This window comes from Caloenas nicobarica, chromosome 2, assembly GCF_036013445.1.
Source record: "Caloenas nicobarica isolate bCalNic1 chromosome 2, bCalNic1.hap1, whole genome shotgun sequence".
Lineage (NCBI taxonomy): Eukaryota > Metazoa > Chordata > Aves > Columbiformes > Columbidae > Caloenas > Caloenas nicobarica.
Genome location: NC_088246.1, coordinates 47,294,280 through 47,579,576, shown reverse-complemented (window position 1 = coordinate 47,579,576; position 285,297 = coordinate 47,294,280). Strand labels below are relative to the sequence as shown.

Sequence of the window (285,297 nt, the reverse complement as noted above, 5' to 3'; positions counted from 1 at the left end):
TTGCAGCAAGGCAATAGGGCTTTTCATATCACATCAAGGAATGATGCTACAGCTTAGGTCTGTCCCACCTGTGCTTAAAAAAAAAAAAAATCTTACGCAAGGGTATTGCTGAACAAACCTGAATTTTTCCATGCCCTTCACCAGAATCCAAACATGGAGGTTTGGTGCAAAATAAAATCTGTGCGCTCTCTCAGTGACTTACTGGATTAAAGTAATGCCTCAGAACTGACATCTGGCTAATGATGGCTTTTTCTGCTCTGACTTTGTAAAAGCCTGCTTGTTTCTTCTGAAGGGAGAAATTCCACAGATAATGCAGGTCATATAGTGCCTCTTCTTTGTCTCTCCTTCTTCAGTGTAGAGCCTCACAGAAAGCTATTCCTCTTCTCTAAACTTTTTACCGTCAACATGAACTAGAAAGAATGTTAATTAGCACTGTGCTGGCTGTTCCTTCCTAGGGAGGTTTGCAGTATATAAGAGTTTTCTAAAAGCTTGGCTATAAATGAGGACAGGGGGAGAAATCACTGGGTTGTTTTGTTTTGTTTTTTTGGTTTTTTTCTAGTTTTGCAGTCCTTATTACAGTTTACAGAGGGAGGATTGGCTTTATTTATGTGTATTTACCGACTTGGAAAAGTACATACACTGGTTTTACTGAATGCTTTTTCTTGCTTCCTTATTTCTGCAGTCCCCTCCTGTTATGATCTGACCTGATTTTTGTGTCAAAGGACTGTGCTGTAAGAGGAGTGTTGAACGTGGAGCCAGGTCTATCACCAGGTCCCAAGTGGTGAATCTGCTTATTAGCCCACTGATTTCTATCAGTCCAGGGAATGTCTGCTTTTGACTTTAAAAAAATGTTGCTGGAACTACAGCCATGTTGGGTTTTTTAATGTAAATGGGGTTTATGTCTCGAAGAAGCAGCATGAGGCTGACCACAGAAGATCAGAGGCAGTTTTCAGCATGTCCCAGCCATAGCAGGAGGAGAGCAGAACTGGAGCATTATCTCTGCACAGGAGGGGACAGCATCAGAGCTCTCATCTGCAGCCCGGATGATAAAAGAAACCTTGCTTGACATGCGGAGGAAAGGTGGGATTTTTTTTTTTTTTCCCTTTCCTGAATGAAGTGACTTCCCGGTACCACAAAGCATTTTGCAATTCACTAACCCCACCTGTCCCAGGAGGCCCCGAGTCACACACGACCTTCGTGTCTTGTGGAACTTACCTCACTCAAGTAAGCCTTGCGTTGGATAAGTTCAGGTCTGGTTTGAGCCCTGACAAGTTGCAAACCAGCATTGCCTCCCATATAAAATGAGCTCTAGTTTTACGTGTAGTCAGAGAGTTTAAACAGGTTTTCCTGAGTTTATAAGTTGTTGGGGTCTCTGAGTGGGAGGTTTCTTGCCTGGGTGCAGCGATGTTGTAGAGAGGAGTCCTGTTGGCCCTTGTTCGATCTGCAAGCCTTTATGTTGGCCATGGGAGACTGGAAACTTCAAGCAGATGATTGTACTTGTTACAGGGTGAACAAGAGCCAAACTTGTGAGAGATTTTGATCACAGGAATCTCGTAAAAATTACCCTGTGACATTTAACATCCAGGACTTTTCCTTGGATGCTCATCTGCCTGTGCCACGCCAATTCGCTCTCTTTTAGGCTGCCAAATTGCTCACTGAGCAAAGGAATATGTAAATGAAAAAGGCTTAAGGATAATGAGCTAAATATCTGTATCCTTTCTGCTTGCACTTGTGACACTCAGCTTGGGACATCTAGGGCATAAGAAGTTATTTTATTTGAAGAGCCTGATCCTCTTCAGTATAACTCGAAGCAGAACGTGCATTTACATGGACAGAAATGCATGCATTTGTGCTTGCTCTCTTAGCTACGAGCGCATTCTCTGGGCTGGTTGCAAGGGAAAGGCCCACAGTCACATCTAATGCTCTGAACTTCCTTATCTACTAGTAGTTTTCTACACGTGCCAAAACTGAGCGTAAAAGGTCCAAGATTCTCTCAGTGCACCCACCTCCCTCTGCCAGAAGAGATGTACAAGCTGCCGAGCAAGCAGGGTTGGTCTCCGATAACTGTGCTTAGCGCCAACAGTGTGTGAAGCAAAATACATATAGTCATAACAGCTGTAGGTGATCCAGTGCTCTGGTCAGGAAAAATAAACACAGGACACATAACTGGGGCAGAAAAGAGCGTGATTTAATAAAGGAATGTGACGTGCTTCTGGCATTGGCAGCCAGGGTTTGTTTCTGCTGAAGATTGAGAGAATCAGTATAACAGGAAATTGTTTTCTGCCACAAAGGGAAATCAATTGTCTTTAAATACACAGCAGTGTATTTAGCAAATCTTACTAATTGCTGCAAAACAGAAATGTGAGCGTGCGTTGTCGGGCTGGCTAAGCCAATAAAGTATTGTGAAAAAAATCGTAGGAGCTTTTAGAAATGAATATTTTCCTTAAGTACGTCTCCATCCCTGGAGATCCACATGGCTGGATGAAATAGCAAGGGTGCAATAAAAATATATACTTCCCAAATTTCCCATGTGAAAGAGCATGTAAAAACATCTGTTAGTCAGGGAGCTTCTCCTAGGACACGCACAGAAGAACGGGGTGGGCGCACCGACTGCATCTGGCACGTCCACTCGAAGTCCACCAAGCCACGTGAGGCCAATGATTGATGGCAGGATGTCGTCTGACCTGCGGAGCCCTTCCAGCTGAGGATTACTGAGGGCCACATATGTTGGTTAAACAGGTCACGGTGCTGTTTGTGTTAATGCGCTGATAAAGAGGCAGGGAAACGGAGCTGGAAAATTCTCCAGGCAAGTTCATGTCCTGATAAAAGGCTCCTTTTAGTAGAAAATGGAGAAAACAAAGTATTCCATATTCTTTCAAGCAGGGGTAGGAAAACCACCCAAACCACCTGCATTATTTTGGGGCAAGCCTGACACCGATGAAAGCAAGTGTTTGGCCTGGTGGACTGGCAGCAAAGAGAAACCAGGGTCTCCACCACCACTGATGGCATCTGGAGATACTGAAGAGAGGAAGATGAAGGGCGTTCTCTGCCCCAGAGCAGCAGCTGAGCACTTGGCTCCCGGCTTTGGCCTTCCTCGGGGAGACCAAACCACCACAGCTCAGGGACCTGCAGCCTTTTCTCTCTGCTGTCTGCGCTCCCGTTTGGCACCTCGGTGACTCCCTGCGGCTTCTCTCCCCTCCCTACAGGGTGCCCTGCCAGGGAACCCTGCCCTGCCTCAGTTTACCCACCTGTGAGCACAGCCCCCAGCATCCCCACCGAAATGACGCCGCAGGGTGCAGTCATTTAAGGAATGTGACCCTGGAAGCCTTTCTGTGAAGTGACCATACTGCTCCAGAAAGGCAGTTGGGAAAGCTGTCCCAGCGCTGCCCTTGCCCTTCTGTGCTGTTGGTGTTAATGAAATGACTTTTAGCGTAATTTATGGCAGAGATCATGCCCCGTAGCAGGCAGTTGTACTGCAACAGAAGCAAAAGATCCAAGTCTGGACCCATTTCTGCCCTGACCCCGGGGGGCAGGGGACGCTGGCACCCAGGCTGCACGGTGGGCAGCTGGCCTGCCCCTGCAGCTTGGGGGTTAAACACGCGGGCAGGCGGCACGGGCAGCAGGCAGGGAAGGCCTCCCGGAGGAATGCAGAGGCGCCCGGGGCAGCTGTGGGGAGGATCAACATCTCCCAACCCTGCCCTTGCCGCCTTCCTGCAAACTTTTCCGAAGGCAGAAGCTGGGGTCTGGGCTCTTCACCGCCACAGCGTCCCTTTCAGCAGCCTGGCTGCCAGCTTGAGCCCGGCTTTCCTGCCCGCAGCCACCCGCTCCTGCTGCCAGCTCCCCCATCCTTCCCCCCCACCCCCTTATTTACCCTACAGCCCTGTGCCTCGTCCTCCTGGTACAAAGCACCCGGCTGGTGCAGATAAATGTCACGTTTATTGAAAAATATTAGAAAGCCAGAGGGAACATTCACCAATCGCTTCCCAGCGCGATTCACTGTCGAGAGTTTGGAGATGCTGCAGCGCTGCCTTGCGAGAACTGAGAGATGCGTTTGCTCCTGCAAGAACCAAACCAGGCTCCATCCTGGAAACACTTCTGCCTTATAAATTGTTCACTCTGTTTATATTATAGCACTGAAGCCTTTATTGCTTTCCCGCTAGAAGACACCAGAGCACGTATCTCGGGCATTTCAGTGGTGTGTATAGTCCAGGCTCCTGCGGGAAATGACCTGCCTGGGACAGCTACAGCCCCAGGGAGGCACAGGCACCAGGGATCAGACCTGGAAATGTCCATGGAGAAGCTGGTGTGCTGCCAGCCTCTGGTTCCCTGTGCTGGTTTGCTTGTGAATAGCGAGTATAGGATAGTTGCTTCTGGAGAAAGATCTAGCTATAAATTTTCACCCAGATGCCTCCTAATTGTCTTTTTTCCATAAACTACACAGCCCCAGGCAGTTGTCATGCCTCAAAATCTACGGGTGTTTTCTTCCAGACACAAAAATGATCCGGGAGGTGTGTGTGGGGGGACTTTCTCCAGGTCTCTGCAATGTGAGCCCAGAGTCAAACGTGGCAGCAAGAAATGAAGACAGACGATCCCCTCCCTGCTCTCCTTCACAACTTCCCTGTTCACCCGGGGAAGGCAGCGCTTTGCCCCAGCCTGCCGATGCCCATGGCTCCTCGCTGGCCCTGGAGGGCTCTGCCACCCTGGCACAAGGCCACGGTGCTCCCACCGACTCAGGGCCGAAATTGGGGAACGCTGCTCAGGGCTACTTCTCCCCACATCGCTGCCTCCCTCCGCCCCACGGGCAGCTGCGATTGCCACGTGGAGCAGGGCTGGGTTACGAGCTGTCAGCAATATTTTGCATGAGTAAATGCAGCGTGTAAGCCTTGCCCACAGGAACAAAAACAGACTAAATGAGCAATGTTTGGGTTTTGGTTTTTTTTTTTTTCTTCAAGGGACAGGGTTTAGAATAAGTTAATTCAAATAGGCACGTAGAATTTGGTCCAGTGCTATGACAGCAATCGTGGACCCTTCCACTCCTTAATAGGCATGCGCTGTAAAGCTCAGAGGAACTATAAACCTGTGAGACCATATCTAATTGCAGCATGAGGGTTCGCAAGTCAGTGTAGTATTACATCTTCAGTCTGGTAGAAAGTTCAAGTTAATCATCTACTTGCTTGGGAATACCCCTAGCCCAAGTCTCACAAAAAGAATAAATCCTAGCATGAAACTTCAAAAGGTATTTTGCTGCCTGACGCTGGCTGAAAGCGTTGCGAATTAAACACCAAAATGCCTTTGAATCGCTTGGCTGCGATTCCCCTTCGAAGGCGCTTGCCATCAAAGTGTCTGCTCATGTGTGTGGAGCCTGGAAGGAGGCCAAGCCCAGCGCCACCGTCCCCCATCCAAAGGGCTTTGGCAGCCTTTTCCATGTCGTCTGCGCGAGTATTGTTCTGCAGACAGCTGATGTGATCCTTTGGTATAGGAAGGAAATGTGCTTTACATCGCTGGTGAAGCAGCATCCAGAGCGGCCATTCGACAAGAAGGCTGCTTCCCCTCCGCCCCGAGGCAGTGAGCTCCTGGGTCCCACTGTAAAAACAACTTACAGATGTTAGATAAAAAGTAATGGCAGAAAATGTACGCATGACCCTTAAAAAAGAAAGTCAGAAAAAAAAGCCACGATCTGAGGGAAGTTACAGATTCGTCCTTGGTTTGTTTGTTGAGAGCTGAAAATAGATACGTCTATTCCCAAATACTTCTGTTCTGCCAAGCGTTTGTTTCCTAGAGGTCTGAAGAGCCTCATCTTGGTGTCTTTGCAGAAAGAAACCCATACAAACAATATACACCAGCTGTGTCGCTGGATAGGAGCATGCCTTCGCTTGATTAACTTTACATGCTTTGGCGAGGAGGAGGGAAGAAGGTGCAAGAGTGATGTTTAATTTCCTTTTCAATTGCTCTTTGTCCACTAATGTTGGAGAGTTCTCCCACGAGTGCAGTGGTGGTGGGGTTCAGGCTTCCATCCTTACCCACCTGCTGCTCTGTTTCCTTTTGGTCACTCCCTCGGGCCATACAAACATGGATTTGAGCAATCCATTGCTCATCAGTCTTGGATATTATCAAAACCTGCCTTGCCCTAGCCCTTTCCGAGGATGCTTTTTTGACAATGAAACTCAGTTTTGGCTTTTGCTGCCTCAGCTGAGCTAAACCTCGGGCTCAACAGTTTCAGCCAGCTCCCTCGAAAAATGGAGTCACTTCTTGCTCTCGGTCACCGGTGGCCTGAGCCTACATCCCCCTGGCATGAAGCAGCTGCTGGAGGCCACCGTGGCCTCTCCCGGCCACGAAACGGGAGGCAAGACCTTTCCGCTCCAGCCAAAAGGGCCCCGGCACAGGCAGCGGCTTGCTGTGGTTTGCACACCTGACTTCCAGACGGAAGTTAAACCTTCCCGACCTGCCGGGGCTTGTGCAAAGCGGGGTTTAACCCCCAGGCACTCAGCTTCTCCCAGAGCGAAGCAGGGCTCAGCCTCAGGAGGCCGTGACCCCCTCCTTCCCTCACCCCCGCAGCAGAGGAAGGCTTGATAGTTGATATTGATTAACTCTTTTCCTGATACTGTGTGAAAGCTCCAGCACTATCGATCCCTTAAAAACTTGCCAGGCCATGGTTAGTGGCAGCATGTGCTGTGGTCGCCCCTCCCCGACTCTTGGGGCTTAGGGGAGCTCCGCTGCTGTGCTTTGCCCTGCCCTGGGATTCCCACCCTCTTGCCTTCCCTAGAAACCATAAAACCCCTTATCTAGCCCTGTGCTATGCTGGGCTAGCTTTAGTGAGTCTAAAGTTTGTCAGTTTATCAGCTCAAGCTCGAGCCCAAGGGTGTTGCTACAGGGATGAGGCTCTCGGTCCTGCCTGGAGCCTCTTTGGAGGCTCCAAACCAGTTTGGAGGTTGCTCTGTGAGAATACTGGCACCTCTTCCAGGGACTCAGTGCCACAATTTTTAAGCACACGGGGCTAAAACTTTCTGAAAGAGCCAGGCTATTTCAGATCTGGCCTCAGTTGCTAAAGCAGTGCTTCTGTAAGGGAACTGGTCAAAAACGCAAGAGGATATTTTTGGTCTCTGACACGTTTCGGTCACAGCCCAATTATTAAAGGCAGTGCATTTCTACATTCCTTAACATCTGGCCCTACCTGCTGGAGCCTGGGGGAGAATAAAACAAGTCCTGGGAATGCAGGACACGTGCCTGGGCCCGTAGCAATCAACTGCATCAGTCAGTCACTCAGAGGCACCATAGCTCCCCCAAACCAGCCTCTCCCCCAAGCCTGGCAGAGACCCTGCTGCAGCCCCCCGGCCTCTGGGCAACCCCAGCTGGGTTTGCCACAACAATTTCGCAAGAGGCCCGTGCGGATGGAGGAGAGACAAGGGTAAGTCTTTATTCACCGGCATGAGGGGTCCTGTTCACATTGGGACACCCCGAACGTGGTTTACACACAGTTCTCACACCTTTCAAGGGCTCAGGTAAGATGTGACTTGACCAATCACTACCTCATGCACACATGTCACTGTCTTGCAAAGCAACTATGGTTTTATGATGTCATCATCCATCTGCTTCTTTCTTGATCTAGGCGTCCCTGGAGTCGGTCTTGCTACACTTACTTATCTATGATGCCAGACAAGGGGAGGGTTTCACAGACGTTTTGGAGGGGTTGGGATGCAGGTGTTGTCTCAGGAGTCCAGGGCTATCCTTTATTCTTCAGGGTGGGGGGCTGTCCTTCTTACAATGCGCTGGGGTCCTATGCAGCATGTAAAATGTAAAAAAAAAAAATTTAAAAAATAGATATACGAAGAAAGTGTGTATCTATTATACATATATATAAAGTTCATGTAATTTCTGTAAGGAACGTTTAATGAAGAACTGTTGTTTTTACATAACTGAGGACCTGTCGCCTGACCCCAGCAGGGGGGAAGGACCAAGAGACATCGGACTATGAATCCTCAATGTAAAACACAGTCTCTTCCCGGAATATATACTGATACCTGTATGCATACTGATAGCTATATTTACAAGTTAATTTAGGGGGAAGGGTAGCCGAAGTAACAGGAATCCATAGCTTAAATAGATTGATAAGGGGAATGGTATTGTATGTAAACTGAGGCAGGCATCGGGTACTCTGTAAACCCTGCAGTACCCAACCAGTGGGGAACAGGGGAGGGAAATTGTGGCTGGGATTTGGGGGGATATAAGCAGGGGCTTTTTGCCCTATTATGTGTGCCTACCTTTAGGTAGAACACCCGGTGTTGCAATATTGTTATTAAAAAAATTGCTTTGCTGGGAGATCCTGCCTGAGCCTATTATATTTGCAAAATAATTGTTTCCTACAATTTCCTATTATAAACTTTAATTGGTACAATATTAGGGAATATGATTTTACAAAGAGTTTTGCATGGGGGGGGGGGGTGCTGTTTTTTAATGGCGGGTGGCCATGACTTCAGAGGGGTTTTTGGTAGTTATAGTTGGGGACAGACTCTTAAGAAGGGCATGTTGTGACAGGACAAGGGGTAATGGTTTGATACTAAAGGAGGGGAGATTCAGGCTAGACATGAAATTTTTTACAGTGAGGGTGGTGAAACACTGGCACAGGTTGTCCAGAGAGGTGGTCGATGCCCCATCCCTGGAGACATTGAAGACCAGGCTGGACGGGGCTCTGAGCAACCTGATCTAGTTGAAGATGTCCCTGCTCATGGCAGGGGCGGGGGGGGGGCGGACTAGGTGACTTTTAAAATTCCTTCCAACCCAAACTGTTCTATGATTCTACGACTCACAAGGGCTTCAGGGCCTGCACGGCCATTCCCCAGGGGAACGCGGTGACAAAAGCAGCGTTCCCTGGAGGAGAAGAGGGACAAAGAGCAAACGACGCCTTTCGGTCCACTCCCCCCCGCAACCACCGTGGCGGCTGCGACGCGGGGGCGTGGCTGGGGGCGTGGCCAGGAGGCGGGGGGCGGGGGCGTACGCCCCCGCCCCCCGCCTCCTGGCCACGCCCCCAGCCACGCCCCCGCCTCCTGGCCACGCCCCCAGCCACGCCCCCGCCGGAGACGGGCGCGGCGGCGCGGCGGGACGGAGTGGCCGGTGCGGCCGGGAGTAGCTTGAGCCCGGCGGGAAGGAGGAGGAGGAGGAGGAGGAGGAAGGCGGGGGTCATCCCGCTTAGCCGGGCGGGATGGATAAGTACGACGACCTGGGTTTGGAAGCCAGCAAGTTCATCGAAGACCTCAACATGTACGAGGCCTCCAAGGACGGTCTCTTTCGGGTGGACAAAGCTGCCGGCAACAACCCCGAGTTCGAGGAGACCAGGCGGGTCTTCGCCACCAAAATGGCCAAGATCCACCTCCAGCAGCAGCAGCAGCAGCAGGAGGAGATGCTGATGGCCGCCTTGAATGGAGGAGCCACCTTCAGTGCCCCCCGGCCCATCCCATCGATGGCCCGGGGTGCCAAACCACCCCCGGGCTCCGCCGCCGAGGGGCCACGTGCGAGGCCGTATGATGGAGGGGAGCGCGGCGTCGGCGAGAGCGGGGCACGTGCCGAGGCCCCAGGGAACCAGACTGGGCGCTGGGGCTGGGAAGCGGAGCCCGACAGGATCCCCAAAGTGGGGGGCTCGCAGCCCAGTGCGGGGCGAGGGGAGCAGCATGCCGGGAGCCCCGGTGACCCCCAGCCCTGCCGCAGCAGGCAGGAGAACGGCAGCGAGGGCAGGCGGGGTGGTGGGGACCAGAGATCCTCCTCCTTCTCGCACGCCTGGAGCCCCCCAACACCTTCAGTGGGGATGGAGAAGGGGGCACCGGGGGCCCTGCTGCAGCAGAGGTCATCTTCCTTCTCGGCCTCCTCTGTGCAGCCCACCCGGGGGTATTCGGGCCCTGCTGACCCCTGCGGTCCCAGGGCCGGAGGGGACAGCAGCCAGCTGTGGTACCAGGGCGTCCCGCTGTCCTTCCCCTCCAGCTCCGCACCTGCCACCCCGAGTGTGGACTACCAGCATGCCACCACCCACCCAGGCCCAGCTGGCCACTTCGTGGCCCACGGTCAAAACCACCAGCCCAATGGCAGCGGCACAGATCCCGAGCCGAGCTCCTCGCGCCTGGCCTTGCGTGGGCCGATAGCTCCAGATGCTCCACAGCCACCTTTCCCAGAGGGCACCAGCAGCCCGCGGCCGGACACCAGGCACCCGGAGGGCTCCAGCACGGCGAAGGTGAAGCTGCCCTGCCAGACCCTCCTTCCACAGCCAGAGCAAGGGCCGTCGGCAGCCGAGCTGAAGCTGGAGGCACTGACCCAGCGCCTGGAGCAGGAGATGGATGCTCGGCCGAAGGCCGATTACTTCGGTAAGGAGGTAGTCTGCCACTCGGCGTGGAAAGGGTTTGTTGCAAAGTGTCACTGCAGGGTTCACACCTGCAGGGTTCACACCTGCAGGGTCGTGTGTCCCTGTGCTTGGTTATGCTTTTTCAGTTTCTCAGGATTTTTTTTTTCGTTACTTAGCTTTTAAAGGAAGCTCTTCCTGCTGTGATGCTCTTTTTTTTTTTTTAACCCTACCTCTTAAATTTTAAAGCAGAGATAGCATAGCAGCTTTGGGGAGGACTGCACTGAGAAGCAGCTCAAGCAGCATCTTTTGAAGTGCCCTTCGTTGCTGGCAGGGAGGCGCTTAACTTTCCTTGACAGTTCTGGTTCTGTGTCTTAAAACCATGTTGCCTGGCCACATGTGAGGGGGAAGGCTTCGGCCTGCGGAGGAGTCACGTCTGTGGGTGCTGCAGGCACGGAGAAGGGCGCTGAGCCCCGGGGAGGCAGTGGCAGGCGTCCCTCGGGGGTAACCCCTGTGCGGGTGGCCGCGGCCAGCTGTGCTTGCAGGATGTCTTGAAGAGCAGTCGCTTGAGGATGGGAAAGGTGGTGGTTTCCCAGACTTGCCAGAATTTCCGCCCTGCCCCCAGGTGCTGATCGGCTCTCAAAGGATCAGTGCATCCTGAAGATGGCAGAAAAACAGGTGGTAGGCACATTTCTCCCTAAATCCAGTCCAGACTGCCACCAGAGGTTATTGCTGGTGCTTGGCAGTGGAAAGGGACCACTTACATGTGAGAGTCTCCCAATGGGAATATTAATTATCCTGCTTGATTGAACTGATTTACTGCCCCAGGCTGGCAGAAGCTCAGGGGCAGGTTGAGCCTTTCCTCTCCCTGCTGTGCCACTTTGCAGTTTAACAGCAGATGAGATGGTTCAGCTTTTGGGAGAAGGAGACCTGGATTTGCTGGGAAGGCTGGGAACTTTGTGGTTAATTTAATGAACGAAGGGAGCAGGTCTAGTGTATGGATTTTCCTCGTGCTTTTAGACCCACGGTCACAGAATTAGAAGCAGGGAGAGATTTAAACTCCTCAGCCTGATGCAGAGGAAGGGTTTGCATCTCGGGTAGCACAGGTGCCATTGCACAGGATCCTGCCCGGTGGGGTCAGTGGGTGGCTCTGTGGTGGTCTGTGCACACAGGAACATCCCTGGGCTTCACGCCAAGCTTCGGGGATGTAGCTGGAGGGACCACCGAGTGCTCGGTTGCAAACTTATGCAGTTTGCAAAATGTGTTTCGTGGCATCAGGCGGTGGTACTCACCCACAGAGAGCTGCACTAGGATTGTTGAACTCAATTTCCGAGTCTGTCGCAGAAAGGTGATGTATCGACTTGCTGGACTTGGAGCGTTTTGGCCTGGGAACGCGTTTGGGCACTTTCTGCCCCGTGCAGGCAGCACACAGTTTGAATGAGCTCTGGGAGCCTTGTGCGGGGCGGGCTGAATGCTGTGGCAAGGAGCCGATAGGAAAGATGGGGTTGAGACAGCAGTCTCGTGGCAGGTGGTGCTCAAAAATGGGAATATTTTGCTGGAGGTGGCATTTAGCTCCACTGGAGAGGTGCCAGGTGCGCTGTGTGCGTCTTCTTCTCACGGTGCAAATAAACCAGCTGGATCGTACTTCGTCCTACATGCGCATGGGGAAGCGGGAAGAGAGCAGAGGGACGTGGTCGCTGGTTAGATTATTTTTACGTTTTTGTCATAAAACAGTCGGTGGCACCAGGGGGAGGCTTCTGTCCTGCGGGAAATTTGTATTAGCAGGAGCTGCTCTGGCAGCACGGAGAGTGCTGATGGTTCTCCCAGGGAGGGAGGAGAGGTGGAGGCCGCCTGGTTCCCAGCGAGGTCTTTGCACATGCTGCTGGCAGGAGGTGTTACACCAGTGTCTGAGAAATTTGGGAAGGAAGAGAGTGAAAAATGAAAGACTGCAGTCATGGCAGGGGAAGAAGTGACATTTTGTGGAGGCTCACCTCTGTATGGGAGGCTTGGCAGATCTGCCACCGTGGAGGACTGAGAAGCAGGAAGAGGCAAATGCTGAAGTATTTTAATTCTGGGCCTCCTCCCCCTTTCTTTCTCACTTTTATTTTCATTTTTTCACAGTTACCTTACTTCCTTTGGAGGAGTAAAGAACCCATACAGTCTTCTGAATCTATCTTTGCTATGCTATACCCTCAAGCTAGCAGACTTTAGGATGGAAAATAAGTACTTTTATGCAAAATTGATAAAAAGGTCCAGAATTTGTTTTGCTGAAGACTTTTCCCCAGTGAAGGGAAATTTAATGCAGCAGCTTTATGGCACATGAGAGGCAGGAAATGAAACCAGGACTGAAGTGCAAATGACTGAAGTATTTTGTCTGAAATGCTCTCTGCTCTCCTAATATTTGGTGCCGCTTTTGTAACATGGGGATTTTTTTAAGATGGAGCTATCTGTCTTGGTAACATACAGTCCTTCAGTCTGTCTTGGTCTGGACCAGATATTTATCATGAACAATTAATTCTGATCGCAGTAAAGGAGCTGCTTTTTTCTTCACTATGTGAAAACGAGTGTTTGTGAATGAAAGCCCTTTTCAGGTAAGCTAGGGAGTAACCATAATGTAGGTAGAATGCTCTGCTGAGGAGTAACAGACAGTCTGGTGATCTGTCAGCGCCAGTTTGCTGTACAGAATCCATTTGTCTGCTCAGAGTATGTGTACCAAGTGAAAGGAAAGAAGCAAACAAAGCCAAGAATTTTGGTTTTTAAATAGTGGCATATGTGTGAGCCGCATGGGCTGCACGCGTCTCTGGAGGAATTTGAGTTCTCCGAGACTGCCTTTGAAGTGCTGACTTGATTTATGTGGGCTGTTGAGGAGAGCGTAGGTAGTCTCAGGTATCACCCAGGTCTCACGCTAAGGGAGGGAAATCCTGAAATTCCTCCCTGGAGAGGCTGGTTCCCACTGCAGCAGAGAAGGGGCCCCAGGTGCCAGGAGGTGCTGCTGGAAGCCACCCTAGGTTATAATCAGGTTTTTGGTGTAGTCTTTCCAGGGAAGATCTCATAGCAAAGTCTGCAGGTTTCTTTTCCCCTTGTCAGAAGCAGAGCGGTAACCCCTGAAACCCCATGGAGACCTGGAACCTCAGCACCTTCGAATGGGTGTGATCAGCTTGATGGCCAGCAGTGTTCTCTCAAAGTCTTGTGCATAGTAAATTTAGCGCTTCACCACTGCCAAAACCACAATTTGTTTAACTTGAAGGCTGTACATACCTGTGGACCTCACCAGACTCTGCTGATGATGGTGTACCAGGATGCTTCAGTGGCAACGAGGGCAATTTCAGGGCTGCTGAGTGGAGGATTTCTGGTCAAAATGAAAGTTCTTCTGAGGTTTGTTTTGTATCTGGATGATGATAACGGCATCGTTTCCACTGGTGATGAGTGGAGGCATCCCTCGCTGCCCGCTCCTGGGAGAACACCACGGCTGGCAGGAGATGCCTGCCTGCAGGACGAGGTGGGTCCTGGTGGAACAAGGAAAGCTGGAAGGATGATGGCACATGGACTAGTGGGTGTGTGCAGATTGCAAAGTCTATCTCACTGCAGGGAATCAAGCAAATAAGTGTTTGCCTGGAATATGGCTCTTCAGGATTACAGCAGTTATGTGCTTCTCCTCCCTTCCTCTTGGGAGCAAAGCTGGGTTTGCAAGCTAAGGAAAATTCTACCAGAAGGAAAGAAAAAGGAAGGAGCTGAGGCAGAGGAGTAATAGGTCTTTCAGCTAGGATACTGTGCCAAGGGGGACTGAGAGGAATCAGAAGCCTCGTTCATTTGGCACTGAAGTTAACACAATCTCTGACATTGCTGTCAGGTGTTTAAAATGTCACTGACATGAGTTTGATGGCATTCGTGTACTTTACTGGCAGTGTGTACACAACTGTCTACAGCAAAGTTAAGGGTCGAGAACGTGGCATGCAAAAATGCTGCAGAAAAATTGCATTTACCAATTCTGTGCTTCTTTGGGCAGGGAGTACCTGTACATCTTTGCTACCATTGAGTGACAACCCAGTCACCCAGTGGTGAACGGGACCAAACTGCCAGGTTTTTCCAGGTGCTTGATCTCACACAGGCCTCCAGATCTCCTTGAAATCAACTCTCCAGCAAGAGCGATTGCACAGTAGTGGAAAACAGCACAGCAAGGCACACAATGTGTCTAATTTAGAGTTTGATGTAGAAATTACTTGGGTAAAGTGAGCTATGGGGAGGTGGCATCAGATTCTGGAGAAAGCCTGATGTAAAACCTGAAGAACCCAACCCTGAGCATCACATTGGGTAGGACAGGGTGAAGTATTTTTTTATTTTTCCAGCATACTGTGTTTGAAAGAAGTGTGTGTAAGTGGAGGACTTGGCTCTCCTGGAATAAATAGGTGGGTTGGAAATGCAGAAGCTGTACCTTCGCAAGGGTCCTGGCGTATGCCAGCTTTCCTCTTATCTCATTCCCCTTTCCTGCTCTGAGGAGGTGGATGCTCGTGAAGGTCCAACTTCTGCCAAGAGACAGCAGGCTCTACGTGCAAAGGCTCTGTTTTTGTTTTTGTTTTTTTTTCTCCAAATGCAACTGGCGGTTCTTCGTCATCAATCCAGCTTTCTGTAAGAAGGGGGAAAAAGCCAGTTGCGTGTGGTGGAGAAGAGTCAAGCTGATTGTGGAAACGTGGCTTGCATGGAGTTAAGTGGAAGGGGTAGGGTAGACTTATTCCTCCGAGTGCTGTTTCTGGATTAGCTGTGTATGCAGACCCCCACCACCAAACTCCCCCCTCATCCTGCCACTGCATTCCCCTTATCCAGGACCAGACTGACAAGGCAAAGAAATCCCACTGCTGAAGCAGCACAGCAACTCATTTTGCCCTCTAAAATTAAGCAATAGTCTCAGCAAACCCAGCCAGGAGCACAGGTAGGAAAGGTTGGCTCTCCTGGATGCTGCTGAGAGCAGGGATGCTGCTGGAAAAACCCACAACTGCATTCTTGGTTTGTAGACAGGTGATGTCCGTTATGTGGAAATAAATCATACTGAGCAGTCCCAGTATGGTTTGCATCGAATTTTTAGTAAGTGGGATATAGTAAGCAACTGAGCTCCTTCTGGTGAACGTGAAATAGCAACACTTAGAGGAAAAAACACCTCTAAAGGCTTTGAGTCTGGTGGCAAATGGAAATGCACTTGTTGAACTTTGAGGGTGGGACTGACATTTCAGACTGGACGCTGGGTTCACTTTCATTTCTGACAGCCCCTGAGATCTGCATCGGACCTGTTTGATCTCGAGAGCCGAGACTGTTCCCAGCGGTCACTCTACTTCTGGTTTGCAGTTCCGAGATGGGGTACGGCGAGGGCCAGGACAGGGCTCACAGGGCATGTTTTCGCTCTCAGCTCTGCCCCAAAGGTCCCTTTGTTCTGGCGCTCAGCTGCAGCGCGGGTGGTTGTTGCCGCATGATGCGAAAGGGAACAGAGATTTCTTTGTTGTTCGGGGCCAAGCTGCCCTGCCGGCAGAAATTGAGCCAAAATCAGCAATTTCCATCCCTTTACCTTTCCAAATCTGGATAACATTCTGCCGGCACGCTTGAGCTTGAATTTACCAGTGCTGCACATGTGTGGTGCAAAGGGCTTGTCATCCCTGTAGCAAAAGAGAAACCTTTCGTTGCTCCTTAATAATGCCTTAATAGCATCATCTGAGCTTAAAAGCCGTAATTTTGGAAGGCATATCTGCTCAGATCGGCACTTGCATAAGTGCTCATTAAGCATGGCAAAGTAACCAAGCGCAGGAATCGGGCATCTCGCTGAGCTGTGGATACTTGGGATCCCTCTGCTTCGAGCTCAGGACAGAAGTTTTTGCTAAACGCTGCGTTCTGCTGAGAAAATTACCCTGAGCTGCTGACGCTGGGGCCGGACTGATGCTGCTGACGTTTTAAATCTAGCCCCTGGCTAGCAGAAAGCGGGCTCAGTGCTCTTTCGGGAAGAAGTCATCGGAGCTGGCGTGGAGCGGGGCGCAGAGCCCGTTCTGTGGCGGGATGGGGATGGACGTGGCCGGTGCCATGCTGCCTTCCATCAGCCTGGCTTTGCACCTCTGTTGCCGAGCCCGGCGGCCAGCCACGGCAAGCAACAGGTATTGCTTTTTCCTTGCATAGCCTAAGCTGGAAGAACAGGATCGTTGTGGCAGCAGGGAGCGAGTGGCAAAGAAAAAGCAGAACGGAAGAGTCAATGAAAATCACCTTTTTCTTCCCCTTTCAGGCCAGGTGTACTGAGAGTCAGAGATGAAGGCTCAAGTATGTTGCTTAAAATACTTCAGAATGTTATATTTGGAAGAAGCAAAAGTTTATTTCTAGAGTAATTCCAATCGCTAATGGAATTAATTGACTTTCAAGTAAGATTTAGCAGATACAAGTAAAAATGTAAACTATACACAGATTTGCCATTTTTCAATTGTCGGCCTTGCCATGGGACATCCATAAATATTTAAAGCACAGCTGGTTATTACATAGTTGGGTAATTTAGCACATTATGGTTTTTACAGACAACATTTTCAATTTATTTGGAAAGCCTTTTCATTGTATGACTTTATTTTCCATGTTTTAAGGGCCTAAATATTTAAAGAAGTGGATAAAAGGGTTAAGCAGGGCATGAAATGTAGCATGTATGGAAAGAAAGGGGGAAGGATGGTGCGGGTGGTTGAGGGATGGGAGGTGGAGGATTTCTTTTCTGGAGCTCATTGGCGTGGAAAAGGGGAAAATGGAGCACTTGCGGTGCAATAAATACGTTGGTTCTGTGGAAAGCCTGGTGAACGTCGTGGAAATAAGGCTTTGAGCAGAAAAATCAGCAGGTTTTCTGCTCTCAAAGCTTTCCACTTGGCATCGCTGTAGTTGAGAGGGAATGTTCTGAGGTAGCTGTTAGCTCTTGTGTCACACATCCATTTGAAAAGCCAGATTTTCTTATCTTTATCTTTTCTTTTTCCTTCTTTTTTTTTTTTCTTTGTAATGCCTTCGTAATTTATTTCTTGCTTTCTTAAAATGTTTCTTTCAATAAACAGCAAGATAAATCTGCTTAGCTTTGAGAACCAGCCAGTTTGGCTAACTTGGTGCCAGTCTGTGTGCTGGGGCGGGCCCTCAGCCAGGCTAGCATTTCAGTTCGGGTCGGATTTGGACAAAACAGAGCAACTAATTATTCTGTGCAGCCTCCTCTCCAGGTTTGTGTCGGTTTGGCTCTGGGCGCAGCGGGGCTTGGAGCAGCGCTGGGGCAGCTTGCAGCAGCGCTGGGGCAGCTTGCAGCGTGCGGTCCAATGCACACAGGCAGGTCTGCGCTGGGAAAATGAAGTGTCTGCTTTTCAGCAGCCCTGTGCGTGCTACTGCAAAGGGCTCCCGAGCGCTTTTAACCCTGTAGTGTGAAAACTGGACGGCCACAGCTATCGGCTGCGGGCAGGAATTGTTAACCACGCTGGGACTACCGGTGCTGCCGGAGTTGGGAGTTACTTTTCAGCGCTGTTGCGGGTATGTTGGGTTTCTCCCAAACTTTCACCAGGTCTTTCCAGTTACTATGGAGCTTGTGGGACCCTGAGAAAAGTGAAGTTTTGTTAACCACAGCATGACTAGGCATCTCCAGCAAGATGATGCTGTCCCTCTTCTTGGGCTGGTAGGAGCAAGATGTGACCAACAGTCCCTGCTCCAAGCAGTTTAAGAGTTGGAGCAGCGGTGGAAGGAGAGACCTGGAGGCAAAGTCACATCCGCAGGGTCGCTGAGGAGCAGAGACACATCTCCTGTTTGTCCTTCACATTGCCCTTTTCGGGTAGATTCATGTTCATTGCTTAAACCTGGATTAAAGTTGCTCATTTAGAGGCAGTTAAAGGGTGATGCTGCTTTAAAACAGTCTGTTGCAATCACAGGGCAATGCCTGAAGTAAGAAAACTGGCTTGATGCATCATTTTCCTTGGACAAGGACTGTCTCTCCATGGTCAGTAATAGTGGTTTTGGGCAGCCTTGCTGCATTTCTCCCTGCAAGGTGAAGGGAGCAGGTCCTGCTAGCAGATGCTGTCAAGGGTATGAAACTCGGTTGTCACTTCTTACTCTGTTATGAAGGCAGTTTTATGTGGAAATGCTGTGAGATTTGAGAGGCCGTAAGTGCACACCCAACACCTTTTGTGAACATGCACTGCTAAAGTCTTCTCCCTGTGGTCCCTTCCCATCACCACCACTGCACATATCTGCCCCATTGTCACTCTCTCCAGGTGGACCTGGCTTTATTTCATCCCATGGGCCACCTGAGAGTCAGCCCTCCTCGGCTGGTGGTGCCACCACCACCAGGTATCATCTCCTTAAAACTGGCTTCTTTCTTGCCTTGTCCTGCAAGAGGCAAGAAGAACATCTGGGCAGGATACATGGTCTGTAGGTAGCGTCTACACGTTGGGTCTCTCTGTTCAGGTGTGGCTTACAGAGGGAAAAGAGATATGTGTCAGGTAGTCAGTCCAGCTCTGTTTCAGTGGGAAATCCTTAGGACCTTCAGCAAACATGAGCAGGATCTGAAGTTGATGAGATTTAAAGGGGCTGAGGGAAGAGATGTGTTTTCCTCACATCGGTTGCAACCAACAAACTTATTTTATGCAATAAGTAGCAGAAACCATTGGTCTTTGAACAGCCCTGAGCACTACTTGCTGCCACCCAGGCTTTTTGGAGGTTTAAAACGTATGTAAAGTTTGTGGGAATGGCTGGGTGGAGGAAGATGTCACTGCGGACAAACAGGGCTGTTGTTGTCCACTGTACTTGTTTGCAAAGTGCTTTTGCCATGGAGGTCTGATGACTGTTTTGGCCACCGTTAACAGTGTCTCTCAGGGTGGGTGACACCGAAGTCACCTACATCTTGTGGCTACCACGAACTGCCTGGTCTGAAACTGCTGGGCCACTGTGCTGAATTACAGGTGTGGTCACCCAGCTAGTGACCCCAGCTGCCTCGCTGGGTCCCACTGCTGACCTCTGTCTCCTTCTCTCTCTTCCAGGCACCTGCGTGAAGTGCAGCAAGGGGGTGTATGGAGCAAACCAGGCTTGCCAGGCCATGGGCAACCTCTACCACGATGGCTGCTTCACCTGCGGAGCCTGCAGTGAGTAACCCCTGCCCGGCCCAACGCCGCTGGGGCAAGCTCTCTGGGCTTTTTTCTGGGGTAAAGGAGGGAAAAGGAAGGAAGGAAAAAAAAAAAGGAAGTGGTTATTGAATTATCTGCCAGCTGTGTGTCTTGGTAGTGGTGGTGGTTGCTGTTTGTCTTCGAATGGTTTTTTGCAAAGCATGTAAAAAAGATGCTTTGAATGAACCAGCCGTCTGCATTCTGATATGGGGGACAGTTGTTTTCATTGCTCTGTCTCTCTGTTACAGCTATGTTTTCTTACTCATAAGAGTATTTTTTTCAAAGTGGCAGTGAATATGCCTTAGCTGGCATTTAGGGGTTTTTTTATTTGTCAGGTCAGACTTCACAGCTGTTCTGGCCTTTCGGTCTGCGGACCCCAGGAAGAGCTGCTGTGCCGAGGGGCGCGAGTGTCGCAGCGGGGTCTGCGAGTGCCCGAGACACCTTTTCAGATGGAGCTGCTGCACAGTCGGTCCGGTCACGGCGTTTTCACTGCCTACATTCCCTTTACTCGCTGTCAGCATTTTGGCCTTCTGAGGGACAGCTGGTCAAAGCATCTATGTGCGTGAATGACCCAGGTTACACATCTTGCTTGTTCTTTCTCTGGAGAAATGGAGCCGTGCCCCCAGATGAGGGGCACGTCTCTGCCGCCTTGTTTTCTGGTTGTTGCAGGGAGGGAGCTGGTTATTGTGCCAGGGGTGTCGGGCTGGGAGCAGCGATGGTGAGCCCTGTGAAATCTGCCCAGGAAACAGGGTAAATAGTTCAGCTGGCCCCGCCAAGCTCCCTGCCACATGTAAGACCCACATATGAAGCTTGCTGTAGCGTATACCATGCTGCAATGTATGGATCCTCCTGAGCAGCTTTTCGAGGAGGTCCGTGATGGAGCTGGGGTGAGGAACTGGGCTCCTTGATTTCAAATGGTGGCTGTGTTTGTAAGACAGTGGTGTTTCTATTTTGTTCTCTTTAGGTCTAGTAGCTTATTTTTGGAAATGTAGCTATATATGTGGTGACAGGAAAAAAAAATCCTTCTGGTGCTTTTGTATATATCAGTTTGGTTTTCCCAGATGAGTCTTAGGGTTTTTCTCCTGCATTGTATTTAGAGTTGTAAACTCATCAGGACTGTATGTGTTTCATTTGGAGCTGCAAAGTAGGAATAAATATAGAAAGATGTGTGTGCTTTTTAATAATAGCTGAACCTTGAACTCATTTCCCAGCTGTCCCGACACCAGCTGCCTTGCCTCACCTATGTTTTCAGCAGGGCGCTTCATCGTCATCTGGCTGAGAACAAGAAAACTGAAAAGAAAAAGTGATGTTTGCACATGGTGGCAGTTTCCTAAAGGCTCAAGAAGTCAGCAGCTCACTCTTTTGCCCTCTCTGATAAATTAATTAGACATCTCCTCCTGTGGAGAGGATTCCTGGCTGCAGCTGGGGCTTTGCTTCAGGGACCTCTTGCCCTCCATGGCCTGGCGGCTTCCAAACTGCCCTTGCACACAAAGCTACGGTTAAAAATAATCCAGCAGCAGGTTCAAGCTGTTTTAAATTTCTAAAATTACTACTGTGCAACAGGCGCTTTGGAAAGAAACACTTTCAGTCCTCCTTTTAGAACGGATTTTACCATCTTTATTTGGAGATCAGGGCTAGGGCGATATATGTGGCTGCAGAGGTATCAGTGGTTACTTCCATTTATGTTTGTTTGTGTTCAGTTAAGAAATAGCTTAATCCCATTTCTAATGAGGTGGGTTGGCGAGGACTGATAGAGCAGCTATTTGCTGCTTATTCTAAAAGGCAACCCTTTCCAAAGGTTTCCAGTGCAAGATGACAGAGTTTGCGTGTTGGGCCTCTGCAGCCGCCGTGTTTCCCTCACGTGCAGGTACCTTTGTGTGTGTCGAGGCTCACAAGAAACCCTCCAGCGCAGGGGGTGGTTTCCTGTGCTGCCGCTGTGGTCTGCAGGGCCCTTCGCCAAGGAGTTGTTTGCTCCGGTGATTTTTGGGGCAGGGGGATCAAATGTACCTGAGGGGAATCCTTCCTTTCGCAGACATGAGGAAGAAATTTTTTACAATGAGGGTGGTGAAACACTGGAACAGGGTGCCCACAGAGGAGGTAGATGCCCCATCCCTGGAGACATTCAAGGCCAGGCCGGACAGGGCTCTGAGCAGCTATAGAATCATAGAATGTCCCACAAGGATCATCGAGTCCAACTCCTGTCCCTGCACAGGACAACCCCACAGTTCACACCATGTGTCTGAGGGCCTTGTCCAGTCTCTTCTTGAACACTGTCAGGCTTGGGGCCCTGACACCTCCCTGGGGAGCCCGTTCCAGTGCTCCACCACCCTCTGGGGGAACAACCTTTTCCTCATGTCCAACCTAAACCTCCCCTGGCACATCTTCCTGCCATTCCCTTGGGTTCTGTCACTGGTCACCAGAGAGAAGAGATCAGAGCCTGCCCCTCCTCCTCCCCTTGTGAGGAAGCTGTAGACCGTGATGAGGTCTCCCCTCAGTCTCCTCTCCGGGCTGAACAAACCAAGTGACTTCAGCCACTTCTCATACGACTTCTTCTCCAAACCCCTCACCAACTTTGTAGCCCTCTTCTGGACACTCTTCAGCATCTTTACATGTTTCTCGTACTGGGGTGTCCAGATATAGTTGAATATCTCCCTGCTTTTGGCCAGAGGACTGGACTCCTCTAGAAGTCCCTTCCAACCCAAACTATTCTATGATTTCCCAGTCCCCTGGACCATCAGTGAATGAAGGGCACACATCCCTGTCGTTACCCAGAAAGAGCGCCTGCCTCTCTGCGGGCTTGCTGTCATCTGCAGTAAATATGACGACACGGTTTTATCTACCAGAAAAATAAATATTTGTCTGGATGGTTGCTGTCTGGCTAGCTGCAAAGCACGTCCTGAGCAGCCTATGTGGAAACTCTGGTTTCCAGCTGAAAAGCAAGTAGTGCTTTTAAGGTCAAGTGGAGTTCGTCTTGGGCACCATCCAGTACAGTCTTGTCTTTGAGAAGTCAAGGTTGCTCGTGCTTTCAATCCTAGAATTTCTGCTCTGGTGGAACCCTGAATATCTCTGCTCCAATAAATAAAATATACAAAATTACCTATTAAGGTAAAGCATATTGTCCTCCAGATATTTATATCTGCTTTCCTGCTGTTTTCATTTTAGTGAGGATTTCTAATTTTGCTCGTGGTTGGATTTGTGTCCAAATGTGCATTAGTTTCCCAGATACAAATACTGAGAGGGTCTAAGGAGGGAAGGGGAGTTGGTACCTCATGGTGCCAAATTTCCTACGCCCTCTGTTTCCTAATACACATATATTCAGAGATAAATGATAGAGCAATTTGTTGAGCAGAGCTACGCATATGTTACAGGGTTCAGTTGTCAAGAAAAAAAAAAGTGCTGTTTTATCTGAGCCATTGGCATGCAATGCAGAAAATTTGGCTTAGAGGTCAAAACAGCAGATTTAGAATGATTACTTTGGCATAAATGTCTCATTTATCTTCTTGTTTGTTACAGGGCAGAGACACAAACAAGGCAACGTTTTGCAGAGAGGGAGAGGAAGAAGCTTTGGGCTTTCTGCAGAATTAATAATAGATGATATTTGATTTACAGGAGGACCATTAAAGTAGGTTGAAAAAAAAAAAAAAAGTCTTCGAAACTCATAGGGGTATTTCCTGCAAGCTCAAGGTGTCAGTTTCCGTCTTGTGTTTTGTTTTGGTTTTTTTCCCCTCAGTTTTTTAGACAAACAGTTGCAGTTATCAAATGGTTTGTTACACATTAACCATTTAAGTTAAATCATGTTTATACTGCCTCAGAACACAAAAAATGCAGACGTTTCCACATGTTGATATTTATTATTTAGGTATTAAGGAGACGTTATAAATGATACTGATTTAACTAGACAGTATCGCTCTAACCTATTGTGGTGGTTTAGTGTTTTCTCTAGGATTCAGCCAGGCTTACATTCAACTATCACAGATGCCTGGAAAACAGATCTTTTTAGCTCTGCTGGCAGTGTAATTTAGAGCATAAGGGTCTTGTACGTGAGCCACTTGGTCCTCAGAGGAAATGTGAAAGCTAAAAAAGTGCAAGGGAAGTGTCAGAGATGACTGTGAAGGAAATCAGTAGGCGAGGAAGGAAGTCGGAAAGAAAGAACTGATTGCAAGGTGGTTTGAAGGTGGGTTTGATGTTGAACTGTAGCAGAAGGTCCAAAATAGGGACCAGATTTTGACCCCTTATAGCAAAAAGATGGCGAACTTGCATGTTTGCCAGATTACAGAATTTGACCTTTGACGTGTCAACATTACTACATTATTTTTCTTTTTTTTTATTGTAAGCTCAGATTAATGTTGATGTCTGTGTAAAAGGGTAACAGGCTGCTGTTCCAGTGGCTGAGTTTGAAGTAACGCGAGCTGGCTGTCTCTTGCTACCCTCCAGGGATATATATGTTGTGGGTTTTTTTAATATTTCACAATGTAGTCGTGTTTAGAGATATCAAGGGTCATTTACTAAACGAGGTATTGAAGCAGTTTATCTGTGAGCATCACCCTCTGCTTGGGCTAGCTTGTCTTGCTGTGGTGATTATAAAGCATGGCTACTCAGAGTGATGTCTTTGGCATAATTATGTTGAATAAGCATGCCCCATATTGGTGTATAACCCCTGGAAAAACAAGGCCATGGTTTCTATTGGTATCGCTAGATAACTCTACAAGCAGAAAGTCACCTTTTTCTTGCAAGTGCAACTTAATCCCAGGTTGCAGGACAGACAGCCTCACCAAGTGAATTTCCCCATGGTGCATGTATGTGTGTGGTTATCTTCAGATGCAGAAACTACCAGCTCTTCCAGTGGAGGCAGAATTTACTCCTTGTAATTGGACATAAAACAACTACACTGATTGACATGCGTGAGAAATGCACAGATCTTCAAAGCGGAGAGTGCAAAGTACTGCTGGTAATCCTTCCTCGGCATCCCTTTAATAAAATTATCATGCAAGAGTCCACATAGTAAACAATATATTTTTGTAGCAAAAGTAATCTCAGAATAGATTCAGCCGTGCCTGGAGACAGGGAAGGCATCAGTGCGTGTTTCCGCTCCAGTCTGAATTGCTGCTTTGTTCATGCTGACTTTTTATCTTCAGTCTCTCAGCTCGCTGGTGAGGAATCCCCGCTGTTTGGCACGAGAAGTGCTTGCTGTAGATGAGAAACTCCAGGGCAGCCTTCACGGTAGGATGACGGGGTTATACGTGTTCCTCTCCTGGCAAGGTTTCAGGGCGGTGGTGCTCTAGGGTCTGAGCTGAAGGAGCTCAGGTGTCCTCAGTAGATTTCCCCGCTGGAAAGGTGTGAGTGTTCAACTCACACACTGGAGATGCAGTCAGGGCTTTATCAATATGCTGGTGGTTTGAGTCGATTGCATGTGTTTTAGTGCTGGCTTGAAGTCTGAAATCATTAGGACAATGTGAGAAAAAAGGTTTGAATGTTTAATGGAATATATTTCCAGTCTTTCTGGTGTTTGTATTTTAAAATGTCATCTCCAAAGTACTGGTTTTTGTTAAGAACAGGCATAGGATTAATTGTACTGTAAAGATTTTAGGGGATTTCTTATAATGCTTTAATGGGACCTGTGAATAATTTCCTGAGTAGTTGCTCAGTAAGCACCAAGACCTCTTCCATGCCTAGAGAAATTAAAAAACTGCTCTCTCATATAGTTTCAATGCAGTTACGTTCGCCAAGAACACGGAGATTGCCTCCCTCTCCTTCCTCCTCTGAGTCTCCGTGTGTTAGGATGATGGTCAGTGGGTGATGGGGTGGGAGGCCAGTTCACACGGCTGGCTGGTTTTGGTGCATTTTGGGGAACAGGGCAGCTGTCCCCGCTGTGATACAGAGAGCGGCTGGGCCCTGGGTTGAAAACCGGTACCTCAGTGGGGACTCCCCAGGTCGTAGCGCTGCTTTGTCCCAGGGTGACTTTATCAGACCTCTGAATTTTGAAGCTTCTAGGGGTGGCTTACTGTGGTTTCGCAATGGTTCCCTCTGAGGAGCCGTTTCTGCCTTCACCTGTGGTTGCTTTGCCGTTACAGGTGGCTTTCAGGCATCAGATCATTTTCTCACAGCTTTGGGGTTTTGTTTTTTGTTTTTGTTTTTTACCCCCTCAAATGTGCGGTGAGAGCGCAAAGGGCGTTTTTTGCAATTTTACAATACAGCTGGAGTGGCTGAGAGAGAGACTGAACATCTTAATGGTAATGGAGCCACTGCATCTGAGCGCAGTTTTTTCCTAGGAGACAGCCTAACGTCCTGCCCACGGTTTCACCAAGGCTTTGGTCTGAGCTGAGGTGCCTGCTGGATGATCGCAGTCCGAGTTTACCTGATTTGGAGGGTGTGCAGGCATCCGACTGGCCCTTTTGTGCAGCCCCAGTTCAAGAGCAGGGTGGAAATATTGATGCTTCCGTGTCAGACTCGGTGCTGTGTCCAGCTTTAGTGTCAGCCAACAGAAGTAGCATGGCTGGCAGAAATTAAGTAGAGCTCTGATGCTCGACCTAGTCTGCGGCACACAGGAGGACACCACACTGCGTGTCAGCAACGCCAGTATCCATGGAGGGCTCCAAAAGTACATCTGCTGGCCAGGTACCAGCAGGTCTCGTGTGCTGCTGATCTGTGGGCAGCGGGGACTTCTATGTGGCATGGGGGAGCTGAGGGCTCTGGGCTCTGCCTGCGCCCATTGTGCTGCCTGCAGAGCGTGCGTGGACCAGAGTAAGTTCTTTGATCTGAACCTCCTCATACTTCTTTGTGGAGGAAGGGCTGCAGCTTGGGCCAGAGCCACCCAGGACTGAGGAGGAGCTTGCTGCAATCCTTAGCAGCTAGATGGATGGTGTTTCCAGGCTGCTGCCCCACTAGTGTGTCAGGAGGTTGCATCCAGTGAGTCCAGAAACTGAAATCCTTTTGGATTTTACCTGCCATTAGTAATCACATGTCCAAATTTATCTTACAGCCATGGTGCTCTAAGAAGGGCGAATTTTTGTAATGACAGAAGCCCACGGTTGTCAATGTGAAAGGGACCCAGGAGCAGCTGCCAGTGAGCAGTGATTCTCACCCATCTGCTGTGCAGATACCTCAGGGAGCTTCATGGTTCTTAGATGTGGTAAGTGAGGTCCACACTGCCTCACCAGCAATGCAGGGTCCTGGTTGTGCATCCCCATAGAGCCCTGGGGTCTGGACATGGCCCTGTACCATTGCATGCCTTGAGAGCAATCTCTTGTCTTTGAATATGGTTTTGTGACCCTGTTGTCATTTTAATAAATAATTATTTTAATAAATAATTTCTCAAAAGAGAAAGTTCAGTCCAGCTCCCCAGCAAGCAAATGATGCATCTCTGAGCATCCTCCTTGGGCTGTTGCCAGTCCCTGGTAAACCACTCTTTGTATGAACTTCAAAAGGAGAGAGCTATCACTTGAGAATATGATGGACAAAAGCACCAGCAGCCTGGGAGTGCAGCCTGGTGTTATGCCTATTACCAGCCGCTAAGCAAAGCATGTTTATTTTACCTCAAAGGCACTAGTGACTAAGCTTGAAATATTCTGAAATTGGTGCATAAATGACCTTGAGGTCGTCCTGAAGGTCCTGCAGCTAAACAAATCAGACAGACATGTTCAGGGTGAGCAGTACGTGAAAGCACAAGGCTCAAACCTCCTGCCAGGAAGAGGAGCAAGAAATCTTGTAAAAATGAATGAAGATGGTAGGGTTGAAATGCTGAAGAATTTTAATGGTCTGACTTTTTTTCAGGTGAGAGATTAGCTAAATTCAGGGTGAACTGAAACTGAAATACAGTCAGGAAGCCAGCAGCTTAAGGCATATAGTAGAGCAATTGATCCTGAAAGCGGAAGCTACGCATTAATATTCCTGGGTTTATCAAAGGATATTGTCTCTGTAGTCACAGAATCACAGAATGTTAGGGATTGGAAGGGACCTCGAAAGATCATCTAGTCCAATCCCCCCGCCAGAGCAGGAACAGCTCGATGAGGTTACATCATCATGATGCAGATTTAAAGTGATGCATATTTAAAGTACACCGTGATCAGTATGTGATTGCTTATATGCCATTTAAGGTCTCCATCCTTCGTTTGGGTGAAATTACGATAGCATCTCCGTGTTCACGCACAACCTGTGCCAGCCTCTGGAGGCACACAGTCAGAGGTACCGCTTTTGAGAGGGACGTGTTTGATGCATGGTGCTGTGCCGTGGCAGGAAGCTCGGTGGGGGGACAGGAGCAGCTGCTCCCCAGCTCTGTGCCCTGAGGCAGTCCCAGCACAGTTTGTTTTACTGGTGTGGCCACAGCCAGAATGTGCATTTCCCAGCCCCATGGGGACAGTCCCCAGTGCAGCCTGGGGAAGTGAGCTCTTCCTGCATCTTGCTTTCCACGTGTAGGGTGAGATGCTTCCTCACCTCAAAGGGGCAGTGGGAGGAGAGGTCCATCCCGATGTGGGCAGGGAGAAGCTGGGAGCAGCTGGGGGAGAAATCAGGTCTATTTGCATGCACCTTTCCACCATTTCCGCAGGGACACCTGATTACTCCTGTTTTTGGCAAATTTCCTTTTATGCTTCTGCCAGGGGCTTAAAGACAGTCACAGAGAGGAGCTAAAAACAGTCAAAATGACTACCTCTTCCCTAAAGAAAGTAATTAAATCATCCCTCCCTTCCCTGAAAGTGCTCTTGGTGTCAGCGCCTCTTCATGGGCTCACGTAATACCAACAGCCAAATTATATATCCTTTATAAAGCAGTTTATCCCTCTGCTGAATGAGCTTGCAGCAGAAGCCCAGACACAGTGCGCTGGCTGCGGCACCTCCTCTGAAGGTCTGTTGCTATCAATCTTGACCTGCTAATGTCGCAGGGTTAAAAATACACTGAGTGCAGAATGACCGGTAAATGCTTTTTTGGTCGCCGTGGAAGAATGACATGGTGGCAGCAATCCAAACCTCATCCCTTCTGCTGGAACGGCTGCTCCTCATGCACTGGCCAGGGCTTTTGTCCAGAGAAGTGTTTCTTCATTGTGTGGATCCACACGTATGTTTTTCCTCACCACTTCCAGCTTGTCTTTAAGGGGAGACATTGCATACAGGTGGAAAGTCACTTGGGCATCTGCCCACGGCACTAAGCTGGAGCCCATGCTACGGTGTAATTTAAAATTAAAGTTAAATACTTTTTGTTTGTTTTTCATTTTTAGGTGCGCCAAATCCCAATGCTATGTTTAAATCAGCGGGGGATTTTCAGGAGTACTTCTTGGTGTATTAGGCTTGTTGTTAACTCACTTAGGACCACCGGTGACAAGGGTGCTGCAAATCCCAGGTATCCCCACACCCATCCTTCCCCTGCATAGCAATTGGGACTCTGTGACTCCCATTGAGCATGCTGGGCTCACCTGTGGACAGGTAGGCACACAGGAGGGGTTATCATACAAATATGCACCCTGATTTATGGGCCACAAAGCTAACATATCCAAGATTAGATACTTTTTATTTTGGGCTGTAAGTCCTGTTTTGGTGTCGGCAACTTTGGCAACACATTGGGGTGGATGAGAGAAATCAGAGCGGGATGCTTTTGAGTTTGTCAGCTTTTCTTCTATGTCTTGTCTGACATACGCGTTGGTGCAAGGATGGGCTGGTACCCTGGGTCATCTCTGACCTCTGGGTAATGTGGTTGTCCCCAGCAGGGATAAGAGGAAAACGGAGGATGACGAGTGTGTTGGAGCAGCATGTTCTTGCTCCTACACCAGCCCAGTAAACATGCAGCTGAGCAATGCCTGCAGCTTAACCACAAAGCTGCTGCACCAGCAAACGGAGGCTCCTTCCTCGGGAAACACGCTGCCACCTCCTCTGCCCACCTTGCTGGCCGAAACCTGGGCCAGGCACGAAGGGCTGCTGGTGAGATGATGTTCTGGCTGAATTCACTGACAAAAATTCAGCGCTTCGCTGTAGCATCTCCATTTCCCGAAGCGCAGCAGGAGTTGTCTCTCAGCCTGAGAGTGCCCTCTGGCGAAGGCAGGAAACAGGAAAGATTGTAGTTTATTGAAGTGATGTTATTTGGCTTCCTCCTTTTCTTAAAGCTTTGCAGCTGGCATGGTTATTTGCTGAAGGCTGCCAGGTAGGTGTGTGCCATAAAGCACCGAGACGTGACCTCCAGACCAGTCCCTTGTGTCATCTGCATTTATACACCCAGCATCTGATAATATTTTTTTAATGATATTTGCCATGTGCAGCATATCAAGTGAAAGGCTTCTGGGCCTCAATGTCTCAGTTCTCATTTCCCTCCAGAGGAGCCTGGCAGGTCCCCAAAACCAGCTTGCAGCAGGTCCTGCTCCAGCAGCACCCAGGTCGTGCTGCTCCCTCACCCTGGGTGCTCCCTCCAGGAACGTGCTTGGGACTCCGTGACTGAGCAGAGCGAACAGAGCTGCTCCAGTGCCTGGCTGTGTTTCAGACCCCTGGCTGAACAGGGAAAATGGGCTGCAAAGAGGTAGGAGCAGCGTTTTATAAACAAACAAAACCTAGCCCTGTTCACCAAGGGGAAGGCAGGGCACTTAGACGTGGCAGCAGTGTGAGCATGTGTTGCCATAGTCATGTGGAACTGAAAACAGATGGTGAATGTGAGGCATAAACACAGAAACTGCAGTAAGTATAAATCTTCCACATGTGTAGAGTCCTTTCTTGGAAAAACTTTGCCATCTTATCTCTTTTAGGACATTCCGTTTTGAAAAAAAAATATGTTTTTAAAACGATTTCAAATTTTTGTTGGCAGCTGAAATAATGAATATGCTGGTAAGGAGCAGAGAGAAGCATGCTGGGTGCTCTGGTTTTGCGCTGTGCTGGAGGCAAACTGGTTTGGTTGGGTGTTGCAGAGGCTTATCTGGCAGCTGCTGGTTGGAGACACCTTCTAGTGGAACAGCATGAGGGGTGACATTTTGAGGAACGATGCCAAGTATGAGCCATCCTCTGCGTGCCCTTTTCTTCTCCTTGCTCCTCTCTTGGGGTGTTTTCCAATGCGAGTCAGAGTACCCTCGCTCGCTCTTGCCAGGTTGTTTCATGTTGTCATGTGCCAGGAGGCTGTCCAGGCTGGCACAGCTGCCTCCTCCTGCCCAGAGGTGGGACTGGTGTCTGGATCCAGTGATGGGCGTTCATCAGCGACCACCAGTGGAAGAGGAGTTGGGGTTAGTTGGTCTGGAGGCTGGGAAGACCCATGCTAGGGTTGGGTGCTCTTCTCCAGCTGTGAGGTGGCCATGCTCAGATGTCCTTGTCGTTGTTCACTTCTCAGCAGCTGGATTTTGCTCATGTTTTCTCCTTGCTCTCTGCTGACCTTTCTCTTCTCTCTGTGTTTTTCCCTCAGGTCGAAAGCTGAGAGGAAAAGCCTTTTATTTTGTCAATGGCAAGGTGTTCTGCGAAGAAGATTTCCTGGTAAGCGCACAGCTGAAGCTGACCCTTGTGCCGGCACATGTCAGCCTCTCCGGCACAATGTGCAGCCTCCCTGCCCCGCAGCTTTGCCCACGTTTCACACGGCTCCTGTCCAGCACCCTGCGTGACCCTTCTGCTCCCCCTTCACCCAGGGCCAGCCCCAGCCCTGGTGGCCACCCACATGTGGTGCTGGAAATAGCCAAGTGAAAGACCAGAGTTTTGCAGTGCAGAGCCTGTAGCTGGAGCCGTAGCCTCTTGCGAGGGCTCCTTCAAAGCGTGTATCTGTGGCCGTGCCGTGGAAACAGGAGCAAGATGAATGGCTATGGAAGAATGAATGAGTGAATTTCCCTTCGGAGTTAACTGGTTTTCCTTGGGCATCTTAATGGATATCTTTCCCTTGCCCTTAATGGATTTTGAGTGAACGTACCTGGGCATGAAGCAACACCCCAGTCCTCTCCGTGGCTGGTGGAGATAAAAAGTCATATATCCTCATACCCTCGCCCTGAACCATCGTAGATTAAGCCTTCACTGAGACTTTAAAAAGGTGTATTTATCTGTTTATTGGGGAAGTTTACTGATTTCTGTCAGAGAGAAGCAAGTTAATCTTTGCTCTTCTCACTATATTCTACACAGGTTGAAAATGGAAAGACTGGTTAAATGCATCTAAAATACTTCATTTTTCCAGTTTGCATTTTCACCATTCAGACAGGACTGAAACCTTAGACAGGTGATGCGTTGTGCCTGAGGTGCATGTTGTGGACATGACAGGCAGTTCCTGACCATTAGATCTCAGCAATACTGGCAAAAGAAGTTGCTCTGGGCCAAACTTGATTGTTAAACTGCAAGAGAGCTGACCTACTGACCTCGAAGAAGCTCTAGCAGACCTATTAACAGTGTAAGCGAAGGAATAATTTGGCTTTCCAGACCTATATATACAGATGTTGTGATATGAATATGTGATAAACACAAGAAAGTTCTTGGCTTGCAAATTCAGTGGTCAAATAAGCTTGTAAGTTCTATTAATACATGCCTTACTTGCGTGTGCATTTATGGTATTTACTTATATATTTAATTACACTTAGATGTAGGACTTGAAAGTTACAGGAACTCAGACTCCTTCTGCACACTGGAAGTCTGGTGTCTTTATAGAATATCTCCAGGTACCCATCCACAGCTTCATACACTGAAAAAAGCACTGGGAAGTTTAGCTTGTGTAAGGAGTACAGAAAAAGGCCAAGCAAATAACACCCCACAATATGCTGTTGTTTATGCTTGACTAACCTTGTGAAATTTTAAGCCAACTGTTTTTTGTCCTTGCAGTATTCTGGTTTCCAGCAGTCAGCTGACAGGTGTTTCATTTGTGGTCATTTGATAATGGACATGGTAAGTGATAATTGCTTTAGGAAAAGAAATCCCACAGCTTTTTAGAAGAATGCATCAAAAGCAAAGTATATTCATATCCAGTACTGTCTGCTATCATCTGGTAGCCTGCCTAGCGTAAGATTGGTAGCAGAGAGAAAATCCACTAAGCTTTTTGTTGATTTTTGCAGGGAAGCGAAGCTGGCACCCTGCCGTGTGTGGTGCAGAGACTTTGCCCGTTTTCAGTGTGAGCTGAAAAGCAGAGCCTCTGGCTCTTTCATCCCCTCTCATCCTTCTCTGCACAGTGTATTTTGAGTCCTGTCGATGCTTCCTGCTCAGAAGTGCTGATGCTCTGCAGCGCTCCCTTGCTGTGGGGCATCAGTGCGGCTCCGCTGAGCCTGTCGTTCCTGTAGTCGAACTGTGGCTTCCCACATACCTTCAGGATGAAGCTACTGTCCTGTTGCTGATTTTTGGGAGTGCTGGTACTCTGGGGAAAAGGTTTGACCCAGAGTATGTGGTCCAGACCTCAGTTCAGATCTGCCCAAGTCCTTGCAAACTCTTCAGCAGATGCATGGACATCCTGCTGATGCAGGCAGTTCTCATTAGCCTACGAGAGGTATCACCTGTTCGAGATGTGCATGGAGCGGGTCACAGCTCAGGGGTCAGCCGGCCTTTAGCCAGCACCGGGCAGCGTTCAGTTGCGGGTGATTCAGAGGGAGACAAATTCATAGTCACGTATCTGGTGGTGTTAAAACTACAGCCGAGGCAAAATAAATCGGGAATTTCTGGGTGGTCAGTTCACAGCATGCCTGCTAAGATTTTCTAACGCTTATCATTCATTATCTTTGCTTGCTTACACTGGAAAGCATTAAAATTGGAAAAGCTCTTTTATACTCAGAAGTCTGATCACCTGGCTGATGGACCATGGTGTTCCAGGTAGCAATTGCTGCCCCAAAGCCAGCAGGTGAATTGCAGCTGTTGAGTTCAATACAGTTTCCATAGTCTGTGTTAATTAGAAAGCCAGGCTAGCAAGTACAAAGCTCTTGGATATCTAAGGCATTATGAAAACGTAGCAGTAGTATTTGTTTCAGCCTCTCATGCAGAATATAAAGATGTATTTCCTTTTGTTGGTCTGGTACATCATGCCTTGTGATCCTGCTAAGTATTCTCCAGCTGTTGACTTCAGAAATTATTTTCTTCCCTTTAAATTCTGTCACTTCTATCCTTTGTAATGCTAAATACCTTGACTGAGACTTTAAATTGTTTTCTTATACATGCTAATAATTCATTTCTCTGGAGCAGGTGATGTATATTAATTCCAGCTGCCCTTTCCATCCCTGTTAACTCATTCAGATGAGGTGCCTGAAAAAAGACAGAGCCCCACTGATGAATATGCAGCATTGTCTGATGTAAAGCTGTGTGTTTATTGTTTTCACCTTTATTGGCTGTTCACATGGGTTTTTTTTTTCCTGTGTCTTGGTTTGTTGCAGATCCTGCAGGCTCTAGGGAAATCATATCATCCAGGCTGCTTCCGATGCGTGGTCTGCAACGAGTGTCTGGATGGTGTGCCGTTCACTGTAGACTCTGAAAACAAAATCTACTGTGTCAGAGATTACCACAAGTAAGGACAAAATAAACAGCAGGCATATTCCAATCAACCAGCCTACTATTCAGCTTTTCAGCTAATTAGGAACTGTTGATTAGTAAAATAGGGACAGAGTTAGAAGCGAGAAGTTTGAGGATGGGGCTAGACTCTAGAAATTCCCAATGTCTCTCCTTTTGGCCTGGCATCTACTCCGGTGTAACTCTGAGGAAGTCACTTAATCCCTGGGCTTCAGCTGCCCTTTCTGCAAAGCAGAGGCAGTGAGAAATGGTGCTCATGAAGTGTTCAGTGGTGTGAGAAGTTAGTCCTCTCTGAAGACTCTGAATTCCTGTGGAAATCAATGTAAATTGCTTTTTGAGTATTTGCAGGGCTGAGTTTGACTTCTGAAGAATGCTTTTAGAAATCACCATGGAACGCGCAAAGTGAAACTTTTATCCAGCTCTAAATTAAACAACTGATAAATCCACTTAAAAAATCACTTGTCATTTAGACAGTAAAATACAATTGTGCTCTTAGCTGGTAGTTATATTAGAGCTGCATACATTTTGAGTGTCTGTCTGGCTCACTTTGCTCCTTGCTCCATTTTCTGAGCAGGCAGAGTAGAAAGTGTTGCTCAGGCAGCCCTGGGAGCTGTTGTGCCAAGATTACAGTTGTCTCTGTGCGCCACCGTTGTTGTGAAATGATGCACGTTTCCTTGTCATTTCATTTAATTACTTATCTATCATGTTACATTGTGTTATAAGGCTTTAAGGGACCTTACAATCCCCTGGTGTTTTCTCTGAGGTTTCCTGCCCCGGTGCAAGGCTGCCACTTCTTTTAATGTTTGGTGGGGTTTTTTGTTTGGTTTGTTTTGTTGGTGTGGGGTTTTTTGGGTTTTTTTTTTGTTTTTGTTTTATTTTCTGGGGATGCTTCTGCTCAGTTTCTCCTCATTCTTCCAAATTTATCAGTGGCAGCCAAAAATTCTACAGTGTGTTGGTTTTTCCCCCCTCGGTTTTTCCTTTTCCTTTTCCTTTTTTCTTCTCTTTTCCTTTTTCTCTGGCACTCAGTGTAAAATTTAAGTTCTCTTTTTGCCTGAGCAATGTGTGCCAAACATTACTTACAATCCTAAAATGAATTGATGATCTCGGGCTGTAAAGCTTTCCAGTGGATAAGTTATTTACAGCTGCAGCTTTTCGTCTTATCACCAAGAACATAAAGGCCTCTCTTTTTATGTTGATCTATAACTTGCCTTCACTTTCTCATTGCTCTTCCAGAGTTTTAGCTCCAAAGTGTGCAGCATGTGGACTTCCCATTCTGCCCTCCGAGGTGAGAGCCTTTTATTTCGCATCCCCTCTGGGGAGGGAGCGTCATGTCTCAGGTCTTGCTCTTTTTCACACTTGACCCTGTGTCAGGGTGAATATATTTGGGGATGGGGAGAGACGATCGCTTCCTCCAGCGTGCAGCCTTTTGACCTAAGCTCAGATGCTGCCCTTGGGATGTGACCCTTCTTTTGCTCGATAATGAAGATTATTTCTGCTGAGCTGCGCAGCCTTTTCATCTCCTGCAGGATTATACTGCTGGTTTATGTTCAGGATACCTTTCCTTCATGTCAATAAATGCTGGTGGTGCTCGTGAATGACCGCTGTGTGACCCCTCTGGGACGAACTCATTTTCATACTTGGAGGAGATAAATCTTGGGCAAAACCAATTTAAAATGCTGAGAAATGTGATATATTGAGATTACCAAATATTTAATGTGTGATTTGAGATAGATGTGTCTGTTAAACAGAGAGTTTTACATTTCTGATGTTACATTTTAGAGAATGCCTGCAGTCAGTCGATGATAAAGCTTTATTGTAAAAATAACTGCAGGTGGCAGGATTTATTTGTGGTGTCCAACCAGCAGCTCAAATGCATTTGTTCAGTGTTCACATTGTTGCAGGAAGCAATCTACAGAGTGCATGTGTCTTATCCTGCTGTAATCCTTTGTAATTTCTCTTCTGCTTGAATGCTTACAGGGGTCTGATGAGACCATTCGGGTTGTGTCCATGGACAAGGATTACCACGTGGAATGTTATCACTGCGAGGTAGGTCAGCAGCTTTCTCAGGGAGTGGGCACTTAATAGTGATAACTACTATTATTTTTAAGATGGAAATAAATCTCCTCCTTCCAATGGCAGTAGATGAGCAATTCAAACCTTGCGTTGTACGACCCTTTCTGTCAGTAGCTGAGAAATTTCCAGTCTGAGGACAGAAGTTTTCGCAGCAGCATCTCAGCTGCAATTTCATTTGCTATCCATAAAGTTATGGGCACAGAGTTCATTATCACTTCTAAGCTTGGCAGTTTATTTGTTAATGAAGGAAATGTGGTGACTTAGTAAGGTTATATTGCTGCCTTTCAGAAGCCTTGAGCTCCAGATCACATTAGTGTATCTGATTTCCCAGTCAGATTGCTCAAAAATGCTAAGGTGATGACTGATCCCCTGTGGTGTAAGTTACCTTCACTCTCATGGGAAATGAATGTGTGGTCAGGGCTGGGGAGAGGATATGGCTTCACAAAAAAATCCCAGGACATGCCAGTTCTTAAACATTTGTTTGGTCTTCATGCAGGGCTTCCCAGAGAGGCTTCATGCTTCTGTTCTGTGAATTAAAATAAAGAGATGTCTTCTCTCACTGTGCTCATAATGCAGTGGAAAGAGGCTCTGACTCAGCGGGCCAGTTTCACATCAGTACAACTGCAGTTAATGTAATGTGAAGAGGTGAATCCTACCTGTGAGTGTAAGGAGACACGAGCACATTTAAAATATATAAGAGTAGCACCTCATCACAAGATAAAGCTTATTTGATGAAACTGCTTAAGACAAATTTGTTCAAGGCTGCCCTCAAAATGCCTGTGTCAGATGTTTTCCCTCTCGTGGCACATGGTGGACTTACTAGGAAGGAGCTGTTGGTTCGGTGTCTTCTGTCCTTGTTGCAGAATCTCCCCCCTGGAAGCCAGACTCTGCTTGATGCCAGAAGATTAACATGTGCTTTGATAACTTGCGTGGCCTCTTTTTGCAGGACTGCGGGATGGAGCTGAACGACGAAGACGGGCATCGCTGTTACCCGCTAGATGAACATTTGCTTTGTCACTCCTGTCATCTGAAACACATAGAGAACGGCACAACCCCAGCAGCTGTCTACCAGCACCACTACTAGCCAGTGTGGCCAACATGGGAAAGCCCAGACAGAAGATCTGTTACATGATCTCCCTCCCCCTACCCTCAGTTGATTTCCTGTGTATGTTTTTCGCCAGTCAGCAATGTTTCTGTAAAAGGATATGAGAGATTTTTGATGGATTCCCAGGGTCTGGATGCTTGTGAGTTCCAGCTGTATCAAACCACGTCTACTTGACCAAGAATGTGGCATGTTATCTAAACTGATCGGTTTACGTTTACGTGCCTTTTTCTGCTCTCTGGAGATTCCTCTTGGCTCATTTTGGAAGATTCTTCAGTGAAAGCACAACTTGCTATCATGCCTATGAACTCAGATCGTGCCATGCACAATAAAAAAGCCAGAGGCTGGCTTTCCTGCCTGCCGGGGACATCCCGTCAGTCTACTAAGTCTTTCCTGACAAGCACATTTCATCAGATTCCCTGAAGGACATCAGTCTATTAATACCAGTTTTTAGACACTCTTTCTCTTTTTATTAATTCTTTAGGAAAAGAAAAGAAGAGGGTCTGTGCAAAATGGTGCACGCAGACCTTCCAGTTAATTCCCTGAACTCCGGTATCAAGTCTGGCTGTAAAAGCACCAGCTCTCCAAGCACAAACCAGGCGTGCTGGCTGGCAGGTGGGGGCAAACATCCCATTTCAGACAGAACAGAAAATCGGAAGAAGTTCTAGGCTAAGCTGCTGTAGTGACTTGGGGCCCAGGGTTGCGTGTCAGCATGATACGCAGGGGCCAGTCCGCTGTGTCAGATTCCAAATAGCAGATTATATTTGGAAAGGAAAGGTCGGGATGCTGAAAGTGTGGACGCTGGGGAAATCCAGCCTGATTCTTGCTTGCAGAGCTCGCTTTGGAAAAAAGCTCACCGTACACAGACACTTGCCTGAGTTTTTCAGCTTGCCCCCACAGCTCAGCTCTCCAGTCTGGCCACTCCTGTCCATGGTGTTTACCCAGCACAAAGCCATTTTGTAATGGTGCTTATTTAGAGCTCTGGGAACAAACTCGAGACCGTTATGAAGGCTTTGTTACACAGAGATTTAGAGCCCAGCTCCACAAGCTGTACTCAAAGGAGTATATTGGTATAAACAGATTTGCTCCCATGAATAATAACAGCTTATCTGAGCAAGGGCTTAGAGGGTTTGGCCCTTACTTTCTGTTCTGCTGAGAAAACAGAAAAGCAGATTGTTTCTCTTTTTGAACCCCACTGTTTTGCAGTCAAAAAAATCTGCCTCCCTAGTATATGTTACATATATGATAGGTGTGCCCACAGTGCGTGTTCTGTAGGTACCAAAGCTGTGCAGTCCCTCATGTACAGGTACAAACCTTTTGTTTAAGAAAAAGCTCTTAAAGTCTTGGTCGCAATCAGGGCTCTTAGCTACCCTTTCCAACTTACTGTGTGGAAAACTAGTTAAAACATCTTTAGCACGGATACATGAGCAAAATTCAGTTCTGATTGATAGGGGACTGGATGACATTCTAGAAGATCTTTCTAGGGAGGAAACTACAATAAATTAGCTGAGCAGTGGCCCAGGGACTCCCAACATGAGCCTGTGCTGAGAACCTGCTATGGTTCAGCCAAACCTCTTTTCCTGTAGCACAAATGCAGCTAGACAGGTGCTTGGACTTCACGCCAGATAGTCAGACTGCCGTGTGTGCCCATGTGGATCAGCACAGGTGATGGCTGCAGCAAGCTGCCTGTCTCTGCCTGTGCTAATAAATACCACGGGCCTCACCTGAGCGTGTTGCAAGTTGCTGTGCTAAGTATTACACAGAGGCACGAGCATCTGCTGTGAAGCGGATAAAGACCAGTGGCCTGTTAGCACCCTCCTACACATCTGTATCAGCTTGCCTTGGCTGAAAGGTCAATGTCTGAAACTGCCCAAGCCTCGGGAGCTTGGTGGTTTTGGCGTGGAGTTTTGTCGGGCCGGCAGACCATCCAGCCTTCCGCCCCATCCAGCTGTGAGTGCCTCTGCCTGTTGCTGCTGCGCTTCGGGATGGGGACGGCTGGTTGGTCCCATGCTGGAAACCAGCCAGAGCCCCAGCTTTCGTGTAGCTTGGCTCTGCGGTGCCATTGCTCCTGGGGACACGCAACCCGTCAGTGACTGACGGAAAGCTCAAGGGGGTGGACTTTCCTACTGCGGTATACATGGCTCTGGAGCATATATAATTCTGAGAGTTTTATCAGTGATTTTAGAGGAGGTAAAATTGACCCCAAATATGTGATCTTCCTGGGGCCTTAAATTTGGCCTCCAAGTGCCGGATAGTGAGGGGATGGGAGCCGCCACAGGATATAACCGGTGCTGTATCCAGGCTTTATGGACTGGGGACAACAAAACACCCAGGGTGGACGCTGCAGTGCTCTCTCCCTGGTGCTCCATGTCAGCTTGTGTCCTGCAGTGCAGCTGGGCACAGGAAGGTGTCTCAAGGTGCGACTGTGATCTTAGGACTGTCTGAAGGGACTGAGGTGGGAAATAACACCAGCTGAGTGTCCCTGGTAAATAATTCAGATAGTCCTGGGCAGGTGGTTCCCCTCTCTGAGCTTCCTTTGTCAGTGAAGACAGTGAGAAGCCAAAGTGGCTTCTGGAAGTGAGCTGGAAACACCAGCCCTGATCTGTTGCTTGGTCTCTGAGAGACCAGCTACTACGTGGCTCGTGCTTTTGCTAGTGCTTGATTTTTAGAGCAGCCCCTTACGCACATTTTCTGGCCTCTGTTTTGCAAAGACCTGAAAACTCTAGCGGGGCTGATATTTTCTTTTTAAGCTTCAGTTTAGAATCATGGAATCATTTTGGTTGGAAGAGACCCTTAAGATCAAATCCAACCATAACCTAACTCTAGCACTAAACCATGTCCCTAAGAATCTCACCTGCACATCTTTTAAACACCTCCAGGGATGGTGACTCCACCACTTCCCTGGGCAGCCTGTTCCAGTGCATGACAACCCTTTCTGTGAGTGAATTATTCCTAATATCCAATCTAAACCTCCCCTGGCGCAACTTGAGGCCATTTCCTCTTGTCCTATCACTTGCTACTTGGGAGAAGAGACCAACACCCTCCATGCTACAACCTCCTTTCTGGTAGTTGTAAACAGCGATAAGGTCTCCCCTCAGCCTCCTTTTCTCCAGGCTGAACAAGTAGTTTTAACTACTCTCTCACTCTTGCAGCCTTCCCCACAACCCTAAAATAAGCAGGCAAGAAGGGAGGGGGAGCAGGACAATTTTTCCTCCTGGAAAGCCTCGAGCAGCCCGTTTATGGAGCCTCCTTTGCATCCATAGAAAGTTTGGCCTCTGCTCCCCCACAGTGTCTTGTTACTCCTGTCAGCTATCCTATATCCCTCAGCGCTGGGGAAATAAGGCTGCCCTACTTTCGGTTTTGAGGTCCAGTATAAATTATTAAGTGCCAATGCTCTCCTTTCCTGTATTTACGAAGAGCCAGAAATGACAATGCAAAGCTATTGAAAATGGAGCGTGTGAGCTGGTGGTTTTGAAGCTAAAGCAGCCGCCGCGTTGCCCTGCTCTCCCATGTGTGCCGACTCGCACCGCTTTTATCTTTGGGAGTTTGAATTCATTTAAGATCCTTTATTATCCCTGCCTTTTCTCCTAGGCTATGGGTATCTGAGTCTGTGTTGATTGTCTATGGCTTGTCCCCCGCTCGTCCCTTGCTCTGTGGCTGCTGGGTGGTGGGTCCGGGAGGGAGGCAGGGGCATCATCCTGCACAGAGGAGGCTTCTCCTCCTCCTGACCGCTCACCAGGGGTCTGTGGAGCCGCGAGCCCTCGCTGCCAGCCTTTGGGCAGCCAACCCAAAGGGAAAAACAGGCAGGCAGGTAGCTCTGGAGACAGAGGGGCGAGGCTTTTCCTGCTTTGCAGAAGAATTTCAGAAAACACGTTGAATTCTGCCTGTCACCTGCCTGATACGCCTTGGGTTTTGCTGTTCATGTGAACCTTGCTGTCTTTTTATTTATTAAGATGCTGAAATGTGCTATGAAGAGTTAGTCTCTTCTGACCAGTTTTAGGGTAAGGGACCCTTGGAAATCCCATTGTGCTGGTAATGAGTAACTCACATGCAAATAGCTGTTCAAGTTAATTCCCTGAAACTTAGTTTCAGGAGACAGACCTTAATATCTTTTTTTCATTCAGATCATGCTGTTCACTTTCTGTTGTTTAGAATACAGAAACTCATTTAAATAGAGGTTTTTGCATAAAAGCCAGGGGGAAAGCCCGAGCTAGAGAAGAAGCAGAAATTTTTGTGTATTTTTAAGTATAAGAAGCACCTGGGATCAAAGTGATTTCACAAAACTTCCCTGATGTTAAACACAGGGAACAGCATTTTCAAACACCCTGGCGAGGAGCGTTTGATGAGGTTTGTGGCTCTTCAGTTTCTGAGTTTCATTTGGGGGCTTCTAAAATGTCTCCTTGGTCTTTCAGTGTTTAAATGAGTTTTTTGTAGGTCTTTTTGCTACAAAGTGAAGAGCTCCTTGGTCCGGAAATGGTGGAGTCTCATCAGGATCGGGTGTGCTATCGCATATGTGAAAGGGGAAACTGGGCTTGTAAGAGCTGGTACTGGTCTGCCTCGCTGTTTGAAAGAAAGGGGTATCTGTGGCTGCTGAGAGAAGAAAGTAAATACCTTCCTGTGCTTTCTCCTCGTGCTGATTTATAGCACTGGGCAAATATTTGGCATCCCTGAACTTCAGTATTTGGGTCTGTTCGTAAGCACTGCCGTGACCTCCTCCTCTCCCTCCCGTGAGTCCATAGCCCTGGGCAGGATCGCAGGCGCACTCTTCCTCATGAATTTAGTCCCTGTTTTGCAATTCTGTATTTCCCTGGAAATTTTACCACTTCATCATTTAAGCAACAGCAAAAATGGGTCCTTGCTTAAAGGAAAATAGACACACGCTCCCCATCTTTACTTGAACACTTTGACCTGATCCTCCAAATTACCTGAATTTCAGCCAGCTGCTGGTTGATGCAGCGGCAGCTTTGTACTCCGCTGCTGTTGAGAATTAAATCGCCTGAAGGACTCTGCATTGAACTTGAAGTGCACAGGCATGCAGTCCCGCTGAAACCAGTAAGGCTGCGCATGTACCTGAAGATCAATGTGTGCACGTAGGTCAGTGCTGGATTGAGGACAGAGTGATTTTATTACGGACAAGACATACCTGGGGATGAATCTGCAGTGGAGTAAAAGTTGCCTCGAAAAGGTCGTGGAAATGAATTGCGAAGTTTTTTGTTCAATAAACAAAAATATGTACTGAAGCAGTGGGGTTGCACAGAGAAAGAAGGATGTGACTTACAAAATATAGTAGCTGTAGGGAAAAGAGGGCAAGTGATTACAGAGGGCAGGGAAGAAGGCAGCACAGAAGGGATTTACTTTTGTTTGTCGTATTCCTAGACATTCGTTAGAGGGGGTTTTGAGGAGAAAAGCACCTGCGTACGCTGGTCTGGATGCTGCTTCTCCCACGTCGGCCCCATCTGCGTGCTCTGTCTGCTTTCAGGGTCGTGTGTGCTGTCATGTCTGTGCACATGGACGTGCAGCATGTGCTGCCTGCGAGAGAGCTGCCTTTCACACCTCTGCGCCCCTGCCGAGCGGCTGTCGATGCATTTTGAGCAACCCTCTGTGCGTGAATGGAAGGACATGTTGATCGAGGCTCGTTGCTGGAGAAACATCTCTGGAGTCAGAACCTGTGGGCAGGGCAGGGCCACGGCCAGATACAGAATCACGGAATGGTTGGGGTTGGAAGGGACCTCTGGAGATCATCTAGTCCAACCCTCCTGCTAAAGCAGGTTCACCCAGAGCAGATTGCACAGGAAGGTGTCCAGGCGGGTTTTGAATGTCTCCAGAGAAAAAGACTCCACAACTTCTTGTCCCGTTTACCCCAGTGTCACTGTGGGAAGCTGGGAGGGGTTTTGCCTCTCTCATCGCACAGCATTCGTGTGTTCTTTTTGTTTTCAGTTTCTGCCTCCTGCCCTGAGCCCAGAGCTGCTCACCCATCCTAAGGATAAGCACAATTAATCTTTTATGAGCAATAAAAATCCTCACCCTGCTTACTTCCAGGGCACCCAGAAGCTCGCGTGGCAATAAGCATCAGTAGCCCACTAAGACGAAACAAGAGACAGAAAGAAACTGTCCCCACTTGAAAACACATGGCACGCAGCCCCCGAAGGCGGATGACAGGGATGCCCCGCAGCCCCCATGCGGGGATGACGGGGCTGTAGTTCCCAGCCCGCTGGCACTGACCCTGGTCCCCACGCAGCAGGTCTGCGATGCACGGCCAGACGGGGACCTGGGAACAGACACGCAGTCTGTGGCCTGGCTAATGATACTGAACGGTACTAATTATTTTGTTTATGTTTCCTTCAAAGCTCAACTCCAGGAGAGAGCATTTTAGGATTTGTGCTGGTGTAACTTAACCTTAGCCACCTGTGAACACAGCCCTCTTTTCTTCTGTGCTGTTAAATATTTATAAAGAACGAAGGTTGGCAGTGAGGGCGAAGCTGCTGGCCTGTTGTGATTTTGGTGATTAAAGACAATACCATAAAGCAGTGCTCAGCGTCGAGTCTTTCCTAAAATTACAATGATTGTCATCGCCGAGAGTCCACAGGGAGGGAGTTAAACTGTGACATGATGGTTTCCCAACTTCTGCCATCCTCAGAATCACAGAATGGTTGGGCTTGGAAGGGACCTCTGGAGATTGTCTAGTCCAACCCACCTGCTAAAGCAGGTTCACCCAGAGCAGATTGCACAGGAATGTGTCCAGGTGGGTCTTGAATGTTTCCAGAGAAGGAGACTCCACAGCCTCTCTGGGCAGCCTGTTCCAGGGCTCTGGCACCTTCGAAGTAGTTTTTCCTTGTGTTTAGATGGAACCTCCTATGTTTCATTTTGTGCCTGTTGCCCCTCATCCTATTGTTGGGCACCACTGAAAGGAGTCTGGTCCCATCCTCTTGACACCCACCCTTGAGATATTTATAAACATCTCTCCCAGCTTGAGTAGCTGAAGCCAGGACTGGCAGGGGGAAACCTTCTTAGTGGGCTGCACTGGTGATTTCCAGTCCCGTTGCAGGCGGCTGGGATTTGCTGCAGCCCCATCTGAGGCCACCCTGCTCCGGTGTCCCTCCGGGGAGACCCTGGTCCTGGGGTAAGGAGGTGGGGAGGGATGTGCCGTGGGTGGGAGCAGGCTCCGGTCACAGCACGGGGATCTCCTTTGCAGCGTTGGTGAGGAGGGTTTTGGGGAGAATTCCCGTGGTTCTGGGAGGCAGGCGGCCACATGGTGCCCGGTAGAATTCGCTGCAATCGGTGACCATGGTGCCTTGTGTCTGAAGATGGGATGTTTAAGTGCTGCTGGCCGAGCAGCACCACAGCAGCACGGGGCTACCAGCTGAAATTAAGCAAATAAATAGGATTACCGGTAAATTGTACTTTGGATTTCCCTTTCCTGGAGACAAGAATCTGCCCAAAACCTGGGGATGATACCCAGAGGGCTGGATCCAGGGGGAAATTGGCCAGGAGATACCCCAGGCTTCCTCCATGCTGAAACATCAGTCCTGCACTCCCTCCCACAGCCCAGGTAGGCACCGTCCTCCCCGGCAGCAGGCGTCCCGAGGTGGTGGAGCCCAGAGCCACGGGCTCCTGCAACGCCGCCCAGCCCCGGCTGCTTTTGGAAGCCCCTGCACTTGGCAGCCCCCCACGCTGGGAGCATGAGTGGCCGGGGTGGGACTGTGCAGGAGTACGGGGGCGGCCCAGGAGCGGAGGGATGCAGGCAGCACCCTCGGGCTGGACAACAAGAGAGCAAAAAATACAAGAGCGCAAGGAGGAAAAAAACGAGCACCGAGCCAGCCAGGAGTCGAACCTAGAATCTTCTGATCCGTAGTCAGACGCGTTATCCATTGCGCCACTGGCCCCGCTCACAACTACGCCTTTGCCCGCATGCACTTCACCACAGTATCGCGCGGGGGCGGGGCCGTCGGGCGGAGAGCAGCCAATCCAACGCAACGGCCCCGTCGACACGCCTCCAACGTCTCCGCGGGGGTGTGGCTTACCTCCCGACCCGCCCGCTGGCCAATCCTCATCGGCCTCGTTTCCACGCCCCCGCCCCCGCTTTTACGTCACCGTGTCGCGGTGCCCGGGTGGTCCCCTGGCGCGACGGGGGCGGAGTTAGAGTGCGGCGGCTCAGCCAATCGCGGGCCCGGTGAGTCAGCCCAGGCCCTACCCGCTTCCTCCATAGGTGGTGCCCCGCCCTGTGGCACTCGCTAACGTGCCCGAGGAGGTTTGTCCTGTGCGGCGTCCCGTCCCTTCAGGCCGGGGGACGCGTCAGGCTGGGAAGGGAGGGAGGGCGGCCGGGTCGGAGGGGGTGAGAGCGACGCGGAGCCGGCGGCGGCCGGAGGCAGCTGGAGGGGGACGAATGGCGGCGGTGGCAGCGGCAGGAACGACGGCGGCGGCGGCCTACGCCAGCCTGAAGCTGTGAGTGACCCGGCGGGAGGGGGTGAGGCGGCTCCGTCACCTGCCGGAGGGGAGCGCCGGCCGTTGGAGCGAGGGCCGCCTGTCGCGTCCCTTTCCCTCGCCCGTGACCCGCTCTCGGTGCCGCCGCCGCGCTGTGCCGCCTCTCCCTGGCCTCCTGGGGCGGGCGAAGGGCTCGGCCCGAGGCGTTGGCTGCGTGCGGCCCCGGGGCGAGGCGGGGAGGACTTTGGCCGCGGGTGCGGATCCCGTCCCCTTTGGGCGCCCGTCTGGCAGCGCGGCTCCGGCTGGACACACCGCCGGCGGTTCGCGTGTGCGTCTTGCGCGTACGGGAGCGCTCAGGGGTGCGGGTCGGCTCCGGTGCCCGCCTGGGGCAGCAGCTCTGCTGGGGAAGCGCTGGGGTAACCCGGGTCAGCCCCGGCTGTCCGCTGCTCTCTCCATAGGTGGCTTTTGTACAAACTCGGGTAGCGATGCCAGCGTAAACCTCCGTGTGTTCCGTGTTCTGCTTGCCAGCAGGAGGTTCGTTAAGCGTGCTTACCCGTCAGTTTGTTGTTGTTTTTTTTTTTTTTTTTCTGGTGTGGTTTTGATGCCAATTGATCGTTTTGAAGTCTTGGGATTCTCCTCTATAGTCCCTACCGTGACTTTTCAAATAAATTCTTCTGAACTCCTGGTGTAATTTTTTTCATGAAAACAAAGGTTCTAGGGGAGAATGTAACCCTTTGGACTTGTGTGTACCAGATGTTTGCTTGCTACCTTTATATAGCAAAAGAAGTTGCATAATTGAAGCAGCATCAAAGTTAAAACTGAAGAGGTGTTTCCATTATAAGCCCTCACACTGACCGGTTGAAACTCCTGAAAAAAAATTACTCTGAGCACAAGACTCTTCATGGCCATCTGAAGCCAACAGTGAAATGTCCTTGTGTGTCCTAAGGGCGTTCCCAGGCTTTTGACCTCTATTAGCTTGAAACTCTGTGATTGAGTTAGAGATGCCTTTTTCAGGCATCAGTATGTGAAAGTGATTTTTAAGCCTAATTTAGCTTACTTATGGCTCTGTTAAGTTTCATTTGACAGTCATCTTTTGAATTCAGCACGAACATACTTAGTTCTTTCATAGAGACCTCTATAAGCAGTTTGTCATAATGCTGCTATGTGTTTAAAAATCACTGGGCTTCTTTCCTTATTTTGATTGGGTAGCTATGTGAGGGTACACAGATACTGGAGATAATTGAGTATTACTGAAGAGTAAGATCATCAGTCATGGCTGAAAGACTTGCTTATTTAGCAGAAAGCTTTTTTTTTTCCTTTCCCCTCTTGTCACCTAAATGATGTTTGTCTTTCTTTAAGCTGAACTTGTGATCTTTTTGCCTGCAGAGGAGAAAAGGTGAGTTTTATGAGTAGCAGTTTTGTGGCTTGTAGTACACAGTTCTTCTCACTGAGAGTCTTTTTTTTAAGTACTTTTCTGGATACAGGCTAGTTAAGAATTCTCTCATTTAAAGTTTAATCTTAACTAAAAGTATGTTTTGATCTTTTTGGGACAAGGCTGTGTCAAATGTAGTTTAACATGATTTTTTTTTTTGTAAACTTGAAAACAGCATTGTTTTCTGTTCTGAAAAACAAGCTTTTTCCCCCCTGTTATTACAGCAAGTTGTGGCAATGCCTGCGGACTTTTTACCAAGCATTTTAAGATACAGGGCTGTAACTTGAGTGATGAGTCAAACTTACTAGATTAGCAAGGTCAAACAAGAATGATTTTCTGAGAAATTCAGGCCAGGCTTTAGTTTGGGGGTTTAGTGGTAATGGTATCTGTGTGGTGTGTTGTTTTGTGGTGGTTTTTGTTTGCGTTTTGTTTGTTTGTTTTTGTTTTAACTGACTTCTCATTCTCACTGTGAAAAGGTCAGATTTTACAATTTCAACTCTTCTGGGTAGTCTGGTAGACCTGTAAAGAGCTTCACTGATTGCAGTGCTCTGTGGGGTCCTGTTCTGTGTGTCCACAGGCAGGTTCTAGCTCTGAATGCAAACCTCTTGTGTTTCTCACGTTATCGAAAGTAGTGACTCAAACCCTTTGTGCCTTGACCAGTGTCATCAGTCAAGTTCAGGTGATACCAGTAAAAATGCTGATGTCTAGGGTCTGTGCTACCATTGGAACTAGTTGAGTTACACCAACACTTAAAGGGGAAAATTTTTAACCTGGAAGCTGCTATCCATAGTTGTCATCTGAGTCACTCTCGCTTATTTAATTTCCTCTCTTAGCCTCAGGAATAAATTGTAAAATTCAAACAGCTATTGCAGGTAGCAGGCTAGTGGTTGGTAGTGAGGCTGCCAGTCCAATTAATCAGTAAAAACCAACTGGTAGAGCTGTCTGCAGAATAGAGAGAATCCTGGCTGTTGTTTTGGCTCACTTTAAATTCCTTATTTTCCTTTGTGCTTGGATGAAGACTTATCTTGCAATAGCCTTTTCTGTATCCTATGGGTCTCTGGCAGTAGCTGTGTTTCAAATTTAACTCCTCCTGCCCACAGTTAGGCCTTCATGCTTTGTGAACGTACTGGTCAGTCATTAGTAGCTACTGCACTTGAATGCAATGCCTTCACCTATCTGTATTTGGGGAGAGATCCAAAAGTGCATCTTGTCTTTGGTTTGTGTGGTTTTGGTTTTTTGTTTGTTTTTTAAGCTGAGTTTTCAGGGTTTGGACAATACTTCTAGAAAGAGCAGCAACACATCTTTTTTTCTGCTTAATCTAAGTGGCTGTCATGGTGAAGGTCAGGGGTGTTGGTTGAGGAGGACATTAACTTATGCAGTAAATAATTTGTCATCTTAAGTGAAACTTAACTGGAAATAGTTATTATGAAGCTATGCCTTTAATAAGTCCCTTTTTTTTAAATGCTATTTTCATTAATGCTTTTTTTTTAAAAAAATCCTGGGATTATGTGCCCTTTTTCCTCCTTGCAACAATTACTGCTCCATGGGAGATGTTCCAATTCCTTGAGCTGTTTCTGCTTGAGGAATAATATTTATTGTAGACATATAATTAGCACACCTGCTCACCTAGAAAATCTGGAGTCTCTGGAGTGTTGAAACCATCAGTGTGTTAGCACTCTTACTTAACATGCTGTTGGGACTCAGTATGTGTATACTAATGTCTTTTCTATATCTCAGTGCATGCCACTTTGGTATCTTGAGTACAGCAAATACATTGCTATGCAGTATGGGATGTGCTTTTGGCTTGTTTCGTTACAGTATTTAGAGGCTGACATCAAATAGTTTCCTGCATTAAAGCAATGTTAAGTATTTATGGTGAAATAATCAATTACTGAAGTAAGGATTTGGCTGTTGAGGCTTAGAAGGCTTAAGTGATATTGAGTGAAGTACTATCTTTAGCTGCCATTAGAGCATGATGGGTCCTCTTTTTTGTGCTGTATCCAAACACAGGAATACTTTTGTCTGTAGGATCTGCCTAATTAAAATGTGGGATGCAACTCTGCATTAATTTTCATGATGTACAACACTGCTTTATAATATAACTAATGAAGTGAAACTTCACAACAAATATACAGACTAAAAAAAAAAACTATCTCGCTTAACTGTAAATTAAGCTGATTTATACATGGTATAAGCAAGCAATGTGTTTTGTTTTTTCTTGTGTTTCTATGTTGGTAAGCAACATTTCCTTTTGTAAGGCAGCCTTTTGCCTTGGATTATTAAATGGAACAGCTCTTGCTGTTTTGATTAATGGCTTAAAAAGGGAAGGCAATGTCTTTTAAGAGATCCATGAAAGCACTCAGATAAGACAACAGAAGATGGTTTTACTCAGAAGATCCTAAGATGCAGCTCCAGGGTTTTGAGGTAGGATTACTTCCTCCGTTAATTTCTTTTGAAACATAGGAGCATGGTAAACCTGAATTCAATGAAGAATGGAGAATCTTTCATAATATTAGTAGCTAACAAGAAAAAACACATACTGTGGAACTTCCTGTTTTAAGGTAATATTGAAATATCTTTGCTTTTGTAGGAATGTTCAGAAAGTTTTGGAGGAAACTAGTCTTGCTGTAACACCAACCTTGTTCAGACACTCGCTGTAAATGTGGAAAACCTGTTTTATTCAAAGCATGATTTGGATGCTATTGAAATAACTACAGAAATGAGATATACAGAGTTAACTCTCATTCAGATCCTAACTGGTCATAGATGCTCTTGTCCTTTTTTCCTCTTCTCAGGCCCATATTGAAGAATCTCTTGTCTGGGCACTAAAAATGCCTCTTGCATATGAAAACTTTTATGCTGCAACACAGTACTTAGGTCAGTTTTGGAGGGTATGGCGACTAACTTCAGTAGAGCCATTTCGTTTTCTCTTGTTCTACTATGCTACTAGATGTACTCACTTATGTCAATGCCCGGACTGATTTCACAGAAGAGGTAGTGCCTGAATTAAAACTAGAAAATTAAAAGGTTTAATTTTTAGTGAAAGTTTTACTGAATTTTCTTTTTGCCTCTTAAAGGCAAGGTAGTTGAAAGAATTTTCTAATAGTGGCCTCTGTACACCCTTTTTACATAGGTTCTCCATTTGACTGCTTCTTCAGCAACATGAGCTGAAATAATGAAAAAGGGCCCTTAATTTAAAAAAAAAAAAACCCAAACCTCCCACTAAACCCCACCCTCAAGCAAAAGCCACAACCACACTCAAACTAAGGCCTGATGTGTGACTGTGCTGTGGTTTTCTTGTAGGTGATCTTTTAAATCACTTGCAGATACTTTTTTCTCAATTTTTAATTGTAATCTATTGGATGAGTTGCTTTATCTCTTGGCAGCAATCCATACAGTTTCAGTTGGAGAAGACGTTCTGCATGAGATCCAAGCACCTTCAGTAATACTTGAATTTGATGGTTGCAGTGCTTCAATACCTTTCCTTTTCTTGAGTACGATGAGTTATACTCTCAGGATGAACTATTTTTGTTTTGTCACTCCCTTTGTTCTTTAGGAACACTGAGAAACAGTCCATGATAATGGCGGTCAGGTTTTAAAAAAAAAAAAAGTGAATGAGAGGAACTCAGATTTTGTGAAGGTTTTATGTGCTGTAGTAGAAGCAAGATATTGCTGTTAAGAGTTCATGATGTTTTGGATGTTTATGGACAGCAGTGACAACATAGCCAAGGAGAAGGCAGGTTCCTGTGTCAAATATGAAGGTTATATGAAAGCAGAATATGGTCTGATATATGAAAATTAGTTTCAAAAGTAACTACAGAGATTATGGGCTTCTAGAAAATACAGACTTCTTTATTATTTTTCTTATAATATTAGCAGTCGGACTTTCACCTTTTCCTTATTTCATTAAAAGAACAGAATTAATCTGTCTGCAGATTGCTCATCATTGTGAACAATCCTTGTTTCAGTATTGTCCTGGCTTTGATAGGGATAGAGTTAATTTTCTTCCTAGTAGCTGGTATAGTGCTGTGTTTTGGGTTTACAGTTACAATGATGTTAATACAGTTTTAGTTGTTGCTAAGTAGTCAATGACTTTTCAGCTTCTCAGGCCATGCCAGGTGCACAAGAAGCTGGGAGGGGACACAGCCAGGACCGCTGACCCAAACTGGCCAGAGGGATATTCCATACCATATGATGTCATGCTCAGTGTATATTTTGGGGGAAGCTGGCCAGGGGAACCGCTGCTTGGGAGCTGGCTGAGTATCAGCTGATGGGTGGTGAGCAATTGCATTGTGCATCACTTGTGTTATATATTATTTTTCAATAATTGTTATTATAATAATATAATTTTTCCCTTCCTGTCCTATTAAACTGTCTTTATCTTAACCCAGAAACTTTACTTTTTTTCTGGATTCTCTCCTCCATCCCATTGGGTGGGCAGGAGGAGCGAGCAAAAGGCTGTGTGGTGTTTAACTGCCTGCTCGGTTAAACCACATCAAGCGTTTTAATATCTTCTCAGATCAGTAAAATAAGCATGTGTGTTATCTTTCTAAGCTTGTGATAGACATACAGACTTGATGATGACTAGAGTCTGTGGAAAAACACCATTCTCGCATGCAATGTTCATCAGCTTCCTTCCTGAAAGAGAAGTGGGAGGCAGTCATCTTAGTTGTACAATGGAAAAGGTCATCTAAACGAGAATGAGCCTTCTAGCCTAGTTTTGGTAACTGGTAAGTCTGTGAATCAGCATTTGGGCTGAAACCTCTAAGTCTTGGCCTCTTCCTCAACTACATTTATTTTAGAAAACTGTCAACTATTTATACAAATGAAGCAAGGACTAAGTGAATCATCTTTCCATTAAAAATTTTGAAGAGGATTAATTCTCCCACTACTTCTGAAACAAGGCTTTAACATGTTGCAGGGCATTGGCCTTTTCAGTTTGTGTTGTACGAGTTGTATTTTAGGCAGTTTTTAATGGTGATCCTAACAGAAGTATTTAAGTTCTCTCAGTTCTGTAGACTGGCAACCTGATTTCCTTCTGCCGCTGTAAAAGACCTCCAAACCAAAAACATCCAAAGCTCCAAAACCATCACCAATGAGGCTGTTTCAGTGCGTGGTAAGGTGCTGAAGCCTAGAGCTAGTCTGGTCCACTGAACTGAGAGCAGGGATCACTTGTGTTGTCTGTGACACTTCTGTCACCAAATCCAGTCTTAGAGAGGATTGTGGGAAGGAGAATTTTGATTGCAGTGGTTTTTTTTTTGGTTGAGTGCAAAACTTAGTTTAAGATAAAAATGGGCAGGCATTGTGTAAGAGGAGATAAGGGTGATGGGAGGGGGGAAAAAAAAAAACCCAAAAACCCAACAAAACATTAAAAGGCCAATGGTAGTGGCAGGAGACAGAATATGGGCAAGTATTTGAGAGAGAAAGAAATGCTGGAGGATGGTCTAGCAAAGCAGGGCATGTAACTTGTATTGAAAGGCCAGGCATAATTTGCACTGATAGCCTTAATTCTCTCATTTTTCTTGACTCACGGATGTCAAGGGTAAAAGACTTCATGTTCTTCAGGGAGAAATTATTATTCTTGAGTGTGGCAAATAGAAAACTTGCTTATATGACAAATATTCTACACCTCTAAGCTTTGTCTCAGTTGTTTGAGAACAGGCTTTAACTACTATGCAGCCGAATCTCGGTGCTGAGAGTATAATGCAGTCATGCCCATATTGCACTTCATGGTGAAAAGAGCAGCTTTTAAAAATACTGATTGAGGATGGAAATGCTCAGTTGTGCTCTGTATGGTTGGTGTAGGTGTCTTTTATTTGTTGTATTCTTTATACAGAGTATTCAGAAACTAGACCTATCATTTTCACTACTTTGGACACTATTTTACAACCTGCTGTGTGAAAAGATTTTTTTTCAACTTATTTTGCTTAAGGTAGTCAATTAAGTAAGAGTGCGTAAGCATCTGTGTTAAAGGCATAACAGGTCCAATATTAAACTTCAGTGTCTTTTCCTGAGTGTTTTTATAGCTGGAGTCTTGTGTGTCAACTGACCTCCCAGAAAAAGCTGGCTGCTCAGCTAAACCTACAGAAGTTAAGTAGCTGCAGCTTTCTCTTGTGGAAAAAAATGTCTACTACTGTCTCCTGCCAACTAGCAACAGGCTTCTGACTGCACCTTAAATAGTATATCCTGATTTCCTTTTAAATTCTGTAACAAATTGAGGGCTTATAAATGTCCTTAAGCTTGTCTTGCCCATTCTATCTCTGTAAGCTTGTTTACTCTTCACTGTAAAAACAGCTCCCATTATTGCTGTGAGACACCCTTAAAAAGCCGGGGTGCACATATGCACTTCATCAAAACCAGAAGCAATGAAAGCAAAGTACGGGTTTCAAGGCTTCAATGTTAAATGAAACTGCAAGTTTGCATTTCTTACTGTATTTCATTTCCAAGATAAAGAATTTCGTATGTGTACATGAAAGATTAATATGTCTGATTTACAAGAGGAATGCTGTTGATGTGTTTCCCATTTTAGGACACATAGACTAATTTTCCTTTAAAGAACTTAAATTACTTTCTGAACAGTTAACTATCGATCAATTTAAGTTTTAGTTCAATTAAGCATTTAGTCTCCTGTGGCTTTCCTCTAATTGCCAAGAGAAGTTGTAGACTCACCATCTTTGGGGACAGTCAAAACACACCCTAAGAAATAGTGTTTAACTTTGAAGTTGGATAAACTTTGAAGTTGGCTCTGCTTTTAGTGAGTGGAAGGTGGAGCGTGAGACATACTGAAAGGTCTTCTAGACCTCTTCCAAAGGTCTCTTCTGATCCAAATTAGGATTCTAATTCAACTTCCTGGAAGATTAAAAAAACAACAAAAAAAAAGATGTGAAGAAATACAAGATCTATTTAGGGAGAAGGAGCCTAAAAATATTTATCCTATAGAATAAGTTTCCAGAATGTTTAAAACTATACCCATAGTCTTGTCAAGCCTTGAACTAAGAAAAATCGTTATGAAAGTTAAGAACGCTAGTTCAAGTGTGTTCACGGTTTTTTGTTTAGTGCTTCCTATGTACAGCTACAAGTAATTGCTGCACAATTCTTATATTAGTGCACAGTATAACATGTCTGGCTTCTTGAAAGTATCTTAACAGGTATATTTTTAAGGAATATTTCTGAAAACTGTGTTTAATTTTTAGGCTAGTGTTATACTGCATACAGATTTCTGAAGGGAAGGATGGCTGTGAAACCTGAACAGGATGTCAGTGTGTGATGCGTCTGAGGATACAAGTTACCCACATGTGTCATGTAGACCTGGCTAAAAAAATCTGGGGAGTGGTCATGTTGAGACACCTGCTTTAATAAAGTAGTGTGCCACTTTTAACTTTTTTCTGTGCTGTTTCAAGTGATTTCTTAAGATACGTACAACACTCGATGTGAAACAAGTGTCTTTATCGCTTTGGGCATTATTTTTGTGTTTACTAGACTTGCATCAGGGATGTGGTGCTTTAGTTTCTGATCTATGAGAAAGTGTTTGGTTAAAAAACTTTTGATTTTGAAGTTTGGTTTTGGCTTATCAGACTTCTATGTGACATAGTTCAAGCTTACATGAATTAAAGTCAACCACTATGTACACAAATTCACCTTCCTGTCTTTAAGTTCCAGTGTTAAGAAAGAATTAAGATTATTAAACAAGCCATGGATTTTGCAATAACTGATTAGTTTGATTTGCTTTTTTAATGCACTGTCAACATGAGTGGCTGTTGGGAAATAATCCAGTGAGAATTTTGGTTTTGCAGCTGAAATCAGGCTTAAAATTGATTGCTCTATCTTCATACGATAAAGAGCTTAAATATAAATAAACAAACCCAAAGTAAGTGTCGCTAAATGAATTCCTCTTTTCTATCTGTTCTGTTAAAGGCATATAACACCAGAGAAGTTCTATGTGGAAGCTTGTGATGATGGAGCAGATGATGTGCTTGCTATTGATAGAGTCTCCACGGAAGTCACTCTTACAGGTACTCTCCTCACCAGTAGTTCTCAATATAGGCTTCTTTGTCCTTTTTGTCTGTCTTATTCTAGGCACTCCCAGAAGATCTTCAGAACCTTAAATGGATACTGGGAGAATTGTTTTTAGTTACTGTTTTAAAATAGAGCTTTGTATTCTGTCCTGCAAAGAGCTCTGAAATGCCTTCTTGCTGTGGGATAGATGCTGTAGGTAACCAGGGTGATTGTGCTTGCCTGTTTTTGCTAAGACTGCCCATCACAACAGTAAAAACTGACTTATCCAAGCTGGTTGGGATTGGTGCTACAAGTCCAAGATCAAACATGGAAGGCGTTGAACACTGGGCTTCTGCAGCTCTTCCTGAATTGTCTTGGTGCTATTATTTAATACTGAAACCTGTTTCTAGACACTTCATGAAAATTCAACAACAGTAAAAAACCCTCACTGTAAATTTAGTTCCGTGTTGCAAATCTGGATTCAAATGTCAGTGCAAGTAGTCTTAAGCATGCTCATGCTGAGGTCTCCAAAAGTTTAGTTTATTCTTTTAAGAATGTGAAACTAATGCATTAAAAAAAAATCAAAGAACTTGCATTAAATGACAACATTAAATGAAAGCAATGGGTGACTTCTGATAATTCAAGAGTTTGTACCTCAGTATTACTAATCTCTCAAGGGACGGAAATGCTACAGTAATATAAAAGCAGTCATTTTCTTCCTTTTATTAGGCCTCTTGTATACTTCATGTAAGAGCAGTGTGCCCACCCCACCAATACTTTTGGTGTTGTAGTATAATATTGCAGTTTCTCCTTTTAAAGTTGTCCCTTCAAAGCTGTGAAGATAGCCATCCCAAGTATTTTATTAGTCAACATCTATTCTCATTACTGGTGTTTTATCAGATGAACCTGCAAGGCATTTAAAGCAAAGGAAAATTCAAGCAGTGTCTTTCTCTGTTCTCCAAGTTCTGGAAAAGTGCCTAACTCTGGTGTGGGTGTTTTTTGGCTATTTTTTTTTAAGCTTCTTTAATATCCCTTCTGCTATTCTAGAAATGTAGATAGCTGAAAATGTAATATGCTAAGACTTCTAATTCATATTTTAATACCTTTTGGATTTCTTGGTACGCTGGAATACTGAATCCCTTGCCAGATCTACACTGTTGTTGGTAGTTTTGTAGAGATAGACCAAAAAAGTAAAGTAGGTCTTCTGAAATGGAAATAACCTGAGGCTCAGAAGCAGCAGTCAAAAGTGGAAGGCACAACCATTTACGGGTTATTTGCCCTCGATGGCTTCAAAACAAAAAGCTTCTGGCAGGACAATACCTTATTGAGGAGCCTGTTTGCTATACTGTCATGTGAATGAGCTTGAATTTATTCAATTGAATGACTATTTTGATTAAACAACATGTGAAATTGGGTTAGAATGCTTCCACATCCTTCCCCTCCTGTTCCCCAATAGGCTTTGAAATTCTGGTGCATTGCTTCTTTTACTTAAGACTCCAGCAAAACTTCAGATTTGTTCAAGACAAATCTAGTTTAATAGTTTTCTGATATAGTAATGAAAAAAGCAGTCTGAACTTCTGATTTTTTTTTTTTTTTTCTTCTACTTTTCAGTTAAAAAAGATATTCCCCCTTCGGCTGTTACAAGGCCTATATATGGTATTTTGGGAACAATCCGATTGGTAGCAGGTAAGGAAAACAGATCTTTGCCCTTTAAACATATTTAGGCAAAATATATTGCTAAAAACTCTTTGAAGACAAAAATATTTGCAAGTGCCTGAGGTTACACTTGCATCAGTATGATGGGCTTTCCTTGTGGCTGCTAGAGGATGGAGATATCCAAATATAGTTTATCATGAATGTTCATGTACCTCTTAAACCTGTAGCTGCTCTATAGGTAGGTTAACTGACAGTTTGAGTTTTAAGGGATGCATTTCAAATGCATGCAAAGAACTTCATCTGTTTATTCTTCACAACTGTTTTAATTTTAGCTGCAGGATTTGATGCAACAGTCAAATATTGTCATGAAGTCTGACCTTAAATCAATAATCTTGGTACACAAATAACTGAGAGTCACAGGACAATAGGCTAGTAGATGCAGCTGTTCAAGTAATGATTGTGTTCCAGTTAGCCTACAAATACAAAGGAAATTCAGCATTAAAAGAAAAAGGACAGACTGGAACAATTCTAAATTTTGGGGAGTTGTAGGATAAGGTAAGAATAAGTTGTCTGCTTTTTCTAAGTATCTCAGTGGTGTTCAGATTTGAACAGTCACTGCCACAAATAAACCTGATGCATAAAGTCTAAGCTTTCAGGAAAGTAAGTGTTGCTGTTCAAAAGATCTTTTGCAAGTAGACTTTATTAGAGTTTGAGACTAGCATAGTCTGAAAAATTATGTAATAAGGAGCATATATACTGAATAAAAAGCTCCATCTGTAGAAAAGATTTAAGTTCTCTTATTGTGGTAGTCTCAACTGAAGCAAAGTATTGTTGTGTTAAATGCCGTAACTTCTGACAGGATCTTAAATTACTGAACTTTATATGTTGATATTCTAAAGAATTGTGGATCTTGCAGAGTAAGACACGCCTGTGTCTTGAGTTTGAATGCTGTTTTAGAACTGGACTGCCCCAAAGGGAAATTCTCACAGCTTGCAGGCCTGGGTAATGACTTTAATTCATCTGACATTCCTTCGTATAAAATATAGAAGTATGTAACTTCTTTTAATAGCCTGCTTTTTTTTTTCTTCCCACTCCCCAAAAGCTTTGCACCGATGGCTAGTATACAGCTGTCAGCTAAAGATGGTATCGTTTAAATTATGCTTAGCTAAGTGTTGGTAGCCAGTTTTCTGTTACCTGTTAAATGTAAAACAAATTCCATATCTAGCAGCGCAATGTTGTTAACAAGCATGAATATTCTTCACATTACAGTATTAGGGGGAAAAAAAAATGCTGAAGTAATATCTGACACTCTTGAAATCTCAAACAGAAGGTCACATACCAAAATAAGAAAAGACAATATTGAAAATTCATGTTAGATTAAATGTATCTATTTGTGCAGCATCTTTGTGGCACAACTCCGGATGTAATGTGCTGTTTTTATAAGGTATCTAGATGCTTCTGACATACTGACCAAAAGCAGTACTTGTAACTTGAGATGCAAACATGCAAGAGCATTCTTAAGTGCTTGAATATTCCACCCAAATAAAAGTTATAATACTAGAGCTGCAGAGATTAAAAAAAAAAAAGGTGGTACCTGTTATTTGACTAACTATATAGAATAGATACCTGATATAATAATTCACTTGTATGTAGAACTTGGTGTATTATACCTAAGTACAGTAGTAAATACAAAAAATGGGTAAACTTACTGCACACAACCTGAACAGTTTCTGCTTTGGCATTTATATTTATTTGAATTTTTTAGTATAAAAATGTACTAGAATTGTGGTTTTGTACTTCTGCATGGCCTGCTTGTTGTTTTGCTCTATTGAAGTTGTAAGTAAGCATTTAATGCTTATAAGATGTAGATGATGAGTCATTTTTACCCATCAACACCCAATTTAATGAAGTAGCCTTATTCAAAAACAAGATAGCACTGAAATAGAATAGGCTTAGAAATGAGGCTATGTTGTGTTTACCAGCAAGTGTAAATTAATTGTTTTGAGTGAACTGTCATGATTATGATTTTTTTGCTTTGTTACTGTTACGAGGAAAACAGCAAACTTCCCATCTAAAATTATTAAAACAAACCCCCTTCTATTTGCTGCATTTTGAACCTATTAGGACTTTTTTTTTCAGGAGATGAGTAGGCTCTTTGGATTCTGAAGCATGCTTCCTTTCATGTATTTCTGACTTGCTCTGTGCTTTCCAAACCACATTTAAGAGCACTGGCTTTTTTCTGCAGTTGCAAGCCTAAAGACTTTCAGACTGCCTCTGATCTGAAGTAACAGTAGCTGGCACTTTTTTTAAACCTGTCCACTTTTTAAAAATTCCTTAGACTTAATGAGTAGGTCAAGATCTGTGAGCACAGAGAAGTGAGTAGCTTAGCAAGTGTGTTTTGTTTCTATGCCAGACACTTACTGTTAAGAACATCAAGTTCTAGGTGTAACCTGAAGCCTCCCTCCTTCCTATTGCTTTCAGTTTTCTGGTATGGTTATAGGCTGCTTTTCTTAATATGTCTGTCTTTTTTTTTAAACTTTGCTCTTTCTGATTTACAGGCACATATCTTATTGTAATAACAAAAAAGAAAAAAGTAGGTGAGATTTTCAGTCATGCAATCTGGAAAGCAACAGACTTTGACATCCTCTCCTACAAAAAGACCATGCTGCACTTAACTGATATTCAGGTAGGTGGGTTATTAGAGGGGTGTGGGGCAGTGTCATCTTAGGTTAATCTCCATTACTGTGGGACCTAATTTGATGAAACTATGAAAATTTAAGAAGCTCTTTGAACTATAGTTTTTTCTGTTTTGTTCAGGCTACTATAATTGATGTAATTTTTAGGTATAGATGTATAGAGTTCTGTCATTCAAGATAACAAACTCACATTGTGCAACTTAGAATGTCATCCCCAGAGTCTGATCTGCGCATTGCATGTTTCCCCCTTTTAAGGTGATACGGTATGGGAGGATGAGGTGGGCTGTCTTGCTGCATCTGTTATTGTTCCCAAGTCCTGTGTCATCTTTTTTCCTCTGAGGACGTTAATGAAGGCTGTGCTTGCCTGGCATATGCAGAGGTGTTTGAGTGCTGCTTTGTAATAGATGGCACAAACACTGGCTGTTACAAGGCAGGCTTCCTAAGCCAGTCCACAAAATCACAATGCGCTTCTTCCTATGTCTTTCTCATAGCTTTACTATTCTGATAGCCCCTACAATAAGCTGCCTTGCTGTCACTTAATTATCTGCCTTGCTTAATCTATGGATTTGTTCAATTGCATAATTACCCAGCAGGGAAGAATTGTTTTTGTTTTGTTTTGTTTTTCTTTTGAGAGGGAGGGAAAGGATGAAGATTGTTTTAAACAGATATGTTGTGGATTGATAAATAGTAGATAAAGATGTCTAACCAGCAGAGCTGAAAGGGAATCTGCTCTTTCAGGAAAGGAATGAGTTTTGATTAAACTTGAATCAGAACAAAGATTAGTTATTGCAGTAATCTTGACAGCAAATTATATACTTTCTTTTGTGTTGCCATCTTGGTTTTTTTACTTAATAGTTTTCAGGGCAACTAATGGCTTCCTTTTTGCTTGGAAGTCACTAGTATTAGTTAAATATCAGTAGCTATTTATATCTCAGGAATACTGTTCTTTGCTCTCCACTGTCCTTGCAGAATTTGGTTGCAGTGTGCTAGCTGTAAGTTACCAGTGAACTCATATCAAAATTGCAGTCTCATGATTTTCTTCTTGTATGGTATCCTCTGGATGATGTCCTGTGTTGTTAGAGCACTAGCAAAGTTCATCTCATTACATCAAAAAGTATCAGTAGCTTATAAGACTATTTCAATGGTAATAAATGAGAGCTCTTCTGTCTTTTTTTTTTTTTTGTCATCTCAACAGTTGCAGGACAATAAAGTATTTTTATCAATGCTTAGTCATGTCTTGAGTGTGGATGGATTTTACTTCTCAACAACGTATGACCTGACACATACTCTGCAACGGTTAGCCAACACAAGCCCAGAGTTCCAGGAAATGAGTCTTCTAGAGAGGGTAAGGATTTGATGTTTGTGTAGTATCTGTATCTCAAACATTGCAAATCAGTTCTGCATGGCTTAAGTTGAGTTTATGCAGCTGATGTTTAAATGATGTCGAAACAAATTCACAAACTAAAGGAAGCTTTATGTAAAACTTAGGATGTTGCTGAAATCCATGGTTCCGTTATATATGAGCTTAAACTTTTTTTTCATGAATTAGTATGCTAAATGGTAGCAGATGCTGTTGAAGTATTTATGGTCCTCTGTTCAACTAAAAATGGTTTTACTATTTTAGTTGTTAATTCAAACTACTGAAACAGATTTAGATGTTGCTTAGATGCGAATCCTTATAATTGAACTAGCAAAAAATAGCCCCGTGTTGCTAAACTGCGTAATTATACTATGTCTGTAACCTTATTAGTTGAGTGGTACTGGAGCAGTTCTCTGGAATGAGAAGCTGACAGCAAGGGGAAAAAGAAGCAACCAAGCAAGTGTGCAAAGTACACAGTCTAGTTACAGTTTGAATTTGCTTTGTAGGGTGCTGAGAAAAGGGTGGAAATTGCTGGTTTGTAATGCTTCAGTATGCAAATTAGCTCAGCACTGTGGTGTTTCATCAAAACTGTTAGAGGTTGTGGCTGAGCACCCTTCCTTAAGCTTGTGAGCGATGTGAAGTTCTAGAAATCTGTTCTAGCGTGATATCAGGCTTCTAGATCTGGCAGTTAGAAGTACTTTCTGCAGTCTGCTTGAAATGGATTAAAAAAAAAATTCAAAATATATAAGCTTCTGTCTGACTTTAATATCAAACACTTCTAATTGCAACAGGAAGGAAGTAAGCAGAAGAACTGAGAGAAAGCAAGTCGTTCCTCTTACCTAGAATAAGAGGAAAAAAACCTCAAAGTGGAATAAATGGCACTTGACTTTGTATTCTCTTCCAGGATAATGTGGAACAGAACTGTGGGATTTATGGCTGTTGGCATCAGGATATTGTATTCTGTCTAAACTGTGCCTATTCCTTAAGTTTGGAGCATGAATTTAATATGCTGCTTTTGTCTTAAAGACAAGAGAATCATACAGCCAAATGCAATTTGAGTTTAAAATTCTCTTGTGCTTCCAGAGTTCCAGAATCCTTAGTCTAGTAATTTGCTATACTGCAGCATAAACAAGGTCTAAGCTGCCTAGGTACTGAAAATACTGAAACTTTGGAAGTCAAGAGCACTTCTTCTTCCTTCGTCAAAGAGATGGCGGTGGAGTCATGAGATGTCTCTTAGTTACTGCGACTGTCTAAGCTGGGGAAGCAGTGCACTTTTTCAAGATTTAAAAAGAAGAAAAAAGAAAATCACTTTATACTTGAGGACTGTTTTGCATTATCAAAATGCTGCTTTGGCAGTACTCTTGCTGGGGAGAGCAGCTGCTGACACGAAAGGATTGGTTTGCCTTAAAATTGTGCCACTTCAGAAGGTTGTTTGAAAGGCGAAGTACAGTAACAAGACACTGGTATCACATAAATTCAGATGTTTAAAACAATGTTCATGTTATTTCACGCTCATGGTTGCAGTACAGGGTGTTTCAATTTGAAATCACTCTCTTTGAAATTGGGTCCATCTTTTTGAAACACCATGTATAATGGCTTAACAAAAGGATGGTGGCAATTTTGGGCCTCTCTAGTTCACTGCTACAAGAGAAGACTGACCTGTGGGTGGTGCGGGAGTGTTTCGGTTTGATATTTGTGGGTTTTTGTTGTTGTTTTGTTTTGGTTTTTTTAAACAGTACTGGTAGAAGCAGACAGCCCCAGTATAGGGGCACCAAATCTTCATGTTGTGTTCTTTCACTAGTTCAAGATACTGCAAGTTGGATTCAACTGGATTTTGGCAGATAGTTGTATTTATTGCTTTCTATTAGACAAAAGACTGTTCTAACAGTGAGCTGTAATTAACCCTCATCCCCAGTGAGGTATTGTCTGCCTGCCTCATCTTAAAGTTGAGATTTGTCACTTCCCTGGAGCCTGCACTACATTCTGCAGCAAATGTCACTTTTGTGACTAATCTGGTAGCTTTCTGGAATGTGTTTTGCAAAGTGCTCAAGACACTTTTGAGGTGAATTAGGAATAGGAAATACATGAAGTTGGAGAGGATCACTTATGCAGAAGAATATAAATACTTTAGTCTTTTAAACTACAAGTACTGTTGAAGTTTCCATTCTCAGGATTGTTGATTTTTGTTTACAGAACTCCTTGCATTTTTACCTTCTGCCTGTTTTGGGAGTGTTACCTTGCTACTGTTCCTAAAATTTTGGATGACCTCTTCAAGCCTTGTTTATGTAGGGGAAAGACTGTAATGTTCTTCTGATGCTGCAGCTCAGTTGTTGGTGGTTTAGCATGTCTGAAGTGTCAGGCAACACCCTTAAAGACTGGAAAGAGCTGTTCTTCTTTTAACTATTTTATTTTATTTAGATTTCTAGTTGGGGATGTCAATGGTACTGATGAAAGAAGGGCATTCCAGCTCTATGTACATCTGTTGACCTAAACTCGTGTAATGTGTGGATACTGTGATATTGCCTTTATGTTGAATTAAACAGAACTGACAGTTTATAAAAGTATGGTGCCTTTTTTCTTGCTGCAGGCAGATCCACGGTTTGTATGGAACGGACATCTTCTCAGAGAATTTGCTGCTCAACCAGAGGTAAACATTTTGTAATAATTATATTAATAGAGGACAAATATACTTTAAGTATAGAACAGATTCCTTTGATTCTGCCTCATATTTCAGACAGCCAGGCTGTGCATCTTCTAGTTCAGCAGGGTGACAGCCTTCTGCTTTTAATTCCAACTGCGTGTCAACGTCCTCAGTAGTACCTATAGTAAAGCTGACTCTGGAAATGTCTGCATTTGAAGATACTGTGCTGAGACCATGCTCATATAAACCAAAGGGGAAGTTACACTGCACAGCATATGCTTCTCAAGCTTTTTGAAATTTAGCTACTTATTTAGGTATAGGCAAGGTTCAGCTCATCACTTTTTTCCTAAGACTGGCTAGTATCTTTCTCCATGAGTGCAACTTAAGCTCCATTTGCCTAGTGAATAGGTCATAAAGATGATAATTAAGAGTAAGACTGACAGTTTAGATTGAATTTATTTCAAATGAAGACTAGCACAGTGTAACCTTTGAATTTATTTAGTCCAGCAAATACAAATGCATGACCATGGGCCACAACTGTAGTGTCTCAATGGCCAGACTGATCTAAGCTACTTCCTACTAGAGATTTGAGATGTATGTTAAACTTCTCGAATTGTCTTCACTACAGTAACATTTTCTCTATCAGTACTTCTCATTTATTGAAGTGAATGACGCACAGCTTCTATTTCTGTCTCGGTAACCTGTGGAGATGTGCTCTTACATTAGACAGCGCTGTTCCAAAAGGCTGGATTGTGCAGTGCTTCTGGAATGTGAGATATGAATTAGCAAAGGGCTGTTGTGCATATTCCGGAGGCATATGACTGGGTACATGATTTGGATGGTGTTAAGCAAACAAAGCTTGGGAAATGAGAGAGAAGCTGTGGTGGGAAAAGCAAAGAACGCCAAGTGTGACTGGTTGGTTGAAAACAGATGTAGGAGGCAAAACACAGAAGCTGAAAAGGGAGAACTGATATGTGAGGGGAAGTGTGACCTAATGTTGACTACAGGTGGTTTGCTATAGTAACAGGTTTAGGTAATAAGATGTGATAATTCTGACTTCTAGTACTGGAAATTGTTTGGTGGTTTTGGGTGTTTTATTTTTTTTTGAGAGAGGCCAGGTTATTCAAGAGTGATAGGATGGGGAAAACTCTGGAACAAGCATTTCAAGTATTAATCACATAAAGGTATTCCTTACTGAAACCCTGTGGTGTTTACTACTGTCTCTGCTTACATGCTGCTGTGGAGGTACAGCAAATACAATATTGAAGGGTTTTCAGTGTGTACTGCTTTGTCTGGTTTGTTTGCAGAAGAGTAAATACCATGTGTAGGAGGGCAAAGCAGCTTTTTATTTTGTCAAGGTCACATAATTAGGATTACACTGTCACTTCTTCCCTGCTGCTAATAAGGATTGTGTGTTGCTGTTTTCTCTGAACTTATTTATTGGAAAGAATTACTGTACTCTAAACAAAAAGTAAAGGACATAAGTATATAAAACTTTCAAAAAAACCCCAAAAAACCTCCTAGGCAAAGCATAGTCACTTATCTCTTTTGACTGCTAATGTTTCATATTTCTAACATGTATTGTGTGTTTCAGATCCATAGGTTTGCTATGCCTGTGATGCACGGATGTATCCTTTTATTTTGTAAAGCTCGGTGCTGAACATGGTATTTTACCAGCAAGTGGTTGCTGATGAGGCTGCTCTATGTCTACATTGGCAACTGTAGCATAGAACACAATGTCAGAATCATGTTGTGGTTTGTTCAGATGTGAGCATGACATGTTGATAGCCCACTCGTATGTTAACTCAAATATTCTGCTTTTAAGGCTTACTGTATTTACTTTTACAGCATGATTTGTGTAAATGTCTTTCAATGGGATTGAAAGTTAAGATTAATATGGCAAATGCTCTCACATCAACCTGGGCACTTTTTATCTTGCTATAAAGATACTTTCACTGAGCATTTACTCTGGATTTAAAATAAGGTGGAACAGTTTTGACTTCAGAGTGCTTATAGATGTTCCTGAATAAAAGGATAATGAGTTCTGCTGAAGGCTTGTGGAACGTTCCTCCTAGCCAGCTGCTTTTCCTGTTCCATGCTTTGGGTAACATCCTTTTAAGCAAAGCAGTCATGAGTTTAATTTTGAGAAGGGGTATATGCTGTGAGTAAGCCTAATGCTTGCTGGGAGCACCGTTCCTCATGCAGTGAGTGATCAACAGTGAGTCCCAGGTGCCCCGGGACTGGCAGTGTGAAAAGGACTGGTGAGACTGGACAGAGCAGCTCATGCCACATTCTCTTGAGTTCCTCCATCACAAAGGTCCCCCAGGTGTGTGCAAGGAAAAGCTTCCAGACTGGATCGGTTGTTCTGGTATGGTTGTTAGCAGCTGGCAGATCTCCAGTGCTTCTTTCCTGTGACTTCATTTAATGGAAAATGCTGTGGGAGTAGTTGGAGAGGCAAGGAAAGACAGCAAAAGGGAACTGCCAGAACAAGCCAATCCTTATCCTGCAGGTCCTGGGTGTGGAAGAGTCTAGGTGGATTGCAATTAGCAATTGGCAGACTGAAATTAAGACCTTCTTTTGTCCTATTTTCACTGTATAAATAATTAGTGTAAGTGATGTATGTTTTGCTATAATTCTAATGCTAACCAAACACCTTAGAGAACCCAGGAATTTTTTTAGAAATGGGTATTTAGTGATGAAATTGCTAGGAAGAGACCTAAGCAGAACTGTTTACAGCACTGCTGGCAGTTATTTCAGTAAAATATTTTTTTTTTCCCCTCAGTATAAACCTAAATATTCAACTATCTGGACTGGGGTTCTGGTCTTGCAGTGATGAGAAATAATGGACTGACTTGGGTCATAGAGATTTTGATCATCTAAAGCCTAAATTATCTTTAATGTTTCCCTTGCTGCTCCAAAAAAAGCCCTTCTAAAGAACAACAAATTGCCTCTTCAATTTTTTTTTTGGTGTGGAAAGCAGCCAATAGCCAGTTGCTGTTTAAGTTATGACAGAGATTGCAGACAAAAAATGAGCTGACTATAGCTAGGCAGCTGATTTTAGAGGTAACCTTTTTTTGCAGGGAACTCTTGGCTGTGTAAGTGTTGGATTAAGGGTGTGGGACCTGGCAGTAATTTTCCAGGAAGGCAGACAAATAGGTGTTTTTCACGGTCTAATTTACGAATTGTGAGAGCATTCTGGATTATGTAGGGCAAATTTGTATTATACTTTTTTAATTTTTAAGAAACAGTATTGACACAAATGCACACATAAATCAAGGTGTTCCGTGTATGTAGTCGGTGTGCTCTTTAACATAGCTTAGGTATTTATGTGTGACACAGCTGCTTTATGTCATATTTGAGTAATAAATGCAGAATCACTGTAAAATGTGCTATTTTAAAAAAGAAAATACATCTTGTTTACCAACCTTAAGACAAAGCATCTAGATTTAACCTGGCGAGAGGGGTCAAGGACAACAGGAAGAGGTTCTTCAAATACATGGCAGATAAAACTAACACCAGAGGCAATGTAGGCCCACTGATGAGCGGGGTGGGTGCCCTGGTGACGGAAGATACAGAGAAGGCAGAGTTACTGAATGCCTTCTTTGTCTCTGTCTACTCTGCTGGAGGCTGTCCTGAGGAGCCCCGTACCCCTGAGGCCCCAGAGGAAGGCAGGGCAATGGAGGAGTCTGCCTCAGTTGATGAGGACTGGGTTAGGGAGCAATTAAGCAATCTGGACATCCATAAATCCATGGGTCCAGATGGGATGCACCCGCGGGTGCTGAGGGAGCTGGCTGAAGTCATTGCTGGACCGCTCTCCATCATCTTTGCCAAGTCTTGGGAAACGGGAGAGGTGCCTGAGGACTGGAGGAAAGCAAATGTCACTCCGGTCTTCAAAAAGGGCAAGAAGGAGGACCCGGGCAACTATAGACCGGTCAGCCTCACCTCCATCCCTGGGAAAGTGATGGAACACCTTATCCTTGGTGCCATCTTAAGACATATCAAGGATAAGAGGGTCATCAGGGACAGTCAACATGGCTTCACCAAGGGGAAGTCGTGTTTGACCAACCTCATAGCCTTTTATGAAGACGTAACAAGGTGGATTGACGATGGCAGAGCAGTGGATGTGGTCTACCTTGACTTCAGCAAAGCATTTGACACCGTCTCCCATAGCATCCTCACGGCAAAACTGAGGAAGTGTGGACTGGATGATCGGGTAGTGAGGTGGACTGCAAACTGGCTGAAGGAGAGAAGCCAGAGAGTTGTGATCAATGGGGCGGAGTCTGGTTGGAGGCCTGTATCTAGTGGAGTGCCTCAAGGGTCAGTTCTGGGACCAATACTGTTCAATATATTCATCAATGACTTGGATGAGGGAATTGAGTGTACTATCAGCAAGTTTGCTGATGACACCAAGCTGGGAGGAGTGGCTGACACGCCAGAAGGCTGTGCTGCCATCCAGCGAGATCTGGACAGGCTAGAGAGTTGGGCGGGGAAAAATTTAATGAAATATAACAAGGGGAAATGTAGAGTCTTGCATCTGAGCAGGAACAACCCCAGGTTCCAGTACAGGTTGGGGAATGACCTATTAGAGAGCAGTGTAGGGGAAAGAGACCTGGGGGTCCTGGTGGACAGCAGGATGACCATGAGCCAGCACTGTGCCCTTGTGGCCAAGAAGGCCAATGGCATCCTGGGGTGTATTAGAAGGGGTGTGGTTAGTAGGTCCAGAGAGGTTCTCCTTCCCCTCTACTCTGCCCTGGTGAGACCTCATCTGGAATATTGTGTCCAGTTCTGGGCCTCTCAGTTCAAGAAGGACAGGGAACTGCTGGAAGGAGTCCAGCGCAGGGCCACAAAGATGATTAAGGGAGTGGAGCATCTCCCTTATGAGGAAAGGCTGAGGGAGCTGGGTCTCTTTAGCTTGGAGAAGAGGAGACTGAGGGGTGACCTCATTAATGTTTATAAATATATAAAGGGTGGGTGTCACGAGGATGGAGCTAGGCTCTTCTCGGTGACAACCAACAGTAAGACAAGGGGTAATGGGTTCAAGCTGGAACACAAGAGGTTCCACTTAAATGTGAGAAGAAACTTCTTCTCAGTGAGGGTGACAGAACACTGGAACAGGCTGCCCAGGGGGGTTGTGGATTCTCCTTCTCTGGAGACATTCAAAACCCGCCTGGATGCCTTCCTGTGTAACCTCACCTAAGTTTTCCTGCTCTGGCAGGGGGATTGGACTAGATGATCTTTTGAGGTCCCTTCCAATCCCTAACATTCTGTGATTCTGTGATTCTGTGATTTCTCTGCACTATGCTAATACTGCGTGTTAAAAAATTGACAGTTTTGATCTTTTTTGCTTCCTTTAAAGGTGTAGGTTTCCGTTTTTAGAGGCAAAGGATGAAAGCGTGTGAATCTATCTGGAGAAATTATTCACAACTAATGCTGGTCTCTACTAGACTTGGTAGTCTACTGTAGTCCAAACAAAGGCAATTATAAGCAGCACAGAACAAGACTCTCAAACTGAAACTAGTTGTCAATGTCCCCTGTTTGTTGATTAGTCCCATATCATGGTTTATCTGTGACTTTGGGTATCCAGCCTGAGCAGGAAAGCCCTCTTACATTAGAAGATCCCACTGGAGACTTGGTGTGTGTTCATTTTTTTTTTTCTCGACATGAATTTGAAGGGCAGTCTAACTTACTGCACGTTTTGGCATCTGTGGACGTGATGCATGTTGTGCTTACAAGTGCAAGGTATAACAGCCCAAGATATTCACTCTTGAAAGCCTAGAAAAAAAGTTTTGGAGTGGTATTTTGTTAAAAGCAATAGGAGCAAGAAACTGTTGAGATAGTTTAATACAATTATGGATTAGATGGTTGTAGCACTGCATAGAACTTCAGAAGTCAGCCAATTTAATAATATACATAGGACCATAAGGCCAGATTAATCTTTGGAATCTTGTTTTCTCAAAATTGTAGCAGTTTTAATGTGCTTGGTGACAAGATCTATAGCCTGTCCTTTTGTGATGCACATGCTGATCTTAACATCAAGTTATTCTCTCAAGTTTAATGTTCAACTGTATTGGTATGAGAAGTGTTTGCAAGCTGCTTTGAATGTGGTTGCTTGGTTCCTTGATGTTTCCTACCTCTTGAGATATATAAAAATACTCTAATGAAACTTTGGAGGTTTTTCCTTAGTGTTACTCATTAGTTATCACAATGCATTCATGTTCTATTAATGGCAAGTGTTTTGACTGGCTGCTTGTTTCCAGAAGAAGCTGTTTCAGGGCTGGTGTACGCTACTATGTAAGAGGTAAAAGAGCAAGTTGATGTATTTTAAAATAATGCAAATTGCACCTATACATGTGACTTACCTTTAAGAGTAATTGCTGCATAGTGAGTTGAACAAAAAAAGGTGTATAATAGTTTGTCTGGAGGTCCTTGCTCCTAAGAAAATACTAGGAACCAGTATGATGAAGCATGTTCTGGTATTTATTAAAACTGACTCTTCTTTATTACTACTAGATATGACTGCAAGTGTTTTGTAGGAGTTTTTAACACTTTGCTATTTTTATTGCAGTTATATGCAAGTGTGTAATAGCCCTTTTGGCTTAGCAGTAAATTCAACTAAGAGCGTCATTACTTACTGCTGGTGAGGAAGCCCTGAATAGTTTTCTCTAATTGTTTCAAGTTAAAAAGTGAACAAGGAAATGGATTTAGATTACTTTCTCTGTTCTAAGTCCCAACAGACATGCTTTTGAAGAAATTGGCTGGTTTCTGTAGCATCATTGCTATCGAATTGTGAATATTTCGGTGTTGAAGCACTCATAATTTATTTTGTATTAAACTACTCAGTTTCTAGGATTATAAATATCAAAATGGGCTAAGCACAACTCTTCTTCTTCAGGTTAAATTTAGTACACATTATGTTAAACTTTTGCCAAAGGTGTGCTTAATTTACCATCTTCAGGCTGCTCTGTTATTTTCATGCTTTCTGTAGCACTTAAAAGGGGAGGGTTAGGAAGCCTTTTGCTGATACACTGTCACTGTTCTGCAGCCAGTCTGAGCTGGTTAACAAGGTCTGTCTTCTACATAGGTATTGATTCAGAAGGACATGCTGCTAACTTTGTTGAAACAGAACAAATTGTGCATTACAAGGGGAGCAAAGCATCATTTGTTCAGGTAAAGTCAGTATAAGGAACCGATCCCTGGCTTAAGATACATAGCTCTATTTCTGAATATAGATTATATGTAAGATGTACATATGCACAAATAAACAAACTAAACCGGTCTGCTTTATATTTAAATGGCAAGTGAGTTTGTAAGTTTTGGTTTTAAAACTATTTCATTCTTTTGCAGACTCGTGGATCAATTCCTTTTTTCTGGTCTCAAAGACCAAACCTCAAGTATAAACCAAAGCCACAGATCAGCAAGTCAGTAAATCATGTGAGTGTTTTTTTTGTCTTGGGGGTTTTAATATATTTCTGGGTTCATGTTTGTGTGATAGGGTACCAAACTGTAATCAGGAAAATAAAAATCAGCAATACTGGGTTGAGCTTTATGTTTAAAAAGTGGTAGCAGGAAGCTTTGTACTCAAGATAAGTTCAGAGCCTGAAAAAAAAAATCAAATACTGCAATGGGGGTAGCTTCTCTTTGGTTTGTGTTTGCAGCAGTTTTAGTAGCTGCAGAATACTTGTGTGTGGCTTGTTTAGTAAGGAAAGCTGAATGGACTAGGGGGATGAAAGTAGAAATGTATTAACGCACTAGAGAACATCAAACGCTTTTCTTAGTTATAAAACTACCTATGTGGTATCATCAAAAAAAGACGATCATAGAGATTTCTTGTAAATCACAGGTCTTAATAGCAGCATGCATCTATCAACACATCTCCTTTCTCTTCTAGATGGATGGCTTCCAAAGACATTTTGACTCGCAAATAATTAGCTATGGAAAACAAATGATTGTCAACTTGGTATGCTTTCACTTTTTCTTCCTGAAAAAGCTGTTCTTTTAAGCAGGCTTTTGAGTAATACTGTCTTTTTTTTGTTGTTGTCGTTCTTCCAGGTTAACCAAAAAGGTTCAGAGAAGCCTCTTGAGCAAACTTTTGCAAAAATGGTAAACAGCATGGCAAACGGAATGGTCAGGTACATGTGAAGTGAAATGATACGTTCTGTGTTAAAAGTTGAGCATTGCCTTTGAGCCCCACAGAGTGATTTGGTTCTTTGGGGACCTTTACTAACAGTCTGATTTGTTTGAGTTTTATTTTTATGAAATAGCTTGCCTATGACCAGTACCCTTACCTCACATTCTAAGCAGAAGTGAGGCTGTGAAGCAGAGGACAAAGAGAGGAGACAGAATAACAAAAGCAGCTCAGAGGCAATGGTAGTGCCAGTATTGGAGTAATAGTATGCTGTGAGAACGGTGGAAGTCATTTGCATTTTAGGAAAACAAAATCATGTGCTTTAGAACTAGCTTCTGGCAAAAGGGCTTGGTTACAGTGCTAACTCAGTAAGGGAGTGCTGAGTATGAGCAAACCAGTAGTACTGAGCTAAAGGAGGAAACAGTAAGGGGAACATGTAATTTAAATGGCTGGACTTCAGTGTAACAGTGGACCAAGAGAATAGAAAATGCACTTTAATCACAAGAGAAATTTAATCTCTGTGAGAGTCTTGAGTGCAGTACACAATTTTACAACCTGCCTGTGCTTGCTTTCACTGACTTCTAGAGGGTGGGCTAGTGTCCAGCTCTCACAGATATTTACCTCTATCTTTTCTTTGAAGTTGCTGTATAGTATTGTCACTCATATGTCACAGGATGAAATCCTACCTGTAAGCAAAAAGACATCTGGTTTTAATAAGGATTTACTTCTGTCTAACCGTGACTAAGGAATTGCAGAGTATAATCAAGACACCCTTATAAATCCTGACATACTTTGATTTTTTTTTTCCTTTTTCGCAAGCTTTTTTCTGCTTGGCTGATGCCCTGTTACTGCCTTCACCAGGGTAGCTGCAGATAGCACACCCTTCTGTGTGCTACTTTACTACCCTCAGGGGTGCATTTGTGTGTGTTATTGTTGTGTGGGTGTGGATTTTTCTTTTTATTTAAAAAGACTGCTTTCAAGGTGAGCTCTTTCCTCACACTCACACCTAGGCTGGTATTGATACCCTAGCTGTACAAAGCTTGTGGAAATCTATGCATCTTTGCTATAAAGTCCTGGAGAGGAAACAAAGATGAAAAACTCTTGTCAGGATGTGTTTTAGAGATGCTGCTTTTTCTGTATATGTTAAAGTGGTGTTTGTCAGCCTCATTTTCTTAATGCTGCCAAAATCCTTTTTCTTTGTTAATCAGTTTTGATGGTGTTTACCTGCCAGGCTATGACTTGAGTCTTTGGTTTATATTCACCATCGTTCTTCATGCGAATAGTCTCAAACTTTACAAATAATAACTTTTGGATTATGAATACTTGAGGGGAGGAATGTAATGCCCTGTAATTAACAGCAAATGTGTGTGTGTATATATATATGTGTGTATATATATAAAAAAATAAATGTTGACTTAGACACCACTCATCTAGAGCACTTCATACCAGAAATACATTGGCTGTTAAAATCTTGCTGCAAGTCAGTAGCTGTTTAATTTTCTTATGACAATAGGTTAGTTAGTTAACCAGAACCTGTCTCAGGTTTCTAGAGAGCTGTCAAGGGAATTACGCTGCATGCCAGCAAAGAATGTTGCGTTTCAGCACCTGTGTCTCTTTCAAAGTGAACTGGAGTTCCCAATGCAGTTGCTTGGAAGAGAGGAGGGCAAAAGCATCCTGCTGGAAAAAGAGAGATGAAATCAGATGCATATCCCCTCAGTAGTTTCTGGAGGAAAAATACTAGCCAAAATGTAGAATGAGTAACTTGGAACTGAATGTGTGCTCTCCCAGACTAGTGGCATCTTGTAAAGAAATGTAAATGCTGTCACCGTGCACACCAAGGGTGCAGCCTTTGGAAGATTACAGAGCACTGAAAAAATCCACAGATACTTGCTGGAAGCAATCTCTAAAGAAAAACAAATCCTCTGTCACTACCTGTTTTATAGGTCAGCCTTTCCCTGGGGGATTTTCTGAGACCTTCACTGCAGAACATATGTCATCTAAAAAGATGCTTCTCTCTCTGAACAGATATGTAGCATTTGACTTCCATAAAGAGTGCAGTCGGATGAGGTGGGATCGACTTCAGATTTTGATGGATCAACTAGCAGAACAGCAAGATGAGTTTAGGTAAGGCTCTGCAGTTCTCTTTACTTACGTACTGTTAAAATGAGACCACTTTCATATAGTTTCGATTGTCTTGAGGCACAGTAAAACCAGACCTGTAATCTTCTATGAAGAAGATGCATTCAAATGTATTGTTTCCATATCTCTGATCTCTTGCTGATACCGTGTGCAAGATTAGAGACCTGGTAGTGGGTAAGATGTAGAGCCCTTTTTATGTGCCAATAAAATGCTTCTGAGAATTGTAGCAACCCTGCTTTGTGACTCAAGAGCTGCCCTTGTACCTTTAGGCAAAAGGTTAGGCAAAGAAATGAGCATGCATACAACTGAAGCTGTGAAAAAAAGTCGTCTTATGTGATACTGTTCTTTCATCCAAGAGTAATTCCATGTGGTGTTGACAGTGAACTGTTCTGCTACATAGTGTCAGACACTTAGTGCTCCTTCCACAGGCACCTGCTCTGTTTTAAACTAACACGCATTGTTTGTGGCACCAAGCCTTGGCCCTGGCACTGTTTGTTAGCTCTTGCTAACGTATGTAACCCACAAGGAAACAAATTCTCATCTTTAGTCATACAAAAGTAAACTGAATGTCCAAATCAACTTAAATCTTTGTTTAGTCCCACAATTGTGTTGTTTTAAGCACTCTTTGATCTTTGCCACTTGTAGACATGTAGATTGTTAGGGAAACTTTACTTTGTTCTGCTTTTCTGATGGCTTCTTTCCTGTTCCTGAAGTCTTGTGCCTAAAGCACAGAAAGTAGATCAGCTAAAACATTACAAAACTGTCAGTAATATATTCAATCCTAGAAAAAAAACTGAGCTGCAGGCTAGAACAAGAGTCACATGAATTAAATCTCTTGCCTGGAATGAAGGCTGTGGGAATAGTATAAATTAGTTAGATGATTGTGAATATACTCTGCCCACTACCAAAAAAAAGCCTAAAAACCACCTGAAGAGTAGAAGAATAAATTGGCTTTGAGCACTTCAAATAAGGAGACATAAGCATGTAGATTGCCTATGCAGCAAGGATCATTTATTCTTAGAGTGAATACTGAATCACATAACTTGTTTACTGACACCTGCCATTGGAAGCTTTCAAAAGAACCAGGTTTCCTTGAAATGAAGAAAAAGTTAAAAAACAAAAGGCCATCTGTCTCTAAAACAAGATACAAAAATGAAGGCTTTTCCTTAGCATTAGGTTGGCTCTACCTTGTTTTCTTTCAAGTGTCTGTTACTTAAATAGGAACAGAAAAGTATGAGTTCTGATATTCTTGGAAAATAGTTGTGCAGCCTTGAGGGAGGTAAAGAACTCTATTTTCTGCATGTTAAATCCAGTTGTGAAAGGTCTGTGAGAAAGGAGAGCTGGCTTGCTAGGTTTGAGGGAGGAGGTGTTGGATTTGGTAGGGGTGTGTTTTTTGGTGTGGGTTTTCTTTTTTAGAGCAATTATAGAAGATGTGGCATTTAAAGTATCTTACCAGAAATGTCTACTCTTCAACTACACTAATTATCCTAATATCAGTTCTATGCAAAGCTTGGAGGGAGAAAGGAGGGAGTGAAGATTTCACAGGTGTTATTGTCTCTTTTCATCATACGATGTAAAACTCGGTTTAACAAAACTAGTTCTCAAAGAAGGACAAAACACAAGGCTGATCAAAGTAAACACATATGCGTCTAAGGCTCTAAATTTTAGTACCGCGTGACTCTTAAGACCATAATCTTAAAATGCTGTACAATAACACTGGCTCATGTGCCATTCAGAGTTCCTAATTACATAATGGGGTAACTTAATCTACAGAATATGATCTGTAAATCTTTAGGGAACTGGAAGTTTAATGCTGTGGCAGAAGGACAAGCGTAGTTCTGCCCCATTCACACATCCAACTGGTAACTTGGTCAGCATATTTGTTTTAGTGGTCCAGTTATCAGAATACTTGCATGCAAGTCAGTATTTAAAATCATCTGTTATCAGTTACTAGAAACACCCTGCTTAGCTGACTAAAAAGACTGAGGTAACAATTAGCATATGCACTTGCAAGAGAACATCTGCTTTCCCCAGATGTTCACATAATGGAGAAAAAGGTAAGTGACAGTAGCCAGTTTTCAGTAGTGGCCTTAAAGATTTTAATACCTTCCTGGAAGAAGTGTGCCTGACAGCTCACATGGCTTTTTATGCAGCGGTGAGTGGATTGAACCAGGTGACCAAGTATACACAGATCTGGTTATGTCTGCTGTTATGCTCTGCTATGGATACTGATATCTGGAACTGGAACCCTGTAATAACTGAAAAAAAATAAAATGTAAGTCACTGATTTTGCACCAGAAGCTGCTTTTCCCAGTGGCATAGAACTCAATGTTGTTGGTTAGCTGTCTAAATGCTGTGAGTAAATACTGCTCTGAGATGATTATTGTTCGTATATTGGTGCCATTTTTCAGCATGAGAGGGGAAGAATTTAGGGAGGCATCAATGTTCAAAGTTGTGGCCAAGTACTCCTTGTACCCTCAAGACAACTGTGTTTTGCTTGCTAGAATATTTACTTCTGAAAACATGTGGTTTATATGAACTATTATCTATAAATACTTAGGTAGATTGTATGTATTAGTTATTTTCTAGTTGATTCCGATGGTAAAATTGTGACGCAGCAGGAAGGGACATTCCGCAGTAACTGCATGGACTGCCTTGATCGGACGAATGTGATTCAGAGTTTGTTAGCACGCCGATCTCTTCAAGCTCAGCTTCAGGTAAATATTTTATTCTTGTTTAACTGGAAGCTGGAAGAGAAGAGCAGCTTTCTGTGTGGAACTGAAATGTAATTTTAACACTTCAATAAAAGCTAGTATACTTGAGTTACTGTACTACTTGAAATACAGTGGCTGGACTCTAGTTTAAGAAATAAAGCTTTTTCTGAAAGCAAATCCTGACTTTTCTAGCTGACTACTAGTGAGCCTCAATATGCTTTTTGTTGTAGAGGCTAGGCGTTCTGCATGTTGGACAGAGAATTGAAGAGCAAGCAGACTTTGAGAAAATCTACAAAAATGGTAGGTTGTTTATGGAGTTCAAACGATCACTCTTTTCCAAACGGTGTACATAACTTCCTTAATCGTTCTTATTGTTTTCCTGTTCACAGCATGGGCTGATAATGCTAATGCTTGTGCCAAACAATACGCTGGAACTGGTGCCTTAAAGACAGATTACACAAGGCAAGTCAGCATTTCTTGTAAAGACGTGAGTTTTTGGACATGTTTGGGGTTTTCTTTAAGTCTTCATATCTGAGTGGGTTATTAATTTGGGGCTTAGGCCATTAATGAGTTTTGCAATGGTTCAACTGGTAAAATATCAGACTAAACTTTACAGAAGAACACCATTATTCACCATGTTTATATGGAAGGAGAAAAGGTAATCTGGAAATAAAACCAAGAAAATGTGCCTTTTCAAGGAACATTTATATTGTGGGATGCAGGGAAGTGTAATTCACTTTCAAACTTTGTTACAAGTATGTGTGGTGATAATGCAGAGGCAGCACTAGATAAATGTATTTACATGCAGGTATTGATTAAACATAGTATGCATTTGAAGAATGAATGAACTGTAGATCTGAAATTATCTTCCTGAATTTATAAATACTTTAAATATTTTTTCAAAACTTCTTTTTGCAGAACTGGGAAGAGAACTCAGTGGGGCTTAATAATGGATGGCTGGAACTCACTAATACGTTATTACAAAAATAACTTTTCTGATGGATTTAGACAAGTAAGTTAGTCTTTTAACTGTGGGGGAATTGATTTGATAAACACTGCTGTCTATTTTAACTCTTGCTCTCCATTTCTCTTCCAGGATGCGATTGATCTTTTTCTTGGAAACTATTCAGTGGATGAAGTGGAACATGCAAGTCCTCTACATGTCAAGAAAGACTGGAAGTTCTTAGCTGTGAGTATGGAGACTTTATAAGGGAGAAACACACATAACCTTTTAGTCACTTGCTTCATACAACTAAGTAGACCTTGTCTATTTAGTAATGAAGCGCCCCATAATCTGGTTATGTTTCTATGATGCCTACTTATAGGACTAAACCCAGACTGTTCCCTTGACAGAAAATGGAGTGTCCTTGAGGTATTGAAAAAACTGCTGCTTGCTTTTTAAAAAAAATCTGCTACATCAAGTGGGAAGGGAGCAATTCTACTAGTTTCCTTTTGCAGAAGAGGCTTGCAAGACTGTAACACAACTTTTTTCTTCTTCCCCACTGTTTTGTGAAATGGGATTTGGGGTTTAACCTCTACTGGCTGGTGGGGTGTGTTTTCTCTTTTTTTAAAAACAAAACACAAACCTCAACCCCTCTTTCAGTAGATAGCTGTATTTTAGTTCTTAACCTAGTTATTGAACACACTCTCCAAAGTTTGGAACTATCCAAAATATTATTTATACCTGGCAGCAGGTGAATCAGGAATTAAAGCAACTTAATTTCAAACCAAGTAAATAGCTTTGTAGTACAGCCCGTCTTAAAGGAAATTAAGGAATATATGTGCTACTATATCAAGTGATTATTCTCTTTCTTTCCCCAGTTGCCTATTATTATGGTGGTTGCTTTCTCCATGTGCATTATTTGTTTGCTAATGGCTGGTAAGTCACTATTGAGTTTAATTTCACAAAATTAGCTTGGTTGTTTGTGGACTTTCTATAAAAGGTTACCTGAAACTATTCAGTATGAAATTGCTTCTCAGTCATACTTAAAGGTGTTTGAGCATAGCTCTGGAAATCAAGGGTTAGCACTGAGCCATTAATGTGGAAAAACCTGAGGTACTGTAGAAAACAATGTTAAGAACTTCTGTAGAACTCAAAGGGTGGTTAATTGCCCCCAATTTAGTTGCACCTGAGTAGACGTCTAGCTTTATTATAGGCTGGATGATTCCCCAGAAGGATACGTACTGAATTCTGGACAGAAACGCAGTTCAGAAAAGTCAGATATAGGCATAAGCCTATTTTGATGTATGTCCCCCTAACCTAAATCTGCCCTGGGAGTTGTGAAGGGTTTTGCTTTCTGGTTTTGCCTTGAATTTTCTAACATTAGTGCCAGTAGAGTTCTGTCTTCTGTAGGTGTCTGTTCAAATTGTTTGAACTGTGTTGCAAACACAGTGTTCCTAGGTAAGGAAATAGAAAAAGACCCCAATACCCATGAAGGACTTCTAATTTAATTTGGCAGTAGATCTGAGGGAGGGCTTGCAATATTTTGCTTTTGTACTAAAAAAAACCAAACCAAACAAAACAAACAACACTCAAAACACTCTGACTGGAGAAAATGAACTAAAATGTTTGTCTGACTTTTCAACAGGTGAGACATGGACTGAGACACTGGCCTATGTGCTTTTCTGGGGAAGTGCAAGCTTTGGAACTTTTGCTATCATCCTTTACAATGGCAAGGATTTTGTAGATGCACCCAAGCTGGTCCAGAAAGAGAAGATGGACTGAATTTGTGTGTGTGGAAAGCGGCTTGGTATTGAGGATTCCTCAAGCCACACTTGGAGTCTTTACTGACCTGCTTTCCACACCAAAAAGTGGTCTTTTTATCATTATTCCTTTGTGGGGTGGGGGGACAAGGGAGGGAAATAAAATAGTGTCCTTTGGTGGTAGTAGCTTTCAGCTGAGACCTGACTTGACAGTCTTAGTTGCAATGGTCTTTGGAATATTGCATTAGTGGGAGGGTTCCACTCTGAGGTAATGCAAAGAGGAAATCCAGCTTTTTGGTGTCTGGAATGTTTTAGGGCAGAAGTGGACTGCTTAAGCTCATAGTCCACCTGGGCTGTTTCAGCTGAATTTTTGGTCTCTGGCTTGACAGGAGAGAGCTCTGATGCTGTTCATGTGTCAAGAAACCCAGATGTTGAAGCATTAATAATGGAGCTTCTAATTGTGGTGTCTAAACAAATACAGCCTCATACCAATAAAAACTCTAGTTCCAGGACTTACAGCTGGATTATATTTGTTGTGATAAAGTCCACGTTGAATCCTTTGTGCATATTTGTGTGTGGATTCTTTTCACTAAATAGAAAAGATTTTTGAATCCTAATGCTCTTCTAAAATGAGCTTTTTTGTCCTGTTTTGTTTATCTAGGACTGATGCAATATTCTACTAATCATTGTTTGGGTGAAAGGACAGAGTAATTGGGTGTTCCTGAAGTTGCAAATGTCTTGCACTGTTTCAGTAGTATAGTCTCTAGATGATGATTCATCAGTTAGCAATTTAAAGTATAGAATTTTCTTAAGATGTAAATGAAATCAAAGAATGTAAAAATCCTTTGCAGTGTTTATTCAACCTTCCTTATGCTAAAGGTCCAAAGTATTCCATTACTTAAAGAATGAGTTACAACATAAAAGGTGAACTTCATATTGTTTTGCTAGTCAGCTGCTTCTGTTCTTATGTTTAAATAATTTATGAAAGAAGGAATAACAACCTGAGGAGAAAGCATTTAGTCTAAATTCCATGTTTGCACTTGGAAGCAGCAGCTTGCTTTTCATGCATGATACTGTAAAACACTCTTAAGGATGAAAAAGCTACATAATAATTTGTGCTGGTTAACAATAAATGTGTCTTTAAATTTAGTGCTTCCAAGCTGTATAAAAATAAGTACTCCTAACCAAGGACCAATTTTAAACTATTTTGTCACTTATTTTATATGGTTTGTTCAAAACCAGACATGGAACTTGCTTAAGGTGATGTGCATTGTTTAATATTTCCTGTAAGTACAGCTGTATATTCAGATTGCAATTATAAAAATTTAAATGGGGGGGAGAAACATGTAGAATACTAGGAGTAGCACAGTTTTCACTATTGAAGCTAGAACACAAAACACTGATACTCCAGTGTTTCCTTGTGTTATGACTGAAAATATGTACAGATTTTTGCAACTGTTAACTGTTTGTTTTAACCTTGAATGTTTCTGGAGGCCTCTCTGGGTTTTGTGTAAACATAACCTGTTTGTAAGCACCAGTACTTGCAAGTTATCTGTTTGCTTCTAGATGCTGTAATGGAAACACCAGTTGACAGTTAACTGGGAAATCCTATAACGTAAAGTTTTCAAAGGTGAACTCCATTATGGGCACAAAGTACAAGATCATAGACTCAGTATTTGAAAGTTATGGTTTTGATGGCTCCCTGGCAGATGGTTTGGTTGTCTTGCCATCTAGAACTAAATCTTTGCATCTTTGGTGAAGAATTTGCTGCAGCAAAGACCAAACTTGAATTGCTAATTTAAAAGGTTTGTAAGACAGAATAATGTTGGTTTTAGAAGTCAGAAGGCACCTGTATTTTCAGTGCTTTGCAAAGAGTCTGTATTTCTAAAATCACAAATGATGTACTCATAAATGACAATAAAATGTTCAACTTTTCTACATATAGAGTTTGTGGTGCATTTTGTGCTTTGGGGCAGACTCTTCCCAAATTGTTCCTTAGGAGCTATTTCTCACCAGAAGGATGCTTTGGTTTTGTCTCTGGTCACTGCATGTGAGGATCTTCGTGTGCTGTGCTTAAATACCAATGGTCTTGCACCGTGTCCTATGTAGGAGATGGCATTAGCATCACCTTCCAGTCTTCACTGCCACATCTGGATCTCACACTGGATTTCTCTGATGCTTAATCCTGAGTGTCGCCCCTGCTCTGTACTGACGGCTCTGGGGTTTCTGATGACTGCAGCAGCAGGTGCTCGGTGTGGAAACTCAAGTGTTCTCCTGTTCCCTCCATCACTGCAGGTACCCGTGTTTGTTTTATTCGATCGTTGTGTTGTGGCTGATTGCAAATTTAGACTCTGGAAAGGTACTTGTGCAGGTTCTGTTGTTTCGCTAATGAAATAACCCTTGTGTGTGTTCATGCATCTCACAGTGGTGGGGCATCACTGGCTTCTTAGATAAAATTATTACTAATAACACTTTGAATCCTCAAGCTGTAAATTCTCAAAATAAAGTCTTTAGATGTTGTATTCCTGTTTTGCTTGGATGTGTGGTGTGTTTTTTTTTTCTTCAAGCTGAGAGTGGATTTTAAATGACGCATTTTAAGCTGTGAAATCTTATGAGAAGCTTGGCCGCTCCGAATGATGCGCTGTCACGTTTGTGCATTAAGCTGCTGATCACGCACGTCCTTCCATCTACGGTTCTTCCCTCCTAAACTCGGCTTTTCCCCCTTAAACCGAGTTTGCCCCTCGGGCGGGGCGGGCGCTGCACCGCGCATGCGCTGCCCCTGGGCCGGCGGGACGTGCTGGCACCGCCCCTTCCGCCCCGCGCGCGGCGGCGCTTCCGCCCATTCATCGCTGTCGAAGGCGGCCGCTTCCTGGCGCCAGAGGCGGCGCGGCCTGCTCGGTGGAGGCCTCCGCACCGCCCGCGCCTCGGGGCCTGCCCGCCTCGGGCCTCTCCTCTCCCTGCGGGGCGGCCGCCGCTCCCTGCCGAAGGCCGCCCGGCCGCAGCGCCAGCCTCCCGCCGCCATGAAGCTCGTCAGGTGAGCGGATGGCGGCGGATTGCCCGGCGCGGGGCCGCCGCGGCGGCGCGGGGATCCGCGCGCTCAACGGCGGCCCCCCGCGCTAACGGCCGCCTCGCGGGCCCCCTCCCCCAGCCCGGGCCCGTGGGGCGGGCGGCGGCTCGCGCACCTCCGGGCGCTGCGGGCGGCGGGCCCGCCGGGCCGAGCCGACACCGCTGTCCGGCGGCGGGGCCTGCGCTCCCGGCCCGCTGCCTCGGCCTGCGGCCCGGCAGGGCCGTGCGACAGGCGGGCTCCTGCAGCGGGGCCTGCGCGCGTTCCGCAGTAAAAACACCCTTTTGGAGGGAGAAGAAGCCCAGATCTGGTTAGAATTACCTCCCTGAAGTATCAGCAAGCTTTAAAACGTTTCCTTTCCCGTGCGATAATGACCGTTTCGCCTGGAAGTTAAGATGCCGGGTTCAGCAGTGTCGGTCAAGCGTCCCAGCTCCCGGTGGTTCGGTGGGATGTGGGGTTTGCTCGGGGTTTGTGTGCCTTGCCCTCGTGTAGTGCTTTATTAAACGTCTTCAGCAGGATCCGTGACCTCTGGGGACGCTGTGTTTGGAGGCTCAGGATGCGTGGATACTGCGTGCATATTGGTTTTTTGTAACAGAATGTTAAGCGTTTAAGGCTTTATGTGGAAGTGAACACACTTTTTTTTTTTTTTAAACTTCTAGGTTTCTAATGAAGCTGAGCCATGAGACTGTGACCATTGAACTGAAGAATGGGACACAGGTGCATGGAACTATCACAGGTATGGCGGGATGGAAGGCAATGGCAAAGTATCACCCCTTTTCTGCGAACAGTTGGCAGCCGTGGTTTGGGCTGAGCTCTTTTGTCTTGTACTCCCTCTTGTGGGGACCTTCATTGTAAGACGCAGGAGATGTTATTTTTAATTCACGTCTTTACGTGCAAGCTTAAGGTGTCTTTGTTGCGGAGGTTGCTGCGAGGCAGTAAATTTGCTGTAGTCCTGGGAGCCTCTGCGCCTGACTGCAGGCTTTGCTTACAAACAGGCTGGGGGTGAAGGAGGTAAACTTTTCCAAACTGTTGGCAAAGCTGGTGTGAGCATGGTATTCTCTTCGAAGTTTAGCAGCATGGTAGTGCTGGGGAGTTAGTTTTAGTATCGTATCAAACTTGTAGTGGATATAGAGCTAAATTTTTGTAAGATGTTTCAGTAGATCTGACTTCTATTTGTGAAATTGTAATAAGCTGTAGCCACGTGAAAATGTTACAGCTGAATCACCAGAAGAGGGGTAGTTTTTAAATGATAGTACAGATAAATGGCAAATGTTAGGTGTTGATATGGTCTTAAATCAGTTAAACTTTGTGTATAGGCAGTTTAATTTAAAAATTAATTATTTCTTCTGAGCTTGTTTTAGTTCTGGTTAAGGTGAACCTCTGTGGTGATGCATCACTGCATATGCTTGCATTGATTTCATGAAACTGATTTGGAAACAGATGGCTTGATGGGGATACAGGGCAAAAAGGAATCCTGGTGTCAAGAATCTGGTCCCCTGCTGTTGCCAAAGATCTGTCATGTAATATAAGTTTGTGGGTGTGATTGTCTGGCAGGTGCTGTGTTGTATCACCGAACCGATAGTTGCAGGAAAAGCCTCGATGGTTGCTTATATCATTCTCATATGTATTGAAAAATGTGCAGAATATTTTGTTTGCATTAACAGTATTAGTGGGGGATATTATTCTGAGAACATTTGTGTTGGCATTACTTTAGAGACCTTCAGGTATGTAGGTGGGGCACATCGTATTTAATGAGACAAACTCTTACAGTTAAGTTGATGAAAGTGCTTGATCTCTTTTCCTCACTCACCCCAGGCTACTTTTAAAAGCTGTTGAAAAAAAATAAACTTCAAACACGGCAGAGTTGTATTCCAGATGATTGCTTATTAAGTGCTTTTTTGGCCACTAGCAATCTACTGAGATTTGGCAGTTAAAAGCAGGCGTTATTTTGCAGCCAGATCCATCAGCTTTGATTAGACCTGAATGCACCACCCTGGTATCTGATTGCAGCATGCTCTGTTGAACCCAGTTAGGTAGGAAGCAAACAAACTGCTTGTCTTTCGGCCTCGGTGCTTTTGCAGGCTTCATTGTTAAGCAAAGTCTTGTTCATTTTCTGCTAAGAATCTGTAAAAAACTTTGCGTGCAAACTGTATTTCTAAAATTACAATCTTCCCTTTACACTGGTGCATGAACTGTGTTCATAATTGCTGTGTTGTTTGCACACTCTCCTCTTCTTCCAGTTGTGTCAGTGGGACAGAGCAGCCGTGCTGAAGGGGCAGGTTTCATGTAATGCAGACATTACACAAACCAATGGGGTGGCTCAGGTGGCGTACAGGTGTCAGAGAGCCGTGTAAAATCTAGAAGGGGAGAGGACAGAAAAATATATGGAATGCGCACAGCACAATGGGTTCTTCTGGTTCAGGCCTGCTACTCACCTATGTTATTTACCTTGGTAAGACATTTGACATTTGTCTTTCCATGTGTATGAAACAAGACAATAATTATTTTTACCAGGAAGGGTTGTTTGTACAGAAGTTTGAACACATATAACATTTTGCTCATGTGCCTTGTCACTGAATTAGGAGGCGTTTGCAAACTACCATTTCTGTCTTTTGCCTAAGTTTTTGATCTGAAAAATTTACTCTCATTTTGATCTTCATAGTTTGAGATCAATTCCCATGCAAGACTTGTGATATACAAAAAAACCCTAATATAGAGCACTTTTTAATGCTTTTCAGGGCTATTATTCAACACAACTCTCATTTAACTGAGACTTTTCTGGTTTTGGATTATGCTTAGCCCCGTGTAGAGGGCACAGTACTGACTGCATACAATTCTTAAATGCTGACTGTTCATGGAGTTTGTAACCACATTGATTTTTCCTTGCACTAGTGTATTTTACATACTTTATAGAAGATATCACACTAGTATTAGATGTATTTTATCAGAAAATAAATGCTTCTTTGACAGCTGGACTTTTTATAAGGCTTACAGAAAGAGGAAACGGTCTGGTTATTTTTACCCTTCAAAGGTTTGTTTTGCTTCTTTTTAAAAAAAGTCAAAAGAGTAGAATTAGACTTCTGTAATGAGCAGCAGTTTATTTGTTATTCAAGGGAATTGTTTTAACCGTTTACAAAATTGCTAGGGCTCTTGCTAAGACCTAGATAAAGGCCTCTAGCAATGAGGTGTTGAAGGCAGCAATCAATAAATTAGCTTAATTTAAGAGAGAAAAAGACATGTAGTTTCCTTCAGGTAGAGGCTTAATTAAGGAATAGCAGAAGCAGGAGGTGTTAATGAACAAGCTAAATCTCAAAGCACGTGCGTATTAAATATAGCCAACAAGGGACTGTTTTGTAGATGTTCATCCCAGAAATTAGACTTGTGTTGTTTCAGGAGTGGATGTCAGCATGAATACACATCTCAAAGCAGTGAAAATGACGCTGAAGAACAGAGAACCTGTACAGCTGGAGACGCTGAGTATTCGAGGGAATAACATCCGATACTTCATTCTGCCGGACAGTTTGCCTCTGGATACTTTGCTAGTGGATGTGGAACCAAAAGTCAAATCCAAGAAAAGAGAAGCAGGTTAGTTTGTGCTTTCCCAGTCTGTGTGTGTTCTGACTTTGTGTGCGTTTTAGTACTCTGAATCTGAAAACATCTGATTTGAGTGTCTTGGTATCCACGTTCGGCAGCTAGTTCTTGCATCTTTGAGGGTTTGATACTGAACTAGCTCAGTCTGCCCTGCCTACCTTCAAAGCATCTGTAGAGCTTTCTTTGATGTGAAACTATGTGTATGACTTTTCATACGTCTCTTTTTAAAAATGTAAGTGTTTTTTAAGCTTGAGTAAATCTTAACCTGTCACAGTCTCAGCATTGACACCGAAGAGATTTGCATTTCCTCTTCAAACGTCTGCTGTTTCCCCAATTTTTATGGGTAACTTCACATAACCTAATAAGAAAGCACAGGACAGCCTCTTGAACAGCGCTGAATGCTTCACTGACATCTCACTTGATTGTGGATAGAAACAATCTATCAGAGAACTGAATTTGAGAGACTTGAGAATCTGAGGGAGCCTAGGCTGCAGTGAGCAGCTCTCTAGCTTTGGCTCTCAGTAGTGTTTCACTCTGCACTCTTCCTGGTACTTTTTTCTTTTTCAAAAGGCTATTGAAGGAAAACCTTTTCCTTAGAAGCCTAACATTAAAGAGAGTAATTCTGTTTTAATCCACATTACTAAAGATTAATATCCAGTAAGCCCAAGAAAACCTGTAGATTGTCTTCAGGCAGTATATATTTTGCCCAATGGTTAATCTGTGTGTTTTAAAAATAATAAGTGAAAGCTAATTGTGCTCTAAAGTAATGTCATACCATTTCTGCTGTAATTAGTGTTTACATATTTGAATCAGCGTTCTTTGATCCATGTGTATGCTATGAATTGGTGTGCTTACCTTACTGAAATGCTGTAAGGAGCCCTCAGGTCTGTGCATCACAAAGTGCAAGTCTCAGGGCTGCTGTCTTTATAGAGAACAAGGATAAAGCTCCTAAAAGCCTTTTGCTCCTCTCACATCCTTTAAAAATAATCTGGCCACATGGAGAAGTTGGAGTATGGCTGGACTACTTTTTTTTCTGAACCTCACGGTGTGATGTGAACAAGAACATTGCTATTTTTTTTTTACCTCTGAAGACAGAAAAGGAGCTGTGATAGCACTGTTTACCTCAGTTTAATACTCCTTGCACCTTCACTGTGCTGAAGCACTCGCAGATCACAGCTGTGTTGTGATGCACTTGGTATTACTCTGTAAATGCCCTTGGGCTTCAGAAGCTTGTAGCACATGTTCTGTCCTTGGCAAGTGACACTGTTGGTGGAAGGCAGGATGCTGGCTGAGCGACGTACCTGGCACCTGGGCCTTGGGTCTGAGTGTGCAGGCACTGTGTGAATGCGGCTCTATTGATGCACATAGATGCTGTAACCATTGACTCGGGTGTTGATGCTTCCGTGTGTTTTACGAAGAATCAGTCTGTTACCAGCAAAACAAGTGATGCCTTGTTTCTCACAGATTTGGCCTATACCTCCTCTTGTTCTGTCCTTACTGCATTTCTGACCTACATATTGTCAGATGGAACAGAACAATTTTTACAGCCTGCTTCTTGAATATAGATGCTACTGTGTGTCTCTTTCCCAGCCACCCACTTCCACAGAATTTTAAGTTTCTTGGAATCTTTTTGAGCCTTACAATGACAAACTTGTTTGAAATTACCAGTAGTTTAAAAAATTTGTAGGGTGGCATTGCAACCTGATGGGACAGGTCACATTTCTTTAGGATAAAGGCGTAAAATGACGTGTTGTCACCATATGGATCATACGACCTCCAGCAGTTGCTTGCAGCCTGAATTATTCTGTGATTCTGTCTTCCCTTCACCATTAAATAGTAGTATTTAAAAGTAGGAGCACACAGCCAAGACCTTGGCCTGGCAATCATGTCTGAAATTGTCAGAAGCATCATTGAGAACAGTAGGAGCTGTTTGGTGGTGGGATCCTTTCAAAATGCTGCACTTTCACATGGTGCTTGAGAAGGGCTGAGCTTAGGAATCTCACAGCATGTTAAAACTCACATTTCCTTTTAGCAGAGTGCTTAAAAAAATGCGAGCTGTGGCAAAAAAAAGATATATTTTCCACTGTAATGAGTGGTAACAAAATATTCTTGTCTTGTATATGCTTTTTCTGATGCCTGAAAAACTAGATTTTTATCTAAAAAAGGAGGAATCATAGTTCTCTGTCAGACTTACAGCATTTGGAAACAGCCATCTGTGCCACTATATCCCCTTGTGTTCTGCAGTGAAACCAAAGCCAGACACTAGTCTGTGGAAGTTGTATACTGAAAAACCCAATACAAAAGATGAAAATATTGTCTGAAAGTTACTGAGCATTAACAGGCCTAGTATCTGACTTACTGCTTCCCTGTGATTAGACATTGTGTTGTTTATACTAGATACAGCATGTTTTAATGAAAATCAAAGTATTCTTGGGTCTCACTTGATTTATCATTTTTGTTTCATCTGCTAAGTTGCTGGAAGAGGCCGTGGCAGAGGCCGTGGGAGAGGCCGAGGTCGTGGAAGAGGAAGAGGGGGCCCAAGACGATAACTTCTCACCACGCAACTGCTACCAAATTCTGGGCAATTCCGGATATTTTTTTGTACAGGTCTTGTTTATGGTATCCATTTTTAATAAACTGAAATGTGAAGAACTCGTCTTTCCTTTGTTAGTGAAGCCTGGGGAGGGAGACTGGAGGCTGTTACAGACTAAGCTTTTCTTGGTGGGGGTGTTGTCATTGTCAAGGTATCACCCACTCTGCAAGCTGTACAATTACCTCTTGCTTTTTGCCCCAGAGTGAGAGATTTGTGTTAGTGTGTTTTAACAATGTTCATTTGGAGTGAATCCCTCTTTTGTAAGGCACTTGCCATCTTCTAATGGTTAGGTAGTTAAGACACGATATTAAGAACCTGCATCCTGTGAGTGTGTCTCTAATGTTGTTCTGCAGAGTGACCTCTTTAAAGTTCGTAGATATAATTTTACTGTTTTCTATTACACAAAGCGTACAATTTAAACATGTTGCTTTCTTTATACACCGTTCACATAGGGAAATTAACCAGTTCTGTGGAACTCCTGGGTTGTTACATTAAAGTATACTTGGATATGAACTTTGTCAAAGCTAATTTCATGGCATACTTTTGTTTGGGTGGGGCTTGGAAAGTAGCTTTACCACCGACTTCTTGTAGTTGACTTAAAGTGCATCCCTAGAAAACACAAAGTACAGCACAGTGCACAATTACGTACCAGAACTGGGAGTTTATGTCTTCTGGAGATAAGAGAACTTTGCAGCTCATCTAGATATATATAAACTGCTTTGCTGGACACAAATATAAAAGCAGCAGTGTTGGCCTCATTTATCTTGAATACTTTCCTGCTGACTTTTCCCTTGTAGGAAAGGGATTATCACATTCATGTTTCAAGACTTCAGCTGTTTCATCTGTTGATGAAATACAGATGTCATTTCAAATAATGTGCATGGCTTTCTTGAATGGCAAGGCTATTTGCCAGTACTTTTGGAGCAGGAACGTGTTTAGTTGCTGACGTTTCCACATAGGCAGTGCTACAACAGAGTGGGAAAGAATCACCTAACGTGTGATGGGTTGAGATGCAGGTTAATTTTTGCTAGCTAGCGTTTTGTGAGCTGCACTTCTGTTTCTTCCCCTCTTACAGAGGCCATAGCAATCTTTTTACAGAAGAGCTTTTTTTTTTTTTCCCCAAACCATTGTGGAACCTCCTCAGAGCACTTTTTGGTCAATATAGCACCCACGATGCTCAACTCTATAAATAGCTGCTACAAATAATGGTTGCTGCTGTTTTCCAGAAGCACCCAGTCACTGATGATGGAGGCAAGATCTTCCCAAATGCAGCTGTCGGCATTCACGCCACCGTTGAAACGCTTTCCAGTCTCTTCCTCACAAAAGTCACTAGTGCCCCCAGGGGGATGCACATGGTGGATGCTGCCACCAGCAACCCGATCACGGCGAGGGCGTAGCCAGGGTAATCCTTTGTCACCAGCTGCCCCTGCAAGAGAGAGAAGCGTTGGGTCTGTGGGATACACGCTTGTCAGCGTCCTGGGGGCTGGTGCAAAGCTGCCCATTTCATCAGGACATCCGAGGAGCACTTGCAGGCTGTGGCAGCCTCTGACTGTCCTCTGTGCTTTTCTTTGTCCAACCATGGAAGCTTAAAATCTATAAGAACAGACCTGCTGACAGAAATATTGGGGAAAATTTTTCTGTAAGCTTTGGGAAAGAACGAATTTTGGCTCGATTCATGTTTCTTAATGAGGCAGCTTGGCACTGACCTCTGTCGGGTCCCTGCATTCATCTCTTGGAGGCTGTGGGCTCATGCTGACACCCCATCAACGGGCCAGGCCCACAGCAGGTCCCAAATCAGTGATGACATAAAACCAACATGCATAATTTGTTTCTGTGTGCTAGGAACATTTCCACAAAAGGTTATGAAACCACTGATTACTTACCCAATAATAATTCTTCTGAGATAAATACACAGTTCAGCATTAGCACAACAGTGTTTTGGCCACAAAGAAAAATGTATATGGAAATTATGAAAACTATTCCAGCAGCAGCTCAGTTCTGTTGAAATACCACTAATTTCATTCAAAATGCTACACTTTGAAAGTAATTTTTCTGTTTAAACTGTATTTTTCACTATGATATTTGGGTCTTCAACGTGAATAACATTTTACTGTTTGAATGGGTTGATGAAGAATTGTGGAGGGAAACTAGTCCATTTTACAGAACGATGGCATCACTGTCACTAGGTCAAGGTTTCCCTTTCCACAAAATTGAGAGATGGCCCAACCCCAGCTGCAAGCTTTCAGAAGGCAGTTTTGTGGAACAATGTAGTTAGGAAGGAAGGCTATGTCCTTTGCAGGAATTAAGGAAAATTAAAAAACAAAACTAGTTTACCTGTGTGGCATCCCATGCTTGGTATTGCAGCGTTCCTGTGAGGATATAGTCGGTGAGGTAAAATATAAATAGGCTTATAATTAGCAAAGGACTAGCAAAAGCCCACATAATTTTCCAATACCAGTTTGGCTTGTGTCCAATCATGGTGTGAAGATCTTTCTCAAATCTGTATTTAAAAAAAACAAACATATTTTTGAGAGCAACTGCATGTGTTTAATCAGTACCTTGACCTGAGTTACTTCAGAGCCACCTACAGAATTAAACACAGAATGGGAAAGGTGAGCATAGTTGTCCAGGAGACGGGTGAGCAGAGAGGTGTTGTCTGAAGCACTGGCTCACCAGGATCATATAGTGAGGGTGAAATCAAAAAAAGAGAGCAGGGCTTCCCAGAGGATCCCAAACCACAGAAGAAGAGCTAGAAATAGGCACAGCGGTTGGCCGGTGGTCACAGCCCTGCTGTCCCGCTGCGAAGAACAGAGGGTTCAAGCTTTTACCTTCTTATCCCGTAGATGTAACACACAGCAATGGTTTCTACCAGCACGATGAGCAGCAGCGAGAGGGTGGCTGCATAGTCGTTGAATATGTCAAACCAGTAATTTCCAGCCTCCATGGTGAAGATCAGGCCAATGACACAGTTAATGAAACACACAGCACCTGTGTGGACAAAACCAGGACCCTGCTGTTACACCTGGAAATCTAACTGCCTGGGGGAAACGTACTCCTGGCTAAAAACCTGTTGGGATATCTACTGATTTCTGTCAGGGAGCAGCTTTCTTGGAGGAGAAAGATGATTTTTTTTTTGCCCTGTGGAAAAGACCTGGCTCTGTGTGCGTGAATGTGCTGGCGTATCCTTAAACTGCTGCCGCTTAGACCTGCACAGCCACAGCACATCAGCACAGCAAAGACAACCGAGTCTCAGCCACAGCCTTGTTGCGTGTGTGTGCAGCACCTGCTGTTGCTGCTGGGCATCCAGTTAAAACAGGTTTTAAGGTGGGACAGCTGATTTCCATGCCCAAACAGGAGCACATACCACTTTTGGCCAAAGACTGACCTGGTTCAGGAGCCACTCACTGCAGGTGTCTTGACATGTCTCATGGACCTTTGAGTTTCACTGGTCAGTAGCCACCAGCCTGAAGGAGCTGGGGTGTGTTGGGAAGCCTGCAAATGCATGTCCACAAGTGCCCTGGTGCTTTGAGAGCTCCTGAGGGAAAGCGCTGTACAGGCTGGGCAGGATTTCCCAAGGGCAGACAAACCCTTCCAGCAGCATATTTGATATTCTCTGCTCCACCTGCGGTCAAAGAAGGACCCTCCACGGCTGTGGGACACCAGAGCTTTCGCACGCACGTGCTGCTCGTGGCAGGTGCTTACCTGAGATCACCTCCCTGGGGAAACGGGCAGCGATGACCCTGCTGTCAGTCAGTGGTGTGAGGATGGCAGCGGTGTTTCCCAGCATGCTGCCAATGCCCAGCATCAGCAGCATGACGAAGTAGAGCACAGAGTACAGCTGGGGCACCTCCATGTTTTTGATCGCTTCAGAGTAGACTATAAATGCCAGTCCTGTCCCCTGGACGGCCTGCTGGTGAGAAGCGGGGAAGAAGTGAGTTATGGGCAGCTCCTCAGCTTGGTAAGGGACATAAGAATAGGCACATATGCGGCTGATCCTCCACAATGACAAAATACAGCCGTGGTGGCAGTTCTGCACGGCAGAGGCAGATGAGATCTTCACCAGTTTATTCAAAGTGGATAGAAACTGGCACAGTCCCACTCATAGCAAAAACATTTGCCCCACACCTCTGCGACCTGCCCTGTCCTGCAGCTGCAGCCAGCAGCCCGGCTGCATCCCCACCTGGCTCAGTTGCCAGCCAAGCGAGCCCCTTGTTGCGCTGAGCCAGTGCCCCTTGCCCCATCCTGAAGTGCAGAAACGAGCCCCACCACAGCCCCCGGCCAGGGAGGGGTGCGATGTGGCCATGTGGGGCTGAGGCGCTGCCCAGGCTCAGTGGGAGAAAAGGCACAAGTCAAGCCCAGGCAGCAGCACAAAGCGGCAACTCACCGTGTCGAGCTCGGCTTCCAAGCTGCAGTTTTTAACCTGCGGTGATAACCGGGCGTATTCCTGTGGGTGGGCAGCCATGAGGTAGTCTTTCATCTCGTCGAGGTTGTCTGCTGTTAAAGAGCCTTCCTCCAGGTCAAAAGCGTTCATCAGCAGCAGGATCACCCTGGGAAAGATAAGGGGAATTCAGTGTCTTTCAGGACAAGGTATAAAATGGATGCTGCTTTTACACCCTGTTGTGGTTTAGCCCCAGCCAGCTGCTAAGCACTACACAGCCGCTTGCTTGCTGCACCCTGTTGTTATGGGGGAGGAAATCAGAAAAGTGAGAAAACTCACGGGTTGAGATAAAGACGGTTTAATAAGTAAAGCAAAAGCTGCACACACAGCCAAAGCAAAACATGGGATTCATTCACTACTTCCTGTCGGCAGACAGGTGTTCAGCCATGCCCAGGACAGCTGGGCTCCATCGTGTGTAAAGGTTACTTGGGAAGACAAACGCCATCACTCTGAATGTCCCCCTCTTTCTTCTTCTTTCCCCAGCTGTATATACTGAGCATGACATCATCTGGTCTGGAATATCCCTTTGGCCAGTTGGGGTCAGCTGTCCCAGCTGTGTCCCCTCCCAGCCCCTTGTGCACCCCCAGCCTGCTCGCTGGTGGGAAGGTGTAAGGAGCTGCAGAGTCCTTGACTGCTTAATAACAACAAAAACATTGGTGTGTTATCAACATTCTTCTCATACTAAATCCAAAACACAGCACTACACAAGCTACTAGGAAGAAAATTAACTATATTCCTGCCAAAACCAGGACACACTCCATCCCCTCCTCCATCAACTCCCATTCAGGGATGCTCTGACAGCCCCAGGGCTCTGATCTCCCCAGGTGGGAACTGTGGCACTTTCAGCACAGTGGGGACACAGGTGACCTTCTGCTCATCTCTGCTTCAGAAGGAGCAGTTCCTGTGCCCACGCTGCCGCTCCCAGGCAGGTATTTTGGGTGCTGGCCAGTGCCGGTGGGCATCCCCTTTGCTCTCTTGTCCCACATTCACACCCCACTGATTTAACAAGCCTTTTGGCAAGGAGCAGGGACGAGCAGCTTGGTTTCCTCTCTGATGAGCAGATAGACTGAAAGCTGTAAAAATATGAGTAAAAGTGTAACTGCTGCAGGCCCAGTGCCAGGGACCACATGTGAGCTTGCTGCCTTGGGACAGGATCCTGCAGGCTGCTGGTCATCTCCGGAGCATCACTGCCGAGGAGGCCGAGCTCCTGTCACAGGATGAGGTCTGAGTATCACTGCATTTTATTAATTATCCCCCCTCACACACCCCCGCAAAGTGTGTGCTGAGACCGAGGTGCAGGGGGAAGTGCTGCTGTGACTTGCCCAGGCAAACTCATCCTCTTGACCTGACCCATACCTGGAAGCGGCACCCAGGTGTCAAAAGGCACACCAGCTCTGACTTTTCATCTTTGCTTTCATGGCTTTAAATCGAGCCATTAGATTTATGCTGCCTGCTGTTATTTATTTATTTGTTAAGGGTCCTCCTCTCACCTTCCCCAGAACAGCTTGAGGTGGAAAATAAGTGAAAGACCAGGCTCTTACTTGTTTAGACAGCTTTCGTAGTTAAACGTCGCCTTGAAGCCGTAGATGGAGAAAGTCACGACGCTGGCAAAGATGGATGTGGCGCTGTTGATCAGCGAGACGATGATGGCGTGCCTCTCGCAGTTGTTGCTGGCCTCGTTGTAGCTGGCGAAGGCGATGAGGCTGCCGAAGCCCAGGCCCAGAGAGAAGAAGATCTGCGTGGCGGCGCTGATCCACGTCTTGGGGTTCGACAGCTGCTCCAGCTGCAAAACCGGACGGGGAGGGCGGGAGTGTGAAGCTGCGCATGGATGCCCAGCACTGCCCCTTCCAGACTGAAGGGATGGAGGTGGGGACAGGCCCCTCCGTGCACCCGTTTTAGCTCAGGGGTATTTTTTGGGCAGGGTTACTGCTCAATCTGGAAGTAATATGTTACAGGGTATGTTAACGGGCAGGTTGTTTTCTGCAGGAGAAAGCAAGCAGCTTACGGGTAGCATCACAGAGCAGCCTCCAGCTGCTCACAGCTGGGGATTCCAGCCACCTGACCTAAGCTACTGCTGCAGAAATCCAGGATAAGGAGAGTTGACACCTTTTAAAAATACGTGTTCAATAGCTAACATTTCATGAAAAATTCAGCACTTTTTTGTCTACCTTTGGTGTGAACATGTAGACGAGCCCGTTCACAGCTCCGTGAAGTGTTAATCCTCTGATGAGGTATATGATGAGAACGCAGTATGGCAAAGAGGCTGTTACATAGACAACCTGGGGGAAGGAGAGGAAACACCTTGGTCTAAAGAATACACAAAACTGATCATAGTAAATTAGCTCTTTCTCACATTGCGTAAATAATTTCCATTATTTTGTTTGCTACCTTGTATTAATCTTTAAAGAAATATTTTCAGATATATGTAACTTTAGATTTAGGTTTTACGGAAGCAAGCTTTTATTAATAATAAAGACCTGTGCTACTGCTCCCAGGGTTTTCTCTTTGATTTTAAAAATAAAACCAAGATCTAAAGTATTTACACCACTTAGAAGCTCAGTTCTGCAGCATTTAGTGGAGTAAAATGAGTTTGCAACCATCTGTCAAGAATGCATGTCAAGAATGCAAAGGTCATCCATCATCTGCTCTAGGAGGAAGACAAGCATGCCTCATAAAAGGTCGAAAATCAAACTTGAAAGAAACCATTTTAATTCAGGTCTGAAAAAAGACATTAGCTTAATGTAACCCAGATGGGGAGTTGGGGGGGATTAAATCTTTCAGTTTTCTTCCATGGGCTTCTGATCAAATCCCTGAATTAGAACCTAAATGTTCAATGTCCACATTGGAAAAAAACACTTGTGGAAAAAAAAAAAAAAAGAGAGAGAATCCAATCACCTTCTCTTTGCTGGGGTGTACTCCAGTGGCTCACCCGGAAACTTATGTAAAAACTAACTCCCAGAAAAAAAGGTGCCTTCCCAAGCTCTTGGGAAGAGAATCAGGCAGTTAATTACCAAATATTCCTCCAACTGGCTCCTGCCTGCGCTGCCAGCTGGGATCCGCCTTGCCCTGTCACACACCTGGGGACACAGCGTCTTCCCCTTCCCCAGCAGGACAGCCCTGCGCCCGCTGCCCAAAGCCCCTGCTGTTCCTGCACTAGGCGTGCAGAGGAAGCCCCAGGTGACCCCCCCCAATTAGACCTTGCCTTCATGATGCAGTTTCAATGCTCCTTGCATATTTGTTTATGTCTTTTTTTGCCCCTAAAGGCAGCTGCAGCAAGTTTAAGGGGTTATTCTTAGTTTACAGTCTCTTGGCTTTCTGCGTTTGGCTAAGACGATTTGGGGATTACAGCCCTCAGCTCGCTGCTTAGTGCAGCCTCAGCCGGGACGTTGCTTTTTTTCCCCCCGCCTTCCTCATAAATTCTGCTATGAGTACAGAGTGAAAATGTCCAGTAGATATCTTCTTTTTCTTGCAAAGACTGAGGAACGGATGTCTCCCGACACAGCTCTGCTGTGGCAGGTGACTTTCCACAGGGCCAGCAGCCTGGGGGCTGGTTTTGCAGCAGAGGTGGCTGCTTTTAAAGGACTTGCCTAGTTTGGAGGGTGGGGGAGTTGTTTCTTTGTGGGTTTTTTGATTGGTTGGTTGGTTTTCATTTGTATTTTGGTTGGTTGGGTTGGGTTTTTTTGTTTGGGGAGTTTTGTTGGTTGGTTGGTTTGGGTTTGGTTTTATGTTTGGTTTTTTTTGGGGGGGCGGAGGGGGGCAGGTTTCTCTGTGTGTTTTTTTGTTTCATTCTGTTTTAATATCACTCAGTGTTTTGGCTGAGCCTCCTTCAGTTGCAGCTTAGCAGGCTGGCAGAGGCAGTGGGGCCATCTCCCCGGGGCAGGGTGATGCCATAACCCCAAGCACCAGCAGACACAGCCCCCCTTTTTGGCACTCGTCTATCCTCCCCACGTCCCACTGGGGCTCGGCAGGGCTGCGCCCGCCTCTCACCTTGCCGGTGGACTCGGTGCCGCGGAGGATGCAGAGATAGACCACCAGCCAGGCCAGCGTCAGGCAGAGCGCCTGCTCCCACTGCACGCTGCCGCTGGTCTCCAGCGATGGGGAGATGTTCAGGGTTTGCCGGTACCAGAAGTACTGGGTGGACGACGTCTTCTCGCACTCCTCCTCGTAGCCGGTGTGGTTGGTGTTCAGGGGGCAGGTGGCCCATGGCAGGGGGTCCTGCGAGGGAGAAGAGTGGTGAGGGGTGAGTGCCTGCCCCCGGCATGGCAGGTAGAGCTGGGGAGCCCCTGGGGGACAGAGGGAATGAAGGTGAAGGTGGCTTTCTGAACCTTGGGCTTGCCTGTGTCCACATGGTGCTGCCTGGGGCTGACCCTCTCCCCTGGGGACGACCCTCTCCCCAAGGACTGACCCTTTCTGACTCTCTCCCCCAGGACTGAGCTTCCCCGACCCTCTCCCCAAAGACAGACCCTCCCTGCCTCTCTTCCCTGGGGATGACCCTCCTGATCCTCTACCCCAGGGCACAACCCTCTCCCTTGCTTTCGGACAGACCCACCCCAGGGTGCAGGATACCGTGGCCACCAAGGCATGTGTAAGCAAGGCACCATGGGGCTGGCTTTGACCTATGTTTTGAGAAGAAACTCTGATGCCCCTGGGGAACCCCCAGAGAGGGAGATCCCTGACTCAACTTTTCACCCCAGAAAAGCCCTGGGAGTGTTTCTGGAGCTTTTGTTCCTTGTCAGCTGATGACGGTGCCAGGCAACATCCAGCACCGATGCAAAGCCACCACGACCATGTGGCCATGGTGGGGCCAAGCTGTGCCACTGGGCACCCACACACACCTGGAAGGAGTGGAAGAGGTACCAGAAGGCCCAGGCATTTATCACGTTGTAGTACATGGAGAGGAAGAAGGAGACAACGACGCTGGCAATACCTGTGGGCATGGAAGGAGGTGTTCGGTCAGGGACGAAACCCCAAAACACCCAGAGCCCTGTAACACTCTGGAGGGGCTTTGCCTCTGCACAGGGCATGCTGCGGCTGCTGCAGCCTCCTCCTCCTCCCAACAGGGCTATCCTGCACTAGATTTTATACTTTAGCTCCTTGGGGGCGTGCATATTTAATATATCATTAAAAACGAAATGCGCTTGTAGGCAAGTTAGAGATAATTTGGGCTGTCAGGGTAATTTAATAACTTAATAATGTAGCTGAGTGGACATTAGTAAATGGTAGGCAGCGATGGGAGGAAATTAAGGCACCATTTTATCACTCAATGTTAAGCTTGTGAAGATGATGCTCTTGGGGTCAAGGGCCAGTGTGGGCAGCCCCAGGGGCTGGGCTTCACACTGTGATTTTGGCAGTCTGCCTGAGGGCAGGGGGACTCACACCTCCATGCCCAGGCACCTGGTACAGCGAGACACGGTCTGGCCCTGATGTCCTGTGAGGGATGGGGTAAATGCTTTGCTCAGCCTGGTGAGACGCAGTGAAAACACAGTTCCCACCCGGATTCTTCTCTGATAAAACAAGGCTCTGTGTTCAAAAATCACCCAATGCTCCCCAGGAGCTTGAAAATAAAGATGAAAACTGAGAACATACCGACACCGCAGAGGTAGGGACTGATTATTTTCCAGGCGCCGATGCTGCCCTGACGCATGCGCTGCCCCACGGCCAGCTCCAGGTAGAGCAGCGGCATCCCCTCGGCAATCAGCATGATAAAATACGGGATCAAAAAGCCACCTGCAAGAAAAACCCAGCAGACAGCCTTCAGCAGACCAGCAGCATAATAAACACCATGGTCAAATCGTCCCGCTAGTGTCCCAGGAGGTGGCTGCAGCTGGGTCTTGTCTGGGCACTTTGTTTATAGAGGGCACAGCACAACCCTGAGGGACATCTCATGGGGTTTCAGGTGGCATTCCAGATGCCGGTGAGCACCAAGCACCTGGGAATGGGGAATTTTCCACACGCGCTTGGCAGCGCTGGGGTTTCTGTTGTTAAACCGCGCAGGTCATGACCGCGGTGCGGTGGGGCTTCCCAGGTGCTTCACAGGCAGTTTGAGCAATGTTCGGGGCTGGGGCTGTTAAAGGGTAACTAACTGCCAGCCAAACCTTGTAGAAGATAATGAGAGAGGACAAGAGAAAGATTTACTTTGTGTGCGGTATTCTGTGGCCAAGACAAAGCGTTCAATGAAAAAGCAACAGCAATGTTGTTGCTGAATAGAGAGTAACATCTTGAAGTCTGGCCTGGCTTAAAAAAAAGCCAACAAACCTACAAAAAAGTCCTCCAAAACTCCATGCTGAGCCCTCAAACACCAGCAAAGTGGTGAAGATATTTACCTGGGGTCCCACCTGCAGGAGCAGACCCTGGGATGGAGGCACACGGCTGCCTCCTGCCCCATGTCTGCTCAGCCTCGCTTCCCCAGCACCGAGAACCACAGGGATGCTCCTGCAGAAGAGGAGCAGCAGGGATGAGTGGGCAGGCAGCAAGGGAGGGGAAAGTATCTTCCCACCCAGCAACCAGGATGCGCTTCGGCTTAAACTTCTGCTGGGGAAAAAAAAAAAAAAATACCCTGGTCCTCGCCTTGGGACTTGCTTCAGAAAGAGCTGCTGACTGAGTCAAAAACGGGATTTTTGTGAAGGCTTTCCTGCTTTCCTTTTTACAGCAAGCCAAAAATATTTATGTAAATATCCCTTATTTAGGATTTAATCAGCGGCATTAACATTCCTTGCAATGGGCTTGATGCAGCACCACAGAGGAATGAACTCCGGGCAGCAACTGAGGCAAACAACTGGAAATAAACACTGCACAATAATCCGGTTTATTCTGGGAATTAATTTCCCACCTCCTGGCTCTATCGTTATTAACAACCCCTTTGTTAGTCTGTTAGATAACTTCCTATGCGGCAAGGGAGCTGTTGGAGGTTTAAGAGCTCCCGCAGCCGCTCTGTCCCACTGGGGTGCGAGCTACCCCAACAGCCACCGAGGGGAGTTTCGCTTTGTCCCATGGCAGGAATCAGCGTCAGGCCCTTTGCAAAGTCTTTTCCACCCTGCCAGCATCACTGCTGTGTGCTTGGCGTTGGCTGGGCCACCTTGCAAGGAGGAGGAGCACCTCCAGGCTTGCTCTTCTCTCTCGCATCCCTCCCAGCCCCTGGCTCTGCATCCTGTTTGTGTACAGATCTTGCCCCAACACTTCTTTTTCATAAAGGGTAGAACCAAAATGCCTCACAGAAGTGACTCGGGGCAGCTGTATGAACCAGCTCCTTATCCACTGTGGGAAGCACATCTCCAATGACCAGGCCGGACCCCTGCAGCTGGCACAACATGTGGATCGCACCCCAGGTCTGGTCGAGACACCAGGCTTGACCAGCGGCATCCTCACCTCTGCTTAGCATCCCACCTGGTGCTCAGGGGCTTCCTCAACTCAGGGCTGAGAGCTGCTGAGCACCTGCCCTGCCGTCAACCCATCTCAGCGTAGTTTCAGCCTGGCCCAGCCTGCTGACCGTCAGACTGACTGCACCTACAAGGTCTGAGCCCACCTCGCTCTTTTCAGGTGAAGTTCTCTGGCAGTGATCGAGGAGAAGGAGGCAATATGCTGATGAATGGAAAAGCAGGAGGTTGTAAATTCTGCAGATACCGTGTTTGTGAGTATCATCAGCGATAAGGGCTCTATTGCTCTGCTGGGCACTGGCTCTGCGCTTTTCTGCCAGGAAGATGCCAAACAAGCACTTGCTGGCATCCCCCACTAAGCCCTGTGCCTGGCATATCCAGCTTTTAAATTCCTGAAATGATGTTTTGTCTGAGTGGATTTGCAGACCCCTGGAAAGCCACTGAATCCTTTTTAAGAGGGCAGTGAAAAACAATTGAGAAAAGCAAAGCCTGCTATCAGGGGGTTTAGTTTCACAGTAGGGAGAGCTGCCTCTCCCCTGGGAAATTTAACGAGGGAGGACAAAGTAAGAGAAACTACACTTATAAAAACATGCTTTTCAGAAAATACTTGAGTTTCTTGAATATTTTTTTCTTGTTAACCAAGTGTTCCAGTTTTGGTTATATTTCAGACCGTATTCACCATCTACTACACTGCTAGTGGGTGACAAGAAGAGGGTAAAGCCACACAAAGACCCCAGTGTCTGAATTTTGCTGTCCTTCAGGATGTCTGCCAAGACAGGCTGCTAGTGAACTAATCATACACAGTTTAATTGCCTACAGAAACACTTGCATTTTAAGCTTTGTGCTAGAGTTCCACGTCAGACGTGGAGTCCTTACCCTCAAAAGTGTCTTTGCAGAGGAATACACCTTGAATAGCTGCACATCTATCACTTCTGCTATCTGAAACACCTAAGAAAGCAGCACCTGGCTTCTACTGCCATTTCACCGGTGTATCATCTGGATTTTTCTGACCTGATCCCACAGAGCAGCTCTGATGCTGTCCCAGCACTGAGATGGTTTTTCAGCAACCAGCAAGAAGAAACTCCTACCACCACACGTGCATTTAAAAGCAAGATACAAGTCAACAACCATAAAACAAGTGAAAAGCACTTAAACATCTCAGTGTGTTTCTTCCTGAAAGGAGGAAAAGGTGGAAGCTGACCAGAAGCAAATGAGGCAGATGCTTAGCATGTCACTTAATGCACAACTGAGATTGGCCCAACACTACAACAGATGCAGTGCAAGAAGCAGTATAAAACTGAGAGGCCTTATAAAGAGAGGCTCTTTATAAGGATTCTTCAAAATGTGGTCATTAACTAGTGGTACTTGTATACTAGGAGAGATTATTAGTGTTGGGTTTTAATTAATCTAATTAACTGACTTTTGATTTCTAAGGAAAAACATCTCTGGCTGGTACATGATACAGACATCATGTTTCTCCAGTTTGGACCTGGGAGAGTGATGAACTTTCAAAGAGCTTTTTTTTTTTCTTTAGCCCAAACCAATTTATTCCCTGTTTTCAAAGCTTCCCAGGAGGCTTTAGCTGTGGAACTCCTGTTGATTAAGGAGTTTCAGCCAACTTCAAGGCAGATTTGTAGCCAAGTTATCACCTCCTAAAGTAAGGCTTTCTATAAGAGACAACACATTAATGACAGCACCTTGAAATGATACAGCTGATCCTTAAATTAAATCAGCATAAGCATTTCCCTTTCTCAGTACGTTCCAAGTAAACTAACAAGGAGCTGAACTAGTTTCTGATGCCTTCAGAGTGGTCCAACGGGGCGAGAAAGTAATAAATTAATACCATGTGGAGTTATATCCAGATGTAAGTCCTACATCCATCCTTTCTACAAAATGTGGGCCTTCCCACTGTGTCACTGCATTTCTAGGAAACGAGTGCCACTGTATTGGGGCGGCTGTGGGTAAAAGCCTTACGCTAAAGAGAGCATAAAGTAAAGCAGCAATAGAAGAGATTGCACACCAACAAAAAGTCTGACCTTCCGCTCTGCCCTGGACCCCACAGGGTGGACAGGGCATTCGCACGGACAACGTAGTTTTGGATTTAAAGCTTGCCACACTCCTCCTCGACGGAAGCAAGAAACATAAGCCACACTTACCTCCTCCATACATCTGACATAAGTACGGAAACCTCCACACGTTTCCCAGCCCCACAGCATAGGAAATGCAGGCGAAAATGAACTGCAGAGAATTGTCCCATAGCGGCCGGGATTTCTCCATTGCCTGTGCGGAGCCTTCCTGCCTTCACTCTTTCAGGTGCTCTGCCAGCCCTGCCTCGGACTCCACGCCAACCCGGCTTGGAGGGGAGGGAAAGGCGGAGGAGCTATGCTTGCCAATTCCTATCAAGCTTTTTAATTACTAATCTTATTAACAGGCACATACTGAAGTAGGAATGCTGGTAAATAGATTATAGACACACACGGAACTATAAAATTGGTACTTTGGGTGAATAGCTGCTTGGGTTTTGACTGGCATTTCTGGGAAGGATGTGAGCCCAGGGATTTTTATCGGCTCATATGCTGACTTGACACAGGGAGGAAATAACACTGGGGCTGCAGCTTGGTTTTGGGAATGCGAAACTCTTTACCCATAGGGCTCTCTTCCCCAGGGGTGGCATTTGTGTGTGTGAGGCACCAGCTTGGATTAGAAAGCATGGGGACGGGGTTCCCACACCATTAGGACTAAGCTTAGTAGCTGTCAGAGCTGGGTTTTATTCCCAGTGTCTCTTGCCCTAAACATGTCCTTGGGCATCCCATCACTTGCACCCTGGTGCTCACCCCAACCAGCCCTGGAACAGTACCCATCAGGCATGCAGGTCCCCCCCAGTCTCTTTTCACTTACCTTTGTGCTCAAATCCCACTGCTGCAGATGAACTTCTCTGAGGGGGTTGCTGTTTTAAAATACTTTTAAGCAGCAGGGACCAACTATATACGAAGGCCACCAGGAAAAGGTGCCTGTGGCCCATTGTGAAGGCAGAAGGACCTAGGAGACCTTTGGGTCATCTGAACACACACTGTGAGATGCCAGGTCTGGACATGAACCCTGTGTGCTTGGGCCCCTGCCAAGGTAGATGTTGAGCTCAACTACTTCAGACAGGTCTCCTGGTGAAGGAGGCTACCGGCAGTGTCTGTAACAATAAAATGGGGCTGAAGAAGTCCAAGGACTTAGCCTCCTGTCACACCAGGACTGGGCACCTTTCAGGTCTGTTTTACAAATAAGACCCGCTCAGCTGTCATCAGTCTCATTCCTCCAGCACCAGCAATTTGCTCCCTGCCAGTGCTCTGAGTGCTGTTCCAGCATCCCATCGGTTACTGGCAGAGCCAAGGCATCCAGCTGCGGGTACAGGTGAGAACCCCTACCACGGGGCCTTTGGATGTGAGCCCAAACTGCAGCGCACGTCATGCAGCGTTGTTGAGACCAGCAGAACCACTCTGGCAGATTTGCTGACCAGCCACTTGTAGTAGCAAAGTCACAAAACGGGACGCCACTTTTTTGCATGCTAGAAAAGGTGACTGCAAGAGGTTTATGCATCTCCCATAAGCAAATCCGTTCTCCATGGTGTGTCCTAGCGCTGCTAGAAATTGAGGTTGTCACTGGAAAACATCAGGGTTTGCCAAACCCTCCCAGCATACGGTTTTGAGCGAGCTCATGGTCTTCTGCAACATCCTTGCAGTTCTTGTTTTGCCTGCAGAACTGCAACATGCCAGCTAGCCCTGGAAATATGGTAACCTTGAATTCTGCTGGAAGGAAAAATCCAAGGTAATTTTAGATCCAAAAGCCATTAAACTGAAGGACACACACTCAAAAGCTACAGATACGTTAAATGTCCCACATGGCAAACACTTTCACAAGTTATTAAAAAGTTAAATGTCCATCGCTGCCTGTGAGACTTATTATAAATGATGATAATAAATAACTTACAGCATTTAATAACTCACAGGCAGGACAGCCTTAAAAAATAGCACATCACTAGCACTTCAGGTGCTTCTGTGTGAATAAATTGCTGCTACTGATGAGCATAATCAAGTTAAACATTTCCTTGGCTCTGTGTCTCCCTCCCATTACATTTCAAACTAGTTTACTAATGGACTGGGGAGACCGTGCAGGCAGAGAGTCTTTGGCTTGGCTCAGGACAGATCATGAAGTTCAGATGCAGTGAAATGAATCCTTGCTTCTCTCACAAATGTCAGTCTCCTAAGCAGCTTGGATCACAAATGACTGAGGTTTTTTTGCACACAGGCACCCAGCAAAGTGCCTCTGCCATCCAGTGGCTTCCCGAGAGACAGGCTTTAAATATATTTAAAGATATTTAAGCAGATAATACTCATGAACTCTAGCTGTAGGACTTTCCACACATATCAGAGATAATCAATATGCTATTTCCGATGCTATTCAAGATTTTCTCTCCTTTGGACTTCCTTCATTTGAGTTGGAGAAGACTTAAGGGACAAACATAAGCCTCTAATAGACACATGCAAGAACTTTTGATTATTTCACTGCTCATGTTAAAGGAGTATTAGCGAGAAATTCTGCCTCCCCTCCCCCAGTACCTAACAAATTTGAGAGTGTTGAGTTTGGGGGAAGTGGGTGAGAAAAGGTGGGGATTCAGCTCCACAGCAAGCCACGGACTGATGGGAAAGCATGAAAACTGCCCCATGTAAATCTAATCAGAAGGTGTTAAACAAAGCAGAGAATCCCATTTCTCACTGAAGCAAAACTGGAAGCACTTAGGTGAATGTACCGACTGAAAATCCTGGGCTGGCGTCTCTTGACAGCAGCACAGTAAGAAGCCAAGCACTTCTTCCAGCTACTTAAAACACAAACAAAAAGGGAGTCTGGAGTCCTAGCAACAGGTTGGGGACCATGATTTGAAGGTGGGAGAGAAGCTTAGCATTGCCAAAAGAGATGGAAACAAAGGAGGAAGGAATAACCAACAGCTGTGGAAGAAGGCCAATAGAGACAACTCCTAGATTATTCCACCAGGTAGCCTGGACTTTATTATGCTACATCCAGCATGTAGAACTATAACCCCTAGATTTAAAGGCAAACCCTCTGGGCTTTCCTTGATGAACCAGGTATGTGGGAAAAGGACAGTGCCAGCAGGGGCCAGCTCTAGTGTTTAGTATCTGCCATTCCAGGAGGCACTCCTTTCCAAAGGGAAACATGCTGGCTGTTAGCTTATTAGATGATTACCAAAGGGAAGTGATGGAGGAGTCTCTACAGCCTCTGCAAATGTTTAGTGATGCTATCAAGGGAAGCAGATATACAGCAAAGAAATCTGCAGCCCTCACACACAGTTTCTCTGTTTGGATTCACTGTTCATAGCTGCTACGCTAACCTCCATGTTTCCTTACTTTAAGAGAAAGAAAAAATCCAGCTGGATTTCCAGACCTTTGACAACTCATAGGCCATGACAACTGTTGGGTAACTGCTCTACATGTCATTGGAGATTACAGTTAATTCTAAAAGCAGTTATTAGGATTGCAATTATTCCTTCCAGCTCATCACTACTACTTGCTGCTTAGTTCCAAACTGTAGATGATGCCTTTGAAGTCTGTATCCTGAAGTCATACCTAGCCCCTTAATCACCCTTGAAACTGTTGTGCATTACCTCAGTCTCCCCAAAAAAGCATGCCCGAGAAGAGTCCTTTTTCTTTTCCTTGCTTTCCTTTAGAGCCACCTTCTGACTGTGTTTTTTAGGGTACTCCCTCCACGAAGGTGCACTCAACGCTGTTCTGATTCACAGAATTGTGCCCAGCTCACCCAGACCTCAGAACTGTCTTGTGTAAAGCAAAAGAGCCACGAACTGGCATCTCACTAAAATCAAAAGGATACCTGGCTTATTCAGTCAGTTCTTCTGCTTGTCTTCTGCCTGTTCATGTTTTTTCTCGGTTGAAGCTTGCCTGCAGTTTGGGGAGGTCTCCAGGCAGCTCTCTTGTTCACCAGCAGCTGTCAGTTGTGAGCTGCCCTGGCAGAGTCTTGCACCAACCACTCAGCATCACCATTACTTAAACAGACACTCCAAGACATTACGTTAACAGGTTCCTAAAAACAATAATTAAAAAGTAATAAAAAACCCCAAAGTCTCTAGATATTAAGACTGCTGAAAAGGAATGACATGTATCTACTCACCTTTATCTGGAGAAGAGTTGACTCCAAATAGACTGCCTAACATTTCAGGGTATGTCTGAGAGGAGACGATACGGAAGGCAGATGTAGGTGCCTTCAGCAAGAGTCCTGTACGTGGCCAGAGCCAGTGCTTTCACTGGGACATTGTAAAACTAACAGTCATAGTATAACTCTGTGGGCACATTCTCTGTTCAAAGCCAGTTAGAAATATTTACAATAATAATTACGACAATAATTCTCACTTGCTCACATAAAAATTTACCTTCAGATTACATAAAATTGTTTTTTAATGTGTTACAAAAGGCCTGGCCTCCTAGAATGGCTCAAACTTTTTAAGCTTGATCCATTCACCAACCTGACATCCCAAGATGATTCATATTTGTTTCCTGAGGCAGTAAGAATCAATTTGACTGTGATCTGGCAGCATTTGGCATCATGCAGAAGCCAAGAACAGTCCTTGCTAATGCCAGAAGGGGAAAATCAAACTGAGGAATCTTAAGAACTTTTTAGCTTGATTGAAATCTAAGTGCCTGGCAGATGACTGTGAGCTTCCCAACAGCAAGGTATGTGAATAACGTCCAAATTGCAGCTGTCCTTACATTGATGTATCGAATACTGAGGAGCACTTGAAATTTAAGTGCTACATATTAGTAGTCATCTCAGGACATTAAAAGAAGATGGCTACCATCCACAAGAGAAAAACAGATTAAGGAGTACTTCATGAACAGTTAACAGAACATCAGGTAATATACTGTCTCATTAAAAAGGCAGCGTGCAGCACTGTGTGCTCATTTATTAATGGCCAACTGCTGAATTCAAGTCATGGTTACAGCATAGGGTTGTCTGACAGTTGTCCGAGCCAACACTAACGAAGCTGAGTTGTCTATATTTAATTTCCATCGAAAATATGCTTCAGTTTGCAAGCAAAAAAAACCCAAACAAACCAAACCAAACCCACGCAGCTTGAAAGAGATTTGATTCCTGCAGATCAGCCAGTTATAGAGAAATTTGCTTTTTAAACATTCCTTTCAGGCATAACTAGGGAATAGCTGAAGCGGAAAAAATGGATGATATCTGAGCAGTATAATGAACTTCTGAAAAACAAAGGCTGGTAAAAGCAGTATTAGAATTTATGCTTCAGGCAAAGAAGTGAAGTTTTAGAAACATCATACACAATCAGGAGAGGTTCAGATGTCATCTCCCTCTTCAAAACATTGTACCTATCTCAATAAAAGGAGAACTGCTGCTGTATAATGCTCCAGGTCTTCTCTGACAGGTACATCACCTTTGACAGATGATGGGTTTTTCCTCAAGAGCTCCACACAAGACCTTTACCTTAGCCAGTGTGCAACACAAACCAATGACAGCATCACACTGATCTTGTACTCACTAAACTGGCAATCTGCAAGACAGGCCATCAAAGTCAGTGTCTCAATTTTGCACTGCACAGTTCTCTACAAGAATTACCTTACTCGTTTGAGGAATAAAAAGGTCTGTAACCATGCTTGCCTACAGCTAACTTATTTCATTGAGACCTATCCATATTCTGAGGTTGAGAGTATACTTTGTTGTTGAAATGGTCCCTAAGCATATCATGAAGGCCTATCACAGAGACAATATTCTAGCTAAGTCAACAGACAAAAGATTTATCAGAAAAGAGAAAAAACAGAAGAAGTCAAGAGATTCTCCACCTTTCTTTGCCCTTTATCTGCCATTTTAGAAACAGTAACTGATCTCATTAAAATGAGTTTAATTATGATGAAAAACACAATATTCACCCAGACAAACACTCCTGTTGGTGTCAATGTAACTGCTCTGAGCAAACACATGCCAGAAAGCTCTTTGGTACATCCCTATTAAGAACTTAAGATTTTAGTGACTGTACAAGGGGTAAAATGATACCTTCCATGAATTTAACTTACTCTGCACGAGGAGTATGTCACGCCATAAAGCCCTACTGTTGTGCTACAGCAATATCGTGCTATAGACACAGGACTTTTTCCCAGACCAATCTTGCTTAGCCAGTGGGGGGAAAAGGACAACAAAAGAACATCCAGACTGCAAAGGTATGGCAGATATGACCGAGGCATCACTGCTTGAGCAATTTTAACAGCTTTGCCTATTTGAGAATGAATGAGGAAAAAGATTCGATTTCAGTTCAAGCAGTTCCAGTGACAAGCATTGTTAAATGCCAGTGTCTGTAGCACACACAGAGCAGCTTTTTCCCAGCCCTGCCACTAGTACACTTTTTCACAGCTGTTTGACGTGGTGTGGCTTTGGGCACTAATCTGTAATTTAAATGCTTGCATTTCTAGCAAGATTCTTCATTGATCTGCCACTGCTTTCTACATATATTTAAAAAATTAGCTATACAAAATATTCCTATAAAAATCAGGCTCCTTAAACATTAAGTGTTTGAAAACTTACTGGTTTTATTTGGAGTAAAATACAATATACATATGAACAGGGACAGACGAACAAGTAGAATGCACTATTAAGAGGCTTCCAGATAAACGCAAGGCAGGGGGATTACAAGCAAAAGACTTGAGAGAAGTTGTTTTCTGGTGAGGTTACAATTAGAAAGGAGATGACAACATCTGAAATAACTTATTTCCCAAGAAAGATGCTCCATTAGCAACTTCCTTATGCTTTTTCAGATTATCATCTTAATGTTAATAATACTGGCAAAAGCAGAATCTGTATTCTGATGTTCAAATTTGTTTCAAATAAATTCAAGTGAAAAAGTGTAACTCCAATTAGTGGCTTTATTTGAAATGGTCCAGTGCTTCTGCTATAAAGCGTATTTACCTCACTATCTAATGAACACCATCTAGCAAAATGTAACTGACCACATTTTGCTAAGGTATGAGATGTCCAGTGTGAAGTAACATTAGAGAATCAGTGTGTTTCTTTTTTTTTTTTTTCTACTTTTATCGCCACTGATGCAATTTTCATATATAATGCAACTTCATGGCTACATTAACTATAAAAGAGTAACAACCAGAGTTTCCACCTCAGAGACATCAAAAAAGTCTAACGCTTTTTTTTTTTTTTCTTTTCTTAACAAAAATAAACTCCTTTCTTTGAAGAGAATGGTCCCAGTTCTTCAATAAGCTCCCGTTTGCTCAAGGAATGTTGATGGTTAACAATTAAAAACATGACTATAGAAACTAATACCTATACGTTATAAGGAAGTCAGACAGGAGTTTCAGCATCTTATTAGTATTAATAAAAAGTTATTTTTAGCACTAGAAGCAAAAAATATACCATTCGAACAAAAAATTATTGAAAAATAATACCAGTCTACATTTTCTTTCTATGGCAGTTTCTGATGTTCTTAGTGTTTTAGTCCTCTGGCTCATATCTGAGGATTAGAAAAGAAAACAAACCAGAAATCATTAAAACAGAGTAGAAAATACCCAGGAGACATTTTGTCTCTAAAGAATATAAAACCCAAGTAATACATTACTCCCACTAGTGATGCATTCCTGTCAAGGCTCACGGTATGACTCAGGGCATAGACAAATGTATATACTTTTTAGACTATTCTTCTTATTTTAAAATTGGCCAGTTTAGCAAATAGTAGAATGAGGAAATGACCAGGAACCTACCCACAATTCCCAAAATACAGGCAGAAGTTTAAGAAGTTTTGTGTTCCACCTCTGTCCTACAGCATAGGTCTGAGTAATCCATGCTGCCAAAGCTTATCTGCCTTTTGCAGAATGGGTCTTCTACACAATATAATGACCAGGGTGCATTTTTCTTTACTCCATACATGCGTCATCCTGCTTACATACTGAGGACTTCTCATTCCCACAAACAAGTGCGGAAGAAATACAGTCACTGTCAAAGCATCTGGTGCATCTCCCATCTGTACCTCTGTGTGTAGCACCTGGGGGCTTATCTACTGCACCCATTAATATTTTGTGTCCTCTCCATACTAAACTCTCTCATTACTTGCTACACAATAGTTGTTGCACACACCAGTCCCATTCTGGCATCCATTGAAAGGATTGGCTTGTCAAAAATCAGAGAATGGCCTGCTAGAAATTCTTTTTAAGGGAAAATTTATAGTCTGTTTTAGAGACAGCTTCACATTAATAAAAACAAAATGGGAGCAGAGCATGAATCCAGACAAGGATCCCATTTGGACAGACAGAACAGCACCACTTACTTCGAAAGCTTTCTACGTAGATCCTTTATCTGTTCATTCTTCTTAGAGAGAAGCTCTCTCATGTTGCGATAGGCAGCTGTTTGCTGAAATTTCTTCTCTAATTCCTACATAATAACAACACCAACATATTATCTGCATATATGAAAACCAGGCTAACACCCTTTTAGAAAAGGTGACTTTCCTTTCCTCCTCAAATTTCAGAGCAGTAGTTTCTCTAACTTATTGAAATCTAGATGAAGTCAGCTAGTAGATTCAAATGATATTACTGGGAAAGACTAGCTTTGCTGTTCAGTGAAATCAGGCTAAAAATCTTCTGAAGACTAGGAATACACTTTTTCATTCAAAAATTTCTATGCAGACAAATGGGCAGTTTTAAAGTATTCATCTAGTTATAATCACGCAGTTAGTTGTGTTTGTTGGTTTACATATAATGTGTTTTTCCACTGAAATAACAAAAATACACTGGTAGAAGTGTGACCCAGTAAACTCTGTATCCTGTAGTGTAAGCTTGTTAAATTACTATCAGTTAAAATGTCAGTAAGGATCTCATCTATATATTATAATAAAATGCCAACCTTTTCAGCTAATGATAGTTGATCCTGAACCTTAAGCAGGTCATGTTTTGTTGTCACCAAGTCCTCTTCCAAGAATTTTTGGTTTGCAGCAGAGTCATTCAAAGTCTTCTCAAACTGGCATTTCAAAGCTGCCACTTTATTCTCCAGTTCAGTGATATCCTGGTTCGCATTAGCCTTTAAAAGAAGAATATTTAAAATACGTCAAATGCAAGAGAATATTCAAAATGTCAAGTGCAAAATTCCAGACAAAGTGGGTACATCTTAATTTTTAATAGTTATGTTCATGCTATTCCTGTAAAGCTGTTGTGGTTTAACCTTAATTGGCAACTAACTACTACAAAGCTGCTCGCTTACTCCAGTGGGATGTGGGAGAGAATCAGAAGAGTAAAAGTGAGAAAACTCATGGGTTGAGATAAAGACAGTTTAACAGCTAAAGAAAAGCTGCACACACAAGCAAAGCAAAACAACGGATTCATTCACCACTTCCCATGGGCAGTCAGGTGTTCAGCCGTGCCCAGAAAAGCCGGGCTCCATCACACATAACTGTTAGCCATCACTCTGAATGCCCCTCCTTCCTTCTTCTTCCCCCAGCTGTATATACAGAGCATGATGTCATTTGGTCTGGAATATCCCTTTGGCCAGTTGGGGTCAGCTGTCCCATCTGTGTCCCCTCCCAGCCCCTTGTGCACCCTCAGCCTACTCGCTGGCGGGGCGGTATGGGGAGCTGCAAAGGCCTTGACCCTGTGTAAGCCCTGCTCAGCAATAACTAAAACATCCCCGTATTATCAACACTGTTTCCAGCACAGATACTGCATATTCTCAGAAGCATTACAAAATGAGCCTCCACAGATGCTTGTGAAGCAACTGGCCTGTTTACTTGTGAGAAGAAACAACCCTAAGTCTTCTGGACATCAGTTCAGTTTACATTTTTAAAAACCCTCTCGCATTTAAAAGCTCAAGTTCAAACTCTCCAAAGTACTATAATGACTCAGGATGAGGCTAAACCAGCATTGCCTTAAAAGGAACAAAAATCTAAAACTAAGGAAGCTCTGCTCCTTTTTCTATGTGGAAGTTAAGATTTGAGCATAGGCAACCACTTGATAATAGTACCTGTACAAAAGAAAAGCTTATTTTGAACTTTGAGACATAGTCCAAGGCTGCAATGCTGAAAACCACTACATTGTATAATGTTTCAGATCAGAATAGACAGTGATAATTTTTCTAACCTGTGACATAAATCAGTTATGTAGAAATTATAAATCCTCAAGTTAAATTGATCCAACAGAACGGTTACTCCCAAACCGTGGTTCATACTTGGTATGTGGAACCATATTAAACTATTTAAAAACAAACAAACCACAACAAAAACCACAAAGGTAGAAAGATGCTGACCTAAGAGTTGGTCCTTAAGAACCACTGTGGTTTGGCAGTCATTTGTTTGTCCAGAGTTTGAACACTACTGCTTTAATGTGCAACTGGGTTCATATAATTTTATTGACACCCATCCTACAAAAATACGGAGTGAAACCAGCTAAAGTTTAGCATTTTCTCCAAATAACTAATTCTTTAATTGATTAAATAAAGTAGTACATTTCAACTCTATATCTACTTGCTGGTTTCAACAACATACATATGCTTGTAAATAGAAAATGTAAGAGCTGGAGAAGAAAGTGATAGATTATGGAGAGCAAATTAGGACATGAAAACAGAAGATACACAGCAGCCCTGACATTGAGGCTAATTCATGTTTAACCAGAAAAGTAGGATGAGATTTGGTTCCAGTCTTTTCAAACTACAAACACTATTATCCAGGATTTAATAAACCCATTTAACATTTTAAACCTTTAATAATTTGAGGCTTAACAGATAAAGAAAACATTTCTTATAACTGATAAATCAAGTTACCTATTAAATAATATTACTGAATTCAGATTTTGAAAGTTACTAGATAAAATTGTAACATATTAAGAAAGCAAAGTACATACCATAAACCAGACAGAAAGCAAAATAAAAAGAAATGAGGATTAAACTATGAAAACTTAAGTGGAAATATTTTATGATATTGAACTTCACTTCCAAATCTATAAAGACTGCAGGAATTTTTAAAAGTCAGTTTGTCAAAATAATGGGATTAAAGTCTTCTAGTTTTGTTAAAAATTTTAACTGAAGTGTTCTAAATTTAAGAAACAATCACACATGAACAAACTTTAGCAAATTGTAATTATTGACAAAATAAAGGTACAAACTTAAAAAAATACTAAAGTTACCTGAACAAATTTATCTGTGTCAACCTGCATGACTTCTAGCTTCCTACCTTTTAAAATTTTTTTTTCTGTAGCAGCAACTCACCATGTTTGAATCCTCATTTACAAAAAAGATTAAGAATCTTAAGTAGCAAACAGTGAACCATTTTTGACAGTACACTGATATGGGTAGAACTACATAAAATCAAACATTTTTTTAATGTCATCTGACCCACAATCACTGACATTTGTAACAAAATTTCAGTTGATGTTTAAGAATATAGGACACTGGACACTTACATATAAGTATTTAGGTTTTTAAACTCTGAAGTGAGAAGCAGCAGCAAGTCTGGCTTGTCCATGTCAGTATCAAGTGTGACAAAGGCTTAAAAGAATTAGTGTTTTATTGTTGCTATAAAAGGCAGGTTAGATATCACTCTTTCATTAATAAACATGAAGAAACAAACCACAATATATTATCTGTTCATATAAAAATCACCCCAGAGAACATAAAGTCTGGAATACTACTTGCTGATAGTATCTGGAATAATACTTTCTGATAATAATTTATCATGGTCTACGTGACACAAAATAAGTGTCATAAGATCAACTAATATTCTGGATTATCTGCTGACTGACACTCCAGCAGGACCATGACAACGTCAGCAGGAATATGATGACACTAACTGGAACATTTATATTTGCCAGAAAAGAAACACACCATACAGACCAACTTTTTAGAGGTACAGGCAACAGTTGTGCTAAACGGGGGTGGTGGTGGGGAAAATCTTAAGTATATTTACCTTTTGATCTCCTAGGATCATCTGTAAATCCTTCAGTGACTTCTCTAGTTTGGACTTTTCATCTAGTACAGCTGTAGCCTGTGATACATTGAAACCGTAAAACCTCAGAAACATTTTAATTGAAAACACAATAACCATGGGATTCTTATTTAGACATTTTAAAATATGTAAATGGCATTAAGTATCCAAGCTTACAGTGAATTTACCTGTGTTTCTACGGTCTTGAGTCTGGTCCTCAATTTTTCATTTTCTTCTTGGAGACAAGCAACTGTCTTTGGGTTAAAATGAGAAAAAGTTTGTGAACACTCTTCTGCTATTTTGAATTTTCCAAGTGTTTCAAGCAGGAAAATATGCTTCATAGCTTAGAAAAGCAAACAAGCTTCTAAATGCTTTAAAAATGGCCTACGTAAGAAATCAGTAATCCATATATTTGTGTTTTCCGCCTCAGTCAGCAATAAATTTAAGCCTCCAATTCTACCGTAATATATAGGACTTAAATTTGGCACATGCTTTACTGAATTGATATTAGTGAGCTCAGTATCCTGTTAGCTTCAAGATTCACGATAAAGAAAATATCATGTTCCGAGATGCAAATTTCATTGCTGCTTATCATTTGTATTTTCAATCAACAGGCAAGTAAAAATTTATTCACAGCTCCTGTTTAAAAGAGACAAATACCAGGTTACTGCAGATCATGTTCTTTGTCACAGGAAATAACCATGCCTTGTCAGTCAGAGAAAATTCACCATATAAACTTTGAATTATTTTTGAGAAAAAGAAGACATCAGACAAACATATTCAACAAAAGCTGTTATGAAACAGATTTTGAAATTATTCTTGAAAGAGAACTACATTGATCTGGTTAGGTTATGGTTGGACTCGATGATCCTGAGGGTCTCTTCCAACTGAAATGATTCTATGATCCATAAGTAAAACACAAGTCTGAATACTTAAATGCTTTAATTATCTTAATGGGTAACAACAATTTGATTCAGACACTGTACTTGACAGACCACTTTGGTAATGAAGGCTAGGAGACAGAAAACTCAACTCCTCATAAAATATCTTGACTGCCCATAACTTAAAACTGTATTGAATGAAGTGTGGCATTTTAAGAGTTCACTTGAACTAAACTGGAACTATCTAATAAAAACTATTGATAAGATGAAATACTAGAATGTGGTTTGTAATTTTGAAAATCTTTAGCAAGTGGGAAATTAGACATTTTCAAAACTAGTAAATTCCAAATTCCTTAAGCGTCTGTTTCTTTAGGAAGAATTTAACCAACTAACAAAAGAAAAAAGACCAAATGGAACAGGATTGACTTCAAGTGATACAGAAAATGTTCAATAACCTAGTAATTTCAGCCAGCTACATATTTTACTTCCTTGTTGGAAAGCCAGCCAGCTGCACGGAATAAACCGAATACTGGTTTCTAATAATTTACCTCATTAAATGGAAAAATAAATAATTACAAAGGCCAGAATGTCTTTGCAAAAGGAAGGTCAACATTGCAATACATGTTAGGGACCATAACCACACAATAAATTCAAGAGGCTTTACAATATTTATTAACAATTTACTTTACATTCTGGGGTATATTAATTTGACGTCTATATAGTGATGGGCATTTTATACAAATATTACTGTACAGCTACCCAGTTCAGTTGAATAAGCAGAGTGGTCATTAACCACAACTGCATGAACAGACAAGTTCTTACCTTATTTAGCAGCTCCGACCCACCTTCATTCAATGGAGCTAGTTTTGGTTTAATGAGATCTGTACTGGGCTAAAGAAATAATAAAAGTTAAAAAACTAAATTATACAGATTTTTAGGAAGAAAAAAGTACTTCTTTAGTCTGTAAAATAACTATTGACAGTCAATTCAGCTTTCTTTTGTAAAGCAAATGCATGACCTTTTATTTCAAGTTCATTTTTTACTGGTAGCTTGGCTCCTAAGTGATATACTTCACTTTCAGCTGAAGTTAAACAAAAATACTGCATAGAGGCATAAAATGATTGCAAATTTGAATTTACAAAAGACTACTGATGCTGCAGCAACCAAAAGACAAAAGAGTAAGGAAAACATTAAAAAAAATTGCAAGAGTAAAAATATTTTCACAGCTCCAAATTATTTCCTTAAGTATTCAAATGTAATATATATTAACTAGATACATATTTAAGCTACGAAAAAATAAGGTGTAACCACAATCACACAAGATACGCTAGAGTCATATCTGTATTGTGGAATCTTCTCGGCTCTTGACTCCATGTTGGGACAAAGCCTTGGGACAAATGAATGTCCCAGTCTTATTCCAGTTCCAGTGAGAAGGGAACCCAGGAGCAGATGCTCCAGCACATCCCTGGTCTAGCTGACTTTGGGATGAGGATTACAAGACATGCCCTGCATATGCAGAATCCACAGTCTGGAAACAGCCATTGCAATTCAGTGGGAGCCTTGGTGCCAAACTGCAAAATAGTATTTTTTGGAGACTTTCAAAGATTTATTTGAAAAAAGGGTGGACTTTTTTGTTTTTGTTTTGTTTTTCTCTTAGAAACAAATAGTACTAAGTATTTTAAACATCTGTCATGACTCCACATGACATTTGATTATGATTTGATTAAAATACAACCCTACCTTCTTGTTCGAAGCTGTAAATTCTGACTTTTCAAACTCAGCAACCTGTTCCAACAACTCTCTTGGAAAAAAAAAAAAAAAAAAAGGCATTTATTTACCGAAATAGGTATGCTACAAAGCACATTTTTCCAGGCTGATGCTATGCTTTTTGTTGTATGTAAGATTCTCATTAGAAGTACAGAATGAGGTCTTATGCAAATACATTAAATGCAACAGATTATGTCACACAATGGTACGGTATATGCATTAGAACTGTAAGATTTAGCATCCTTGATCAAAATATAATCTACTCAGAGAACAAAGGCTTTGAAATCAAATCTTATTACCTGCTCTTAACTGATTAATTCAAGCAAGAATATTACCAATAAGAACATCTTCCTGACAAATTTGAAATGATTGTGTGTCTTGCTACTTTATAAATGGAAGATTTGACACTAATCTATCATCGATAAAATAGTAAAAGCACGGCTTTCTATGGCTAGGAGAAGAATGCAAATAGTCAACGCTTAGAAGTTTTATCATTATTGAAAGGCATTCTATACAGCCCAATATATATTACCGATTCTCCAGTTCAGAGACATCTGTCTGTAACTTAAGGTACCATTTCTCAGCCTGTGAAAAGAGCTGCCGCAGAAGTAAAACATTGGTGTAAGTTGTATTGATGAGCTCTGACTCCACTTCACTGTGTACAACAGTTCTCAGTCCATCCAGCATGTCTATCACCTCATCAACTGTGAAGGTCTCCTCAACGAGTCTAAACAGAGCAGTCAAGATAAGTCAAGTGTGACAAAGGTAACAAATCTGCATTGTTATGAGACCTCACTACACAGGTATCACTTACAAAATGCAACATCCTTCTGAAAACATTCACTGGCAGTAGTTATTAGTTGACCACGGCACTACTAATTGGTTATTGTATTTAAATTTTTTCTTTGAAACACTGCAATCACAAATATTAGTTTTGCCACAGTCACCAAATTTAGACATCAGATGCAAGATATGTAGCAATGTCATCCTGTTGATATCTATGTTAATTCCTAAGAATTTGAGCAACTTAGTTTTAAAAGGATTTGACTTGTAACATTTGGAAAATTATTGCATCTTTCTTCCTCACTAAGAACATACAAATGTAAACGGACAAAAGTCACATCAGAAAGCATTTAAACCTGCTGTTGTTCCTACCATATTTTGCTTTATTCTTGCTCAGAATCCCACCTCCCTCCCCATCCAGTACCTGCTGTCTTTGAGGTCCTGAAAGCAAGAATCCACTGTTTTGAGACACAGGCCACGCTTGAAACGAGCAAAGCGCATGTAGTTGATCACTTCATTCTGGTGGTGCTCATTAAGGCCTAGCTCTGCCTGCGGATAAGGACATAAGCACAAAGATAAATATACACCGAAATAAGTAAAAAGAAGCATAAGAATTGCAAAGACTTGCCTTCTGACTGGTTTCTGTACTTGCTTTCATTGGGTTATCACATTAACTGCTATGTTAAAAAACAACCATATTTTCATATGTGTAATCCTTATATACTTCACATAAGTGCTCCCCCTTTAAAAGCCCCAGTACTTGGAACTAAGTCCTCAAGTGACCAGTACCCTCAAAAAAGTCATACAAAATCAGAGAGAGGGACAATCGGAGGATCAGAACCAGGAAGACTGTAGGGGACAGGAAGTACCTGGATAAATTTGTCTTTGTATTACATGTACACATGTATATTGTAGCTGAATGATGTATCTTATAGATATACTGACAAAAACACACAGTATGTTATGTTTCTTTGTTAGTTTATATATAAAATCTTGAGACTTCCCACATAATTTTAAGTGATAATCTGATTTTTTTTCCTCAACAGCCTATTGCTCAGAAACAAATATTCCCAGGGCAAATCAAGAAGGAAGCACTTTTAGATCTGGCTAACTAGCCCTTCTATGTATGCCTCTATTTCAAAAGTGGGAGTATTGGCATGGCCAATTACATTAGAATGAATCTTGCTTGTGCAGGTAGCACAAGTCACAGGGAGGCACAAAAGGCATGAATGGGAGTTTCCCAGTCCCTGGAGAACTGATGCAACAAAAGGTGAAGTCTGTTTCATTTACTCCAACGTTCCGAGTTAGTATTGCTGATGTTGGAGACAGCAATGTAGCAACTCAGACAAAACAGTTAATCTGATCACCTTGTCCTTATTAATCCAGCTGCACAGGGCAGGTCCAGTGAAAACACAATAGTGTGATACCTGGATGAACAACACTGAAAACATGAGCACAGATATCGACTGCTTGGAAATTAAAGGCAGTGTAGGAAACAGCAACAGCAGTAAATAAAACAAGCTCTCACAAGGTGGTTGCAAGTCTGATGTCTCCCAAAGTCCCACATCTTGCAAACACAAGAACATATGAAAAGCTCAATTAATGTTCTCTTTGCTGTTGCTGGGTTTTCTTTAGGTGAAAAGCTTCTACTCATTGCAGCAGGAAAAGAAGACGTGCCCACACCAGTGCTGAAATGTCACAGAGCGCAGTTACAAATGGACATTAAACTAATAAATAAACACATAAGCACAGGCCAAAGCCACTCGTGATATCGAGGCGCATTAAGCAACTGGGGCATCGGATTCCGCATAGTCCAAGCCCCGCAGAGCGCTCCAGAGGCAGCACGGATGCCCGGGGCGGCAGGCGGCAGCAGCGGCCCGCCTCCAGCGGCCCCCGCATGACGACGGGCCGCCTCTCCCTCACAAGACTTCCCCGGGCCGCCTCCCTGCCCAGCCCCCGGGCCGGCCGAGGCGGAGAGCCTCCTCACGGCTACGGCGCTGCTCGGCGCGGCTTTGCCCCACGGCGGGGAGCAAAGCCGGCCAGACGCCGACGCCACCCTCCGCCCCGAAGCACTGAGGGCTCCGCTACTCACCATGGCGGCCCCTTGACCGGCGCTGGGAGAGCAGCGGGGCTCAGCGGCAGACTACGGACCGACGGTTGCCATAGAGAACGAAGCCTCGCGAGCGCCCTCGCTGCGCTCCTATTGGCGGCGGCTCGCTCATGTGACTCTCACAGGCGGTGGCGGCCGTTTACCGGGGCAACCGGCGTTGCACCCTCCCCCCGACCCGGGAGGGCACGAACTGCGTATCACCGTTCCGCTCGGCTCCACCGTCTGCGCATGCGCACCGGGAGCGGCCGGGTCTCGGCCTGTGGCGGCACCGGTTCAGCTCCGCTCCTCCTTCACCCCGGTGGAAACGGGGACAGTTCCAGCATAAGTTGGGGAACGACCTGTTGGAGATCAGTGTAGGGGAAAGGGCCCTGGGGGTCCTGGTGGACAGCAGGATGACCATGAGCCAGCACTGTGCCCTTGTGGCCAGGAAGGCCAATGGCATCCTGGGGTGTATTAGAAGGGGGGTGGTTAGTAGGTCGAGAGAGATTCCCCTTCCCCTCTGCTCTGCCCTGGTGAGACCTCATCTGGAATATTGGGTCCAGTTCTGGGCCCCTCAGTTCAAGAAGGACAGGGAACTGCTGGAGAGAGTCCAGTGCAGGGCCATAGAGATGATTAAAGGAGTGGAGCATCTCCTGTATGAGGAAAGGCTGAGGGAGCTGGGTCTCTTTAGCTTGGAGAAGAGGAGACTGAGGGGTGACCTCATTCATCTTTATAAATATGCAAAGGGTGAGTGTCACAAGGATGGAGCCAGGCTCTCCTCAGTGACAACCAATGATAGGACAAGGGGCAATGGGTATAAACTGGAACACAGGAGGTTCCACTTAAATATGAGGAGAAACTTCTTCTCAGTGAGGGTGCCAGAGCACTGGAACAGGCTGCCCAGGGAGGTTGTGGAGTCTCCTTCTCTGGAGACATTGAAAACCCGCCTGGACGCCTTCCTGTGTAGCCTCATCTGGGTGTTCCTGCTCTGGCGGGGGAATTGGACTAGATGATCCTTTGAGGTCCCTTCCAATCACTGACATTCTGTGATTCTGTGACAGGCCGAGGCGGGAGCAAGCAGGAGGGAAGCAGTGTGAAATTGTGGGGTTTTTTCTTGGTTTTGTTGGGTTTGGGTTTGTGTTTTTTTTTTTTTTTTCTTCTAACATCTCTTTATTTGATTTTGTTTTGTTTGTTTTTTCTTGATGCTATCGGGAAATAAAAATGTTGTTTAGCTTTTGGGATTCTTTTCTTCTGTCGCTGTTCAAATATGAGTGAGTAAGTGAGTCTCCTGGGGACAGAAGATGTAGCAGTCGGGTGGAGGTGAGCAAAATGCACGGGAACCTCTTAAAACGATGATAAAAGGGTAAGTGTGGGTGCACTGATGAGCTTTGTGATTGGTAAACCGGGTTCGTTTAAGAGCTCTATTCCGCACTGAAGTTTTTGCGCTCGATGTTGCTGCATGACATGCCACGAATTTGATCTGATCTAGTTCATATCACTGCAATAATTCTGCTGAAACCTGATACCTCTGGTTCTGTAGCCTGAGACTGATACCGCTCTGGTGTAACTGAGCCAACACTCAGGTGACATGATCACGGCATGGCCGAGCGTGGCAGGGACCCCTGGGATTCACGTGGCCCAAGCCTCCTGCTCAAACGGGGCCACCCAGAGCCAGGTGCCCAGGCCTGTGTCCAGATGGTTCCTGAATATCTCCAAGGATGGAGACTCCACCACCTCTCTGGGCAACCTGTGCCAGTGCTTGGTCACACTCACAGTGAAAATGTGTTTCTCAATGTTCAGGAGGAACCTCCCGTGTTTCAGTGTGTGCCCGTCACCCCTGGTCCTGTCACTGGGCACCATTGGAAAGAGCCTGGCTCTGTCCTCTTTGCACCCTCCCTTCAGGTATTTATACACATGGATGAGATCCCTCTCAGCCTTCTCTTCTCCAGGCTGAACAGTCCCAGCTCTCTCAGCCTCCCCTCACAGAAGAGATGCTCTGGTCCCTTCATCAGCTTCATGGCTTTTTGCTGGACTCTTTCCAGTAGCTCCATCTCTTTTTGTGTACTAGGGAGCCCAGCACTGGACACAGTGCTCCAGGTGTGGCCTCGCAGTGACCTGTTGGTGTCTCTTCCTTGGAAAGCCACAGCAAACTCTTGGCTCAGACAAGATTAATAGCTTTTAAATATGGATTCATAACTCTCAGATGATAGAACCTGAAATTATTAAGGATCTTTGTTTATAATGTTCTAGTGTTGCACAGATGCATACCTTATGGGTAGTGCTTAAAAAAACCAAAAGCTGGACACTCCTAAGTTTAGTTTTGCTTGTGCTCCTTAAAGCAAACAACTCAAACCAAAGCAGCAAAAAGAAATCACAGTGATAGTTACCTTTAAAACCAGATGGATAACACAACAACAACAACAGCAGCGTGTATGTGGACCCATGTATAAAGAGTTTATGCTGTGCGAAGCATTTTACAAAACATGAAAGCATCAGACTATCATCGCTTTACAAATCAATGTTAATGGGCTTTATTTAGAGGTGATAATATATTAATACAATTTTTTTCAACTTCTTTTCACAGCAGCCATGAAAAAATGAGCTCTATAACTTTCTTGTAAAGTTGGTAGAAATTAAATAGTATATAATCTAGCCCATTTGTTTATGATGTGCCCATTACCAACACATAATAGTTCCATCTGCAATACACTAGATGCATCTGTGTTCTTATACAGTTATTACAATGTTTTTTTCTTCAAAATACACTGTGATAATGAATACATTATTGCAGTAATGTGATTGGAATATTAATATTTTTCAATTTTACTATAAAGGACTTATCATGCCAACAGATTAAATACTCTCCCCAGACTATGTAAGTTAATAGCCATGGAGTTTCTCATGCTGTCAGCACAAAACAAACTCAAAGCAAAGAAAGAAATCTTTACTCAGATGCTTTGATCTGTCAAATGTCAACTGTGTCAACGGGAACAAATTGCTGTGCTTCAGCTTTCTGCCCCTAAACCAGGAATGCTGTTCCAGCACTGTGCAGGGCTGGTGTTGTGAAGCTCTCTGAATTTATAAAAATGCTTTGAGATGCCTGCGCCAAAAGCGCTTGGTACGTGGAAAATGCTACCCCTGAGATTTCTTCATTTGTCTCTTACGGGTTTGATATAATCACGGAGTTTGCCTCCTTTCTGTGGTGCAAAGAGATGCCTGTAAAAGACTTCAGTTTGGGGCTAAAATGGCCAGCTTATGTTAGCCATGTGGCTGTTACTGGAATGAGTTTCCTTACGTTTTCCTTCCAGTCCATGTGTGGGTATTGGGAAAAGAAAAAGGCAGCAGAAGTATGCACTGAGATCTGATTTGAAGTCCTTGCTCCTGACAGACTTTCTCCTAGCAGCCCTCTGGACAGGGGGCACTCCTGGCAAAGGAATTTGTCTGTAGCCTCATGCTGCCTGATGATCCATCAGAACCACGGCTGGAGACGTGCGAGGGCCCGTCGCTTCACACGGAGCTGGCACCAAAACGCTGAGATTCTTTAATGGAATAGACGCAGGCTGGCAGCTTCCTGCAGCCATTGCAGTTTTGCAGACCGATTCATTACCAGTATGTGCTAGAGGATTGTCTTTCATAGTTTCTTTGAGTAACTTTAAAGGAAAAGAGAAGTTCCTTTGTATCTGAATAACCACCTCAGTAATTTCATGCCACCGCCATTCCCAGGTGGTTTGAGCCGTGCCCAGTGCATGGCCAGCAAGGGCAGGGACAGCCCTCTGGGCCTCCTGGGCACAGGGACTGCCTCGGGGCCAGCAGCACCCCAAAGGCTTCCTGCAAAGAGTGCTGGGTGGAGGGGCAGCGGGCGGGGCGGGACGCTGGGGTCCCATGTCACCTCCACGTCACAATGCGACCACGAGGCAATGCTGAGGTCACAATGCCCCGGGGCGGTATAAAAGGGAGCAGCGTCCCGTGTCTGCTGCCAGAGCTGGCCTGGAGGCAGCCTGAAGACATCCCAGAGGAAGTCCTTGAGGAGCGGATGGAATCACTTGACAGGGGCTGAAGGGCGAAGACCTGGATGAGACAGCTGGAGTTTCTCCGCTGCAAGGCCAGCTCCCAGCAGGGCCTCCTTCCAAGCTCATCTGATGGACGAACATCCTTTTCAGCTGATAGTAGAAGCAAAACCAGGGCAAAGCCTTCTTGAGGAGCACTACAGAGCTCAGCATCCTCATGGACAGGGGAGCAAGGGTCAGCAGCTGTAAGAAATGGAATGCAGAGTGGTTTCAAGAGGGCACAGTGCTCTCACGGCCTTCAGAAGGTAGATGCCTCCTTCCCACAAGGTGACAGAGCGAATGCCTAAGCTGGGACAGGGTTAGAAGTATTTGTGAGAGATTTCCTCAGCATATACTGCTAGTGTAGTGAAAGGAGGAGGAAGGAACAGAAGGAGAGGAGAAGAATATGGAGAGGAGAAGGAGAGGAGAAGAATATGGAGAATGTATGGAGAGGAGAAGGAGAGGAGAAGAATATGCAGGGGAGAAGAATATGGGGAGGAGAAGAATATGCAGAAGAGAAGAATATGCAGAAGAGAAGAATATGGAGAGGAGAAGAATATGGAGAGGAGCAGAATATGGAGAGGAGCAGAATATGGAGAGGAGAAGAATATGGAGAGGAGAATGAGAGGAGAAGAATATGTAGGGGAGAAGAATATGGGGAGGAGAAGAATATGGAGAGGAGAACAAGAGGAGAAGAATATGGAGAGCATACGGAGAGGAGAAGGAGAGGATTAGAATATGGAGAGGATAACAATATGGAGAGGAGAAGAATATGGAGAGGAGAGGGAGAAGAGAAGGGGAGGAGAAGAATAGGGAGAGGAGAAGAATATGGAGAGGAGAAGAATATGGAAAGGAGAACGAGAGGAGAAGAATACGGAGAGCATATGGAGAGGAGAAGGAGAGGATTAGAATATGGAGAGGAGAAGAATATGGAGAGGAGAAGAATATGGAGAGGAGAGGGAGAAGAGAAGGGGAGGAGAAGAATAGGGAGAGGAGAAGAATAGGGAGAGGAGAAGAGAAGAATAGAGAGAGGAGAAGAATATGGAGAGGAGAAGAAGAGGAGAAGAAGAGGAGAAGAATACGAGTAGAAGAATATGAAGGGAATATAGACAGAATATGGAGAGGAGAAGAATACGGAGAGAAGAATATGAAGAGAATATGGAGACGAGAAGGAGAGGAGAAGAATATGGAGAGGAGAAGGATATGCAGAGGGGAAGAATATGCAGAGGAGAAGAATATGCAGAGGAGAAGAGAAGAATATGGAGAGGAGAAGAATTGGGAGAGGATTATAATATGGAGAGGAGAAGAATATGGGGAGGAGAAGAATATGGAGAGGAGAATAATATGGAGAGGAGAATAATATGCAGAGGAGAAGAACAGGGAGAGGAGAAGAATAGGGAGAGGAGAAGAGAAGAATATGGAGAGGAGAAGAATACAAAGAGGAGAAGAATATGGAGAGGAAAAGGAGAGGAGAAGAATATGGAGAGCATATGGAGAAGAGAAGAATGTGGAGAGGGGAAGTAGAGGAGAAGACTATGGAGAGAGGAATATGAAGAGAATATGGAGAGGAGAGGGAGAGGAGAAGAATATGAAGAGAAGACTAATAGGGAGAGGAGAAGTATATGGAGAGAATATGGAGAGGACAAAAATATGGAGAGAAGAATATTGAGGTAAAACGGGGAGGAAGGAGAGGAGAAGAATATGGAGGGAAGAATACGAAGAGAATATGGTGAGGAGAGCAAGAGGAGAAGAATATGCAGAGAAGAATATGAAGAGAATATGGAGAGGAGAAGGAGAGGAGAAGAATATGGAAGAGAAGAATATGAAGAGAATATGGAGAGGAGAAGGAGAGGAGAAGAATATGAAAAGAACTTGGAGAGAATATGGAGAGGAGAAGAATATGAAGAGCATAGGGAGAGTAGAAGGAGAGAAGAAGAATATGAAGAGGATATGGTGAGGAGAAGGAAAGGAGAAGAATAGGGAGAGGAGAAGGAGAGGACTAGGAGAGAAGGATATGGAGAAGAGAAGGAGAGGAGAAGAATATGGAGAGCAGGAGAGGAGAAGAATATGGAATGCAGGAGAGGAGAAGAATATGGAGAGGAGAAGAATATGGAGAGGAGAAGAATATGGAGAGCATATGGAGAGGAGAAGGAGAGGATTAGAATATGGAGAGGATAAGAATATGGAGACGAGAAAAATATGGAGAGGAGAGGGAGAAGAGAAGGGGAGGAGAAGAATATGGAGAGGAGAAGAATATGGAGAGGAGAAGAATATGGAGAGGAGAAGAATATGGAAAGGAGAACGAGAGGAGAAGAATATGGAGAGCATATGGAGAGGAGAAGAATAGGGAGAGGAGAGGGAGAAGAGAAGGGTAGGAGAAGAATAGGGAGAGGAGAAGAATAGGGAGAGGAGAAGAGAAGAATAGGGAGAGGAGAAGAATATGGAGAGGAGAAGAATATGGAGAGGAGAACGAGAGGAGAAGAATATGGAGAGCATATGGAGAGGAGAAGGGGAGGATTAGAATATGGAGAGGATAAGAATATGGAGACGAGAAAAATATGGAGAGGAGAGGGAGAAGAGAAGGGGAGGAGAAGAATATGGAGAGGAGAAGAATATGGAGAGGAGAAGAATATGGAGAGGAGAAGAATATGGAAAGGAGAATGAGAGGAGAAGAATATGGAGAGCATATGGAGAGGAGAAGGAGAGGATTAGAATATGGAGAGGAGAAGAATATGGAGAGGAGAAGAATATGGAGAGGAGAAGAAGAGGAGAAGAATATGAGTAGAAGAATATGAAGGGAATATAGAGAGAATATGGAGAGGAGAAGAATATGGAGAGAAGAATATGAAGAGAATATGGAGACGAGAAGGAGAGGAGAAGAATAGGGAGAGGAGAAGGAGAGGAGAAGAATAGGGAGAGGAGAAGAATAGGGAGAGGAGAAGAATAGGGAGAGGAGAAGAGAAGAATAGGGAGAGGAGAAGGATATGCAGAGGGGAAGAATATCCAGAGGAGAAGAATATGCAGAGGAGAAGAGAAGAATATGGAGAGGAGAAGAATTGGGAGAGGATTATAATATGGAGAGGAGAAGAATATGGGGAGGAGAAGAATATGGAGAGGAGAATAATATGGAGAGGAGAAGTATATGCAGAGGAGAAGAACAGCGAGAGGAGAAGAATAGGGAGAGGAGAAGAGAAGAATATGGAGAGGAGAACAATACGAAGAGGAGAAGAATATGGAGAGGAAAAGGAGAGGAGAAGAATATGGAGAGCATATGGAGAAGAGAAGAATGTGGAGAGCGGAAGGAGAGGAGAAGACTATGGAGAGAGGAATATGAAGAGAATATGGAGCGGAGAGGGAGAGGAGAAAAATATGGAGAGAAGAATATTGAGGTAAAATGGAGAGGAAGGAGAGAAGAAGAATATGGAGGGAAGAATACGAAGAGAATATGGAGAGGAGAGCAAGAGGAGAAGAATATGGAGAGAAGAATATGAAGAGAATATGGAGAGGAGAAGAATATGGAGAGAAGAATATGAAGAGAATATGAAGAGGAGAAGGAGAGGAGAAGAATATGGAAAGAACTTGGAGAGAATATGGAGAGAAGAAGATTATGAAGAGAAGAATATGAAGAGCATATGGAGAGAATATGGAGAGGAGAAGAATATGAAGAGCATAGGGAGAGTAGAAGGAGAGAAGAAGAATATGAAGAGCATATGGTGAGGAGAAGGAGAGGAGAAGAATAGGGAGAGGAGAAGGAGAGGACTAGGAGAGAAGGATATGGAGAAGAGAAGGAGAGGAGAAGAATATGGAGAGCAGGAGAGGAGAAGAATATGGAGAGGAGAAGAATATGGAGAGGAGAAGAATATGGAGAGGAGAAGGAGAGGAGAATCAGAGGAGAAGAATATGGAGAGCATATGGAGAGGAGAAGGAGAGGAGAAGAGTATGGAGAGAAGAATATGAAGAGCATGTAGAGAGGAGGAGATGAGAAGAATATGGAGAGGAGAATGAGAGGAGAAGGAGAGGCAAAGGAGAGGAGAAGGAGAGGAGAGAGAAGAGAAGAGTTCAGGCATGACATGAGGAAGGAAATTTTTTACAGTGAGAGTGTTGAAACACTGGAACAGGTTGCCAAGACAGGTCATAGATGCCCCAGCACTGGAAACGTTCGAGGACAGGGCCCCCTGCAACCTGACATAGTTGAAGATGTCCGTACTCATTGCAGGAGGGTTGGACTAGATGACCTCTGAAGGTCACTTCCAACCCACACTACGCTATGATTCCCTGATTCTATCATTCTATCGTCATCCTATCATTCTATCTTTCTATCATTCTGTGGTCTCCTGGGAGGCATGACCAGCCTATGGGCTGAGGAGCCAGGTCTTGCTCACATGCTCAGGGAACAGCTGATCGCCAGTGCTGGGGTCAGGAAGGAATTTTCCCCCGGGGCTGATTGGCCCTGGTCCCCGGGGGTTTTTTGCCTTCCTCTGCAGCATTGAGCATGACCACTTCTCAGAGCTCCTCTGGGCCCTTTTGGCTCAGTTCATGCCCACTGCTCTTGCCCCTCCAAGGCACCACTTGTGCCCTGGCTCTCTTGGGTTCTCCCAGGGCAAGATTGCAGCAGGAGACAGCTCTGCTCTTCTTCTTCTTCTTTTCCTTCTTCTTCTTCTTCTTCTTTTTCTTCCTCTTCTTCTTTTTCTTCCTCTTCTTCTTTTTCTTCCTCTTCTACTTCTTCATGCCCACGGAACACCACACATACACTGCACACCACACACCCCAAAGAACAAGACACAACACCCACCACATACCACTCCACACCACACAACACCAGACACCACACAGCACACATGACAATACACATCACAACACAAACCACTACACAATACACACCAAACAGCAAACCACACACTAGACAAGACAGATTTCACAACACAGAACAGCAGCGCTGCTGCTGCTGCTTCACACACAACAGAACACCAAACTTACACCACACACACCATAGGACATGACACAACACGCACCACACCACACAACACCACATACCACACAAGATAATACACACCACACAACACACCCCACATCACTGTACAAACCACCACACGATACACACCACACCACACACAACAAACCACATACCAGGCAACATAAATTTCACAACACAGAACACTAAACAGACAACACACAAAAGCACAACAATTCACAAAGCACAGAATAGCACACCACACACACCTGACAAGACCACATACCACACCCCACCTACCTTACCACAACACACAACACAGCCTACAACACAACCTATCCCGCAACCCAGCACACTATGCAGAATACCAGCCAACACGTCAGCCAACACAACACACAACACAACACAAAACACCGCAAGACATCCACACAGCACACACAGCAGCACACGCCACAACGTACTTCCCACCATGCACTGCACACTGTACAACACAGAGCACCACACAATACACAACACCGTACAATACAAAACTCACCAGAGAAGACAACACATCACACCATACCACACCACAGACCATACACCACACCACACAGACAACACACCACACAAGGGAGCACAACACGGTCCACACACAGCACATCACACTGAACACTACAGCACACGTGATGCAACTCAATGGACCACAACACACACCACTAACAACACACCACACTGGACACCACAGCACACATGATGCCACACACCACACTGCATGCCACACACCATACCACACAACACACACCACACACCATAAAACACACCCCAGAACACACCCCACCACATACCACACCTACAAAGCGCACCACACACCACCATACAACTCATACAACCGCACCACACAAGACACGACACCCCACCACGCACCACATAGCACACAGCACACCACACACACCACACACACCACAAAACATCACACAGCAAAAGACAGCACACACGACACACCACAACACACACCACCACACAACACACAACACATTAAAGACCACACTACAGCAAACAACACCCCCCACCACCCACCAAACCACACACGCCACAAAGTGCACAACACATAAAATTGCACACCACGCACAATAGACAACACCACACGCACCATAAACATTACCAGTCAACACATCACTGAACACATGACCTAATTAGCACACAGCACAGCACACAAAACACACCACACAACACATCACACAATACACAATACACCACACACAATACATACTACACACAATACACAATACTCCACACAATACACAAAAGCACACAATACATGGTACAACACACAACATACCACACACCAGACAACACACATCAGACAACACACATCACACAACACAGCACACGGAGCACCACACACAACAAACAAAGACCAAACAACACAGCACACACTGCAGCACACACCACAATTTTAATAAAATTAAAAAAATAAATATAAATTTAAAAAAATAAAAGAACGTCCTGTTTCCAGTTTTATCCTTTGTGTTACGTGTCCTTGAAATTGTTTTTGGATCTAAAACCTCTCTGGCATTTCAGTCAAAGGCAAAGAACTCTGAGAAAGGTGCAAGTCACAAATAAGGTGTGCAAGGTTTACCCCGTGGCTGAAGTGCATTTTGCATCCCCTGTAAAGATGGTCAACTGTGGACCTTGGTTTGGGTAGGAAACGTTGCTGTGATAGCAGCAATGGACTATTTTAGCTCATTTTGGAAGAGTCATCCTTTGCCTGGCTCTGCTTTGGGAATGGATCCAAACATTCTAAGTGTGAACATGATTGACCCATCCAGGACACCCGTGCCACCTCCGCTCACTTGTTTTTCAAAGCAAGTCTTATTTCCACGGCGGTCTATTGGCACTGTCCAGCCCAGCCTATGGCTCTGGTTACACTTGGGATTTCCTCCATGCTGCAGTGGTTGAAACCATCCCCTGTTATCCCCTCAGAAAAGGCTTTGTGACCCTGGTTCTCCTTGCTGCGGGGCCTCATGGACATCAGCTCTGGTGCAGAGAGGGGATGGTCACTGGGGGTGCAGGGCTGGTTTCTGCCATGGCCTGAGACCAGAGGAGTAGCAGGAGGTTTGTCCTGGGGAGGCAAATGGCAGAGAAGGCATCAGGGACACCCAGCAGCTGTGCCCAGTCCATGGCCACCAAGGGCAGGGACAGTCCCCTGGGCCTCCTGGGCACCGGTACTGCCTCAGGGCCAGCACCCCAAAGGCTTCCTCCAACGAGTGCTGGGCGGGGCTGCGGTGGGGGGTTTTTGCAGCTTCCCCCTGCTAGGGAAAGGAGGAGGAGGGAAAGAAGGGAAAGAAGTGAGGTATAGTTCAGCTGTAAGGGACCTACAATGACCACCTAGTCCCACTGCATGACCAATTGAAGGCTGACTAAAAGTTAAGACATGGTAGTAAGTGCGTTGTCCAAATGCCTCTTGAACACAGAATGGTTGGGGTTGGAAGGTGATACAGGGAATTGACTAATTAACACTTAACTAATTAATACTTAGAGAACTAACAATTATAGGAGCTAATGCTTAGAGAGCAAACCCTTAACCCACAACACTTAGAACCCTTAACCCACATTACAATTGCCTAGCTTTGCTTAGCCTTGCGTAAGAGAAACAAAAGTTTATTGTCGACTTTACAGGCCTTGCAGTGAGACAAAATCTTGGGTGCATCCTTGGTTCATCCTTGGGTGAACTAGATAACCGACACTTGGGCAGAGGACAGGAGATACGCCAGTTCTAACCAACTCAGCAGTCTGAGTCCCAGCCAACTCAGCACCCCAGGCCAGAGGTGAACGTGTACACAGAAGAAAACCCCGGTCCGTGATCACTGCGCAGGCGCAACCAGGAGGGGCCAAAGGTGGAGACTATGGAAATGATTTCCCGGAACTCATTGTAATAAGAACTGCCTTGTCGGGGACAGGTTATGAATATGTATAGGCGTTCCTAGAACTTTCATGAATATGTAACACTTTACAGTATTTCACTAAACTCACAGCTACTGGAAATTTGCACACGTCTTTGGCGAAAATTATTTCCCCGTGTGTCCAGTGCTGAAATAAACATACCTGCTTTACAATCTTATATAGCTCTACTAAAATCCAGAAAAACTACATCCACTGCTTTCCCTTCGTCCACTAGGCAGCTGAAATGTCAAACCTTATAAACTTACGAAATGTGAAAACACTTAGGAGGGAAATATTCAAAAAGAATTCTGAGAAAAGAATCCACATTAGTCTATTTGTGATGTACTTTATTCCCACTCCTCCTGGCCTCAGTTTAACACGGTAGGCAGAGAGATAATAGACAAGTTTTTTTCTAATATGATTGCTAAAGATTTCAAAGTAAGAACAGATTTTTAGCTGATACAGTTAAATTAGAGAACATTTCACAAACGACGCATCTGTGAGCCTTTAAACTGACTCTGCTGATGTCACAGAGGCACCCCAAATATAAGTTTGGGCGGACTAGCACTCCCATAACATAAGATACAGCTTTGGATATTAGGTTAGGAAATTATTTGGGGTGCAGCGAAATAAGAATGAGGATCCACAGCGTGCATATGCGCACTTACAAGAAAACAAACCAGAGCCCTCTCTGCCCCGTTTTGCCCATAAGAGATAAACACTAGCCTACTGCGGCCAGGACTTTACACTCGTCTGTCCCAGACGAGGAATTCACACTCCTCTGTCCCAGACAAGGAATTCACACTCGCCTAGCAGGCGAGGACTTATTAAAGCATATATTCCGTAATTTATCACTCACCCACACACGGAGGTGAGGCGCTCCCCATCCCGGGAGGTTACCTTAGACGGCTTCTCCGTCTAAGGGGAGGGACTCGGGCAGCATGGCAGACCCGCAGCTCCGAGGAGACCACGCAAAGGGAGTCGCTGGCAGGAACCCCATTTATAGTCTGATCAGATCTGGCCGTGGGCATTCCAGAAGCTTCTCGGCTTCTCTACACCCCGCCCCCCGAGTGTGGGCATTTGAGAAGCTTCTTAGCGTCTCTGGGCTGTGGGCGCTCTCGGCCCCTCCTCTGCTACCGACCCTGCCCAGCGACTCTGGGTCTCCACAAAGAGCCGTCAGCTGCCCCATTGGAGGCCCCAGTTCTGAGAGGGGGATGGGCAGCTACCAGTGCCACTGCCACACCAGTTCTCAGGGGGTGTGTGTGGGGGGAAAGTGCAACTGCCACAATCTGTCAAATGTCGACTGTGTCAACGGGAACAAATTGCTGTGCTTCAGCTTTCTGCCCCTAAACCAGGAATGCTGTTCCAGCACGGTGCAGGGCCGGTGTTGTGAAGCTCTCTGAATTTATAAAAATGCTTTGAGATGCCTGCGCCAAAAGCGCTTGGTACGTGGAAGATGCTACCCCTGAGATTTCTTCATTTGTCTCTTACGGGTTTGATATAATCACGGAGTTTGCCTCCTTTCTGTGGTGCAAAGAGATGCCTGTAAAAGACTCAAGTTTGCGGACAAAATGGCAAGCGGATGTTAGCCATGTGGCTGTAACCGCAATGGGTTCCCTTACGTTTTCCTTCCAGTCCATGTGTGGGTACTGGGAAAAGAAAAAGGCAGCAGAAGTATGCACTGAGATCTGATTTGAAGTCCTTGCTCCTGACAGACTTTCTCCTAGCAGCCCTCTGGACAGGGGGCACTCCTGGCAAGGGAATTTGTCTGTAGCCTCACTCTGCCTGATGATCCATCAGAACCACGGCTGGAGACGTGCGAGGGCCCGTCGCTTCACACGGAGCTGGCACCAAAACGCTGAGATTCTTTAATGGAATAGACATAGGCTGGCAGCTTCCTGCAGCCATTGCAGTTTTGCAGACCGATTCATTACCAGCATGTGCTAGAGGATATTTTTCACAGTTTCTTTGAGTAACTTGAAAGGAAAAGAGAAGAAGTTCCTTTGTATCTGAATAACCACCTCAGCAATTTCATGCCACCGCCATTCCCAGGTGGTTTGAGCCGTGCCCAGTGCATGGCCAGCAAGGGCAGGGACAGCCCTCTGGGCCTCCTGGGCACAGGGACTGCCTCGGGGCCAGCAGCACCCCAAAGGCTTCCTGCAAAGAGTGCTGGGTGGAGGGGCAGCGGGCGGGGCGGGACGCTGGGGACCCATGTCACCTCCACGTCACAATGCGACCACGAGGCAATGCTGAGGTCACAATGCCCCGGGGCGGTATAAAAGGGAGCAGCGTGCCGTGTCTGCTGCCAGAGCTGGCCTGGAGGCAGCCTGAAGACATCCCAGAGGAAGTCCTTGAGGAGCGGATGGAATCACTTGACAGGGGCTGCAGGGCGAAGACCTGGATGAGACAGCTGGAGTTTCTCCGCTGCAAGGCCAGCTCCCAGCAGGGCCTCCTTCCAAGCTCATCTGATGGACGAACATCCTTTTCAGCTGGATAGTAGAAGCAAAACCGGGGCAAAGCCTTCTTGAGGAGCACTGCAGAGCTCAGCATCCTCATGGACAGGGGAGCCAGGGTCAGCAGCTGTAAGAAATGGAATGCCGAGTGGTTTCAAGGGGGCGCAGTGCTCTCACGGCCATCAGAAGGTAGATGCCTCCTTCCCACAAGGTGACAGAGCAAAGGCCTAATCTGGGACAGGGGGATAAGTATTTTTGAGAGATTTCCTCAGCATGTACTGCTAGTGTAGTGAAAGGAGGAGGAAGGAACAGAAGGAGAGGAGAAGAATATGGAGAACATATGGAGAGGAGAAGAATATGGAGAGCATATGGAGAGGAGAAGGAGAGGAGAAGAATATGGAGAGGAGAAGAATATGGAGAATATATGGAGAGGAGAAGGAGAGGAGAAGAATATGCAGGGGAGAAGAATATGGGGAGGAGAAGAATATGGAGAGTAGAAGAATATGGGGAGGAGAAGAATATGGAGAGGAGAAGAATATGGAGAGGAGAAGAATATGGAGAGGAGAAGAATATGGAAAGGAGAACGAGAGGAGAAGAATATGGAGAGCATATGGAGAGGAGAAGGAGAGGATTAGAATATGGAGAGGAGAAGAATATGGAGAGGAGAGGGAGAAGAGAAGGGGAGGAGAAGAATAGGGAGAGGAGAAGAATATGGAGAGGAGAAGAATATGGAAAGGAGAACGAGAGGAGAAGAATATGGAGAGCATATGGAGAGGAGAAGGAGAGGATTAGAATATGGAGAGGAGAAGAATATGGAGAGGAGAAGAATATGGAGAGGAGAGGGAGAAGAGAAGGGGAGGAGAAGAATAGGGAGAGGAGAAGAATAGGGAGAGGAGAAGAGAAGAATAGAGAGAGGAGAAGAATATGGAGAGGAGAAGAGGAGAAGAAGAGGAGAAGAATACGAGTAGAAGAATATGAAGGGAATATAGAGAGAATATGGAGAGGAGAAGAATACGGAGAGAAGAATATGAAGAGAATATGGAGACGAGAAGGAGAGGAGAAGAATATGGAGAGGAGAAGGATATGTAGAGGGGAAGAATATGCAGAGGAGAAGAATATGCAGAGGAGAAGAGAAGAATATGGAGAGGAGAAGAATTGGGAGAGGATTATAATATGGAGAGGAGAAGAATATGGGGAGGAGAAGAATATGGAGAGGAGAATAATATGGAGAGGAGAATAATATGCAGAGGAGAAAAACAGGGAGAGAAGAAGAATAGGGAGAGGAGAAGAGAAGAATATGGAGAGGAGAAGAATACAAAGAGGAGAAGAATATGGAGAGGAAAAGGAGAGGAGAAGAATATGGAGAGCATATGGAGAAGAGAAGAATGTGGAGAGGGGAAGTAGAGGAGAAGACTATGGAGAGAGGAATATGAAGAGAATATGGAGAGGAGAGGGAGAGGAGAAGAATATGAAGAGAAGACTAATAGGGAGAGGAGAAGTATATGGAGAGAATATGGAGAGGAGAGGGAGAGGAGAAAAATATGGAGAGAAGAATATTGAGGTAAAACGGAGAGGAAGGAGAGGAGAAGAATATGGAGGGAAGAATACGAAGAGAATATGGTGAGGAGAGCAAGAGGAGAAGAATATGCAGAGAAGAATATGAAGAGAATATGGAGAGGAGAAGGAGAGGAGAAGAATATGGAGAGAAGAATATGAAGAGAATATGAAGAGGAGAAGGAGAGGAGAAGAATATGAAAAGAACTTGGAGAGAATATGGAGAGGAGAAGAATATGAAGAGCATAGGGAGAGTAGAAGGAGAGAAGAAGAATATGAAGAGGATATGGTGAGGAGAAGGAAAGGAGAAGAATAGGGAGAGGAGAAGGAGAGGACTAGGAGAGAAGGATATGGAGAAGAGAAGGAGAGGAGAAGAATATGGAGAGCAGGAGAGGAGAAGAATATGGAATGCAGGAGAGGAGAAGAATATGGAGAGGAGAAGAATATGGAGAGGAGAAGAATATGGAGAGAAGAATATGAAGACAATATGGAGAGGAGAAGAAGATGAAGAGAAGAATATGAAGAGCATATGAAGAGCATATGGAGAGGAGAAGAATAGGAAGAGCATGTAGAGAGGAGGAGATGAGAAGAATATGGAGAGGAGAATGAGAGGAGAAGGAGAGGCAAAGGAGAGGAGAAGGAGAGGAGAGAGAAGAGAAGAGTTCAGGCATGACATGAGGAAGGAAATTTTTTACAGTGACAGTGTTGAAACACTGGAACAGGTTGCCAAGACAGGTCATAGATGCCCCAGCACTGGAAACGTTCAAGGACAGGGCCCTCTGCAACCTGACATAGTTGAAGATGTCCCTACTCATTGCAGGAGGGTTGGACTAGATGACCTCTGAAGGTCACTTCCAACCCACACTACGCTATGATTCCATGATTCTATCATTCTATCGTCATCCTATCATTCTATCTTTCTATCATTCTGTGGTCTCCTGGGAGGCATGACCAGCCTATGGGCTGAGGAGCCAGGTCTTGCTCACATGCTCAGGGAACAGCCGATCGCCAGTGCTGGGGTCAGGAAGGAATTTTCCCCCGGGGCTGATTGGCCCTGGTCCCTGGGGGTTTTTTGCCTTCCTCTGCAGCATTGAGCATGACCACTTCTCAGAGCTCCTCTGGGCCCTTTTGGCTCGGTTCATGCCCACTGCTCTTGCCCCTCCATGGCACCACTCGTGCCCTGGCTCTCTTGGGTTCTCCCAGGGCAAGATTGCAGCAGGAGACAGCTCTGCTCTTCTTCTTCTTCTTTTCCTTCTTCTTCTTCTTTTCCTTCTTCTTCTTCTTCTTCTTTTTCTTCCTCTTCTTCTTTTTCTTCCTCTTCTACTTCTTCATGCCCACGGAACACCACACATACACTGCACACCACACACCCCAAAGAACAAGACACAACACCCACCACATACCACTCCACACCACACAACACCAGACACCACACAGCACACATGACAATACACATCACAACACAAACCACTACACAATACACACCAAACAGCAAACCACACACTAGACAAGACAGATTTCACAACACAGAACAGCAGCGCTGCTGCTGCTGCTTCACACACAACAGAACACCAAACTTACACCACACACACCATAGGACATGACACAACACACACCACACCACACAACACCACATACCACACAAGATAATACACACCACACAACACACCCCACATCACTGTACAAACCACCACACGATACACACCACACCACACACAACAAACCACATACCAGGCAACATAAATTTCACAACACAGAACACTAAACAGACAACACACAAAAGCACAACAATTCACAAAGCACAGAATAGCACACTACACACACCTGACAAGACCACATACCACACCCCACCTACCTCACCACAACACACAACACAGCCTACAACACAACCTATCCCACAACCCAGCACACCATGCAGAATACCAGCCAACACGTCAGCCAACACAACACACAACACAACTCAAAACACCGCAAGACATCCACACAGCACACACAGCAGCACACGCCACAACGTACTTCCCACCATGCACTGCACACTGTACAACACAGAGCACCACACAATACACAACACCGTACAATACAAAACTCACCAGAAAAGACAACACATCACACCATACCACACCACAGACCATACACCACACCACACAGACAACACACCACACAAGGGAGCACAACACGGTCCACACACAGCACATCACACTGAACACTACAGCACACGTGATGCAACTCAATGGACCACAACACACACCACTAACAACACACCACACTGGACACCACAGCACACATGATGCCACACACCACACTGCATGCCACACACCATACCACACACCACACACCACACACCATAAAACACACCCCAGAACACACCCCACCACATACCACACCTACAAAGCGCACCACACACCACCATACAACTCATACAACCGCACCACACAAGACACGACACACCACCACGCACCACATAGCACACAGCACACCACACACACCACACACACCACAAAACATCACACAGCAAAAGACAGCACACACGACACACCACAACACACACCACCACACAACACACAACACATTAAAGACCACACTACAGCAAACAACACACCCCACCACCCACCAAACCACACACGCCACAAAGCGCACAACACATAAAATTGCACACCACACACAATAGACAACACCACACACACCATAAACAATACCAGTCAACACATCACTGAACACATGACCTAATTAGCACACAGCACAGCACACAAAACACACCACACAACACATCACACAATACACAATACACCACACACAATACATAATACACACAATACACAATACTCCACACAATACACAAAAGCACACAATACATGGTACAACACACAACATACCACACACCAGACAACACACATCAGACAACACACATCCCACAACACAGCACACGGAGCACCACACACAACAAACAAAGACCAAACAACACAGCACACACTGCAGCACACACCACAATTTTAATAAAATTAAAAAAATAAATATAAATTTAAAAAAATAAAAGAACGTCCTGTTTCCAGTTTTATCCTTTGTGTTACGTGTCCTTGAAATTGTTTTTGGATCTAAAACCTCTCTGGCATTTCAGTCAAAGGCAAAGAACTCTGAGAAAGGTGCAAGGCACAAATAAGGTGTGCAAGGTTTACCCCGTGGCTGAAGTGCATTTTGCATCCCCTGTAAAGATGGTCAACTGTGGACCTTGGTTTGGGTAGGAAACGTTGCTGTGATAGCAGCAATGGACTATTTTGGCTCATTTTGGAAGAGTCATCCTTTGCCTGGCTCTGCTTTGCGAATGGATCCAAACATTCTAAGTCTGAACATGATTGACCTTTCCAGCACACCCGTGCCACCTCCGCTCACTTGTTTTTCAAAGCAAGTCTTATTTCCACGGCGGTCTATTGGCACTGTCCAGCCCAGCCTATGGCTCTGGTTACACTTGGGATTTCCTCCATGCTGCAGTGGTTGAAACCATCCCCTGTTATCCCCTCAGAAAAGGCTTTGTGACCCTGGTTCTCCTCGCTACGGGGCCTCATGGACATCAGCTCTGGTGCAGAGAGGGGATGGTCACTGGGGGTGCAGGGCTGGTTTCTGCCATGGCCTGAGACCAGAGGAATAGCAGAGGTTTGTCCTGGGGAGGCAAATGGCAGAGAAGGCATCAGGGACACCCAGCAGCTGTGCCCAGTCCATGACCACCAAGGGCAGGGACAGTCCCCTGGGCCTCCTGGGCACTGGTACTGCCTCAGGGCCAGCACCCCAAAGGCTTCCTCCACAGAGTGCTGGGCGGGGCTGCGGTGGGGGGTTTTTGCAGCTTCCCCCTGCTCGGGAAAGGAGGAGGAGGGAAAGAAGGGAAAGAAGTGAGGTATAGTTCAGCTGTGAGGGACCTACAATGACCACCTAGTTCCACTGCATGAGTAATTCAAGGCGGACCAAAAGTTAAAACACAGTAGTAAGTGCATTGTTCCAAATGCCTCTTGAACACAGAATGGTTCGGGCTGGAAGGTTCTGCTGTGTTTGATGCACCCCAGAATGGGATTTGCACTCTTGCTTGCCAGGGCACACACTGCTGAGTCTTGTTGAACCTCCTGTCAAGCAGCAACCCCAAGCTCCTTTCTGCAGGGCTGATCTCCAGCCACTCCTCTCCCCATTTATACGTGTGCCTGGCATTACTTCATTCTAGGTGCAGAATCCAGCATCTGGACTTGTTAGATTTTATGCCATTAATCATTGCCTAATGCTCCAATCTATCCAGATCCTTCTGCAAGGCCCCTTGTCCCTCCGGATAGTCATCAGCACCTCCCAGGATGGTATGATCAGAAAACTTGCTAATGGTGCATTAAATTCCTGCATCCAGGTTATTGATAAAAATATTGAACAGAGCTGGCCCTAGGATTGAGTCCTGAGGAACATCCCTGCTGGCTTGTCTCCAGCCAGATGTAGCACCATCCACTGCAACATTTTGAGCCCTGCCATTCAGCCGGTTCTTCACCCGGCACACTGCGTATGTGCTCATCTCGCAGCTGGACAACTTCTCCAGAAGTATGCTGTGAGGGACAGTATCAAAAGCTCTACTAAAATCCAGAAAAACTACATCCACTGCTTTCCCTTCGTCCACTAGGCAGCTGAAATGTCAAACCTTATAAACTTAGGAAATGTGAAAACACTTAGGAGGGAAATATTCAAAAAGAATTCTGAGAAAAGAATCCACATTAGTCTATTTGTGATGTACTTTATTCCCACTCCTCCTGGCCTCAGTTTAACACAGTGAGGCAGAGAGATAATAGACAAGTTTTTTCTAATATGATTGCTAAAGATTTCAAAGTAAGAACAGATTTTTAGCTGATACAGTTAAATTAGAGAACATTTCACAAACGACGCATCTCTGAGCCTTTAAACTGACTCTGCTGATGTCACGGAGGCACCCCAAATATAAGTTTGGGCGGACTAGCACTCCCATAACATAAGATAAAGCTTTGGATATTAGGTTAGGAAATTATTTGGGGTGCAGCGAAATAAGAATGAGGATCCACAGCGTGCATATGCGCACTCACAAGAAAACACACCAGAGCCCTCTCTGCCCCGTTTTGCCCATAAGAGATAAACACTAGCCTACTGCGGCCAGGACTTTACACTCATCTGTCCCAGACGAGGAATTTACGCTTGCCTACCAGGCTAGGAAGTTACACTCATCTGTCCCAGACGAGGAATTCACACTCTTCTGTCCCAGACAAGGAATTCACACTCGCCTAGCAGGCGAGGACTTATTAAAGCATATATTCCGTAATTTATCACTCACCCACACACGGAGGTGAGGCGCTCCCCATCCCGGGAGGTTACCTCAGACGGCTTCTCCGTCTAAGGGGAGGGACTCGGGCAGCATGGCAGACCCGCAGCTCCGAGGAGACCACGCAAAGGGAGTCGCTGGCAGGAACCCCATTTATAGTCTGATCAGATCTGGCCATGGGCATTCCAGAAGCTTCTCGGCTTCTCTACACCCCGCCCCCCGAGTGTGGGCATTTGAGAAGCTTCTTAGCGTCTCTGGGCTGTGGGCGCTCTCGGCCCCTCCTCTGCTACCGACCCTGCCCAGCGACTCTGGGTCTCCACAAAGAGCCGTCAGCTGCCCCATTGGAGGCCCCAGTTCTGAGAGGGGGATGGGCAGCTACCAGTGCCACTGCCACACCAGTTCTCAGGGGGTGTGTGTGGGGGGAAAGTGCAACTGCCACAATCTGTCAAATGTCGACTGTGTCAACGGGAACAAATTGCTGTGCTTCAGCTTTCTGCCCCTAAACCAGGAATGCTGTTCCAGCACTGTGCAGGGCTGGTGTTGTGAAGCTCTCTGAATTTATAAAAATGCTTTGAGATGCCTGCACTAAAAGCGCTTGGTACGTGGAAGATGCTACCCCTGAGATTTCTTCATTTGTCTCTTACGGGTTTGATATAATCACGGAGTTTGCCTCCTTCCTGTGGTGCAAAGAGATGCCTGAAAAAGACTCAAGTTTGCGGACAAAATGGCAAGCGGATGTTAGCCATGTGGCTGTAACCGCAATGGGTTCCCTTACGTTTTCCTTCCAGTCCATGTGCGGGTACTGGGAAAAGAAAAAGGCAGCAGAAGTATGCACTGAGATCTGATTTGAAGTCCTTGCTCCTGACAGACTTTCTCCTAGCAGCCCTCTGGACAGGGGGCACTCCTGGCAAGGGAATTTGTCTGTAGCCTCACTCTGCCTGATGATCCATCAGAACCACGGCTGGAGACGTGCGAGGGCCCGTCGCTTCACACGGAGCTGGCACCAAAACGCTGAGATTCTTTAATGGAATAGACATAGGCTGGCAGCTTCCTGCAGCCATTGCAGTTTTGCAGACCGATTCATTACCAGCATGTGCTAGAGGATATTTTTCACAGTTTCTTTGAGTAACTTGAAAGGAAAAGAGAAGAAGTTCCTTTGTATCTGAATAACCACCTCAGCAATTTCATGCCACCGCCATTCCCAGGTGGTTTGAGCCGTGCCCAGTGCATGGCCAGCAAGGGCAGGGACAGCCCTCTGGGCCTCCTGGGCACAGGGACTGCCTCGGGGCCAGCAGCACCCCAAAGGCTTCCTGCAAAGAGTGCTGGGTGGAGGGGCAGCGGGCGGGGCGGGACGCTGGGGACCCATGTCACCTCCACGTCACAATGCGACCACGAGGCAATGCTGAGGTCACAATGCCCCGGGGCGGTATAAAAGGGAGCAGCGTGCCGTGTCTGCTGCCAGAGCTGGCCTGGAGGCAGCCTGAAGACATCCCAGAGGAAGTCCTTGAGGAGCGGATGGAATCACTTGACAGGGGCTGCAGGGCGAAGACCTGGATGAGACAGCTGGAGTTTCTCCGCTGCAAGGCCAGCTCCCAGCAGGGCCTCCTTCCAAGCTCATCTGATGGACGAACATCCTTTTCAGCTGGATAGTAGAAGCAAAACCCGGGCAAAGCCTTCTTGAGGAGCACTGCAGAGCTCAGCATCCTCATGGACAGGGGAGCCAGGGTCAGCAGCTGTAAGAAATGGAATGCCGAGTGGTTTCAAGGGGGCGCAGTGCTCTCACGGCCATCAGAAGGTAGATGCCTCCTTCCCACAAGGTGACAGAGCAAAGGCCTAATCTGGGACAGGGGTATAAGTATTTGTGAGAGATTTCCTCAGCATGTACTGCTAGTGTAGTGAAAGGAGGAGGAAGGAACAGAAGGAGAGGAGAAGAATATGGAGAGGAGAAGGAGAGGAGAAGAATATGGAGAGCATATGGAGAGGAGAAGGAGAGGAGAAGGATATGGAGAGGAGAAGAATATGGAGAATGTATGGAGAGGAGAAGGAGAGGAGAAGAATATGCAGGGGAGAAGAATATGGGGAGGAGAAGAATATGCAGAAGAGAAGAATATGCAGAAGAGAAGAATATGCAGAAGAGAAGAATATGGAGAGGAGAAGAATATGTAGAGGAGAAGAATATGGAGAGGAGAATGAGAGGAAAAGAATATGGAGAGCATATGGAGAGGAGAAGGAGAGGATTAGAATATGGAGAGGATAAGAATAGGGAGACGAGAAAAATATGGAGAGGAGAGGGAGAAGAGAAGGGGAGGAGAAGAATAGGGAGAGGAGAAGAATAGGGAGAGGAGAAGAGAAGAATAGGGAGAGGAGAAGAATAGTGAGAGGAGAAGAATATGGAGAGGAGAAGAATATGGAAAGGAGAAGAATATGGAAAGGAGAACGAGAGGAGAAGAATATGGAGAGCATATGGAGAGCAGAAGGAGAGGATTAGAATATGGAGAGGAGAAGAATATGGAGAGGAGAAGAACATGGAGATGAGAAGAATATGGAGAGGAGAAGAATATGGAGAGGAGAGGGAGAAGAGAAGGGGAGGAGAAGAATAGGGAGAGGAGAAGAATAGGGAGAGGAGAAGAGAAGAATAGGGAGAGGAGAAGAATATGGAGAGGAGAAGAAGAGGAGAAGAATATGAAGAGAATATGGAGACGAGAAGGAGAGGAGAAGAATATAGAGAGGAGAAGGAGAGGAGAAGAATAGGGAGAGGAGAAGAATATGGAGAGGAGAGGGAGAATAGAAGGGGAGGAGAAGAATAGGGAGAGGAGAAGAATAGGGAGAGGAGAAGAGAAGAATAGGGAGAGGAGAAGAATATGGAGAGGAGAAGAAGAGGAGAAGAATATGAAGAGAATATGGAGACGAGAAGGAGAGGAGAAGAATATAGAGAGGAGAAGGAGAGGAGAAGAATAGGGAGAGGAGAAGAATATGGAGAGGAGAGGGAGAAGAGAAGGGGAGGAGAAGAATAGGGAGAGGAGAAGAATAGGGAGAGGAGAAGAGAAGAATAGGGAGAGGAGAAGAATATGGAGAGGAGAAGAAGAGGAGAAGAATATGAAGAGAATATGGAGACGAGAAGGAGAGGAGAAGAATATAGAGAGGAGAAGGAGAGGAGAAGAATAGGGAGAGGAGAAGAATAGGGAGAGGAGAAGAATAGGGAGGGAAGAATATGAAGAGAATGTGGAGACGAGAAGGAGAGGAGAAGAACATGGAGAGAAGAATATGAAGAGAATATGAAGAGGAGAAGGAGAGGAGAAGAATATGAAAAGAACTTGGAGAGAATATGGAGAGAAGAAGATTATGAAGAGAAGAATATGAAGAGCATATGGAGAGAATATGGAGAGGAGAAGAATATGAAGAGCATAGGGAGAGTAGAAGGAGAGAAGAAGAATATGAAGAGCATATGGTGAGGAGAAGGAGAGGAGAAGAATAGGGAGAGGACAAGGAGAGGACTAGGAGAGAAGGATATGGAGAAGAGAAGGAGAGGAGAAGAATATAGAGAGCAGGAGAGGAGAAGAATATGGAGAGCAGGAGAGGAGAAGAATATGGAGAGGAGAAGAATATGGAGAGGAGAAGGAGAGGAGAATCAGAGGAGAAGAATATGGAGAGCATATGGAGAGGAGAATCAGAGGAGAAGAGTATGGAAAGAAGAATATGAAGACGATATGGAGAGGAGAAGAAGATGAAGAGAAGAATATGAAGAGGATATGAAGAGCATATGGAGAGTACAAGAATAGGAAGAGCATATGGAGAGGAGGAGTTGAGAAGAATATGGAGAGGAGAATGAGAGGAGAAGGAGAGGCAAAGGAGAGGAGAAGGAGAGGAGAGAGAAGAGAAGAGTTCAGGCATGACATGAGGAAGGAATTTTTTACAGTGAGAGTGGTGAAACACTGGAACAGGTTGCCAAGACAGGTCATAGATGCCCCAGCACTGGAAACGTTCGAGGACAGGGCCCTCTGCAACCTGACATAGTTGAAGATGTCCCTACTCATTGCAGGAGGGTTGGACTAGATGACCTCTGAAGTTCACTTCCAACCCACACTACGCTATGATTCCCTGATTCTATCATTCTATCGTCATCCTATCATTCTATCTTTCTATCATTCTGTGGTCTCCTGGGAGGCGTGACCAGCCTATGGGCTGAGGAGCCAGGTCTTGCTCACATGCTCAGGGAACAGCCGATCGCCTGTGCTGGGGTCAGGAAGGAATTTTCCCCCGGGGCTGATTGGCCCTGGTCCCTGGGGGTTTTTTGCCTTCCTCTGCAGCATTGAGCATGACCACTTCTCAGAGCTCCTCTGGGCCCTTTTGGCTCGGTTCATGCCCACTGCTCTTGCCCCTCCATGGCACTACTTGTGCCCTGGCTCTCTCGGGTTCTCCCAGGGCAAGATTGCAGCAGGAGACAGCTCTGCTCTTCTTCTTCTTTTCCTTCTTCTTCTTCTTCTTCTCCTTCTTCTTCTCCTTCTCCTTCTCCTTCTTCTCCTTCTTTTTACTCTTCTTCTTCTTCTTCTTCTTCTTGTTCACCCCAGAACACACCCCACCACATACCACACCTACAGAGCACACCACACACCACTCCACACCACCACACACCGCATAGCACACAGCACACCACACACACCACAAAACACATCACACAGCAAAAGACAGCACACACGACACACCACAACACACACCACCACACAACACACAACACATTAAAGACCACACACAACAGCGAACAACACACCCCTCCACCCACAAAACCACACACGCCACAAAGTGCACAACACATAAAATTGCACACCACACACAATAGACAATACCATGCACACCACAAACAGTATCAGTCAACACATCACTGAACACACAGCCTAATTAGCACAGCACAGCACACAAAACACACCACACACCACAAAACACTACACAACATGTAACAAGACACGATACACCACACCACACAGCACACTACACACCAGAGCACATACGACACCACACAACACACCCAGAAAACACCTCACACAACACATCACACTTCATGCAACACCACACAATACCAAACATAACACAACACAGAGCACCCCACCACACACCACAGCACAGAGCACACCACACAATGCAACGTAACACACAGCAGCTCACACACCACAGCACAGCACACGCCACACCAAACATACAATACATCCCACAACACCACACAATACACAACACAGCAGACAACACCACACATCACATCATGCCACACACCACAATGCCAGACACAAAACCACCACGCAGCACACTATCCAACACACAACCCAACAAACTGAACACAGCACCAAACAGCAAAGTGAGACACCACAGAGCACACAGCACACAATAGAGCACAGTACACAACAAATCACACAACATAAAACACCATACACCAGACACCAAACCACAAAACACGCAACACAACACACCACACACCATACCACAAAACAACACACAATACACAACACGGCCGCTACACACACCACAAACCACTTCACACACCACACACCACCAGACAAAGAACATCGAACGTACAACCCACCACAACATACACAACATACCACAACAAAGCACACAACATTCCACACACCACACACACCCCCCACACACTACACAAAAGCACACAATACACAGTACAACACACAACATACCACACACCACACACCACACACCACATAACACAGCACACACCACAATTGTAATAAAATAAAAAAAAATAAATAAAAATAAAAAATAAAAGAAAATCCTGTTTCCAGTTGTATCCTTTGTGTTACGTGTCCTTGAAATTGTTTTTGGATCTAAAACCTCTCTGGCATTTCAGTCAAACAGTCCCATCTGTATTGGACTCATTGTGGGTGTACAGAATAGAGCAGCACAGCACAGCACAGCATCCTTGTGCTCAGTTGTGCCTGGAGCGTGACGAGCTCTGACCGAGCCCTGAGGGCTCCATCCAGGAGAGCCGCTCTCTGCAGGGCAGGGCCCAGGCCCAGCCAGGAGATGGGGCAGAGACGGCCACACACACCTACAACATGGCTCAGGCAGGACCGGAGGCCCCAGGCTGAGCTGAGACACGTCCCCTGGGCCATCTCCTGGCTGGGCCTGGGCCCTGCCCTGCAGAGAGTGGGTCCGCAGGGAGGCCGGTCCCAGCCACTGAGGCCTTTGAGCACCCCCAGGACCCTGGCAGAAGGAGACTTGCATTGCTTATGTGCTCTCCTATAGACACGGGTGGTTGGCAGCTTTGGAGACCAAGTATTGGGCCAGATGGAGCTTCTGTCTGATCAGGACTCTTGTTCTCAGACTCTTTTGTTTAAGTATGTTTCTTCCAAAGCAAAGAGCTCAGGAATTACTAAAAATGAGAATAAGGAGAAGACAAAATCCATGCCACACACCACACCACATACCACACGCTATACCATGTGTGTATGAGTTTTGGCACAAATGTCCAAGATGGCAGTAGCTTCCTTACTCTTTCAGTACTCCAAAGAGTAACTCCTAAAGGCTTTCCATAAGTTCTGAACCTCTTCCCACAAATCGAGGTAGGCAAATAACTCTGAGAACGTTGCAAGTCACAAATGAGCTGTGGAAGGTTTACCCCGTGGCTGAAGTGCGTTTTGCATCCCCTGTTAAGATGGTCAACTATGGACCTTGGTTTCGGTAGGAAAAGGAGACATGACTGCGACAGCAGCAATGGACTATTTTTGCTCATTCTGGAAGAGTTATCCTTTGCCTGGCTCTGCTTTGGGAATGGATCCAAACGTTCTAGGTCTGAACATGACTGACCTTTCCAGCACACCAGTGCCACCTCCGCTCACTTGTTTTTCAAGGCAAGTCTTATTTCCACGGCGGTCTATTGGCACTGTCCAGCCCAGCCTATGGCTCTGGTTACACTTGGGATTTTCTCCATGCTGCAGTGGTTGAAACCATCCCCTGTTATCCCCTCAGAAAAGGCTTTGTGACCCTGGTTCTCCTCACTGCGGGGCCTCATGGACATCAGCTCTGGTGCAGAGAGGGGATGGTTACAGGGGGTTCAGGGCTGGTTTCTGCCATGACCGGAGAGAAGAGCAGGAGGTTTGTCCTGGGGAGGCAAATGGCAAAGAAGGCATCAGGGACACCCAGCAGCTGTGCCCAGTGCATGGCCACCAAGGGCAGGGACAGTCCCCTGGGCCTCCTGGGCACCGGTACTGCCTCAGGGCCAGCACCCCAAAGGCTTCCTCCAAAGGGTGCTGGGCGGGGCTGTGGTGGGGGGTCCTTGCAGCTTCCCCCTGCTAGGGATAGGAGGAGGAGGGAAAGAAGGGAAAGAAGTGAGGTATAGTTCAGCTGTGAGGGACCTACAATGACCGTCTAGTCCCACTGCGTGAGCAATTGAAGGCTGACCAAAAGTTAAAACACAGTAGTAAGTGCATTGTTCCACATGCCTCTTGAACACAGAATGGTTGGGGTTGGAAGGTTCTGCTGTGTTTGATGCACCCCAGAATGGGATTTGCGCTCTTGCTTGCCAGGGCACACACTGCTGACTCTTGTTGAGCCTCCTGTCAACCAGCAACCCCAAGCTCCTTTCTGCAGGGCTGATCTCCAGCCACTCCTCTCCCCATTTATCCTTGTGCCTGGCATTACTTCATCCTAGGTGCAGAATCCAGCATCTGGACTTGTTAGATTTTATGCCATTAATCATTGCCTAATGCTCCAATCTATCCAGATCCTTCTGCAAGGCCCCTTGTCCCTCCGGATAGTCATCAGCACCTCCCAGGATGGTACGATCAGAAAACTTGCTAATGGTGCATTAAATTCCTGCATCCAGGTTATTGATAAAAATATTGAACAGAGCTGGCCCTAGGATTGAGTCCTGAGGAACATCCCTGCTGCCTTGTCTCCAGCCAGATGTAGCACCATCCACTGCAACATTTTGAGCCCTGCCATTCAGCCGGTTCTTCACCCGGCACACTGCACATGTGCTCATCTCACAGCTGACAACTTCTCCAGAAGTATGCTGTGAGGGACAGTATCAAAAGCTCTGCTAAAATCCAGAAAAACTACATCCACTGCTTTCCCTTCGTCCACTAGGCAGCTGAAATGTCAAACCTTATAAACTTAGGAAATGTGAAAACACTTAGGAGGGAAATATTCAAAAAGAATTCTGAGAAAAGAATCCACATTAGTCTATTTGGGATGTACTTTCTTCCCAGTCCTCCTGACCTCAGTTTAACACAGTGAGGCAGAGAGATAATAGACAAGTTTTTTTCTAATATGATTGCTAAAGATTTCAAAGTAAGAACAGATTTTTAGCTGATACAGTTAAATTAGAGAACATTTCACAAACGACGCATCTGTGAGCCTTTAAACTGACTCTGCTGATGTCACGGAGGCACCCCAAATATAAGTTTGGGCGGATTAGCACTCCCATAACGTAAGATAAAGCTTTGGATATTAGGTTAGGAAATTATTTGGGGTGCAGCGAAATAAGAATGAGGATCCACAGCGTGCATATGCGCACTTACAAGAAAACACACCAGAGCCCTCTCTGCCCCGTTTTGCCCATAAGAGATAAACACTAGCCTACTGCGGCCAGGACTTTACACTCGTCTGTCCCAGACGAGGAATTTACGCTTGCCTACCAGGCTAGGAAGTTACACTCATCTGTCCCAGACGAGGAATTCACACTCTTCTGTCCCAGACAAGGAATTCACACTCGCCTAGCAGGCGAGGACTTATTAAAGCATATATTCCGTAATTTATCACTCACCCACACACGGAGGTGAGGCGCTCCCCATCCCGGGAGGTTACCTCAGACGGCTTCTCCGTCTAAGGGGAGGGACTCGGGCAGCATGGCAGACCCGCAGCTCCGAGGAGACCACGCAAAGGGAGTCGCCTGCAGGAACCCCATTTATAGTCTGATCAGATCTGGCCATGGGCATTCCAGAAGCTTCTCGGCTTCTCTACACCCCGCCCCCCGAGTGTGGGCATTTGAGAAGCCTCTCAGCTTCTCTGGGCTGTGGGCGCTCTCGGCCCCTCCTCTGCTACCGACCCTGCCCAGCGACTCTGGGTCTCCACAAAGAGCCGTCAGCTGCCCCATTGGAGGCCCCAGTTCTGAGAGGGGGATGGGCAGCTACCAGTGCCACTGCCACACCAGTTCTCAGGGGGTGTGTGTGGGGGGAAAGTGCAACTGCCACAATCTGTCAAATGTCGACTGTGTCAACTGGAACAAATTGCTGTGCTTCAGCTTTCTGCCCCTAAACCAGGAATGCTGTTCCAGCACTGTGCAGGGCTGGTGTTGTGAAGCTCTCTGAATTTATAAAAATGCTTTGAGATGCCTGCGCCAAAAGCGCTTGGTACGTGGAAAATGCTACCCCTGAGATTTCTTCATTTGTCTCTTACGGGTTTGATATAATCACGGAGTTTGCCTCCTTTCTGTGGTGCAAAGAGATGCCTGTAAAAGACCCTAGTTTGCGGACAAAATGGCAAGCGGATGTTAGCCATGCGGCTGTAACCGCAATGGGTTCCCTTACGTTTTCCTTCCAGTCCATGTGTGGGTACTGGGAAAAGAAAAAGGCAGCAGAAGTATGCACGGAGATCTGATTTGAAGTCCTTGCTCCTGACAGACTTTCTCCTAGCAGCCCTCTGGACAGGGGGCACTCCTGGCAAGGGAATTTGTCTGTAGCCTCACTCTGCCTGATGATCCATCAGAACCACGGCTGGAGACGTGCGAGGGCCCGTCGCTTCACATGGAGCTGGCACCAAAACGCTGAGATTCTTTAATGGAATAGACGTAGGCTGGCAGCTTCCTGCAGCCATTGCAGTTTTGCAGACCGATTCATTACCAGCATGTGCTAGAGGATATTTTTCACAGTTTCTTTGAGTAACTTGAAAGGAAAAGAGAGGAAGTTCCTTTGTATCTGAATAACCACCTCAGCAATTTCATGCCACCGCCATTCCCAGGTGGTTTGAGCCGTGCCCAGTGCATGGCCAGCAAGGGCAGGGACAGCCCTCTGGGCCTCCTGGGCACAGGGACTGCCTCGGGGCCAGCAGCACCCCAAAGGCTTCCTGCAAAGAGTGCTGGGTGGAGGGGCAGCGGGCGGGGCGGGACGCTGGGGACCCATGTCACCTCCACGTCACAATGCGACCACGAGGCAATGCTGAGGTCACAATGCCCCGGGGCGGTATAAAAGGGAGCAGCGTGCCGTGTCTGCTGCCAGAGCTGGCCTGGAGGCAGCCTGAAGACATCCCAGAGGAAGTCCTTGAGGAGCGGATGGAATCACTTGACAGGGGCTGCAGGGCGAAGACCTGGATGAGACAGCTGGAGTTTCTCCGCTGCAAGGCCAGCTCCCAGCAGGGCCTCCTTCCAAGCTCATCTGATGGACGAACATCCTTTTCAGCTGGATAGTAGAAGCAAAACCGGGGCAAAGCCTTCTTGAGGAGCACTGCAGAGCTCAGCAGCCTCATGGACAGGGGAGCCAGGGTCAGCAGCTGTAAGAAATGGAATGCCGAGTGGTTTCAAGGGGGCGCAGTGCTCTCACGGCCATCAGAAGGTAGATGCCTCCTTCTCACAAGGTGACAGAGCAAAGGCCTAATCTGGGACAGGGGTATAAGTATTTGTGAGAGATTTCCTCAGCATGTACTGCTAGTGTAGTGAAAGGAGGAGGAAGGAACAGAAGGAGAGGAGAAGAATATGGAGAGGAGAAGGAGAGGAGAAGAATATGGAGAGCATATGGAGAGGAGAAGGAGAGGAGAAGAATATGGAGAGGAGAAGAATATGGAGAATATATGGAGAGGAGAAGGAGAGGAGAAGAATATGCAGGGGAGAAGAATATGGGGAGGAGAAGAATATGGAGAGGATTAGAATATGGAGAGGAGAAGAATATGGAGAGGAGAAGAATATGGAGAGGAGAACAAGAGGAGAAGAATATGGAGAGCATATGGAGAGGAGAAGGAGAGGATTAGAATATGGAGAGGATAACAATATGGAGAGGAGAAGAATATGGAGAGGAGAGGGAGAAGAGAAGGGGAGGAGAAGAATAGGGAGAGGAGAAGAATATGGAGAGCATATGGAGAGGAGAAGGAGAGGATTAGAACATGGAGAGGAGAAGAATATGGAGAGGAGAAGAATATGGAGAGGAGAGGGAGAAGAGAAGGGGAGGAGAAGAATAGGGAGAGCAGAAGAATAGGGAGAGGAGAAGAAGAGGAGAAGAAGAGGAGAAGAATATGAAAGGAATATAGAGAGAATATGGAGAGGAGAAGAATACGGAGAGAAGAATATGAAGAGAATATGGAGACAAGAAGGAGAGGAGAAGAATATGGAGAGGAGAAGGATATGCAGAGGGGAAGAATATGCAGAGGAGAAGAATATGCAGAGGAGAAGAGAAGAATATGGAGAGGAGAAGAATTGGGAGAGGATTATAATATGGAGAGGAGAAGAATATGGGGAGGAGAAGAATATGGAGAGGAGAATAATATGGAGAGGAGAATAATATGCAGAGGAGAAGAACAGGGAGAGGAGAAGAATAGGGAGAGGAGAAGAGAAGAATATGGAGAGGAGAAGAATACAAAGAGGAGAAGAATATGGAGAGGAAAAGGAGAGGAGAAGAATATGGAGAGCATATGGAGAAGAGAAGAATGTGGAGAGGGGAAGTAGAGGAGAAGACTATGGAGAGAGGAATATGAAGAGAATATGGAGAGGAGAGGGAGAGGAGAAGAATATGAAGAGAAGACTAATAGGGAGAGGAGAAGTATATGGAGAGAATATGGAGAGGAGAGGGAGAGGAGAAAAATATGGAGAGAAGAATATTGAGGTAAAACGGAGAGGAAGGAGAGGAGAAGAATATGGAGGGAAGAATACGAAGAGAATATGGTGAGGAGAGCAAGAGGAGAAGAATATGTAGAGAAGAATATGAAGAGAATATGGAGAGGAGAAGGAGAGGAGAAGAATATGGAGAGAAGAATATGAAGAGAATATGAAGAGGAGAAGGAGAGGAGAAGAATATGAAAAGAACTTGGAGAGAATATGGAGAGGAGAAGAATATGAAGAGCATAGGGAGAGTAGAAGGAGAGAAGAAGAATATGAAGAGGATATGGTGAGGAGAAGGAAAGGAGAAGAATAGGGAGAGGAGAAGGAGAGGACTAGGAGAGAAGGATATGGAGAAGAGAAGGAGAGGAGAAGAATATGGAGAGCAGGAGAGGAGAAGATTATGGAGAGCAGGAGAGGAGAAGAATATGGAGAGGAGAAGAATATGGAGAGGAGAAGAATATGGAGAGAAGAATATGAAGACAATATGGAGAGGAGAAGAAGATGAAGAGAAGAATATGAAGAGCATATGAAGAGCATATGGAGAGGAGAAGAATAGGAAGAGCATGTAGAGAGGAGGAGATGAGAAGAATATGGAGAGGAGAATGAGAGGAGAAGGAGAGGCAAAGGAGAGGAGAAGGAGAGGAGAGAGAAGAGAAGAGTTCAGGCATGACATGAGGAAGGAAATTTTTTACAGTGACAGTGTTGAAACACTGGAACAGGTTGCCAAGACAGGTCATAGATGCCCCAGCACTGGAAACGTTCAAGGACAGGGCCCTCTGCAACCTGACATAGTTGAAGATGTCCCTACTCATTGCAGGAGGGTTGGACTAGATGACCTCTGAAGGTCACTTCCAACCCACACTACGCTATGATTCCATGATTCTATCATTCTATCGTCATCCTATCATTCTATCTTTCTATCATTCTGTGGTCTCCTGGGAGGCATGACCAGCCTATGGGCTGAGGAGCCAGGTCTTGCTCACATGCTCAGGGAACAGCCGATCGCCAGTGCTGGGGTCAGGAAGGAATTTTCCCCCGGGGCTGATTGGCCCTGGTCCCTGGGGGTTTTTTGCCTTCCTCTGCAGCATTGAGCATGACCACTTCTCAGAGCTCCTCTGGGCCCTTTTGGCTCGGTTCATGCCCACTGCTCTTGCCCCTCCATGGCACCACTCGTGCCCTGGCTCTCTTGGGTTCTCCCAGGGCAAGATTGCAGCAGGAGACAGCTCTGCTCTTCTTCTTCTTCTTTTCCTTCTTCTTCTTCTTCTTCTTTTTCTTCCTCTTCTTCTTTTTCTTCCTCTTCTACTTCTTCATGCCCCCGGAACACCACACATACACTGCACACCACACACCCCAAAGAACAAGACACAACACCCACCACATACCACTCCACACCACACAACACCAGACACCACACAGCACACATGACAATACACATCACAACACAAACCACTACACAATACACACCAAACAGCAAACCACACACTAGACAAGACAGATTTCACAACACAGAACAGCAGCGCTGCTGCTGCTGCTTCACACACAACGGAACACCAAACTTACACCACACACACCATAGGACATGACACAACACACACCACACCACACAACACCACATACCACACATGATAATACACACCACACCACACATCACAATACAAAACACCACACAATACACACCACACCACACACAAAAAAACACATACCAGGCAACATAAATTTCACAACACAGAACACTAAACAGAGAACACACAAAAGCACAACAATCCACAAAGCACAGAATAGCACACCACACACACCTAAGACCACATACCACACCCCACCTACCTCACCACAACACACAACACAGCCTACAACACAACGTATCCCACAACCCAGCACAGCATGCAGAATACCAGCCAACATGTCAGCCAACACAACACACAACACAACACAAAACACCGCAAGACATCCACACAGCACACACAGCAGCACACGCCACAAGGTACTTCCCACATGCACTGCACACTGTACAACACAGAGCACCACACAATACACAACACCGTACAATACAAAACTCACCAGGAAGACAACACATCACACCATACCACACCACAGACCAGATACCACACCACACAGACAACACACCACACAAGGGACCACACCACAGTCCACACACAGCACATCACACTGAACACTACAGCACACGTGATGCAACTCAATGGACCACAACACGCACCACTAACAACACACCACACTCCACACCACACTGGACACCACAGCACACGTGACGCCATACACCATACCACATATCACACACCATACCACACAACACACACCACACACCATAAAACACACCCCAGATCACACCCCACCACATACCACACCTACAAAGCACACCACACACCACCACACAACTCACAAAACCACACCACACAACACAAAACACTACACAACATGTAACAAGACACGATACACCACACCACACAGCACACTACACACCAGAGCACATACGACACCACACAACACACCCAGAAAACACTTCACACAACACATCACACTTCATGCAACACCACACAATACCAAACATAACACAACACAGAGCACCCCACCACACACCACAGCACAGAGCACACCACACAATGCAACGTAACACACAGCAGCTCACACACCACAGCACAGCACACGCCACACCAAACATACAATACATCCCACAACACCACACAATACACAACACAGCAGACACCACCACACATCACATCATGCCACACACCACAATGCCAGACACAAACCCACCACGCAGCACACTATCCAACACACAACCCAACAAACTGAACACAGCACCAAACAGCAAAGTGAGACACCACAGAGCACACAGCACACAACAGAGCACAGTACACAACAAATCACACAACATAAAACACCATACACCAGACACCAAACCACAAAACACGCAACACAACACACCACACACCATACCACAAAACAACACACAATACACAACACGGCCGCTACACACACCACAAACCACTTCACACACCACACACCACCAGACAAAGAACATCGAACGTACAACCCACCACAACATACACAACATACCACAACAAAGCACACAACATTCCACACACCACACACACCCCCCACACACTACACAAAAGCACACAATACACAGTACAACACACAACATACCACACACCACACAACACACACCACATAACACAGCACACACCACAATTTTAATAAAATAAAAAAAAATAAACAAAAATAAAAAATAAAAGAAAATCCTGTTTCCAGTTGTATCCTTTGTGTTACGTGTCCTTGAAATTGTTTTTGGATCTAAAACCTCTCTGGCATTTCAGTCAAACAGTCCCATCTGTATTGGACTCATTGTGGGTGTACAGAATAGAGCAGCACAGCACAGCACAGCATCCTTGTGCTCAGTTGTGCCTGGAGCGTGACGAGCTCTGACCGAGCCCTGAGGGCTCCATCCAGGAGAGCCGCTCTCTGCAGGGCAGGGCCCAGGCCCAGCCAGGAGATGGGGCAGAGACGGCCACACACACCTACAACATGGCTCAGGCAGGACCAGAGGCCCCAGGCTGAGCTGAGACACGTCCCCTGGGCCATCTCCTGGCTGGGCCTGGGCCCTGCCCTGCAGAGAGTGGGTCCGCAGGGAGGCCGGTCCCAGCCACTGAGGCCTTTGAGCACCCCCAGGACCCTGGCAGAAGGAGACTTGCATTGCTTATGTGCTCTCCTATAGACACGGATGGTTGGCAGCTTTGGAGACCAAGTATTGGGCCAGATGGAGCTTCTGTCTGATCAGGACTCTTGTTCTCAGACTCTTTTGTTTAAGTATGTTTCTTCCAAAGCAAAGAGCTCAGGAATTACTAAAAATGAGAATAAGGAGAAGACAAAATCCATGCCACGCACCACACCACATACCACACACTATACCATGTGTGTATGAGTTTTGGCACAAATGTCCAAGATGGCAGTAGCTTCCTTACTCTTTCAGTACTCCAAAGAATAACTCCTAAAGGCTTTCCATAAGTTCTGAACCTCTTCCCACAAATCGAGGTAGGCAAATAACTCTGAGAACGTTGCAAGTCACAAATGAGCTGTGGAAGGTTTACCCCATGGCTGAAGTGCGTTTTGCATCCCCTGTCAAGATGGTCAACTATGGACCTTGGTTTCGGTAGGAAAAGGAGACATGACTGCGACAGCAGCAATGGACTATTTTTGCTCATTCTGGAAGAGTTATCCTTTGCCTGGCTCTGCTTTGGGAATGGATCCAAACGTTCTAGGTCTGAACATGACTGACCTTTCCAGCACACCAGTGCCACCTCCGCTCACTTGTTTTTCAAAGCAAGTCTTATTTCCACGGCGGTCTATTGGCACTGTCCAGCCCAGCCTATGGCTCTGGTTACACTTGGGATTTTCTCCATGCTGCAGTGGTTGAAACCATCCCCTGTTATCCCCTCAGAAAAGGCTTTGTGACCCTGGTTCTCCTCACTGCGGGGCCTCATGGACATCAGCTCTGGTGCAGAGAGGGGATGGTTACAGGGGGTTCAGGGCTGGTTTCTGCCATGACCGGAGAGAAGAGCAGGAGGTTTGTCCTGGGGAGGCAAATGGCAGAGAAGGCATCAGGGACACCCAGCAGCTGTGCCCAGTCCATGGCCACCAAGGGCAGGGACAGTCCCCTGGGCCTCCTGGGCACCGGTACTGCCTCAGGGCCAGCACCCCAAAGGCTTCCTCCAACGAGTGCTGGGCGGGGCTGTGGTGGGGGGTTTTTGCAGCTTCCCCCTGCTAGGGAAAGGAGGAGGAGGGAAAGAAGGGAAAGAAGTGAGGTATAGTTCAGCTGTGAGGGACCTACAATGACCGTCTAGTCCCACTGCGTGAGCAATTCAAGGCTGACCAAAAATTAAAACACAGTAGTAAGTGCATTGTTCCACATGCCTCTTGAACACAGAATGGTTGGGGTTGGAAGGTTCTGCTGTGTTTGATGCACCCCAGAATGGGATTTGCGCTCTTGCTTGCCAGGGCACACACTGCTGACTCTTGTTGAGCCTCCTGTCAACCAGCAACCCCAAGCTCCTTTCTGCAGGGCTGATCTCCAGCCACTCCTCTCCCCATTTATCCTTGTGCCTGGCATTACTTCATCCTAGGTGCAGAATCCAGCATCTGGACTTGTTAGATTTTATGCCATTAATCATTGCCTAATGCTCCAATCTATCCAGATCCTTCTGCAAGGCCCCTTGTCCCTCCGGATAGTCATCAGCACCTCCCAGGATGGTATGATCAGAAAACTTGCTAATGGTGCATTAAATTCCTGCATCCAGGTTATTGATAAAAATATTGAACAGAGCTGGCCCTAGGATTGAGTCCTGAGGAACATCCCTGCTGCCTTGTCTCCAGCCAGATGTAGCACCATCCACTGCAACATTTTGAGCCCTGCCATTCAGCCGGTTCTTCACCCGGCACACTGCACATGTGCTCATCTCACAGCTGACAACTTCTCCAGAAGTATGCTGTGAGGGACAGTATCAAAAGCTCTGCTAAAATCCAGAAAAACTACATCCACTGCTTTCCCTTCGTCCACTAGGCAGCTGAAATGTCAAACCTTATAAACTTAGGAAATGTGAAAACACTTAGGAGGGAAATATTCAAAAAGAATTCTGAGAAAAGAATCCACATTAGTCTATTTGGGATGTACTTTCTTCCCAGTCCTCCTGACCTCAGTTTAACACAGTGAGGCAGAGAGATAATAGACAAGTTTTTTTCTAATATGATTGCTAAAGATTTCAAAGTAAGAACAGATTTTTAGCTGATACAGTTAAATTAGAGAACATTTCACAAACGACGCATCTGTGAGCCTTTAAACTGACTCTGCTGATGTCACGGAGGCACCCCAAATATAAGTTTGGGCGGACTAGCACTCCCATAACGTAAGATAAAGCTTTGGATATTAGGTTAGGAAATTATTTGGGGTGCAGCGAAATAAGAATGAGGATCCACAGCGTGCATATACGCACTCACAAGAAAACACACCAGAGCCCTCTCTGCCCCGTTTTGCCCATAAGAGATAAACACTAGCCTACTGCGGCCAGGACTTTACACTCGTCTGTCCCAGACGAGGAATTTACGCTTGCCTACCAGGCTAGGAAGTTACACTCATCTGTCCCAGACGAGGAATTCACACTCTTCTGTCCCAGACAAGGAATTCACACTCGCCTAGCAGGCGAGGATTTATTAAAGCATATATTCCGTAATTTATCACTCACCCACACACGGAGGTGAGGCGCTCCCCATCCCGGGAGGTTACCTCAGACGGCTTCTCCGTCTAAGGGGAGGGACTCGGGCAGCATGGCAGACCCGCAGCTCCGAGGAGACCACGCAAAGGGAGTCGCCTGCAGGAACCCCATTTATAGTCTGATCAGATCTGGCCATGGGCATTCCAGAAGCTTCTCGGCTTCTCTACACCCCGCCCCCCGAGTGTGGGCATTTGAGAAGCCTCTCAGCTTCTCTGGGCTGTGGGCGCTCTCGGCCCCTCCTCTGCTACCGACCCTGCCCAGCGACTCTGGGTCTCCACAAAGAGCCGTCAGCTGCCCCATTGGAGGCCCCAGTTCTGAGAGGGGGATGGGCAGCTACCAGTGCCACTGCCACACCAGTTCTCAGGGGGTGTGTGTGGGGGGAAAGTGCAACTGCCACAATCTGTCAAATGTCGACTGTGTCAACTGGAACAAATTGCTGTGCTTCAGCTTTCTGCCCCTAAACCAGGAATGCTGTTCCAGCACTGTGCAGGGCTGGTGTTGTGAAGCTCTCTGAATTTATAAAAATGCTTTGAGATGCCTGCGCCAAAAGCGCTTGGTATGTGGAAAATGCTACCCCTGAGATTTCTTCATTTGTCTCTTACGGGTTTGATATAATCACGGAGTTTGCCTCCTTTCTGTGGTGCAAAGAGATGCCTGTAAAAGACCCTAGTTTGCGGACAAAATGGCAAGCGGATGTTAGCCATGTGGCTGTAACCGCAATGGGTTCCCTTACGTTTTCCTTCCAGTCCATGTGTGGGTACTGGGAAAAGAAAAAGGCAGCAGAAGTATGCACTGAGATCTGATTTGAAGTCCTTGCTCCTGACAGACTTTCTCCTAGCAGCCCTCTGGACAGGGGGCACTCCTGGCAAGGGAATTTGTCTGTAGCCTCACTCTGCCTGATGATCCATCAGAACCACGGCTGGAGACGTGCGAGGGCCCGTCGCTTCACACGGAGCTGGCACCAAAACGCTGAGATTCTTTAATGGAATAGACGTAGGCTGGCAGCTTCCTGCAGCCATTGCAGTTTTGCAGACCGATTCATTACCAGCATGTGCTAGAGGATATTTTTCACAGTTTCTTTGAGTAACTTGAAAGGAAAAGAGAGGAAGTTCCTTTGTATCTGAATAACCACCTCAGCAATTTCATGCCACCGCCATTCCCAGGTGGTTTGAGCCGTGCCCAGTGCATGGCCAGCAAGGGCAGGGACAGCCCTCTGGGCCTCCTGGGCACAGGGACTGCCTCGGGGCCAGCAGCACCCCAAAGGCTTCCTGCAAAGAGTGCTGGGTGGAGGGGCAGCGGGCGGGGCGGGACACTGGGGACCCATGTCACCTCCACGTCACAATGCGACCACGAGGCAATGCTGAGGTCACAATGCCCCGGGGCGGTATAAAAGGGAGCAGCGTGCCGTGTCTGCTGCCAGAGCTGGCCTGGAGGCAGCCTGAAGACATCCCAGAGGAAGTCCTTGAGGAGCGGATGGAATCACTTGGCAGGGGCTGCAGGGCGAAGACCTGGATGAGACAGCTGGAGTTTCTCCGCTGCAAGGCCAGCTCCCAGCAGGGCCTCCTTCCAAGCTCATCTGATGGACGAACATCCTTTTCAGCTGGATAGTAGAAGCAAAACTGGGGCAAAGCCTTCTTGAGGAGCACTGCAGAGCTCAGCATCCTCATGGACAGGGGAGCCAGGGTCAGCAGCTGTAAGAAATGGAATGCCGAGTGGTTTCAAGGGGGCGCAGTGCTCTCACGGCCATCAGAAGGTAGATGCCTCCTTCCCACAAGGTGACAGAGCAAAGGCCTAATCTGGGACAGGGTTAGAAGTATTTGTGAGAGATTTCCTCAGCATGTACTGCTAGTGTAGTGAAAGGAGGAGGAAGGAACAGAAGGAGAGGAGAAGAATATGGAGAGGAGAAGGAGAGGAGAAGAATATGGAGAGCATATGGAGAGGAGAAGGAGAGGAGAAGGATATGGAGAGGAGAAGAATATGGAGAATGTATGGAGAGGAGAAGGAGAGGAGAAGAATATGCAGGGGAGAAGAATATGGGGAGGAGAAGAATATGCAGAAGAGAAGAATATGCAGAAGAGAAGAATATGCAGAAGAGAAGAATATGGAGAGGAGAAGAATATGTAGAGGAGAAGAATATGGAGAGGAGAATGAGAGGAAAAGAATATGGAGAGCATATGGAGAGGAGAAGGAGAGGATTAGAACATGGAGAGGATAAGAATAGGGAGACGAGAAAAATATGGAGAGGAGAGGGAGAAGAGAAGGGGAGGAGAAGAATAGGGAGAGGAGAAGAATAGGGAGAGGAGAAGAGAAGAACAGGGAGAGGAGAAGAATAGTGAGAGGAGAAGAATATGGAGAGGAGAAGAATATGGAAAGGAGAACGAGAGGAGAAGAATATGGAGAGCATATGGAGAGCAGAAGGAGAGGATTAGAATATGGAGAGGAGAAGAATATGGAGAGGAGAAGAACATGGAGATGAGAAGAATATGGAGAGGAGAAGAATATGGAGAGGAGAGGGAGAAGAGAAGGGGAGGAGAAGAATAGGGAGAGGAGAAGAATAGGGAGAGGAGAAGAGAAGAATAGGGAGAGGAGAAGAATATGGAGAGGAGAAGAAGAGGAGGAGAATATGAAGAGAATATGGAGACGAGAAGGAGAGGAGAAGAATATAGAGAGGAGAAGGAGAGGGAGAAGAATAGGGAGAGGAGAAGAATATGGAGAGGAGAGGGAGAAGAGAAGGGGAGGAGAAGAATAGGGAGAGGAGAAGAATAGGGAGAGGAGAAGAGAAGAATAGGGAGAGGAGAAGAATATGGAGAGGAGAAGAAGAGGAGAAGAATATGAAGAGAATATGGAGACGAGAAGGAGAGGAGAAGAATATAGAGAGGAGAAGGAGAGGAGAAGAATAGGGAGAGGAGAAGAATATGGAGAGGAGAGGGAGAAGAGAAGGGGAGGAGAAGAATAGGGAGAGGAGAAGAATAGGGAGAGGAGAAGAGAAGAATAGGGAGAGGAGAAGAATATGGAGAGGAGAAGAAGAGGAGAAGAATATGAAGAGAATATGGATACGAGAAGGAGAGGAGAAGAATATAGAGAGGAGAAGGAGAGGAGAAGAATAGGGAGAGGAGAAGAATAGGGAGAGGAGAAGAATAGGGAGGGAAGAATATGAAGAGAATGTGGAGACGAGAAGGAGAGGAGAAGAACATGGAGAGAAGAATATGAAGAGAATATGAAGAGGAGAAGGAGAGGAGAAGAATATGAAAAGAACTTGGAGAGAATATGGAGAGAAGAAGATTATGAAGAGAAGAATATGAAGAGCATATGGAGAGAATATGGAGAGGAGAAGAATATGAAGAGCATAGGGAGAGTAGAAGGAGAGAAGAAGAATATGAAGAGCATATGGTGAGGAGAAGGCGAGGAGAAGAATAGGGAGAGGACAAGGAGAGGACTAGGAGAGAAGGATATGGAGAAGAGAAGGAGAGGAGAAGAATATGGAGAGCAGGAGAGGAGAAGAATATGGAGAGCAGGAGAGGAGAAGAATATGGAGAGGAGAAGAATATGGAGAGGAGAAGGAGAGGAGAATCAGAGGAGAAGAATATGGAGAGCATATGGAGAGGAGAATCAGAGGAGAAGAGTATGGAAAGAAGAATATGAAGACGATATGGAGAGGAGAAGAAGATGAAGAGAAGAATATGAAGAGCATATGAAGAGCATATGGAGAGTACAAGAATAGGAAGAGCATATGGAGAGGAGGAGTTGAGAAGAATATGGAGAGGAGAATGAGAGGAGAAGGAGAGGCAAAGGAGAAGAGAAGGAGAGGAGAGAGAAGAGAAGAGTTCAGGCATGACATGAGGAAGGAATTTTTTACAGTGAGAGTGGTGAAACACTGGAACAGGTTGCCAAGACAGGTCATAGATGCCCCAGCACTGGAAACGTTCGAGGACAGGGCCCTCTGCAACCTGACATAGTTGAAGATGTCCCTACTCATTGCAGGAGGGTTGGACTAGATGACCTCTGAAGTTCACTTCCAACCCACACTACGCTATGATTCCCTGATTCTATCATTCTATCGTCATCCTATCATTCTATCTTTCTATCATTCTGTGGTCTCCTGGGAGGCGTGACCAGCCTATGGGCTGAGGAGCCAGGTCTTGCTCACATGCTCAGGGAACAGCCGATCGCCTGTGCTGGGGTCAGGAAGGAATTTTCCCCCGGGGCTGATTGGCCCTGGTCCCCGGGGGTTTTTTGCCTTCCTCTGCAGCATTGAGCATGACCACTTCTCAGAGCTCCTCTGGGCCCTTTTGGCTCGGTTCATGCCCACTGCTCTTGCCCCTCCATGGCACCACTTGTGCCCTGGCTCTCTCGGGTTCTCCCAGGGCAAGATTGCAGCAGGAGACAGCTCTGCTCTTCTTCTTCTTTTCCTTCTTCTTCTTCTTCTTCTCCTTCTTCTTCTCCTTCTCCTTCTCCTTCTTCTCCTTCTTTTTACTCTTCTTCTTCTTCTTGTTCTTCTTGTTCACCCCAGAACACACCCCACCACATACCACACCTACAGAGCACACCACACACCACTCCACACCACCACACACCGCATAGCACACAGCACACCACACACACCACAAAACACATCACACAGCAAAAGACAGCACACACGACACACCACAACACACACCACCACACAACACACAACACATTAAAGACCACACACAACAGCGAACAACACACCCCTCCACCCACAAAACCACACACGCCACAAAGTGCACAACACATAAAATTGCACACCACACACAATAGACAATACCATGCACACCACAAACAGTATCAGTCAACACATCACTGAACACACAGCCTAATTAGCACAGCACAGCACACAAAACACACCACACACCACAAAACACTACACAACATGTAACAAGACACGATACACCACACCACACAGCACACTACACACCAGAGCACATACGACACCACACAACACACCCAGAAAACACCTCACACAACACATCACACTTCATGCAACACCACACAATACCAAACATAACACAACACAGAGCACCCCACCACACACCACAGCACAGAGCACACCACACAATGCAACGTAACACACAGCAGCTCACACACCACAGCACAGCACACGCCACACCAAACATACAATACATCCCACAACACCACACAATACACAACACAGCAGACAACACCACACATCACATCATGCCACACACCACAATGCCAGACACAAACCCACCACGCAGCACACTATCCAACACACAACCCAACAAACTGAACACAGCACCAAACAGCAAAGTGAGACACCACAGAGCACACAGCACACAACAGAGCACAGTACACAACAAATCACACAACATAAAACACCATACACCAGACACCAAACCACAAAACACGCAACACAACACACCACACACCATAACACAAAACAACACACAATACACAACACGGCCGCTACACACACCACAAACCACTTCACACACCACACACCACCAGACAAAGAACATTGAACGTACAACCCACCACAACATACACAACATACCACAACAAAGCACACAACATTCCACACACCACACACACCCCCCACACACTACACAAAAGCACACAATACACAGTACAACACACAACATACCACACACCACACACCACACACCACATAACACAGCACACACTACAATTGTAATAAAATAAAAAAAAATAAATAAAAATAAAAAATAAAAGAAAATCCTGTTTCCAGTTGTATCCTTTGTGTTACGTGTCCTTGAAATTGTCTTTGGATCTAAAACCTCTCTGGCATTTCACTCAAACAGTCCCATCTGTATTGGACTCATTGTGGGTGTACAGAATAGAGCAGCACAGCACAGCACAGCATCCTTGTGCTCAGTTGTGCCTGGAGCGTGACGAGCTCTGACCGAGCCCTGAGGGCTCCATCCAGGAGAGCCGCTCTCTGCAGGGCAGGGCCCAGGCCCAGCCAGGAGATGGGGCAGAGACGGCCACACACCTACAACATGGCTCAGGCAGGACCAGAGGCCCCAGGCTGAGCTGAGACACGTCCCCTGGGCCATCTCCTGGCTGGGCCTGGGCCCTGCCCTGCAGAGAGTGGGTCCGCAGGGAGGCCGGTCCCAGCCACTGAGGCCTTTGAGCACCCCCAGGACCCTGGCAGAAGGAGACTTGCATTGCTTATGTGCTCTCCTATAGACACGGATGGTTGGCAGCTTTGGAGACCAAGTATTGGGCCAGATGGAGCTTCTGTCTGATCAGGACTCTTGTTCTCAGACTCTTTTGTTTAAGTATGTTTCTTCCAAAGCAAAGAGCTCAGGAATTACTAAAAATGAGAATAAGGAGAATCCATGCCACACACCACACCACATACCACACACTATACCATGTGTGTATGAGTTTTGGCACAAATGTCCAAAATGACAGTAGCTTCCTTACCCTTTCAGTACTCCAAAGAGTAACTCCTAAAGGCTTTCCATAAGTTCTGAACCTCTTCCCACAAATTGAGGCAGGCAAATAACTCTGAGAAAGGTGCAAGTCACAAATGAGGTGTGCAAGGTTTGCCCCATGGCTGAAGTGCATTTGGCATCCCCTGTAAAGATGGCCAACTCTGGACCTTGACTTGGGTAGGAAAAGGGGACATGACTGCGACAGCAGCAATGGACTATTTTCGCTCATTTTGGAAGAGTCATCATTTGCCTGGCTTTGCTTTGGGAATGGATCCAGACGTTCTAGGTCTGAACATAATTGACCTTTTCAGCACACCAGTGCCACCTAACCATCCCCTGTTATCCCCTCAGAAAAGGCTTTGTGACCCTGGTCTTCCTCGATGCGGGGCCTCATGGACATCAGCTCTGGTGCAGAGAGGGGATGGTCACTGGGGGTGCAGGGCTGGTTTCTGCCATGACCAGAGACAAGAGCGGGAGGTTTGTACTGGGGGCCAAATGGCAGAGAAGGCATCGGGGACACCCAGCAGCTGTGCCCAGTGCATGGCCACCAAGGGCAGGGACAGTCCCCTGGGCCTCCTGGGCACCGGTACTGCCTCAGGGCCAGCACCCCAAAGGCTTCCTCCAAAGAGGAAGGAGGAGGCTTCCTCCTATGCTTCAGTCTGCACCCATTGGCCCTCATCTTACCGTTCAGAAGTCTATTCCAGTATTTGACCACACTCTCAGGAGAGGGTCAAATCTGCACTTCCTCTGACCCAGGTTTGCACCATTCACACGTGTCCTGTCACTGGATACCAGGGACAGGAGACCAGCACCTGCCTATACACTTCCCTCCTCGGGGTGGTTGCTCATCAGCTTCCTTGTCTCCCAACTAGAGAAACCCAGATTCCTCAGACACTCCTCAGAGGACATGCCTTCCAGTCGTTCACCAGCTTTGTTGCTCTCTGGTCACATTTGAATACTTCAACATCCTTGTCAAATTGTGGGGCCCAGAACTGCACACAGCACTCAAAGTGAGGCCACACCAACTCTGAATACAGCAGGATAATCACCTCCTTTGACCGGTTCGTTCTGCTGTGTTTGATGCACCCCAGGATGGGATTTGCACTCTTGCTTGCCAGGGCACACACTGCGGACTCTTGTTGAGCCTCCTGTCAACCAGCACCCCAAGGCTCCTTTCTGCAGGGCTGATCTCCAGCCAGTCCTCTCCCCATTTATACATGTGCCTGGCATTACTTCATCCTAGGTGCAGAATCCAGCATCTGGACTTGTTAGATTTTGTGCCATTAATCATTGCCTAATGCTCCAATCTATCCAGATCCTTCTGCAAGGCCCCTTGTCCCTCCGGATACTCATCAGCACCTCCCAGGATGGTATGATCAGAAAACTTGCTAATGGTGCATTAAATTCCTGCATCCAGGTTATTGATAAAAATATTGAACAGAGCTGGCCCTAGGATTGAGTCCTGAGGAACATCCCTGCTGCCTTGTCTCCAGCCAGATGTAGCACCATCCACTGCAACATTTTGAGCCCTGCCATTCAGCCGGTTCTTCACCCGGCACACTGCGTATGTGCTCATCTCACAGCTGGACAACTTCTCCAGAAGTATGCTGTGAGGGATAGTATCAAAAGCTCTGCAAGTTACCTGACTGAAATTGCATTATTGGTGGAAGAAGAAATGCTGAAAGGATCTACAGAAGCGTGCTTTTGATTCGCAAAGTGTTTGCGAGTATCTAGGATGAGGACGATATTATGTAAGGTCGTCTTTTCTTTGCTTGAAGACATAAGAGACTACTCAATGGAGAGCAACTCTTGCTTGTCAGGATTAGCCCAGGTGCTTTGTCTTGCTTTGTGTCTTATGTTCTCAGGACTCACCTCAAGTGTTTTGATCTACAGAAAGTTCCTAGATAAAATTATTTGTTTGCTTATGAGAGGCACTTATCTCAGGAAGTGCAAATATCCTCCTCATAGAGGATGGCAAATCGTGGCTGTGGCCTCTCCTAAACAGACCAGCTGAGGGGTTATTGAACCTCTAAAACAGACTGCTCAGAGAGAAGTGGGTTAATGTCCTCCTTTTGCCTGGGGAGGGGAAAACAGGTATATTAGAAGTCAGATTTAGTGCAAGCACAGAGCAGTTTTCACTGTGAAAAAAAGGGAAACTTTGCAGTCAGACACAGCAGAGGGTGTAACCCCAAGTTTTGTTTTATTTCTGCAAAATCTTTCCAGCACCTGATCCGCACATCAGGCTGAGTACGTATCTGCCATTAGTACATGCACTAAAGGAGGAGCTTAAAAAGTCATCACCCTGAAGTTAAAAATAAGATATCTAAAAAATGCTGTTGGTTTTCGTTTTCCCACTCACTTAAAAAAAAAAAAGAAAGAAAAAAAAGAGAAAAAAAAGTGTTAACACTTGCAGGTTCTCTTGGTGAGCATGAAGCAATGCATTTGTAATGAAAACAGAGATGCTTAGTTTTGTAATTATACAAGCTGGAGGGAAATCGCAAGTTTTGTCATGATGCATGATAGTATCGCAAGAACAGGCTACACCATCTCCGTTTTGGTTAGAAATTAGTAAACTCTGGATGTCACTGAGGATGCAAATTGGGAATCAGTTTGGCAGCAATTTGGTAAGAGGATTTGTAAGGTTCACACTGTTCTCCTGCTTCTGTTCCCACCACCGGAGGCAAAAATGTCCTTGTTGTCAATAACACTCAATAGATGGCACATGATAGAAAAATAACAAACAAGATGAGCAGCCACCCATGTTCTGATCTGGAGGTTCATCTGCTTGAGGACTTTTAGGACAGTGGAACTGGCTGTGTAGACTGGGTAGGTTAAGTTATTACTTTGTTTCTAGGGAGAATTAAGCTAAGTCTAATTAGAGTCACTTAAATCCAGAATGTGAGGGCTCAGATTCATGGGAAGACCAAAGAACTTGAAGACCCTTTGCATCAGAGGATCTGCCCACAGACGTCTTTACCCTTCTGCAGTTAATGAAGCTCTTCCAGCACCACACCACCTTGCATTACACTGAGGGCCAAACTGGCTTGAATTAGAGATAATTACCATGTCTGAGCTGTCAGGCAGACATTTGCCAGCTCACAGAAACTCACGCCTGAGCCCAGAGGCTACGCCTGTGCTTTCACACCTATGCTTTCCATAGCAGGTGCCCTGGGGTTTAGCTGAGATGTGCTCCCCCACCTGTTTTCCTACCTGGACGTCTAGGAGGTGAGAGAGGCCACATGCCATACAGAGGTGTCATCACATACAAACCTACACCTGTTTCAGGAAGAGTTGCAGGATGACAACTAGTTATTAAAGATGTGCAGACAGTGGGGATTTTGCATCCTCTTGGAAGGGGATGCCACATTGCTGACACTGGACTGTGGTATCAAGTGACAGCTGAGCCCACCCCAGAACGCAGCCTGAACCACTGTTTTCTCCATAACTGGAACTGAGCCTGAACTGTGATTTGGAAATTTTCTTGAAGAGTGATTCAAACGAGCATTGGTCACAGTTGAACACCATCCAACATTTAAGCAAAACCCCATGGTGCTCTGACTTCCTGTAGAGAGGGGAATTTAAATCACCATAATTTGCATGCCAGCTTGCCAGGAAGAAGACATAAGACGTGCAAGTTCATATATTTATTGACTGTTTCTCACTGCCTTCCTCTTCAAAATCTTTCCTGCCCCACTCTTCTGGATGGCTGTCACATCAGACGTGCCACCAGAAGGGACTTCATGTGACTACCTGCGGTCCTGCCCTGGGTCTCCCTGGTTTCTGCGGGAGGAATAGTCTGGCCTTTCCTCTTGAAGGGGGTGTACTTTCATTGTGCTCCAATTTGCTGTTGCTTGCAAAGCACTTGGTGCTGCGTTGGTGCAGTCCAGGCCCTTGCTTGATGCAACCATGGGGAGCTGTGCCTGTGAGCCAGCTTGGAGCGGGCAGGACTAGACCCGGCTCCTCACTCCTGTCTCGGCCTCCCCAGGGGACACTGGCGGCTCCACGGAGGTACCCAGTTCTTGTTGAGGGATTTTTTTTCCCCACTAAGAGTGTTTTCCAGCAGGACATGGCCACACTGGGAGCAGCCTCTGATTTGCGCTGTACTAGATAATACACGTGAGCAGAAAAATTATGGTACGAGAGGTCTTCCCTTTGCTATCGAAAGAGCTTACCAGGAAAAAAAAAACCAACAAAGAAAAAAAGAGAAGATTGCCATCTGTTTTTGAGCCACCTAAACCATGCAAACCACAGAGAAAACAGCTTGAGGCAGGTCTAATTAGGCTGGGGTCCGGGAAGCACACACCCAACTCAGCCTACAAAAAGCCCAAAGCTGAACCAAGGGTACAGAAAGCAAACAACACGTGTGGTGGTGCAACTGCTGGGTGTGACGGCCAAGCTGACGCCCCCTGCAGCGACTGTCCCGGTGAGTCCCCTATTCATCTCTGTCCTTTCTGTGTGCAGCTTCTGTGGAAAGGAAATTGAATTACAAATTGACTTTAAAAAAAAATGCTCATTTGCCGTTGAACTCACCCACTTACAATGATCTTTTTGACTGCAATTTAAGGTAGGTCTGATGGTTAAAAGAAAAGGACATAAGAAAGCCCCCTGGGGATGCACAGCTCTGCATCCTTCAGCAGATGCTGCAATGATGTTTTGGAAAAGCGTACCAGGGAGAAATCAGTAGCTCACTGCCTGCCTGCTACTGGCCACAGTCACCTCTGAGTTGTATGTGGCAGGTCTCAGCCCTGACAGCCCAATTTTGCTCTGTAGTGATGGGGACAAGGCTCTGCTGGTTTGAGATTTCAACTGGCTGAGGAGTTTCTGAAGCGGAGGGTCATAGCAGGTCTGACATTGCTGCGTAGCTGCGAAGAATGTCACACGCTTAGTGCAGCCATTCTTGAAACAGCGTTTTTTTACCCCCAAAAATAAGCAAAAAGGGATCAAATTAATATTGATTAATAAACAGCCTTTCCTCATCTCAAGGCACAGTCTGTTCCTTGTCAACTTTTAGTGTGCTGTGAGGTTCACTGTAGAAAAAAATCAGGTGCTTGCTAGAACATCTGAAAGCTCATTGTATCTAACCCCACGTTATTGTTATTATTCGTATAACTCTTAGCAAGAGCAGCAAAAATGACAAAGCAAAACGCCAGCACAAGGCAAAATTCAAATAGTATGCACAGGGTACAGGTGGCATCATTAAAAGCCAGGGACTAAATTTATACCTGTACTTGAAATTCCAGGGAACAGCATAATTCTGCCTGTAGTTCTGTGTCTCAATAGAAAATTTTAAAACTAAGAGCACCTACTTATAAGTATTTTCATTTCTTCAATCTATTTTTAAGTAAATACTCTGTGCCTAGACTGATGTTCTTTTTTTTGCAAAGATCTCATGTTGCCAGCCTTGCTCTTAAATAATTGACATTCATTAAAGTTGCTTCATAAAGACCAAGAGAAGGAAGGATAAGCTCCTAGTCTGTGCTTTCTGAACACAATTTCTAAAGTGGTGGAAATGACTGCATTACATTTTTTTTATCAGATTCCAGAACCCTGCAAATATTTGTTGCAAGCATTTGCTTTGGCATCGAGAGCAGGTGAAGGGATAAAGGCAGCTCAGGCCGAGGGTGCCATGAACACGGAGACACGGCTGCAAACAAACTCACCATCCCTAGAAGCGGCCACTTACAGTAAACTGGCTTTGCTGGCAAACTTGCTACCTCAGCTACCGCGGGCTGGGGAGGCGAACTGCACACTGCATCAGTGCGTGTCCCAAATAATACCGGGAAAGGTGATTTTAGTAATGTGCGGTGAGAGGTTTAGCTCTGTGAGGCGACCTCTCAGTTGCATGAGCTGCTTTTGGAGGCACCAATGTCCAGAAAAAAGGTCTGTGCCAGCTGAAGGTCCCTGGTGACACCAATGGGACCCACCTCGTGTTGTCCCTGGGCTCCATCCCCAGGCACTAGCACAGGTGGGCTGGTGCAGAACGTGCTGAAGGCTTAGGAGTGTGTGACACACGTCGAGCCCACCAGGCTCAGCTACCTTTTCTGATGGTAGACTGGCTTGAAAAGCAATCTGCAGCTAGAAAAATAAGTATTTTCTTGTTTACCAGGGCATTACAATCTGCTTTGCAAGTCAATAGCAAGGAGCATTGCATTTAAACTCACAGATGAGAAAAAATTATTTCAGGCAGATTATCAGTCGCTGCAGAAGATGCAAATATTTTAACACTGCAAACTACTACTAAGGCCAGGTACTTTTCCTTGTCAGTTGCTAGACAATTTAAGAGACACATTTCATTTATTCTCACAACTCTTTTGGAAGATATGGTGCTTTCACATTACTTTCTTTTTTAATGTGCGCATTGGGGACTCTACATCTTATTAAAAATGAGATTGCAATGACTCTAATACATCAAAAGACTGAATCGGCACAGTGCTATAGAGAAGCCAAAGACATAATGTAGGCTAAATGTAAATTTGTAAAATGGAAACAACTAAATAATTCAAATCAGTGACACAAATTTCTGTGTGGTTTGTCTCCCTGCCAGACTAATTTCAAAGGGTTGAGGTTTTTATTAAAAGAAGAAGAATGAAAAGAGTCACAATTCTATTTCAAAGCTGTTTCAAATTGGTTGTTTTCCCCCATCTTTCCTCTCCAGGTTACAGTGCCTCCTTCAAGTCCAAGCAAAGATCTGGCTGAAGATGGCTTTTGCAAGTGCAGTGAGTATCCAGCTACCCTGCTGTATAATCTCCATTTGTCTTTCCCCCACTTTGCCTCCATCAGTCTTCTGCCTCTCTTGAGCCAACAGTGCCGTCCCACTGCAGCACTAACGCAAAACCTCTTTCCAAGCTGGAATTTTGCACTTGGTTATGTATTTAAAGCTGCCAAACCAATAGTATGTTGAGTGATCTGACAGAAATAGCGCTCTCACAGCCTGCCATTGTAATAACTGAAGTTGTCTGGAGGCTGTGAGCTGCTGTTTTGGGGACGAGTTTGTTACTCAATGGATCATTTTTATAGGTCTTTGCTGTGGCACACACTTCTGGGTGTGGACACATTTCAGGCAGTCTGGAATCTGCTATGTTTCACCCATCTAAAATGGAATATACTGGGGATTTTCAACTGCATCTGGTGGAGATGGGCAAATTTATGCTTTCCTGAGCCATTTTTCAATGTAAATTTACCTGCTGTCCCGTTGCAGGTCACCCAGCCTGGCAAGACCAGCCTGGATTTCTACAGGAACGACAGCGTGGTGCTGTCCCTGTATGGAAACCTGGTGAATGACACAGACTTCATGTGTGACAGGAGGCAGGTCAGACAGTTTGCTCAAGCTTTCCTGCCGGTGTTTTTCTGGCTCATCTTCTCTGTGGGCGCGGTGGGAAATGCCTTGGTCGTGCTCGTCTATTGCAAATACTGCTTCAGGAGGAGCATGATGGATTGGTACCTGCTGCACCTGGCCATTGCAGACCTGCTCCTCCTTTTCACCCTCCCTTTCTGGGCCAAGGCTGCCTCAGATGGCTGGATCTTCAAGAATTTCATGTGCAAAGTTGTCAACAGCACGTATAAGATCAACTTCTACAGCTGCAGCCTGTTTCTAACCTGCATCAGCTTTGACAGGTACATCACTGTTGTCCAGGCGACGAAAGCTAAAACTTCTAAGCAAAGGCAGCTCCTGCGCAGCAAACTCATGTGCTTGGCTGTTTGGCTGACATCTGTGAGCCTGTGCATCCCAGAAATCATGTACAGCCAAAGCATGCAGGTGGGTGATGTAACAGTTTGCAAAATTACGTACCCACCAAACGTCAGCATGTTTTTCAGAGTTACTGTCCTGGCTTTGAAAGTCACAATCGGATTCTTCCTCCCCCTCCTTGTCATGGTTATTTGTTATGCTCTTATCATCAAGACCCTCCTGCAAGCCAAAAGATCTCAAAAGCAGAAGTCTCTGAAGATCATCATCATGATCATCACTGCTTTCCTTCTCTCTCAATTCCCGTACAATATTGTTTTGCTGGCCAAAGCCATCAGAACCTACACCAGGGTGGCATATAGCTGCCAGTCTGTGGACCAGCTGGACATCGGGCTGCAGGTCACCCAGAGCATCGCCTTCCTCCACAGCTGCCTCAACCCCTTCCTCTATGTCTTTGCTGGGGAGCGGTTCAGGAGGGCACTGGGCAGGATGATGCAGAGTGGTGGCTGCTGCCGGAGCTGGGGACAAGAGCAGTTCTTCGCCTGTGATAGCCATGACCACAGCTCAAACTGGTCCTTCGCCATGCTGGGCAGGCGGCGGGTGAGGAGCTCCCTGACCCTCAGCACCCACCTGACCTCCTCCATTATGCCCTCTCCTTGCCAAGACCTCTTGTAACTCAGTCCCCCCTCTATCTGCTCCAGAGGAGCACAAAACTATCTGGAAACCCAAAGACTGTCCCAGAGGAGTGGGGAGGCCTGGGGGCTCCTCATGCGCCCCATCCTCACCGTGCAAGACCCAACCGGGAGTTGCTGGCTGAAAGGGAAACCTTTGGCACCGGGCAGCAAAACGGACCTATACCTGTTGTAAGCAGAACTGACAGATGATAAAAGCTATTTTTGTGACAGCTGTAAACATCCAGCCTATCTGCAGCTCAGACCACAATGTGAAACAACAAATCTCGCAGGGAGGTGATGAGCCCAGCTACAGCAGCAACAGAGGAGGATAAAGTAAGTTGAACTGCTGTTTCGTGCATAGGAAGCATCAGCAGGGAGTTCAGCCCTCATTTGCTGACGAGCTGTGGTCTCCTACAGAGGTGGCGGGGCTGAGGAGCCCCGCTCACACCATCTCTGCTGTAAAGGAGAAGTGTTCAGCTCCTACACCGGTTTATTGCAGCAAACAAATGCTGCTGTCTGTTTTGCTGCACAGATGGTTCGTGTTGAAAAGGAAAGCCAATCTTTGTTGTTCATAAAATGGTCATTACAGAATTAGATTGATCTTTCTCCTCTCTTTTAGCTGTGTGATGCAAGGTGAAATTTGGTGTAAGTTATTTGCTTCAACTCTTATTTTGCTACTGGTGTTTTTTGTGGTCCCTGCATCAACAAGTTGCACCTCACAATAAAAATTTATGTGCACCAGAGACGCTGACTTGTTTGTCCTGGAGATATTTGCTGTATCATGGTGCGTAGCCATCGTAAACCAGACTGCAAAAACAAAATCCATGTTTCAATAGGCCCCCGGTTGTGTGCTGATATCTTTGCTAACGGTGAGAAAATATATTTAGCCTGGGGCCAGTAAGACAGAGAGTAATTAAGCATCAAACCTAACGTTAACGACATTTGGGTTGAGACTTCAGGTTGGTGGAGGTAGCGATTCCCAAAAGCGGTGTGCTGTAATGAGCCCCACAAGTTCTAGAGGGCTTTCAGCATGCTGGTGTTGGTGCCGTAATGGGGCCCAAGGCCACAGGGCACTGCGTGACCGTTCCCCCTCGCTTGTCCCCTCCCGGGGACACAGTGTCACCCAACCGCAGCCTGCACCTCCCCGTCTTCAACCGCAAGTTGTGTGCTTGGGGGTCTTCCTTTTAAATAATCACATCTAACCTGGTAAATATTTATTGCAGGAAGAAAGTGGTTTTGTTGCGCATTAATCATTAAGGCGTGTCGATAAACACGACCTTTCTGCAAGGTTTGGCTCTACTTATTTTAGCTAATAGTGTATGTCTGAGCAGATGGGCTTCTAGTTTCATATGCATTTATTAGGATTTTTAATTTTTTTTTTTTTTACTTCTTCCTTTGGAAAAAAATGGTGAAAGATGTATGTATTTTTTACTATATATGTAAGAAGGGTTTGGCAGGGTTTTGCAAATTTTGTTGAGCTCAATGCGAATGGAAGCTGAAACTCTGTTAAATAAAGGCGCTGCCACATACATGTCCTTCCCAGGTTTGGATTCTCATGCATAACCTGTTTCCAGCGACAGGATTTACCCCTCCCAAGAAAGGCCAGAAGAAAACCTTGCTAACAGGGTTTACTACACGTGTCTAAGCCCTGGGGTGCGGAAGCTGCAGCTGAGGACCCCGCAGGCACCTGAGTGGCTTTCAGCTCCCGAGGCGATGGGTGGGGTGCAGTTTTGGGGGGAAGGACAGGCTTCTCAGGGTGTGGGAGGAGGGAGAACGCTGCTTCTCCACAGCAGCTGAGCCCCACCACCCCTTCCCAGGGATGAGGGTGAGGGTGCTCCTACCCAGGGGTCCTCCCAGCCCCAAAAAAGCCCTCGAGCCGTGCAAACAAACAAGTGTGCAAACCTCAGCTGCTGCCAACCCGTGATCCTGCCTGGTGGCCTCGAGCTCCTCTTCACTGCACAGCCCCAGGAACTTGAATTTTGGGGCCTTCTCAATGAAGGTAAAAGCTCCTGTGCTCTGTGAAATGTGGTGGGAAATTTTCATGCTTGGTTGACGAGTGAAACTGTAGAGGGAGGTGAAACGGCGATGAACTTTCAGCAGTTTGGGGCAGCAGGGTCATCCCCAGGTCAGGCACGTCCCGCTCTGAGTCAGGCTGCTCCCCGCCGCTTTGCCGGGGGCAGCGGGGAACCAGCCCCCCCGGGGAGTATTTTCCCTCATGGGGTCTGTCCTGCTGGGACTGCATGTGGCCCAGCAGCTGCTGGTAGCTTCCCAGGCTGCTGGTACCCTCCGAACTCATGAGGGAGCTGCCTTCCTGAGGAGCCTCTGGCTGCAGCCTCATCCCTGGCAGGGTCCCTTGCTGCTGGCCACTTGGTCATGGAGGTGTCTCCTGCCATTGTCCCCTCCTCCATCTGTCAGGGATCTCTGTCCTCCAACAGCACAGCTCCTTGTGGCCAAGCCTTCCCAGGGCTCTTCTGTCTGTCTGCCCTGAGGTTTTAGCTGAATGTATCCTACCAAAATCTTTCTCATGCCTCCCTAGGGTGTCCCCAAACTTTAGCCAATGCTCTCTTCTGAGAGGAGAGGCTCCCCAAAGATGAGGGGTGCTGCCTCCCCTGCCCCACAGCCCCCTCATCCCTCACGTGGGATGCTGCCTGCATCTTACCCACAGATCCAGCAGGATGGTCACCGAGAAGTTGTTAGAAGCCCTGGGAGAGGTCTGAGATCTTCCATAGCTCTTTTCTGCTTTCTTTAAGGCCATTTTTTTGCAGATGTTCCCAGTTTTCAGTTGCAGTCTCCTCTGCTGTCCTTTTTCTTTGAAGGAGCATCTTCGCTTGTCTCTGCCCTACTTGTTGCACTGTTACCCTGTAACCTTTCGTTTTGAATCCTAGTCCCCATTTCAGAATTCTAAGAGCCAGAAGTGTGCCAGAACCCTGGATTTAATCTAGGTGAGAACCAGGGCTGACCTGCCTGCTGGCCTAGCACCCCCAAACTATGCAAGAGCTGGGTGCCATGCTGTAGTGGGGATGGCCACGGCAGTAGATTTGTGTTGCTGTCTGTTCCCTACAGTAAAGGACTTGGAGGTAGCCGCGACCAAGGTGCAGGCAGTCACGTAGCGTGGTACCAGCCCGCTTGTGGTACAAAGAGAGGAAGCTGGGAGAATCAATGAGAAACTTGCACTCTCTGCAAGCAAACCCGCCTTGCTGGTGCCTGCTCCTGCCTGAAACAGAGACGTGGTTTATAGAAGCGCCTCTTCCAGAGAGCAGAAAAATGACAGAAAGGTGTGCGAGAAAGGTGATGGGTGCTGCAAGCATCACTGAAGTCAAGGGAGATAAAGCAGCCTAAAATCAGAATCATCAGTCTGAGTTCAGTCTGTGCAAACCTGCCAAGTATGATCTGCATCAATTATCCATCCTTTAACTGACCAGATGTGTAGTCCCAGCAGTGCCAGGTGCTGTTTTTTCCAAGCCTCCTGGGCCATTTGTGTTTTGCAACCTTATATTTGGACTTCAGAGCATCCCTGTGACATTCCAAAGGCTAACAGAGAATATACTGCTGTTCTGTGGCAGCTTTATGTGGTCTCCACAACAGAACGTTGTACTGGGTGCACCAAGGACAATTCTTGGGGCACAAGCCAAGGAACAGGTGGGTTAAGACCCTAAGTAAGGCAGTGCTAGGTCTGGGAGAGCCTTGCTGCTAGCACCAAACAAGGGAGGACATATTGTACAGTATGGCTAAACACGTACACCAAGGCTTTCAACATGTACAGCCTCCCCTGCAGCTCTGTTGTACAGCAAGGTATGGTCGCTTACCTGTGTATTGCAGGTCCTCTGTACCGCTGGCCAGGCTTAATGGGGACTCTGTCCCAGCAAGAAGCCTCTCTGGGTGGCGCTGGTGCTGCCGCTGGGCTGTGGGGACGGGAAGCGCCACAGCCTGCACCTCAGCAGGAAACTCCCGAGACGAAACATAAATAACGGATAGAAGAAGCAATGACTGGTCATGACGGGGCCCGTTGTCCTCCTGCCCACATTCGGTTGGCCCCAGCAGTTCAGACCAGCCTACGTGTTTACCACGTGCCCCAGTGCTGGGACTACAAATGCAAACTCAGAGATGACACGTGAAGAGTGTCTACAACTCAGTTACACAACATAACCCGGATGTGTAGACCTGGCCCAGACCTGGGGAACACCAGATGGGAACCCTAAGCTGAAGGACAACGCTTGCTGGTATGATGGGTGACAGGAGACTCAGGCCCGACATGAGGAAGAAAGTTTTTACAGTGAGGGTGGTGAAACGCTGGCACAGGTTTCCCAGAGAGGTGGTAGATGCCCCTTCCCTGGAAACATTCAAGGCCAGGCTGGATGGGGCTCTGAGCAACCTGATCTAGTTGATGTCCCTGCTCATTGCAGGGGGGTTGGACTAGACGACCTTTGAAGGTCTCTTCCATCCCAAACCATTCTATGATTTTATGATGACAGTGAGTGCAATTGCTGACCTTGGGGCAGCTTTGTTTTTAGCTCCAAGGGGATGCAAAGGCGGTGGAAGGTGTTTCTCAGCCCCGGGGCTCTGCCCTTGCTGAGGGAGGCCCAGCTGCTCCGCACCACCAGGACACGCTGATATTTCTTCTGTCCTGGTGGCTGCCTCACTTAGTGCTTATTTAAGGGTCCCGGATCGCAGCTGTTGCTCTGTTGTACTGTGCGGACATGGCCTTTCTCCACCAGCATGACAAACTATTTTCTATTTTCCTTATTTTGTAAAATTTTTTCCTGCTTATAAGTAGATAATACAAATGTATGATTTATCCTCCAGACAAAGCTATCTCTACAAGGCAGAAAAGGGACACACGTTCTCAACGATATAGAATTTTATTTTTTTAATTCCTGAGGTTAAGAAAGGAAAAAAAAGGCATCAGGAAACATTCCAGTACACAACCGTCTACATCTCTATAACTGTACTGACGCTGGCATACATAAATCTCTTTTTCCTCCATCTGGAGCATGAAGTTTGATGTGAACGGGGTTTGCAATTCTTTGGCAGTTAAGACCAAAAGATGCTTCTGAACAAGTTACAATCTCAGTGATTGAGCATAATTAAAACTATAGTGCAATTTCAATTTTTTAAAAAAGGAGCAAAGTCAGTCCTTTGTAGCTTTGCTATTTTGTAACGTGGTACACTCTTGTGCAATACATCTCTGTGATTTCTCATAAAGCGACATTGAGTAATGTTGAGTAAAGGAACACTGTCATTTTATTAAAGCAACTACATTCTTTCCTTTGCATAGACCTCTGCATAGTACAAAATATTACCCTCCATTGTTCCAGCACCCAGGAAAAACAACTGCTTTTGCTGACCACAATGTATACTCTGTTTATCCCAAGAGTATGACATCCCCTTCAATTAATTTCATGATCAATTTTAAATATTTCTTTTCTCTTAATTGCATTCTTGTGGATTATAAAAGGCCCAATTCAACAAATCATCTGAGCATCTGTAAATAAACAGATTTATCAGCATCCCTGGCACAGCTCACATGAACAGTGCTTCATCAATAGAGGTATAAGGTGCTTGAATGAAGTAATCTCTTGCACAAATCTACACGTGTGCTAAGTCCTTTATCGGGTTTCCATGGCTCCAGGAATAAACCATCTGGGACATTTAAACAAAAGGTCGGTACTAATGTCAGATTCTTTATTATTTTCTCTGCACAGCCTCTGAGGTGGAAAAGACTCCCTCTTCTAGCTGACGTGATGAGATTCCTGTTCTCGAACAGCTGCTTTGAACTGCTGCACTCCTGTCCACTTTTTGCACCTTACCAGTTTGATTAGTTCCTCTTTTGAAACTTTTTCTCCTTAAATACTCTCCTTGGTTAGAAGCAAACTTTTACTTTTAATCTTTAAACTACAGGTTCTGGCTCCCACTCTTAGTCATCTTTCAGAGAGCAAAAAAGCCATAAAACTACTCTCATGGGGCAAGAAAACCTGCAGAAAAGATACCATAAAGACCCAAATGCCACAGTAGAAACAATCCAGTGCTTTTATTCCCCTCCTCCCAAACATATGCTTCAGCCAGACTCAGGACTGTCTACATGGAAGACTTGCAGGGAAACACCTGGCTTACTAGACAGAGCCAATTACTTCAAGAGTTATATAAACAGTGGCTTTAAAATATTTGCCGCAGGATGAAAAAATGCTAAGAACTGGGATGCAGAGAGGAAATCCAGAGGCGAGTCTGTCAAATAATTTTGAATGGAGATATTTCAAATACTTCTGAGCAGAGTTGTCATATTTTGGCCTAAGACACTCGACAGTGTCCCTTTAGCTTACATTTGGCATTTTAAGCAAGTATCCTAGTAAGATTAGTATTCTAAACCAGCAAAATGCTTTAAAAAACCCCCACACCTAAAAGCTTAAAGGAAAACTGCAGCAGACTTCAATAACAGCTCAGTAAAATTGCATAGCATATGGTACACTGTACTCTATTTTTTCAGCAATAAATAATCTTTTCTTGCCTAATTAAATACAAAACATAGCTTCAAGACTGAAATACACCATAATTCATTAACTGATCAGTGTGCCGTTTCTTGCCAGTTTATTGCCGGCTTCAGTCTCTTGTCCATCTCATTTTTCCTGCCCCCGGCCAGGTAAGGGTTTAACCATCGCAGCCTGTTCCCTCGGGAGGGGCAGCAACCAGCTCACACCTCCCACCCACCCTCTGCCTGGCCAGGGCTGGAGAGGGCACCATCAGGATGGGGAAGAGGTGTCTGAGGGGAAGGGAAAGCTACCCATGAGCCAGACACCTAAAATCTAGATGCTCCTTGAAAGGTAGTCATTCTTTCACCATTTTTTTCAAGATCACTGTATTTACATAGTGTTAACGACTGGAATTAATGATTAGCAACCTTTAGCTTTATCTGCAGTATTCTTTTCTTTCATAAAATCAGAAATTTACCTCTACCTCAGCTGTAATGTCCAACACTTGTCATGTCATCTCCATCTTTTAAACAACCAGCCTTTAGGTGTAGGGAGATCCCTTATGGGTAATGGATCAAACCAGCAACACATAAACACCAGCTGGACTCTCTTGACTTCCTTCCCCACTCAAGCTAATCCTTCCAATTCCTTGCCCTCTTTTTTTAACAAGTTTGCCCCTTTCCCCTCCCCAAAACATTTGCTTGAGGTTGTGCTGGCCCTTTTTTCTTCTTTCCCCTCATCTTATATTTTCCGTCTCCCTCCATGACCCCATATACCAGCTAAAGCTGCCACCAAGAGTCTACAGGGTTCCTGGCAGGCTGTGCTGGTTTTCTACCAACTGCTGCACTAAAGTCTTCTGGGTCTGAGGTTTCCTTGGGAGAACAACAACGTAAGAAATCAGACACACCTAAATGATGGGGGAGGGCTGGCTGGGAAAAAGAGCTTTTCTCTTTTCTCCCCGCCAAATGTTTTGCATTTCCATCAGAAGACGGGATTTTTAAACACAAAAATCTGCTTTCAGATATGTTTACAAAAAGTTGAAATTCTGTAAAGAAAGCAGATGGCTTGCGGGGAAATTTTGTATAAACGAGAACCCAGTCTTCCCTTAAAAGGCAGCTCCATCCCCAAATCCAAGATGGAAAGTTAGCTGCTGGCTGGGGCAGCTCCAGGGTTAGGAAAGGGAGAGAATACACTGACACTGGGTGGAGAGCTCACCAGGGCTGGATATACATTTGGTTTTGGATGGACGTTTTGAGACAGATTCCAACATTACCGCTACCTTCCACGTGGTCTAGCGAGAGAGATGCTGCTGACCTCAGAAACGGTGCTCTCCTGCCAATGCTGATGACTTAAGGTGCTAAAGCAGGAAAAAGGAATGCTCCTCTTCCTAATATCACACAGTGAGTAGGACTTTATTCTGCAAAAGATACTCCTGATCCTTCCACTGGTACTCACCATAAGAGCTGATTTCAGTGGACCAGGTTACAGAGTACGGTGAGCAAAAGTGAAAGGAGTTGCTGCTTCGTGTTGTATTGTTTTGTAACGGGTATTCAGTACCCAAGCATGTGTAAAAGCCACTTAAGACTTACCAAACCTCAGCCCAAAATGTAAAAAACCCCTATGTTTGCTGTTTATAAAACTTGGAAAAGATAAAAAATTCTAGATGGATTGCAATATATGCCTGTGAAGATTGAAATATTGCATAGTTGTTGTTCTGACTGTAAGAGCAGTAGAGCAGAACAGAAATGGTTATGTTTACTCCGTAGTGAACAGGTCAACAAAAATATGTATTATTCTTTAAATTTCCTTTTGAAGGATATTTTTGGAAGAAAAATAATTCAATTTTCAGTAGAGAATTTCAGTTTGCATTTAGACACACCCACGGTTATTTATGTCCCCACTGAAAAAAATTTGGTTATTATTGACCTGTTAAATCGAACAACATGGCTTTTCAGCAACCTGTACACAGTACAGAACCATTAGTGTTCCTAAAAAGGCTTCTGGTTTTTAGTGTATACATGTTCTCTAAGTGCATTATAACTATTGCATAGTTTCAAAGTCTTCAAACACAGTGGTAATCATAGTGCTTACATGTACATAAATAATAGCATTTCTTAAAATGTAATTAAAAATAACACAGTATAGTCAAGGCTATGGAAAATCACTTCCATCATAGATGACAGGTCGCTCGACAGCCAAGTGATAAAACACTCTTTTTGAGATAAACCTGTGAAGGAAAAAAAATAGAGCAAGATGATCACGTTAGCTGAAGTCAACTAGACAGGAAACCTTGCAAGTGTATTTAGTCTTTCAGTTTATACTCGGGAAGAAAACCTGACTGTTGTTAAAAAGAAGTATGCCCCTGCAAGGGCTGTCAGGTCTGTTTTTAATAAGATGACAATCCTGACTAAGCTCTCTTGGAAAGAGTCACAAATGGCTCGCTTACTTCTGCTTACCTTCCCAGAGGTTGAGACAGAAGAGTGGAATTCTGCTACGGGGCGAGAAAAAAACCCAAACAAGAACAAGAACCAAAACTCGGGTTGAAGACCTTTTGGCAACCTGGGACCAATTTCTCATACTTACTTCTGAACGGCAGAATAATGGTACCTCTGATCAGTTCCACAGCCTGTAAAACCAAGCTTATTTCACCTTTTACACCCAGCTAGAACCTACCTGGAGAATGTATTGTCAAATATCAGTGTGTATACTCCAGGGTTTCTGACTTTCACCTGTCCTCTGATAGTTTCCTTATGAGAGTTGCAGCGGGTCATAGGAATAAGAACCTGGAATTCAGTACAAATCAAAATGAAACTTACTATTTGCCCCATAAATTAACATTGGCCATCAGAAAAAATATTTAGACTGGAGCTATCTTGAAACTCCCAAAGTGCATATGTGCCTGCAAAACTATTTGTTTTCACTTATTAGCATTAAAAATTCACCCAAACTAAAATCTCACTTTGATAAACTAAAATCTCACAGTTTTCCTTTGATAAACTCTTTATATCACTATGCTATGGCTACAAATCTCTGTTTTAGAGATAGAATCAAATTCTGATCTTTTTAATGTTAATCTAAGCAAGCTTACTAACATCAGCAGAGCTACATTAAATCTGTACAAATATATACAAGAGCAGGATTTAGCTAAATATGTCTTTTAATATAAACTTTTATACTGCCTGTATTATAAAATATCTCAGCAAGTCTTGTTTATCTAAGCTCACAGCAAAAGCGTGTGTAACCGTCTATTTTGCCGTAAAACCCTTGCAGAGACAGTTGTCAGAACAGCAGCCGATATAGATCAAGGACAACCCTATAAAACCCAAAGTTATATCAACTAGATATATCAAGATGGGAACAACATTCACTCTTCATTCAGTTTTCAGATTAAGAAAAAGATTTTACAAGGGGTTAGTAACTGTAGAGTGAATTAACGCATGTTATATAAATGTCTTGTTCCTCCAGTGAAATCACAGCCTTAGAGTTCCCCCTATCACGACGGGTTAAACCAACAGCTGCCTTGTCTTCATTAGAATTTTGCAATTAGCTGAGTAACATAGATTCACTTACTCCCTAATCCTCATTAAATATGGACAGTGAATACAAAAACTGGTATCTCGGGCACTGGCAAAGCAATTTTGTACACCATCAAGACACTTAAATATATGCCTCACTGTAAGAAATGCAGGTAACCTTGTCAATTTACCTGTCTCCTTGTGGCTTCTGCTTAAGAGCCTGGCACGATCAGCCCTAAGCACCTTACAAATTAAGTAATATCAAGGAGGGAAAAAATAAGAATTTTGCAGGCTCTCAGATGCAACCAATAGAAGCTACAGTGCTTTTCAACTCAACTTTTGCAGGCAACATTAAATAATTAAAGATGTACTACAATCTCTAAGGCAGTGAGGAAACGAAGACCTTACTTTGCACTGATCCAGTGGTGTGTCTTCTGATTCTTGGTAGACAACGCTGAAGGATATGCTTTTAGGGTCTGATGAAAAGATCCAGCTAATTGTGAGCCCCATCTCTGTAACGGTGATGGGAATGATACTGTAGGTGCTGGATTTAATGAACAGCTCCCTGTTGCTTTCCCCAAAATTTAAGATCTCTTCCACTGTAAGGGGTAATTTGATCCTTTGAGGGAGAAAAACACAACAACTCTAAGAGATCAAATCTAATTACTCAGACAGAAACAATAATCATTGCTTTTTATTTTCCATCTACCATGTTTCCCTGAAAATAAGACCTACCCCAAAAATAAGCCCTGGCATGATTTTTCAGGATTTTTGAGGATGCTCGAAATACAAGCCCTATTGCAAAAATAAGCCCTAGTTACAGTCCATAAAAAGTCAATTTAAATAGTGCCCAGGTAACTATACATGTAAAAAAGTAAAATCTTTTGGAGCAAAAATTAATATAAGACCCTGTCCTATTTTCAGGGAATCTGAGGGTATTTGAGGGAGCTTCAGGGTATTTGAGGCAGACTCCACAGCAACTTGAGGACAGGCCCACAAGATTCAGGAAAATTCAGCCTTGGATGAAGGCAAAAACCACAGAAAAGATGACTGATACCAAGTGCTTTCACTGCTCTGGCAGATGTGGATATTGTTCACTTATTTATTTCATTTGACTAGAAAAATCTAGTGCTTGAATAAAGCTTTCTAGAGCTACTATCATTAAAAAAAAAGAGTCTACTGCCCTCTACTGTTCTTTTTAAACAAAAATTTAAACAAAAAATAGTTACCCAATTTATTCGCCTCTCTTGATATCATTTGTACAGGAAATAGGGATCAGAGGTACAGAGGGAATAGATGGATGCAATGTGAACAGCAGCTCTGTCTAGATCCTCTGAAGCACCTAATGCTGCTACAGCTTGGTCTGTTTTACCCAAGAAAGCTGCATAAAAGCTGACTTAAAGTACTTGCAATTAAAAAGGAAGTTCTTAGCACCTAGATGATCCCGTGTCCTGAAGCATTGTGTTACGTTACCTCATTCTGATATCTATTTCAGACTGCAAAAAGTGTAGCCCTTAAACAGGAGAAGGAGAATGCTGTTTGCTTTCTTCAGGGGAAACTTGTAATTTCTAAGAGCTGTGGATCTCATCTACGTTACTCTAACTACAATTCATCTAACATATCACTCCTTAGGTGAAATAAATTGTTTCCAAATCAACAAGCTCACAGTAAATCACAGTACTGTGATTTGTTTGCCAGCAGCTATCAAAAATCAACACATTTACCAGAAAATATTGATGATGATTTGATGTTCTAGAGTAATGGACGAGTTCAATTTCCAGCTATGACTACACAGTGGTTAAGGATCACAGCTGATTTATTATGATAACTATGGTACTCTGGTTCGAGAGGAAGCTTTATATTAAGTTTTGCTTACCTTGTTACTTTTTCCTCTTAGCTGCAGCAACTGCTGGGGTGTGTCAGGTGATTTTTGATTTTAATAAACTAAGAATCACTCTCGGTTTTGCCCTACAGCCTAGTTGTGATTTTAGTTACGGCTTCATTTACCTGGTGTTCTGAACAGCAGCAGCAAGGCTGAAACATAGACTAATTTATCTCCCTGCAGTCAAAAGTTTAAAACCTTCCTCATAACTAAGCAAAAATATCAAAGCTAGGCTTAAGGGGAGAGTGAGCAAAGAGGAATTTCTCCAAGTCACAGGCATTTTCATATGTTAGATTCCCTTCTTGGCTGTGCAAGTGACATGCTGTATGGCTACTGCATGTAACTATTAATTTCAGAGCAGGATACATGCAGAGAATTGCGTACACACAGTTCACAGAGGTTGAGCAGAGTCTCAGCTGAACATTTTATGCTATGGCATATATCAACCAGAGCAGGCAAGGCAGTTTCTATGAGGTCACCAATAAATAACAGACATGCTCCAAAAGGCCATGAATTCCCTCCCTGTGACAAAGGTCTTGACAAGCACAGCACTCTCCGACCTTCCCTTCCCGTTTCTTCCAGAGAATACTAGCACTACACAGCCTTCTCTCTAACCCCACTTCCTGTTCACAGCACCTCCTGCAATAAGAATAGGAAGGAAGGTTTTCTGATGTGATGTGGACCCAAATCTTTCCTTCTTATTCCCCACTTGCACTGAAGTTTTGCAGGACTGAAGAGAGAGGATCTGGCTCATTTCTGCTGCTCTGCACAGTTGAGCTATCCTCTCTGCTCCTCCTCAGACCAAACTCTACTGTGAGACACAAGAGATCAGCTCTTCCAGGAGTCTGCAAGACTTGTGCTCACATGGCTGAAATCTGAGCTCAGCCTTTGTTCTTTCAGCCTGGTAGTACTGAAACTGTTCTGCTTACATGATTTCTCCTGACTTCAACAAGGATATCTCAGCATCTTGAGCAACTTGCCACTCTTCAGATTCATCAAAGGTTGAAGAATTACATGTGCTGTTTCTAGGACAAGGAAAAAAAAGGAAAGGCATGATTCTCTGAGCAGTATGTGGTCAAACAGCATTTGCATGCTGATGCCTTCCTGAAACAGAAACATTTTGATAGTCATGATACCAAATTCTAGAATTCTTACTTTGCGTATTCTAGCTGCAAAACTGCAGCCATGTTCGGCTAGCCATGGTGTACAAATGTAAAAATGTTCCTGTCCTGGTTTCATGAGCTAAGAGGAATACATATATCCAGAACACCTCTGCAACAGTCTTAAGATAAATTCTGTATTGAGATGCTGCGAGGTTTTAAAGATTCCCTGGCAGGCGGAAATCTTGAAGGAGGGCAGACGCAAACACAACGGCCTGGACTTGTCCCTTGAACAAAGTTTACCCAAGGATATGACACTTGCCCTGGATTTCATCTGTGAGGTGTTTTACAAACATATTATTCAGTTCCTTACTCTGACAATGGTAAACAAAACATATTATATTGCTGTAGAATCACTACCATGTATCTTCTTCACATACAAGAAATAACTGGATGATTCAAACACAAATACACTGAAGAAGCTGTTACAGAGTGACAAAGCAGGATGCCTCCTCCCCACCATGATGTGTCCAGGAGAGCTAAGGAAGTAGATGGGACACACCTGCCATCCACTCCTTACCTCAAAAACGGTGCATGCTCTGGGCAAACGCTGGAGTAGCACCAGATATGAATTACAGGGCTGGGACACAGAAAGAAGAATGAGTTTGAGGGTCAGTAAACAAATGCTGACAGTTTCCAAGTAAGTCAGAGCATCTCTAACTGATACTTTGCTTCTGTGCATCTCACCAGGTTGATAACTCAGACAATTAGGCTGCCATTCCCAGAAAAAATGCCAAGGATTATTATATACAGGGAACCAACTGGTGGGTTCCTTCCAAACACCAGTGGAATCTAATAAAATATAATATCACTTATATGTCCTTCTGAACTACCAAGTGTAATAGTGTAGCAAGGGCATAACTGCTGCACATTCTGTAGACTAATTCTCAAAACCAATGCACAGTTTAGCATTTTCTTTTAAATCCTACAGGACCTTGCCCTACAAGCAGCACTGCTGAGTAGAAGGGCAGGAGAAAACATTTCCAGGTACCAGCACCTTCAGCTGGTCATTAGCAGCATCTGAATATACTGTGTCAGCACCTGCAACCATGTGTGAGTTTAGAGGAGTGACACTTTTGGTTGGAAACAGGAAGAATTTACTGTTATGACTGCAAATTAAACTGCACCTACTGTCTACATGTTCCCTGAACTCAGAATTCAGATCCTCTTACTCCTGAGGCCTCTTAGGTAACTTTTGACATCTTCGGAGTCATACCACTACTGTTAATACCCCAAGGAGATAGCTGTGACCTGCAGGGAAGACTCAAACCTGTGACTAAATACCAAAACCTGAGCTATAGCAAAACACTATCTGTTCACCAAAATGTAGGAATGACATACTACATCTTGGTCCGTAAAGGTTAATACATCTATGTAAATATTTAGCAAGTGATACAAATAATTTCATTGTTAACTATCTTTACACAACTAGGTAAGAAAACTGACTCTGAAAAAAAAAAAACCCCAACACCTAGAAAACTAAACTATATCTTACAAACCTATACATATGTTTTGCTTGCACGGTGGTAACAGTGACAGACTTCATGCTGTAATCTGACAAACTCTCCCTTCCCACCAGCTTTAATTTCACGGCCTCGAACTCATACAGACCAAAAGAACTACAAGGCTACAAGCTTCCCAGAAGTGTCCAGCTCCATGACTTATTATATTATGCAGTGCCGTTAGAGTTCTTTATTTAATCCATTAATTTCACCTGTCTTTTAGGACCCTGAAATGTAAATTAAATCCCAGGACCAACACATTTTCCATGTTCTCCTCTAACATGTGATTTTCCATATTTTTGCCGCTGCAACTTAGCACATGGTTAGGTGGTTATCTTGCCACTCAGCTGCTCTAACCAATAAATTTACCGCAACTTTCACTATAGGCTAAGGGAACGTTAAGTCTCCTACTTTATCTCTTAAACTCAAGTGCATGACAATCACAAAGCAAATCTTCCTTGTCTTTATGATATCCCATTGAGTCCAATGGTCTAAACTGAGGTCTGGTAGCCTATGCGGAAAATATAAGAAACACAGTTTCACGATTTAACTGGAACTCTTGTCCCCCTGACATTAGAATTTATTCTTCCATGACCTATCTACACTAGGTGGCAGCATTAAGCACGTTCCTGCAGCTGGCCAGGTCTTCAGTTTATGAATATGCACCCTCTGGTGTATCATGACAAGGGGATATTTCTGTGCTCCAAGTGACAAAATCCAAAATATTTTCAGATTTTTTTTTTTAGTATTGTGATATGGAAGAGGTTTGGCAAAGGCTCTGATATGAAGACAGCTTTCAGTCATCAGTCAAACGCTGCAAGAGGTTCAGACAACAGGTTTCAAAAAAAGCAATTTGGGATTACCAGGGTGCTTCCAAGTCCCCTCCCCAGCAGGAGGCAGCAAACAGATGACTATCGCAACCAACAGTACAAATACAAATACAAATACAAAAAGCTGCTGCCCCAGAGATCCTAAATACTGCACAGTCTGTATGTCAGCAAGGTTACAGCCAGCTCTGTGGCTACTCCTAGTTTTTTTCCAGTTGTGAGGTATTTGCTCCCAAAAATGAGCTGCTTTTTTTCTTAGATACCTGTGCATTTTCTCCTTGCACTGTTATTTAGAGGCTATCGCAGGGAAACTGAGGCAGAATTATAGCAGAGGTACAGCAGAGGCAGTTTGTAGCTTGGGTTTACACCACTATTCACACCAGGGGCCGCGGCTCCTTTCAGCAGAGCTGCTGCGCAGCCCTGGGCGCCCAGCCTGTTCCCCGGCAGAGGCTGCTCTGTCCCAGCGCCTGCAGGTTCCCTGCAGCTGGTGGGGTTTCTGCACACAGGGGGCTTCACAACTACACAGTTACACATTCTTCAGACTGACCCATCCAGGAGTAACAGCTAGTCTCTCAGCCCTCTCCCTGAGAGAAACTCACACAGCCCATCTCTATTCATACCATAATTCCTAGGTTACAGTGACAGCACAGCCATCTCCTGCAGACAAACCAGGGAAGGTCATCTAGTCATAACAGAGCTATATGTATGCAGACATGGGCAGCAGCAGCCCTTGCCATTCCTGTGCCACAGAGGGCTTCTTCGTGCAGGCCATCAAAAAATATTTTATGCAAACACAGTTTATGAAAATAAAGGGGAAACACGTTAAATTACAGTTAGGCTAACAAGCTGAAATAAAGCATCTGAGTTCCTACTGGTCCCGACTGCATGATAAAGGGTTAAATACCGCTGAACCTGCAGTCGGTTTTGGTAAATAGCTCATTAGAAGTTACACAGAAGTGATCCCAGGGTACATCATGTATGGACAAGGGCAAATTGATGTCAGAAGGATACTGGTCTCTATGGCAAGGTCACCTCTGCCCATACAGTCTGGAAAGGAGCATCTCTGGTGACTGAGGGAGCAGCAGTTGCAATGGGGTCCCTGTGAACTAGGTTGGCAGAGCAGCTCAGATGAGCCCTCCATAAATGCATGATGAAGACTTCAAAAGCAATTCCGAATACGTTCTGGTTTTAAGGAACTGAAATGGGCCTTGTTGGCAGAAAGGGCTGATTGCTGGTCCTCTGCAACTCTGGGAACTTCAATCTTTTCTCAAGGCAGACATTCACACTAGTTCAGGGTACATATGCTACCACATACCCGTCACTTTATCATTCTCATACTCTACTCTGCATCTGAAAATAACTGCTAAAAGCAGGTGGCTGTTGCAACATATTGTTTCTCTGTTGGACAGGAACAGTTTGAGAATATTAAGTACCTTGCTGCAGGTCTGTTTCTCTAAGACAGAGGAATTGCTACCACATGCAATGAAGCAGAAGGGAAAACTCAGTTTTAAAGAGCATTACAAGGCTTTGCAGTTCTTGTGCAAGTAGTTTTCTTTCAGTAAAAGATGCTGTATGGTTAAGTCAAATTTAGTGTTGTTTTTTTTATTTGTAGGTATCAAATTCAAGTACTCAGAGGTACAAGCTTACTGCTCTACAGGACAGAGTCCCAGAAGCACTCCAGCAACTCTACCACAGGCTGCTACAAAGATGTGCCTGCGTGGGCTAGCTCCTCTGAGTAGTGCCTTCCTCTCCGCCAGGATCCATCCATGAGTAAGGATACTACTTTTCTACACTAATCGCCACTCCTGAAGCTGTCTCCAAGGGCTATCCAGAGGAGTGAGGCTCACTAGGGAAGTGAGCACAGCTAGGAAACGCATCTAGAAAACCACCTGAAAGGTTATGTACACAGCTTGCAGTGCATTCCTTTATGGGATGTTCAGATACTGGGCTCCTCCTATGAAGAAATACCTCACAACTGTTTCTCTCCCAGATCTTGTACCCAGAGGCTATCAGTCAGTTCCCACCCCTGCCTTTGCTGTAAGGGAAAACAAGCACCCCTTTATAGAGTAGGCCCTATGTAAATGCATGGAGGCCCTCCCAGCTTCTTTCATTGACTCTGAAAGAAAATTTAGCACACACGCTAACTTTAAGGAGGGTTGAGATTGCCTCAAAGGTAAAAAACTCACTGGGGGATGGTCACCAATGCTGTATCTTTCTAGCCAGCTCTAGCTCCTCTCAGATGGGCAAAAAATCTGAGATAAAATTGTCACTAGAACATTTTTGCCCCAGAAAAAAACCAGAAAAACTAGAAGAAATTGGAAAAATCCAGTATTGCCACAAAATATGCACGAGTGGTTAAAAAAGGTGGTAAATACAGATTAAGTTTTAATTCTGAAAATAATTTTTGCAAAATCAATTTGATTCTGGACATTTCAGACAAACGTAAATTTGAACTGGATGTTGAGAGCACAGCTCATTCATACTATTGCATCTGTACTGGCATCACTCAAGAATCAAAACAAAGGAGTAACTTCACATCATGTTGCTTTGGCCAACAACAACTACGAAAGCTATGAGGCAGCGGCGCAGGCTTCAGCATTGATAAATAAAGCAAACTGCTGCTTTCACATTTCTTTTGAAAGATAAGATGACTGTGCTCCCCCAAGATGTGACATCGTCTAGTAAGTGACTATTTTCTTGACTTCAGGTGAATAGGTAGACAGGGATTTAAAAAAAAAAAAAAAGAAAGAAAGAAAAAAAAAGAAGCTTTAACATTTAGAAATAGCCACATTTGAAAGATTTTGTTAGTATCATACATATTCTCCATTCTGATATGCAAAATTTAGGAGAAAGGGTGGGCTTTTATTCAGACTGTTGAAGATACTGATTTTGCATTCTAGTTTTGTTATTAAATCTTTTCTGATGCCTTGTTATTGCAGGAGCTCTCTGGTTTACACTTGCTAGTTTTTTAAAAAGGTCTTTAGACAAATTTTGGGGGTATCTGGAACTCAGAGGGTGCATGTTAATTATTGCCTTCCCATTTATGCTCTAGAATCTGTTTTTCCAATCGGTATGTGCTTGAAAACCTCTCATCTCTTCCAACAAATATATCTATGAGATAATTTCACCTTTTCCAATTACACTCTCAAAAACCTTTTCTAATGAAATCTGTTCATTTCTAAGCAAGGCACATCACATGATGCTGATGAGCATTACCTACCTTTTTCTGTTTATAGGGTATTACTCCCTGAATTTGAAAATTCCTATGAAGAATATTAATGTAACAGGAAAAAAGTCGGTTAAAATTTTAAATATTTTGGTCTGTACAGAAAGTGAATGCTCTATCTTACTATGGAAAAAACACCACCACCACAACAAAACAAACAAAAAAAAATCAAACAAAAAAAGCGCAACCTATTATGGATTAAAAGCAGGTATTAAAAATTCTTCTTTTAAAAGAGTCAGTAAGACTCTCCTAAAGGCTAATTTCCAGTAAGCTTGGACACCAGAAAGATCCATACTACTTTAGTAAGGCCACTAATGGAATGTTATGTTGTCAATCTACAAAACTGAGTGCCTGGTAACTACTTTGTTTCAGCTGAATAAAGGAAAACGCCTTTCCTTTACAAGAAAGAGGCAAGAAACACCAGCTGCCTGCTGTAGCAAATAATACAAAAAATAAAACAGTGCTTCCATTTGTTTCAGTATACATTGCTTTGATGTTGTTGAACCTAACTTACTCTTGCAGGTTATGTTCATCCTGTGCTTGGCCTCCATCTGAATTGAAAAGTAAGGTATTTTATAAAGAGCCAGTAACTTTTCAAAGGGGCATGCAGTTTTATAGTGCTCCTCCGGTGAATAACAGACTACGCTGGCTCTGCTTCTTGGCCCCACAGAAACTACTTTTTCAGGCAACGTTCAATCTGCTGTATGTTTTAAATCACACAGGTGAGGCATTTCAGCTAGTCTAAATGATTCAGAGGCAAATTCTGCTAAACTTATACTGAGTAATATCTTGTAGTAGGATTAGTGTCACAGGAACAAGTTCTTTGTAGCTCAAGAGAAAGGACATTTAACTTTAGGTTAAATCTTTGAAAACCCCATTAACCTGTCTCACAAAATGTTTTATTTACAAGGTAAAGGGCTTGCAGATCTGGTTGTTACTGTTAGGGGTGTTATGTGCTGGCAACAGCCTTGACAGAAAACAGCCCCTTGCCTTGGAGAGCTGACACTGCGCTGCTGCACCAGCTCTGGAGAGGGAGTGTGATGGAGGGGGGTTGACAAAGAAGTGGTCACTCCTCTGACAGTAATACACACGCTTGAAACAGATCAACTAAAATCAAGCAGGGGAGAGACATTAATGAAAATCCTCCATGTTTCCAGTAAGTCACTTAAGAAGGGGAAAGGAAGAAGTGTCGCCATCTGATGATGTGATTAGCACCTAAACAGGAGCTAAGGCTGAACTGAACCACAAGCTCACTGGGACTCAAACCCTACTTTTTGAGACAGGTCCAACCCAAGCCAAATGACTCTGATGCTTTGAGCCCACAAACTGAGCCCAAAGGCTGAATTTGGCAAAATGAATTCTGTTTCTCTCATGGGTTTCCCCAGAAACCTTCAATCCAAACACCACACAACTGATATATTTGAAAGCTTAATTCATATTCTGTTTTCAGAAGTCTCTTTGTAATTGTCTTGTTTATGCTTTTTGGTCCCCATTAGTATAAATCAGATGATGCGATTTAAATCCACCAGCTGTTGTGTTTGAGTCTCGACTGTCAAGACAATCCTCTTCAGCAAACACATTTGCTTTTGTCTGTCATGGATGCTTTACTACAATTCTTATCTGTTAGCACTTAGGATTTTGTCTGTCTCCTGGATTCATTAGCATTTAATCATTTGTTGAATAAAAAAATCTCAATGTGTCTCCTTACAGGCTGCCTTTAAGAAGATGGCAACATGGTGACTACAGATGCTGCTAACTTTTATTATTATGTTACTTCTCTATCATTGATCCCAACTAAAACGGAAGTGAGAATTTTCACACATTAATAAGAGTCTTCCTGCCCTGTATGTACTCGGTTGTTTTCATCCTTGGGCTAGCAGGAAACACGCTGGTCTTTGTCATAATAGTTTTCTATGGGAAACTGAAGATGTTGACATACAGTTTTGCTGAACTTGGCTCTAGCTGACTGGGTCTTCCTTTGGACACTGCAATCCTGGGCATGTTCTGCTGCTCAGGAGCAGACTTTTAGCACCATGGCTTGTCGTATTATATGGGGCTTGTACACTCTGAACTTGTACTCTTCAATGTTAACTCTAACATCTATCACCTTTGACCGGCTTATTACTATTACTTTTACCACCAAAGCACGTATGTGTCAAACCAAACAAATGAGACGGAGCAAATTAAACTGTGTCTTGATCTGGGTGATCTCACTAGCATTTGCCACAACACAGTTTATTTTTAGTGAGGTGTTTAGTATTGATAAGGCAATATGTCAGGAAGAATACCAAAACCATCGCACAGAACTGGTTCTTGAAGTGATCCAAGTGACCCTTGGGTATTTTATTCCCCCATGCTAGCCATGATCATCTGATACTCATTAGTTATTAGAACCTTATTGCACACCAGGAGTTTTCAAAATAACAAATCTCTAAAAAAATCTTTGCTGTGGTTGCCATATTTATTCTTACTCAGTCACCCTATGCCTTCTTGAGACTGATAAAGATCATAGACTGGAGCTTTAAATTGAACAGCAGCTTTGAATATGCAACCATCGTAACAGAAGCTCTTGCTTATTTCCACGGCTGTCTTACTCCTGTGCTGTATTTCTTCATGGGGGTGAAATTCAGGGGGAACTTACAGACAATTATTAAAAACTCAAGATGTGTCAAGCGGCAAGTTACAGCTAAATACTGGCAAGTTACAGCTAAACAGTGGCAAACCACTGTAGAGGAAGGCTCTAAAACTTTTACTCCCTCAAATAATGCAGATGGAACAAGCATGTACCTGCTATAAAACTGCCCAGAAAATCTGGCAACTATTTACCTGGTTTTGGTTTTGGTTTTTGTTTGTTTGTTTGTTTGTTTTTTGTAATGACATGGGTAGCCTGCATGAAAGAGGAAATACAGTCCCATTAGTAAAGACATGGTGATCGGCTTTAGGCCAGGCTATCTTAATCATGATACTTCAGCATTTTGTTTCAAAGATATTACAGATTTTAGTTCAGCTCATTCATTTCATGAGAATTCCTGGATTAAAAACATACACTACACATTTCAACCTTCATGCTGGGTTTAATATGTGGTTGTTTTTTTGTTTGGTTGGGTTTTGTATTTTCCATTTGGGAGAAGGTCTCCACACACACTCTAGTGTTCATCTAACATTTCTGTGATAACGCAGCATCTTCATCTGCCTCCCATCCAGTATCAGGTTGATGGTCTGAATCTCTCACACACACCTTTGTATCTTACTCCTGATAACAGATCTCTTGTTGCCAGATGACTAGAGCCCCTGTCAACACAAGGGATATCATACTGCACATGGCCTCTAACACTGAGCAGCGTTCCCTTAGACACAAGCTCTCACACCCTAATTCCCACGCATTCTTTGCACCATGACATTTTTCCAGTCTCTTTTTCCCGGCAGCGCCTTGGCACCCTGATTCCCTCACCATGAAACTCTGGATTCCTTAATTGTTCTCCCGTCTTGTTCCTGCAGTCCCTCCTTTCCACCTCTGGCCTTTTCACTTCCCAGTGGGAGGCAAAAAGGTGCGCAGGGGGCAGTGCAGATGGGGGCAGAAAGTACGCAAAAGCTCTTGCAGAGGACAGAACAACAGGGGTGGAGACTGGAATAGGGAAAAAAAAGAAGGGATGTTGGGGAGGAGCAGAGGGAGGGCTACATGCAGCTGTGGGCTGCCTATGACGAAGGCAGAGTTGGATCCGGCCCAAAGGCTGAAAGTCTTTTGCATTACAGCTTTGAATTATCAGTTTTAACCTGTTTCAAACCACTCTTGCAATAACACTCTGGATGTTCCTTTTCTCCCCATTAACACTCAGTCCTTCCTACCAGTTCACTGCAGCTCAGTGGTACCCAACCCTCACAGGAGCCATTGTGTCCATGTCACCTTTTTCCCCCTAGAGAACAGCTGCTTAGGCAATCCTTTCCTTGCTACACAATCTGTCTTGTTTCTCTCATAGTGAAATGGTGCAATATCCTCAAAAACAAAACTAGGAAGGACTGTGCTGTGCTTTCATGTTTGTGTGGCAAGCAAAGCTGCTATCCCAACACCGCTGAGGATGGAGAGGCGTGCTCCTGTCCCCACTTCTCTCCCTGGCTGATTCTGTGCAGGGCAGCGAATGCTGCAGACCACCTGCAGTTCCCCCTTTTGGCTACGTTTGCACCCTGCTCGGCCATGTGAGTTGTAATTAGGTCAGGAAAGAGTGTTATGAGTCATTATGAAAGAAAGAATACAAACCAAAGCAACCACAGTGCAGACAGGCTGAGATGTCCTTTCTACCAAAAGCAGTACTAAGGTATGAATAAAACTCTTTGTTTCCGTACCAGAGTAGTGACACTTTTTTTTCTTTTTTTACACTTCTGCCATCTATGATATTTTTAAATTGGAAACCAGTGCACTGGCTTACCCTGGGGACTTCGACCCAGTGCTATACAATATCCCAACCTTTGTTTTAAAATATCATCTGCAAATGCGAATGCTTTAGAAATAAAAGTTTAAAAATACAACACTTCAAAAGAGAACCCATTAGCCTTGAAATGGCAGGATGTACCACAATTACACAACTTATCTCAGCTTCTCACATTAAGATTTCAATCAGGTTGCTCCAAACTCACATAACAGACCTGAAAGCGTGAAGCGACTGCTGCTTAATCCTAACATTCAGGAACAAGCTGCTTCAAGGTCAGTCAGAGTTATGCTGGTAGAGCATTTATCTTACCTTGCCACACACCTGTGCAGCTTATAACCAAGATGAGTTTTATTTGGTTCTCCACTGACCTGTGTCTCAAAATTTGCTGTTATGAACTAATGCCATTGTAATAATTTCATGTCACTTCAAGGAAAGAACTACAGGGGCAGGGTTAAGTGAAAAGAACAAGTGAAAAACAGAATAAGACTACAGTAGATACCAAAAGCGGGACAAATAGAAAATGTCCTTTAAGATAATTCACTGCTTTGAGCACCAACTCACATTTCCAGTCCAGCAAGGACTCACACCCAGAATAAGGTAAAGTTGGCATGAAAATCGCAGCCACACGCTCAGAGTAAGGCTGTAAGAAACTATGTCAACAGAGCACGTCTATCACAGATCTTGTCTCTGTCTATTTGGACCACCCAGTCTCCCTTCTCTTCCCTCTCTTGGCTGCTTGTCTCCTTCCCTTTTAGAGCTGCAACAATTAGTTCAAATCTCTGGCAAAAAACGAATAGCTTGGACTATATTCAGCAGAATCCCAATAGAGAAGTCTGGCCTGAAAACCTACTTATTTGTATGCATTCCTCAGACATGAATCTAGCAAGCACAATCTTGGATCCTTTGTGTCTTCCACGGACACATTATCAAAGCAAATTCTACCCCATATATTAAATTTCATGCAAAGAGAACATTATTGGGATGCCAGTGGATTATTATTTGTACTTCAAGACTACCTGAAGTCTCCACATAGAAATCAGGCCACATTTAACTGGCCACTTTCAAAAAAAAGAAAGATCAAAGGCCTATGTGAAGTCAAGATGGTTCACCAGACCAGTATGGCCAAGAAATCTGCAGCAGTGAAACCAGCAGTAGCTCAGAAAGTTCCTGAACTGCAGACCCTGGGAAGGTGGAAGAAAACACTCTGGGAAATTATTAGTACATGTACTATGGGCTGCTGTCAAAGACAGGACAGAGGGTTAGTGGAACCTTTGCTCCCATTCAGTACAGTGGTTCTAGCATGTTTATCCTCAAACGCCCACAGTATCAGATATCGCATTATCTGCTCGTGTGCTAAGCTACACCCAGGCTTTGGGTACACATATACTCCTCACCACAGAAACAAGTGAGGAAACTTCTGTGCTGCCATAATCAACACTGCACTTTGGTTTTTTTCTTCAACACGTACCACATGTATCAGTTTCTGCATCTCCCATAGCACAAAACCACACAATGAACACGTGATGCTCAAGTCATCCACAGTGTAAGAAGACCATTCCCCTGCATCCTCCGCCAGTGTTCAGGCCAGTGAGACTTTTCAAACGTTGCAAGTGTCATGGGGAAGGGCAGGTCTGGTCTGCGTTCTCTGCTGAGTATGGCTCAAGCTCCAAGTTTGACCACAGCAGGAGTCGCCCCCTGGCTCCTAACTCTAATGAACCAAGAGCAATAGAGGTTAAAACATTATTTCCTGGCTTTCCTGCCTATAATCTGTGAACAAAGGGAGATGGGCAGTCTTCACAATTTACATGGTGCAAGTAGGATGTTGCATGGGCGCCCTTCACCAATTGTATTCTGGTGTTTGTGGCAATCCTTCCTTCCAGCCTGAATACTTTGTGGGATGAAAGAAATCTAGCCCAATCCCAAACTGAAAAAAATGGTGACACACACTTATTTTTTTCTCTTGGTTGTATTCTCCAGAGCTAACTCACTCGTGATATCCCGTCTGCAGATAGTGTGAATTCAAAGTAGTAGTACATGACACTTTTTTTCTTCTTCAAACAAACAAACAAACAAACAAACAAACGTCCCCCATTGCAAATTGTCCCTTTGGAAAACAGGCAATACTAACTTCACAAGAGCACAGTTTGTTCATGTCTGCCCAACACCTGATAAATATTAATATGCTGTCAGCTTCAACAGTATACAAAATAGGCAGCACAGACAGAACTTCTTTACCAAGAAACAAAAATGTACAATTTAGAAAAGTTTTTTTCCAAATAAATAAGTCTGCAGAGTCTGCCTTCTATTCAAATTGCAAGTCACTGTGGTTTAAGCCGGAAATGGGTCTGCTGAGGGCAAGTCTAGGTCTGATTTCGCAGCAGCAGGCTGGTTACTCTGCGGCTATTTTCAGTTTAGCATTTAGATTTAGCACGCTTATTTTTTCCCTCAGAAGCAAAACAAGTGCAGAATTTAGGTGAAATTGCTCTTTTTTTTTTCTTCTCAGAGATATAAAGGCTTTTGAAAGACAATCAGTTATACAGAACAGAATTTTTGGAAAATATTTGAAAAAATTCAAACAATAGTAAAACAATATTTTGTATAAACATGGATATACATTAAACTATAATACTACAACATAGTTTGCAAACCAAGTATTCAGATATTCAGATGGCCTTAGACCCTCTTCCTTGCTAATTTATGTAGAAATACGTGTAAAAAAATGACTGAAATCTGCATTCAGTCTCATTTTCTTAAGAAAAAAAGAACAAAATTGTACCAGATTTAGCTACCCAATTCTTGTTCTTTTCCTTTTCTGTAATCTCTTATCTTTAAAGTTGTAAGGAATCCTACAGACACAGACCAGTTATTTCATATTCAGTTCAACAAAATCTGTCATAAAAAGAACAAATCTTTCCTTATCTTTTCCCCACCCCCTTGTTCTCTTGATATTAAGTAATGGTGAGTCTGACAGAGAGCATCGCTTAGCTCCTATTGTAAGTTAAACGTGAATGACCAGTGATCCAGTACGGCCTGCAAGCCGATTTTAATGGTGACAGCTGGCCTGGTAACAGCACAGAACTGGGACAACTCCTCTGTGCTGTGGTGCAGCAGGTGGAAGGAGAGGATGGAGCTGTTTGGATTTACTAGATTTGATGCTGACTGTGCAAACAGGCCAAAATTATTTTGTGTCTACTGAACATGTGGCTGGGAACAGAAGTGTCTTCCCTTTATGCAGAGGTTGGCTATCTCCACTGAATGGAAAAAAGCCCACAACACTCCAAACAAACCCCAGAAGAGTCCCCTCTCCATGAAGCAATGTTTACTCACAGATCTGTCACGCTTCGATCCAGAGATTCTCCCTCCATCTGACTTTCATTGTGGAGAGAGTCTGATTCCTGTACTTGGCACAGCTCCTCATCAGTGATTATGTCAAATGCGGCATCATCTGGTGCTTTAGAGGATTCACTTGCAACTGTGCCATAAAAGGATATGAAAATAAACATTATTAGCTGCTTGTTTGGAAAACAAACAAGTGAAATCCTTAAGGGGGAAGACAGGGCTGTTCTCTACCTTTACAGAAGCACTAGGTAACTACTAGAACCAACTGAAAATCTCAAGCTGACATTTAATATACACGCAAATTTCTGTCAATACCAATGAAATTCAAAGATGGGACCAATCCCACCCCAAAAACACGCCATGAACATGCAGGTCCTTGGAGCAGGAGGTGACCATGTGGTTTCTTGGAGAACGTCTATGAACACTACTTATTTCTCCATAGCATGCAAACAATACACTAACCAAAAGCTCTCTCGGGTGGTGACACAGGTGATGCCAATGATGCTGGTGATCCTTCCTGGTTGGCACTGGATCCAGAGTCATCGGTACTGTCCACAATGACTCTAGGCTTATTAAAGCAAGCTCTGCAGCAGCGCTCCTTTTTTCCACCAGGCTTTGTCACCATGTAATTGTTGCAGCAGTAGTAGCAGAAAATGCGACCACACATTCTAGAAATGATTAGAAACCAAAGGTGTTAGAACAGTACCACATAAAGGTGGAACACATCTATGTGACACAGTCTGGGGCTTTGTCATGATGGTTTTGCTCTCTGCAAAAGCATGAAAGCTACATCCATGGCAGAACTCTTAATACAGACTGCACTGCTTTCTGAGGTGAAGCAAGTTTTCTTGACAAATAGGATGCAGACACACACATTCAAGACTGTGTTACCTTAATAAATAGGGAAAACAGAAAAAAACCATAAAATACTAAAAAAAGTAAATATACATTTAAACATTAATACATAAAAAATTAAATACCCACAAATATGCAATACAAATAAACAATACATATATGAAGTATATATGAAGCAAATGTACTTAGTAATATTATATAGGCCAAATCTCATACTCAGAGCAAAACTCTATTTGATTGCAAGGAGTCTAAGAACACATCTGTATGTCTCTACTTAGTAATCACCCACCTCCACTTCCAAGAGGGAAGAGGAAACAACATTGGACACATACACGTACAGTCATCCCTCCTGCACTCTCAACTCTGCAGTCTCTTAGTATTAAACCTGTCGACTATGTTTTAATGAACATGTTAAGATTTTAATGAATAAAAGCACCCATCAGGGATGACTGTGATTCGTGAAGTCTTTGTGGTTTTGATTTTCATAATCATTTACGCCATTAATAGGTATTGGTGAAAACATAAACAGGTTTTACAGATTTTAAGTTGTTACCAGAAATTACTTCACTATTTATTAATCTACATCGAATGTTCCCTACACTAATATGCAATTAAAAGTTCCAGTAGTACATACTTCACATGATTAAGCAGGTTGTGAGGAAAAAGAACAGTAAACAGGCAAAATAAACATTTCGCTAAGACCCTGAAATGTGCACACTTAAATATATTTGAATAAATCTAGATCGGGTAACTAATAACTCCAAGCAGGCTAACCGTACAGGAAATACTTTCATATTAACTTTTTTTTAAAAGATTACTCTGCAATTGGTAACTATCTCAGAACATATCTAGTTTAAGTAACCAAACTTAAAATTGCACATCATGTTGGATTTGTTCTGGACTACTTCTATCATAACAGCAAAAACACCTTAGTGAGTATTATTTACAGCATGCACAGAGCAGTGCATAATAAATACATTAAAAACACAGTCCTTCAAAGAAACACACTATGTAGGGTGTGACTGTTTCCAGAAATAAGAACTGACAAAATCCCCACGTCAGAGTTGCATCCAGATCTTTGCCTTAATACATATCAAGGGACCTTTCCATGAATGTCTCTTACCCCCTTGTGAGCCAACTTGTTCTTTCAGACTCTATAGTGTCCTGTATCAATGACTTTGACCAATGAACTGTGAACATCACTAAGTATTTCATCCGTGTAAATGATCATACTGAGCTTTGCTTTTGAAGAGCGTAATAGAGTTCAACAAACTGACCTGCAGTGGTGGCGACGCACCATCCATGAGAACTCTCTCTGGCAGTCCAGGCAATGATTAACCTCTGTGTCCCCCTGCCACCTTTGCTCTGCACTAAGCTTCTGCTGGAACTCCAGAGCATCTGATTTTTGCCACAAAGCGTCCTTATCTCTGCAGAGATACAGTTAGAAGAAAGAAAAATACATAGAAGTTATCAATGTTGATTTACTGTTAACCCACCTTAATTTGAATGCTGGTGAAAGCTTTGCAGCTTTGCTGTGACTTCTGAGGAGCTTTCAGGAATAAAGGCAGATCAAGAAACCTACCGAAGCTCTTGGGAAGGCGGGGAGAAAAATACATGCCATGCAAAGAACTACATAGTTTTGCAAAACAGACAGCAAATTAAGGAGGAAATAATATTGGGTGCTATATTTTTGATTGCATTACGGAAACGCAAAATTTCATCTGCTGCTGAACTTGGCCATTATCTCTGTCTTCAATTCAGGAATACAAGACTGAACTACCTCAGCAGTATCCCTTAACGTTCTAAACTAGGGGTTTAATTTTTGCTTGCTGTTTATTTTTATGCCAACCTGATAAGTTCTATCAAACGTTCTTCAAGGAATTGTTTTGTTCTCGTCAGGTCATCCAGTTCAGCAAATAGCTTCTGGTCACTGATATCTTTGTCTGCTGCCACCTTGCTGAGCTTCTCACTGTAATCCAGGACCTTCTCTTTTGCTTCATCAGCTTCTTTTTGGACCCTGATCAAATATGAAGGCAATTAAGAATCATTTTTAGCTCATGTGCATCCATCCCATGAAAGAAAGGGGTCCTCCACCCTGATAAACAGGTAGTTCCAGTGAAATTGTCCTCAGCGTGCATATTTTTTATAGCTATCCAGAATCTCTCCAGTTTTCTGCATCCCTGAAACTGCACAAGGATCCATCACCTGGTGAATACAGTCAGTAATCAGCAATTCTTTGAATGCCCTGCTTATAACAAAGCTTACGATGGCTACCACACTGGGAATAAATTTAGTGTCCTTGGAAACTAGACCATCAGCAGCTACAAACTGAGATTAATGGGGAAAGTCCTATAGCTGCACGTTGCCCTGCATTTGCAGGTTGCACACAAAAAGGGCCATTTAACACATACTCCTCCATAGCCTTCATGTTCACAAAAGGGAAGGAAACCAGTTTCTCACTATATTCTTCTAACACAGATGCAATTCAAAAACTGAAGGTTCATAGAATCATAGAATAGTTTGGGTTGGAAGGGACCTTAAAGATCATCTAGTTCCAACCCCCCTGCCATGGGCAGGGACATCTTCCACTAGAGCAGGTTGCTCAAAGCCCTGTTCAATGTGGCCTTAAGACACTTCCAGGTTAAGACACCTCAGTTCGCTGCACAGTCACTGGAAAGAAGTATCCCCACTAAGCTTCCAAGAATGTAAGTCTTCGCTTGACAATATGGTAATTTCAGTACTGTGAGTCCTAGCAATGGATCACAAATGTTACAGCAACACGACATGAAGGGCTGAGCTAGTCTGAACTTGCTTAGCCAATTCAGACTAATTCAAATATTTTGTCGAGTTAAGATTTTACACTGACAACCTTCAGAAAAGATCAAAAATCATCAGTCTTCCCACAAAGATAATATAAGCACAAAAATATAAAAATACAAGGCTTTGGTTAACCTATCAGACTCCGTGTGAGCCCACACCTCATGAAGAGCTATTTTGGACTGCCAGATAATCTGCACCACACAGGCCCACATTACAGACCATAAGAAACCTGACAAAGATATGCAGGATGTGGTCCCATTCAGATAATTCTTACCGATGCCCTGGAACTTCATGGACAGATGAGAAAAAAATAAACTGTCAAACAGTGCAATTTTTCCATTCCTTGTGAAAAAAAAAGAGCAATATTGGTGTTTTAATTTCATGAGTAACCTATAAGGTAGAAGGAGGTTATAGAAAGTCTTGCAGTTTCATAAAGGAAGACATACAATGAATTTACGTCATCGGCTAAATTAACAATACAGTAAAACCTAAACTTTGAATTCATGTGTGCTGTGCAATTTACATATTTCTCATCTGAGGTGTTAATCTCATATTCCTGGTCAGTGCGCACGCACTACTTGCCCTATATAAACTCCATGGCATTTGCTACTTCATAAACCACAGCAACTTCCAATATGCTTTGGTTATCGGCTCCTTGCTTGGCTTAAAATTAACAGCTTGTTTAAAGAACCCAAATTCTCACCTTTCCAAGAGTCCTCTCAAAGATGTCACCTCCTCTTCCTTCTGCAGCCGAGCAAATTCTGATTCAGACAGCTGCTCTCTTGCTTCATCCAGCTTTCTAGACAAACTCGTGTTTGCAGCCTAGTGAAATAAATTACTTTATTTCCTTACATATAAAAACAATAGTTTACCAAGCACTGGACAATTACCAAGACAGTTAAGCAATGCTTTAAAAGAATCAAAGCCAAACCACCAATTAAGATATTATTGTATAAACAGACACTAATTAGTTGTTTACTAGTGATTGATTACTTCTGTCACACTGAATAAGGGATAGATTCTAAAGTAAGACAGTATTGAGCCTATAATTCTTATTAGTCTATGTCAGTTGAGCTTCTGCCTCTTTATCAAGGAAAATCTCTTAAAGATAATGGCAAAAGAACACACCCTAAAAGCTTTTTCACCACCCAAAAGTTTCAAAAGAAAAAAAAAAATTAAAATAAGGAAAATGCTGTTTATTAAAGCTATATAGAACACGAAGGACAATGAACTTCTGTCACAGATAGACTCCAAACTCGGCGTCCTCAGGGAACATACCTAACTGCATGTAAAGGTGTACATATTCCTGCTAGCAGGCAGGGCCAGGTTCAGTAATTTGCACTTTCTTCTTTCTGGATTCCTTACACCTCAGTACAACTCTCCTAACTCAACTGTTTGATAAACACATTGCAAAAATCATATTTTTATCCAGCTGGGTAATTTCTCAGCCAGATCAATTATCTGATTCAGTGCCTCTTGCAGCCTGCAAACAGTTGGATCCGCACGTGTGGCTGCATGCAGTGGGCATGCAGGGCCTAACACAGACACCTTTTAAAACTGCAACACCATTTAAAAAGTGTACACATAACTAGGTTTTAGACAAAAGGTGACTAGCTTCCAAAGCAGGACAAATCCTAAGTGCTATTGTGCTTTCTGTAATCTGTTTCAGTGGCTAACGTTCGGCGGCTGAGTATTCTGTCTGTAGCACCTGTATTTATTCAAGGGCATTTTCAGACTTACAGCCAGTCACCAGAAGTGCTGTCTGCCTTCTCAATTATAACGCTAATGCCTGCTGACACAAACACCTTGTCTTTTAATCAGATCAAGCACCTACTTGTAACTCCGCAATCTCTTCCTCTGCAGCGTGCTGTCGTCGCTTCCGCTCCTCAAGTTGCTCTGTTACTTTCCCACACTCTTCACTGACAGCCTAGCAGAGAGATTGAGGCAGGAGTCAGCATTCCTCTAGCAGCCACCCCTTCATCTCTGAAATTCCCAACTGTGAATCCCGAGTGCTCTTACTGCCATGTATGGGATAAATGCAGCAACAGTGTCAGGCTCATGAAAGACAGCTAAAGAGATGCCCAACTCATGGATTCAAGGAAACTCCCCTCTGTGGTCGGAGACCACCTGTGTTTCACTGTTACTTGCTACGGGCTACTACAGCTCTCAAAAAAAAGGTGGCCCAGCTTGTGAATTGCTTTGGCTCAAAAGAGTGAGACAGCCCAAATCATACTGAGGTTTAAGAAGCCTTTATGAAAACGCAACACAAATGAATGTACGCTATTTTCTGAAACCCATGGGATTTCTGGATACCACCAATGGCATAAGCCTCTGATCAACTGCCAGTCTTAGAGATTATCTCAGAATGGCAAAACAAACACAATAAAACCTTTAGCCTTCAAGTGCACTGTTTCACGCATACAGTGCTGACTCATGTTTTTTCTGGAAGCAAAACTTCTAACTTCTTGGCTGCTACCTTGAGCAGCTGAAAGCAAAAATACATGAGAAAGTTATCTGCAAAAGTATCTGGTGTCAGTCTAAGTTTGCTTGAAATCATCACCCTCTTCATTACTGCCTGGCTTTTCCTTGTCACGTGGCCTCTCCACTGTGCTCAGAGGGCCACACTATACATCTCAAAAAATTTTGAAGGGTTATTTTACCTCAAATAGCCCTAGGTCATGAGTGTAGACATTTTCAGAGTCACAGGCTAAGGGTAGTTGCATGCCAGTCTCAGAGCCTGACCAACACAAACCTTAGGATTTCACCTAGTAATTGCTGCAGCAGGTGGTAAAGTGGGGAAAATTTTGCACAGTTCGCTCAGCTATAATAATCACGTTAATTTACCTTGAATTTTGTCTGATAATTTAGAATCTCTGTGCTCATTTGAAATTTTATTGCAGACAGCTCTTCTTGGCTGGTCTCTTGGAAACTCTGTGCCTGTTTCTTTACTGTCTCCAGCTGCAATTGCAGACTTGGGACAGCTGCAACACATATTTGAGCCTCCTCTAATTTCTCTTGCAAGCTCTGGTTCTCCTGTCTGAGACTAGAGATGTCAAGCTTCAGCTTCTCCTGTTGCTCTGCTGCCTGTTCTTCCAGTTCCTTGAGCCTTTCTGTGGCCTGGGATAACTGCTTTTCTGAATCCACCTTTTCAGAGGTCAAGGTACAAATCTGAATACCGAGTTCAGCCATATCTGTGTTGGTCCTGTGGAGGAGATCTTTGTTTTCTTCATTTTCCATTCTAGCAAGTTCCAAGTACTGCTTGACCCTGGATAGCTCTTCCTTCAGGTTCAGCAAGTTATTTTCCATCTCAGCTTTTTGACGGGCTGCTGTCTCCTGTTCTTTTTTCAGCACTTCCTCTCTTTCTTTACCTTGCATCAGCTCTTGCACGTGGTTTCTGTTGAGTGACTCACTTTGCTCTTTCAGCTGCTGGACAAGCGCCTTCTGCTCATCCAAGAGAGTCTTTGTGATTCCCAGCTCACCTCTCATCTGCTCTCTTTCATCAGTGGTCTGCTGAAGCTTGACTCGCAGGTCGAGGACTTCTGCTTGCAACCTAGACACTTCACTTTGGTTGACCTCCAACTGCTCTTCACTCATGGCCAGTCTGGAGACCAGCTCTTTTGCCTCACTCTCCAGAGAAGCCATCTGCTGTAGCTGGTGTTCTTCCACTGATTCCTTTTCTAATGTAAGGGATTCAATAAGCTTTGTCTGATGAAGGCATGTCTTTTCAACACTGAGCTTTTCTACCTCAAGAGTCTCTGCTTTCTTCCTATGTCTTTCAGCTTCTGCTCTTAGCTGCTCACACTGGCTCTCCATGCCTTGCAGTTCTGCTTCTTTCTCTGTGAGCTGTGACTGGAGAGACTCTTTGCTTTCTTTCAAGGTGCCTAAGCTTTTTTCCATTTGTAAACTATGCTGTTTGGCACTTTTCAGCTGTCTTTCAAGTGAGGCACAAGACTCCTTGGTGGTCTCTTCTCTTTGCTTTAGTTCTTCGTAGTCTGAGTGCAGAGCCTCTAATCTCTCCTCCAGAATTTGGCTTTGCCTCCTGGCATTCTGCAAGTCTTCATCCAGCTGTTTATTCTCACTCCGGAGTTTCTTCTCTTTTTCATCAACTGACACCAGGGCATCATCTATCTCACTCTGAAGCTGCTTCTCAGAGGCTTTCAGTCTGGCCACCTCAGCTTCTAGGGAAGCTTTAGAAGCTTCCACATTTTTCAGTTTCCCTTCCATCTTCTTCTTGGATTGCTGCAAATCTGAATTCTCCACTTTCAGCTTCCTAGTCTCCTCACCCATTTCACTCACTGTAGAGTTTTGCTGTTCCGTCTGTTCCTCCAGCTCCTTGACCTTCTGTCCGAGATGCTCTTTCTCAGACAAGAGTTTCCGGTTTTGCTCCTCAAGGCTACGCACAGTCTGACTCACCTTTGTTAAGCGACCCTCCTGTAGTTCAAGTTGCTCTGCTTGCGACTGGGCTTCCTGCTTCAGTGCTCCTTCCCTCCTACCATACTCCTCCTCAAGTTTCTCTTTCTCTTTCCTTGCTTCCTCAAGACTTTTTTCCAGTGACCCCACCTGAGCCAGCGACCCCATTACCTGGGTCTGGAGCTCAGCCATCTCCTTCTCTTTCAGGGTGAGGACCTTCTGAAGTGCATCCATTTCCTTTGCCATGGTTTCCAGGCTCCCAAGAAGCTTTTCACTCTCTTCTTTGGAGTCAGCAGCGAGGCGATTGTATCTGGATTCCAGTTCCTTCTGTGCCTTCTCCTTCAGCTGCAGCTCTTCCCTTGCTGCTTTCAGCTGAGATGCATGTTCATCACTGAGTCTTTGCATATCTGCCTTTTCCTCTTCTGTCTCCTGAAGCTTCTCTAACAGTGTCTGTATCTGTAGGGCAGAGTCACAGTGGGCTGTGGCTTGCTGGCCCTTTTCCTCCAAGGCAGCATCAACTTTTGCAAGGAGGTTGAGGTTCTTCTGTTCTGTAGAACTCAGCTTGGCTTTGAGCTCATCGATGCAAAGATCCTTCATGGCAACCAAAGCCCTAGAAGCCTCCAGCTCCTGATTCAACAGCTGCAGTTTTGAGGCATAGTCTTCCTTGCTGGTCACCAGCTGCCCCAGCTTATTTGAGTATTCCTTCTGCTGCTCCACTGCATTCAGTTCCAGTGACTGTAGGCACTTTTGCAGGTCATGAACAGTGCTTTGAGTGGTGTGTGAGACCTCACACTGCTTCTGTAATTCTATGATCATCTTTGTCAGCCGGAAGTTCTCCTCACTGTAGTTATTGCTCTTCTCCTTTTCTACCTGTACTTGTTCTTTCTGAAGGCTGACAGCTGCCTGGAGCTCCTGATTTTCCATTTCTAGCTGGCGAATACGATCTTGAAGTTCCCTCTGCCTCAGCTCAGCCTGGTCAAGCTCTACACGCATCTCTTCAAAACCCTCAAGGTGTTCAACATTTAGTGTGTTATTTGCATCAGGGCTGGAAGGAAACTCTTGGGCCTAAATGAAAAGAAGGAGAAAACCATAAAGTTTAAGAGTAATTACACACGTATTTAAATGCTGTGTTCAAATGAGAGCAAATTCAGGTTTTTAACACACAGCAGTGTTGTATGTTGAATTCTCAGCACTACAAGATATCAGCTTATAGGAAAATAGGTTTGTTTGCACAAAAGATAAATGAAAACTTTATCTGTAGGCAGTCTTCTGAATATATTTTTTTCCCCTCTACAAGATCAGCATGCTCAGTTGAATCAGCAACTAACAAAGAACTCTTTTTATAGTTTACCATTATCAGGATCATGATCACCATAAAACTACTGAGCTCTCTGGAGCTATGCAATTAATTAAGTATCTACCATGCCACACAAACATTTATTTGTAATTTGCTCACCTGCAAATAATTGCTCACTAAACTGCTCATGCTGGAACTGCGACTTGGGGGCTTCCATAAATATGCTGAAGATCCAAGTGAGGATAATGTCCTCCTGTTGATCACACAGAGAAACAATATATAAAAGAAGTCTAAGCACATACATACCTGTCTTTCTACTCTTATGTGTAAGATTTACCTAGCTATAACTATCACATATAAAAAGACATAACTGTGCCTGGTGTCTGGACCAACAACCACTGAAGTTGATGGAAAACAAAATAGGGATATCAAAGGTACCCGTAAAAGATTATGAGCTTGGTAGTTGTGAATTCCAACACCCATAAAAACAAATGCAACCTTTGCTCTAAGAAATTGTGCTGCTGTGTGGTGGCAGCTCAACCAGATGGTGGCAGCATGCAGCCCTGGAAAAATCTCCCTGATAGAAACAGATCAGGATCAGACCTAATAGTTTTTGTTCCACACTTTGAGGTGGGATCAGGCTGTAGTGACCATGCATTGTCATCTCTACCATTGCTGCAAGTGAAGCACACTGCCTGGCTATTCTGTCACTACACGTCTCAGCTCTTAAAACAATAAGAGCTAAGGACACTTCTTCTTGCGCGTGTGAAGATGAGAATAGCTTGGGATTTGGGCCTAAACTGCGGTTACTGGAAGTACTCCAGAAACATCAACTCTGATCTCTGGTATACAGTTTAGTGAAGGAAAAAAAGTCCAATTTGTTCATAGACTAATGACACAGAGGAAGAGTATGCCTGCTGTAGCGTAAGCATTCCTACCTGCAAAAGCAGAAGCTTTTACAGATTCTGTAGCAGGTGGGTATTTTACGGTTCTGTTAATATACAAAATCACAAAGTGTTTCTATCTTACCTGGCAAATGCTGGCCAAGCAGCATCTAAATCATAGCCTCTTGATGCCAAGTCAAATTGAACGTCAGTGAGCTCATAGAGGTGACCCACAATGTCAGAACTCATTTTGGAATTCAGAAATGGACTTCTTGCATAGTACCAGTCACTTGAAAATGAAAAAAGTTAAGTAATACTCATTCATGAGTAAAAAAGAACAGTTTCACTTGCAAAATTCCCCCATAACATCATTATTCACTCCACTCCAGAAAAATATGCTACACTATTCTAAATGCAAACTGAAAACAACCAGACCTGACAACCAACATCTCATCCCTTTGATGTGAATGAAATCAAACAGCTTCAATGAATTCCACAGAAATATCCTTAAAGGTGCCCCTGCACAAAATATTTTTTGCTCTACTGCTTGGGCAAAACATGGGCAAGACAACATATTTGCTATATACTGGATAATCACACAGTAAATACTTAAAACACACACTTACTACATCAAAAATGAGGGAGAGAAAGCAGTAACTAGAGTTAAATAGTCTGTGCAGATAGCTCGCTTTTTCTAAAAGCCCTACCAGTGCCCCTCCAATCAACTACAAACTATCTTTGGTGTTCCTTGGACAGGAGCAAGCTGTTCCTCTGTGTGACAGTACAGAGATACACGCAAATGCTTTCTGGGGTCTTGTACAACAAATTAATCCTCCCTTATGACATGCAGTACAGAAGATCAAACCCAGGATCTTCAATGCTTATAAAAATGTCACCATTGAAACTGAGATACAGAAGCATCAGCACCACCCACTCGACGCACATTTAGCTGCAACAACTTTCAACCTTTACCAGCCTAAGATAGGTATGAACCAGTGATCCAGTCTAAAAGGTCTATTATCCTTCCTATCCTATTACCAGCTCTCTAAGCCAACTATTTGGAAGGGTTTCAATTTCTTTCAATAGCTACTAGGTGATATTGCTTGATCACACTGAGCAAGCACCCATTAGTTAACATGGTACTTTGTTATTCACCTGGTCACCTTGGTGTTCATAAAGCATTGCTGCAAGGTGTCTGCTAGCCTTTGGTGAACCAGGGAGTAGCGAAGAAAAGCTCTTCCTTTTCCAAGAGATGTTCGTAGCTGGAATGGAGAAACCACAAGAAAAGAAAATTCTAAATATAATTTGTAGAGACATGGCCAAAACAGTCTACACACTGACACAACAACAAGAACAACAGCAACATCTAAATAAATAAATAAATACAACAAAAAACCAAAGCAAACAAAAAAAAACCCCAACAAACCAAAACCAACAACAATAAGCCATTAGTTGTAAAGGCAGTAGTAAGAACTGCCACTGAGAGACACCTGTTCCCAACACTGTCATTGAGTGGAATCTTTTTTGAATGACAAATTTGTATCTACAGCTGGCTGTTGTCTAACTTATAATAATATAAAAGGCATCACAGGACCAATGAATCATCTAATACACTGAGTACGTGAGTACAGACTATGCTAAGGGCAAATGCCAATATAAAGAAAAATCTCACGATGTCCAGCAAAACCTGAAGTGATTCCTTAGGTTACTTCAGATGTGTTTGGCCACAGCTGGAAGGGCTTTAGGGCAGATCTAGTCAGAGAACAAAGATGTACACATACACAAATAAATATATCCCCTCGACACAGTAACACCAGACGATGCAAAAAGCCTTTCTTAATACTTAGCCATGAAGTTGATAAAAATCTAATTCTTACTTCAGACCAAGAGCAGCTGCATGACCAAAATTAATGGATCTTTTTATGAAGACAGCTGTTAAATCAACATAAGGGGGACCACAAAACTCAGCACTAAGTTTTGTTATTGCTACTGACTTGGGGAATTGATGTTTTGTCTTTTACATCTGAGCTATTTGCTGTCCTGCAAAATAATGAAACACCATGCAGTAGTGTCTCATTTCTCCTTTCCATCAAAATCAATTTAGGAACAGAAAATTAAAATGATGAGAAGAATGTCTCACCAGTCAGCCAAACTGCTCATCTAACTAACAAACCCAAATATATTAATGATTTTAAAATGAAAGCCAAGGAAAATATTAGAGGGGCTGAGAATCAAGTTAGCAAGTAACTGTAAATTTTGCTCGACAAGTTAGTGTGAAAGAAGGCTCAAAGGCCACACAAGCTTTCTCTTGTTTTGATGAGTATTCCACTGTGGTGAAGTGAGAGCAACATCTTAACTCTCTATTGCCTTGGGTTTACTGTTGCTGAGCTTCTGCACTCACGACACAGGTTCCTCATTTATCTCAGCAAGCCACTACATACAAAAATGTTCCTTATAAATGGATTGAAGAAATGTGGAGCAAAGGATGCAACACCTTTTCCCTCTTTTTGGTTTGAATTCTATAGGACACAAAGTGTGAAATAACATGGTCTCCAGAGACTAAGTACTCCAGAAATAGCAAATTTAATTTGCCAACTCAGTAATTTCTTGCCCTCATTCACTCTCTATATGTCTGAGTATTTCTTCAGGCAGATGCCTTCCCTGTCCTGTGCACAGAAGCTCACAAATGTTTTTCCTATCTAGACATATATAGCGAACCTCTTAAGAACAGTCAAAGAAAACACTGGAAGCCATGGGACTAATCCTGTCCTTACTTCCACTGGTTTATCAATTTAAACCGTAATGCCTTTTTTAAGCATGGAGATACTAGAACAAATGTACGTGATGAGAAGTAGAGCAAAATATTCACATATATGCAGCTACAAGTAGCCAAAGACTATTTGACTAGGAAACAAAACCATGCCACCTCCTGCTAAAAAGCCCTGCCAGAGTCCAGGGAGGCAGGCAGTGTCTGGTATTGTCAGTGTTTCCATGTTAACTGCAAACACTGTAGCTAAGGTGCAATGTACGGCTGTAAAGACTTGGAAAAACGTGCATTCAGTGTAATCACCTCTTGAAAGAGAAAGAACCAGAACTCACTGCTCACCTAACGCCATCAAGGACAAGGATCTCTGTTTAATTAACAATCAGTTTCCAGGGTTTTCCTATTTGCTTCCTTGCTCCACCTCTCTAGCATATCATACACCCTAATACTAGAAGCTCTGCAGGCAAAGAAGAGACATTACACTGTTAAATGTTTGACCATTCTTAAAAAGCAACAGCCATTTCTCTTTCCTCCTTGCTCGCTTCCATCTTTCGAAGTCAACAAGTACTGTTCAGTGAGCAAATAAATTACATTTGGAAACCTTTATGTTCCATCCAGCCAGGTTCAAAAATTGGCTGCTGATTTCCATCTCTAATGAAGGGAAATAACCAACACATTTTTCTGTCATCTGTCATTTAATTTCTGGACCTGAGTCTGCCAGCTCAGTTATCTGAAACAGTTGACTGATTTTTACAGTTCATATTCCTAAACCACAAGCTAATAAAGTTAAAAGAAGTCTTCCACAAGCTAATTTCTATGGCTGTACAGAAACAGAAAATGTCCTTCTTCCAGACAATAATTTCTGACATCATGCTAACCATTAACCAGCCAGAGGTACTGACGAAGGAAGAAAAAGCACAGCAGCCTTTACAAGTGGCAATATGCAGGTGATGCCACAGGCAACTGTTGAAGGCTACAGCACAGTCTCCCTTTGCAGAGAAATCAGATTGGCTACTGCTGCTGAGAATTTAAGGGTGAGTAGTCACAGTCACAGGATCTTTCCTGCAGCAGAGGTCACTGTCCTTCTCCTGTCTTCCTGGAAGTAGTGGTAAAGTCAAACCTGACTTCCATGGCTTTCTCCTGTTTCCCTTCCCAGCGGTAAAACAAACTGGAGCCCTTCCTTGGTTTGCTCACCTTGGAACAGCAAAATTCAATATTGCCCAAGTTGCTGAGAGAAGAAAGTAAGATAGGGAACACAGAGCCTGACTCTGCTAGACTATCACAGCTCCCTCTCAGATGGCTCAAGACAACATTATCTAGAGCTGCTGTGGAGGAACTGCTAAGAGAATAGGGAAATCTGCTGTAAATGGTAACTTGCTAATACAGGTTAGCACTGCTCACAGATAACAGCACTGAGCATCAGGACAATGGTGGTCAGCACCACCACACCACCACCTTTTTACCCATGAGGGAGTTCTTCAAATGACTCTAAAGACTCAGACAGGATCAGCACAGAAATCTTCTCACAGCACTTACTCCACCCACTCATTGAGCTGAAGACATAACACGGCTGTTATAAGATTAAGCTTTCATTACCATATCTAATAAAAATAAAGGTTTTTGTCCTATTCATGACAGCTTACCCGAGGGAATAAAGACAACCACCATGAGCCATTACATTATGCTATTTGACATGGAGGAACAAAGTTGAGACAGAAGATGAAACGCTGCTCTTGGTCAGTCCTCCTCAGCTCTACTGACCAGTTGAAAAAGTCTTAAGAAATATGAAACATGGTGAATCTTTCCTTGTACTCTTAGAGGAAGTCCTTGTGCCTCGAACTGTGCTAGAGATGTCAGGCTCTACCCTTTACTTCATTTTTCATTCATTTTTAGAGAAAATGGCACTAAGTGTATGAAAAGGCAGGGCACAGCCAGAGACAAACAGGACCATTCAGTTGTGTAAGTGGTCTTCAAAATACCGAAGAGTCAGGCTACCCAATCCTACATAATTTAGTGCCCTTGTAAAAAGAGTAACCTTACATTTTTATACTTTATATGAGAATTAAAAATAAAAATTCCCAACTTTTTTTTTCTGTACGTTAAAAGCAGTGTATTTTCTTTCCTGCTCTCTGAAAAGACATACCAAAACATAAACCACATATTATGATGCTTAACTGATATACTTACTTCTGTAATAGACTTGACAAAGCGGATTCCATCATTAGCTCCTTTGACTTTTGCCAGGCAGTCGCAGAAATAATCCCAGTAGTCTTTTCTGGTTCCCAGCAATGTGCTTTTTTCTTTCTGGTCAAACTTAAACAAGGAAAACAAAAAGCAATTAGCAAAAATTAAATATATACAGCTACTTGGAATTCATCTCCCAGAAATGTAGTTTCATGACTCCTCTTAGTTTTACTCATTGTATTCACAAAGGACAGACACATTGTACTGCACTGATGCAATCCAGCAGTTAGAAAAGCTACTTTACAGACAGTAATAGATAATAATGTTCTGGGTCTAGTTAAAATATCAACATCTATTCAAAACTGCTGAAACAAAGACTTGCAGCGGATTCAACAGCTGTTTAAGAACAAAGAAGTAACAACCAGTTGCTGAGAGACCTGCAATCAAGTGTGGCAATAGCACACATGAACATACCAGAAAAACCTGCTCTAGCTACGGCACATTCAGAGCAGCAATGCAGCGACGGTATGGACCGCAGCTTGGACCATTTAAATCCCAAAGTAGTCTTCAGCTTCTGCTGAAGCCTCTGCAACCCAATTATAACTCCCTTGCCTAGATAAAGGCTTGATTAGTATGTCTTTGTTGCAATCAGTGACATGATTACAGTATGTGTAGACAAGACACAAGACTATGCAAACTCAATTTCTATCTGCCAAGCAGTGTCCCCTCCTACTTAAATTTCGAGGATGGTCAAAAAGCAGCATTCCAGATTAAAAATCAGCCTTTTGCATTAAGCTTTCCATACAATAAAAATGAATTTCCAAAGTGAAATTTCTAAAAATTCTCTAAATTACTCACACCACTATAACTGCATCATGCACAGCTTACTAGTATTTATTTTGCATTAAAGTGTTGTCAATATTTCACTACCACAGTTTTTCCAAGATAATTTAGCAGGATATATCTTTATAATCAAGCTTAAATGTTTCAGATCAACAGAAAAATGCCTTACATTCTTCAATCAAACTGTCAGCACTGCCTTATTATTACATTTATTTACTTTCAATTGAAATAAGTAAAATAAGCAGCACAAATTTCAATCCACTTACTGAGTAAAAAAAAAGAAAAAAGAGACTCAATTGGATATTTATGATTATCTGGGTTAAACCCCACATACTGCAGAGGTAATAAGAGAAAACGAGGTCTAACTTTGATGGTAGATTACAAATGACACACATCACTTTTTACCTGTAGAAGGTATTCAAGCTTGTAGGAGAACTTTTGCAAGTTGACACTGTCATCTGTGATCGGTTCCCCTCCTTCTTTAAATTCTTTACTTAATTCAGTTACAGCGTCTTTAAAACAAGACACGAGAACAGTTAACTAACGCAAGAGTATCATAGAAACATAGAATATATAGGACAGGATCCATAAACAACTAAATAAATGGGGTTTTGCCTGGACATTATGCATGTGTGTTCAGTTTCTTTCAGTCCAAATGTCTTAACAACAGTGCAAAAAGCTTATTGACATGCTTGCAATTAAACATCTATGAAAAAATGAGAGCTCAAGTATGTATGCTGACTACTTCTTAAAAAGAGCAAAACCTCCTTCTGACACTCAGCAAAAACTGGTAACAGACAATTGCTAACTGATTCTTCAGCAAAGAGAAACAACTTTTTGCAGTCTCATGTGCACATTAAGGTATTCATAGAATCACAGAATGTCCTGAGTTAGAAGGGATCCACAAGGATCATCGAGTCCAACTCCTGTCCCTGCATATGACAACCCCACAGTTCACACCTCTGTCTGAGGGTGTTGTCCAGTCTCTTCTTGAACACTGTCAGGCTTGGGGCCGTGACACCTCCCTGGGGAGCCTGTTCCAGTGCTCCACCACCCTCTGGGTGAAGAACCTTTTCCTAATGTCCAACCTAAACCTCCCCTGGCACATCTTCCTGCCGTTCCCTCGGGTTCTGTCACTGGTCACCAGAGAGAAGAGACCAGAGCCTGCCCCTCCTCCTCCCCTTGTGAGGAAGCTGTAGCCGCCATGACGTCTCCTCTTACTTTCCTCTTCTCCAAGCTGAACAAACCAAGTGACTTCAGCCGCTCCCCATACGGCTTCCTCTCCAAACCCTTCACCAACTTTGTGGCCCTCTTCTGGACATTCTCCAGTAGCTTTATATCTTTTTTATCCTGTGGCACCCAGAACTGCACCCAGTGCTCCAGGTGAGGCCGCACCAGCACAGAGCAGAGTGGGACAATCACCTCCCTGCCCGGCTGGCAATGCTGGGCTGGGTGCACCCAGGACACAGTTGCCCTCTTGGCTGCCAGGGACACTGTTGGCTCAAGTTCAACTTGCCGTCGACCAGAAACCCCAGATCCCTCTCCATGGAGCTGCTTTCCAGCATCTCATCCCTCAATCTGTATATTCAGCCAGGGTTGCCATGTCCCAGGTGCAAAATCTGGCACTTGCTCTTATTGAACTTCATGTGGTTGGTGATTGCCCAGTTCTCCAGCTTGTTCAGATCCCTCTGTTCAGATCCTCTCTGCCCTTAAGAGTGTCAACAGCGCTTCCCAATTATGTGTCATCAGCAAACTTACTAAGCCATCCCTCAAGTCCTGAGTCTAAGTCATTTATAAAGACATTGAAGCGTGCTGGGCCTGAGATGGATCCCTGCGGAACTCCACTAGTGACTGGCTGCCAGCCCGACATAACCCAATTTACTAGAGCCCTTTGAGCCCGGCCCATCAGCCAGTTGCTCACCCACTGCATTGTGTGTTTATCCAGCTGTATGCTGGACATCTTGTCCAGGAGGATACTGTGAGAGACTGTATCAAAGGCTTTACTGAAATCGAAAAAGATCATGTCAACAGGCTTCCCTTGGTCAACTAGGTGGGTAACCTTGTCACAGAATGAAATTAAGTTTGTTAAGCAAGACTTTCCCCTCATGAAACCGTGCTGGTTGGGACCAATGACTGCGTTGTCGTTCAGATGTTTTTCAATAACTCCCAGAACGATCTTCTCCATGATTTTGCCAGGCACAAAAGTGAGACTGACAGATCTGTAGTTGCCAGGATCATCCCTGTTGCCCTTCTTGTAGATTGGGACAATGTTTGCAGCTTCCTGTCATCCGGAACCTCTCCAGATTCCCAAGAGCATTGAAAAATCTCAGAGAGAAGTCTCGCTATGATGTCAGCCGGCTCTTTAAGCACCCTTGGATGAATCCCATCAGGACCCATCGACTTGTAAGGATGTACCTGGACTAGCAAATCCCGTGCAAGTTCCAGATTGATTGGGAGTTAATTGTTCTCGTAGCCACAGTTTTCTAACACGGGGTTATGGGGGCCCCCAAGTCCATCATCGGTGTTGAAGATTGAGGCGAAGAAAGCACTAAATGTCTTGGCTCTGTCTATGTCCCTGTTAATAAGGTGACCATGCTCACCAAATGATGGGCCAATGTTATTTCTAGTTTGCCTTTTGCCATTAATATATATTTTAAAAAGCCTTTTTTATTGCCACAGGAAAAACAGAGCTCTGACTAGAAAGGACAAAGCATGTAATCTGCTAAAGGGGATCAGTAACACGAGAACAGTCGTTCAGTCAGCACATTTATCTTCTCCAGGCTTTATTCAGGAAGGTTCAGCTTGTGCTGGTTACAAAACACAAACGGGAAAAATAATTTACATAAAAATAAGCATACAGCAACTACTCTTCCGTAAAACCTACATTCATAGCGGGTGAGGAAATTTCAAGTCCAAGCAAACTCCCTGGACACTCTGGCCCCAAAAGGCTGCACTTCTCAGCATCAGAAATTCCTGATTTTGAGCTTCCCTTCCGCTTGGTTTTGTACTTCTTTGAGGTGCCCAAGCGAGCCTTAGGTCCCAGTCTCACTCAATCCTCTTTGCAAATTAAAACGTCTTCTTGTTAGCAAGCACATAGATCTCCTTTTTATGTTACAGGAAGACCTAGATTCCCAGCTTTGATGCATATCATACCTTATATTAATATTTAATAAAAATTAGAAAGAAAAGTATCTGGATCTTTCTATAGGCAGCTGATTAGAACAGAGACAGAGCAGGGAAACAGTTATGCTGCCAATTTTGGCCTGAAACAGAGCTTTGGAAAATGAGATTGGCTACTGCTAGTGGAGGACAAGTCAGATGCACAGAAAGCATGTTCCACTGTGGTAAGATCAGCAGATCAAATTCTCCAGCACACTTCCTTCGGGTCTCCATTCCCAGTCTGGTTTGCCTTCTGGTTTTTTTCCCTTCCTATACGAGCAGCGACTCCACACCAGCTTCCCATCAAGTGAGGATCTAAAAATCAGGCCTTCTCCTTATCTCACATGAAGTCTTGTAACAGCATAGCTCTACTCATGTCAACAAATTCCTAGCATGCACTGCATACCATACAGACACATTTTTTTAAATTGTAAAACTTATTTCTCATCTTGTATGTTTAAATTTGCAGGATTTAAGAATTATGGATCCTACAGAAGGTAGAGCACAAAAAAAGAGCAGTCACATCTCTACCGAGCACATCACACACCTTGAACTACATTGTTACAATTGCTGCACAAAAGTGTTACACGCCTGAAAACACAACTCCTACTCTCTGTTATCTAAAGCATGGAAGGCGCAGTCCAGCCTATAGAATGAATCTGTCAGCATGGCACTGTACCTTGCAAGTCTCTGATAATCCGCTGCAGCTGGCTTTCGCCACCAGTTGCTGCCATCTTGAAAACCAAATGTACTCCCCTTCTGGGCTGTTAATCTTTTCATCCATCTAGATAAAAAGTGCAGAGTTCATATCCTTCATGACCATTGGGCTGTCAAAGATTATTCTTCTCTGTCACACCTGCAACTCTGTAAAAGTCAAAAATAAAGTAATTAGCATCTCAAATGAGCAGAAGAGAGGTGCTTTAGCATTTTAGATCCTGTTTAGTAATGAATTCACGTAAGACCAACTCTTTTCCAGGAACCTCCTTTACATTTCCTTCTAGATTTCACTTTCTATTTCAGTTATTTCTTCAGTTATGTCTTTCAAAACTACTGAGCAAACCTCAGAAAGCAATTTTCTCTGACTGGAGTTCCAACACAGTCTTACAGCCCAGCTCAGGCTGGCATTTCATGCAACTCATCTTGTGACCCTGAGGGAGGTTCTGATGACACAGGACTTCTCCTCTCAAAACCCTCTGCCAGATCTGGCTGCAGAGTAAAAAGATACAACGACTTTTCCATTTCAGAGAGACTTTCAAGACACAGACTAGGCATAGGCCAAAGAGTCAAAAAATGATGCATGTTTGATTCTCTGGCATTGAAGCATATTTTTAACTCATAAGAGTTACTAAAAGATTTAGTATTGGAGACTGGTTTCAGCATGAGAAATATCTCTCATCCTCTCCTCAGAACCCACTGTTCCCAACACATGTAAGAGGACACCACTTTATTTTAAGCTCTGTGACAGCATCCCTGGTTGCATAAATATACCTTGCGTTACCTCCTTCGCTTAGAACAATGACAAGAGAAAATCATAGGAAAGCTTTCCTTAATTAAAATTAATGAATTAAAATAAATTAAAAGCCTCAAACACTTTACTAAAACAACCATGCCTGGGGACGCAAACTTTTTAAAACTAATCTAGGAATGATCATTCAAAAGATACCACACAGAAACTGCATAGGGAATTTACTAAGCACCCTGTTCAAAGGTTGTTCAGAATTCTGCCCGCAAATTTTCCAGCAAGCACAACACCCAAAGTACTGAATCTTTAGAAAATTTGCCATTACACTTCTCTGCTTTTGTGATCATTCAAGCTTAAATACAATTAAATTAAGTTGTAATTAAAATCGTACAAACTTCTGAAATACAAATGTGATTAGGTTGTGATTATATCTCCTTCCTCTTTCTTTTTCTTTCACTCCCAAAATAACTAAATCGGTATGGCTGAACCAGGTGTATGAATTAATCAAATGGATCATCCTTCGACCATATGTATCCAGGTATTACTTGGAAATGGTCCTGATGTGATCCTGTATTCTTTTCTGTTTGAAAAGAAGCAAACCTTAACAAAGCCAGAGACACAAACGTGGTAAGTATTAAAAAAGGCTGAAATTCGGCTTCCTAGGGCATTTCCCTTAATACCTGCTAGTTTCCCCTTCCATATTTTGGTGGCAGCCGTTACATTATGATACAACTGCTGCATGGACCCTGTGCTGCCTGGGGAAGGGCCTTGGCCTGCAAAACCCCCACCCCAACTTGCGCTGTTTCAGGGAGGGAAAGCCAAGACAGCATAGACCAGCCAACCTTTTGTGGTGCCAAACATGATTTTTTTACCCTAGATCAACAACATTACATGCCCAAGATTCCTATCCTGATTCTACTGAGTGATCACATAAAGCACCACCACTTCCTGGCAACCTGCTGAGTTTAGGTACCAAAGAAAAAAAGCAAGAATAACAAACCCAGTGAGTCAACATTTCCTTTTCTGGGCACGCACGGTAATATCAGCCATATCTGTTCAGTTTGGCAACTGTTACAGAAAGGAGCATGGGTGAGAAGACCGTGCAATGTGGGCGATGGCAAGCCAAGATGTGTGGCTAAACCAAATGCTCTTCCTCACACAATGGGGGAAAAGCACAAGGGCCAACAAGAGGATCCTGCCTGTCCTTCCCAAAGGCCAGAAGGAGCTCCAATTCAAGGCTCCAGAGGCACAAAGACTAAGCAAGAGGCATGCCAGGACAACAGTGACCAGGCCAAACACAGGCATGTACAGAGAGCCTGGAAGAGATGGCAGTTCAGTCCTTATTTTGCAACAGCCAGTGGGGAGCAGGACATGGGGCATCCTGCAGCAGACAGGCGCAGCACAGGACCTTGTCAAGTGCTGGTTCCCAGCAGACTGCCCAAGCAGAGATTTACTGGGGGAGGATTAAAGAGGTTTAGACTTGGCCCAGCCCCACTGGCAATATGTAATTTAGTGTGTTTGCCCAGAAGTCACAGATAAATGATTACTGTGTGCACAACAGTTCAGCAGCACAGTGCAAGCAAAGGCAGCATGTTCCCAATGGGTTGATCCTGTTGTGCCAAGGCAGCACAAAATATACATCTCTATCTCTGCCAGGATCTCCCAGGCAGAGTGTGAGCCCTGAACAGAGACAACAACCCAGTTGGAGGCATGCAGCTGCACAGCCCACTCTTCTTCTTCATCTCCTCCCAATTACCCTTTTCCCCACTACAGGTAGCAAGGTCTCACAGCTTCCCCGCTCCTTGCATCAGCTCGCACCCATGAGACATGCATTTACTCGTTTCTTTTCCCAGAGACTAAGGGGATTTTTTGACCTGGACTATTGCACGAGGAGAATGTGTTGAAACTTTTTCTACCCGCCTTCTCCTCTGCAAAATGTGGAGAAAGGTAAGTCTCTCCTCTGTGGCCCTTCCAGAGGTGTTCTTAAAAAACACAGTGCGTCTCACAGAAAGGTGCAGAGCTCTCACTTCCTATGGCAAAGAAAGCCGACAACGTACCTTAACTGATTTCCCAGGGTTTCAAAATACGAAGAGCTTCTGTAAACACCTGATCTACTTCTTCCTGATCACAGAATATTTTTCCCAGGACTATTTCGAGCACAACCCTGTTCATCCAGCATTTCCTATCCTATTATGTATATCTGTAAATATCTGCTACGTGAGAACAGCATGATACATCTGTCAGGCACGAGTGACCTGCTTTGGGTCAGAAGCTTTTTAGGTGATGCATTGTTACCTCTTATATAATAGCATTTGACTAAGGCCAACAGCATTAACTTGCACAAAACTGCAGTGCTGCAATGAGATTGGTGAAGCCACACTAATGACCTGGCACAGAACATGGCAGAGGAGGCAAAACAGGGCATGACACCAGTCCCTCCTCGAGCTCTTGGGCCCTGCCTGCTGATGCCTGAAGGTGGCTGCTCCCTCTCCTGCCGGTATAAGTACTAGTGTGGGGGTGACAATCTTCTTTACAGAGGAGGATATCCTGGAGATTAAAGAAAGAAACAGAAAGGAAACAACCCACTGACAGGAACAGATTTACCTGAAGGCGAGTGACACACATACAAAACAGTAAACAAAATTCAATGACTGCAATTAAATTGGTTAGTGGGGTAGCTACAATGACCTGCTTTTAATCTGATTTCATTAAAATTCTCTTTGTGTTACTGTAAGCATGTCTGCAACTCCAGCAGCTACATTTCTGTAAACTCATTGGTCAATTTTGGCCGATCTTGACAGAAGGTAGAGGTCTTTGAAATATTACACTCCTCATGTGCAATCAGAACAGGAAACTGGGAGGAAGTCTACAAGCTGAGTGTCGCTTCATTGACAAAAAGCCTGCAGTGAGACCTCCACTATAGCCTGATAGCAGAGAATCCACTCCTCACTCAACTGCATTTTCAGTGAACACTATGCACAAAGCTCGCACTGCAAACTCAGTGTAATGCAGTTCAAAAGCAAACTGGATCTGCAAGACAAAATAATTAGAAACCAAGGTCCACTACTTTCTACTGCTTAGGGAAATATTTCATGTTAACATAACTACTCTGGCCTAGCTATTCCAAACAAGGGCACTTCATCACGTGGCCTCCACTAGTATCACAAGACTTAATTATTTGGTGCCTGCAATTCTGTACCTATTCTAACACTCTATATGAAACAAAACAGGGAAGTGAGGATGCTGAGCCAAATCCTACGTGCATGAGTCACAACAACTTTAACTGTGTTATAGCCTTGTGTAATGTGAATGTGATTTGTCCCATAAGAGCAGATACTGACTGATAACTGCAGGGCACATATTGGGAGAGTGTGTGGAAAAAACTATCTACCTGGTCATACAGTTGGTTACAAGATACACTGACAAAAGAATGCTGAATGCAAACCTCAAGGCAAAGATGAAGGAAGAACTGGGAAAAGGAAGTATCTACCGCTCAGAACTGTAACACCACTGTCTGGAAAAAGTACTTTGTACTTTGTTGTTGCAGGAAACATAGAGTCTAAATAGAATTTACTGCAGCTGTGCTGCTGGCTTTTCTCATTTTGTACCATGCAGGTACATAAAGCTGCATATCCATAAAGCTAAGGAACTGTTTGCTGGAAACAAGGCTCTGAGGTGAACTGCAAAAAAGACAGTGTGACTCTTCTCTAATGTACACACACATGCTTTTACTGGGCAATTCAACTCTTTGTGCATTAACACTGCATATAAATATATGTGATTGATAAAAATGCACACTGGACTACATTAAGTAGGATGATTAAAAACAAAAAGCAAGCACAGCCTGAATGTCAGCTAAGGTTTCCATTTGGAGTTTTGAATCTTGTTTCCATTCCAAGAAGTGAAATTTTCTTGCTAAATAATCTTCCTCCTTTGTTTTCTACAAAAACAAACCTTCACATTTCAATTACAAAAATATGGTTTGGGAGAAATATTGTTTTATTTCTCCTAGTACTTCAAACAGGAGACTACACTGCAAACCTATGCTGGATTTCCCACACACTTATACACACAAACCTTGTTTTTGAAGGGTTCGGGCATATAAACATTTAGTAATAAAAAGCATCTTGCAGAAAATAGGTGTCTAGAAAAATAAATTCACAGAATATCATATCATAGCAGAAGAGAGACTTCTTACAGCAAAGCCCTTTTGTGAGGATGCCCTTGTACTCTAGCGATATTTGCATTTTACAGCATAAGAACACAAACTAACGACATTCACAAAATACTGCTTGCACCCCTAACCTGACAGGAGAGACTGACACAAAAGAATCAGTAAAATTTTGCATAATCTTTTCCTTGTTCTATGGACAACTGGCCTGCATTCACCCTACTCCTTGTATTTGCAAACTGCTCTTAGAAAAAGGTCAAAACTAAGGAAGAGCTATAAGTATACCAGTGGCAGGATAACTCCAGGAGATATAGTTAATTTTTAACCCTGAGTGGGGAACACTGGCAACACGAACAATTTGTTTTACTGTTGCACCTACTCAATTGGACCCCCACTGCAAGGCCCAACTTAAACTCTTTTAAAACGTTACACTGAACTTTGCCAAAGACCAACGCATTAGACCAGGGATGCAGTTTCCTGACTTGTAGAATACATTGCTTTGTCTCTGGTATTTCTCACATAGTAACTGTTGAACAACATGAACTCAGATGACCACTTTCCGCAAACAACAACACAGGGATGAGCTTGTATGCATATCACAAAGACATCGCTGTGTCAGCCCTGTCTCATGACGAGACAAGTTGCCTGTTTGAGGAAGCAGTCACTTCACAAGGAGAACAGTGCTCTTCTGATAACAGGAATTGCACTAGTATCACTTTTAACAAACTCATCTGCCCTTTTTCCTTAGGACACGCCAGACCTCGCCCCATATCAGGAATGCTACACTGTGTTTACTAACATCTACAAGTTAACCTAACCATAACTCTCCCAGAGGCTTGCTTCTCCTCAGCTACTCCCATCCTATTTCACTCCTCCTGGGGAAAGGTCCCCCTCTCGCCTCGGTGCCCGTATAGCGAGTTGAAAAGACAGGTTTCATTCAAAAGTGAAAAGGTTTTTTCCCTGTTCACACTCTTATTCTACCTAGCCATTTTCCCCCCATCCCCAGGTACCCTCCCTGCCACAAGACCTGCTCTTCCTCTCTGTAACTCACCCAACTATTTAAACCTCTTACACATTTTTCAAGCCATGCACCTGATGCTCGGATGCTACTCTGAGGAGCACCATATAGATACCTACAGAAACAGAAACATTAGAGGACTTGCAGCTGAAAAGGATTGGTCATTCCTGACACTCAGCTCGCTCATTGTACAAGCTTAGAGTCTTCAAAGAGTCTCACATTTCCGTGGTCTCTGAGCCTTGTTAACTTCTTAGCACGTGCAGACTAAGGCATCTCAGCTACCTTTGAGACTTTGGAAGAGTTAAGAGTAACAACCATTACATCCTAACTCTGAACGGGGGTTTTCCTTAGAAGGATTTTTTACCTCTGTATCTACCGTTCCACACTATCCCTCCAAGCCAAGGTTTCAGAAGCACTTGAAAAGGCTGCCTCCAACTAATGGTTTTGGGAAGTTTGGCGGGTGGGTGTTGAGACTTGCCTATGTGTAGCATTCCATCTGTCCTCCATCCAGCCAACAGCAGCAGTAGCTCTCTAGGGCAACTCCTGACCTATATGTAGTTCTCAGTGAACCAGCAACAAGCAACACTGAAAATTACAGGTTTTGGCCACGCACACACAGACCAAATAGGAGGCAAGGAAAGCACATTAAGCAAGAAGCACGCTGAGACAACCCAAACTGACAGGCTGCCGAGTGAATCATGCTGCCCAGAGCCAACAGCAAAAATTATTGTTTTCTTTCCTCTGTAGCAGGAAGCACAGAGTATTTCCTCTCTCCCTCTTTTCTCATCGGTTTTCCAGTGAAGGTCACCATTTCTGGGGCAAGGGGAAATTTCAGCGTTACAGACCCCAAATGTTTAACAGCCTTGGGAAGAGAGGCCTGTATGAGACTGCCACGGCTGAGCTGGCCGGGAACAGCCAGCCTCACAGGTGACGCAGACTTGGCGTCAGCCCAGTTATTCGGGGACACCCTGATCCAGCCTGCTCACTTTCAAAACCTAAGCTGGCTCACAGCAGTAGCAAAGTAGCAAGACCTCTCCTGTGCCCATTTTCCTTCCCAGCAGTAAATTAAACATTATGGTGGACACACTCAGGGGTTAACTGTTTAAAAATGACTTTGCTGAGATCACTCTACTTCGAGCAACCACCTAATACTGCAACGGACAAAAGTATTAAAGCAAAGGGAAGAGTGTACAAGTCAAGGCCCTGTGCAGCAACAGTCTCCCAGAACTCTTCCAAGCACTGAGATTGAGACTGAGAAGGTTCTGCTCTTTCTACCAGTGTTACAAACTGTAGAGCCTTCCTCTAAATACATTTGGATGAAGTGTTTAAAATTACTACTATTATAGAATTTTTGGACACAAAAACAGCCACCACTCCCTGGACAAACTGGAATTACTACATGAAAATATGAACTAGACTAGATACAAAAAAAGCCTCCTTGCACTGGAAAAAACAGACAGAAATAGAAACATAGTAATATAAATAAATAAAAAGAATAATGTGTAACAATAAAAACACTCAGAGGTCTCACAGTTCCCTTCAGTTTAATAACCTCAGCAGCATCTAAAGATTACTAGAAAGGTTCGGTGTTTATTTGACAAAGAAGCAATTGTTAATTTTTAAATGTGATCAGCTAAGGAAAACAACCACCCAAGTTAAAAATAATTTTCAGCACTACTTTTCCTTGAGTTCACGAGATAAGTTCTGCAACTTTACACATACTTTTCTTCACATTTTGAATACTTTTCTCTCCCTAGTTGTTCCTTTAGGTCTGGAACCCCTACCAACCAAGTCTTAGTGGGCCCTGGCCCCCAGGACGTTAGGATGAATTCCTGTTGCTTTTATGTAACCCTCTAGCAGTGGAGAGAGGGACTGCAAACACAATACACCCTTTCACTGTTATCAGATGGTGTACATAAGAGGGTCCTTTATGCAAGAAAAGCAGGCTCCATAACTAAGTAACTGGCCCTTCAGAAGAAGTAGTGAAACTATGTTCAAATATATATACTACAACAAGAAGAGCAAAATCGACTATCACTTGTTTTCCACCACACTATTTTAGGTACAACTTTTTAATTGCAGTGCAGTTTTCTAAATGTGAATGTTTGGAAACACCGTTTGAAACATCTGGAACATTTTTTAAATTCAAGCACTCCCATGAGGATTATTGTAAGGCTTTAGGAAATTCCCTCGTATAGAATAATATCTGGAAAACATAAAACACACTACTGCAAGGCAGTTTATCTCCTCTGCTGCATGTCCTGCAACATCATATCAGAACCAAAAACAAGAAAAACACCAACAGAGAACAGGTCACTGTGTTGCTGACAAGACAGAGTCCATGTTTTACCCTGAAAGTTTAATCCCAGGCCGCCTCCATGGACGCATGAAGTCAGAGCTGGATAAAATCAAAGACCCACTTTCACTCTCCAGCATTAAAGAAGCACAGGCCTGGTACTCCTCCCTCTTTGTTTACACTTGAAAAGTAACTCGGTTTCAAGGATGAGATGAACTAGGAGAGTGCCACCTATAGCTAACTAACTCCATACACCAAGCAAATCTTTGCACTGGCAAAAATCTGCAGGGTGCAATGACCCGAGTGGTCAACTTGGGTGACAAAACGTAACGGCCCCGAGCTCCTAAACATGCAGCTGCAGCAGCAACGAATTCACCAGCCTCCAAAACACGGCACGGCCCCCCCGCAGCCCAACTCACCACCGCAGGACCTCTGCCCCAGGAGAATCCAGAGCCCAAAGGCAGCAGATGATGATTACACTAAAGGTTCGCTTTTATTTTTTTTTCCCTTGCTTGCTCTGGATTACCGGGATCAATGTAAACCGGAGGAGGGCCAGCTGCAAAGCCAGCATCTGCCCTGGAGACAGACCCAGCCGCCCCGCACACCAGCAAAACTCTCCCCGTCCGTCCGCCTGCCGGAGATTTGTCGACACAAGGGCAAGCGGGATTAGCGCCGTGGCAAATATTTGCCTGTCAGCACTTTGTAAGGGGTGAGGGCACGGACGCGGGCAGATATTTCGTTTCTAGCAGGGCCTCGTGTGACGCTGCTCCTCCAGCAGCTGCTGCGACCTACGGGGAGGACTCGGAGGGTCCGTTCGGGGGTGGATGACAGGGGAGAAAACAGAGGGCAGCGTTTATGCCGGCCTAAAATCATTGCTCACCAGGTGGAACAGATGACAGCTAAGGTGACTGGGCCTTGATGCCGGCCGCCTAGGCGCTGGCCTGGAGGGATCAGGAGCTGTGTCCTCTGGACCAGTGTTTAGGCGGACATTGGCCACCACCCAGGCTACCCACGGCCTGTGTGTGCGGGCCCAGTCACCCCGCCCCGGGCTGAGGCCGCCCTGCCGGGCCGGCGGTCACCCCGCCGCAGGGCCCAGCCGGGCTCCCCCCGACGCCGCCCGGCGCTGAGGGGCCGCGGCACAGCTCTGGCCCCCCTCCATCCCCACCGGGGCTCCTCCCCTCGGAGCCGAGCTCCGAGCGGCAACAAGTGGAAGCCGCCGAAGTTACTTCCCCTGCCTCCCTCCCTTCGCCAGCCGCCGCCTCTTCCCCACCGCCCTCCGCGCTCCCCCGGGGGGCTGCCAGGGGGAGTGACGCGCGTTACCTGCGCGGCCGCCGCCATGTCGCGGAGACGCGGCCTCGGGTGAGACTCCGGCGCCGATCGCCGCTCCCCGCCGACTACAGCTCCCGTGAGGCCGCTGGAGGTGCCTCCCCACCCCCGGGGCGGTGGCTGGCTGCGGCGCTACGGGCGCCCGGCCGGGCCCGGAGGCGGCGGGCACACAGAAACAGAATCACGGAGTCACAGGATGTTAGGGATTGGAAGGGACCTCGAAAGATCACTTAGTCCAATCCCCCTGCCAGAGCAGAACACCTACATGAAGTTACACAGGAATGTGTCCAGGCGGGTTTTAAATGTCTCCAGAGAAGGAGACTCCACAACCTCCCTGGGCAGCCTGTTCCAGTGCTCTGGCACCCTCACTGTGAAGAAGTTTCGTCTCATATTTAAGTGGAACCTCCTGTGTTCCAGTTCATACCCATCGCCCCTTGTCCTGTCACTGGTTGTCACTGAGAAGAGCCTGGCTCCATCCTCCTGACACTCACCCTTTACGTATTTATAAACCTCGGTGGGACGCGGAGGCCCCGGCTGAGCGGTGAGGGGCAGGGGGGAGGCTGGGGGAAAGCATCAGGATGAAAACAGGGAGTTTTGGAATGTCTTTGTGGGAAAAATTGCCACTTTCCCCTACAGCGGCAGTGTTGGGGTGGTTTCCTCTCAGGGGTGCGTGTTTCTGGTACCCTCAAGCAAAGTCTCCTGTCAAGAAGTGTAACTTTTTAATATGTACCAAATGTTCAGTATGTTTTGGTGTTTTTTTGGTTTTGGATTTTTTGTTGTTGTTGTTGGTTGGTTGGTTGGTTGGCTTTTTTTTTTTTTTTTGGTTTGGTTTGGGTTTTTTTAGGTTTGTGCCTCAGTTCATCAAGTTCTTTGCATGGACAACAGAAGTGAATCATAGAATCATTTCAGCTGGAAGAGACCCTCAGGATCATCAAGTCCAACCATAACCTAACTCTAGTACTAAACCATGTCCCTAAGAACCTCATCTAAATACCTTTTAAACACCTCTGGGGATGGTGACTCCACCACTTTTCTGGGCGGCTTGTTGCAGTGCATGACAACCCTTTCCAAGTGTGAAAGTCAAGCTAAATAAATCCAGTATGCAGCAGATTTCCCCTTTCTGTCCTCGTCAGTTGACAAAAGGAAAATCCTCTTCCACGACTGAAGGACGTAGGTAGGGAGGGATTAATAAAGGCCAAGTACAGTAAGGGACTGGGAGAAAGCGGGTGTGAAACTGGAACAAGGGTGCGCTTCCTAAGGCAGGGTGCCGGGAGTTAGTGGGGCACAGGGTCCCTAATACTCCCACACCATTTCCCAGCTGGAACCAGGATCCTGGTAGAAGCAAGCCACATTCACTCTTCAAATTTTAACCCTGCCATAAGGCATATGATACCCCAAAAGGACGTTTCTTTCAGAGCATCTGAAATAGACATTGTTTTTGTATTTGAAGTGTGCTTTGCTTTTTTCCACATTGCCTTGGTAAATAAATGATTTTAAATAAAACTTGTGACCAAGTGGTTTGTCATCAGTTCTTTCCACAATGCTTGTGACTACATTAGTGTCATAAACATCAGCTTAGGCATCTATAAGATCAAAGAATTCTATTTTCAAGACTCTGAGGAAATACATGTAGTACATAGTCATTGAGATGTCTCCATCATCCTCATTTTTTCATCCTCAACTCAAGGATGACTAAGTGACTTTAAGTTTTGGTGAATAATCTTCATCTAATGTATGGTTTTGCATAGCTCAAAAGCATTTTAATATCCTCAGAAGTACAGGCTATAGGGCTAAGCATGTCATGGGCACATGACTTGTGAAACATAATGGGATGTCACACATATTAATAGTTCAGAGGCAGCCGTCAGGCAGACTTCTTTTGGCATGCTTTGCTATGTCAGGCAGTACAGGACCAAGAGCATCTGCTGAAAACAAATGTTCATTTTCCATCGATCTGTAGACATCTGGGTGTCTTCCAAAAGTAACCTCAGGGTCATCAGTTGCAAATAATGACAAATCGAATCCCAGATAATTTCACTGCAATGGAGGGAGTTTTATATATTTTCAAAAAGTCTTTGTGCTGTTTTACTTCTCACTTAAAAACAATCAAGTAGAATGGATTGTTCCTCCTTTTAATTACATAGTGACAAGCTACTTTCAGAAATATTTAATTATCTACATTAATGATTGAATTATTGCCTGTTTATACAGACATCAATTTCTTCAGACAAAATCATGCTGTTTGCAGCTAGGTCTGTCCATGACCAGCACTTCCTTAGATTTTTCTATGTTTTTCATTTCTTAGCAACAAGAGAGGTTCAAGATTTTTGCTTTTTGGAAGCTGCCCTAGAAAAGGAAAATGCACTATCTGTTCCATTTGTGTTGTTTTTCTTAATTTTTATAATGATAAAATTTATTTATTAACTTCTTCAGAAACTATGATAAGCTGGATTGGAATTATTATTTTCTGTAGCCCGGGAGAGGCAATGCCAGTCATCCCAGCAAAAGGAAAGAATTTGCTGGGAAAAATCTTTTCACTAGTTGATGGAATGTTACCCTTGCGATCACAAATATATTCCACAGAGGTAGCTAATTCAAATAAACTAAAATTACTAAATTGCTACCTAACGTGTATTAAGGGTCATTAGAGGATCATGCTGTATTCTTTATTCCTCTGTTCCATATGGCTAAAATGTAGGCCAAGATAAATATTTAAGGGCTGAAACAAACTTCTGACATCAGAAGTTAAATCTATTGCTAGCTGCAGTTCTTTTTGAGTGATTCTGAAAATACAATTTGAATGTGTCTGGGTTTGGGGTTGGGTTGGTTTTTTTTTTTGCATTCTAGTGGCACTAGAAGCCACTTCTGTGCAAAGTTTGCAAATTGATGTAGAATCATTTAATTTGGATTGTCATGCATAAAAGTGCTCTATTTTTTTGTGGGAAGAGTTTCCTCCATTCAGACGAGTCAATTTACATTCACACTATCTAGCTCATTATACAGTAAAATTATACACTGTCATCAATCATCTCATGCTGACAACACCTTGGTGCCTCATTAACTAGAGCAGGTCTTTACTAAACCCTCTTAAATAACTGGGATCTATCAAAAACAAGCAAACAAAACAAACAAACAAACAAAAATGTCTCCTGTGGCAGTTAGATTCTGTGAATATTTCATAGGGATCTCTGCATACGTGTCCATAGGATGAGTTCTTTCCATCTGTCTGACATTATTGTCAAATGCGCTACATATTTTCTTTTAATACTTTAAAGAGTTAATTGATATTATATAATAACTGGGGAGGGTTTTGCTTCCACTAGGCACTTGAAGTATGTTATGAGAGCAGCAAACTCCCAGTTTTCCTGGTCACCCTCAGGGGATTAACATACCATTGTAGCTCGACTGAACAACAGACTGCTGTTCATCATCAGAGACTTTCTGTGGCTGCAGGGAGAAAGCTTTGGAAGCACTTTTTGCATCTGTTTGCAATCTGTTTTGAATAGGTAGACAAATAATTGCCAGTAGGTATAAATCTGGTAGCAGGCCACGTAAAAAGAACCAACAAAGCTCTGGAAAACCTCTAGAAGCAAATATGGTATTTTAGACAAGGTGGCTGAGAGGCTTGGAAGAATGATGTGCTAATATCAGGTCAGCTTCGGAGACTGACTCCCACCTGAGCACATCGGGGTGAGGAGTTGCCACTGCTCAGAACTGGCTGCATTTCACTCCTGTGTGGACAAAGTAGGCACCAAGATTTTGAGCTGGTTCAGTGCTGGTTCATCTGAACCAGCAATGCTATGGGAGAGCCAGGACGCAGACTCTGGACTCTATGGTTTAAATGAACCAGAGTCTTTTGTATCCATATAGATGTATGGCACGTGCATAAAGAGCATACTGAGGCTCTGGAGATTGAGAGCTGGTTAAGAAACAGAACTTGACCTTGGAAAGCAGCATTGTTTGGAGGAATGAAACAAACTAAAAAGTATTTCTGATTTGGTATCTCAGTAGTTCCTGAATATGGAGAGAATACTCCACTACCTGCACTTTTTCCTGTCATTCTCGGTTGCTTGCTTCACTCCAGCCAGGATCTTCAGTCCTACACTGCTCTTCTGATTTAAAACTGAAGCTACATATATATTGAACATTTACAAAGCCTAAAACTTCGATCCGAAATTTCCCATGATCTGTCAGAAGGGGCTATCTTCCTTTCAAACTTCTCCCTTGCTAGTGGTACATCTTGAACCTTTGTAATAAAACATACTGGTCCTGTATGCGGCACAGATTTCTGGTTTACATCTCCATGAATTAATCTTTCCAGGAACTATATTCCTTGCCATTTCCATATCTACAAGCAGAAGCAAAACAAGACCTTTTTAAGTAACACCATTTTTTTAACAGGCATAATTTCAACTAGAGATCGCTTCCATGGCATATTCATTGCACAGGTCAGTGAAGGCTTTGGACATCAAAACCTAACTTCTCAGTTTTGAGTTTTGTGTTCAGTTGTCTTAAAGGACTGTTCTTCGTGCTGAATTCTGCTCTAAAACAATCTTTTGGCAATGTTTACTTGGTTTAATGTTGCTCTGGCAGGAAATCAGAAAAATCGTAGAGTAGTTTAGATTTGAAGGGGCCTCTGGAGGTCTCTACTCCAAACCCCTGCTCAAAGCAGGTCTAATCAGATGAGGTTGCTCAAGGTCCAGTCAGCTCTTGAACCACCTCTCTGAATCCCTGTCCTAGTATTTGACGACTTCTGTAAAAACCAAATATTTATGCCTAATTGGAATATCTTATGTTCCAGCCTGTGTCCATTGCTTCTCATCCCACTGCTGTGCACCTCTGAGAAGAATCTGTCTCCATCTTCTCTGTATCTTCCACTCAGGTGGTTGCAGATACAGTCTGCTCTCCCCTGAGCCTTTTCTTCTTAAGGCCAAATGAATCCAGTTCCCTCAGCCTCTCCCGATCCATCATGTTCTCCAACCCTTGACTGGCTAGAAGGCCTCCCTCCAGTATGTCCATGACTTCTGTACACTGAGGAGCTCAAAACTGGACACCTCTACTGCAGATGCAGCCTCACAAGTGCCAAACAGAGGGGAAGGATCACTTCTCTGGACCTGCCAGCTACACTCGTGCTAATACAGCCCAGGATGTGGTTGGCCTCCTTTGCCGTGAGTGTGCTTTCTGGCTTATGTTCAAGACTCCCAGAACCTTCTCTGCAGACCTCCTTCGCAGACAGCTGCCCCCCAACTTCCCCTCCCCAGCCTGTATAGTTATTCCATCCCAGATGCAAGGTTTTGCAATAAAGTAAGAAATGACCGATCATCATGTTTGCAAACCCAAGACAGTTTTCTGTGTGGCTAACCTTACTGGGTTCTCAAATCTTTCACCACTACAACATTCTTGTACATGAAAAAGGTGAGACGCAGAGGAAGACTGCTAGTGGCAGTCCCTTCCCATGGGGGATTGCTGTGAGATGTCTTTGGTGTTCTTCATATTTTTAGATGTGGATTCCTTATGTCAGTAGGTGGACTTGAGGCTCACTTTCAATATTCAGTATGCTTAGGAGTGAGTTCATCTCAAGAACAGCTCTATAAGTGAAGTACTGTTGTGTTTGTTCCTCTTTTATGACGATATCCAACTGGTCTTCATAGGTCATCTTTACTGGTACTTCTTACTGTCTGTTCTCGTTTTGACTGCAGCTAACTCTTGCATTATTTTCCTTTCTAATTTTTGTGCTTGCTTTAGTATTGCTTCCTGAAGAACACATAGGCATCTGATCAGCGCAGGAAATATCAGTCAGACTTCTCTCCATTTAACACAGGGCCTTCCTGTTTAACGACTGGATAAGTAAGAGCATTTCAAACTGCTAAGTATCTGTTTATTATTTTAATAGCACTGGTGGTGCTTTCAAAATATGGAGTCATAGATGGAGGTATCTTGTTTCCCAGTCGAAACACTCCTGGCAGTAAGCAGTGTATGCTATGCTTTGTCCAGTGCCCTGCACCCATTTATGAATCTAGAGTCCAACTTTGATTATGACCAGAAGCAAAATTATCATTGATTTTAGTAGGAACAGGGTGCTTTCTTAAATGTATGGATTTTAAGTTTGCTGGTTTTATTTAAGATAGTTTGCATTAGTGGTAGAAAGGATTAATGTACTTACCTGCCGTATCCCTTACCAGTGAGGATTTTCCATGCTGGCAGATCATTGACTGATACAGGTTCCTATGGCTGCACAGAAGGTGGGAGCTCTGACAGGCTATGACAGCAATGCTCAATTTTGTGTTGAACTGCTGAAAAGACAAGGTAGAGAGGGGGGCCCAATCCAGCTAAGTGCTTGCAGGAGGAGCTGATTGTTCTCCCATTCCCAGTGGGTGGAAATTAATATACATTTAATTAGAGCAGCAAGAGCATGTCCATGTAACTGTAACTTGCAATCAGGGTTAAAGGTGCCATCTTGCATAAAGGCACCCCTGGCACTGTACAACAGTTGTAATACTGCAACCACTCAATTTGACACCGCTCCCTTCCCCCAAATAGATTGTGGTTTCCAAAAGCAATTAATTTCTCCTTTTTCACTTCATAAACTTTTTCTTTCAGTTCTGCATTTGCTCAGACCACATAAAAGTTGATTGATCGAGTGAAATTAAAGATTCGAGGTCCCCTGAGCATTATGTTTCACCCAGAGCAGTCCATGTTTTCCAAGCATCTAGAGCTCCCAGAAGGAACGAGATGCACAGGCTGTCCATCCCCAGACCTACACTGGGTGTATTCTGTGGCTTTAGCAATATGGATATTTAATAACATGTGTATATGCAAAGATGGAAGCTACACCAACGTATTTCCTCTTGACAGTGGATATAGCTCCAAGTGCCTTACAGGTCTCTGTGCCTAGTGGCAGAGTTTGGAGGGATGTGTACTATGCATGGCAGAGGAGAATTGCTTTGGGACTACTTATGTAGACTGGACATACAGTTGTCTGTGGGATTGGACAGAGTGCATGTGATGGTGCTGAGGGAATTTCCCAATATCATTGCAAGGTGCAGTCTATTGCCTCTAAAGGCCATGGTGATCAGGATAGGTCCATGATGATTTGAAAAAGGTGAAGATCATGCACATTTTCAAAAAGGGCAAGAAGGACAATCCAGGGAACTATAGACTGGTCAGTCTCACCCCTGTGCCCTGGAAGATGGTGGAGCAAATCCTCCTGGAAGCCATTGCCAGACAGATGCAGAAAAAAATGTTTGGAAAGAGCCAGCACAGATTTATCAAGAAAAAATAGGACATGACCATCTTGACTGTCTTCTACAATGAGATGACTGGCTCTGTGGATGAGGGGAAACTTGTGCATGTCATTTACCTTGACTTCTGCAGACTTTTGTCAAAGTCCCCCACAGCATTCCTGTAGCCAGACTGGGGAGATACAGACTGAATGGGTGGACTACAAAGTTGATGAAAAACTGAATGGACCATCAGGCTCAAAGGGCAGTGGTCAATGGTTAGAAGTCTTAATGAGTTGCATGGTGCAACTCATGAGTGGCATGCTTTGGAGGTCAGTACTGAGGCTGATACTGTTTAACATGGTCATTAACAGGCTGGATGATGGGACAGGGTGCACCTTCAGCAAGTTCATGGATGACACCAAAGAAGAGGGAGCAGCTGATACACACTGCGTTGTAGGGCTGCCATGCAAGGAGATGTCATCAAGCTTGAAGAATGAGCTGACAGGAGCCTTGGAAGTTCAAAAATGGAAAATACAAAGTCTTGCATCTGGGATGGTCTAACCTCCTGCAAGAGCATGGGCTAAGGGCCACCTGGCTAGTGATCAACTTTGCTAGAAATATCTGCAGGTTCAAGTGGACAGCAAGTTGAATACAACCTATTCATGTGCACTTGCAGCAGCGATGACTGTGTATGGGCCTGTGTTGCCATCAGGTTGAGGGTGACCTTTATTCCCCTCGACCTGATGTTCATGTGGTCACATCTGCAGTTACATATCCAGTTTTAGGTCTCCCAATACAGGAGAGAGATTGGCTGACTGAAGTGAGCCTGGTAGAGGACCACCAAGATGGTCAGAGAGTTGGAGCACATGGCATATGAGGAGACTAGACTGTCTGCAGTTTGTTTAGCCTCAGGAAAAAATAAGGCTTAGGGGAGACCTGATGGCTCTTTTCGATTATGTAATGCAAAGACATAGAGAAGGCAAGGAAGAGGTAACATGACCAGGTTGCAGCAAAAGAAATTTTGTTCATGTAGAGGGAGAAAAGTCCACCATGAGAGTTGTTAAGTATTGGAACAGGAATCCAGAGGCATTATGCATTCTCTGTTCTTGAAGATTTTCAGAGTTTGACTAAACAAGGCCCTGAGCAACCTTGTCTAACTGGGAAAATAGAACTGCTGTGAGCAGGGTGGAGGAGTGGCCAACCTCCAGAAGTCTCCTCCAAGCCAATCCAAGCTAAATTAATCTATGAAAACTCACAAATACTTCTTCAGTTGAAAATACCTTAACTTTAATAGGTGGTTATCAAAGGCAGAGAACAATAGTCACAGCATAGTATTACACTGAATTTCTGAATGTTTATTAGTACCACTTCATTATATCAGGAGGGGAAGTTTCCACATGCTGAGTTACTTTGGTTATGGTAGGCAGCAGCACAGTGGGTAATATTAAGCTTTCCCTTTACATGCTCAGATATACTGTAACAAAACCTGCTCAAGCTACAAACAGATTTAAATAACTTGCTAAAAACTTGGCAGAGTAGGATCATTTCAATCTCTTGTGCTTCTGTTACACTTCTTGACTTTTTCAAAATAAATGTAAAATGTATTGACAGTAAAGATTTCAGGGTAGTGTAGCTCTAGGACAATGAGCTGAATGACAGTTTGTTGAAATGATGTAGGTTCGTGGAAGCTTCTTTTACTCATCATCACAGACTTTTTCTCTTGTAGAGCTTTGCTGGTGCCTGTGAAGTGGTCCTGACTTACCAGAACAGAAGAAGAATTTGGACTCATTTGTCCTTCAGTAGGTTGTCTCTTCATAATTGAAGGTATTGAGTCCCCAGTCCAAACTCTCTTGAAGTGTATAGAAGCAACCACATTCATTTCAAATGACTCTTATGAGGACACAAAAGGCAAAAGCTGAGTTCCACAACAACCAGACAAATGACAACTTCCACCTTTCCATGGTTTGTCTGAATGCAAGTGAGTTCCCTGTGGGATTAATAAGTAGCCTTTTAATATTTTTTAAATTTCAGCCAATAACTGTAGTAGTGGGATACCAGGACTGACTTGTTCAGGAAGGTGTGTCTGAAGATAAGCACAAGATATGATCACTTCATTCTGGCAGCTAAACTGAAGCGCAAACCACAAACTGTGGGCAAGCCCTAGAAGGACTATTTGGATATGTGTCATATATGTTTGACCCATTCTTATGCTTTTCCCTAGGTATTCTTGCTTCTGAATATGATCAGAAGTAGGATATTGAACTATGGGCATGTCTGAGTTTCTGCTTTTTATAAACTATACAGCACCTGAGAAGAATATGTTGTCTGCTCCAGATGATCTTTAGAGATCAAATGAAATAGTACGGAAACAACAGAGAGATATTTTAAGATGACTGCCCAAGAAGTCAAACTGTTGCTTAGAACCATTGCCAAACCACAGCTTGATGCCACTGCAAAGCTACCTTGGCTTTCTATACAAATGATAGGAAATGAAATATTCTGGTTCCCAGAGGCTTTGTCATTCAGCTACACAAGAGTATGCACTACATGTTACACTGCCTGAGGTTAAAAAAGTAAAACCCAACACTGAGCTATCATGAAGAACATCCATTTCTGTGAGGAAAAAAAGCCACAGGATTTGATTGGTGTAATCAGAATGTGAATGGTTTTGTTGCAAAAATGTGTGCTGTTGAATCGAATTCCCTCAACTCGCTTTTAGTTGGGAAACCAAGTTTTAGTGGACATGTAAAAACGTTCCTGCACTTAACACAACTAGCCCCCTTAGCAACATTTCCAAAGCTAGGTTCATGCAAATATTTGCACTTTTCTTCCCACCTGCCCATACAGATGAGATGCATGCATGAAACAAAAGACTTGCATGTGGCCAGGCAGCTGGTTAGACCAGATGCTCACACACCTCAGAGATATGAGCATATCTGGTATTTACACAGAAGTGAAGCACATCAAAACAAACACATGGCTGGCTTTGATGATTAGGTTTTAAGCAGAGCTTTAAACATCTTTGTGAAGCAGTTTTTAAAAAGTTTTGAAGCAGCAAGTATCCAAGTATAAAGGCTAAAACCTGCCTAAGGGAAAAAATAAAAAAAGGCCAAACATTAATTTTACAAATAAAACAAGCTATTTCAATCTCGCTATTAATAAAGCCATTTGTTCTTGCACTATAACCTTTTAAAAAAGTTTAATTCATCACAGCACCATGGCAAAGGCAGAAAAAGAGGGAGAGAGCATTTAGAGGCGAACATGCTCCTGCACTGCTCAGGAGATGGGGCTGCCCATCCCTTGCAACACCTGAAGGGACACCCAGGGCTTGGAAGGTACCTGCAGCAGGAGCAGTAACAGGAGGAAAACTAATATCCTAGATAAGTATCTTCTTAACAGCTTGTGTTCCTTCTAGGGCTCTCCTGAACTTTCCACTTTGGGCCCAAAAGACTACCTTTACACTAAGCTAGTTTTATATATATTTACCTACCAACAGTTAAAAGAACACTTGCACTGACAACTTCAAACACTCTGAGGTCTTCTAGCTATTGTCAATCCAGTAAATCCTGAGAGCCCCAAAAAGAGACAATACAGTGAGTTCAGTACTGGTAAACACTGTAAAGCAATAAAAGCTACAGAAATACATGTGTCTATTGCTCTATACAATCCAAGTATTTTAAGTCAGGCAAGAAAGCAACATGCCACACCATGTATGTTAAAATCTGATGTTTTAGCTCCCAATGGAAAAAGAAAACCTCTTGTTGTTTTTAAAAAAGAAATTATAAATGAGAGAAAATTCATCTCACTGTGCAAAAAATCATAAAGATAAAACTTACAGGCCAATGAAGTAATTTCTCAGCATTCTCAATTCTCCATTCCACTGCACGTACTTTTTTTTTTTTATTACTTTCCATACACAGCATGTTTACAAAGACTAAATTTGCCTGTCTTTCTCGGGCAAGTGCATCTGAGAATTAGAGATTATCCATGGTTTTTAAAATCTGAAAGTTCATCACAGATCAGTGCTAGTAGTTAGGTCTCGCTTCAGTAGACGGATGCATCTTCATAGTGGAATTTGTCTTGAGAGCAGATCCTGGGGCTGGTGACTTGACTGTTCCCACAGGGTAAACACTGACTGCATAAATGTAACAAATGCCTCTTGAACTTGACTCCGACAAATACATAGAGCACAGGATTGAGGCAGCAGTGGGAGAAAGCAATTTTACGGCTGATGTGAAAGGCAAGGTTGGAGTCTTTTTGATACTGACAGGTAGGTGGTGGAAAAGTAATCAGGAAGCTGAGGATGTTGTAAGGTGCCCAGCTCAGGAAAAAAGCCACCACAATAATAAGGATGAGTTTCACAGTTCTGTGCTTTCTCCGAGATCTTGCTCTGAGTAGGATTATCAGTATCTTGAAGTAACAGAATACAATAACTCCAAAGGAAAACAAGAAGAGTACATTTCTCTGATAAATGTCCACCTTTTTCCATTTCCAGTCAGCATAATCGCAGGTCTTGCTGCCTTCCAAGGTTTCTTGCACTGTGGTGTGAATAATCTCAGGAACCACAACTAATATGCTAATAGTCCATACAACCAAGCTCACCAGAAAACCACAACACTGCGTCTGGGATCTCAAAGTTGAGAGGGGGTTCACTACAGCCAAGTACCGCAGAATAGTCATGAGAGTCAGAAAGAAAACGCCGCTGTAGTAGCCAATGGAGAAGACCGTATTTGCTGCTTTGCAGAGGAACTCACCAAAAATCCACCCAAAGGACTGGTCCACTGCCCAGAAAGGCAGCATGCAGGAGAAGACTAAATCAGAGACACATAGATTCAGGATGAAGACGTTCGTTAAAGATGTCAGGTTTTCATATTTGAATAGGATGCATAACACTAGAGTGTTTCCTAGCAGGCTGAGCAAAAATGCCAGAGTGTAGATGACAGTAGTGAGATGAGTGTAAAACAGAAAATAGCTGCCCATTTCGCAGACGTTGCTTTCATTGACAGGATATTCATATGAGTAGTTCTCATCCAAATCGGGTACATGAGGCTTGTCATCCATTTCTTTCTGCAAACCTTGTGCTGTTCTCCAGCAGCTACTTCTAAGAACAGCGATAATCAAACCAAAATTTTGGTGAAAATCAACTCAATAACTAAACTCCTGCTGTGGACACTTCTGTTTTAAGAGACAAAAAGAAGCAGTGAAACTACCTTATTTGTCCTGGTTTGGGGAGAGAAAGGAGTAATTTCCTCTTATGACTAGAGCATGAACAGGTGGAAACTAAAGATTTACCCTCAAAGCAACGTCAAGATGTTAAATACGAAGACGTTTCTAAACCAATATGGTTGGTGACAACTGCTACTGTTTGAAGGCTAAGGGTGCATTGTTTTCTAACTTGAGTATTCCAGGTGGCAAGACTTTCAAATCTGCTACTATGTTTTGGGTTTTCTGGAATTATATCAAATTCCTAAACACTTCACCATATGTATGATTCTTTGTCACTGAGGTTCAGCACTGCAGAAACTTAAAAAGCTGAGCAGTACCAGTATTAACCAGTGTAAGCATCAAGAATGTGAAAAGCCTGTTTCTTACATATTTTTGTCTCGAGGTTGGTTGATACCTAAAAATCTCCAAGCTGTGGTGGAAGCATGCCCACACTGGGCACTCTGTGTATCTCTGTGGCCTGTTGATTCTCAAAGATAGAACAGGTATAGACCTCAAATCCCACCCCTTTCTGGTGGCTGCTGCCCTCTGCCTGTCTGCAAGTAGGAATTTAATTTCAACTAGATGGCTGGTTGAAATTGGCCAACGGTGTCAGAAATTACTGGAACTTGGAAGATGACATACAATCAGGTGAACATACAAGGGTAGCAAGGTCACAGTAGACTCATTCCTTTCTGAAATGAAGCTAAAAAATAGACATAGAAAAATTAGTAATGGCTTCAACCAACAGTTCAAAGTCTAAATTAGTATTATCTCAGATGAAGGCTTACCTGCAGCACCATGTTTGGATCCTGATTTCACTGAAGCCAGTGTGAGACCTGCCACTGATTTCTTTGGAAGTACATTTGCAAGAAAGAAACGCCACAACTCAGGCCAAAATTGTGCTGGTGACATTTTCCTTTTTGGACTAGTGAAGGCAGAATCTGCCTGCTACAGCCAGGAAAAGACCTGTTGCCTTTGGAGAACAGGAGGGTTATGTCTACACCAGGAAAGCATGCCAGAGAGTGCTTCTGGCTGCCAGCATTTAATACCATCCATGGGGGTAGGTGGTTCAGGTCCACCAGACCTTGGCACAGGCGGCACAGGCCAGGGACTGTCTACCCATTGGGATGTAGCCGCCTGGTTTTGGAGGTGAGGGATGTGTGGGATTCAGTACTGTGACAGCAAGTGGCCCTGACAGATTTATCACCAGTGGAGATTGTGCCAGTGGCCTCAGTCTGTACCATGCTGCCATCTTCAGGCATGCAGGACAAGTCCCTGCCAAGGCTGTCATCTCTGGTTTTGCTTGCCCATACAAATGACACTTAAGAAATATATGGGTTAGATTGAGGTCTTGACCATCATTGTGTCCTGTTTCAGCTTAGGTTGAGGGTGTGATTCCTGCCTAGAAACTGTCCTAAAGGTGAAGAGGAGCCTCATTGCAAAGAGTGAGGGCTCTCCATGGAAGATGATGATGGTGCAGACCACTGTCTTCACCACTTATGCTCTCCTCCTATGCTGGCTGCCCAGTGCCATCAAGCCCCAAGGCAGGACTGCCCACCCACCAGGACCTGCACAGCCAAAAGGGATGCGACTGGGTTGCTCCTTGCCTCTGCTGCAATTGCTTTTGGCCCCTGACACAAGGACCTCTCAAAAACACCTCATCCCCAGTCACTTCCTCTGCCTGGGAATTATTCTGACCTGCACACATCCTGCCCCTCATCCTCCCATGTTGTGCTGCTCTTCGCACCCCTGCTGAATGGCAGGCAGTGGTTAGAGACCCAGGTATCCACTGCAGAGCATTGCTCACCCTCTTGCTCACTGTCTCCAAATCTCCGTGTGCCTCGATACCTCATGCAACTGACTCAAAATGCTCTGTCTTGTGCTCTGGGAGGAGCTAGAGGAACAGTTGCATGGGGCCAGCTCAGGAAATTCAGAGTCCTCCCTCCGATTTTGTTCTCGGCATATCTAGAGAAAGCAGTAAAAAGCTTCCATGAAGTAGCTTGTTCTCAGTTGCTTCTTAATGCTGCAAGACTAACTCTTGGCTAATGTTCCGGTTCATAAAACAAGTATATTTGTCTGTCTTGGATTTCCTCCTCGGTGCCACTGCCAAAACCATAAATCCAAACAGCAGGCATTTGAGCAGTCAGACACTCTGTCCTCAGACAGACAAACTTGAGGGCCATCTGTCTGTGCAAAGCTACGCAGCGAGGTGAAGTCCCTGTGCCAAGAGCTCACTGGCTTGGCATCTAGGGAGCCTGGGGGAGGCCGAGGTGCACCACGGCATCCATCACCACATGCAGCTCCCCTTGTTTCCCAGCACCCACCAACTCCCAGGCGCCTTGTCCTCGTCATGGGGATGATTGTCTCCCCAGCTCGCTCTAGGAGAGGTGGTAATTTAGCCTCTGCTTACCTCAACTCTTGCTATTGAAACTTTCCCAGGATGGTGTGTTCGGCTTTCCTCCTAGCCTCCTGTCTGCTGAGGCATCTGAAATCATGTGATCATAGAATCATTTTGGTTGGAAAAGATCTTTAAGATCAGTGAGTCCAGCTGTTAACCTAACGCTGTCAAGTCCACCGCTAAACCATGTCCCTAAGAACCTCACCTATGCATCTTTTAAACACCTCCAGGGATGGTGACTCAACCACTTCCCTGAGCAGCCTGTTCCAATGCTCGACAAGCCTTTCAGTGAAGAAATTTTCCTAATATCCAATCCAAACCTCCCCTGGCACAACTTGAGGCCATTTCCTCCTGTCCTATCACACCCACCATACTACAACCTCCTTTCAGGTAGTTGTAGACAGCGATAAGGTCTCTCTCTCAGCCTCCTTTTGTCCAGTCTAAACAGCCCCAGTTCCCTCAGCTGCTCCTCATCAAACTTGTGCTCCAGGCCCTTCACCAGCTTCATTGCCCTTCTCTGAACTCTCTCCAGCACCTCAATGACTTTCTTGTTGTGAGGGGCCCAAAACTGAACACAGGATTCAAGGTGCGGCCTCACCAGCGCCAAGTACAGTGGGACAGTCACTTCCCTAGTCCTGCTGGCCACACTATTCCTGATACAAGCCAGGATGCCATTGGCCTTTTTGGCCACCTGGGCACACTGCTGGCTCATGTTCAGTCGGCTGCCAACCACCACCCCAGGTCATTTTCCACCAGCTCCTGTTTGCTGCAGGGTCAGGTGCTGCAGGTGTTGCACCACCATTGTTCACACTGACTGCAGGCTGCCTGGCATGTGGTACCTCCACACTGTGCCACCAGGTCAGGTGAGATCTTGATGGAGGGCCTCGCTGCTGTCCTGCCCTCAGAGGGGGCTCATCATTCTCAGCGTAAACATAGCTTTGCACTACGTGCTCCATCATAACCAATCTGTATGATGCAGGGTGCTGTGCCGTGTTGCCTGGTGCAGGCTCCATGCAGTTACAGATGGAGGCTCCAGACTGCAAAGCATCAGATCTCCTGGATGGCTGATCAGGACTAAGTATGTGCTTTGATATTAATATTATGTTTGTGCCGGCTGGGAAGGTCTCCATCAGGCTGGTGAAAGTAAGGGGCACCTTGCAGGAACCTGAGGCACTTGGATCTTTTCCTTCTTGCTTCAGATTTGATACAAAACTCCTGGAATCAAACCCTGCATTTTTGCTCTATTGTATTTTCTTTCCCATTTCTACTTTATAAATAAGAAATGCTGCGCATGGGTTTTCAGTTAAGATGTTGAAAGGAGATAAAAACTTGATGTGATTGAATCAACAGGCTAAGAACATGTTAGTGTCACACAAGAAATACAAATCATGGAGCTGTTTTCACTATATATACATAATGGTACAAGTGAGAGCAGAAGTTGGCTAGGAGATGGAAATTACCTTAATTTCTGTTGTCAGGACAAATAGGAACAGAGGAAAAACACTTCCTACAGTTTAAAGAGCACTCAGCAAGGCATTCAACATCCATTTCAGTCCTCACCAGAAAGAACCACTTTTCCAGAAGCCATAATTTCCTAGCAGTGTTGTTATTTGCCTTGGAACATCACGGGAAAAATTATTTTAATACAGAAATGTGGAAGTGCTGTTATTAGCAGCCTCTAATTCAGTTGGGCTTCCTCTGTCAACTGGAGATACATATTCTTCACCAGTTTATTTCTTTTTTGAACTGAGCATTTGAAAGAGTGGCTGGGAGGAGCTTTGTCAACTCCCATTGTGGTCACTGGAGGGAGAGGCACTGGCAGGAGTTGTGTTGCTCCTCACTGGGTGTTATACCAGCCTCCTCCCCAGGCAAAGGCAGCTGAGGCAGTTCCCTTTGAGAAGATTTCTGGCATTTACATAGACAAACTGAGGCTAAGTTAATCTTAATTAGAAAGGACCAGTCTTATTAGGTGAGGAGAATATAGTAGAGAGAAGCACCCCCCCACCATAAGACGTGCTAACGGGAGCTACCTCAAAAGCATTTTTTGATCACTTTATTAAAACTCCTGCTAGAGCCACTGAGCTTCGAAGCTTGTTCTCCAGGTTTCTCAGGGATATTTTAAAAGAAAAAGAAATAGTTGGCTGACTTTGTAGGATAGTTTGCTCTTTACCTACCCCGGCAGCAAAGGTCACGTCACAAAATAAATTTCTGTTCCCTTAAACTGGAATTTATCTGGTAGCTGCTTCCTTAACCCATCTCTTGTTCCAATTCAGGATAGGAAAAGAAATCCCAAATGTGGGGGTTTTTTGGCAGGAAGGGGTTTTAGTTTTTCAAACAGATTCATGAAGCAGCCTTTTTTATTTAAAGTTAGAACATGTTAAATAATGTGTCTCCTTCCCTAACTATGACTGTTATCAGTCTTGGAGCACACTCTTGGATTTACATGTAGGAGATGGACAGCAAAGTCCTGGAAGTCATGATTGGGATGTACACTTGTCTCAAAGCACAAATGCACTCTGGACACTTGCTCTGCACTGGTGGGTGGAACAACCTTTTGTCTGCCTTGGAGGAGTTTTGCACATGGTACCAAACTCTTTCAGGACATGTGTAAAGATTAAAATCAGCAGGACTTCCCGTGCCCAATTCAGTTTTGCAGAGCCCCAAGAAGCTCAGCTCCTTATGAAAAATCTTACCCTGTTTTTAAAGGAAAACTTACTCTTGGGTTGGGTGATTTTCTGAGATCGGTGCTTCCACCCATGCCCCACAGCTTTCACAGGGCAGATGCAGCATGTGCGGTCAGCCCAGCTCCTTGGTGGTCTGCTGCTCTCCCCGAGCTCTGCCTCTCAGCCCTGGCCACCAGCCCTGAGAAACCCCAGTCTAGGGAGGAAGAAACATCTCAGATTAAGAGCTTGGTCACGGCTCCTGAAACATATATATGAGTTCAAGTTTACATAGTAAGTACCATTACAGTCAAGGCAGGATCAACTTATGGTTTCAATGTAGACACACAAAATTAATGCTTGTGGGACTTGCCATGAAAAAATTATATTTTTTAGGAAGCGCTGCTATAGCACTGCTGTAGCAGCAGCCTTCCCCCTCACCCAGAATCTCCACGGGGGTAAAATTAGCAGCCAAGTCTGTTTTTACAATGAGGAAGAGGTTCTGATGTTCTCTTCTCTCCTTCTCCAGTTCTCCTTTCCCAAGAGCTGCAAACATACTCCCTGGGCCCTTTATCACAGTTTCACTGTAGCTTCTTCTGTTTCAGAGATTTTTTGGGGAAAAAATATCTGGTGTTTGCACTCTGCTTTTGAACCTGCTGCTACCTTTACTTCAATCCCAAACCACACCTCTGGGCAGAAGGGACAGCAGGGAATGAAAATATCTCTGCAGGTTGCACACTGTCAACTAGACACGCTGGTGTTTGGTGTGTGATGTTGAAACCATGACTTCACATCTCTTTGCTCAGTAGATTTTATTGGTGCTAAGGCTGGTCAGAAAGGATGCAGTGGGCAGCAGCCATCCAACAGAGTGTTCGGGCAGGAGCAACCTTGGCCAAAGAGGCTTGTGTGGAAGCAGAGGCGGTTGGCATCCAGCCTGTGGTAGCCCACAACAGGGCTTCGAGTCAACATGGTTACAGCTCTGGGTATTCCCCTGCTCCTCAAGGGCAAGCGGAAGGAGCAATCTAGCCCATTAATTTGGCTGGGTGGTGCAAAGAAGGGCATCGGTCCCTGCTTGCATCCATGCAGAGTTTGGCCATAGTTTTTCTGGTAGTTCAGGATCAGCAAGCAGGCACCCTAGTGGTGAGTAGTAATAGTCCTTCTGGTAAGAACTGGCTGAAAAGAAACAGCAAACTGGAGCTTACTGGGGTTTTCTGAGTGGGGATGTTATCAGTCTGTTTCTACAGGGTAGGCAAGTGAGACTTTAAGTGTATTTTTTGCAAACAAAGAGATTACATCAAACTCTTTGTCTGATACGCAATTCTGATTTCTTGTAGTAGCAACACTCCTACCAGGCACTAAACACTAGGATATTTCTTGCAGGCCAGACAGCGGTGACATGATGTATCACTTTCCCATCTGCTCCGTAGAGAGTATAAGTGCTCCATTATTCAGCCGTGAAAAGAGCATCACTTTGGTTCTTAGTGGCTGGGTTTGTTGGCAGTTGAAACCAAGCAAATCCATTTCTTATTTTTATCACTAAAGCAGGACATATCTGCAGATTCCTGCTGCCAACAAAATGTTGCCACACACACCCCCCTTGTGTGTAGATGTACATGTATTGTCCCAGCGATATACTGCAAGATGGGGCACCCACCACCCACCAGAGCACCCACCAGACACCATAGTGTATACTTAATTAGCAATCTTAAAGCTATGTAAAAAGTCTGTTATGTAAACTGTATGTAAAAAAGCTGAATCTATTTTTTCAAAAATTCTTACAATTGTGAAATAAAGACAATGATCAAGGAAAAGGAGCACATTGCACTTTTGGGAGAAATAATTGCATGGCTTCCCTCTAAAGCTTAGCAAAACTCTTGCCTCCATGTAAAGTTCATGAACTCATTTTTGTGGCTCAGGGACAACTTGAAGAACAAGGCTGTATTTTTCTGTAGAATTTCATTGCTACTGGTATATTTACGCTATGCACACCCAATTTAGATTTTTTTTTCAAGAGGATTATAAACCATATGTCTAAAGAATTTGTGTACCACATCTTGGGTGGGATTTCCAGTGTTGCTGCTAGACCTGTTGCTGCAGGAACCATGCTGAAACAGAGGGAAACTGCACTGGCAGACACTGGTGTGACCAGCAGATATGAGGCAGTCCTGCCTCTGTCCCAAGGCCAAGTTCAGAGCATTGCACCCACCTGCAGCCCGGGAAAGTGGCTTGGGGAAGGAAGGAGTGGTGGGTGCAGGCAGAAAGAGGTGCATTTTCTGGACAGAGAGCTGAGCGATGTCACTGCAAGAAGCGTGGATTTGTCATGGAGACTGTCCTCATCCCTGGGAGTGCAGCTGGTCTCTGTTTTTAATGGCTGTGCAATGGGCTCACTTGCATCAGGCTGTTTCCACTGGTGAAGTCATCCTGATGCTGAAGTTCAGGAGTCTCCTTGCAAGGTTTTAGCCAAAGGGAGAAAGAAGAGAAAGTGAGAAAAACATGCCCACTGTGCCACGTTGGCACAGAATTAAAAGCTGGGCATAGCATAAGGAAGCAAACAACATAAATGTGTAAGTCACTACTGTCTCCGTAGCATTTTCAAACCAGTTTTGTTTTGCTTTCCCTTCATCACATCCCTGATGCTTTGTAACAAAGCACAGGGTGTGAGTTTGCCTTATTCACCCTACTGGTACCCGCTGTCCTCGGCTACCACCTACCCAATCCCAGGTGGCTGCCTGACACCCAGACCCAGGTAGGTGGGTGGCTGTGGTGTTCCTCCACCACTGTTCCCGGTGGATGGCCCTGGCCAAGCTGGGAGCCTTTCTGCACACTCCCTCCAGCACAGCAGCTGGCCAAGGGAGCCATAGGGAGCCTTTTCTTGCAGGAGAAGCAAGACTGAAGAATGAAGGACTGCAGCCAGGTCAATGAATGAAGCATGGTTATATCCCCACATCCACTGGCTGCTCTCTTTAATCAACACACTGCACCTCTTGTGAAGACTCAGACCTGACGTATGAGTAGCTTTCTGTCACTGGACAGAGATGATAGCTCACTGTCGGGCAAGTCACAGCACAGCATTTGCTTATCACCAGGTGAATTTTGTTGACTGCCATACTGTCCCTGCTTTTTCTCAGGGTGGCAGCTGCTCTGTGGTCTGATGGTGGTTTGGAAGAGAGAAACATTGTCATGGACATCTTGAGTCTGCAGACCTGAAGTGCCACCACTTACACAAAGGTACAGGGTGTCTGAGCATGTCCTGCTGCCTGTCTACTGTCCTCCCTGTTGCTGCCCCTTCCTGGGTTACTGAGCCCCTAAAATCATCACTCCACAGTTCAGCCAGTGAAGAAGGCAATGCTAGAAAACCAAATGAAACAATAAAAGAAGAAAAAAGACAAACCACTCTGCCCACCACCAACCACTTATTTCCTTTGAGTCTTGCAGATCATATGGCAGCAAAAAATTATTGTTGCTCCCAGTGGCCGTCTCTTTCTGGAGAGTACCAAAGGCCAGAGATGTTCTCTGGGTTAAATTTGGAGTCAGAGAAAATAGAGAAATGCTGGGTGGTCAGATGCGTAACAGCTTTTAAAACAACCTGATTGCAAGAGAGAATGGGAGAGAGGAATGGCCTGAGACTTAGTTGATAGTCTGAAGGCATCTCAAATGGTGGTGGGGAAGTGCCCAAGGCTAAGTCAGACCTTGGAAAAACAAAACAAAACTTGGGAAAGCAGAGCTTTTCATAGTCAAAATAAAGTTTTCTCCAGAAGAAAGACAGAGCTGGATGAATTTCCTTGTGCTAGGACATTTCCAGAGCACAGATGCTATTTCCCAATTCTCTATTGAATACGCTGATAAGCTAAAGCAAAATAAAAAACATTTAATGAAAAAAAACCAACACTCACAGTTGCATTCTGAGTACTGTTTATGTTAACCATGAGGTAATTAATAGCTTGCACCAAAAAAGTCAACCGCAACCAAAAACACTCTTGTGCTGTTTTAGCCGCTACTTCCCCAAACTCCAGCACTTCCTCCTGGTGTGGCACATCTGCTTGCAGGCCAGAGGCACAGCCTGGGCAAAGCACCTTTGCAAAAGCTTCATCTGAAGAGGGGAACCCCTCTCTTCAAATATTTTCCCCCAGTTCCTAAGAACAGCTGTGTCAGCAATGGCTTCCCCAGATGATCCTACAGCAATTGCAGTTCAGGTGGAACTGGACTATGCTTGGTCCCTGCCGCTGGCTGACACCCACCTCCTGGCAGACAGACTCAACTCATGCTTTCTTCTCAATAGTCTTTTCAGAGAATAAATCCTTTCTCCTGGCTGCCCCTGTGAGCACAGCTGTTCCATTCAAAGGTTTGGGCTGAAATACGTCTGGCTGAAACATTCAGTCTGAGCCCAGCAGTTGTTAAGATCCTACTAGCCCTGGCTTGCTTTCATGCACCTAGATATTTTTCTGTAGCATTTTTCTCATTTCCTTATGTTGTACATTCACTGTTGTTAAAATAGGCAGCTCAAAGCTCTTTACCTCGATGCAGCCACGGCACTTTGCAGAAGACATCTGCACATTTCCATCTGCCATGTCTTGCAGTTTGTGCACGTGTATTTCAACACCAAAATATGAGCAAGCAGGTGGCCGGCAGCAGCAAATCCACCCAGATAAGCTGTTCTTTAACAAAAAGTCAGCTGTAACCCACATTCCACAGCAGGAGGTAACATCAGGGTCTCTGTGTGTGAAACATGGGCAAACCGAGACAAAAATCTTAATATTCCAGTTCCTGAGACATTTCATAACATCTCCGGCCATCTGTCCTTTGGCAAGATCTTGCGGTAAGTGCACTGAGGGCAGACAATACTTTGTGCAACAAGGGTTGGCATGCTCTTCTCCAAAACTGCTCCCTAGCTCCTAGATTGCACTACATCAACTCCAAGGTGGCTCCAGTCACTCAGGCCATCTGTCCTGTTCAATTCACTTGGTCAAGGTATGTTCTTCTTCTTTGGTGATATTATGCTCAAACCATGTTAAACAACCACTGTTGTGTCTCTCAAGGAAAATAAGTTTGTGAGCTGGGAAGTGTGACCAACTCCTTCCATCAAATTAAAGTGCAAAAAGCCAAAAGGCAAGAAGCTGAAGGCAGTAATGCAATTAAGACCTGTGAGCTTGAGTCCCTAGGCTTGTGTAAAGGCCAAATAATCTAGAAAGCAGTCTCCTTGTACACTTTCCCTTTTCAAATTGTACTTTACTTAAAACAGATTTTAAATACATTTGTGGATGATAATGATGATGTGAAAGTGAATTCAGGCTAACTATCCATGGATGACATGAAGGATCCATGCAGGACATACAATTAATACATTTCCATTCTTCAAAGCTGGGATGCAATCCCACCTATCCCTTCCCCATGCAAAGAAGCAGTCCGATGGTGTCTCAACCCTGGGGAGCACAAGGCTTAAAAGTTCTCCTGCAAAGGCTTTAAGACTCAGGGATGAAGCTCTTGGATTTTGCTATCTAGCTTAGCCACCACCCCAAGTGACCAGAGGTACCTCTGTACTTGTCTGCACCTCTTCTCCAGAAGCCAAGCTGAACACAGTGCGAGGAGCAAACCTTCACCCCCGGCTTCCAGTGGGCACTTGCGAGGCTGTGCTGTGCCCATGGGACCGAGCATGTATTTGCGCAACCACCCAATGTGCCTGCAGAGGCTGCTCCTTCGCTGGGCACGAGGCAGACAAGCACGAATGATGTGTGCAACGCAAAGCACTGGGGCCCGGCGCTCTTCCGTGGCCTCTCTTTCTCGGAAGATGCAGCCAAACCACCGTGCTGTCACAGGCGTGTGAAATGAAGCAAGCAGACTTTACGAACTGCTCTCGAGCTTCATTTCAGTTCTTGCATTACTCTGCCCTAACAGGGGTCAGGACCCTGCACTGACAAGCCCCCTGTTCAGCTCTGGATGCCAGAGCCTGCTGGATGCACACACCACAGCTCTAAGTGTGGGTTCCCATCTCAGCCAGAATTGACATCCACAGTATTTCAGGGCAATTTCTATGTTTTCTTCCTTTTTGTCATGAACCACCGCTTCTTTTCCTGAAACAAAATGCTATTCTCCCTTGCTTCGGAATTTTCCACAGCAGCAAAAAGCTCAACTTCTGCCAAGCTGCTGCTGCCAGGGGTGGTTGATGTGACCAAAGTGAAGTTTGCAGAAGGAGGTTTTAAAGACCAGTTGACATAGAATGAAAACCCAAGATACTTGGAGAGCTTGTCTACTTGTAGGTGAGGTCCAGCAAGTCCTTCACTTTCAAGCTCTCGTCTATAATTGAGATATCAAACAGCTCAGCTCTTCATCCACGTCATCTTTTCCCATCAATGTATTTTGTTCTAGCAAAAGATACTACCTATTGCTGCAGAGAAAGTCTGGCTGATAAAGGCTTTTCTCAGCCCGTAGGAGACATTGGCTAGGATATAAAGCTGAGCCTTGAATACAAGGAATAAATTAGTAGGAATGGATCATGACAGTAGCTAACTACAGCTTTTGGAGGAACTTTGAGGCAGCTCCTCTGTTAAAAGGCAGGTACCAGGGGTTTCTCAGCTGAAGTAAATTGGTAGCATTTTTTCTGACTTTTATAGAGCCCTTCTGATTCCTAGCAGCTGGCAAACTGTCCCTTTTTATCATGTTCATATTCTGCTGGGAAAAAAAGCCAGGGAGCTGAGTCACATAAACCATATACAAGTCAAAGGTAATTCTGTAGAAATGAATGAAGCAAAAAAAAAAAAAGGCATAAAAAAGATAAAAGCAGTGTCCATAGAATCAGAAGTATTTATCAATCTGTAAAAACACAAAGTGTAAGAGCCAGTAGCATTGTGCTTCCCTGGATCTCAGGCATAATTCAGTTCCTTAAACCACATGCACATTGTAGGAGACACCGTAAGATCCAGAAGGATTATTGGAGTGTCTGCTTTGATACCTGTCCTGATCGGTGACAACCCACCCCACCCACGTTCTTCAGCAGCAACACTGCCCTTCTCCGTCAAGCTTAAGGATGTGAGGCGTGCGCCAGTTTGAAGAAGTTTTTCTGCATATTTATAGGTTTTATTGATTTATTTAGATATATAAATAGAGCTGGAGGAAACTGAAAAGGCTCATGACCCAAGACATCTGTCTGGTTTTTGCAATAGGACCAGCTGAACTGACAAGAGTTCCTTGCGCATCTTGCACGCCCTGCCTGGCTCTGCAGAGGGATGAAGGATGTGGGCTCAGTGCAGTGGTGCGGGTTAACAATAGGTGGCATGCTTGAATAGGAAGAACCCCTGCCTACCCCACAGCAGCCCAAGAAATCCCCTGCAAGGGACCCAGACAGCCATAGCTCTCTTCCAAAGGGAGGCTTAGCTGAGCATCTGCTCTTCAGTAGGCAGATACCTCCACATCTACTCCAGCTGCAGATAAGCAGGGCTTCTGGGAAGTCAGACTGGAGCAGGTCTTCATGTAGCTGTAGGTGAGTCCAGGCCCCTGGTGCTGTTTGCTGGGTGCAGAGGTGCTGGTAGTGTGTTTTTCATCAATGCTGTTTGGACAAGATCTTCCTTTTGCCCCCATCTTTCTCCCCTACTCCCCTCAGTCACTCTCGATGGGGCCTCTTGATCTCCTGTCCATTCCAAAGCCCCATCACACCAGCCTGGGACTGGCCGTATTGCTGCTGCATCACCTCGCCAGGATGTTGCTGGGACCCATGGTCCTCTCCAGGCAGGTGAGTCTCTCCTGGAAAGCACATGACAGGCTCGAAGAGCTGGCTGCACCTGCATGGGTCGATTGATGGTTCATTTTATGAAGCTAGACTAAAACCTCTGCAGCAACAGGGCATTTTTAGGTACACTTGAAATTAAAGCATTTGGGCTTCGTTCTTAGTGAAAAAGTCAGAAAAACACCCATACATTTGAGACCAAAATGTTTCATGGAGGAAGGCAAACGGGCATCCTGATTACCTGGTATTTTTTTCATTTTTCAAAGTACAAACATAATTTTAAAGCAAAACTGCAAGGGCAGAACATGAAGAACGGCAAGCTGAAACCTTGCATGTCAACTTTTCGTTATGTTTCCCCTCCCCCCTTTTTTTTTTTTTGCTTTGGTTTGTTTTTTTGTTTTTTGTTTTCCATCTGAAGCTATTTGCCCCACCCAGACTCCCCAAAGGCTGTTGGCAATGACTCGGCCGTGAGCCGTGCATGGGTACGACCAGGGCAGGGCTGCGTCTGGGCACTGGCAGATGCTGCTGACTCGGGCCGCCTGCCCTGGCCAGGCCCTGGCACCCCTCCTCAGAAGAGCCCTCTTCTTCAAGCAGGTAAAGACCTCCTTGGCCCTGGGGGAAATGCAAGGCACCCTTACTCCATCATCCAGGCCCTCGTGCCTCGATGCCCCAGTCCCCAGCTTGCCCCTGGGCAAGAAGAACACTGGATTGCCTACCTCCAGCTCCTCCCAAAGCAACTCGCCCACAGTGTTTCCAAAGAGAAGGAGGCTGAAATGAGAGGCACCATCTGCCAAGTCTGATGGACAAAAGCGTTCTGTTTTCGCTTGAATTTTAGATACGAAGACTGCATGTTCTTTCCTCGCAGCTCCCCCACCAACAGCCACTTTCACACTTTACCTGATAAAAAACACCTTATGTGATAACATGATACTTAGGTTTTAATGTTCCCTTTCTCAAAGACACTTTGATACTTTGCCCTATCTTGACTTCCACCTGAGTGCACCCATATTGCTCACTAACACTAATGACAATTGTTCTTAAATATCCCCATGAGGCAAGTGATGGAAGCAGGCAGAAACCAGCAAAAAGGGATGAAAGGATTCTGTCACAGCTGCAGTTGTTAAGGCTTTATCTACCAGGTAAAGACAGTCCCTTGGCTGCACCCATATTTTTAAGATAACAAGTAAATAACCCTGCTGTAGTCAACGGGAGCTGAAGTGGAGGAGAGCTTATATGAAATTATGAAAACTCCTTTTCTGTGATCCTCTGGTTACAAAACTGAGTCCCAGATCTCACCTCATAATGCAGAAAAAGCGCTATTTGAAATTTAGGTATTTTTGTTTCAGTTCTTCATCTAGGGTTTTATGAGACTGTCCCTGTAGGTATCTGAGCAACAGGGTATAATTTTGACTTTTTATGATGAAAGAGCAATGCCTATTTGGTTTTAATGATGGCAGAGGAAAAATGACAATGTTTGTACCCTGGCTTCTATATAAATCCTTATGATATGTAAAGAAAGCTCAGATTTTTAAATACAGGTAAAAAGGAAGGGGAAACTTCTGCCTGTGTCCACAACACATGGCAGGTTTGACTCTTCTGGTTTTCCTGAAGAGCTCTGCAGCTGAACACAGAGATCTTCTGATACCTGGCAAATGAAATATGACTAATCAAGATGGGAAGTGGTTTTCCTGCATGTACGTTGATTTTGTTAATATCTTTCTACCTCAAATGGCAAAGGAACACTTTGGAGAAAACATGTTTGTTAAAGTTTTGAGTATATTTCCACTTTGCGGCTGAGAAAGATTTGAGCCTGGGAAAGCAGGGACCTTTCCTAGTAAAACCAGACTTCTAAATCCCAGTATAGCTGAGGCAGACAGCGAGAAAACCTGGAAACCTCCTAAAATGGCAGCAGGTTTACTTCTCCTGCTACAGAGAGCCAGCCAAAAATAAAGCCACACCTTGAAGAAAATACCACCCCAAGAAGCCTCTGCAGCTCTCAGTCAAATTCTCTGAGTGGGGTTTTAGCCCATTGGGCTCTTGGGGGCTTTCACATCACATCAGAGAATGGATGGAATATTGTATGTGCCAGGCTGGTTGTGGCCAACCCTTGGGAAGGTTTTTCATCCCCTGGTGGGATGAAATGTGTGCTAACACCCCTGATATGGCTGTGCAAATGTCAGTTGGCACAGCCTGAACTGCTGAGGAAAGTGGGTTTAAAATTAGTACCTAGCTTTGCCAGCCATCGCTGAGCACCTCACTTGGTTGCTTTAGCACCGGGGATCAGAGGCAGGAATTTGAACTGCTGATGCTGCAAAAAATAAAGTTTCGAAGCTTTGTCAGACCATACGCAAAATGGGTGGTTACGAGCTGATCTAGTTAAAGCACCACAAAACCATGCAAGTGAAATCTCAGTTTGATTTAAGTATGGTTACATCTATTTATATATTTCTGTATCAGCTTCATGCTTTCCTCCCATCAAGGCAAGCTAAATTAATATAAGCCACACTTAGATTTGATTTGGTGTAACCTTTGTATTCAGGTTTCTCTAAAACCTGCTTTTAAGTTGGTTTGAACGCAAAATCCCCTACTCATCTTTTCTAGAAACCGAGTCAAACCACCACTGGGTGTTCCTGGAGCGGGGACTGGTAAATTTTCGTTCACTTCCTGCACTTTTACCAAAGTCATCATGAAACCAAGCATCAGACTTAGCTGAAATATCACTGTTTCCGCATTTGTCCCCCTATTCATTTTCCCCAGGTGCCAAAGATGGCAGAGGGAACTTGTGCCCTCTTTAGGGGACACCACAAAGATCTGACAAAGCTTGGCTGTAATTGTAGCAATGGGTTGTTGCCAATACCATATTTCACTTACCCCTTTCTGCTCGCATTTGCTGCCTGAGCAGTTAAATAGAGCAAGGATGTAATCAGATTCAAGAGCACCCGTTTCATCTTTCTTTCTGAGTTTTTGGCAGCAGGGGCTTCTGGCCTCTAGCCTTTGGTGACTGCCCAGGAGATGGAGCAGGTCGTCCCACAGCAGAGCGGGGGTATGCTTGGCTGAAATATGCACCGTGCCACCCAGAGCTCACATATCCGACCAGCATCTGTCCTTTAGGTTGGCTCCCTATGGGGTGGTATTTTGGGGGAGGGTGGGTCATGGAAGCCTGGCTGGTCCCACTGAGGCTCTGGGCAGCGTCTGGGAGTTTGCTCAGACCAGAACTGCAGAAGGTACTCATGCTCCATTGAGCAATGTGACCCTGTGGAGGGTCTCATGCCACTCCAAACCTGTGGGGCTGGGGAGCACAGAACACAAGGGACACCTGAATCTCTGCTGGCAGGAGCTGAGGATTGGAAAATAAAGGCTCTCCTCAGCAAATCACTTCCTAATGAGAACCTCAAAGCTGAAATCTCAGGTATGAATCACTTGCCCTTTAAAACCCCTTGGGGTTGCAATCAGTTCTGTGTGTGGGTTAAGGACAAGGATGAAATCAATGAGGCTGCCAGTTCCTCTCTTTGAGGTAAATAAAGCACATCCACATGCTGGCTCCCAGAGTCCCTGTGTTTCCACTCTGCAGCTTTGTCTCAGGAATATAGTCACCTCAAGAGCCTTCTGCTTGCATCAAACTGAGTCAGTGTAAATGATCTGCTGCAGGGATGGGAAGATGAAAAGAGGCCAGAAAGAAAGATCACTGGAGCATTTCACCCAGTGCTTTGTGCAGCAACCCCGCTCTGGTCAGTGGAGCTGCACCCATGTGGCCAAATTTGACCCTCTGGGTCTTCCTTCTGCTGAGCTGCAAGGGAAAAAAAGAAAAGGGAGAAGAAATACAGGGGAGGGAACTGGTGTCCTGCTGTGGAATTGGAGCCATCATGATGGTCAAAAATACATATTCCTAATTTTATAAAAATAAAACCAGGCAGGGACAATCTGGGTGGGGTCAGTCTGGGCCTTAATGTATCTTCCTCTTCCCAGTGCTTCCCTTCCAAGCTTAGCTCTGGCCCTTTCCTTCCCATGAGCTGTTTTGTAACCTCTGCTCCTGGTTGCGCTGTGTGCCGCACCACAAACAGACGTGTGACGAAAATTGTGGTCTAATGCGTGATGGTGAATATTCAGGATATTTAAATAGGGTGTTTTTTTGGACTCAGGACCTCAGGCCAGATGCTGGCTCCAAATCCAGTTAATTCGCACTACCTCAGAAAACCAGTTTTGTTGGCTCTCTGGAAGATCCTCCAAAACAAGAGCAATGCTACAGCACGGCCTTGCTGTAGTTGCCCCAGGCTGTCCCATCTCTTCCTCCTCAATTAATTTGGGCCACTGGAAATGGAATCAGAGCTGGAGCTCCCTGTGTCCTGCTGCTCTTTGGGGCTGCAGCTGGATCCTGGACAGGGGTGTGAGCTGAAACCCTCCCCAGAAGGCAAAGCTCCTGCAAAGTCATCCTTGATTTATCTCTTCCTGAGATACCTCGGCTTATTTTTTAATGTTTTCTTGGAGAAACTAGCATGTCTTAAGGGTGTCACAAAAATATCACTGCAGATGAGCAGCTGAGACTGAGGTGCAAGGCCAGGAGACAAAGATCCCCAGGGCAAGGCATATGACAGGAGTTTGGCTTACTCCCAGGATTGATTACACCCTTGGTTACCACAATCAAGCTGAGGTCCCTTGTCCTCTGCTAGGCACCACTCATGGGCAAATCCGATCTTCACAGTATTTTGTCTATGTAGCTTTGGAGAGCTACAGGGCAATGGGAGTAAGCATGCATGTTTTGGAATATTTCTCCTCTTTTCTGGAGGGATGCAGAGTAGCAATTCCAGGGCATGCAAGGAGGAGCTGACAAGAGCTGGTGGCAGAGCAGAAGGTCTGCAGGAGTCCTGCCACCAGATCTGCAGAGCCAGACCGCTACGCAGCTGCGATGCCAAAAGTGGAAGCCGGGGCACGTAGTCAAATAGGCTTTGCACAAAGGGGAACTGGATGCTCTGGGGCCAGATTCTGCTCTCAGTTTACAGCAGGTAAAGTTAAATGTTAGCTAGTTGCAGACTACCAGCTCCACACCCAGCTGGTGACACTGGCAGCAGAGCTTGGTTCCTTGGGTTGGTGCGGTGCAGCAGATGAGGAAGGGGTACTGAAGCACCTTATAGCAAAAAAAAAGAAAGATCAGCTCAAGCATGGCCAAGGCTAAGGACCGTGCAAGACATTTTCCCCCACCACCTGCTTTCTATTTCCCTCTCAGTGCTGTGCTGCTCATCCTGCCCTGTCCTGGCTGCCCATGGCCTCCATGGATCTCCCCTCACCATGCCCTGAGCTTGTGCTCCTACTACTTCACTTTCTTTACCCAAGTTCATTGCTCAGCTCAGCTCTTTGCCTGTTGTCTGCAATTTGTGGCTGACATGCCACACCAGATGACAGAAAAGGAGCTAAGATCCCTTTGCATCCTCTGATGAACTCATGTTAATGAAGGCAGCCAGACAGCCGCGTGTGTGTGAAGCCCCCTCTTCCCAGCAGTGATGGGATGGCAGAGGAACATCTGCGTTCACTGCACTGTCACCCCGTGCTGTGGAGATGTCCCTTGCTGGAGGGCTGTGGGCATCAGAAGCACCTCAGAGCTGTGTCCTGAACCCCAGGGTGGAAGCCATCAGCACACACTGTCTTTATCTCTCCTCTTCCTGCTCTTCGTGGGGCACCTGGACAACCCATGCCATAATCTGCTTGGGGCTGCCACTGATGTCCTGTGGTTGTCCCTGCCATCCCGTGGCAGTCCCTGCTGTCCCCTGGCAGCCACTGCCTTCAGGTGTTTTGGCAAGCTGGGTTGGTGCTGGCTTCCAGGGAGAGTAGGACTGAGGCCTGAGCCCTGGGTCAGCCCAAGACTTAGATGTGCATCTCTTCATGGCTGGGGGTGGTGCTTTGGCCATTGGGGCAGAGTATGGTGGGAGACACCTCCAATGGAGATGAAAAGGGTCCCCAGGAGTATACGTGGGGCACAGGGCAAGAGGGAAGAAACACCTAACAGGTAGTTGTCTGAACTGGGAAACTCACAGTGTGCTTTCTGCTCCAGCATTACTCCAACATTTTACCCATTTTAATGGTCTAATGTGAAATCCGTGGGCGCTCTAGGACCGTATCTCACAATTAAAGGCAGAAAAGCTGGCTGACAGCTGCAGCAGTGAGGGAGACAACAGCCCTCATATATTGAAATATACCGAGGTGATCTTGGCAGAAAACTGGACTGTAAGTACATCTGACTATTCAGCGAGGGGGGAGCCTCAGTGCCCAAAGGCAGCCCAAAGTGCTGTCCCCATGTCAGGCTCTGGCTCCCACCATTTGTGCACCCCTGCAGCCCCAGCAGCCAGCAGCTGCTGCCCCACACCGCAGAACTGGAGGCTGCTCCCTCCCGGGCTCCTGCACTGCTCCTACCAAAGCGTATGCCACCGGTCAAGGAGGAGGAGGAGGCTGAAGCAGAGCCGAGCTGGGAGGTAGGTAGTGCTTGCAGGCATGGGGATTTGTTTTATGTACCCAGCATTGGGGAAAATTTGCCCAAACCCTGGCTCTTTACTACAAGGGGGCTGATTAGTGGCAGTATTTTATCTTTAGGACAGTTTGTCATTTTCCTTCTCATGCTTGCCTGTTGTTTTTTGGACTCTGTGAAGCCTAATTTCTGCTGCACATCTCGTCCCACAGCTGCCTTCACACTATCTTGGAAGTGGCTGTGTTGAAAGTTGGTGGCTCCTTCCCCCCAAACTGATCCCTGTATTTTTGCATGGCTCTGGGTGACAGTGACCCGGAGCACCTGTCAGCTCCACAGCACTTCTCACCTTTGGTAATCCCATCCCTAGCACTTGTGCTGAAGATGAGAAAATACGTGAAACACAGACACCCTAGAGAGGGAACAGCGTAAAGAATGTTTTCAGCTCAGGTGCTTCATGTTCATGCTTCAGTGATGGCTGAAGGGCTGATCCTTTCTCACCTGGCTAGTTCTTGGAAAACACTTCAAGTGAAACATGAGAATGCTGTGTAACCCCCAGGGTCCCTGACTGCCAGCGGAATTGGCTGCCTTTTATGAGAGCAATTCCCTCCACCGTGCTTTTGGGCTGCAAGTAAGCCTCCTCTTTCAGCACCCCATGCACTGTGCTGTGGCCACGGAGCAGGAGCAGGATGTCAGGGCAGCGGCAGGCAGCAGCAGGCAGCGGCAGGCAGCGGAAGGCAGCGGCAGGCAGCGGCAGGCAGCGGAAGGCAGCAGCGGGCAGCGGGCAGCCCTGCACCACCCTGCCATGTCACCGCACAGTGAACCGGCCACTTCCCTCACGCTGCTGAAAAGTTTTTGTTTACTGGAAGAGTGGATGCCTTTTCTTCTTGCGTAAGACTGATTCTCAGCCAGAGCGGGCAGACCTCTCTCCTGTAACCTTACCCCTTGTAATGCAATGTCCAGGCAGGACAGCACAGCCGTGCTGTAACGGGAGTTGTGCTAACTGTAGTTATGGCTGTGTTTTGCTAGACCGACCTCTTGAGTCCTTTACAGGTACCTCAGTTCATTTTTCATTGGTTGCATGCATACTCAAAGGCCTATGTGAATTTTTTTTCTGAAGAGTTTCTTGGAGAACAACCAAGCACGCTTGGGATCAGCGTTTTGATGGAGAGTGGTGAATGCTACTTCTGACATGGTTCTGTAACACCTGAAGGCCATTTGCATCATCTTCTTGGCCACCAGCACTCTCAGACCATAGTTTAGGATCCTAGACCTAAGATATACTAAAAAACAACTTTGTATTAAAAGTATGTCTGGATGTCAGGCTTGTAGATGATTCCCAGGGCCAAATTTTTTACACAGCAAGTGATTAATGACTCTTTTTTGTCTCAAGTTCCTAGAAAGCCTGGAGACAAATACATAATTTCTCTGTGAAGTCGCTTCCTACTCTCGTGCAATGGGGGAGTAAAAAGGTGTGTTTTGTACTAAGCTTAATGCTGAGAGCATAAATGAAATCATGTTGGGAGCACACTCATATTGTTGAATAGCATGCCTTACTGGGAAGTACATTAAATGTTAACCTCCTGCAGTATATGTGGTCAGCTGCCGTTTGATATCTTATCAGAATGCTAATTCATATTTCAAAAAATGAAGAAAACCCCAAAACATTGTGCATCTTTTTTTTTTTTATGATATGATTTCACTTTTGTGCTTTGGACCATGGATCTATTTTATTACACTACAGTGGAGAATTTCTGGTTTAACTTTTTGGTTTTAACTTTCCAAAACTGAAATAGCAGGAATAAACAAGGGTTGTTCTGCTCCATCTTCAGACCCATTTTACTGATAAAATTCCTAAGTAATCAAAAAGGCAAGCCTTCTTCGTCCCAGCTTATGACAATTATTGTTGGTGAAGTAAGGTGTGAAGGTTTCTCAGTACTGACAGCCCCCACCTACGCTCGGGGCTCTTCCTTAAGGAAGGCTCACACCAAGAAGGGTTTTTTGAGTTTGGAATCGCTGTCTTTGCACGTATTTGGGAGAATAAAGATGAAGGAAGCAGAGCAGTATTTTGGGTAAAAGAAGCACAAACACCCCAAACGCTCATTTGATATTGGATACTCAATACTATTTGAGATTAATTCAAGAGATTTCTTTTTCTTCAAAGATTGCCTGAAGCATTGTGGCTTAGCTGTTGATTTCTGTATTTCTTGGATGTCCTTTGCTCTGTCCAAAAAATGCAGACGCATTACTATTGATCTTGTCTATAAAAGCTGGTCTTGTGTTTGTCCCTGGTCAAATTCACACCTAGTGGTTTCAAAAAGTTAACAAAACATTTGACTTTTTACTCTTCTGCCTACAGACTTACGAGAGGGGAGATAAGAAATCTTGATGGCTCATGGAATTATTGGGGTGTATCAGAAAAGAGTCAGCAAAAGAAATTCTAGGTGTTGTAAAAGGAAATATAGATTTCAACTATGCAGTGGCAGAAGTTAATCTGTTTTGTCCCACTCATTTGAAACCCACAAGAGCTTTCAGTACACCAGAAAAACATGAAACTGCAGTTTGGAAATGAGAAGAAAAGCTGCCCCATATATCTGCATAATGGAAAGACACTCCTCCTCCGCTTCAACCCAACTTCTGGCTGGATTTGATATTTTTCAGAACATTTTGGTCCGTATGTCTTATCTTCATTGAGCTGTGCATGTCTGTGCCCAGCCCACAGCAGAGGAGGACGGTGTAGGCAGTGGGAGTGCGAGCTCTGCTTTACCCTGGCTAGCCTAAGGGATCCTTCTCACTCCTAAGGTGAAGAAGAGCTAAGAAGGATTGGTGCATAAAGCGAAGTCCTTCTCGTCAGTGCAGGGTCAGCTGTGCTGCAGCCAAAGCCACACTTGCAGCCCCAGGCTGCAGTGGGAGGAATGCCTGCTCCCCCTACTCCCCATGGCTTCACCATCCTGCCAGCCTTACTGCCAGCAAACCCTGACATGTCTCCCTGTAAGTAGCAGGACTTCGGGCTTGATTGTTTGCTTGTTTTCTCAAGCAGCACCATGTAAGATCAGGAGTGAGTTTAAACACAGTGCGCAATGACTCCCGCAGGTTTTCAACCTGCACCACTGCCCACAACCTAGGGCAAACTTAAGGTATTTGCTAAGTGGTAGCACAGTCTGTCCTGTGTGCTTTGGATGTGTGGTAGCACAGTCTGTCCTGTTTGCTTCTGATGCATCCAGATGACTTGCTGGGTCCATGTCAAGGTGCTGAGCATGGGTGTCCTTCCCTCTCCCCGAGCAAGCTCAGGCGCAGGTGCTCAGCGTGGCTGCACTTGCTTGCAGAGGCGTGGATGATGGATGCAGCTGGTGTGGACAGCAGGCTCCCTGGTAGGTCTTTGGTGTTGAAAATGGGTTCCCAAGAGCCTCAAGAGCCTTGTGCTGCAGCTCTGAAAAGAGAGCTCTACCCCTGGATCTCTCGACCAGAAAGGATTGAAAGCTCTTTCTGATACTGGTGAAAAGCCCTCAAGTTGTAGCTTCTAATCATAGCACAAAAGTGCGTAAGCGTCTGTATTCTGCACAGTCAAATCCTTTTAGCCTTATTTTCCCCATTGTGAGCTTTACCCATGGGCTTCCAGCTTATGCCAGTGCAACTGCTGTGCCCTTGTTGCCATGGCCGTTTTGCCGGGCCCTTTGACTCACCACCTCTCGTACAGTGGGTTGAGCTAAGCCTGAGGTTTTCAACACTTTTTGTATCTTGCACATTTCCTGCAAGAGGTGTCAGAAAAATGTGTTTCCTGAGATTAAGTAAGCAAAAAAGAATAGCTACAAAAAACAGACCAAAAGAACCTAAAAACCCAAGAAAAATAATTAAGTTGTTCAGCAGCTTCCTGTTTACCAGCGGCTCAGATACGGTTTTATCAACAGCGTTGCCGAGGTCTCCTCTCGGACCACAGCAGCATTGGAGGTGTGTGTCACCCCAGCAAAGCCTCTCTCTGTGCCCCCAGAAAGGGCAGAGGACTGAGAGAAGATGTGAAAGATGGGACAACGCTGTGCAGATGCCTGCTTTGAGATCATAGCCACTGTGGTCTAGATGGGAAGTGCCAGCAGGATGGGACTGTTGCCCAGATTTTGCTGCATGATGCTCTCGTGCTGAGAGCATCCTGCCCCAGGGAGGCATCTCCAAAGGCACATGACCCCTCTGAGGGGACCCGCTGTCAGTGGCAGGGTGCAGGTTTGAATCCAGGGTCCCTGAGTCACCATCCTGGTCTTAAACCACACAGGCTTCTCTGTTTTAAGAGCATAGTTTCATATACTGAAACCCTTTTTTCCTCGTAAAATCTGATAAGCGCCCAGAGCTGCTTCCACAGGAGGCTCCTGTGGCAGACCTGTGCTCAAGAGGCAGATGCGGGTGCCACTGGCCACACGGGGAATTTCCCACCACACGGCCCCCCTGGTTCCTCACAGCCCCCAGGCTGGTGTGGCCTGAGGCCAGCCAGGATGCAGAAGTGATGCAACCACGGCGGCGTGGCGGTGCATCCTCGCAGGGGTACTGCTGGCACCCAGCCGTGGGCAGGCACCGTGGCTTGCACCCTGGAGCAAGTTTGGCAGTCTGCACTGTGCACCGCTGCTCCCTGAGGGCAGAGAGTGCGAATGGGGCCGAGCCCAAACCCGGTCAGGAACCAATCTAGCCAATTAACTGAGAAGATAATTGAGTGCCCTCGCCCATGCCCCAGCGCCATGTGGTTTATCTGCATCTGGCAGAGCCAAAAATTGTTGTACAGGGTTAGGTGGCATTGCTGTGGTGGGAGGAATCCTGCCTGGTTTTTGTGCTGGAGCTCACAGACTTCACACCTGAAGGGTCACTGAGCCCTGAGAAGAAAGCCCTGAGTGTCGGCAGGAAGGTGTGTTGTGGTTTTCTGTGGTCTCTGAGCAGCACTGCCTGGACAGGGTGCTGGGTCCAGTATGGCCAGTGCCAAGCGCTAGTGGTGAGCACCAGGCAGCCAGTGGCACAGGTAGCCTTAAAAATCTGTTGGGGAAACAGTTTAAGCCAGAGAGGGACTTATGTGTCAGACAGTGTAATTACGGTTGCTGGAAAGCACTAGAAGGAATAAGCAGCTTGCAAGAAAATTAAGAGTAAGAGCCAATACAGATTTGTCAGGAAGCAGCTATGTCAAATCAGCCTCAGTTAGAGCCTCATGCCAGCTGGGCAAAGCAGAGGTATCCTGTACCTCAGAGCTGGAGTTGTCTGAGCATATCAAACAGCCATGGGTACACAAGTGGTCAGACAACCCAACTCAAGAGCAGTTGCTGCTGGACAGGAGAGCTGCCCAGAAGGGTCCTGCAGCCAGGGCTGTGCTCCGCCCCAGCACAATTCAGCGTTCACATTGGTGCTCTGGATGAAGGGCTGGTGTATGTTTTTACTATTTTAATCAAAGAATCATTTTGACTGGAAGAGCCCTCAAGATCATTGAGTCCAACCATTAACTTAATTCTGGCACTAAACCGTGTCCCCAAGAACCTCATCTACACGTCTTTTAAACACCTCCAGGGATGGTGACTCCACCACTTCCCTGGACAGCCCGTTCCAATGACTGTCAACCATTTCTGTGAAGAAATTTTTACTAATATCCAATCTAAACATCCCCTGGTGCAGCTTCAGGCCGTTTCCTCTCATCCTATCATTTTTACACGTCACTACCTTGGGAGGGGTTGAAAATGCACTGGGGGGACAGGATGGCTGCTCAAATTGACCTTGACAGATTAAAAAGCCTGGGAGCGATGGGCTGCAGTTCATTAAGGACAAGCATCCACTTCTGCACATGGGCAGGGTCAGCCGAGACCACAACACATTACGGTGAAGACAGAACTTACGGAAAAAAGGATCTGGTAGTCAGCATCCAGCACAAGAGAAGCGTGAGTCACCGCTGCTATGTGATTGCAAAAGATGACAGCTACCCCGGCAGGTGACTCTTCCAGTCTGCTTTGCCAGGGGTAAGGCCACAGCTGGGGTTCTATGTCTAGTTTTGGGCACTGCTATGCAAAAAAGATTAAGGAAAACTGGACAGCCACCAAAGGAGAACAGTGGCTACAATTGACAACTTAGAAAACATGATCTAAAAGGAAAAAGATTATGGAATATGAGCTATTAAGATTGAAGAGAAACATTATCTAAGAATATTTTAAAGCAGCTAGAAGAAAGTAGCAATTTTTCCTCTGTGGATAAGATAAATAACTGACTCAAATCATACCAGGAGAGTTTTAGACTAAGACAAATTTACTAGGAGTGAGTCTGGAGAAGCACTGGGATAGTTTGTAAGGAGGATCTGGGGTGAAAGCAGAGACTGTAGGAGCAGGCTGCACAACTGCGTGGCAAGAATCACAGTGGGACACTGCCCCTGCCTTCAAGGAGACTACCTCAGGTGTGTCAAACTCATTTTCACCAGGAGCCAGATCAGCCTCGCAGTTGCCTTCAAAGGGCCGAATGTAATATTAGGACTGTATAAATGTAGGAGTAGTTACACTTTTTGATCTTCCAGTGTCCCATCCAGCCCTGTTTTCTGTGGTTTCTCTGTTCTAACTCATTCTCACTTGCATCCTTCTCTGTTCTCCACCCTTAGGCAGAGCAGTGTCAAACGCTAATGTGAGAGGTGCTGGTATACCAAAGGTGTGGGACAGTAAAGGCTTAAAAAAATAAGCATTTTAGGGTGAGGAAAAAAAAAATCAGATGAGAGACAGATGAAGAGCCTTCTTCTCAGAGACTCCATATGCAATAAATGTATTTGTTTATTTCTTTCTGTCCCACAGTTACCCTGTTGTAAAACTAGTGAGAAAATCCCACTCACTGTTAACATTGTTATGAATGAGTTGCTGTGCTGGGAGTTTTGCAACACACTGATTTCTGCTTTGGTGAGACTAAGTGATTGTGCAAGGCCGCAGCTGTCACAGCCATAATCCATGTGGCTTTGGTGCCAGCAGTGAAAAGCAGAGCGTGGAGCAGAGGGAGCTAATCCAAACCTCACCAAGCACCTCCAGCTGCTTCTCCTCTACAAACTCAGCAACAGTTTTTGGAGGACTCTCCAGCTCACAGCCTTTTTTTTTTTTTTCTGCACTGAGCATCTGCTGCAGGAGAGAGAGCCAGTGCAATGCCAAATAAGTTTGTCGTACGCACATCTGTACACGTCTGCATTACACAAGAACTTTGTTACAGTAATACAACTCCACTTTGGTGGAGAGTGTCAATATTTTTGCTGACCAAGCTGAAAAGAAAAATAAAAATTTCTGCCTGCTGTCAGCAAAACAGACACATCTGTCTGTGTTTAGTTCTACTGGAAATTTTTTTAAGCTTTGAAGTCTGCCTGGTTTTGACGAAGAAGGGTTAGAGAAGAGGTTATTTATTTTTCAAAAAGCTATATTTGAAAATAACACATTTTAAAATGCTTTCACAGATATTTTAGGCAACCTAAATATACCTTTATGATGACCAAAAAACAATCACTTTAAATCTCACCCAGTCACGAAAATCTCACCCACCTCATTGTACACAGGCATACAAATATGTCATTCCCATTAAGCCATTCTGCCATATGGCAAATTTGTACCTCCACACTAGCAATGGTCTGATTAAAAAATTTTGATTAAGATGATACAGTCCTGTTGACAGCTAATGCTGGTAGACCCAAACATTGTGTCATTAACTGAAAGAGGCAAGGATTCCTCAGAAGACAGACTCCATGTGGGGATTCCTCCTGTAGTTCCCAGGTGACCACGGTGCAAGGGATTCACTGAGGGTGCTGCAGTCGGGAAGGGCACTTGCCAGTCCATGCAGGCAGCAGAGAGCCTTGGTAGAGGGTTGTTGAGACAGAGACATGGCCAGGAGGAGGAATTTTGGGTAGGAGGTTCATCAAAGTGCTACCTGCCATGCTGCCCCCATGCTGCAGAAGACATGATTGCCTGACTCCCCGCCTCTGCCTTCTGCTGCAAAGCTGAGCTGTTGTCATTGTTCTTCACATCAACAGTGACGATTGCAGGTATTTTACAATCCATTTTAGCTGAGCAGCCCAGCATCTCTGAACCCCCTGTTGCAGTTAGTCCTTATTTTGTTTCCCCTGTTGAACTAAGTCACCTCTTCCCTCCTCTTCTAATATGACAGAGTAAGCACTCTGAGATGTAAAGTGAGAGCTGATTTGAAAAGGAAAGGCCTCTTATTGACTAAGAAGCTGTTCTTATTTCGCTGTCGAGCAAAGGCAGAGGAAAGTGCTCTTGCCTAAGAGCACCTGACTTGGCTGGTTACCACCACTTTGAGATGGGTAGAAGCAGAGCATCGCATCAAAGCAAACTTGTCCTCTGCTTTTCAGATGGGTGTTATGATAGCGAGCAGATTCAGGAAATATTTATTCTTTTCTTGGGAAACATCCTACCAGGCAAGCTATCTTATCTCCCTTCTTTTCCTAATGCCTCTTACACCAACACCAGAGCCTGTGCTGTGGTATCTGGAAGGTGCCTCCCATCCGCCTTACCGAACAGCCAGAGCCATACCAGGACTCGTGGCTGGTGCTCCTGGGGCCAAAGCAAGTTCTTGCTGGTGGTGTTCTCTGTTGCAACCACAGTTTCCTTTCTGTGTTCAAACTCATTTCATCTAAATTGACTGTAGGAGGAAGGAGAGGTTTCTACAAGAGCAGTCAGAGAAGTTTTGCAGCAGCTAAGCTGCCCATCAACTCCAGGCTGAGGAGCTGCAGTGGTGGCATGGGGTAAGAAAACCCTCTGGGACTAATGCCAAAGGCTGAGCTAGCATGCACAGGTGGTTCCCCAGTGCCAGTGAATTTGCCTGGCTGTAGGAGCTGCAGAGGTGGCCATGCTGTTTGCCTCACAGCAAGATTCGTTTTGGTTGTGGTATTTGCCACAGCTTTTCCATTCAACGTGGGGCCTCAGTGGAGCATCACTTCCCTGATGCTGGGGCTCCGAGTAGTTTGGGGGAGTGGAAGTCTGCGTTACTCTGATGTGCTTGTCACTTCTTAGACTGATAGTATCTTCAGCTATCTGAAGCACTGCAGGAATTTTTTCCTCACTGAAGCAACTTTTCTGACAGAAGACAAAACATCAGAAACCACAATTTCAAAGTGTGAATACAAAAACTGCTGCAGTGGCAATGGCAGCAGGCGCAACTAAGGAAGCATGAACATCATGGTGCACAGTCTCATGGAGACTCACCAGCACTCACTGGCTGCCTTGGGCCACTGTGGCCACTGCAGGCTGACCCTGACCACCACCATCAAAACCTGAGAAGACAAATTGGGAGGTTCCTCTTACAGCAACATTTTCCCTGTGTTTTTTAACCTGAGTGACGACAGAGGTGCCTGTGCACTGGTATTTTCACCAAGGTGGTGACAAAACACAGTACTTCTCTCCTGCAGCAGCCCTGGTTGGGTGCATGGAGCGTGGTGTGTGGCATGGCTCCTGCTCCCAAACCCAAACTGGCCGTAAGCTGGAGCACTGGAGATACGAATAGTTGTCTCTGTTTTTCTGTAAGGTATTTCTTTCTCACGGGAGATCCCACAAGAGCATGAAGAGACATCACTAGCATTGGTATTAGGTCCAGCTAAAACTCATCTGGAGGGACGCTGCTAGAGAAGTGACCTCTGGAGTGGATTTTGTATGGGTTCTTAGCAAACAGATCTAAGACCTCCCTGCTCGACAGCTCCCGCCCAGCACCTTGGTAGCACCCCTGAGGCCCTGGGAGGGACTGCCTGGTACCTGCTGTCCCATCCTCAGATATGAGAGGCGTCCCCTTCACGCACAGAACCAAGGACCATTTCACACCAGCTGGCTTGATCTCATTCCACAGGAACGCTGCTCCACAGCCCCAGCGCCCCCTAACAAATTCCATTCAGCCCAAGGGACAACCTGTAATGTTGTCATACGCCTATGCTTTCTCTAAGGTGAGACAACCCTCCTTTTCCCCTGGCCATTTCCCCTCTGGGTTATCTGTACGTAGCAAACATATCCCCTCCACAATTTCACTTTACCAGGCTGAGCCCAGCTCTCTCATGCTGCTCCTTCTAACACTTTGCAGCTTCCCTGCGCTTGTTTCCACTTGAGTTCAGCACTTTCAAGTGCAGGTGACCTTTAACTTCTGAGTTCGGTTTTTACCGCCTCTTACCGGTTTACCACATTTTCTGCTCTGTTATCCTCCTCAGATAAATTTCAAAGGGCTTTTTTGTTGTAGAGAATCCCTGTTTGCCTGCATGGCCCTTGTGTAACTCAGGACGAGGTGAATGCTACTCACAGACCGAAGAAGCGTCAGGAAGGGTACGGGTCATTACAACCTGGTTCTTAGCTGATGGTGGAGAAAATCTGAAATGCGTACCTCCCATCCTGCTCCCACCAGTTATCCTCCTCTGAGCTTTAAAGGGGAGGTTAGCATACCTACAGCTTTCAGCACCCCACATCTGTGAACACACCACCAGTTATTTATCTCTGTCGCCCTCCAGCCCAGCAGAGCTCTGTCTGCCCATCGTCCCCCCAAATTACCTGTAGGAGAGAGAGTAGGGTTCAGCATAGGGAGAATAATGAAATCGGCATCTGGTTCTTCCCTGTCCCTCAACCCAGGCATCTCCCACTAGTTTTCATCATCATAATCATCACCGTTTCAGCCAACAGTTCCCAAGTCCACCCCTGTGCTGTGGGCCTCCCCTCCCACCTGCCCTCATATCTGCTGGTCAGGGACAGCAGCTTTCCAAAGCCATATTTGTCACCTCCTAAACCCACCTCTGCTCCCTTCCTTTCACTGCCTTTGACTAATCACATCCTCTGTTGCCTTTGATTAATTTTCTTCCTCTGCTGAGAAAAGCTCAAGGGACAGCTGTGTCAGGAATTTTTGCATATGTTATATCAGACTCTGTAATTCTGCTGTTTTCCTCCAAAATGCTGGCACCACCACAATTTTTTCCTCCCTCTCCTTATTACCAGGCTGTTAGCCATATGCCCAGCACGGTCCTCTCTGGTCTGCCCAAAGTACAGCAGCCAGACATCCTCTTACCACGGCAGTCACCAGACCTGCTTACTTGTATCTTCTTTTTTCACTTGAAGTCAAGATCTTTTCCTTGCCTTTAAGGTCTGATGCATCTTTTTGCTTGCTCCAGCTTTCTCCAATGCGCATGGTGTTTCCTCTGACATTTCCCCGCTGTACTCTTCCAGCTTCATGCCTCACTTTGCCAGGCCATGCAGAATTGCAGCTGGTGAAAACACACAGCTGGAAGATTTTCCAATTAAAAGAAATATACATTTTGAATGAAGTGAAATATTTTTTCAAAATGATAACGCATGCAGCAGAAAATAACTCAAGAAAAAATAGATGTGCTTTTTTCCTTTTAGAATACGTATACATTTTAAAATGCAGATATATTTAATTCCTTTATCAGTTGCATGTCAAACTACTGTCAAATTTTATCAGTTTCATGTCAAACTATTGTTTAATTTTTTTTATATGTGTTAAGAACTTATCAGCCAAACTAATGCAAAAAACATCCAATGGAAAGAGGGCATCTTTAATTGATGTTATGATCATACGAAGAAATAATGAAAGCTGGCCTTATTGATTTCTAAACAAAAAAGTAAATAGAACGGAGTTACATTATGTTGTACTGTATGTCTGTAACAGCGAGACATACTATTGATATATTATTAGTCATATAATTAATGCAGAGAGAATAGAATAAAATAAAGTTCTATTAAAATAATGTTCAAAAGTTAATTCTGGAAACAAACCAAACCAAACAAACAAAAACACAAAAGAAGAAAGAGGACCTGGTCTCCTTTATGTAATAATACCACCTGGGTACTTGGAGGCAGAGTAATGCCATGGTCATTGGTAGCATTTTGAATACATCAAGGGAAAGGTCTTTTCTTTCTGACTATGCTACTGACTAGTGCCAGGTCCTTCACTAGGTTAGTTCTTTTTTCCTCTAGCCTATTTTCTCAATTTTTTCCCCACTTTTTTTTTTCTTTTTTTCCTTCCTGCAGTATTTAGCTCTTCTGTTCCTTAGGACTCTCACTATTCGTTTATGCAACAGCCAGCAAGCTGGAAAGATACTTTGGATTGGAGCTTCTAGCTGCTACCAAAGAACAGGTAAAAAGGTTAAAAACTTTTACAGCAGCCATGCTTTGGATCTGCCACCTACTTGTTTGGGGCTTTTTGGCAAATCTCTTGCATCCTCTGTGCTCCTATAAATCAGGAAAAAGGTGCTTGTTGAGATTAATGGGTGAAAAGCATATAATCTAGCTGACTTATAAAGCACTACAGTTTACAGTATTACACAAAACAAAAATAATTCAAAGTTCTTTAATAAAATAAAAGAAATCAAGCCTGTCCTTGTTTCAATATTTTGTCCTTGACCATGTATCCTAAATGCAATGAAATATACTCTAAAAAACTCCAAGGTAGCAAAGAAACTCTGAAATGCCTCCACTTGAATAAAAGCCGCTTAAAAAATGATTGTAAAGAGGTATCAGTAGCTATGCGTTCTCATTCTGCTCAGAAAGTTAATACATTACTAATGAGGAAGGACATAACAAGACTGCAGTATATAAGTTGATATTAGCTGAATAAAACAAAAATTAAAATAATGCATCTCAGAAATTATATACCAGATTCTGAAAAAAGCTGCAACTTTATTAGGGTGTGTTCTGTGATGGAGACATCTGAACTTTTAATTTTTTCCTGGGTAGCTGTGAGGAGAGAAGGTTTAGCAAAAGTTTTAAAAGACCCCCTGTTCATGTGCTACCTTTACTGTCTTCCAAAAGAGCCGTATTTGATTTTTGTTTTGCAGAATGTGTTTGTAAGCCCTCTCGCTTCTTTTCCTGTTTACCGCAGCTACAAAACCTTCTATTTGTCTCAAAACCTGTACTGTAACTGGCAGCTGCCCATTCGACACCTGAATATCACCAAGCTCAGCCTTCTCCACAAGTGATGGAAAAAACCTCTTGAAAACTCCTGAGCCTGAGAGAAGACGAGGACAAGGTAGAAGGAGAAGGTGACCAGGGCCAACTGAGAGAGTAGAGGCTTCCTGCTGTTCAAAGGTAAGGTTCATCCACATTTAATGCGCTGCTCTTAAAAGTAATGGGCTAAATTGGGCAAACAGGGGAAAGTGACCTGCAGCAGTTCTCTCTCTTTTGATACCCTCTGGAAAACTGCTTTTTTTTTTCAGTTTGACTGTTTTGCCAACTGATGTGGAGAGAGGAGAAAGCGGAAAATGCTGTGCCTTGGTCGGAAGCTATCAAAGGCATTAATGCTGTAAAGGCATTCTGAAAGTCTGAAGTGGAGCATCTCTAGTCTCTGTTCAGCCCAGGAAAAACACTTTTGAATTTTGCCAAAATCGGATTAATTAGATCTATAAATCTACATCTGTGTATCTGTATCTATCTACTTATTTATATATACTTATATATACTTATATATATACTTATTTATATATCTATTATACAGTATTAATTATTTTTTGAAAATTTTTTACTTTTGGTTGTTGAACCTATGGACTGCTTTTAAGGGGTCCCTGACAGGCAATTAAGAAAAGCAAGCCATTGCTGCAATGCTTATAGTCACAGTATGTTGAGATCACACATCAAAAGCATTAGCTGGAAATATTTTCTACCTATACATGCTGCTGCATGAACAGCCATTATGTAGTGACTCAACATCTCAATATTTAGGGGTTTATGCATGAAAACAAAGTTGAAATTCATAGTGCTCATGTCCTACCTACAGCTGAAAACTAAATATAGGAAAGAATTACACCATTAAGATAAATTGCAGGAGTGCTTTTCTCTCATCACTCGTTATTTCTGAACAAGGAACGCTGTAGGGTTGAGTGTTGTATTTGTAACAGGTTTCTCTGCATTGCGCATACCAACTGGCTTTGATGGAAACAGTCCTGGAGCCCCACGAAAAGCTGAGGCAGGTCAGTGAGGCAAGAGCAGCATCCATACCTGGGCAGCGGACAGACACTGACTCCAGGACCACTCTGTGCTGTGCATACGGATCCTCCTGCTTTCCTGCACAAGGTGGCAGAGCCAGGCAAGAAGGGGTGAATTCTGCTTCCTTCCATGCCAATAAAAAAATTTTCACAGTTCTCTCTCTTTTCATACACCCAAGCAGCAATTTTTAACTCAGAAGAGCATGTCCTTTACTTTTAATGAATGAATCACTGTCATTCATATTATTGCTGCAGCCTAGTAGCAGTTATAATTACAAATTGTTCTTCCCTCCTGGAAACTCTGTGCCTTTGAAGCTCTTTCAAGATGTGATTAACCTCTGTGCAAACATAACGTAGGCGCAGTGCACAGTAAACATGCAAATGTCTTAGCAGTAATAAGGCAAACTCTTTTGAAACAGTACCTTTGGAAAGAACCAATACTTCTTAAAATATGAGCACTTAACTCTGCAAAACCAATTCCCTTTTATTTGGGTCATGAGGTGACATCAGAAAAAAAAAAAAAAAAGTGGATAAAGCCACTTTTGGAGTCACTTTTGGAGAGCACATCAGACCATTTTAAAGCTGTCTTTATTGCGGTTCTTCAGAAATGACAGAGAGGAAACCTCCCCCCAGAGTGTTTTGGTTTTCTCTAAGCTAGAAAACTGAAGTTGGGCAGAACAGACAGGAACAATAAAACGAGCTGCTCACCAGTGAACCCAGAGATCAGTGGCAGCCCTGCTGCAGCAGCCCAGAGCTGGACACTGTGAGTGCTGCTGTGTAGCCCTGAAAACTCCCTGCTGCTCCAGAGGCTGTTTGTATGTGATTTTGTGCCTACCTGTGGAGAACTAGCTTACACATCTCTGCATTCCATGCCTGTACCTAGCTATTCAGCTCAGCTAAAAGTGTGGGTAAGCTGCTTGGTGATGGCTTCTTTAGTCAAAACACTTCTATAAGTGTCTATATCCTACATGTAAAATGCTTCCCCACCCCAGGGAAGAAAATCCAGATTCTTAGATCAGATGCAGGTTTTGTACCATTTTGCACCATTATGGCTACTCAGAGCATCAATTTTTCCCTGTCACTAACTCACTGGCACTGAAGCAGTTTCGGGGAAATTGAGAGCATCCTAGCACTCATACTTAACAGAGGTATAGTGTTGGGACCAGTTCTGTTTAATATCTTTATCAATGATCTGGATGAGGGGATTGAATGCGCCCTCAGTAAGTTTGCAGATGACACTAAGTCCTGCACTTGGGTCATAACAACCCCAGGCAATGCTACAGGCTCAGGGAAGAGTGGCTGGAAAGATGCCTGGTGGAAAAGGACCTGAGGGTGTTGGTTCACAGCCGGCTAACATGAGCCAGCAGTATGCCCAGGTGGCCAAAAAAGGCCAACAGCATCCTGGCTTGTATCAGAAATCGTGTGGCCAGCAGGACTAGGGAAGTGACCGTCCCCCTGTGCTTAGTGCTGGTCAGGCCCCACCTCGAATCCTGTTTTGAGCCTTTCACGACAAGAAAGTCATTGAGGTGCTGGAGAGAGTTCAGAGACGGGCAACAAAGCTGGTGACGGGCCTGGAGCACAAGTCTGATGAGGAGCAGCTGAGGGAACTGGGGCTGTTTAGACTGGACAAAAGGAGGCTGAGGGGACACATTATCACTCCCTATTTCTATCTGTAAGGAGGTTGTAGTATGGAGTGTGTTGGTCTCTTCTCCCAGGTAACAAGCAATAGGATGAGAGGAAATGGTCTGAAATTGCACCATGGGAGGTTTAGATTGGGTATTAGGAAAAACTTCTTCACAGAAAGGGTTGTCAGGCATTGGAACAGGCTTCCCAGGGAAGTGATTGAGTTACCATCTCTGGAGGTGTTTAACAGATGTGTAGATGAGGTTCTTAGGGACATGGTTTAGTGCCAGAGTGAGGTTAATTGTTGGACTTGATGACCTTGAGGGTCTCTTCCAACCAAAATAATTCTGTTATTCTATAGGAACTGGCAGGCTGCAGATACAGCCTTTGGGGTGACACAGCTGCTCCTGTCCAGCCAGTCTCTGCCTGGAGGCTGACCCATGGGCTCGATGTGGCACAGAGAAAAGCAGAAGCCACCCTGGGAGTCCTGTGCCAGGACAATCAGCTGTTTATCCCTTGCTCTTTCCTGCACAGGTATCTGAGATGAATCCCACAAGCCAGTTCCTTGCCACAACAGAATATGACTATGGATATGAGGAAAACACCGCTCCATGCAATGAAGGCAACCAGTTTCACAGATTTAAATCTCTCTTTTTGCCGATTCTTTACTGCCTTGTATTTGTATTCTGCCTTCTGGGAAACTCCTTGGTCCTTTGGGTTCTCCTGACCAGGAAAAGGCTGACAACAATGACTGACATCTGCCTGCTGAACCTCGCAGCCTCCGATCTCCTCTTTGTCGTGCCTCTCCCTTTCCAAGCCCACTATGCATCAGACCAGTGGGTTTTTGGCAATGCTATGTGCAAGATAATGGCTGGCATTTATTACATAGGTTTTTATAGCAGCATTTTCTTCATAACCCTCATGAGCATAGACAGGTATATAGCAATTGTCCATGCGGTCTATGCCATGAAGATACGGACAGCCTCTTGCGGCATAATTATCAGTTTAATCCTGTGGCTGGTGGCTGTCTTGGCTTCTGTACCCAACATCATGTTCAACCAGCAGCTGGAAATTGAGCAGTCTGTGCAGTGTGTCTCCACATACCCACCAGGCGACAATACCTGGAAGGTTGCTTCTCAGTTTGCAGCCAATATCTTAGGCCTCTTGATTCCCCTTAGCATCCTCATTTGCTGCTACTCCCAGATACTGAAAAACCTGCAAAAATGCAAAAATCGGAACAAGATCAAGGCGATCAAGATGATTTTCATCATTGTCATTGTCTTCTTCCTCTTCTGGACTCCCTTCAATATCGCAGTGTTCCTAGACTCCCTGCAGAGCCTGCACATCATCAATGACTGCAAGGCGAGCTACCAGATAGCCCTGGCCCTGCAGCTGACAGAAACAATCTCCTTCATCCACTGCTGCCTGAACCCTGTGATCTACGCCTTTGCCGGAGTGACATTCAAGGCCCATCTTAAAGGACTACTTCAGCCCTGTGTCCGTGTCCTCTCCAGCCCAGACAGAGGCGTCGGAGCTGGTCAGTCATCTTCAGCGCACACCCAGCTCTCTGGCTGCTCTGACAGCACAGCATTCCTGTGAGCCCATCTGAGCTGCCTTCTTCTGGTGCAAGAAGTTGGCCTAAGCTCTGACCTGGCCCTGGAGGTGGTACCACAGGCACCATCCTCTTGGGAGGGTCAGTATATCTATTCCTTCTTTTGGCATATGCAGTGAGCTATGGCACAGCAGGTGGCAATGTGAGATTCCTGGGAGCACCAGTGCGTTGGTAAGATGGTGACCCTACAAACTTGCCACAGAATTATTTTCAATTAAGTCTTAGGGCTCTTCTAATACATTTCAGCATGCAGGGTGCTTCCTCTAGTACTTATTTTCTTCTCTCATGAAAGCATTGCTTCTGCCTCAGCCTCAAATATGCTTTGCCTTGCAGAAGCTGTTCCGTGCCTGAATCCCTGCATCCCTGGGACAGGCGTAGGACACCTGTCTGGGAGCTGGGAAGGGGATAGGTGTGGGGTTACTTCACATTGCAAAGAGGGAATCAGCTCAGCAACTGTCACCATTCCTCCTTTGCTTCGGCTCCCAGATAAAGAGATCCCTTAGATCAGGGTCGTGTTGCTTTGCTCTAGGATGCTCCCAGGGGCATGACCGGGGGGTCTGTGGGCCTGCTGCCACCCAAAGGAGCCTTTGGTGGTGATGCCTTCAAAAACAGCAGAGCAATGCCTCCAGGTGCCCCCTATACCCATCACTCATAGGGGCCCATACACTTGCATGTGTCGCTGTCAAAGCAGCCTGTCAGTCTCTATGACCACTGGAGGTGTGGGCCACCACAGCTCCAGCTCTGTGCCCCTAGAGCTCGCTGTTAAATCTTAACCCCACAAAATGGCATGTAGCACATAGGCTCCCTTTCTTTTTTCATATGTCACTATTTTCTGCCATTTTAGAAATGTTTTCTTTGAATAAACATATTAACTGCATCTTTTCATGTCTTGGCTCCTGAAAGTCTTCCTAATGACTCATAAGCCTAGATTAGAATAAGGAAAGGATGTTTTTACTGATTTTGGGGCTGGTATCACGTAAAATATGTCTGATGGAACTGACAGGCACCCTTGAAGCTCTTCAGCAAAGTAAGTCTTGCTTCCAGTTTCCTGCTGAGAAATATTTGTTCTCTAAATCCCAATAAAATTTCACAGTGAAAAAATAACATTTATGTTGAGGTAATATTACTGTAGACAAAATTTTTGAAGTTAAACAATAGACTACCTGAAACTAGGAAAAACGCCACCTGGGTATTGTCAAAGATCATGTTTTCTAGGCTAATAAAAATATTATATGTTTTCTTAGTTCTGCCTTTTCTTATGAAAATATAATTGCATCTTTTGATGTTTCCGAAATATTTCAAATACTTTTCTAACCTCAGTGCAAAAATATTCTTGCCATTAGCTACATAGTATAGAAAACACTTATTTCATTTATGATAGTGTGATTAACATTTTTAGGTTTTGTTTCTCAGTGGATAAGAAATACACTGCAGCTCAATTATCATGTTATTTTACTTCTCAGTAGACTTCTATGTATCTAGAAATAAAAATCTCTGTTTGGGTATCTCTGTGGGGTTTTTGTACTGTTCAGGTGCTTTAATGACTGAAAAGAAACATGGGCCAGCATCTCAGGTCAGTATCTTCCCCTGTGGCTAGAATTTTGGAGTTTGGATAAAATTCTTTCTCTTTAAAATGTACTGTGACATTTACTATCATCTTACCTGCTGATGTTTCAGATGAAAATGGAAGGGAGAAGAAACAGAAGTTATGTATATATTATTTTTTTAATCGTTATTTTGGGAAGAAGGGAAGACAGAAATATTTTCTGGCCAGCTCTCACACTCTGACACTTTCCCAACATGCTGCATCACTGCAGCTTAGACAGCCCAAAAATTGTCAGCCAGGAGCCAAGTTTCCTGGCTGCAGGGAAGAGACAACTGACACTGATCAAAGAGAGAGCCCCAGTCCAATCCAGACGGCAGGAGACTCGCAGCCCCAAGGAGCTGCCTTCAAGGAGATAACATATCTGTAGAGAGTCTCCTGCACTTTTTAGGCCTCTAGATTTCATACCCAGCAGCTTTTTTGGCTTTTTTTTTTTTTTCTGATTGAAATAGAGCACATGTGAAACAGCAAGTTGCCCTGATCATTTTGTTTTATTAACAGTTTTTTAAAAAAAGGCTAAAACCAAGTGTCCTGGTTTCAGCGGGGATGGAGTTAATTTTCTTCCTAGTAGCTAATACAGTGCTGAGTTTTGGATTTAGAATGAAGATAATAATGATAACCCACTGATGTTTTGGTTGTTGCTGAGTAGTCAAGGCCTTTTCAGCTTCTCATATCATCCACCAGTGAGTAGGCTGCAGGTGCACAAGGGGCTGGGAGGGGACACAGCTGGGACAGCTGACCCCAACTGGCCAAAGGGATATTCCAGATCATATGACATCATGCTCAGCATATACAGCTGGGGGAAGAAGAAGGAAGAGGGGGATGTTTGGAGCAATGGAATTTGTCTTCCCAAGTAACTATTACGCATGATGGAGCCTGGCTTTCCAAGAGATGGCTTGAACATCTGCCTGCCCATGGGAAGTGGTGAATGAACCCCTTGTTTTGCTTTGCTTCTGCAGGCGGCTTTTGCTTTACCTATTAAATTGTCTTTATCTCAACCCACGAGTTTTCTCACTTTTACTCTTCTGATTCTCTCCCCCATCCCACTCGGGAGGAGTTAGCAAGTGGCTGTGTGGTGCATAGTTGCCAGCTGGGGTTAAACCACAACATCTTTTAAGTAAAGATAGTATTAAAGGACTCTCTGGTTTTAAAGCACGGATTTGGATCATATCTGCAAACTTGTTATACAGAAAAAATAATAAGGAATAAGGGATAAGGTCCCTAAATTCTTATTTTTCAGTAACTGTTTATCTGGCTTGCTGAAATTCAAATTGTATAAAGACAAGATGGTCAAAAGCATTGCAATTTTTCAAAGATCATGCCCCTTTTCAGGGTGCTATATCATTCAAACTTATACATACTAAATATGCCCCACACATGCATAATTCTTTCCATCATGAAGTTCTGCAGGTGCAATCCTAAAATGTCCCAAAGAGACTCTTGCATCATTAATGCAGTGATGTTTTCAGAAGTAGACTAGGATTCTCGCCGGGTTACAAGACAAGGGTCAAACACTTCGGTTTCTGTTATTTTTTCATAAAGCTCCCCCTGTAATCACGGTCTGTGTGTGTATAATAAGGGAATTTAACCCAAATGATATGTGAAGACTTAACCAAAGAAATAAGAAAATAGGTTTTGCTGGACTCATTGCAGAGGTTCTTCCTCCTCCTTGTCTTCTACTGCTGCATTTGAAAGACTTGTATTTAAGAATCCAGAAAGGTGGATCTAAATGCCCCATCCTCTGCTCAAGCACAGCTCAGTACAATCAATCTCTCATAGATTAAGATGGAGGATTCTTAGGACACTTTTCTCTTCATACGGCCATTTCTCTGTCTAATGTGGCTGCAAAAAAAAGGAATAAAACAAGTAGCTATTTTGCCTCTGAACTATCTGAACAGAGACACAAACATACCCAGCATCAACCCAAGTACTCACAGAACTCTCAGAAGAATTGTGCCTCCTCTCTAAACATGAAATTTTATTTTTAATGTTGTAAATCCACATGATTTTATGCTACTCATATGTGATGGAAAGAATCCTACAGAGATAGTAAGCAATGTTAAAAATTTTTGCACTTCCATGCACTGAAACAGTTCTGGATAACAGCACCACACTAGTAGGATACTATTAAGGAACTTGTACTGCCATTTTTTCAATTATATATATACATATATATATATTTTAGGTAGAAACTTGTCAATGATAATGTGCTTTCTTCCGCAGATGTAATATTCTTCCTAGATTAAACAGGTAGTAGATGCAATGTCTCTTCAGTTCCAAGGGTTCTGATGAAACGTAAAATTGGTAAAATAATTTTGCAATCTACTCATAATCAGATCAGCTAGTTTTTGTGTGCTGAGATGTTGTCAGCTGCAAATAGCACTGCAAAAGCACCAAGGAACATTAATGTTTGATGTTATCTGGATTTCCTGGTGCTGTGTGTGGTAATGTGAATATATATGCCAAAATATCTAGCCTAGTCTTCTTCCATTAAATTAGTGGAAAGTTGATCGCTATTCTGAAGAGGATGGAATAAGGAAACTATTGCTGTTCATAGAACAGATCCCCTAATCAGATGTTGTGTAACTAAGGCAACTAATATTTCTCCAAGGACCAAGCTGTAGCACCTACCATTGATATCAGATTACCAACTAAAATGTTAAGTAACACTTTTCATTTTTGGTAGCATTTCTCCAGCTAGTTCTAAAAATGTATCTGAACCTACTTGAATTCATCTAACATGTTTCACAACCCTTCACGTTCCTGTTTCATGCTTATCTGCTCTTCTGTATTACAATGCCCATGAGGCTATGACAGGAAAGTCTGTTGTTATTGTAGCCCAAGACCACTTGGCAGTGTGCAACAAAACACATAGACGTGCACGTCCTCAAAAACATCCCCCAGACCTTTAAAATAAATAAACTATAATATAACTGTGCAAAGCAGTGCAAAGAAGAACTCAGAGAGCTAGAAAATCAAGAACATCATGTAAGACGTGGTCCTGTTGGTGACTCCTCCTGGCTTTTCTCTAGCTTGTGATTGCCAAGTTCACAGCTTTTGTAATGTTCCTCTGTCTTACTGACTTACCATGGGACAGCCCAACCTTAAGAAGATGTGAGACTGAATTTTAGACGAGTTGCATTTGGCCCATGTCCCCAGGATAGGGTCATGAGAAATCCGATTTGATGATGGCTCCTGGGAGGTTAAAAAAGTGAACATGGGAGGTCATTCTACATGAAGAAAAATTCCTTAAAGTGAGGTTCTGCCTGTTCAGGAACAGTATTTGAAGGTCGTGCACACTCTTGCTATCTCTTTGGCTCCATAAACCTCTCTTCTTTCCATAAGAGAGCAGGGAAAAATGCTGGTTTGTTCTATGCTGGCGTGTGGATTTGTCCTTACCATGTAGTTCAGGGCTGTCAGACTCATTTTCACCAGGGGCCACATCAGCCTCACAGTTGCCTTCAAAGGGCTGAATGTAATTTTAGGATTCAGCCCGTGGGCCTTGTGTTTGCCACTCGCTTATGTGCATTGTACTCCTTTATCACGGATACCATCTCATAACAGAAAAGACATACTGTTTTTTCTCCTTGAAACACCAACATGTATTTGCTTTCCCATCTATCATTAAATTGCCTTCCTTCTGTATCAATTTTTCTCTTACTGGACATTTTGGGATTCAAATTGTTCCACCAAAGATGGTATGGTGCTCCATCTAAGCAAAAGACCAAGACGCCCTTTAGAACCAGGTTAAATAATAGTCAGGCCCTCTCACACAGTCTCACCTTTCCTTCAAACACCCTCCCCCATAAACAGCAGTCACTCTTTCTCCATCAATTCTCCCCCTCCATCTACCCCAGTAACACTCTCCTTATTTCTCCATCATCAATTCCTTGCCAGCAACCTTATCCTTAATGCTGTTCCCCGTCATGCAGATTCTCCTCATTCTTCCATGGTGTAATAAGGAGAACGTTTCTTTTGGGGTGGACATGCCTACTGATATTCTCCATTCCCCACCCTCCCCTCTCTCCCCCAGTAGAGACATTTGCTTTATTTCACCATTACAAATCCTAGCAGGCACTTTCCTTCTTACCCCATCTGCATAAGCCATCCCCCCTTAAAGGGGTATTCTCAACTGGGCAGTCACATTTCAATAGATAAATTAGCCAGATATATGAGCTTTAGCAAGTGGCCGGGACTGCAGGACTATGCCTAACTACTGCTCGTGCCCCAGAGCCATCCTGTTATTAAATGACATATTATTAAGTGACATTAGCATGTCATTGCACAAGTGCGGTCACCACTGCTGGACCACAGAGCTGGCCGTATCCATGGAAAACAATGTAGAATTCATGAGTGGGACCCTGGCTGCTGGTTACAAAACATCTTTTTACAAGTACATTTAAAATGTAACACGTAATTGCTAAAGTTCATGTATCTGGCTAATTTATAAAAAAATTAAATGAAATGTTTGCCCAGTTGAGAGTACCCCTTTAAGCACTCCCCATGTAATTCTTGTCTGTCTTGTCCTTCAGTGCCCCAAGGCAGTTAATAGTGTCCCCTATCAGTCTCACCTATTACTCTTCTTACACAGGCTCACCACTCTCCTGTAGCTACGGCCGCAGCTCCCGTTGTTCCCCTGCTCCTGCAGCACAACACACATCACACATGCTGCATATGTGACTTGCACGCTGGCAGAAGCCTGGGGACAAGGAGCTCGGCACTGCCACCGAGTATAAACATAGTGCCGGACCGGATAAAATAAGGTTGAGGGCCGGATTCAGCCAGTGGGCCATGTGTTTGACACCCGTGATCTAGCAGGAGCAGAAGATGTGATCTAGCTGGGGGGCTTTGCCCTCTCAAAAAAAAAAAAAGTGACAGAAGGTCGACAGAGACAACCACAGAAATTGTAGAAAATGTCTACTTTCCTCACCTCTCCCACTTCGAGGGAAGAAAAATTCATGTTAATTTCTGACTAAAGATTGGGGTTTCATTTATTCCACTTTTTTTTGGCTGTATCTACTCAAGCTCCTAGATTAAAACTAAACAGAAGAGCACAGGTAGAACTCTCAGTTAAGATGCTTGAGCAGTATGGAAAAAGTGGGAATCGACACATAAAAAACGCCTGTTGAAATCATGTCCAAAATTATGCAATACTTCAAGATGATGCAGCTGTGGAAAAAAAATCACATTAAACTTCATTTTATAATACTAAATTATTTAAGATAATCTTCCCAGTGTATATGCTTCTTCAGAGCATATGCCTCCAAAGAGATGAAAAACTTATTCGCACTCGTACCAATTGTTCTTTGTTGCCCATTAGATGTTGAGGGCAGTGGTCTCCAGGCAGAGCCCTGTCACTGGCAGGCCCAGGCAGCTTTCCAGCCCTGGCACCACACACTCTCA

General features: G+C 44.8%; 10 protein-coding genes and 1 non-coding gene across 18 annotated transcripts; 6 read left to right on the top strand and 5 right to left on the bottom strand.

Moving 5' to 3' along the window:
* Positions 1-9,077: 9,077 nt before the first annotated feature.
* Positions 9,078-43,554, top strand: LIMD1 (LIM domain containing 1). The gene is made up of 8 exons (XM_065628135.1): positions 9,078-10,346; positions 19,330-19,431; positions 30,814-30,881; positions 32,199-32,261; positions 33,728-33,858; positions 35,094-35,145; positions 35,838-35,906; positions 36,880-43,554. The coding sequence occupies exons 1-8, from the start codon at positions 9,197-9,199 to the stop codon at positions 37,015-37,017; spliced, it is 1,773 nt and encodes a 590-aa protein (XP_065484207.1). The 5' UTR covers positions 9,078-9,196; the 3' UTR covers positions 37,018-43,554.
* Positions 43,555-44,845: 1,291 nt separating this feature from the next.
* On the bottom strand, positions 44,846-44,918 carry TRNAR-ACG (transfer RNA arginine (anticodon ACG)). The gene has a single exon. It is a non-coding gene; the product is annotated as a tRNA-Arg (tRNA).
* Positions 44,919-45,369: 451 nt separating this feature from the next.
* On the top strand, positions 45,370-80,855 carry SACM1L (SAC1 like phosphatidylinositide phosphatase). Its single transcript, XM_065628015.1, has 20 exons — positions 45,370-45,477; positions 54,803-54,900; positions 56,495-56,569; positions 59,098-59,225; positions 60,431-60,580; positions 63,183-63,242; positions 64,831-64,864; positions 69,433-69,534; positions 70,318-70,403; positions 70,581-70,667; positions 71,125-71,193; positions 71,286-71,365; positions 73,387-73,485; positions 76,079-76,217; positions 76,445-76,514; positions 76,604-76,676; positions 77,133-77,226; positions 77,311-77,403; positions 78,036-78,093; positions 78,803-80,855. Exons 1-20 carry the CDS (start codon positions 45,419-45,421, stop codon positions 78,937-78,939), a joined length of 1,791 nt encoding a protein of 596 aa, XP_065484087.1. The 5' UTR covers positions 45,370-45,418; the 3' UTR covers positions 78,940-80,855.
* A 904-nt stretch (positions 80,856-81,759) lies between these two features.
* SNRPD1 (small nuclear ribonucleoprotein D1 polypeptide) lies at positions 81,760-88,678 on the top strand. The gene is made up of 4 exons (XM_065628137.1): positions 81,760-81,951; positions 82,641-82,717; positions 85,375-85,566; positions 88,045-88,678. Exons 1-4 carry the CDS (start codon positions 81,938-81,940, stop codon positions 88,119-88,121), a joined length of 360 nt encoding a protein of 119 aa, XP_065484209.1. The 5' UTR covers positions 81,760-81,937; the 3' UTR covers positions 88,122-88,678.
* A 769-nt stretch (positions 88,679-89,447) lies between these two features.
* Positions 89,448-102,268, bottom strand: SLC6A20 (solute carrier family 6 member 20). The gene is made up of 11 exons (XM_065628404.1): positions 102,133-102,268; positions 98,190-98,330; positions 97,439-97,530; positions 96,591-96,818; positions 94,772-94,882; positions 94,145-94,386; positions 92,550-92,712; positions 91,868-92,072; positions 90,994-91,153; positions 90,500-90,665; positions 89,448-89,591 (listed from the first exon to the last, which is right to left on the bottom strand). Exons 1-11 carry the CDS (start codon positions 102,251-102,253, stop codon positions 89,448-89,450), a joined length of 1,773 nt encoding a protein of 590 aa, XP_065484476.1. The 5' UTR covers positions 102,254-102,268.
* A 6,326-nt stretch (positions 102,269-108,594) lies between these two features.
* On the bottom strand, positions 108,595-119,716 carry LZTFL1 (leucine zipper transcription factor like 1). The gene is made up of 10 exons (XM_065629004.1): positions 119,499-119,716; positions 117,831-117,955; positions 117,156-117,350; positions 116,597-116,657; positions 115,679-115,747; positions 114,164-114,229; positions 113,958-114,035; positions 110,912-111,085; positions 110,337-110,440; positions 108,595-109,526 (listed from the first exon to the last, which is right to left on the bottom strand). Exons 1-10 carry the CDS (start codon positions 119,499-119,501, stop codon positions 109,508-109,510), a joined length of 894 nt encoding a protein of 297 aa, XP_065485076.1. The 5' UTR covers positions 119,502-119,716; the 3' UTR covers positions 108,595-109,507.
* A 52,244-nt stretch (positions 119,717-171,960) lies between these two features.
* Positions 171,961-173,621, top strand: CCR9 (C-C motif chemokine receptor 9). The gene is made up of 2 exons (XM_065630033.1): positions 171,961-171,978; positions 172,461-173,621. Exons 1-2 carry the CDS (start codon positions 171,961-171,963, stop codon positions 173,619-173,621), a joined length of 1,179 nt encoding a protein of 392 aa, XP_065486105.1.
* Positions 173,622-178,460: 4,839 nt separating this feature from the next.
* FYCO1 (FYVE and coiled-coil domain autophagy adaptor 1) lies at positions 178,461-229,560 on the bottom strand. Of its 6 annotated transcripts, none has more exons than XM_065628129.1 (18): positions 229,446-229,560; positions 219,858-220,042; positions 216,425-216,531; positions 215,180-215,305; positions 211,384-211,490; positions 210,374-210,517; positions 209,504-209,597; positions 206,482-209,112; positions 205,472-205,564; positions 204,341-204,459; positions 202,667-202,834; positions 202,095-202,244; positions 200,425-200,630; positions 199,951-200,095; positions 186,411-186,506; positions 184,008-184,218; positions 182,758-182,867; positions 178,461-182,311 (listed from the first exon to the last, which is right to left on the bottom strand). In XM_065628129.1, exons 2-18 carry the CDS (start codon positions 219,910-219,912, stop codon positions 182,236-182,238), a joined length of 4,638 nt encoding a protein of 1,545 aa, XP_065484201.1. In that variant the 5' UTR covers positions 219,913-220,042; positions 229,446-229,560; the 3' UTR covers positions 178,461-182,235. The 6 variants fall into 6 exon arrangements, with proteins under 6 accessions (XP_065484201.1, XP_065484206.1, XP_065484204.1 ...); XM_065628134.1 differs by having other exon boundaries at positions 208,219-209,112; positions 229,446-229,558; XM_065628132.1 differs by lacking the exon at positions 229,446-229,560 and adding an exon at positions 229,006-229,256.
* CXCR6 (C-X-C motif chemokine receptor 6) lies at positions 192,801-194,992 on the top strand. The gene is given in 5 exon segments (XM_065630248.1): positions 192,801-192,918; positions 194,029-194,131; positions 194,133-194,544; positions 194,547-194,631; positions 194,634-194,992. Coding segments are annotated over 5 exon segments (1,077 nt in total).
* Positions 229,561-240,718: 11,158 nt separating the features above from the next.
* XCR1 (X-C motif chemokine receptor 1) lies at positions 240,719-241,735 on the bottom strand. Its single transcript, XM_065630124.1, has one exon. The coding sequence runs from the start codon at positions 241,733-241,735 to the stop codon at positions 240,719-240,721; it is 1,017 nt and encodes a 338-aa protein (XP_065486196.1).
* Positions 241,736-260,932: 19,197 nt separating this feature from the next.
* On the top strand, positions 260,933-279,675 carry LOC135985347 (C-C chemokine receptor type 8-like). Of its 3 annotated transcripts, XM_065628578.1 has the most exons (5): positions 260,933-261,115; positions 270,931-271,024; positions 273,108-273,213; positions 273,958-274,163; positions 277,214-279,675. In XM_065628578.1, exon 5 carries the CDS (start codon positions 277,223-277,225, stop codon positions 278,276-278,278), a length of 1,056 nt encoding a protein of 351 aa, XP_065484650.1. In that variant the 5' UTR covers positions 260,933-261,115; positions 270,931-271,024; positions 273,108-273,213; positions 273,958-274,163; positions 277,214-277,222; the 3' UTR covers positions 278,279-279,675. The 3 variants fall into 3 exon arrangements, with proteins under 3 accessions (XP_065484650.1, XP_065484649.1, XP_065484652.1); XM_065628577.1 differs by lacking the exon at positions 270,931-271,024; XM_065628580.1 differs by lacking the exons at positions 270,931-271,024; positions 273,108-273,213.
* The last annotated feature ends 5,622 nt before the right edge of the window (positions 279,676-285,297 follow it).

What these genes read in the sequence shown, in the direction of transcription:
- LIMD1 (XM_065628135.1), top strand. Translation starts at nt 9,197, where the DNA reads ATGGATAAGTACGACGACCTGGGTTTGGAAGCCAGCAAGTTCATCGAA. An exon ending in GTCATTTGATAATGGACATG is followed by an intron (nt 32,262 to 33,727) that starts GTAAGTGATAAT and finishes GGTTTGTTGCAG; the next exon opens with ATCCTGCAGGCTCTAGGGAA. An exon ending in TTCCCATTCTGCCCTCCGAG is followed by an intron (nt 35,146 to 35,837) that starts GTGAGAGCCTTT and finishes GAATGCTTACAG; the next exon opens with GGGTCTGATGAGACCATTCG.
- SACM1L (XM_065628015.1), top strand. Translation starts at nt 45,419, where the DNA reads ATGGCGGCGGTGGCAGCGGCAGGAACGACGGCGGCGGCGGCCTACGCC. An exon ending in AACAATCCGATTGGTAGCAG is followed by an intron (nt 56,570 to 59,097) that starts GTAAGGAAAACA and finishes TCTGATTTACAG; the next exon opens with GCACATATCTTATTGTAATA. An exon ending in TCAGCAAGTCAGTAAATCAT is followed by an intron (nt 70,668 to 71,124) that starts GTGAGTGTTTTT and finishes TTTCTCTTCTAG; the next exon opens with ATGGATGGCTTCCAAAGACA.
- SNRPD1 (XM_065628137.1), top strand. An exon ending in GGTGCATGGAACTATCACAG is followed by an intron (nt 82,718 to 85,374) that starts GTATGGCGGGAT and finishes GTGTTGTTTCAG; the next exon opens with GAGTGGATGTCAGCATGAAT. An exon ending in ATCCAAGAAAAGAGAAGCAG is followed by an intron (nt 85,567 to 88,044) that starts GTTAGTTTGTGC and finishes TCATCTGCTAAG; the next exon opens with TTGCTGGAAGAGGCCGTGGC.
- SLC6A20 (XM_065628404.1), bottom strand. Translation starts at nt 102,253, where the DNA reads ATGGAGAAATCCCGGCCGCTATGGGACAATTCTCTGCAGTTCATTTTC. An exon ending in GCACCGAGTCCACCGGCAAG is followed by an intron (nt 94,883 to 96,590) that starts GTGAGAGGCGGG and finishes TCCTTCCCCCAG; the next exon opens with GTTGTCTATGTAACAGCCTC. An exon ending in TGGAAGCCGAGCTCGACACG is followed by an intron (nt 92,073 to 92,549) that starts GTGAGTTGCCGC and finishes TCTCACCAGCAG; the next exon opens with GCCGTCCAGGGGACAGGACT.
- LZTFL1 (XM_065629004.1), bottom strand. An exon ending in TCAAGACCGTAGAAACACAG is followed by an intron (nt 114,036 to 114,163) that starts GTAAATTCACTG and finishes AATGTATCACAG; the next exon opens with GCTACAGCTGTACTAGATGA. An exon ending in AACTATCATTAGCTGAAAAG is followed by an intron (nt 110,441 to 110,911) that starts GTTGGCATTTTA and finishes GTTATTATGTAG; the next exon opens with GAATTAGAGAAGAAATTTCA.
- FYCO1 (XM_065628129.1), bottom strand. Translation starts at nt 219,912, where the DNA reads ATGGCAGCAACTGGTGGCGAAAGCCAGCTGCAGCGGATTATCAGAGAC. An exon ending in ATTATCAGACAAAATTCAAG is followed by an intron (nt 205,565 to 206,481) that starts GTAAATTAACGT and finishes TCTCTCTGCTAG; the next exon opens with GCTGTCAGTGAAGAGTGTGG. An exon ending in TTTGACAATACATTCTCCAG is followed by an intron (nt 182,312 to 182,757) that starts GTAGGTTCTAGC and finishes TTTCCTTCACAG; the next exon opens with GTTTATCTCAAAAAGAGTGT.
- XCR1 (XM_065630124.1), bottom strand. Translation starts at nt 241,735, where the DNA reads ATGGATGACAAGCCTCATGTACCCGATTTGGATGAGAACTACTCATAT.
- LOC135985347 (XM_065628580.1), top strand. Translation starts at nt 277,223, where the DNA reads ATGAATCCCACAAGCCAGTTCCTTGCCACAACAGAATATGACTATGGA.